A 288358-nucleotide genomic window follows, 5' to 3' on the forward strand; every position below is an offset into this window, starting at 1 on the left:
TGGTTGTTTATTCCAGCCACAAGGGAAGGATGGGTTCTATTTAAGCCTCAGGAGCACAGGGCTGGTATTCACTAGCAAGATTTGTCCCAGATATTAAGCAGTCTTACCCAGGCACAGTGCACTGTCTTCAGGCAAGATGGCTACGTGTTCTAATATTGCAGGTAGTGCGATTGCATAAAGCATATCAGCTCCTGTAGTCATTACTGTGCTTTTCCAGTTGAATTTTTCCAGAATTCTCACTAAAATATTCACTCCAAAACCCTGGCCCAATTCTTTTCAGGATTCTTCTGAAGAGCCAAGCAATCCACTGCAAGTGATTTATTTCAAGTGCATTACAAGAGAACTGTGATGTCTTCCTTATGAAATCTCCATTCTGAATCTCTACTTCCATATGTTCCTCTAAAAACGGAAGAGTCAGAGTTTCTCAGAGGAACAAGAGGGTCTAGTGAATCTCAAGTGACCCAGCTGGGAGGACTATGGTAAGAGAGCTGTCTCAGTGGTCACCGGGACAAGTGCTGTGCTCATCAGGAGCGGACGCTCTTGTCTAGAGGGACAGGTGCACAGTTTCAGGCTTGGGAGCTGCAGTTCCAGTTCAGACTTTGGACATTTCATCCTGTTCAGATTTTATTGCAGCACTTGGAAAGGTCAACAAGACAGTCTACTGAAACTAATTCTATACCAACACACAGTGTGAAACTCAGTTGCTCCCCCTGCCTAACCCGCTTTGGTGCCTTCAAATTTCCCTTAGGATTATTAAATGAATTAAACAAGGAGGCCATTAGACGGAAGTGGCTCCAACACTTTAGTTACCTAAGTAAGCAATCCCAAGCCTAAACCTGTAAATTCTTCAAGGTTAAGAAATCAAAACCTAAGGACAACCAATCACAAACAGCCAACGAGGCTGCTCCCAAAGAAGGCAACTGCTTAATCAAATAATTCCCTTGCTTTGCTTGTACACATTCTCTCTAGGAGTCTTTTCCCTAAGTCCTGTTAGCAGAGTGCTCCTTACCACTTCCGGTATGGCACTACCTGATTAGAATCCACATTTACTCAAATAAACTCTTACCTCTTAACAGTTAAATATCTAAAATCCCTAAAATGTATGTGTTTACAAAGATCACCTCAGCCTACCTGTTGAGCTTCTCTCCCTCTGTTATCCGTCTTCTACATTGCCCTTCAATCAGCCACAAGTCCCTCTGGTTTCTTCTCTTTCTGATGGCCCTTCCCTCATCAATCCTTACTGCCTGGAAGACCACCCCTTTCTCCCCCTGACTTTTCCTTCTCATCCCTCATCTCGCTTTCCCAGACGCAACTTCACTGACCCCTGAAACCAGGTTTGGTATTTTCATCACATGGTCTTGTGGCTCCTTGCGGGTTTTGTTTTTGCCTACAGTTGGCACACTTGTAATTATTTGTTGATTGACTACTCTTTAATTATTTGTATAAAAGCTGTACTCCCTAGTAGATTACAAATCCCTTGAGAATAGGAGCGCTTTCCCACTGCTGACTCCTTGAACACGTTGGCCATAGGTTCAACCATGTGGAATGGATGATATTTGAACATCTTGACCTTAAAAAATGTCAGTTTCATATGCTTCAATCCAATAACCTGTTCTATAAATATTTATTCTAAAATATGTTTAAAAATAATAAAATAAAATAAAATAAAAATAAAAATACGTTTAAAAACCATGCATGTGGTTTCAGGCTTTCTTTCTCTCTCTCTCTCCCTCTCTCTCTCCGTGTGTGTGTGTGTGTGTGTGTTTATGTGTGAGAGAGAGAGAGAGAAAGAGACAGCAAGGAAGAGGCAGAAACAGAGAGAGACAGAGAGATCAGCTATTAGTATAACTGTTACTAAAAGAATCGTCTAAGTTACACTAACTTTTAAAAACTTCATCGAGTTTCACAGAGATTTTGCAAAGTTAGAAATGATAATAAATTCCAAAATTGGAATGTTTGAAACACAACTTCAGCAGTTTCCTCAGCTGCTTTGATCTTAAGTCCATTTTCTACTCCTCTGAGTTTTCTTCCTTCCATGAATTGAGCTCAAATAGTCGTCTCTTGCGCCCCCTGGAGCCTCGCAGGTGAGTTCTGCACGATTTCCTTCTGACCCGTGGAAGCACCAGGATCTAGGTTTTTACACTGCCCTCCCCGATTCCCGTTCTGAGCATCAGGATACAGAGCGGTGGCCAGAAGCCCTTCTTTCGAAGTTTTCCCTCCCTGAGACTGATTTAACTGTTGAAACTCATGATCGCTTCTCTCATAGCTCCTCTCCAGAAATGCCTTGCAAATCTCCCTAACATGCGGAACTCTAGAGAACGTCTCTGGTTCAAGCACAGCACAAACACTAGTGGTACTATGATGCTGAGTCTGAGGCATCTGAGTTCGGTCATTCTAAAGCATTTTAAAAAATACTCCGTTTTAGTCCTTTCGAGATTCACCACCTCAGATACTTTGGATGAGGGGAATATTGAGAAAAGAAATCATTGAGAAGAATGGAAAAAGGCAGTAACAGGGGACACGCCAAGTACTGCATAGAAGTCTGTCACCCACCCCAAAGGTCCACTGTTATACATTCAATGGTTGGCTCCCCTCAAGTAAGCACTCACGAGCACATCCTGTGGGCCAGCTCTGTGACAGGCAGTGCCCTGCCACACTGGCTTCCTACCTTAGGAAGCCCGAGTCTGGGAAAGTCAGGTAGAAAAAGATGATTTAATGATACTGAGAAAATAGGAACGGGCGCAAAAAAGGCAACCAAAACACCTTGGTATTAACACTTAAAATTAAACCTTTGTTGGAGACACCTGGGTGGCTCTGTCGGTGAAGCGTCTGCCTTTGGCCCAGGTCATGATCCCAGGTCCTGGGATCGAGCCCCAAGGCAGTCTCCCTGCTCAGCGGGGAGCTTCTCTCTCTGCTTCTCTCTCTGCCTGCTGTTCCCCCAGTCCTACTCTCTCTCTGTGTCAAATAAATGAATAAAAACTTTAAAAATAAATAAATAAATAAGTAAACAAACAAACCTTTGCTAATTGCCCAAATTTCGGCATACTGGAGAAATAATCACATTTTAAATATAAGGCAAGAGATAGTGGTATGAATCACAAAATAAAACCTCGCAGCAGACCACAAAAAAACAAAGATGAAGGAAGAACAAATCCGGGCAAGCAGAAAGGAGCAGGCCCTTCAGGAGGAAGAGTCATGAGAACATCACACCGTGTCCATCATCAGGCCTCAGGAGCTGCTCCTGCAGGTCTCGGGCACCCGGGAGCCCCCACAGAGCTTGGGGTGAAAAGCTCTCCCAGGTCTCCCAGATCTATTGATGTGAATTTCTGATGAGTGGCAGCTCTGAGGAGCTCATCAGCCTACTCAGAACGCAGCCACCCCCAAAGACACAAGCGCTGTGTGGCCTGAAAGGGGAGGCTTTACCCTCCTTCCCCAAGACGCAGCACTTGGTCATACCTGGGCTGACAACAATAGGAAAGGTAGAACGGATACCAACAACAGTCATGAGAATCCTGCCTCAGGAGCCCAACCACGTCACTCGATGAGATCCACACTATTTTACTCCTTACAACTCAACTCTGCAAACATGTGGTCAAACCCATTTCACAGGTGAGGAACTGAGGCTCGGGCAGGGAGGTGATGGAGCCAGGAGTCAAACCCAGACGTATCTGATGTTAAATCTCCATACAGGCAAAAGCTGTATCTGAAACTGATGGCTTCTTTACTCTATTAAATCATTTACAAGTTAGCTGATTCCATAGTTTATAGACCTGAAAGGAGCCAATCATGAAAACTTTAACATATAAATTGGTTTTTCATGTATTTCCATACCACTCAGCTTCCTTTTTGCTGATAGTCTCCTGCAGGAAAAGCCTGACAGCAAGGATCTATTTACTTAAAAAAAAAGAAGAAGAAAAAGTTTGACTGAGGAGCGCCTTGGTGGTTCAGTTGTTTGAGCATCCCATTCTTGATTTGGGCTCAGGTCACGGTCTCAGGGTTGTGAGGTTGAGCCCTGCATCGGGCTCCATACCGGCGGGAGTCTGCTCAGAGTCTCTCTCTCCCTCTCCCTCTGCTCCTCCCCCTGCACTCTCTCTCTATATATATTAAATAAATATGTCAAAAAAAAATTTAAAGTGTGCTATTGAGTGGTTTTAGTATATTTACAGAGTTGTGGGTGTTCTGTAAAAGTGGTAATGTGAATCATTACCACTATCCAATCTGAGAACATTTTCATCATCCAACAAAGAAACTCCTATCCTTTATCCCTTCATTCTCCTTCCCTGGAGACCCTTTAGCAACCACTAATCTGTCCCTGTGGATTTGCCTGTTCTGAATATTGCATATAAATGGAATTATGTATGTGGCTTTTTGTGAGTTTTTTTTTTCACTTAGAATACTGTCTTCAACGCTCATCCATTTTGTAGCATGTGTCAGTAGTTCATTCTTTTTTGTTGCTGAATAATATTCCATTTTATGAATATATCACATTCACTTACCCACTCAATAGTTGACAGACTTGGGGTTGCTTCCACTTTGGGGTGATTATGAATAATGCTGCTCAAGACATTGGCTCCATTAACTTTTAATTCATCAGACTCTCCTTTTACCCTCAAGAGGTTATTGTGAACTCCCAGAAGTCTGTGACAAATTACTAGAAACAAAGAAGGCTAAAATCCCTAGACAAAACAGCAATTTGTGTGTCATACTTAGGGTGATCCTTTCTTCCTGGTCTCCCTGGAACTTCCCCAGTTTAAGGCTGAACATCCTGTGTCTTGGGAAAACTGTTGGTTCCAGGCAAACCGGGACAGCTGGCCTTCCTAGACAGGGACTTAGTTCAGAAGGCAGTTCTAGAAGAGTCTGTCTCCTGAGATGAGTTTTATGGTTTCTGGTGAAAATATAGTTATATTTTTTAAACTGGCTTATGCAGTAATGATCACTTTACATACTTTTATTTCAGAGGAAAACAATTATTCTTTTAATTTCTACACAATGAACAATGTCTGAAAATTTCGCAAATACTAATTTTAAGGGTAAAGCATATATATATATATATATATATACATATATATATATAATGTAGGAAATATATATATAAATAAAAATAAAAATATATATATATACAAATATATGTATATATATATATATTTGCATGTGATATTTTTAAGACTATTTTTTGGAGCCATTTTAGGTTCAGAACAAAATTAAGAGGAAGGTACAGCTTTTTCCCATATACCATCTGCTCCCACACACGCAGTCTCCTCCACTATCCCCAACCCCCACTAGAGTGGTATTTTGTTACAAATGATAAGCCCTGCTTATTGTTTAAAATACCTCCCTAAAAGCTGAAAAGCCTCATGTCCACAGGGTGGCAGTGTAACACCCATAAACCCAAATAGAACTGATGAAGAGGCTGTTATGTATTAATAAAACCTAATCTTTGCTTGGCACTGTGTGGTTTTATAGGAAACTGAATAAGCCCAGCCAACTACTTGTGAGATCCATGGCTTTGTATTCTGGCTAATGGCCTCCTATGGTTAACCACTGATGTCTCCAAACCACAAGTTTAAGACAAAAAATACAAATTTAATTGAATAGTTCAAAGGCTATTGATTCAAATATTCTTTAGGTTTTTTTTAAATTGCAACTGATAGAATTATAGAATTAGGAGCCTTAGAAATCACAAAATTCAATGTTTTCTGCCTTTTTTCCTGCAACAGGAAAAAAAAAACCAACCCAAAAACATTGAATAGGTCACATTTTCAGATACTAGACATGCCCATGGCATTTCATGGAATGAAACTTTACCCCTTTTCCTTCTCTTAAGCAAGGATTTTAAAATTCAGGTGAGTGACAGGAATACTATAAGGATAATATCAAATCTTCTTTATTTTTAAGGTAGTCATTTGCTAGTTTCAATACTTGATTTTTAGAAATAAATTACTCAAAAAAAAAAAAAAAGGAAGAGATCACTTTAACATGCTCTATACCCAGTGTGAACAGACGTATGTTACCATTCTTAAACTGAGCAAACGTGATTCTAGTACAATTTTCCACTGAAAGCTGAACTCCCTTTCAGAATGTTGTCGACAGTTACCTATCTGGGAAATGGGCCCCAAAACAATTACCTTTAATTTCCCTTGGCTTCAGTAGCATAAACCCGATGTTTACAAGCCTGATATTTGTAAATTATATATATTTCTGCATTCACATTAAAATAGGAACATAGAGGGGCGCCGGGGTGGCTCAGTGAGTCAAGCATCCAACTCTTGATTTTGGCTCAAGTCAGGATTTCAGGGTAAAGAGATCCAGCACCGCCTCCCGCTCTGTGCTCAACAGGGAGTCTGCTTGAGATCCTCCCTCCCTTTCCCTCTGTCCTTCCTCTCTCCTCAAAAAAATAAATTAATCTTATTTTTTTAAAAAGAAGAAAATGTCTACTTTTTCCTACAAATAGCAACAGCCTTGAAATGTGGAGACTGTTCTATTATTTGCTCACATCATTAAAGGTAAGGGTAAAGAGAAGTGTGGGCTAGTTTCTTTTGCATGAAAGAAAACGACACTTTCAGGTGCCTGGGTGGCTCAGTGGGTTAAGCTTCTGCCTTCGGCTCAGGTCGTGATCTCAGGGTCCTGGGCTCAAGTCCCTCTTCCGGCTCTCTGCTCAGCAGGGAGCCCGCTTCCCCCTTCTCTCTCTCTGCCTGACTTTCTGCCTATTTGTGATCTCTCTGTCAAATAAATAAGTAAAATCTTTTAAAAAAAAAAAGAAAGAAAGAAAGAAAAAGACACTTTCTCTTTCATGAAAACACCAAAATTACTGAGAAAAACAGTTTTCCTACAACAGTATTCCAGTTTCTAACTGACACTCTGGGCCAGTGTTCACTTTCTGTTAATAAGGAGGCAGTATAACTGGAGAGCTGAATAAAGATAAATTAGCAAAGGAGGAAAAAAGAAAAATGCAGTCGAAATATGAGTCTAGTGACATAAATTCACAGACTCCTTCTTTCTGAAGTCAGGTCACAATGTCAATGGAATATAAAGCAGGCTGGTCTCTAGAGACTCTTCATGCTGGAATCTGTCTCTTTCTAGGAGTCTTTGGTCCTAATCTTAGTTGTTTGTCTTCTGTTTGCCCACGCTGACTCTGTAATTCATCCTGCACTGCTGAAGTTCAGACGGAGAGACAGTGAGAATCTAACCTAAGAGAGAAGAAGATAGCATATGTTTACATACTTATCCTGTTCTAGAACTTTTTTTTTGAGACTCTAAACGCCCCTTCTATGACTTTTCTAAACACAACCACCAATTAATTGTAATCGAATCAAACAGAGTCATTTTTGTTTGTTTTTAATACTGTTTTAATACTAACAAGTGCCCTCCAGGGCTGCAGTCCACTTGGTTGCGGGGGATCTTTGAGGCATAACACGTAGAGCCAGGACTGTGAAAGCTGCTTTCCTGGAAAAATAAAGTCTTGTCCATGTTGAAGGATACATTGTCTACATCATAGGGCCTGACACACGTGAAGCAATGGGCTGCTCTTTAGCTGACCCAGTTACTCTCTCTTGTACAAGAGGCCAGGGACTTCCTCTTCCAGAGTTTCTCAATAGATCCCAGGGTTTATGGAATAACTTCCTGTTTGACAGAATAGGCAGGACAAGCACTCTTCTGACATGAATGACGCTGTTGAGAGCTGAGTCTTTGAAGTTTCTTACAGGGGTGGCTGCTCACCTTTATGACAGATCTCAAAGGCCCTTTAAGATCAGTTGCCGGCTGCCCACAGCTCTGGAATGCAAAGCCAGCCTTCTGAGCTCATCAAGATTTGTCTCTGGCAACCGCTGTTCCGACCATTAGAGTCTGTGCTGTGTTCAGAGAGACCCTGGGTATCAAACTAGAATGGCCCGAAGGTGTCAGTCCTGACAGCATTCACTGAATGCTTGACTAACAAGGCTAGTCTCCTAATCCTCCCAGCACTGCCAAGCAGACTTTCTTCACAGTTGCAGCTGAAGAAACTGAGGCTGGGACACTCAGGGACCAACCCGGTGCAGAGCGTGCGTGCATTGATCCCAGGCCTGACTCCCCTGTAGCACACGGCTGTCCTGGGGCTCCTCCCACAAGGGATGAAGGCGGCTCGTCTGGGAAACACTTGCTTCTCTGCCCCAAGAGGCAGAGTGGCAGAGGGTCACAGGTCCTGCCCTGCAAGTTAGACAGTGGGACTGCAGCCCCAGTCCTAGAACTACGAAGACAGAACACTTACCCTCCATGAAAACAAAATCACTGGGGATTTGGCTGTTGTAGGGTAACTGGGTTTCCCTTATTTACCTTGTTATTGTGGTTAAAAAAAAAAGACACTAACATAAAATTTTCCATCCTCAGTGCTTGTAAGGGAAGAGTTCAATAGTGTTATCTGTTGTACAACAGATCTCTAGAATCTTTTCTTCTTGCAGGACTGAAACTCCATACCCATTAAACAACAATTCCCCCTTTCCTTTTTGCTCTGACTTCTGGCAACCACTATTCTACTTTCTGTTTTCTAAGAGTTTGACTACTTTAGACAACTCATACAGTGGAATCATGCAGCATTTGTCTTTCTGTAGTTGGCTTACTTCACTTAGCATAATGTCCTCAGGGTCCATCTATACTGTAATATGATAGGATTTCCTTCTTTTTAAAGGCTGAATAATATTCCATCGTATTATACCACATTTTAAAAAATTGGGATATAATTGACATATAACATGGTATATAATTGACATATAACAAGGTATACAACATGTTGATTTGATACATTTATACATTGTGGTATGATTTCCACCGTCATGTTAGCTAGTGCCTCTATAATGCACATTTTCTTTATCTAATCATCTGTCCATGGACACTTAGGCTGCTTCCACCTCTTGGCTATTGTGAATAATGCTGCCATGAACTAGGCGTGCAAATATCTCTTCAAGATCCCATTTTCTATTCTTTTGGATACAGACTCAGCAGCAGGATTGCTGGATGATATGGTAATTCTGCTTTTTTTTATTTTCTGAAGAAACTCCATACTGCTTTTTATAGCGGCTCCACCATTTTGTATTTCTATCAACAGAGTACAAGGTCTCCAATTTCTCCCCATGCTCACCCAAACTTGTTATTTTCTGGTTTTGTTTTGTTTTGTTTTGTTTTGTTTTTATAGTAGCGACATTATTCTTTATTATGGATATCCCTGACTCTTCTCCTTCTCTAGCCCTGCCCTAAGGCTTTTTCTATTTTACTCATTTCTATGTTGCTTGAATTTTTATAAATCTATTGCTTTTATAATTTTTAAGACAGTAAATATACTTTTAAAAAAATCTGCTTCAAAAAGTTTGCCCAAAACCAACACTGAAGAGGGTTTGGTAGTTTTAAGTATACAGGATGACATTGAATTGTGGGTTTTCTGAACAGTCTGGGACTGAGATAAAGAGATGCGACTGTGATTCAGATATCCCTCCTGCTGTCATCGATCTTACCTATGACCAATCCAGTCAGGCTAGCACTGTCGGGAAACCTACAGTCATTTAAGGCACTCATTAGAATACCAAGTGAAAGTCAGAATGGCTTCCTCTGTTAAATAGACAAATATATTCATTAATTGAAAGTAAATAAAAATAAGTATTGTACCATAAAAAGTGAAATTGTAGAACGTGAGCTGTAATCTACTGGAGAGATAAGAGTTCTCACAGACAGAGGGCCCTTCTTGGAGAAGCGAGTGTGGTCAGTGTGCTAGTGCTGGTCGCATGCTCTGGCAACATGTACCTGACCCCCACCTACACCAGCCCCTCACTGATCCCGACACCAGGGTGATTTGGCCATTGGATGAGCCCCAGGTCTGTTGTACAGATTATTTAAAAATAAGAAAGGATAAAATTGAGCAATTTATCTTTTAGAATTCTAAAATGGCCCCATATCAAACCCGCTTATGTCAAATTATTATATGTCCCTCCCACAAGCAAGCTACATGACTTTGACCAAGTCACTTTAACCTCTAGATACTACTTCTTCCAAAAATGGGAAGAGTAGAGTAGATAACTGTGGTACCACTCTGCCCTCTCTCACTACCCACTCCTGGTTTCTCACCCTACATCCCAGCACCTCCTCTCCCCATCCTTCCCTACTCCCAGACCTCCCCCCACCCTACACTTGAATCAAATAGAAAGAATAGCTAGATGCAGACGTATCTTGACTCATGAAAATTGACTGACTACCTCGGAACTGGAAGCCATCAGCACTTAACAGTGTTTGTGAAAATCAAGAAAAGGGCTCCATACATCTGAAAATATTTTTACATCATTGTGTTACATTAAAAGTGACTAATACCTTGGAACTGTATTATACTGTGGAATTGCAGAGGCTGTTGTGTGTAGTATCTCACTAAATAGTCCTGATAAGCTTGAGAGGTAGGTTTCATTATTTCTCTATTATAGATGAGGAATTCAGCACTGAGAAATAGAGTGATCTGATCAAGAACTCATAATAACTGGCAGATCCAGACCTGCTTAATCAAGACCCTCCAGAATGGGTATGTAGATCTTTACCTCTAATTTTAATTTCTGAGACAATTCTCGTCAGGCCCATATAAATCCATTTTTTTACTTCTTTTTTTTCTTTTTCCTTTCTTTTCCTTCTTTCTTCCTTTCTTTCTTTCTTTTTCTTTTCTTCTTTTCTTTCTTTTTTTTTTTTTGGTACAACATTACCCAAAAAATCCCCTCAGAATTTTAAACAGAATGTTGATGTTTAGCTTCCTGGAAATGTCATTGATGTTTTATGGGGCTTTTTCGGTCTGTTTATTGGTGTTTTGTTGTTGTTGTTTTTTCTTTCTATTCTCTCACAATGTCATCTCCAGAGAAGGTATTCAAAAAAGTATTTTTGGAGAAGACGGTGGGTGGAAAAGGGCTAGATGGATGGATGGTTGGGTGCACTAACCAAACAACAAATGAGTGACTGAATTAATGAATGAACTTAGAACCATTTGTCTTTTCAATTGTTGATGAGAAAATATTATAATCTTGTTAGAACCATTTATCCATTTATTTAATGAGCACTTTTATCCACTTATTTAGTATTTTCTTACTTCAACTGAGCATTGGTAATTAGAAGTATAGAATTGAAAATTACTCTCCTACTTACACTGGCCCGTCCCCACTTGATATGTCAAGAATTTTGGTTACAAATCAATAGAGATCGATTATCTACCTCTTTAATCTACTGAAAAGTATAACATGACAAACTGTTAAGCGTTTGTATCTATCTATCCAGGACTAAAAGAACTAACCATCCCCAAAACTTTTCTTATTTTGACAATGGCAGCTGTTGTTAAGTAACAAGGTTAAGTAACTGGCACCTGTCCTGACATTTTCCCTACACATTAGACAGGTCAAAAAGTAACTTATCCTAAAATTTTTATTTTTTATCCTAGAATTTTTAAAAATAAAAATATAAAGGTAGTCCAAAGTAAGTTTTAATTGGGTATATAACAACTTTTGCACAAAGCTGGGTTGAGCAAATAAAAGATTGTGGGGACCTGAGAAAAACAGGCCTAACTAGCTCTTCTTGTACAAAGGAATGGGATCTAAAATGAGTCAAATCTAACACCATAAAGTGATTTCTCAAAGTCCTGATCGCAATTTTACACATGTTAAACCTGATTTTATCTACATTTGGAATTTTTTCTCTATGTGATGGTCAATATAGATGTGATATAATAATTATGCTTGAATAACAACATTCCTGTCGCAAAATCAAGGCTCAGTTTTGGAAGTTCTGAAGAAAGACACATGAAAATGTAACCATGGTTATCTGGTGAGGAAAAGAAATTAAGAAGACAGAAGACATTCTGTGCTATGTTTCTGAAATGTTTTATCTTTTCACAATAATCGCATCTTGCATTTTAAGCAGAAAAAAATAATCTAAAATTTTGTTTACATTTGGCTTCTGGAGTTTATGTGATAAATTATTCCCAGAAGATTTCTAGTCTATATTATAAAGATGTCTACTCATATTCATATCAATCCTTTCTCATTCATTGTGCGTAAAGACATAACCATCTCAATGAATATAAGACTGCAGAGATCAGAGCACAGACACTAGAAGCTGTGTGTTATCGCCATAGTGGAAACATTATTGCCAGCCAAAGTTTTCACAAGGTCACGGTTTCCTTAAACTGGAACTGAAGAAATTAAAGGCCATTATTATCGTGAGTTGGAAAGCAATTCTGCAAACCTAGTTATCTATGTAATACAAATTTTTTAAAGATTTTATTTATTTGACAGAGATTACAGAGAGGTGGGGGGGTGGACAGAGAGATGGGGGTGTGGACAGAGGTGGCGAGGGGAAGCAGGCTCCCTACTGAGCAGAGAGCCTGCTGTGGGGCTCCGATCCCAGGGCCCTGAGACCATGACCTGAGTCCAAGGCAGAGGCTTAACCCACTGAGCCACTCAGGTGCCCCTATAATAAATTTACTACAGATTACTATTTAACCGTGTGTCTCTGATCGAAGTCTACAATTACATTCTACACAACACACATACTGCAAATTCACAACATTCTGTAAAGCAACAGAGCCTTCAAAATAATGGCTTGAATTAGAAACACTTCTGCATTTAAAGCTCTTACCTGTTTAACTAGTTTCAGAAAAGACCTTGGAACCCATAATAATAACTTGAGTTTATTGCTTAGATAACTGCAGAGAGGAATAAGGTGCACGTTTTTGAAGAGTACAAGAACTAGATTTTATGAATCTACTAATTATTTTAAAATAGTAACGTCGGATCATAACTCATTTATCAAACACTGGAAATTAGATGTGGCACACGAGCAATTTTTCAAATAGCCGAAATTAACCATTTCAAATGTCTTTTATTTTCAACAACAATCTATGAAAATTGCGTCATTTTCTCACCTAGCTGAGCAGAATATATGGAGCAGAAATTACCTTTGTTCTGGGGGTCAGGGACATCAGTTACACACTACATGAGACACTTCACAATTACTAAGGTTTTTAGAGGTGGTTTGGCTCATCTGTGGTCTGTTTTTCCCAGCATGCCTGCAGCCTCCCTTTTCATTTTTTTTTCTAATACGCCACACCCTAAGAACTTAGTAATAAATGAAAGTAACCAGTGAAACCTGATAAGCAAGCTTGCCTAATCTGTACACTTAATTTTACACTCAAGCCTGAGTTGAAAAGACTCTGATAGGAAACTCTGATAAGGACTTCATTCCACTCAAGTGGTTTACCATTACCCCTCAACTCAGTACGCTGCTCTGTGTCAAGTCCAGTCTGTCCCTTGATCTAGGTGGGTGAGATGGTAGGAAAATCGGTCACCACATAATAAAAACAACCCAGTTTAGGTTATTCGTGTGCCTATGACAGCTGCAGTCGCCGAGAGTGGATCTCGATAAACAGGACTCCTCTCGCCCATCCAGCTATACACAATTCAAGTAATAAAGGAAAAATGGAACCATTGCCAACAGTCGTTGGTTGGAAGTGTGAGACCCAACCAGGTCTACTGATGAAACTACAGTATTAGGAAGATTTTCCCACTCGATCCTCAACAGCCCTGAAGGGATAAGGGCTGTGGGATAAGGGCTCCCTTCTAAGAAGGAAAGAGCTGAGTTGTGCATTCCTAGTGTGTCTTAATTTACCATCCCACTGAGCAGATGTTTACAGCTTTAATTTCAAGTACCACCAGCCTTCCATTGCTTCATCTTGTCCTCCTTCTGTCATTACAGATGCCGAGGGCTGAACTAACCCTACTCATCCTGAAGCTGAATCTCATCAGTGTCAAGAGTCCATAAAAAGACCCTTTTTGGTTATTTATTTATACACTATCCCTGTTTTCTTTCCTGCCACAGGCAACAACATGAATATAGTTTATATGTTTTCCTGAGTTTGTACACAACCGCGTGAACAGTATCGTTGTTGGAGTATATATTTTTAAAACTTTAGATATATGCACATACTCATACTCATGGTCCATTCTGTGACTTACTTTTCTTACTTACCATGTTTTTAAGGCCTGCCTGTGCTATTATATGTACATAAGTTCATTACTTCTAAATGTTACACATTTCTCCAAGATGTGCAATTGTGACACTTCGCTCCTTATTCCCGGAAGTGATGGGCATCCTGATTCCTCCACAACCTCATGCTTGTCCCATTATGGTCCTGACCACATCACTGAGCTGTGGGTACCTAATTTCATCACATACTGCCAAATCACTGCCTAGAGTGGCGGAGCCAATCTCCATCCCCTCCAGCAATGCAATAGGGTTCCTATTACTGAAAATCCCCACCAAATTTTGTTTTATCTTTCTTTTTTTTGCCTTTCTCATGGGTGTAAGCTAGTATCTCATTGATTTAAAATTCACATTTCTGGGGCACCTGGGTGGTTCAGTGGTTTAAGCCTCTGCCTTCAGCTCAGGTCATGGTCTCAGGGTCCTGCTCAGCGGGGAGCCTGCTTCTCCCTCTCTCTCTTCCTGCCTCTCTGCCTACTTTTGATCTCTCTCTATCAAATAAATAAATAAAATCTTTAAAAAAAATAAATAAAATAAAATTCACATTTCTGATTACTGACAGTGTGGACAGCTCTTTATATATGTGTTAGGAACCTGGGTTCCTGTAAGTAGTATGTCATATCCTTTGCCCGTTTTCTGTATGTTCCCTGGAATTTTCTGAATGATTTGTATATGCAGATGTATGCCAAATGTTGGTCCCTTGCCTGTTGAAGAGTTGCAAATTATCTTTCTTTAGACTTTCATCTACTTCTAAATTTTGTTCAGTATGTCCTTTGCAAAATAGAAATTCTTCTTTTTTTTTTTTTTCAATTAAATTCCTAAATTATTTTGCTTTACGGTACTTTTGTTCTAACATCTAAATGAGCCCATACTTCTTCTTATGACAGTTCAGGGTAAACCACTCACAGGTACTGTTTCCCACACAACCAGGTTGGGAAGATTCATATAACCTATTTTATCAATATAAAAATAGCACCTTTTTGCTTCCAGTTAAAGTTGTTTTGTTTTAGTATTGGGGTGGTATGGGCAGACAGATTTATTAATGACAGAATATAAATTGAACAAAAACATTCCACTAATCCTACAGCGACTACAAACCAAATTACTCTGGACAGTAGGTTAACAAATGGGAAGAGAGGAAGTGGGCTGTCGACACCTGTCCAAAACTCACAAATTAAGCCTCTCCTAAATCAAGCCTAAGTCCTTGGGCACCTGGGTGGTTCAGTCAGTTAAGTGTCTGCCTGCAGCTGAGGTCATGATCCCAAGGTCCTGGGATCAAGTACAACATCAGGCTTTCTGCTCTGTAGGAAGTCTGCTTCTCCCTTTTCCCCCTGGCTCCTCCCCACTGCTCATGCTCTCTCTCTCTCTCTCTCTCTCTCTCTGGGTGTGTCAAATAAATAAGTAAAATCTTTAACAGCAACAACAACAACAACAACAAAAATCAAGTCTAAACCCAAATCTTGAGGGTGATGGTCCAAAATGATTGTCTATAGATTGACATGGAGTCCCCATGTTCTTTTACTGTGGACCTGCCTTATTGTGGGACTTCTGACACAGAAAAAGGTGTATCCTTAACAGGGGTTTTTGTTTTGTTTTGTTTTATTTAACTTTTTATTTTGAGAGAATTGTGGATTCATACACGGTTATAAGGAATAATACCAAGAGATCGGGTATACTCTTTCCCCAGTATTCTCAATGGTAACAACTTGCACAAACAATTACAGTATACTATCATAATAAGCAAGATATTGACATTGACTCTATGTATGTATGTCAGTGTGTTCTCCACATCTCCAATTTTGTCATTTCAAGAATGTCATAGTAATGAAATCATACAATGTGTGACCTTTTAGGCTTGCATTTTTTCCACCTAATCTGCCACGAATCTGGAGATTCATCCAAGTTGTCCTGTGTCTATTCCCTTTTCTCGCTGAGCAGTATTTCATGGTATGGAAGTTGCACTATTTGTTAAACCGTTCACTCACTGCTAGACATCTGGGTTGTTTCTAGTTTTTGACTATTATGAATAAAGTTAGTATCAACTTCTGCATGTGGGTATTTATGTGGTCATAAGTCTTTCATTTCTGAGGGAAATATGATCAGTAAGTTGTATAGTAGTGGTATATTTAATACATTAAGAAACTTGCAAAAAGGGGTGCCGGGTCGCTCAGTAGGTTAAGCGTCTCCCTTGGGCTCAGGTCATGATCCCAGTGTCCTGGGATGGAGCCCCGAGCTGGGCTCTCTGCTCTGTGGGGAGCCTGCTTCTCCCTCTGCCTCCCTCTCCCTCTGCCTCCTCTTCTAAGAAGAGAAAAGGAAAGAAAAGAAAAGAAAAGAAAAGAAAAGAAAAGAAAAGAAAAGAAAAGAAAACTTGCAAATGATTTTCCAGACTGGCTGTACCATTTCAAAATCCCACCAGGAATGTATGAGTGATTGATTCAACCTTCCATGTCTTCACCCATATTTGGTGTTGTCACCATTTTTATTTCGCTGTTCTGATAGGTGTATACTGATAATTCATAGTTTAAACTTGCATTTCCCTCATAGCTAATGATGTTGAATATCTTCTCATGTGCTTTTTTATTATCCAAATATTCTCTTTGGTGAATGTTTCTTCATGTCTTTCCCATTTTCTAACTGAAGTATTTAGGTTTTATACTGTTAAATATTACAAGTTCTTTATTCATTCTACATACTAGTCCTGTGTCAGGTATGTGCTTAACTCGAGTTGCTTCTATTCTGTAACATGGCTCTTCATTCTCTTAGCTAGTTTTTTTTTTTTTTTTATCTCCAGAACAAAAGGTTTTAATTTTAAAGTAGTTCAACTTTATCAATTTTTCCTTTTAGAGATTGTGCTTTTGCTGCTACATGTAAGAACTTTCTATCTAATCCTGGATTCCAAAGGTTTTCTCTTATATTGTTTCCAAAGATTTCATAGCTTTTATGTTTGACATTTAAGACCGTGATCCATTTTGAGTTAATTTTTGTATACGCTGTAAAACTTGGATTGAGGCTCTTTTTTTTTGGCCTGTGGATGTTCAGCTGCCCTGGCCTCTCCCCTTATTTAGATCCTCTTTGATTTCTTTCACCAGTGTTTTGTAGTTTTCAGCATACAAGTCTTATACATGTTTTAAGAGATTTACCCCACATATTTCATTTTTGAGTGGCTGTAAATGGTATTGTATTTTTAATTTTAACACCTATATTCACTACTAGTATATGGAAACAATTTTGTATGTTTATATTGTATTCTGCAATCTTACTTACGTGTTCTAGAAGTTTTGGTAGATTCCTTGGGACTTTCTTACAGAGACAGTCATATCGTCTGTAAACAAGAATAGTTTTTTATCTTCCTTTCTGATCTGTATGCCCTTTATTTTCCTTTTTGTGCGGTATGAAATTGGCTGAAGTTTTCAGCATTTTGTTGAATAAAAACAGAAGAGCAGGGAGAGCAGACATTCTTATTTTGTTCCCAGCATCAGTGGGAGCAATCAGGGTTTCACATTAACTACAATGTTAGCGGAATTTTTTTTGGTAGATGTTCTTTATGAAATTGAGGAACTTTCTATTTCTATTATCCAGAGTAATTTTCATGAGTGACTGCTAAATTTTTTAAATTAATTAATTAATTAATTTTGAGAGAGAGTGAGCCAGACAGAGCAGCGTGGAGGATCAGAGGGAGGGAGAGAATATTTTTTAATTTTTTATTTCTTAGAGAGAGAGTGAGTGAGTGGGGTGGGGGGTTGAGGAGAGCAGGGGGAGAGGGAGAGAGAATCTTAAACGGGCCTCATGCCCAATGTGGAGCCCTCTTTGGGCCCTGACCTCCTGACCCTGGGATCATGACATGAGCCAAATCAAGAGTCAGATGCCTAACCAACCTAGCCACCAGGAGCCCCTGCATTTAAAATAAGTTATTTACTTTTTTGATAGAGACTGGGGCAGAGGGAGAGCAAGAATCATTTATTTTTATTTTTTAGAGAGAAAGTGAGAGCACTGTGGGGTATGGAGGGGGGCAGAGGGAGAGACTCTTAAGCAGGGTCCCTGCTGAGCGTGAAGCCGAAGCAGGGCTCGATCTCATGATGCTGGGATCATGACCTGAGCCAAAACCAAGCATCTGACACTTAACCGACTGAGCCACCCAGACGCCCTGTAACTGCTGAATTTTGTCAAGTGTCTCCTCTGCATCAGTTAATGAATGGTCTGTAATTCAAAGTCATACTGTTAATGAGGAAGAGAGTTGAGTAAGTTCCAGTCTTCAGGATACGCCTCTGGAATAAAGCCAACTGGGTTTACCTTCAGGTAGGGAGAGAACACATTGGCCAGAAAAAGTTGAATTGACATTGCTGTTTTTCAAGAACTCCCCTGCTATGGACTGAGAAATACGGACAGGGTAGAAAGGGTAGAAACTGTTTAGCTAATATTTTTACCAAAGTCTGCCAAACTTGTATCCTTCAGGATTTGCTTTGGCAAGTTTTCAGAGGCAACAGAGTGGCTAAGGGTAGGGAGGGGGCGAGGAGGGCCAGACTGCCTGGCTCTCCATGGCGGTTTGCTAACAAAGTGGCGAGTATCTTGGATTCCTTTTAACCTGACTCTCAATCTCATTCTATGTTCTCTGTTCAAATAAAAATTCCATTAACTAAGAGAATTGTTGTCTAAATAAAGACTTCAGAATCTAACCCATAAAAGGCTCTCTGTTTACTTAGAAATTTCTGTGCTCAGAAAAGATTACTCAACTTCTTAATTTCAAGACTTTTATCTCTCTTTTTTCCAACCTATGATCATCTCCCTGTGGTCTGGAATCACGATTTTTTTTTTAGGTCATATGACATAAACATTCAGATTTTTAAGGAAAATGGAAAACATCCTCTTTGAACAAGCAAAGCCTGTCTCTTAAGCTGAAATTCAACCCTTCACCTATTTAATTAAATGTAGACCGTCTCTTGAGACAAAGTTTGTGAAGTTAGAAGATAAAAGGCTTTAGAAAAGAAGAGTGGGTACTAGTTGTTTTTTTTTTTTAAGATTTTATTTATTTGACAGAGAGAGATCACAAGCAGGCAGAGAGGCAAGCAGAGAGAGAGAGGAGGAAGCAGGCTCCCTGCAGAGCAGAGAGCCCAATGTGGGACTTGATCCCAGGACCCTGAGATCATGACCTGAGCTGAAGGCAGAGGCTTAACCACTGAGCCACCCAGGTGCCCCAAGTGGGTACTAGTTTTTAATAGGAGTAGTCCCATTTCCTACTCATCATCAGGACTTTTTATTTTAAACTTTGCTGAGTTTCTGCATTCAAGATGTTTATTGGGATACAAATTGGTAAGTTTGTATGGAATTTACAAACTGCTGTGTGAAGACAGGGCTGAAGGGATCTTAGGGAAGGCCAGCTACCTGGGCAAAGGTCTTCCTGCTGTAACACTTACCCTATTGCCTAAGAGAAACACATCTCCTGCTGAAATGGACTGGGGGCTGCAACGGTCTTTGTTTTCTTCCAACTATAAAGTGGAATCACATGGAGGGATGCAAGGGAAGGAAAGAAGATAAACATCAGGACCTAATCTCTTAGCAGAAGTTGAGATAAATGGCTCTGACTTTTGAATGGAGAGCCCTCATTTGTCCCAAGCTTCCTAATTTCCCTCCCAGTCCTCACTGTGAGGTGTTCGTGGATGCTCTACTCTCCCCCCATCCACAGCAGATGCCTGTTCTTTGTAACCCTCAGCCCTTGGGTCTGAGTACAGGAGAGTCATGTGGGCAGGCCGAAGCATGGGGCCCATTCTCCTTAAAAGTTGTTTTATGTTTTCAGCTTCCAAGAATACTTTCCAGAGATCCCAAGGGATCACCTCCACTTCCCCAACAGCTCACATTAGCATCAAGACAGCATCCTGGATGTCCAAGCAGGAAATATCACAGACTGTCTAGTCTAGCCTGCTCCTTGTAGACAGGAGTAAACTAAAGCCAAGGCAGGCGGGTAGGAAGTGACTTTTACCAGGTCACTAGACCCAGTTCTCCTTGATCCCTGGGCAGGGTCTCCCCTCATCCCAACATCACAAGGGCATAAAACTTGAGGGCAGGGTTGGGCTGTGCTGAGGACTGGTCAGTTCTCCTTTCTCTTCCTCTCAGCTTTCCCAGCTCTGACCAATTGGTTTGGAGCTCTCAATGGTCAAAGCCTAAACGTCTAAAGGTTAGTTTCAGCCTCAGTATTGGGAGATCCTGCAGCCCGGTACTCTGGGCTCCCTCCGCCTATAATGGCACCCTCTGATGCCTGTTGTCCTCTCCTTGTTAATTCTTTGCTCTCCAAGCAATCTCTCCAGCTCTTTCCCCTGGGTTCTAGGCTCAGATGGAGGCTCCAGGGGGAAAAAGGGAAGGCACTGGAGCATGTTAGCTGAGCCTGAAACTCAGCTGCCAGGTCTGATTTCAACACTCAAGTCAATAATTGTGTCTGTTACAAGTGAGTGGAAGGCCTTCCGCCTTTACCTTGGGGGTTCTGGATAATAGCTATTACAGACATGCATAACTCCAGGAGGATATTCCCAGAGTACAAGGACTCTGGCTGGGCAGAAAGGAGCCTCCAAGTTCCCCTCCCTCCCCTCCTCACTCAGGCAAATGGCCCAAGGTTCTGGGCTGCAGGTGGGAATTGTGATGACAGCAAAGCTTGGAACTCTCTTCTAGTGCCTACACTTGACTGTTCCCTCCATCTCTGTCACACACCAAGTTAGAGAGCGTGGAAATGAGCAACTGGTCAGCAATGGGCTCTTTTTTTTTTTTTAAGATACTATTTATTTGAGAGAGAGCATGCTAGAGAGATAGAGCATGCACGGGGGCAAGTGTGCACAAGCATGGGGTGGGGTGGGGGGGGCCGGGGGGAAGTAGAGGGAAAGGGAGAAGCAGACTCCGAAAGGGCAGAGAGCCCAGTGCCGGGCTCCGGCTCCATCCCAGGACTCTTGGATTGTGACCTGAGCTGAAGGCAGACAATTAACTGACTTAGTCACTCAGGCTCCCCTCAGTGATGGGTTGATGGGTTCTTTAAAGCCTGGGGGATGAAGCTGACCCACCATACCTTTTCTCTCTGCACTGAATGTGTTTGGTAAAAACAAAATAAAAACATTTACCTACCTTGTGCCCCACACCACACACAACATAGAAAACAAAAATGGGATTTCAATTGTGTTGGGAACCAAGGCTCAAATAAATACATTTCTTTGCTTCACAGCTTAGTGGGCTTTGTAAATCTCCCAGTGGAGTAAACATGTTTCCTGGTGACACGATTAGGAAACAGCTGTCCTAGAACTGTCTTAAGAACTGATTCAAAGAAGTATGCAAACGTTCTTCAAGGACTACTTTTTTAAAACTATGCACATGTATTGCAGGCAACTAGAACTTGAAAATAAGGTTGCCCCTTGAAAGTTACACTATATCAATAAATAGGGAATTGGAAATAGAATTAGGGAACGTGGAGAAGGTCTGATTAAAACATTAGCATATCTAAAGAATAAATGGAAATTAGAGCAAGGCCAATTGGAGGCAAGTGTGACCATAATCACACTTTATGTGGGATTATCGACTAATAATCTCTGCCACTGGAAGAGGGTGTTGCCTGCGTAGTCCAGTTGTTTGGTGCTGGTGGCAGAAATACCCACATGGAGGTGACAAAGTCTCTCTCCTTGACCCAACCAAAGTCAGGTTTCTCTGAGCTCCTTTTCCAAGGAGGTCTCATCCTCGGGCTCTCTACTGCCTGCTAAGTCAGTTTAGAGAGAATCCTGTACCATATTGGAACACCATTGATATCTGATCAAGTTTCTCATCCTCCACCTTTGATGTACCAGTCTTGACCTGTATTTAGCAGGAATCCTGTTAAGTGAGCTTAGCAAGAATCCCCCTATCCTTGATGTCTCCTCTTAACAATTTTCCATCTGTTTGCTGACTGGAAATCCCCAGATATCTTTGCTGTATTCAGAGAGTGAAGCCCGATCTCTCTCCCCAGTTGCCATAGTCTTGACCCCTGTTGCAATATTCCCAAATAAAGTCTTCCTTACTGTTCGAATAAGTGTCAGAATATTTTTTTTGTTTTGTTTTTACTTTAACAGGGGTGAGGGATGGGAAGGATCCAGTACTCCTACTTGCTGCCTTCAAACATTAGAACCACTAAAAGGATCAGCCTTGTTTTTCTTTCATGCTTGTCTAACTACCTCGGGTGGTCCCTACCTTCCAAAGTTGTTCTCATGATGAAGAAAATTCCCATCACCATTTTATAGTTCTCGGTATTAATAAATGGGCATTGATGCTGGTTTATATATTTCTGTGATTAAGTTAAGCACAGAGCGGTATCTCCAAGTTCAAGCACATTGACAAAAGTCAAGTTTCTAGGGCTGCAAAAGAGACAACCAGAAGGTGAGATCTGGCCACAGTGAGCTACAGCAAGAATCCATGCTAGAGGTGAGATGACACAGCTACCTAATGAACACCAGCCACCAGAAGTCAATAGGGAGTTAGAGACAGGAAATAATGTGGGTAATACCAACTATTTGGGCTGCTGCACTCGGAATCAAATCCTCTTTCTCTCTCACTGCCTACATCCCAAGACTCCATTATATCTTGTGTTTCTAACCTCTATCTCTCAGATCTACCAATGGCTTTATCCTGACTTGGAAATCTTATTAAAATGCAGATTCTGTTCAGAGGTCCAAGCAGGGGTAGGGACAGGAGTCTGCATTTCTAGCAAGTTCGCAGGTGTTTTGATGCTGCTGGTCCACTGATTCCACCCCCCCGCCCCCGCCTTTGAGCACAAGAGGCAGGTGCCATCATCTTTAGTCTTGGAGTATTGCCACAAACTCCTAATTGGTTTTTCTGCCTCTTTCCAATCCATTCCCCACCCCACAGCCAGTGTGGTCTTCCAAAAATCAAATCTGAACAAGTTCCTCCACTTTTCCTTGTTTCCCATTGCCCTGGGCGCCCTCATATCCTGCTCTTGCCTCCCACTGCACCTTCAGGCTCCCACTCCTATCTCACGCTCACTGTTCCAGCCCTGGTGAATTAGGCTTAGTTCCTGTGAGCACCGTGTGATCTGTGTTTCTGAACTTTCTCAGAAGTTCTTCTCATTTTACAAACATTATTTTCCTTCTAACTCCCATCTTCATCCCTCCCAACTCCTCCAGGCTTTTGCAATCCAGTTATATACCCTTCTGTTGTGATTCTATAATACCCTGGACTTTCGTCATTGTACTTATGAACCTATATAATTGAAGTTTCTATCATTAGATTATGAATGGAGGAGAGAAAGAAGTACCTGTATTTTTCCATTGTGTCTCCATCCCATTGTTTTGCAGTATAGACATGTTTAAAATATATTTATTAATTTGAATTTATTGAATTGAAATGGAAAAAGGAGAGCATTCAGGAAACAGAAGCCTCCCTGGGTTTCAAACTTATATCCCATTTGGTCTTCTTCATAGTCACATCAAAGTTACTTCATGCTAAGGATAAAATTGATTAGGTTATCAAACTGAACCACAGTCTAAAGCTTTCTAACTACTTTAGAATAAAACCAGTCTTACAGTTCTGTTTTAAGTTCTGTCTTACCTAAGCAATACAGAGTACATATTTTTTTTTTTTTAAAGATTTTATTTATTTATTTGAGAGAGAGACAGTGAGAGAGAGCATGAGCTAGGAGAAGGTCAGAGAGAGAAGCAGACTCCCCGTGGAACTGGGAGCCCGATGCGGGACTCGATCCCGGGACTCCAGGATCATGACCTGAGCCGAAGGCAGTCGTCCAACCAACTGAGCCACCCAGGCGTCCCCAGAGTACATATTTTATATATAAAACAAGGCAGCTCTGACCAGCTGTTCTTTACTTTTACAGAAGAGATAGCAAATGTAAACAAAAATGCAGTAAGATAGGCAAAGTAAGGAAAGACTGGATGGCAAGTGGGGAGACAGGTTAAATGTGAGGCTGCTCTGTGAGGGGCCCTTCCAGAGAGGTTTCACATGATAGCTAAGCAGTTCTTTAATCTTAGTATGTGAGATGCTGTAAATGAGTCTTACCTCATTTAATTATAATTTTTAACAAAAATCTCCAAACTTTACATTACGTTCTGAGATCTCATAATGTATCCTTTAAAAAATCATAATGGGGGATGCCTGGGGGCTCAGTCTTTAAGTGTCTGCCTTCGGCTCAAGTCATGATCCTAGGGTCCTGGGATCGAGCCCTGCATCGGGCTCCCTGCTCCACGGGAAGCTTGCTTCTCCCTCTCCCACTCCCCCTGCTTGTGTTCCCTCTCTCGCTGTGTCTCTCTCTGTCAAATAAATAAATAAAATGTTTTAAAAAAATTTTTTAAATAAAAATCCATAATGGAATCTTCTCAAGAGTAAAACAGTGGCTCAGTTGGTTAAGCATCTGCCTTCTGCTTGGGTCATGATCCCAGGGTCATGGGATCAAGCCCCCGGTCAGGCTCCCTGCTCAGCACGAGTCTGCTTCACCCTCTTCTCCCTGCTCCTGCTCTCTCTCTCACTATCTCTGCCTCTCTATCCAATAAATAAATAAAATCTTAAAAAAAAAAGAGTAAAACAGATACACATGCTTACCATAAAAGTCTGTTGTTGGAGTATAGCAATGCAATGAGGTTGATTTATATCATTATATACAAAATTATAATTAGCAATCTGTTGTATTTTCATATTTTTTTCACTATGCTTTGCTTTTATTTTTTAAAGGAAGGAATAGCATAATGAAAGCACTAGGATATAGCTTGCCTTCTTGTTTTCTCATTGTTACCAGATCCTAAATCTCGCCTCTGATATGGCTCGGGACTCTGGTGTAGAATATATTACTTCATTCCCACGAAGGTATTACCTGACATGGAAAAGGTCACCTCTGGGAGCCCACCTGGCTCACTGGATGTATTCCTCACTAGTAAACAATACGGTCATTGTCTTTCCTTGGTCCTTGTTCCAGAGCCATGCCAAATGGAGGCCAGCAGCAGCTGCCCAAACTCACCTTCTTGGAAGGAATGAAAAGAAAGAAGAAACAGGGAAAGCTGGAGTTAGGGAGTAATTCAATGTATCAAAGTATCTTTCATGTTTTCTGTGTGAGAATATTGAACATTTTCAGAGGTGTGAATTTACTTTTAACACAAATATGATAAACCTATTTATTGAGTACCTCAGACATGCCGAAACTTTAAATATGTATTTTATTTTGTCTCTGTGACAGTCAGGACGATTAGGTATTATACGGCCCAACAAAACTGAGGCCCAGAGAGAATCAGTCATAGTCAGTGGCTGATCTGGGATTCAGCCTTGGATCAGCCTCATTTCTAAAGCCCTAGCTCTTTCCTCTAAGCTCTGCTGCCTTTGAGAAAGCAAATCACCAAAGACAAACGCATGGTTAAAAAAATAAAGACAGGGCTAAAAACGAATATGCAGGCATGAACAGAGTCTATCCGAGTATCCAAAGAGCACGTGAACGCCGGGCACTGGACCCCTGCGGGATTGCTGTCCTCGCCGGAAAGCTCCTCTCCGAACCAGCTGCTGTAACTGTGGCTGCGTGTTACTTAGGAAAACTGCAGAGCGCCGAGCGGAGGGAGCGCGAGAGAACTGCAACCGGATTTAAGATGTAGTCTGTAAAATATGTATTTAGTTTGTCCAGTTCATTTCCACTGCCACTTCCCCCCTTGTAACTCTCCACTCTTCCAGCTTGCCCTCCCCGCAGCCCTTCTCTACACCCCCAGGATATCAGATCCTTCGTCCCAATCTTCTGTGGCTGCTCGCTGGTTCAAGGATCAAGTTAAGCATCCTTTACGTGGCGTCTCAGGCCCTCCACGTTCAGGCCCCTGCTCTGCGCACAGGCTTCCACTTCTTGCCATCTAACCACCTGTGCTGCGCGCTCCTGACGCCCTGGCCTCTTCCTCACTCGGCATCTTCGCACACCGAGGCTGTTCTCCTGTCCCCCGCCTTTAGCTTTCCCAAGTCCCACTCACTCTCCCAGTCTCGGCTTAGAAGCCACTTTTTAAGGAAAGCCTTTCCTGGCTGATTCCTCCCCCGTGGTCTCCTCCCCCGCCATCTAATTAGATCTTCCAGACTGCTCTACCAGTACTTTTCATGTCACCAACAGCAGTACACATTATACACTTGCCTGATTATTTTTAACGTCTGCAAGTGTTACAAGGGCTTAGCACTGTGCCTGGCTGCCACACTGCTGGACCTTAGTAACTTCAATGAATGAATGGAGAGACTTGAACTGGATTTTCATTGTCACCATCATCAACCTATCAGGCAATATTTCGCCTCCCACACTGCTGCTATCACCGGTATGCCCGCCCCTGTGGGGTGGCAAAGCCCTGGTGGAGAGCAGCCCCCGCCTCGAGCTCAGGAGCTCGGGGGAGGACCCGGACACAGCGGGGCTCGGGGTAGGTCTCAAGGCCAGGTGTCCTCCTGGCTCCCAGGTTCACATGCATTGGGGGAGGAGCGGCGGAAGAAAAAAGAGAGACTGAAACAGGGAACGCCCGGTACCTAGAGGGGACCGCGGGCGGCGCCTAGTGCGCCTCTGGCCTCAAGGCCACCAGCCGCCGGGAACCTCGACTTCCTCCTTTGGGGGCCGGCGCGCGGGGCTGGGCTGGGCGGGGCCGGCAACGCCTCCGTCGGGCTGGGCTCCCGGCCGCCCCAATGGGATTCGGTGCGGGGCCGCGGCTGCGCCCAGTCCCGGCGGCGCGCTCGGCCGCGGAGGAGGCTGCCCGGCCGGGGCAGCGGAGGCGCTGCGCTGCGCTCCGCTGCGCGAGGGGAGGCCGAGCGTGCCAAGCTGGCGCCCGGCGGGGCCATGGTGGCCGGCTCCCGCGGTCTCCTGGCCCTCCTGTTTGTGGTCTCCGCCCCGCTCCGGCTGCAGGCGGGCGAGCTGGGTGAGTGGAGGGCGGGCGGCGGGGCAGGGCGGGCTGGGCCTGGAGGGACCCGGCGCGGGAGGAAATGGGTCACCGCCTGATCCCCGCGGGGTCCTGCTCTTTCTGGCGGACGGCGGCTCGAGTATAAAATAAGTTACAAAATTCCGATCGTTCCCCCACCCAACTCCTTACTTCCCCGCTCGACCAGAGAAGCAACTTGACACCTCCCGCGTCCCCTCTGCTTTCCCCGCAGCCGGGCTGACTCTGCTTCCCGACTTCCTGACTCCGCCGACCCCGTGAGAAGTGACATGGCCCCGGGGGTCGCGCGCTGACGACCCCGGCCGCCTTAGGGGAGAGTCGTGAGCGGGGACGGTGATCGCAAGCCTCCTTGACGGGGCTCCTCAGCAGCTGGGCGCCTGGGCCCTCCCGGTCCCCTGTCCTCCCTGCGCGGCTGCGACCCGAGGGTGTGCGTTTGCCGCTCGTAGGAATGGGGGGCGGGGGGAGGGGAAAGGTTCCCCCTGAAGTTGGGGAAGAGGGCCGCCTCACTTGTGTGCTGCTTGCGCCCCAAGTTGTCGTGTGGCTCGGCTCTTTCCTGGGTGTTTGAGCGAGTCGATTCCCGACCAGGCTGGTCTTTCTGTGGACCTGGTCCTTGGTTTCAGGTGGGACGTGATTAGCCCACGACCGACTTTACTTCTGTATAGCCACCTGATTAAAGCAATAAACCGTTTTACTACCCAAGCAAATCCTTGTTAATTAGTTCTTTACTGATAGGGCAGCTTTCTGCAATTTTTCAGCTGTTTTTTTTTCCTTCCCTGCTTGTGCCCCTATACAACGGAGAGTATTGAATGGCACTATTCAGAGTATTTTGACAGATCCCCCCACCCCTACCTTGTGTTTTCTAATGAATCCAAATGCTGGCATTTTCTTCACTGAACCAAGTATCCATTCCCAGTCCGAAACATGAATACTCAAGATGTCAGTAGTGGTTCCCAAGTTTGCTTACATACCAATTTGTTTGGTTGGTTGTTTTTTTTGTTTGTTTGTTTGTTTGTTTTAAGCTCAAGTTTAGGCAAAATATGTCTTGGCACTAACAGAATGCTACGCATATTGTAAAATTTTAATAAATAATGTATGTTTTTATTAAATGTAGGATTTTCATCATAGGTGTTTTAAACATTTAAAAAATGTTTCTCACCTCACTGTTAGAAGATGGGACCTCTATGAATGTGTCCAACAATGTGCCCCTGTCCTCGTCTTGCCACCAACTGTCTTCCATTTTTCCAAAAGAAGTTTCAGGTGGTGGACCTTCATCTAGGCTGTTGAGTGGGCGCTTTGTGGAGAGAGCAGTTCTCTGGGAGCAAGTGTGATTGCTTAGATCTTACTGAGTTTCAAATCTGAGGCTTGGTAGCAGCTGACTGGCAGAAGAAAATGTTGTCATTTGAGTTTCCACAAAACATCCTATGTGTTTAGGATGTTAAAAGAGCCAATGAAGGCATAAGTATTCAATCACACAAAAAAGCAAATCTTAGATTTGGGACATTTTACTGAAAAAAAAAATTCTAGGAACTCTGGTCTGATATCTCTGGAGTGATAATCAGTGATTTATTTATTTATTATTTTTTTTTTAGTATTTCTCACATCTGTGGTTTTCTCAATCAGCCCTTGGTCACTTGTTTTGCAAGTTTACATAAATTTAAACAGGCACTCCCATTTTAGGTCTTGAGATAGGCTACTGGCTACATTGTCGAAGGGTGGTCAGAAGTGATATCAGCAATCTTGATGCTTAGAAGAGGGCAGCTTTAGAATAACTTTGGTGAGAAGTTGACCCCATTTATTATATTTTACCTTCATCATTCTCAGAGTCAGCTTAGTCTGTTCTTGGGTCCCAGCCTGCCTCATCACCACTATCTCCGGAAGCTTTGTAAAGCCCCAACCCCATGCTATGAATCAGAATTGCAAGTGGGTCGGGCCTGGGAATAGGCACTTAAAAAAAAATTCTTCCAGGTAATTCTGATTCTACTCAGCCTTGAAATGGTGAAAACATTTTATAATTTTAGGATTATAAAATGCTACCCTCAGTGTCATAGACAATTTAATATTACACTTTTATTCACTGGATTATGTTTCAGGAAACAAATGTGACAATTTAAGTATTTATAAGCCTAGTCAATGAAATTATTCCAGTTTTTTATGACAGAGTCTGGGGAAGCTATATTGGTTCCTTTGTAGGGCTTCTGTATACCTGAAGGTGCTTTTGCTCAGTTTATTTTTTAAAAAGTGGCCACCTCTTCTAGTATTTATAGCATGCCGGGCCCCAGGCCCCAGGACTAGATGAGCAGAATTTGGTCTGATTTCTGCTCCTTCTTATGCCCTTCCTCTGGACCAGCTTAACTAAATTTAGATATGGTTTCACATGGTTTTTGATCTTATGTAACATTATGTATAAATTGATCTTTAGTATTAATACAATTAGTATAAATTCATAGGCTTGGACTCAGATATTCATACCTTGATTCTAAGTTTTGAGAACAAAATATCCTAATTTGTGTGATGAATTTTTGCTAACTAAAAATCCCTGATTCTCTCCTCAGGAAAATATTCGTAGATGTATATTAAAGATTTCCTCCATGTGATTTAAGTTTTAGTGAAGAATAAAAATAAGCATTCAGTCTCTAAGGAAACTTTAAGCATAGAATTGGATACTTTTAAATTGCCTTAAAAATTCTGCCCAACTCTCATTTGTTATTATCAGAAGGTCTGATATATAAGATATATAAGATCTCTCCTACATATTTGGTTAGACATGGGACAGTGGATGTCTGATGTTCTGGGTGAGTGACTTCTTAAAAAGTAAGCCCAAGCTTATTCTGGTACCTTCTGTATCAGTGTGTATACTTGCCCCAGGCTTTCCATCATCCCATCACTGGGATTCTGTCTACCCTGTTGGACTGCCAGTTCCTGAGGGAGTGACTGGGATTGTCCTTATCCTAGCGCCTGACAAATGTGCTTAATAAATGTTTCTTGGGGGTGCCTGGGTGGCTCAGTGGGTTAAGCCGCTGCCTTCGGCTCAGGTCATGATCTCAGGGTCCTGGGATCGAGGCCCGCATCGGGCTCTCTGCTCGGCGGGGAGCCTGCTTCCCTCTCTCTCTCTCTCTCTGCCTGCCTCTCCATCTACTTGTGATCTCTCTCTGTCAAATAAATAAATAAAATCTTAAAAAAAAAAATGTTTCTTGGGTTAAACTGAACAATCTTTTCATGTTTAGGCGATATCTTCAAGTTATTTCCTAATTAGTAGAAACTAAGTAATAGGGGTGCCTGGGTGGCTCAGTCACTTAAGTGTCTGCCTTCAGTTCAGGTCATGATCCTGGGCTCCTGGCATCGAGTCCTGCATCAGGCTCCCTGCTCAGCAGAGTCTGCTTCTACCTCTTCTACCTCTGCTTCCCCACCACTTGTGCTCTCTCTGTCTCTCTCTCAAATGAATAAATAAAATCTTAAAAAAAAAAAAAACACCCAGAAACTAAGTAACAAAGAGTCTATTGAAGGTCTTTATGAAGGTTCCTCTGGTGCTTCCCTTAATTAATTGTGTTTAGCAAGCCTGCTCTGTTGGCATACTTATTTCTACATGTCTCTATATATTTCAAATAAAAGGACAGCAAAAAGAAGGGAACGTGCCAGCAGACCAGAACGTACCATATCTTTTGGCTGTAGTAGATGTAACACTCAGAAACACTGAGTTGTATCATATAGTTCAGGAAAAAAAGATGTTAAAATGCTAAAGGCTTCATTAAACAAACCAAAGGATGCATTAGGATTTGAACTCTGAATAGTGTCTGAACTGAAGTTATTAGCTTTTTACTTCGTAAGTTGAACTCTTTAACCTTGTGGCATTAAAACAGACATGAACAATCACATAGAGAACATAACTTGGAAATAACTTAGACATCTGACATTTACAAGGAACTATGGCTTTATTTTTAAGATGCATGGAGAGGTGAAATTAATTGCAGCATATAACAAAGGTTTTCATCATGTTAAGGCAGAAAAACAAAGCAAAACAAAACTTGTTCAGGGAACTATTTCGTGTTGAGTTCTGGGTTACTGCTATGTGTCCTGAAGCACAGAGTCAGCACTATACATGTTAGAGTAACCAGTTGTTTTGCATTTTTTAAGGAGATAATACATATAACCTATCTGGAATGGCACCTAGCCCGTAGGAAAACCTCAATAAATGCCAGTCATCTTCCTGTTCATTACTGTTTATTACGACTTATTTGACAAGTGTGGGGGCCCCTTGGTTCTGCCTTCCCCACTTCCTCCAGGACCTTGTTTTCTACCATGCTTCCCCATACTGCCAGGCATTCTGGCTTTCTTACTCTTTCTCAAAGATATCAGACACTCTTTTCTACCTCCCAGCCTTTGCATGTGTTGTTCCCTCTGCCTGGAATAGGCTTGTCTCAAATATCTACATGACTCCCTCCCCCTTCAATCTTCTCGGGGAAAATGGCCCTAACCGCCTGTAACCCTCCTGCTATCCCCCAGGACTCCTTATTCCCCTTTCCTGCCTTCAGTTTTCTCTGGAGCACTACCATCTTCCACCAGAGTGTATCAGTTACACTTTAATTTTATATGCCTGTCTTCCCCCTACAAGAATGTAAGGTCCAGGAGGAGCTTTGTGCTTTGAACAGTGGCCAGCCCATGGTGAGTGCTCATTCGGGAATGTGTGCTCAGTGAGGATGGGGGAGAAGGCAGTGGAGACCTAGTTCCTGCCCTGTTGAAGACTCAGAGCTGACTCGAGCTGAGAATCAAAACCAGAACAAGACAAAGTAAGAAAATAGTATGTCTAGTCCGACTGTTATTTATAGACAGAAAGTCTGAAAAGGTGGATTTAAACTAGAGCGATTCGTTCTGATATATTTAAAGCTTGGTTTTGAGGATAAATGCAAAAATATTGCCAGACTCTCAAGTTTTTATTTTTCATTAGACTATGGTGTAATTTTGCCTTTTTGCAACTGGAGAGTCATGTTGGTGTCATTTTCCAGATGTTTGTTCTCTGCTTTGTATATAGTTGTTTGCCTGGAAGGTGGGGGAGTGGGAGAGACTTAACTGATGGAAAAAAAACCCACATGGTGATTTCTAGCCCAATGTAGAAATAAGTTCTCTCTGTGAGCCCTTGCATGCTGAGTGCAGACCAGCTGTCAAACTGGACTTCTGGTGACAGCGAAGAAGAGAGGGTTTTGTTTTGTTTTCATTCTTGTTTTTGTTTTTTGCGGGGGGAAAGGGAGGAAAATGAGGGAGAGTAGAGATGAAATGAAGCCATTTAGAGTCTCTACTAGCACTTGGTACAGTGCCTGGTAAGAAAGAACTCCAGGTAACTATTTCCGGCGTCCGCACATGAATGGTGTGGCTGAGGTTTGAGAGAATGAGGTGAAGGGTAATGTTCACTAAGTTGTTTTAAACAGAATTGCATGCATGACTACCATGATGCCTTAGGAAACGTGCTCCATGTGTTTAAGAAAATAGCTAAATTCAGCTCTGAGAAGTTTGGGAATCTCTGAGACTCCTTTGCAGGCAACACCAGGAAAGCTGCCAGAAGTCAGGAGCTGGCAGTCTGGGGAATGATAGAGCAAGTGGTATCCTGATTTGGATCAGGTGAGTCAGTGTCCCCCAAGATCTCCAGCTGCTTATACATTGAGGGTGTCAGGGGCCCCAAAATCACTGGGGATAGTGTTCATCCATTTGTGACATTAACATTGTATTAAGCCATATTGTCATCTATGCCTTGACTGTTCACTGACATTTCAATTTGATCTATTAGTCTGGTTCTTATGAACTGTCTTTCTGGGAGTTTTATGCTGTATGAAATTATACCCAATACTTACAGAAATGTCTTATGTCTTCTCTGTGGTAATTTTAGCTTAGGTGGATTTTTTTTTTTTTTTTTTTTTTTTTTTGTAGGAAAAGCTGCAAAGAATAACATTGAAACAAGGTAATAGCTAAGTGATTTTGTTTTATCCATTTTCCCCTAATTTTTTATAAAGTCATACTGGAGCTTTTTTTTTTTTTTTTTTAAAGCTAAATTTCGCTTAGGGCTTTCTTTGCTGACTGCTTTCACAAACATATTTCCTAATGCTTACAAGGCAGAACAGTTATGGAACAAAGCAGAATATTGATAAATAATGTTGTACTGACATAGCATAATCCTGAAAGGAAGATGTTACATGGAGAACCACTAAGGACAAGCTTATGACACTCACACACATGCACAAATACAAGTATATATCCCTACATTAATGTACGTATACACATACACTCATATACTGTCTATTATTCGCTTTTACTAAATATCAAGTAGACAAAACTACATATGTAAAATATGTATAAGGTGTAAAGAACAATAAAACTGATGCCTGGATACTCCCTCTATGACCTAATCTCTATATACTTCGATATTCTGCTTTTTTTCAACTTAACATTTTATTAAAAGCTTTCACTATACTAATTGGGGAAAAATTCTAAGTTTATATTTATTTTTAGGATTAGCCTTCAGGTTTTAAACTGAAAACACATTTTCTAGTCATTTATTGCTACTGAGGAATATCTACTAGGAAAATGGAATTTTGTCTTGGCCAGTCGGCTATGGGTCTTGTTGAGATTTTTGTCTTCTGTGTGATTCAGATAACCCTTTGCTTTTGGAGTCAGAAGTAAGTTGCTTGTCCATACCGTATTTGGAAAAAGTATTACTTTAAATGTACTAAGTGTCAGATGGTAAGGTAATTCCATTTTACAAAGATGGTAAGTACATCTTACAAAGATAAAATGTATTTCTTGGTCCTTCTTGGATGAGATTTTTTTTTTTTAAGGTTTTATTTTTTTATTTATTTGACAGACAGAGATCACAAGTAGGCAGAGAGGCAGGCAGAGAGGGGTGGGGTGGCGGGGAAGCAGGCTCCGCGCTGAGCAGAGAGCCCGATGCAGGGCTTGATCCCAAGATCCTGGGATCATGACCTGAGCCGAAGGCAGAGGCTTTAACTCAGTGAGCCACCCAGGTGTCCCTTTGGATGAGATTCTTAATTTATACATACAGGTGTCTACCTTGTCCATGATTAGACTACTTGGAGTTTATGTTTATTGATAACTGCATTTGTTTTATATGGTTTTATAGTCATCATTTTCCAACTCAAATCATTGTAGCCTTTTAATGCAATGTCCAAAATATTTACATCTTACCAGAAGGGAAAAGAACAGTCTCTCTTTCATTACAAAATTAAAATCTTTGGAAATTAGAACTAATCTGGCTCCATTTCATGATTGAGTGTGTTTAGTGGATGTGCCCAAAAGTTGTATATAAATGATTTTTCTTCTTCTTCTTCTTCTTCTTTTTTTTTTAGAGAGGGAGGGAGGAGGGGGAGTGGCAGAAGGAGAGAGAGAGAGAGAGAGAGAGAGAGAGAGACTCTAGCAGGATTCCCCACCCCCCCCGCCCCTCCCTCCTCGCCCAAGCACAGAGTCCAACTCAGGACTCCATCTCACAACCTTGACATCATGACCAGAGCTGAAATCAGGAGTTGGACACTCAACTGAATGAGCCACCCAGGTGCTCCCAAATGATTGTTTATAGAACACTGTATTCTTGAAAAAAGGGAAAAAAACCCTAAAACTTTATTTCACTATTATATCTGACAAAGAACAAGGCCAGTGGGTATTAAAAGTTAAGAAGTCCGGTAAGTTTGAATTACCAGTGTGTAAAACTTCCTACAGGGAATATAGGTAAACATCTCTGTGGGTCTCACTTAATTTTTTAAATGGCTAAGTGGATTTAATTCAGCCTTTTTACGGCTTTTCACAAAAGCAAGTTTACCTCATATTGAAATGTAGTTGATTAAAGTCTAAAGGAGGAAACCTTTGAGACTTGCTAGTCCGTAGGGCCACTGAAACATGAAATCTGCTTATTGAATTGCTCCCAACCTGAAGAGTTTAGAACAGAAGCTCCTTATTCTGAGAATTACATGTATCGTGACTTGCCTTTTTTCCCCCCCTCAAAAAGCCCCTGCTTTACCAACAGATTAAAATTGAAGAGAGTCCACAGATAGAGAAATGGGCCTGTACTGGCTGTTTCTGTGAGCTCCAAAGGGCCTAAAAATCTTTGAAATCCTCTTGCCTTGTGGGTAGGAAATTCTTTTTTCTTTCTGTTTTTCATCTTCTTTTTTTCTTTTCCCTTTTTATCCTTTTTGCTACAGTTGCTGTGCTATGTGACCAAGATCTTTTTATTTATGTATGTATTTACTTTATTATGTTATATTAGTCATCATACAGTACATCATTAGTTTTTGATGTCGTGTTCCATGATTCATTGTTTGCGTGTAACACCCAGTGCTCCATGTAGTAATACCCTCCTTAATGCCCATCACCGAACTAACCCATCCCCCACCCCCTCCCTTCTAAAACCCTCAGATTGTTTCCCAGAGTCCATAGTCTCTCATGGTTTGTATCCCCCTCCAATTTCCTCCCCTTCATTTTTCCCTTCCTTCTCCTAATGTCCTCCATGCTATTCCTTATGTTCCACAAATAAGTGAAACCATATGATAATTGACTTTCTCTGCTTGACTTATTTCTCTAAGTGTAATCTCCTGCAGTCCCATCCATGTTGATACAAAACCTGGGTATTCATCCTTTCTGTTGGCTGAGTAATATTCCATTGTATATATGGCCCACATCTTCTTCATCCATTCGATCAAGATCTTCACAGAAACACTGTTTTCCCCCTGAGGTATTTAAAAATCTATTAAAGACTTAATGGCATTTCTTCCTAAATATTTCATTTGTGTCTCTAAATATTCTCTTGCATTATCATGCCATGAGCACACCTGAAAATATTACTAGAACCATCTTAATATCATCTAATACTCAAGTCATATTCAAATTTCCCCAGTTGACCTAAACCTATCTTTTTACTGCTGCTTTGTACAAAGAAAGATCCAAACAAGGGCCACATATTACAGTTTGTTATTCTGTCTCTTAAGTCACCTGTAATGTACCATTAAGCCCTGCCCACATGGTTTTTATTTTCCTGGGAGGACATCAGTTGTAGTGTGACACAGCTCACCCTTAAATTCAACTAACTGGCCTCTCCATTTCTTATCTTTTCCTTGGGGCACTATCCACTGTATTTCTCTATAAACTTGAACTTAGACCTAAGAACTTGATTAGATTCAGGCTGATTTTTTTTTTTTTTTTTAAGTACCACAAAGGAGTCATATGCTGCTAACTGTATCTCAAGATGCATATATTATTGTTGCTATTTTTGGCCCACTTTTTACCACACTGAAAATGCTCAGTGAATTCAAGAAGTAACAACTCTACCTCTTCATTTTGAAGTTGCCTTTTTCCCTTATGACCTGAAAATAACCTATGAAATAGTAGCCACTTACTCAGTAAAGCTACTCTTCCTCATCAAGTTTTCATTCAGTGGTTTAAGCATCCATGGAGTGTTACTTGTCCACCCAGGTTTTTTTAATGTAAATAAAAATGGAAAACCCTACCCCTCATATGTATTTTGATTTAGCAAGTGTTTTTGCATCTAATTCAATCCCAAGAGTTCTGAGCGCTCTGAAGAGAACTGAGATTCAGAAAGATTGAATCATTTACCCCAGGCACACTCACCTTGAGTGTCCAGAGTCAGAAACAAGTGCATGCATGTCTTAGAATCCTAGATGCCTTCTAGGATGGTCTCCTGCCCTTCATCTTAGATGGGTGCTTGTGTCCAGGGGAGATCAAGTTAAAGAAAAAGAAGCTTTGGAGAAACATAATTTCAGGAGGTTATTTATGCAGTAAATTTTTAAATTAATAGTCTTTGATTTCTCATAGAGGTCTTCTTATAAGACTTTTTCAAATCCCAATTAATAGCTAACCATGTGCTTTTGTTGCACTGTGATAAACTCAGTGATGCCCAATGTGCCATGTGCAAAGGCAGTGTAATTTTGGGGACTATGCAGTGTGATAGGAGTTTTATAAGGTTTATTTCTTCCTCCATCAGCTCTTCTGTTTCATCCTTCAGTAGAAGCATGTTAAGATGCCATCTCTTTCCTAACTGAGATTTGCTTTTTTCTGGTCAGTAAACATTGATTGCTCTTTCTTTGTATATGGGACATACATGTATGCTCCCAGAAACTTTCTCCTCCTATTTCTTCATATATTTTCCACCATATGTTCAAATAATTCCTAAATTGATACTTTTCTCCAAAGTTCAGAAATGTCACTCTGGCTTAAATGTAGGTCCTAAAATTTATTATTGCCTGTCCTAGACTTATAAATGAACTGTAGGGGGCGCCTGGGTGGCTCAGTGGGTTAAGCTGCTGCCTTCAGCTCAGGTCATGATCTCGGAGTCCTGGGATCGAGTCCCGCATCGGGCTCTCTGCTCAGCGGGGAGCCTGCTTCCTCCTGTCTCTCTGCCTGCCTCTCTGCCTGCTTGTGATCTCTCTCTGTCAAATAAATAAATAAAATCTTTAAAAAGAAATAAATAAAATAAATGAACTGTAGATGAAAATCAGTGCCAAAGAATTGAGAATATAGACTTGTTCTAGTTTTAGGAATAGATATTAAAATAAAACCATATAAAAGTGGTATCTCAAAGGTTTGTCTTTTTTTTAATTTTTAAAAATTATTTAAGTTCAATTTAGTTAACATGTGATATATTGTTAGTTACCAGGGTAGAACTTAGTGATTCATCAGTTGTATCTAACACCCAGCACTCATTACATCAGTTGCCCTCCTTAATGCCCATCACCCATCTAGCTCATTGCCCTTTCCTCTCTCCTCTCTTGCAACCCTCAGTGTGTTGCCTAAAGCTCAGCATCTCTTATGGTTTATCTCCCTCTCTATTTTCATCTTATTTTATTTTCCTTTCCTTCCCCTATGTTCATCTGTTTTGTTTCTTAAATTCCACATATGAGTGAAGTCATATGGTATTTGTCTTTCTCTGACTGACTTTGTTCAGCATAATGCCCTCTAGTTCCATCCACATCATTGCAAATGGCAAGATTTCATTCTTTTTGATGGCTGAGTAATATTCCATATATAGCTCTGTGTGTGTGTGTGTGTGTGTGTGTGTGCGCGCGCGCGCGCGCGCACCACACCTTCTTTACCCATTCATCTGTCAGTGGATATCTGGGCTCTTTCTATATTTTGGCTATTGTGGATGTGCTGTTATAAACATTGGGGTGCATGTACCCCCTCAAATCACTATGTTTATATCCTTTTTGATAAATACCTAGAGTGTAATTTCTGGGTCCTAGGGTAGCTCTATTTTTAACTTTTTGAAGAACCTCCATACTGTTTTCCAGAGTGGCTGCACCAGCTTGCATTCCCACCAACAGTGTAAGAGAGTTCCCCTTTCTCTACATCTTCAACATCTGTTGTTTCCTGAGTTGTTAATTTTAGCCATTCTGACTGGTGTAAGATGGTATCTCCTTGTGGTTTGATTCGAATTTCTCTGATGGCAAGTGATGTTGAGCATTCTTCAGAATTTTAAAAAAGGATCTAATATTATCTGCTGAATATGATCATCTTAAAAAGATTAAATAAGATAACATAAAATCCCTTAGAATACACCTTTTACAATAAATGCTTAGTAAATGCTATGTATTAGCATTTTCCACATTTTCTTTTTTTTTTTTTAACATTTTGGTTCTTACTGAGTTTTTGAAAAATGTATCTGGGAAAGTGAAAAGGTGTGTGTGTGTCAATGAGAGGGAGAGAGAGAGAGTGAGGAGAGAGAAACGTTTTAATTTCTGAAACTCAGGTTAACTTTGTGTATACTTGGTGATACTGGATTTTTTCTTAATCCAGAGGGAAAAGTCAACATCCAGTTACACTTTATCTGAATATTGGCAATATATTTATTTACTATGGAGCCGAGGTTAGACAGCATAGCACATTGTAGAGACAGGAAAGATTTCTTGCATTTGTCTTCACCTCCAGCAATGGCAGCCTGGACATTACATCAACATCCTGACATTATTAGTAAAGGTCAATGGCTGCTTTTCTCTGACTTCCTTAACCTGAGCATCTATTTGACAGAGATAAAATAGTCATCTTAGACGAGTTTTGCTGCACAAACGCATTTTCCCCCCTTTCATCTGTGAAATTAAGAAACTTCTCTGAAACAATGCATCTTATTTGTTGCCAGTTCCCCCAAAGCACTTGTAACCTAACAACAGTGGGAAGAGTCTTCCTTCTGAATATCAGATTCTCATAGTATAATTTCAGTATTGTTCTTAGAACTCTCAAGGCCAATATCCACTTCTCTGCATCTGAGCCTTAGTCCCAGAAGCCCCATCATGGGATCTCCCTAGCCCTGGAGTTGGCTGGTCCAGAACCCTATGCCCAGGAGACACCCACTGAGGAAGGGGTTCCCTAGGAATATGTGTCTCCTGTGAGAGCTTCACTGTGCACCACAAGGGCTTCGAGATGTCCAACAGTAAAGAAGAAGGTGAGATTCTGCGAGCTTATTTATCTTGCAAATTTTTTTTGGAGATGAGGGCTTGACTTCCTTTTAAGTCTCCCCAACACTCAAAAGCACACAGTGCCTGCTTTGGGAGATGCTGACTCAGCTGTTAGTGGGCCCTAGATGCATACTGGGGGCCGGGGACATGCTAGTTAGAGTTTCTGGCAGTTTAGACTTTCCAGTGCTTAACACAGCCTCATTCGTCTTTACCACATCCAGTTGTAGTTGAGATTTTTAAAAAGATGAGGAAAACTGATACACACAAAATGGTAATTTCTTATGATCATAGAGCTAATGAGTGGGGGAATTTGGACAAGGTCAGCAAATCCAAAACAATATTCTTGGTGCTTTAATATATATAATAGTTTTAAGTAAAAATATGGCAGTTAAAATATTTTTAATTCTTATTGGATACTAGTCTCTATGCTTAATACTTTCCTAGCATTATCTCACTTAGTGCTCATGATAACACTGTGAGTTGGGCACTACCATTGTCCCTACATTACAGATGATGAATCATAGCTCGGAGAGGTAAAGGGACTCACTCAAGGCTACACGCCAGTTCAGGGCAGGAACTCAGTGTCATAACCAGTGTGCTCTGTCACCTCTCAAGTATGTGGAAATAATTTATGAAATTAGAAAAGCAGTAGGTGTGCAAAGCCTCTTCCCCCAGCCTCATACCCCTGTCAGTGATCTTTAACTTTTCCTTAGGAGTCACAGGACTGGAGAGTGACCAAGAACCAAGAACCATGGTTTTATCTACAGCAGATTAAAGGGTAGCATTAAATTAGGCTTCAGGATTTTTTTTCTCTTAGGTGTAAATGATGCTTCTTATGTGGACATTATAATTTTTTATGTCTTTTTAAAGATTTATGTTTATGTGAGAGAGAGAGTGAGAGAGCACAAGCAAGGGAGGAGGGGCAGAGGGAGAGGGAGAAGCAGACTCCCTGTTGAGCAGGGAGCCCAACACAGGGCTCGATCCCAGGGTCTGAGCCAAAGGTAGATGCTTAACTGACCGAGCTATTCAGGCGACTGATTTTTGACATCTTTAAACCCTTATGGAAACAGTCTCACATTATCTAAAGAGTCTTGGATAGGACTTCTTGAAATGACTTGTTTCGTTTTCATGCATTCAAATGGATTTATTTTAAGTGAATCTTTTAGCTGATAGGAAACACTGTGTTGAGAGTTTACATGGAGAGACTTTTGACAATAAGTACCTTGTGTTTCCTTTTATTTTACTGCCAAATATCTTTCATCGGCTGTGCCAAAGGTATCATCTTCATTAGGTCATTAGTAATGTCATTAGCGTCTATTTTATGTGTGGTGACAGGGTTTAAAGAGATTCTACGACAGTTTTGCCAAAAAATTGGTCCATGTGCTTTGAGTTTATCACTGTAATTTCTCTCAGCATAATATTATCCATTTTCCTTTTGAGAATACTAAAGATTTTGAATAATTGGAGTTTCATCATTGTAACTTCCATTTTACTGGTTTTATTCTCACGTAACCACATAGACCCTGCTGTCCTGGTTCTTCCATTCCTTTTCAGGCAACATACAGCATAAAAAAAGTTAAGCACAATGGGAGAAAAGCAAAGTTTATGGGAGAGTATGACAGACAGTGAAATTAGTAATACCTTGAGAAATCTGTTCACATGGCCATCAGACAAAGAAGTCTGTAATAATTGCAGGCTCTTCTTTGTGGCTGAAAAGATTGTAGTCATCAAGAGCTCACTTGATCTTAGACATGGGAAGAAATTTTCTCACACCCACACGTGGATGATTGTATATGCGTTGAGACCTGTTGTAACTTGAATATTAGAAGAGCAAGGATCCAACTGTAATGAAATCATTCTTCAAGAAATGGTTTTCACTCATGAGACATTTCAGAGCACTGTTTCTCAAATTGCAGGTTGTGACCCATCATTAGGCAGTAAAATCAATTCAGATGACAAAACCAGCATGCTTTTAATTAAAAAGAAAAATGCAGTAGAATAGAAAATATCACAGCACATTACATACGATAGAAAGAATTGTAACATTAGACTTTTTTTTTCTGTTTCTGCATGTGTATGCACGTGTGCTTCCTTAGACTGCAATGAAAAACCTATGTTCTAACTATGGGTCATAATTTTTAAAAAAAGTTTCCCATCTGTTGTTTTATTGTATGGATTAGTTAATAACTGAAGGAATTTTTGCATTATTTATTTCATGTCATCCAAACAATTTTCCACAAGTGCAATTCAGTTGGAAGTGTTCTTTGGAAGCCTCAATCATGCTTTGTAGTGTTACAGAACCTAATTCCTCCTAGGTATATCTTAATTTCACTTTTCTTTCTTTTTTTTTTTTTTTTTTTTAGATTTTATTCATTTGACAGAGAGAGATCACAAGTAGGCAGAGAGGCAGGCAGAGAGAGAAGGGAAAGCAGACTCCCTGCGGAGCAGAGACCCAACGCGGGGCTCGATCCCAGGACCCTGGGATCATGACCGGAGCTGAAGGCAGAGGCTTTAACCCACTGAGCCACCCAGGCGCCCCTAATTTCACTTTTCTATTAGTGGAACATGATTTCTTATCAAAAGGGAAATAGTCTTTTAAGGAAGTTATTGTTTTCCTTTCGTAGTGGGTGGAATTAGAGTAGACTAAATAAACGGTTGATGTGTGTAAAAAGCATCTAGGATTTGTTTTAAGTTTATTTAGAAAATACTGTGGATATCCATACTTCCGGAACAGCTGACATTAAAAGCATAAAGACATATGCTTTCAGGCATTTGGAGAACAGATACTGAGCCCATACTCTGTTTTGGACCTGTCACTTTAGTCTCAAGAATTCCTTGTTAACATACTCCTCTCCTCTTCCCTGTGAGCTTCTTTAAGTGGGAACTACACTGTACTAAGTTTCCAGCTGTTTGTTGAGTGAGTTTTTAATGACAGTTTGTGTTTACTGGCCCAAAGGTACTTTTTCCAGTCTATACCTTAAGGCTAATACTGAAAGTAAACTATGTTACCAAAACTATTAGGTAAATATGGTATTCTTAATTATATTGTTTTTCTGATTTATACATAGTGTTTTCATATTGTAGAGAATTTAGAAAATAAATGTATAAATAAAATGAAAATCCCTTGTAATCCTGCATCATAGCACTTCAGACACTTTCCCTTTATATCTGTATGTGTGCATGATACTCTGTTTTTAAATTAAATAGAACTCTAAAACATGACTTTAACTTTTCCTTAATAGCACATTGCTTAGAGATACTGTAGTTGGACCAGCCTTTTCTAATGTGGAGTGTTAGCAGATGTTCAGAGTTAAAATACTTAAATTTTGAGTAGAGATCACTACAGGTGTAGTACCAAGTACCAAGTACCTACAGCTTTTTCCAAAATGTAACGTTCATCCAGTTTTGTTTGTGCAGGTTCTTTTGAGAAGGGGTTTGGTCAATCTCACAAACCAGTTGGGGTTCCAAGAAGAGACCAAGATTTACGCCCATCATGGAGTGACGACCCTTCACATACTCTGCAGAGGAGAGGAGCTTTCAGCCTAAGGAGAGAGGAAATGACGCATAGTTTAGTCATCATGTGTTTTGACGCTTTGGCAATTAAATTACTGTTCAAAGGAAGAAAAAGATAAACATTGCACTGTGCCACTTTTTAGGAGTAGACAGGTTTCTTGTGGCAAAGCTTCCTCCTTCCCCCTTATATCCACGACCTCCGTAGGTAGGTGGCCGTTGAAACTCGCTGTCTCACGCCACGCCACTGTATCACTGTGGCTCACTGCCCATCAGGGCTCCCAACACCATGTGGAGCTTAATCCTCCAAACCAAGGTTGTATTGTTTACCCTAAAGACTGACCTTCGTTTCTTTTCATTTTGGTTTAAAAAATAAAAACAAAACAAAACAAAACAAAAAACCTGTATGTCCTCGGGGCACTCGGGTGGCTCAATGGGTTAAGCGTCTCCCTTTGGCTCAGGTCCCCATGCCAGAGTCCTGGAATGGAGCCCCTCCTAGGGCTTCCTTCTCAGCTGGGAGTCTGCTTCTTCGTCTCCCTCTACTGCTCCCTCTGCTTGTGCTCTCTCTCTCCCTCTCTTCCTCTGTCAGTAAATAAATAAACCTTTAAAAAATATATAAATAAAATAAAAATTTAAAAATGTGTACACCCTCTTTAATCATAGTTTCAGTAACCATCAACCTCTCCCTGTCTTTTTTCTTATCTTGCTTCCTTCCTCTCATATCTTAAGGCAAATCCCAGACCTCATGTCATGTCATTTCAACCCAAATATGTCATTAGTCCTCCCTAAAAAAAGACATTTCTTACATAACCTCAATACCATTATCATACCTAATAAGATGAATTAATACTTTCCTGATAGCAGTAGCTCACTCACCTTCTTTTTTTTTTTTTATATATATATATTTTTTTATTTGACAGATAGAGATCACAGGTAGGCAGCGAGGCAGGCAGAGAGAGAGAGGAGGAAGCGGGCTCCCTGCCGAGCAGAGAGCCCGATGTGGGGCTCGATCCCAGGACCCTGGGATCATGACCTGAGCCGAAGGCAGAGGCTTTAACCCACTGAGCCACCCAGGCGCCCCGCTCACTCACCTTCTTTAAATGGTTTTGTAAGGTTGGTTTTTCAAATCAGGATCCAAACAAAATTCACTTGGTTGCTGTTTGGTTAACGTTCCTTTAATCTGACGTAAATACTTTCTTTTATGCCTCTATACAGTTCATTGTTGAAGAAACTCGGTCAGTTGCACCTAGAATGTCCCAGCCTAGATGTGGCTAATGGCTTCCTTGTGCAGTGTCGGTAAACTTGTGCATTTCCTATAGCTTGGAAGTTAGATCTAAAGGCTTGATGAGATTTGGAGTTAATTATTGATTCACAATCTGCTCTTTGGCAAGAGTGTTCATGGATGTTGGTGCCTGGGGCACATTTTATCCTACCAGGAGACACATAGTATCTGACTACCTTACTCTTCGTCATGCTAGGATCCATCAGTGAGTTTACCTGGTAACACACCTGTTTCTTCGACTTTGAAGTTCTTCCTCAACCTTCTACCCAGTGGTTTTCCATCTGTTTATGACCATTTCAGGAGTCACTTACCTTTCATCAGGGAACTGTTCATTTTAATAGGAGAATGTCATGAAGGTATCCAAAGGAATGTCTGATAGGGCAGCAGTTCAGATGTTTTTTGTTTTTTGTTTTTTAAGATTAAATACAAATATTTGTCACGAAATCGAATAAAGAGAGACAAAAATGTTTTTAAAATCCTAGAGCCATTTCTAAATCCCCACCATCAGTAAAGTAACCTAAAGGAAAGCCGATATAAATTGTATTTTCTTATCTGTAAACTGGACCATGTATGAGAGCCCCCCCAGACATGATACCCCATGCTCCTCAGACACATATGAGAAATGTGGGTAATAAATTTGGTACAGAGAGATTTTTAGAATAAAAGTGGCCTCCTTTATTGATTGTCATTCAGTATATACCTTTTCAATGCAAATGTGGATAATGTTTTATTTAAGCATACTTTAAATAGTTTATACAGAATAACAAAATCCAGATAGTATAGAAAAGTATAAAACAGAAAATGAAAGCCTCTTCATTTTCACCCCCTGTCAGCCAAACTTAACCAGACTAACACATTTTTTTAATTAAACTTTTTTCTGAGACAACTGTAGAATATATACAGTTGCAAGAAATAATAGAGAGGAAAGTTGTGTACCCTTTACTTGGTTATCCTCAATGATAACATCTTGCCAGTCAGAACCAGGAAATTGTCATTGATACTTAAGAAATGGAACAGGAAGTGATAGATTTTTAAGCAACTTCTGTTGCCTTCCTTGTCAGTGATTCTTCACTAGAGCTAGGTGATGAGAGTAAGCTACCTAAGTGTTAGGATAAGGTCTTAGGAATATTGCTTCCCTACTGTTAATCATTTGCATGCATCTGCCTTATACAGTCCATGGTATGGTGGGCATTCTCTCTCCCTCCCAGTTCTCCATTTTCCCCTTTGGCATATTTCTAGTCCTTTTTTTCCTCCAGCTTTATTGAGGTATAACTGACATATGATGTGTTAGTTTGTCTACAGTATGTTGATCTGATACACTTACATATTGTGAAATTATTACCTCCATGATGTTAGCTAACCGCCCCATCACCTCCCGTAATCCCCGTTTCTTTTTTGTGGTGAGAACATTTGAGGTCTACTCTCTTAGCAACTTTCAGGTATCTATTACAGTATTATTAGTATATCTAGTTTTTTGAATTCATCAAGACCATGGAAGGACAATAGGATGAAAATTCCTAATGTAGTTAATACCATGGAATAAATGTATTATATTAGTGCTTGCCACAGAAAACTTCCTAAATAGTCTCCTTGCACAGACAGGGGTGAAATTACAAACTTCTGATGACCGCTTGCTTTTTAATAAATTAGGACTCAGCAGTTCCTTTCAGGTTTTTTGGAAGAACAAAGACTCCTAGAGTATCATTCTGATAGTTAATGGAAAAGAGAAATTTTTCCAAGGAGGCACTGATCACCCAGGCAAAGTAATGATGGGAGAGTTGAAGCCAGACCTGCTTCCCTTCTGCTGGTATCACTGGGTGAAATTAGTTTCCTCTAGGGCTTTAGAGTAAAAGTGATTGGAAAGAAGAATAATTACAGGATTGAATAAATGTGATACCCAGGGATTTTCCTTTGTCATGACATGTCACTTAAGTAAAATCAAGAATATAGTGATCAAATGGAAGTTGATTCGCATATAATTACGCCTCATTTAATATTTAGCTGTGCTTTCCAGAAAGAGTTCACTTTTTCTTCTCTTATTAAAGGAGAGAATTTCCCCATAAGAAGAAAGGTATTCAAATGTTTGACTAGGTGATATCTTGGTGGGTTAGAGAGGGTAATGTGTGTATTAACACTCATGATTGTTTGTACGCTAGTTACCGTAGCGTTGCCCTGTCGGGATGCTCAAAATCATGGCCTCCCAAGGTGGGGCACGTCCTAGAACAGCTAGGACGGGGTGGGGACCTAGGGCACTTTTCTCCTTTAAAGGGGCAGTGTCACTAGCTGGGTGAGATCACCTGCTGCCATTGTTTCCACATCTTCCAGTCTTCAAGAGAAACTATAAATTGGACTTTTTAATGAAAGACTTTATAAGCAGGCAAATAATTCAAATTTTAAATCAAAGCCTTGTGCACTATGTGCTTCTGCACCATATGCTTCCCTCTGGTATAATTTTCATTTAACTTTCAACAATTTTGTACTTACTGCCAGAGATGTCACGAAAGATAGCTGTCACCTCAGCCTTAACCAGACTTACAACCTTTGCCCCAAACCTGCTCTCTCTCTGGGCTTCTAATTCTCTCTATATTAGCCTTAGTGTTGCAGTCATTTCTGGACTCAGAACCTCAGTGGGGTTTCGTTTTTGTGTTTTTTTTTTTTTCTTCTCTCGTCTTCCCCATTAAACCAAAACCTAAGTCTGTTTTCTGTTTTTTGTTTTTTTTTTTTAGATTTTCTTTAAATTCGAGTTAGTAACATACAGTATATTATTAGTTTCAGGGGGTAGAATTTAGTGATTCTTCAGTTGCATACACCACCCGGTGTTCATTACATCAAGTATCCTCCTTAATACCCATCACCCAGTTACCCCATCCCCCCACCTGCCTCCCCTCCAGCAACCCTCAGTTTGTTTCCCAGAGCTAGGTCTCTTATGGTTTGCCCACCTTTCTGTTTTTACCTTACTTTATTTTTCCTTCCCTTCTCCTATGTTCATCTGTTTTGTTTCATAAACTCCACATGTGAATGAAATGATAGGGTATTTGTCTTTGACTGACTTATTTTGCTTAGCATAATACCCTCTAGTTCCATCCATGTCATTGAAAATGGCAAGGTTTCATTCTTTTTGATGGCTGAGTAATATTCCATTGTATATACATCTTTATCCATTTGTCAGTTGATGGACATCTGGGCTCTTTCCCTATTTTGGTGTGGTAGTAGTCACTTCTGCTATAAACACTGGGGTCCGTGTACCCCTTTGAATCACTGTATCCTTCGGATAAATACCTAGTAGTGCAATTGTTAGGTCATAGGATAGTTTCTGGGTTTTTTTCTTTGTTTGTTTTTTGTTTAAGGGTTATTTGTTTATTCAAGAGAGAAGGAAGTAGAGAGTGAGAGTGCAAGCTGGGAGATGGGCAGAGGGAGAGAGAGAATCCCAAGCAAGTGCCACGCCCATTGTGGAGCCCAACTTGGGGCTCAGTCCCAGGACACCATGATTATGACCCCTGCTGAAATGAAGAGAAGAGTCCGATGCTTAACTGACTGAGCCACCCAAGCACCCTACGGTAGCTCTATTTTTAACTTTTTGAGAAACTTCCATACCGTTTTCCAGAGTGGCTGCACCAGCTTGCATTCCCACCAACAGTATAAGAGGGTTCCCCTTCTCCGCATCCTCACCAACACCTCTTGTTTCCTGAGCCTTTGATTTTTTTTTTTCTTGTGAATTTCCCTGTTTTTCTTTCCTTTCCCTTTCTAGCTGCCCCAGTTCTAGCCCTTCTATGGCTCTTCTGATCCAGATTCCCCCCACATTCTAGGTCCTGTAGCATTGCCCTACCAGGTTGATCATCCTTTTTTAAACATTTCTTTCATTATCTCCCTTCTCAAAAATGTCTGTGGGTCTCTATAGTCTTCCATGTAAATTCCAAAGCTTCTCCCAGATGTGCAGGTGTCCAGTGGTTTTATCTTAATATCATCTACATTTCTGCTCGTGTTCTTGGTTAGTTAACTCTTATCCCCCATCCATCCATCTGGCCGGAAGGGTTGGGAATCTTGTGGCAGTTTCTGGGTTATAGGTAGATTCTTCTTCTTAGACTTGTCTGCTGAGATGGGGTATTTCTGGAGTTCTATGCCCTGCCCCCCGCCAGGTTTTTTGTTTGTTTGTTTTTTTTAAGCCTCCATTATCATTTGTGCTATAAGCCTCAGGGCCAGAGAAGAGTGGGATAAAGGAAAGCCCTAGGCCAATCCTTCTCCAGCTCAGGAAGAGGTTGGAGGAGGAAGAAGGCTGCCTTGGGCTTTAGATTCCCACTATGCCCAAATTGGGACTTCTTTGTGGGAGACTTTGGGATGCTGAGGCCTTGTTTTATTACTCAGAGAATTCCTTCTCCAACCAATTTCTGCTTTGTCTCCCTCCAGTTAAGGACAGAAATTCTTGCTTTTATGTGAAGCCATACTGGCCACAAGAATTTTGCCATTTGAACGCAGTGCATGCTCATTTACCTTGCAACCCACCCAGCTGTGCGTGCCATTAGATATTTGAGTGAGTGACTCAGTCACTTTAATCTACTAGAACAACGTGTCGGTCCATTGATGAACTTCCCTATTCAGAAAAGTCTTAAGGAAATGTCTTATTTTAGTGAAGTAGTGATAATTCACTGAAATAGTTCCTTTCCTGCCTTCCTCAGTTCTTTAAGCTCCTGGTATGACACACAGCACCCAGTATTAGAGTTAGCTGAGCATATAACTGTCTCCCATTTCACTCTGAGTTCTGTGAAGCTGCCGTTGCTGCTTTTTTGTGTATCCATCTGTACCAGTTCTGGTATGCACCAAGCACTCCATGCACTAGACCCTCCACATTCCCTAATGACACATCCTGGGTCTATCAGGATCCTTCCAGTCTGTGACTGTCATTAACTGCGACATGAATGTCGAACAGTTGGAAATCTCCAGCTGTAACAGGCTCTTACTCTCCTCTCAGCCTACATCTCAAATTCTACCAGCAGCACGTGGCCCATGCTGTCTTGTTTAACTATATGGTGACCCTCTGGAAGTTAGACGATTCTTTTCTCCACCACAAATTATTGCACGGCGTTGCCTTGCTAATAGATGAAACCACAAATGGCAAATCTGTGAATGCGAAGGGCCTACTCTGCAAGTTTCCATGGTAGATAAATAGATGATTAGAAAAAGTGGTATGATCAAATGAGGTATTTGCTGAGGGCTTTCCATTCTAATATGTGAAACACTTTGGTCCAAAATAGTCAGAAGATTAAACTGGGAGACAAGATGAAATAACCTGAAATAATACAAAATTTAACCTCCTCGTTCTGCTGCTTCTTTTCCTCCTCTTCCTCCTTCTTCTTCCTCTTCTTCCTTCCCCCTCTTCCTTCTTTCCTTTCCTCCTTCTCTTCCTCCCCCTGCTCCTCCTCCCCCTCCTGCTCCTTCCTCTCCTACTCCTCCTTCTCCTCCTCCTCCTCCTTCTTCTTCTTCACTTTTCCCTCTATGAAGAAGGAATAACATACATGACTTGGAGATTGTACTAGACTCTCTCAATCCTCAGTAAGAATTAATGTCACTCCTCTCATTCTCATTTTCTTTACCAGGTGATGGCTGTGGGCACATAGTGACCTATCAGGACAGTGGCACCATGACGTCTAAGAATTACCCAGGGACTTACCCAAATCACACGGTTTGTGAAAAGACCATCAGAGTACCAAAAGGGAAGAAACTGATCCTGAGGCTAGGAGATTTGGATATTGAATCCCAGACCTGTGCTTCTGACTACCTTCTCTTCACCACCAATTCTGATCAGTATGGTAAGAAAAGAGGTCTAGGTTTCTGTGAGCATGAAGTAATTTGAAGCTTGGGAGGGAGGGCAAGTCGTGTGTTGATGAGTGTCATAACCTGGGAAGATTCGAAGAGAAGCTTGCCTTTTATCAACTCCTAGGGTAACTCACATGGATACACTTGCTTCCTAAGCTGTGGTAAAGACATCTGAGAGGATTCAGCATTGGCCTCGTGTGTGCCCCAGGAGCACTGTTTGAGTGTGTATCTCACTGGGAAGAGAATTGGAGATGTATGGCACTTGACTAAAACATCTACAAGTCATTCATTCACATGACAGATATTTATTGAACGGCAAGCGTGTATTCAGGAACTCTGTGGGATACAGCAGTGAAAAGAACTAAGTTCCTCCTTCATGGAGCTTGCATTGGTGGGGAGGGGAGATGGAAAATCAAATGTATCTATCATAGAAGAGGCGGTGAAAAAGAAGGATAAGAATAAGAAAAATAGGGCATCCGAAGGTTGTATAGAGCCTGTTTTTGAGTGGGTTTCTACTGCTTCAACTGGGATGGTCAGGAAGACTTCTCCAGTATGGGAGCATGTGAGCAAGAGACCCGAATGACTCGAGGGAATGGACTGTGTACATATGTCTGACGTCGGAATTTTCTGGATAAGGGAACAGCAGATGCAGAGGACAGTTTCCAAAATAATCTTTTGAAATCAAGCTTTTTTGTGTTTTGGGGTGTGCAGTTAGCACCCTGGAGTCTGAAATCACTGCAACAGTGACACTGCCATCCTGGGTCCAGGGAAAGAACTTAGGTTTAGACAATCCAAAAATAAAGACAAAATCTTATATACAGGTTCTTTTGAGGTTAGAGGTTTATGGAAATACTCTATACGTACAGCTCCAAAAATGATACAGGTTTTATCTGCCTACTAGCTCTGCAGGCAATTTCTCAAACACACATACCTTTCAGTGTTGTCTTTAGCTTTGCATGCAGACATGTTTCCTCTCTCCTGGTGCCTCCCAGCCTGGAGCCCCAGACTAGCCCGCAGACCATTCAGAGGTCTGTGCTTATCTAGCCCCCATGGGAAAAAAAAATCTAGAATTTTGTATCCCTGGGATTTCATGTCGTTTTAATGATGGCTGTATTACTCTGACAGACTAAAGACAGTTTATTTCATATAATTGGTTGCAACTTTTAAACTTGATTCAGATGGGAAAAATGAGTGGCGCCTGGGTGGCTCAGTTGATCAAGCATCTCAGTTTGGTTCAGATCGTGATCTTGGGGTACTGGGATCAGCCCTGAGTGGGGCTCTGTGCTCAGTGGGGAGCCTGCTTCTCCCCTCTCCCTCAGCCCCTCCTCCCACTCATGCTATCTCTTTCTCAAATAAATAAAATCATTATAAAAAAAAAAAAAACGAATGAGAAACATGAGAATTCAAGGGATGCTGGAAGCCCTGGGAACGCTTACTGGTGATCACATGTGTATTAATTTGTGGAAGCACTCTTCAGGGAATCCCTCATCAGCCAGGAAATGTCATTCACATTCAGAGGGGAGGACTGTGGATCAGAGAGAGCCCTCCTATAAGATGTGAGGCAAAACACTGAGGGGCCAGAAACAGCTTTCCCACGCTGGTGTCTCCCAGGGACCGTCACCTTTCCTGGAAGGGGAGCAGTTAATTCCGTCTGCTGACAGAGAAGCTGAGTAGTCGGCTCTGTTGCCGTCAGCCTCTCTCAAATCAGAGGTGAGGTGAGAAGAACAAGAAGGGGGAGCAAATCATCCCAAAGCAGGATTGGAGAATGGATGTTGCTTTCCCACACTGTGAATTTACTTCATCGTCTCCCATGTATATTCACAAATGTACAGAAAAGAGGAAACACATAGGATTAATGACATGGTAGGAGCTAGGTTCTGAAGTGATTGTCGTTGGCTTCAGGGCACTGACCCCTGTATGTCTAGATTTCTCGAATTTTCAAGGCTTAGAACCTTCACTGGGAAATGGGTAATGAATTACAATTCACCTGTAGAAGTAAAGCCAAGTAAATTAATTTTTCTCTGTATAATTTTCCATATACCAAGTTAGGTTTATCTTTTAAAAACAGAATTTGTGCTCATTGTAGAAATAAACATGTTCAGTGTCTGTTTTTATGCCAGGCACATGGTTGACCCTTACATAGATTTTCTGGAATCCTTATATCCACCTTGAAGGTAAATGTTATTAATTCCTTTCTACAAGCAGGGAAACTAAAGCATAATAAATCGGGGTTTTTTGTTTTTGAGTAACACGCCAAAGATCACACAACTAGTTAAGATATGAAAGGAGAATTTGTATCCATATCTTTGTGGCTCAGATACCTGTTTCCAGATGTCTACTCCTCTGTCCCAGTCCCACAACTCAAAGAAAACCACAACACATTCTTAGCCCAGTACTATATTATACAGCAATTTTGTCTAAAATGTAGGCAGAACTAATAATACTTTTGGCTAGGGATGTTCTTAAGATAAAATATTTAATGATGCTCAGAATTTTTCTTTTATGGCTACTTTAAAGATTTCCATGCCTAGACAAACCCAGCAGACAAGTGTAAGAGAAATAGCAATAAAAGAAATATCTGGAAAGAAAATTAGGGTATTTTAGTCCCATAAGAATATTTTTTAAAAATTAAATGCTTATTTTTTAAAAATTAATTAGTTTTTAAAATTAAAAATTAATTAAAAATTAAAAAGATTAAATTAATTTTTTAAAAATTAAATGCTTAAATATTTTTTAAAAATTAAATGTTTTTTTTTAAATTAAATTAAAAATTAAATGCAAGATATAGAAAGTGTACACTGTATATGTTGTGTGTGTTGCATATATGTTTGTGTCTTTTGTCATTTTGAAGAGCATTCTGAGAGGCCCACTTACTCATATACACGTACTTATAATATTTAATCCAGTGGGGGTTTTGGGGGTTTTTTTTTTGTTTTTTTTTTAAGATTTTATTTATTTATCTGACAGAGAGAGAGAGATCACAAGTAGGCAGAGAGGCAGGGGGAAGCAGGCTCCCCGCTGAGCAGAGAGGACCCTGAGATCATGATCCGAGCCAAAGGCAGTGGCCCAACCCACCGAGCCATCGAGATGCCCCTGATCCAGTGTTTTGGATGTCGTAGATCTACTCAATGAATAAATGATTTTTTTAATAAAGTGAATCATCAAGTCCAGTGACGAACCAGTTAACTAAAACATGTTACAATTACTTGGCATATGAAACACGTATTAGTTTAAAAGATTATTAAGATGGGAAGCTGCTTATGATACAGTGTTAGGTAAAATATGAATATATGCTAATGTTCTGACAATAGGAAAAAAAATCTTCCAATAAAATAAGACAATGTAACTTCAGCAGAATCTTATAGTGAGACTTTAGAAGTTTTAACTACTGGTATTGTTATGTCTTCTCTCTATTTTCTATTTTTTCCCTCACAAACATAAGTTGATATGTTTTTAATACAGGATGCCTGGGTGGCTCAGTCAGTTAAGCATCTGCCTAAGGCTGGGGTCATGATCCCCAGGGTCTTGGGATCCAGTCCCACATCAGGCTCCCTGCTCAGCGGGGAGTCTGATTCTCCCCCTGCTCCTGTGCCCTGCTCATGCTCGCTCTCTCGATCTCTCGCTCTCTCTCCCTCTCTTGCAAAAACAAAGAAATAATAATTTTTTAAAAAACTAGAAAAAAGAAATATTAATGCAGAATAGATTTCCTTTGTTAACTTAGTTAAAATAGTCCCCTGGTCAATTTGAACTTCCCTAAGGAACATGGCCTCCGAAGGAAGAGGGGGAGGTAGGAGTGTTTTGCCATCCTGTGCCCCAGCTCAGGGTGGGTGTTGCTGTGGGGCTGTTGCCCAGTTCCTGGGATAGTGGGAGGCCATTCTGCAGCCAGTGTAGCCACAGGACCTGGCGTGCCTGCAGAGGGGGAGCCCTAGTGTTTGTCCGGGGTCCCAGGGATCCACAACACTAGTCTGGGCTGGCAGGGGTGGCAGAAAGTGCCCACAGCGGTGGGGAAAGAATGTTGTGGAATACCTCTCTGAAATTCCCATCTATGATGGTTCTAATGATTACATGTGTGGCTGAGATAGCCAAATAGTTTTAGTTTATCCAACTCAATTTTTTTTATTAACCACTTAATTATTAAAACCCATGCCAAGAGATTTTAAGACTCAATGCTATCACAATTTTGAATATGGAGTTAATGTTTTGAAAAAGAGTAATGTTTTTTGGCATTAGTGTTTGTAAGCTCTGCCAAGAATGGAAGTACTTGGAATGTGATTGCATTAACAATTGTGAATATGCTGGAGTTGTACGCTTTTAATCATCGTGCAGTTCGTGTATAATGGTTCATCCTGCCTGCCAGTTTTCTTTTAAATGTTTGGTTCGTATACTTTTGGGCGCTATTCTGATCCACACTCAGGGTAGTAAAATGCACTGTAAACAAGTGTAAGCCATACCAGCTTTCCCAGGAATCAGGCAAAATATACACTTGATCTCATTGCTTTTAAAAGGCCTGATACAGACAAGGTGGGATTATTATTCTGTTTGTCGGGTATTATAATTATAGTTGATATTTCAGATTCAACATCGAGTAGAAGGATTACATATATATTTATTACTGAGTGAAGACATTGACTCTTCCTTTCAAAATACCCTTGAAACAGCCAGGAAGCAGCAAATTGACAAAGTAAACAATATCAAACTTACTTTGGAAAATGTGGATTTTTGTTTTTTTTTTTAAGAACAAAATGAGTTTTGGGGGCACCTGGGTGGCTCAGTCAGTTAAGCGTCTGCCTTCAGCTGGGATCTTGATCTCAGGGTCTTGGGATCGAGCCTGGCATTGGGCTCCCTGCTCAACAGGGAGGCTGCTTCTCTCTCTCTCCCCTCTGTCCCCTGCCATCACTGCTTATGTTCTTTCTCACTCATTCTCTCTCAAATAAATAAATAATATCTTAAAAAAAAAAAAAAAGAACAAAATAAATTTTTAAAGATATTCTTAAACACAAATTTTACTTTTAACAAAACATTTTGAATCTAAAACACAGGTACCAACATGTGTGCTTATATCCTGGCTAAAAAAAAAGTCTGTAAGAAGTATCATAGTTTGCTTAGTAGAGGTTGTTTTTACTATAACTGAGGGAATTCTGGGCTTTTGTTTGTTTAGGAGACCAAAGAAGCTGAGACTACCTTCCAAAGAAATATTCATGTCTCTTTTATGTTCTAGGATTCAAGCTAGGGTCACCAGCATTTTGCTGTCATTACTCCTCATTCTGCTTTAACCTGGGAGAGTTCTTCGTCTTACTTTGTCTCTTTACATAGTTTTGAAGAGTTTCAGCTGTTTATTTTGTAGGATGCCTGTTGCTTTGGATTAGTTCAGTGTTTCCTCATGATTAAATTCAGATTATGCGTTTTTGGAAAATAGAACATGATCCCTTTTTAAAGTGATCTTTGAAAGGCTTGTTTGCAAAAATGTCCTGCATTAAAAATTGTGAGGACCCATGTCTCCTGAGGAATGCGAAGTAAGTCTGCATTGTTTTCTTTGGTTCCCTTTTCACGGCTTTCCTCAGGTGGACTTTTTTTGGCTTTCGAAATTACATTCATTTAAGTTACGTCAGGTGTCTTTCCCAAACAGTTCTGCCTTGTTCAAAGAGGTCAGTGTAATATGAGACTGTGAAAAAAATGTAAATTTAAGGTGCTACCTTCTTTACAGAGTTCACCTTACATTTGGACACATGAGACCAAAGAGACTTGACTGAGGATAGCCAGTGCTATCCTAGGATTGAACAGATTCACTTTAAGCCTGAATTTGAAGATTAAAACAAAGAATCTATTTACATAATATATCTTAAGATTTAAAATTATTGTATAATATAGTTCAGATTGCTGCTTTGGTACTGATTCTCGATTTCCGGCCTTTTATAGTCATGATGTAAAATAATAACGGGTTAATTATATAAACATTAAAATAACATTAAAATATCTTAGGGGTGCCAGAGTGGCTCAGTGGGTTAAGCCTCTGCCTTCGGCTCAGGTCATGATCTCAGGGTCCTGGGATCGAGCCCCGCATCGGGCTCTCTGCTCAGTGGAGAGCCTGCTTCCCCCTCTCTCTCTGCCTGCCTCTCTGCCTCCTTATGATCTCTGTCTGTCAAATAAATAAATAAAATCTTTAAAAAAATAAAATAAAATAAAATATCTTAAACTTGGGGGAAAAGCAAATGCTAATTTAGACACTGTGTCGTACCAAAATACTTACATTTCAAGTATAAAATATCTAACTTTTATTTATGACACTGAAGAGGGAGGGCTGTGAATTCATACTGAAGGTCATTAGTCTCAACTCTAAAACTCTTTATGACTCATCCTACGGTTAAGTTTCATTTCCAGTCATGCTAACCAGAAAGGACCTGCTCTCAGGGACCCCCAGAGGAATTGTCATTTCTGTTTTCCTGATATTTCAAGAAGATTGACTGGATTCCAGTTTCCCCTGAAAGTTGGCCTTCCCTTGATGTGTGGAGTTCAGGGTTGTCCCTGGACCCCCTGAAGGACTTGCTGGAAGAGTGTGGGTGGAATCAAATACTGGCTTCTCAGACTCCCCAACCTGGGTCACTGAGGATCGGTGAAAACAGGCTGGCCTTCAGGATGCGTTGAGATTGGCACTGTCATTTCTGCCAGGATTCTTCACTTGTGCTGAAGAGTGCAGACTCTGGAATTAGACTGCTTGCCTTCAGATTGCTGCTGTATGCTCAGTTATTAATTGCTTAACCATGAGCAAATCATGTTATCTTTCCATATCTCCATTCCCCTATCTTTAAAATGGGCAAAATGGGGTGCTTGGGTGGCTCAGTCGGCTATGTATGTGCCTTTAGCTTGGGTCATGGTCCCAGAGTCCTGGGATCAAGTCCTGCATTGGGCTCCCTGCTCAGCAGGCAGCCTGCTGCTCCCTCTCCCCTTGCTCCTCCTCCCTGCTCGTGCTCTCTCTCTCTCTCTCTGTCAAATAAATAAATAAATAATCTTTAAAAAATAATAAAATGGGCAAACTAGTACTATCTACCATCTTTGGGTGATGGAGGCACATACGTGTAACTTAAAAGAATGATGCCAGGCACAAAATAAGCACTCAGCAAATGTTGGCCATCATCACCCTCCCTCCTCTCCACCTCTCCTTCCTACCGCTTTCCTCCCCTCTTCCACCCCGCCCCCACCCCCGCTCCTCAGTGGCCTTGCACACAGCTTATTCTTTGTCTAAGAGGTCTAAGAGTGTAGAAACACATTGGTCCCCTCAGTACCCTGAACACTTCCCTGCCACTGAGTAGAGGCTGAGCTGCAGCAGCACACCCTGCCCTCCCTGTGCATTCCTGGTTACCTGAGTTTGCCTGAATCATTCCAAGCACATGGCAAGGGTTCCCTGAGCTGGAAATAGCTCCCTGTACAGATCTTCTCCATCCAGCCTTGTGAGATGAGCAGAAAACGCATACTCTCCAAGCCCACAGATCGTTTTGCTCAATTTGGCTTTTTTATTTCACTGGCAGCCCATGTCTTTGTATCTCTTTCTTATGGAAAGAGCCTCCTGATGTTTCCCTCTCTCTTTTCTCCAGTCTCTGGTCCTGCCAGGCTGGCCAAGGTTATCTCATTGAATATAATTTCTTTCTTTCCTTATTTCAAAAATTATTAATTGTACCCTCCTATCTGCAGAAACTTGTCAGCGTGGCATTCAAGGCTCCCTGACTCTTCTCCCTATCCCCATTTCCAGCCTCATTGCTGAGTCTCCCTGTATCTGTGCCTTTTCCTGGACATATCATACATACAGCTTCCTGCAATGGTATTTTTATTGACAGTGTTCCTCCCATAGGTCTCTTTTCCTTCCTCTGTATTTCCTGCCCCTTCTAACACAGACACACATACATACACACAAACCAGATCCATTGCTACTTACCCCGGAGCCCCAGAGCCTTCTTGGACGTCCAGCATGATCAGTTACTCCCTCTCTGGCACTTGTGTTGATTCTCTAAGCCTTTGCTACTGGAGACCAATCTCAGTTTGAGATCATTATGTTAGCTTCTCTACCAGATATAGGGTTCCCTGAGCAAGGAATTGCATTTTATTCATTTTTTCACTATCTGGAGTATGCTTAGCACACTCTTGCATTTGTACATGCTCACTGAATTAATTAATTCATTAATTCATATGATTCATTAATGAATCTGATTGCAGGTAGCTTGATTTTGGCAAACATATATTTTTAAAAATCTGCATTTTGGGGGCGTGTGGGTGTCTCAGTTAAGTGTCTGACTCTTGATTTTGCTCAGGTCATGATCTCAGGGTCATGAGATGGAGCCTCATTTGGGGCTCCCTGCTGGGCATGGAGCCTGCTTAAGATATTCTCTCCCGCTCTCCCTCTGCCCACCCTACTCCCACACCCGCATACGCATTCTCTCTCTCTCTCTCTTAAAAAAAAATCTGGATTTTCACAAAAGATAAAGTATCTTTATTCACACTGTATTCCTTGATCTGTAAATATCTCCTCTGATTTAAAAAAAGACTTGATTTACATAAAATTTTAGGATTCTACTTGTTCTATAGAAAAGACCTTGAAGAGCTGTAGAAGGCTCTTACACTTGAGCATTCAATATATGCTCCACACTGGGCTTAGTTCTTGAGACTAACTAACCCATTTGACTGTCATGATAGCCCTGAGGTTGGACCTGTTATTAACATCCACAGCTAAGAACACCGAAGCTCAAATAGGTCAAGTAACTTGCTTATCACTTTCCTAGACCTGGGATGTGAGTGTGGGCATTTGATTCCAGCAATTCCACTCTTAAACCTAGTAATGTCCCTGAAACCATCTGACCCAGCAGCTTGTGTATAAGAAGACCTTAGCTGTAGTTTTGTCTGTCATTTGCTGGAAGAGATGGAAACTTCTCCAGGCCTCTCCACTGGGGTATCCTGAGAATAAGATGGAGTTCTGAGAAATCACTTACATGACAAGTACTAGTGTAAATATAAGCTTTCAAAGAAATGCTTTGTAGCCAAAATGCTTCAAGAGGCATTGTGGTCAGGGATAGGAAGAAACCAGTTTGCCACGGGAACCTAATGGTGAATTGGTTGAATTGGTTGAATTGATCTGCTGCATGATTTGAGACATAGAAAACCACGAAGTTCAAGAATTGTTCTCTTCCACTTCCTGTACTTCCACTTCCACTCCCAGTATTTTTTTAACCATTGTCAGTGACCTAGAAGTACAGCAGTGTGAAGCCAGCCATTACATTACATTATACTGGGAACAAGAGAAATGGGGAAACGAGGCTAAGTGTTTTGATTACAACAAGTTTTCTGTGATAATTTTTGGAGTGATACATATCGGGCACACTGCATTAACATCTAATCATTATGCCTTGTCTGTTGATTTTTAGAAAAATCCTAAATAGGGAAAAAACACAAGATTGGTAGCGTCTATTTTCTAAGTGGTTTATGTCTCCCAGACATATTATGAAGAATGCAAAATTTTCACAACTTTTAAAAATAATACTAAAAAACAGCCTTTAAAGAAGTTCCTAGCTTGTGCAAAGTTGTTTTGGGCCTCAGAAGTACATTCATTCTCCTCCAATTGGGTCTACTTGAGAAGGACTGCTTTTTGTTTATTTGTTTTTGTTTTATTTTGTTTTGTCTTTTATGCTATGATAGAAGTCAGAAAGCATCCTAAACTTCTATCAGCCAGACCCTTCCACACAGGGTATCTCATTGACATAACCATAAGCCTCAAGGAGAAAAAGCTATGGGCCTCCTCCTCCTTTCTGCCAGACCCTTCCCTGAAGACACTGTCATTTAGTGTCAGTTGCCATCTTTTGTTGGGAGAGGAGTAACAGCCTCGGTGGGTTCTGAGCGCTAGCTTTTTTTTTTTTTTTTTTTTTTTTTTAAATATTTATTTATTTATTTGATAGAGATCACAAGTAGGCAGAGAAGCAGGCAGAGAGAGAGAGAGAGGAGAAAACAGGCTCCCCGCAGAGCAGAGAGCCCGATGTGGGACTAGATCCCAGGACCCTGGGATCATGACCTGAGCCGAAGGCAGAGGCTTAAACCCACTGAGCCACCCAGGAGCCCCTCTGAGCTCTAGCTTTAAGGCGTTTCTTGACCTGAGCCCCGGAGCCTCAAGGAAAGCCACACCTTTGTCTTGGAATCGGCCTGATTCATTTATCATCTGTCACTGATTTTTGTCTGGGAACCAGAGACCAGAACTCTCCAGGGATGCCACTTACATTCTTACGTGACTATGGTTTTAATAGCACCATCCAGGAATATCCTTTTTTTATGCTAATTCCCCTCCTTTTCGAAGAAAATGGCCCTGAAAATGCTGTAATTTTGTACGATGACCCTATTTCAGTCTGCGAGCAAGGACAAACCGTGCCGTTTGACTGCAATGAAAAAAGCAAGTGGGAAACGGATACCAGTATAAAGGCGTTTGCAGCTTCAGCATTTCTAGAGATTGCCTCATCAGCACGCCTCCCAGCACAAACGTGGGCCGCGCCAGCGGCCACTTTCCTGGACGCCGGTTATGTGCCGAGTGGCTGGGACACTCGTGGGACGGGTCACTTAGGCTCATCAGCAGGCTCTTATCTCTCGTGAGAGATTACATGTGTGCTGCAGAGGGTGTTCATAAGGTTGATGAAAGTTTTTAGGACGTTGTCTGGTTGTTGTTTAATTTGATTTATGACAGATCTCTCAAGAGTCGGGTCTCTTGTTTCTCACCACTACGAGTGTGCGTCGGGATGGGGAGGCGGTCCCTGGGTTTGTGTTTATTTTTGCTTCTTAATGGCATGTACCCCAGTTTTTAAGCACATCCTTCTCGCAGACGAAACAATTACTTAGTCTCATCTGTTTCAAGATGAAAAGCACACAGCCTTCTGACATGGCTTGGAGCAGTCATTAACCAAACTGTTATTGCCTTGTAATGTGGCGTCTGCGACAGTCCACAGAGAATGTCGTCATGGCATAAATCGCAGTACGGAATGGACTGTCAAGACTGCCAGAAGAACAAGAGAATTTGGGCTTGGCCGGGGCAGACAGTTCATTCTTCCTTGTAGGACAGTTTTCTTTTATTCACACATGGAAAGATGAAAGGTTTCCCCCACAGCTGCTCATGGAACAGTAGCTCCAAACAAGGGATGTGTTGAGAGGAACTGGCCTACTGTGCTCAGTGAAGGCAGCTCCTATGGTTCCTGGCCCTTTCTTCCTTTGTGCATGGAATCAGTGCATTGTCTGCTAGGTCTTGGTCTCACGTGCAGTGCCAAATGCTACAGCACTGTTCCATTCAGCATCACTGAGGGCTCTTCCCACAATCCAGGGCTACCAATTTTATTGCACAAAAGGTAGAGGTATTTATTTTTCCTGATTTGTCTGCCTGCTTGATAAACTGCCTTTCCCCGGTGCCCCAGTCTGATGGGAACTGGGGATGGCAGAGTAAGATGGAACCCGCCTCCCTGACTGGGACTGAGGGGAGGGAAGACGGAAGTTAGCAAGTCCAAGTGCTGCAGAACACACAGCACGGCCAGGTGTGAAGCACACACGCATCCAGAACTGGGAGTCCTCTGTTCAGGCCTGCTACTGTTCTGAAGACCCCTTCCAGAAAGACGGGGGCCCGGGACGGAGACCACAACCATGATCCAAGTTAGAAGTCACCAAGCTAATATTGGGTTTTCTTTGGAGTTATCTTTGTGAATGTAGAAATACAAGCTAGCCCCTTTTTAAAAGCCTTGATGGAGAATACTAACAGAGAAATACATTGTATGGCCAGGCGTGGGCGGAGGATGGCTTTGTCATAAGAAGAGCTATAATCCTCCGTAGAGTTTGGCTGAAAACTGAAAATGTTGATTGGGACAGACTGGTCGGTTCCTTCAGTGCCTTCCCATTCATTATTTTTCCCTTTTACCGCCAGTCAGTCACATTTTTCCATTTTCGTCTCTTTTCCCTTATAACTCAAAGAATGCAGTTATTAACTTCCATTCTGTAAGAAGGAATCTGTCTATCTGTCAGGACTTCAGACAGGAAATAATGGATGTTTTGCCACAGGCGATACAACAGGAAGCGTTGGACGCAGACTTTGAGCCTCCCTGCTTGCCTAATGCTGCCTCTGCCCCTTGTGATGGTTGAGCAGTGAGGACCCTAACAGAGTAGCTTATAATCTTGCGTTGATACAGAGAGGGTATATCCCATCCCATCTAGGGTTTACTTATAGTGGGAGAGAGATTGGTGCCTGAGGGGGTAAAAGTGATTGAAGGAGTGTGTGTGTTTACATTTTATCTTTGAACTTCTTCCAGGAATATTTACATTCCTATCATGACTGTGGGAGGATACAACCAAATTAGAGTTTTACTATATTTTTGTGTTTTGGGGGGGGTAGGAAGTTATATGTATTGTGTAACAACCTAGCATGATGACATGCGCTCTTGTCTCTTTGTGGAAGATATATGCAGTGTTGCAAGCTTTCCTTTCAAATGTTCCATAAAAATCTAAAAAAAAAAAAAATTCCAGTTATTCAGCCATGAGAAAGAAGGACATCCTGCCATTTACAACAATAGGAATGGACCTTGAGGGCACTATGCTAAGTGAGATAAGTCAGACAGAGAAAGATAAGTACTGCATGGTATCAGTTATATGTGGAATCTTAAACAGCTAAGCTCATAGAAACAGAGTAAAAGGGTGTGGTTACCAGGGGACCTTGGTGCGATGGGGTGGGTAGATTGATGTTATTTAAGGGTACAGGCTTGCAATGAGGAGTAAATATGCCTCAATCTAATTCACAGTATAGTGAATATAGACCACAGTATTGAAATTGACTGTTGAACAATGCAGGTTCAAATTATGCAGGTCACTTACACATGAATTTTTCTAATACAGTACTGTAAGTGTGTTTTCTCTACCTTATGATTTTCTTAATGCTTTCTTTTCTCTAGCTTACTTTATTATAAGACTACAGTATATGATATATATAATATACAAAATATGTGTTAATTGACTGCTTCTCTTACTGGTAAGGCTTCTGGTCAACAGTAGGCTGTTAGGGTTAAGTTTGTGGACAATCAAGAGGGACACCTGGGTGGCTCAGTCAGTGGGGTGAACAACTCTTGATTTTCAGTCAGGTCATGACTTTGGGGTCCTGGGATTGAAACCCCCCACCCGCCATTGGGCCCCATCCTCCGGACTCTGCCTGAGAGTTTCTCTCTTCCTCTGCCCCTCCCCCACCTCCCTAACCCCTGCCCACCCTCCCCCACCCCCAAGTGGGCCTGTGCTCTCTCTAAAATGAATAAATTTCTTTAAAAAAAAAAGTTTGGGAAAGTCGAAGTTTATCCATGGGTTTTCAGCTACACGGTCAGCTACGCGAGGGTTGGCATCCCTAACCACCACATTGTTTGAGGGTCAACTGTATAATTGCCAAACTTACTAAAAGACTAGACCTAATTATTCCAACTACAAAAAGAAATAATTATGTAATATGATGGAGGTGCTAATTATTCTTATAGTGACAATCATATTAAAGTATACCAGTGTATCAAATGAATATACAGTACACCTTAAAATTACATATATAATTTAGTTCAAAATGTATTTGAACTAGAGAAATCCAAACAAGTTCTCACTGATCATCAGTTTAGATTTGCTTCCCTCACTGTTTTTATTAGGACTCATTGGAATGCTACAGAAACTGGAGGAGGGATTTGTATCATTATCATGGTTTGGAGAGGAGTATATACACTATTATTTCTTCCTGGGAAAGATAAGTGTGGTTAGAAAAATATTCTGATTTACCAATAGCAACACGTTACTTGTTATTTCATTTTTATTCTTAGATTTGCACTGATCTGTGCAGAGAACAAAGGAATTTCAAACATATGTAAAACAAAGTTGCAAAAGTCAAGTATAAGTAACCTGACTCACTTTAATTGTGAAAAAATGTTTATTCTACATAACTCTACCAAAAAATGGATTTAATATAAATTGCTTCTCTACCATGCTGCAAGCACTGTTAAAGCTTACAAGCAGCCATATATTTATTACACTAGTGATTTTCTTTCCTTTCTTGTTCTTCCACATTTCTCTTCCCGACTTCTTCATGATTTTTTATAATGCCAGGATTAAATCTTTCATGCATCTTTATAATCAGGTTTGGCTTTTCAAAACTGTTACAAACAGAAGAACATTTAACTTTATTCCAATTCTAACAATATTTGAAAGGCCACCACATACCAGGTCTTGTATAAGCTGCCGGTGATAAAGTGATGGATAGAAAAGTTTCTCGCCCCACGGAACATAGTCTAAAAGGAAAATAGAAATTATTTATTTGTTTCTCTTAATGTATTCACTCATTCATTTATTTATTTAACTACTTATACTAATTACTAAGTACTTCTGCAGCTCTCTTTATATGCTAGGTGCTATTCTAAGCAGTTTGCTACTATTTCATGTAAACAATTGTACATGATGAGTAATCTCTAAAGAGGTAAGTCATCATTTTTAATTTGGATTGCACTATAACTTAATAATAGGGAACAACAGAGAGTTGAGGCATGAAAATAAACACACAACATTTCTCTTTTATTCAATTACATCTTCCAAATGTGAGACCTGGACAGGACAAAAGAGAAGTCCGGTCCCATATACAGGAGAGAGATGCTTAGTGGGGGGTTCCTCATCCTCTTCCAGACCTTTTTCTTTCCCTCCTCCTTCCTTAACCTGTTGTCAACACTGCTGTCACTGTGGACTGTTAACCCGATGTTGCTGTTGACTCCTTCCATACTGTTTTATTTGGGGAGAAGTTAATGAAGAACCCCTGTCTTCAAACTTTGCTTGTTAATCCCTATTTTCTTAGAATTACTATGTCTTACATACATGATTTGCAAGAGGACTGTTTACAAACTAAACTTAAACTTGAGTAGTTTGAGGAAGGTCTTTTTTTCTTTTGTAGTTCCAAATCTAATTTTGTCCTTTGAAAGTCCATGGAGCTTCCTATTGCTTTTCAACTAACTTATTCTAGAAATGATGTACTGTACTCTTAATTGCATAAGTTATACTACAATATTTCAAAAGCCTTTAGAAATTTCTTCTGGTTTTTTATAAACTTCATTTTGCAAATCAAAATAAATTATATGGGTTAACCAAAAGGTACTGTAAGAGAGAAATAAATGTGTAAACTGCATGAGAATAAGATTGTTACCATGCATTGAACAGTCTTAATTCTGGAAACCTCCTTGAAAAAAATATTTGTGACAAAACCAAAAGACAACTGACAGAATGGGAGAAGATATTTGCAAATGACATATCAGATAAAGGGCTAGTGTCCAAAATCTATAAAGAACTTAGCAAACTCAACACCCAAAGAACAAATAATCCAATCAAGAAATGGGCAGAGGACATGAACAGACATTTCTGCAAAGAAGACATCCAGATGGCCAACAGGCACATGAAAAAGTGCTCCATATCACTCGGCATCAGGGAAATACAAATCAAAACCACCATGAGATATCACCTCACACCAGTCAGAATGGCTAAAATTAACAAGTCAGGAAATGACAGATGCTGGCGAGGATGCGGAGAAAGGGGAACCCTCCTACACTGTTGGTGGGAATGCAAGCTGGTGCAACCACTCTGGAAAACAGCATGGAGGTTCCTCAAAATGTTGAAAATAGAACTACCCTCTGACCCTGCAATTGCATTGCTGGGTATTTACCCTAAAGATACAAACGTAGTGATCCGAAGGGGCACGTGCACCTGAATGTTTATAGCAGCAATGTCTACAATAGCCAAACTATGGAAAGAACCTAGATGTCCATCTACAGACGAATGGATAAAGAAGATGTGGTATATATACACAATGGAATACTATGCAGCCATCAAAAGAAATGAAATCTTGCCATTTGCGACGACGTGGATGGAACTAGAGGGTATCATGCTTAGCGAAATAAGTCAATCGGAGAAAGACAACTATCATATGATCTCCCTGATATGAGGGAGAGGAGATGCAACATGGGGGGTTGAGGGGGTAGGAGAAGAGTAAATGAAACAAGATGGGATTGGGAAGGAGACAAACCATAAGTGACTCTTAATCTCACAAAACAAACTGAGGGTTGATGGGGGGAGGGGGTTGGGAGAGGGGGTGGGGTTATGGATATTGGGGAGGGTATGTGCTATGGTGAGTGTTGTGAAGTGTGTAAACCTGGCGATTCGCAGACCTGTACCCCTGGGGATAAAAATATATGTTTATAAAGCTGTAAAAAAAAAAAAAAAAAAAAAAAAAAGAAAGAAAGTATGAATACCCAAGTTTTGTAGCAACATGGACGGGACTGGAAGAGATTATGCTGAGTGAAATAAGTCAAGCAGAGAGAGTCAGTTATCATATGGTTTCACTTATTTGTGGAGCATAACAAATAGCATGTAGGACAAGGGGAGATGGAGAGGAGAAGGGAGTTGAGGGAAATTGGAAGGGGAGGTGAACCATGAGAGACTATGGACTCTGAAAAACGATCTGAGAATTTTGAAGGGGTGGGGGGTGGGAGGTTGGGGGCACCAGGTGGTGGGTATTGTAGAGGGCACGGATTGCATGGAGCACTGGGTGTGGTGCAAAAATAATGAATACTGTTATGCTGAAAAAATAAAAAATTAAAAAAAAAATATTTGTGAGTTTCTTCTAGCAAATTCAGGAGACCCCTAGAATATCACCTCTGTGAAAACATTTTCTTGACTACCTAATGTATTTGACCTTTGTTAGTCTTCTTTTACAAAAACTGAAACCTATCTCTTGGGTCGTTCACAATTAGCTAGTTCAGCCTATTGCTTATCTAGATTTAGCCATACCCCCACCCCTATCTATACTGATAGCTTGTCAGTATCATCAAGTCCACATTTAGGCACTAATTATAAGTTCTAATAATAAGCAAAATTTCAGTTGGGTAACAACTGCAATCTTAAATATGTGTTGTCTTCTAAAATTCACCTTTAAGGAAAAAAAATACCATATACCAATTCTTTGTGCTGGTCTAAGTTTTGAATTTGCCAAAAGTGTGCTTTGTTTTTAGGACCATATTGTGGAAGTTTGCCTGTCCCCAAAGAACTCCTATTGAACACGAATGAAGTCACTGTTCGCTTTGAGAGTGGATCCCACATTTCGGGGCGGGGATTTTTGCTGACCTATGCCAGCAGTGACCATCCAGGTATAGCAGAAGATCTAGGTGGCCAGATCTGTCAACTTGTGTCTGTCTAAGAATTCCTCTTGCTCCTTTTATCACCATCACGGGACAGAATTGTGACCTAATATAGAATATGTGAAGAAAGAGAAAGATGCAGTGTCTTTGTAAGCCGTTAGGTCTGAACTTGGAATACTTTTATCAAGCATGTTAGATTGATCAGCTGACCTATGTGAGAGAGGTTGATCTCATTTTCCTAGAAACCTTGGATGATGCATCTTTGGGGCTTTTTTAAGGTCTGGTTATTCTCTGGAGCCCTCCCCAACATTTCTTAGCCTAGGGAACAAGCCTTTTAACCAGTGGCATCTCTGCCCTCCACACCCTGCATCCAGTCACATACACCAGTGCACCAGCATGGAGGAAGCATGGGAGTGTGTGTCACATGTGAAGTCACTGTCACAGTGTGCTTTAACCTTGGAGCTGACACTTGAGCAAGAGAGAAGGGGAGTATAAAAACTGATGAGGAAGGAAAGCATGACCTCTTGTGCTCCAGGGTGATTTCTGTACCCACACTCCATGGCTGCCCAGGGTCACAGAAGTACCCAGCGTTTCTGCTCTCGGTCCCTGCTGGCAGAAATGTTCTAGAAAGGGGGTGCACCTTCATTTCCCTCTCAGCCAATCAAATCTGGCCAATCCCAACAGACCCCAGCAGGTTGAGCGTTCACCATCTGTTGCTCCCTAACTGAATATGTTAAGGAAAGAAAGAATTTTTGTAGCTAGTGTGGAATATTTTGGAAACTATCCTAGGTTGATCTAAACGCATTAAAATCCATTGCATTTTAGCATGCCCATTGCTGGGTGTTCATTCAGTTCTGTTTTCCAAAGAGCATTCTCTTTTTTTAATCAGAGTGGAAAGGTTATATTCTCAATAAACATGTGGTTCCATGGTCACTCAGATGCCTCTAGCTAAACTGCTAAGTTAAAACGTTCCCAAACCTTCTCTATGAACTACATCAGGCTTTTGAAATTGTTTTCCTCTTGCCAAGGGAAGTTATTATACACATGATCTTTGTAGGCATGTTGTGGACAGTAATGAACCAGTGTTGGTTTTTCTGTTTGAAATAATTCCTGTTACCCTTCATTGGGCAATTGCTGAAAAACCATGGTTGGTGGTAGGAATGAGAAATGGAGGAAATAGGTTAAATCCTGAAGACAGTATTCTCAGTTTTAATTTATTTTTAAATGGACAAATTCAGATAATAACTAGATAGTGAATAAATGCTTTTTAAAAATCCATTTTTAAGCCTGAGTGGCTTAGTCAGTTAAGCTTCTTCCTTCTGCTCAGGTCATGATCTCAGGGTGCTGGGATCAAGTCCCACATTGGGTTCCCTGTTCAACAGGGAGTCTGCGTCTTCCTCTCCCTCCACTTCTCCCCCGCCACCCCTCACCTTGTGCTCTCTTACACCTCACTCTCTCTCAAATAAATAAAATCTTTTAAAAAAATTTTTTAAATCCTTTTATTTAAAATTACTTAAAAATCTTTTTTTTTTTTTTTTGAGCATGAGTATCCTTCCATTCAGTTTCCTTATTGCAATTATCTTTTTTTAATGACAGATTTGATAACGTGCTTGGAACGTGCTAACCATTACTTGAAGACAGAATACAGGTAAATACAGTGTCCAGGCTGTGCTGCAGGCGTATGTTGCTGGACATTATGTTTTCCTTCACATTAAACCAGATAAAGTAACTTATTGGTATTTAATGTTTTTAAAATCATTTATTTTGTAAGTAATGAATACTTGAAATGCTTTCCTGTACAGCAGAGATCAGCAAACTTTTTGTCCAGGGCCAGATAGTAAATATTTTCAATTTTGCAGGCAATGTAGTCTCTTTTGTATCTATTCATAGTTTCTGTTGCTGCTGTGATATGAAAGCAATCATGGACAGTATGTAAACAAACGTGTGTGGCAGTGTTCCAATAAAACTTTATTTATAAAAACAAACAGCAGTGTGGATTTGGCCATGAGCTACAATTTGCTGACCCCTGAGTTCTACTATGAGTACCAATGAGCCATAGTGGAGTCTAGAATGTGCTTTTTTTTTTTTTTTTTACCTGGCCAGCATTTGGAAGTTACTTTTGGTAATTCCTTCATGTTCAGAAGGAGTTCATTTTGTCTTTCTCGCAAAGCAAAACTTACTGAGAATAGGAGATGAAATTTTTGATTCCAGCTTTACTTTAACTGGAAAAATTACTGAATCTCTTTGATGTACCTTTCCTCGTCTATAAAGTAAGAGCAGTCTGGAGCAGAATTTCTCAGCCTTGCCACCATTGTTATTTTGGGTTAGATGATTCTTTGTTATGAAGAGCTGTGCTGTGCCTTGTTGGATATTCACCATCACCAGTATCCCTGGCCTCTACCCTCTGTGTGCCGGTCGTGATAACCAAAAATGTCTCCAGATGTTGCCAGATGTCTTCCAGGGCAGGCAAAATTCACACCCTGTTGAGAATCACTGGTCTAGAGGGGACTGTCAGTAACAACACCAACAACAGCTAGAACTCCTTAGAGTGCTTTCTTCATGCCAGTCACAGCTCCCTAGGCTTTGCATATAAATAACTCAAGTGAATGTTCCAGTGGGCCTGCAAGGTGGGTTCTGTCAGACCCTGAAAACAAGCACAAAGTAGTTAGGTAGCTCTCCCAGGGCTACACACTTCATGAGTATGCCCAGACAGTCAGGCATGAGCGTCCATGGTCCTGACCATCTCGGATATGCTAGTAAATGAGATTATTTTATATGCAGAATCAAGTCTAGTGTTAACTAATATTAAGTCTAGCAGATAAACAAAAAAGAAAGTGGCCAATAATAGAAATAATTAGACAATAATTAAAGTGACCAATAATTATATTTGCCCTATAAACTTGCCGTTCATTCATCATGGACAAATGCCAGCCTTCTCTGAGATCTTTCCAGCCATACCTACAGAGTCCCAATGGCAATACGGCCTCTGGACATCAGAGGTCCTTTCCTGTCCTACAAAAAAGAATATACTCAGGTCTGCGGGCTTATGATGCCAGACCATATAGGCTACAGCCCAGCCATTTTGTAATGTTTAGGTAAGATGAGGTGTGTGACTAGTACAGGTCCACATTCCCTCATCTGTGATTGTGAAATGTAGAAAGCTTTAAAAGTCAAAAGATTTTGGGGCGCCTGGATGGTGCAGTCGGTTAAGCACCCAACTCTTGGTTTTTGCTCAGGTCATCATTGCCAGGTCATGAAATCAAGCTCTGCCTGGGTTCTGTGCTCAGCGTGAAGTCTGCTTGAGAGTCTCCCTCTCCTCTGCCCCTCCCACTCATGTTCTCTCACTCTCTCAAGTAAATAAATAAATCTTAAAAAAAAAAATAAGTAAAGAGATTTTTGTAACTCATTTGATGGCAATACCTGATCAGTGCAAACCTAAATTCATTTGACAGCAAAATTGAACTTAATTGAGTTATACAGTCTTTATGCATTGGCCTTGATATGACTGGTCATGTATCTGATACAGAGATATTAATATATGCAGCCATCAAGTGAATAAGGTCTGAAAATCTAATGTGTACCATGACTGTAGCAGATAACACTGATTTCTATACCTGAAATTTGCTGAGAGTAGAACTTAAATGTTCTTGCCAAAAATATGTTATATGTGTGTGTGTATATTTAAATATATACATTTATATATTAATATATGTGAGGTGATGGATATATTAATTTACTAGTTGGGTAACATATACCAAATCATCATGATATACATTTAAAATATCTTACAGTTTGCAATTATATCACAGTAAACCTGAAAAATATATGTATACCTTCTATTCTGATTACACAAGTAATTTATAACTAATGTAGACCATCACTACCCATGTGTGGCTATAAAAGACTTATAAACTGTGACTAGTCCAAATTCAGATATGTTATGGGTATAAAATAAACTACAGATTTTGAAGACTTGATACCAAATGAAAAGGCTGGAAATATCTTGTTGAAAAACTTTTGTTCATTACATGTAGAAATGGTAAAATTTGAATATATTGGGTTAGCTAAGATATTTTATTAGTTCTGCCTTTCTTCTTTACCTGTTTAATGTGGCTACTAGAATATTTAAATTTATGTATGTGGTTTCCATTAAGTTATTATTGGAGAGTGAGTGCTAGTGGACTGAATCAAGATATTACAGAGTCAAAGGGCACAGAAAGTGAAAGTTTCTCAAAATACTGATCTTGGAGAGAATCCAGAGATAATCTTCCTTGTCTTCTTTATATTCATGAAAAACACAAGTTGTTATTTTATATATTTTAAGCATATCTTTTTATAAAAACAAGATCATGCTATGTATAGTGTTTAGAAATTTGTTTTTAAAAATTTTATCTTGGAGGGGTGCTTGGCTGCTCAGTCCAAAGGGCATGCAACTCTGGATCTCCAGGTTATGAGTTCAAGCCCCATGTTGGGTGTGGAGATTACTAAAATAAATAAATAAATAAATAAATGAACTTTAAAAAAGTAAATAAATAAAAATAAATAAAAATAAAAAATATATCTTAGACACCTTTGAATCAATTAAGATGCATTAGGGAAGCTCGTTGTTTAATAGAATTAATAATGAATCCTTATATAAAACAAATAATTATTGTGTAAAACTTGCCTTCAGGTTTACATTTTAGATTAATCTGTGTTTTCATAAGTCAGTTTCTGATTTTTTATTAAAACAAAATATGCCTGGGGTGTCTGGGTGGCTCAGTTGGTTAAGCGGTTGACTCTTGATTTTGGCTCAGGTCATGATCTCTGGGTCCTGGAATCAAGCCCATGTCAGGCTCTGCACCCAGTGGGGAGTCTGCTTGAGGATTCTCTCTCTCTCAAATGAATGAATCTTTAAAAAAAATTTTAAAAACCCAACATATTTCCTCCTGCACGTTCTATGGAGGAGAGAAAATACATTTAAGTATAATTTATACTTTTTAGTTTAAGTGTAATTTAATAAAATATCAATTCTTTATTTCCTTTTTCCAGCAAATTCTGCCCAGCTGGTTGTCGAGACATTGCAGGAGATATTTCTGGGAATCTGGTGGATGGATACAGAGATGTAAGTAATTGAGGGTAATTTTAGGGCAGGAAGGAAATTTAAAAAAGTGTTTATTGCTCTGCCTAAATTCATCATAAAGTCACGTCAAATAAGATCTAAAACTCTGTAGGTAAATGCACAATTCTCTTTTTTCTGAGAATAAATGAAATAAGTATAAAAACCAAGGTTTATTAATGCATGCATTCCTATTTTTAGCATTTACACTTAAAACCTATGAGTATAATTCCATCTATTTTTTTAATAAGAGGTCATCTGGTATTTTTTTTGTAATTTATTTCTTTATTTTAATGCTTCCATTGGTCCTTGTAATAGCCAAGGACATGACCGTTCACATCACAGAGTAACAACATCACATCTGGGACCAGGAAAGCCAGCAGCCCTGCACTTCTGTACTAGTCCTTCCTTCCTCACACCCACAGTTTCTTCTGCAGAACAAGACTCTCCAGTTGTATATGTTGTTCCCAGAGAAAAATATATTCTTAAGAAGTCGTTTGGCTAAAGTATATATCCTGTCTCCAGATACACACTCCTTCATTTCTTACTATTTACGGATCTTAATCCTGGAAATTTGGTATCCGATTTTTGAATATTAACATTGCTACTTAAACTAGTTGAGTTTCTAGCACAAGAGAATTAGCTTGAGTTATTAGAAATGTGAAAATCTGTGTAGTGATGGAACTTTTCTAAGAGTTATTGACATGTGTCTTCATGCATCGAAGAAAACATACATATTCCAGAAGATGGATAATTTCATCTCCAGTAGGCAGGAAACAGACCTGGCTTTAATTTTTGCTTTTAATAGATTCTGATTCTGGAAGAAGCGTACTTTGCTATTTTGCTCTTTGTTTTCTTTTTCATGTATTGTCTTTATTTGCAAGATTGACATAGGATATGCATTTGGCCTATAAATTGTTTGAATCTTAAAATGATTTCTCATACCTCAATTTGAGATATACTTGGCACAGGCTATTTCAAAATGACTTCAGAAAATTAAGGGAAATAAACAGTTGAAGTATAGTTTTCTCCTCAGCAATAGAAAGTCTCTTTGTTATTTTTTCATCCACACAAGAAACTTCAAAAATATGTGCAATATTCTTGCTTTAGTTGTTTATCTCGCTTGTTCTTGACAGAGCTCTGTGTTTTAGTACAGCAGGTAAATAAACGACCTCCTGCATGGTAAACCTGAGTACATGATCCGTAAGTGCTAGCAAACAGGTTTCCTATTCAACTCGAGTTGGTTTTTCATATCATTTGCTTTCAGAATGACTTTACCTGGAGGGAAAATTTGTATTTTGAAAACTCGTCTTTTCCAAGAAGGTTTATTGGTGCCTTTTCGTATATGTTGATATCGTGGCTGTATGAGTTACCTGTTGCTACATGACAGTATGACTCCAGACTTCAATTAAAACAACCCATGTGTTATCTCTTGTGTTCTGTGGGTCAGGAGTTTGGATACAGCTTAGTTGTGTTCTCTGCTTCAGGATCTCACAAGGGTGCGTCCAAGATGTCAGCTGGGGCTGCATTTCATCTGAGGCTCCGCTTTGCCTCTCAGCTCACGTGGTGTGGGCAGCACTCAGTTACTAATGGATTGTCGAACGGAAGACCCCGGTTTCTTCCTGGATTTTGGCTGGAGGCTGTCCTCCGCTCCTTGCCATTTGGGCCTTCCTGACGTCCCTTCTTGCTTCTTCAAAGCCACCCAGGCAGACTCTCCTAATAAGGGAGCCTTCTAGTAAGACAGGTGATAGCCTTATGTGATGTGATCCTGGGAGTGGCATCCCATCACCTTTGCTATGTGCAATTAGTAGAAGAAGGCAGCAGGCCCCGCCGACACGGAAAGGGATTTCACGGTGGGAGAATACCAGGAGGCGGGCATCCTGGAGGGTATCTTAAAGTCTGTCCTCCATGGTGCCTTCATCTTCGGAAATGTGTTCAGTGGTGGCATGTCCTTCCTGGAATCATCTTTGCAAAACCAAAGCATATTCTGTAGGTCAGGATGACAGAATCTGTAAAACAAGTTACTAGAGAAGCTGTTAACGAAGCAGGTGCTCCATCTCAGGAAAGAAATACATTGTCTTAAAGAACAATGACAGAAAAGAGATTGGTTCATTCACTAGGATCTAGTGAACTTCAGAAGTCGTTCATACCATCAACCTGCAATTTCATGAGCCAGGCAGGTGTTCTTCTCAGTGTCTGTTGCGTTTCTTTTCCTACAGAATTACATTTAAATTATTTCATTTGAGTGCTGTTCACTAATTAAAACAGACCAGTGATGTGGCTTTCCTATATTTACATATCAGCAAGGCTTGGACCTCGAAAATAGCTAGAAAATCAAAGTATAAATTCTGCTGCTCTTCAAAAGGGAATTTTTAAGGGTCAAGTTCAGTGAAAGTAAATTTTTAAGATTAATAACAAAAATCTCCAATTTAAGTGAACATCAATTTTATTTAAGTTGGTTGGCTAAGAGAGGGATTTTTTTTTTTTTTTTTAAGGAAACAATCCTGGAAAGGGCTAATAATTTTATCATAATACTATAAAAGCCAGATCTGGTGGTTAGTCTCTTGAAGTTGTATCCTATGGCCCACGTTTGATATTACGGAAAACATGAGCTGCAATTGAATAAATTCCATGAAAAGGTTATATACATACCATTGGGGTCCCTCAATAGTGGTCACTGTGGAGAATGGGAATGTACGTTGGCCCATGATGCTTGTATTAGGTCCTATTGCTTGTTGACCTGTGAACCTGGCCTTTTATAACCAAGGAGGCCTTGGACATGCCAAGTCCAGTGAGAGCTACCCACTGGGCAGGGCTCCTGGGATAAAGACCATCCCATCCCCAGAACAAATTCCAAGGAGGATGGATGATCCCAGGGATAGTGGGATTATCTGCCCAGTAGACCACTGGACCAATTTGTTTTTCATTTTGGGGCTGAGAGAGCTGGGCAGGTGTGTGTGGACCCTCTAGTAGGTACATAGGGGGCCCATTAGAATCACAAGATGACACCCACTAGAAAAGATACCAGACATCATGCAGTCCAGCCTTTTTATTATACAGAGGAATTGGGAAGCCAGGTCCAGAGTAGTGACATGACTTAGTCACACTTGGTAGAGTTAGAGGCAAAGCCAGGATGATGAGCTAAATTACCAAATTTAAATTCAGAGCTTTTCCATTACAAATGGCAGCTGCATTTTGCATCCCAAGAATCTAAAACAATGATAACAAACCTGTTTAAAAAAAGAACATCCCAGAAAAAAACAAAAAACACCCACAAGCTGCCTATTTAGTTTAAAGATCATCTTTTTTGCATCTTCTAATTCTTTTCTTTCTCCAAAATCAAGGAGGGTAGTATCTGCATCTGTCTTTTAGCATTTTCATATTTCTTTTCTGTCAGGAACTCTTCCCCTCTTTTGGCTGTGATAGTCATTATTGCAAACCTGACTCATTTTCCAGATTTAATCTAGTTTGGGAAATACATGCTCTCTCAATTAAAGATCACAAAAATTTTCAATTTCATTGCAACCATGTTATTACAAAATACGGTTGGTCTCCTTGGTGCCCTAGATATTATAACCTTAATCCAAGAGAATTGTTCTATGGCAAATTAAGGCAACAGTGTTATCATTAACACAAAGAGAAACTCCCAAGTCCACTTACTGAGATACAATTTCATGAGCTGGTTTTGTCAGTTTGGCATTAGCCATCATGGAGAAGTGAGGCATTGCTACAATTTATTTAGAAAATGCTGTTCCTCAGCTCCTCAGTCCTGGGCTGACTGCCTAATCACTTCCCCGCACAGGTCTGTGCCCACAGGGACCTCGGGGCCTGGGCACCTCATGAACTAGTTTCAGTCCTACCCCAGCCCCACTGCCAGTGGGCCAGTTCCAGTCCCAGGGCCACCTGCTAACCGGCCGGTCAGGTGCTCCCACTTGCTTGGTCACTCCAGGCAGCAGTGTTGGAGGACTGAGCAAATGCCAGCTGTTTGACGCTTCCAGAAGAGACTCAGGAAATGAGATAGAGGCTGTGGGCTCTGGGTTGCTCATTCTCATAGCTCTAAGACCTTTGTGAAGTTTTTTGTTCCATTTAATATTCTGTGGTTGACATCACCATTTTGTTTTTTGGTGCCTTGTTCAATCTCTGAATTAATTATAAAAGGAAACTGTGGTATGGAAGGTTCACATTCTCAAATAATCCTTGGTGTATCTGGGAAAGCAGATGTAAGAAACTGAGGAGTTATCTGTTCCTGCTTAACCAGCCACACCAAAATTTCGTGGCTTAAAACTGCAGCCATGGGGGTGCCTAGATGGCTCATTTGGTTGGATGCCTGCCCTCGGCTCAGGTCATGATCCCAGGGTCCTGGGATGGAGCCCAGCATGGGGCTCCCTGCTGGACGGGGAGCTGCTTCTCCCTCTCCCTCTGCTATTCCTTCCTCAGCTATGTTATTTGTTGATGAGTTTGTGGGTCAGCAGGTTGGACTGGTCAGTTCTTAATCTCCCCTTGTCTACAAGAGCTCCTGCAGTCATGTGGCACGTCAGGTGGGGCCAGAGGGTCAAAAGTGGCCACGATGACATGTGTGGCAGTTGGTTGGGCTGTGTCATCTGCAGCAGAACCAAGCAAGTTACGACGTCCATGCCATCAATTGGAGTACCTACACGGGGGTGTGACAGTTGGGAGGCGTTATTTCCTGGGGGGGCCACCACGACTGTAAATTACCTACTTCCCTCTCTAGTGGATGGGTGCCCAAGTTGGTGTAAATGTGGGAACTCCGAAGTCATTTTGAGATGGCTATACAATGATTTTTTCCCCTCCTCTTTTACTTTTTATTTAAATGAATTATAATGTAGCAAATAAGGATCCTGACCACATGTTATAAGAAGATGGAAACCTCCCACCATATTTTAAATGTGTTCTTGAGTAGCCGTGAGTGATGATGTTGCTGTATTTCAGACCTCATTATTGTGCAAAGCCGCCATCCATGCGGGAATCATTGCAGACGAGTTGGGCGGTCAGATCAACGTGCTTCAGCGCAAAGGGCTAAGTCGATATGAAGGAATCCTGGCCAACGGTGTGCTCTCAAAAGAGTAAGTACTTTGTCTTTTGTTCTGAGTAGAAGGTAACCCCAAAGGCATAATTTATCAGCTCACAGTTTGGAAGGGACAGTGGACTTATGATACCAGGGGTTCGTCAGCTCCAAAGAATGTGTGTGAGTGCTTCAAGCAGCATTTTCGGTGTCTTTGTGGAAGATCAGCCCAACAGTAAAGACGCTCACTGGTTATGCAGACAAGTGAGTTGAAATGGCACATCTCTGAAGGTCTGGAGCAAAGGAATGTTTCTACTCTCAGGTTGTTTGGGAGGAGAAAATAAAGGCAATCCGTTTTCAGTTTCCCCAGTTTTAATAAATTACTGGTTATCTGCAATATTGCCAAAGGTACTGAAGGAGACGGGGAACTAAAATAAGCCTCCATAGAACTGCCAAGCTCCCCAGAAGATCCCCTAGAGACAAGCTCCTAGTGATGAGTAATAGTTGGGAAGTGAAAAAAAAAAAGAGGGCTTTTGTTAACATACACCTCTCTGCTTGCTGGTATCCTCTGCTCTTTCAGCTTCATGACAAAAAAGTATGTCAATTGTTCAATTGTTTTAAACACTTCAACCTGAGCTTTTAATGCTTTTAGGTTTCCTCAGCTTCTGGAGTAGAAAACAAGAGCTGTTAGAACTAAATACAAGACTGCCTTGTGGTCCAGGTTGTCTACCCATAGAAACAGGCAGCTTGGAATGGGCCAGAGGGAGGCTGTCCTCGGGTGGATGCCTTGTGAGAGAACGGTGATCCTCAAGCCACTATGTTTACCTCTTGCTCCCTCCCTATCGGCCCCAGAAATGTCTTCCTGCTACCATGACCCCGTATTTTTGGACAGGTTGTCACATAGTCTTGGTCCCAAAAATATGGCACAAGAGAGACTACAGGCATTTCAGGATCCAGAAGTAAGAAAAAGGAGGTCAGGGCCTGTATCCTCTACCACTCCCTAGACCATGTGCAGACCACCAACCATCCCCGCTCTAACCCCCTACCCTGCCATTTTGCTGTGGTCCCTGCTTGTGTGCAAAAGAACACAATCATGTTTCTCTGTTCTGTTCTCCCAGTGGGTGTGGACCATCTCAACTGGTGAAAAGAAATTACATAAGGGGGTTGATAGCTTCCCCGGTTAGCATAAATACAGTGACTCTGATGTAATTTTGAGAAAGTTATACAGTAGGGTTTTTTTCCCTTCTGCTTCTGCTTTTTATTTAAATATATTACAGCTTAGTTTAGTAATATTGTAGTTCAAATGGGGATTCTGACTCTGAGTTATAATACTGTTTTTTGGGAAAATGTATCTTAAGTTCCAAAGAACCAGTTGATGAACTCATAAGTGAACTTAAGGACCAACACCCATATCTGGGTTGAGGTTTTGTCTTAAGTTCACAGGAGAAGGGATTTGGAAGCCATGGCTGAAGTTGGGGGAGAAATTGGTTAGGTCACCTTCATGAAAGAGGCAAGTCTTGGGTTTGGTGGGAGGCAGGAACCAGGCATATGGGGACACGAGAGCAGAGTCAAAGCCCAGAGAGGGACAGACACAGAGGATTTGTGGCAGTGAGTGCGCCATGCGTGCATCCAGGGCCCTGGCTGGCTGGTGGCTGAGGGAAAAGACAGAGCTCCAATGGGCATTCCTGAGTCGGGGCTGCAGGTGGGGTAACTGGACAGGGTTTTCCAGTCCATGTCTTTCAGAAGCCACGCAAGTGATGCTGTATATAATCTATAGAAGGCAGCCATCCACTAAGGACTGGGTGCATGCGGTCTGCCCTCTGATGGGCAGGCTCACCGCTCTGTCTTTGTGTTCCTTGTTTACAATGGGTAGGACTCCCCTCTCCTTTCCCCCTGGATAAGACTTTTAGCTTTGAGAGGCCCCAAAGTGTTCTTTTCCTATTGTGTGAACATTCAAAGACAAATCAGTCCCAAATTTAAGATCTAAAAGCTTAGTAACAGAGTACCTTTAGAAAGTAAAATCCTTACTCAAATAAATAAAATGTATATATGTGTGTATTATATTTAATTTTATGTATGCACACATGTATTTTATATATACATGTATGAGTTTATACGTTATGTACTATATATAAATATATGCATGTATGTATTATATATACATACGTGCCACATATGTACGTACATATATTTTTTCACTTATGTATTTACCTCAAGGTTTTTGGAACATAAATATTATATTCCGATTTATAATAAAAGTGATGACTTATACACACTAAGCTGTGTCAGCTTGATCTTGACTTTTGAGGATCTGTTTCTGTTTACATTTTTTATGGTCTGATATATTGACACCAGGGCACTATTTCAGGAATATGCCGTGCTGTGGCCTGGATTTGTTGGGAACCGCATCTCCGGATAGGAGCAAAGAATTGCTCTGGTTTTAAATCTGTTTTTTAGGAATCTCTTGCCTATGTTTGTATACATTTCGATGCTTCTTTTGTAGAAAAATAGGATCATAAAAAGTTGAGCTTGTACTACTAGGATTTTATTTTACTTTTGAAAAAGCAATTATTTAAATAGTCAAAGAGAAGTAGACATGTTCTTAATTACTTCTGGGCTTGATACAGATGAAGTCACTTTCTGTAATTGGAAATTAAATGTTGGTGCAAAGAGAAGAGTCCAGAAGTGTCCACCTTGAATGAATGAGGAAGAGTTTTACTTCACACCGCGTGTGGTTTTTTTGAACAAATTGTTGGACTTTTGTTTTGGTGAGAAGAGAAAGTCCAGAATTATTTCAAGGTCCCTTCTTCCTTTTAGCTCTGATTTTGCTCTGGCTCTTTGTCCTGAGCAGAGAGGAGTAAGTGACATGTGAACACATCTCTTGCACTCATCCCAACTCCCAGGTTTTGGGGGGCAGCTGTTTTGATATGTGCTGGTTCGCTGTGGGGGAAGCAGTGCGCCTACGGTCATTGAACTTCTGTTCCCACACATGATTGTTTGGTGTTCAGGAAAAAACACAGAAGGAAGCGCTGCCGCTGAGGAAGAAGGAGTCCCTAAAGTAAATATCTAGGGTTCTTCTGGGATTCATCCGGGTCGGGTCACTTCCTTGATTTGAGGAGACCAGAATGGAATCAGGAAGAGAGCCTGACCTCAGCCCGAGGGTGAAGGCTCACACCACCAGCAGGGAAGGCCTTTCTTTTGGTTTACATCAGCCTCCTCCTGATTGTTTCTGGAGAGCCCTCGGGGAAGGCTGGCAACTCCAGTAATCAGACTGAATTCATTCACCCTGATATGTGACCGCCTCAGAACCCCTTTGTTTCTAAAAGAGGAGGTTAATTTACCAATAGAATTCTCTGAGGGCTTGTACTTAGCTTACTAGAGGGCAATGGAAAAAACGTATTCCAGCTGATCACAGAAAAGAGCCAGGCAGAGACCTGTTCCAAGCAGAGCCTTCCTTGGCAGTGTCTTCCCAGGGCTAACTCCACAGTTATCCTTCTTTCCCTAACTTCTCTTTTTCAACAACAGCCAAATAAATATTTTAGTGTCCTGTGGCAGTGGGAACAAGTTGAGGCCCTCCAAGTTACCCCGATATCAGGTGGCTTTATTTGGGTAAAATTTTAAGTGTAATACTTAGTGCAGGAACATGAGAAAAAATGGAAAAAGCAGTCACATAGAGGCTCTAAATAAAATAATGAAACTTCGAATGTGAACAAGGTGAACCTTTCTTTAAAACTTAGGAGAGCTGGATCTTCTCCCCAGCTTTGGTGCTATCGTGAATTGCGGCAAGTGCTGGGCCCCCCATGGGTCCTCCTTTTCCTGGGAGAAGTGATGGGTGGCTGCGCTTTAGTCAGTGCAGAGGTTATAAAAGAACCTTATTCAGAATGGTAGGGCTGTGGAGTCTCCACTGGAGAGTGGACAAGGAAGATGTATGAAAACGTCCATTCCAGGGAGTTAGATTGCCTGGTACTTTGAAACGACAACAGCCACAAGAGCTTTGATGGGAAGGTTCTTAGACTCTTGTCCAGACGCTTTCTCGGTTCTCCGAGGATTTCAACGTTAAGGACTCTTTCTGTCCATGGTTGCCGGATATAATTCAGAGTTAAACATTTAAAGAACAAGAAGTACTCTCAGACTGTAAAGTAATTGAGCACAGCAGTGACATCTACCTCTTGGGCTTTCTCTAGTATCAATATAGTGAGTACTATGCATGCAAGATTCATCTTGAGAACTCTGGATTTTCTACGTATTTTTATGCTGTTGAGTTGGTAAGGGATTTACAAAAAGGTAGATGCAGTCTTGGGCCTTAGGAATCTCTTCCCCACAAAAGGAGACAGCGGCAGAACAAGGCCGATAGGATGTTTGCCTGTGAAAGTACCCCACTCTGTAGAAATCTGAGTCCACAGGCCCAGGGATTAATGCCAGCTCAGCCATGGGACTGTACCCCAGCAGCGAGGCCCAGCTCAGGCCAGGTCCACGAGATGCTGTGAGTTTTCTCCCGCCGCACCTGTCATCCAGTATTGGGATGGCTCACGGCTGTGTGTCGCTTGCCACAGTAGGGAGCAGCGTGACTGGAGGGAGACGGAGCTGAGACTGCCCCAGAGTGGCACTGCTGGGGCAGGACCCCTCGGGGAAGGAGCAAAGTTTGTGGAGAAGGCAGCCTACAAACGACATGGTCATTCTTCAAAAAGTGACCCGTCTTCTTCATTTCTCTCCGTCGTCCTTGACGATAGACCGCGGCCGGGGTGCGTCAGGGCGACTACTGAAGCAAATGGGAGCATTCAGGGCTGTCATTCTTTCTGCCTCCAATGCCAGAGATTAATTAACTGGGTCTTAAGGTTGTTCCCGAGACTGTATGTGTGCACTTCCCTTCCCCACACAATGTGGCAATGATGGAAACCACGCAAGATGTTGAACCTACAGCAGTGACTCACAGTCCTGGCCACTTGCCACCTGGGTGGCTTGAGGAACATTGCTTCCCTTCAATGGTGCTGAGTTTCTCTCTAGAAGGCCAGTGACAAAGAAGCTAAGAGCCTTGCCAGGGTGCGGCGAGGATCCCATGAGGTGCGGGAAGGTTCTGTGGTGCCTGGGCTGTGGTGCTGTGTCTGTCATTGCGATCCAGGTGAGCAACTCACCTCCTCCTGTTTGTGTTTATTGTTGCAGTGGTTCCCTGTCCGACAAGCGATTTCTCTTTACCTCCAATGGTAAGGATCCTGTTTCTCTTAAGAATTTGATATTTTAAAGTCTTCAGTGGTAGTGTTTCCTCCCAGGCCCCTCTGATGATATAGTTTAAAGGATTTTATTTCTTTTCCCCCCCACAGGTCACACAGCACCAAGTATGCTGTAACTTAAAAACACCAAGACAGGGGCACCTGGGTGGCTCAGTGGGTTAAAGCCTCTGCCTTCGGCTCAGGTCATGATCCCAGGGTCCTGGGGATCTGGGTCCTGGGGATCTGCCTGTCTCTCTGCCTCCTTGTGATCTCTGTCAAATAAATAAATAAAATCTTAAAAAAAAAAAAAAAAACACAAAACACTGAGGCAGTAACTCAATTAGCATGAAGTAGAACATATTTTTCTTTATAATCTAAGCTCTGTCAAACTTTATACCAAAAAAGTAAAAATTCAAAATGCCATTTATGTTAAGATAAATGCCTTTCTATTAGATTTTAACAGGAAAAATCTTTTATTTATTTATTTATTTTAAAGATTTTATTTATTTATTTGTCAGACGGAGATTACAAGTAGGCAGAGAGGCAGGCAGAGAGAGGGGGGAGGCAGGCTCCCCGCTGAGCAGAAAGCCCAATGCAGGGCTCTATCCCAGGACCCTGGGATCATGAACCGAGCTGAAGGCAGAGGCTTTAACCCACTGAGCCATCCAGGCACCCCAGGAAAAGTTTTTAAATATTACAGTTTGATTTATGTTTATCTTGAATAAAGTGATTGAACATGAGTGTGCAAAATAAAGGCTTTTTAGCCCCTCCGTCACAAAATACATTCTGTGGAAATATTCTCTCAACATAAAGTAAAATGTTTCCAGGAGAACAATATGAGTATGTCTTCTTTGTCCAGGAGAGGAGTGTAGCCTTTATTTGCTAACCTCCGCATTGTCTTGGACATGGTAAAAGTAAGGTCCTAAGGACAATGTTGAGTACAATTTACTGATCTTCAGAGCACCTGGATGTCCTTTCTCTTCAAGGACACAGACAATAAAGTCCCCTCTAATCAAATGAGAAGAAACTTCGGTATTTTAAACCTTTAAGACACATTGTACTTTGCTGAAATGAGAGTGAATTTAGAGATCTCAAAAGGAAAATCTGTAGTGGGAACAAAGAGATGTCCTTTATAGGGGATGTGACTTCAGTGAGATACATTAAAAAGAAAAGTAGCAAGTGGAAGGGACCATAGTACAAATGAGTCAGATGAAAAGTATAGGTTATTAAAAACTCATAATTAAACAGTTGATTTGATACCAGAATGGAAATAAATCAACTAAATGATTCTAGATGAGTTGGAGTACTTTTGTGTGTGTGTGTGTTTATATCTGAAATACTTTCTTGGCTTTTTTTTTTTTTTAAAGGTTGCAGCAGATCATTGAGTTTGGAACCTGAAACACAGATCAGAGCTTCTTGGCAGTGGGTCAGTGAGATGGGAGAAGAGGTTCACTGGTCTCCTGGCCATGCCCCAGTTCAGGGCCAAGACCTGTCATGGGCTTCAAGGGACAGTGGCCAGAACCGCAAACAGCGCCAGTGGCTAGAGACTGATTTGGGAGAGAAAAAGAAAATAACAGGTACAGTTTCACAAATACGAAATGACGGGCAGTTGGAATTATATTTCTGAGCTACATAGGTACCTCTTTAGTTACATCAAAGTATTCTGTGTCTTTTCTAAAAGTAACAGGCCTTCACATTGTCTTGATGGGAAGAGCCTGTGTGCAGATTTTAAGTGTGGATATATGGATTAGATTAAACTTTTTTAAAAGATTTTATTTATTCATTTGACAGAGAGAGAGAGCACAAGCAGGGGGAGCAGCAGAGGGAGAGGGAGAAGCAAGCTCCCTAATGCAGGGCTTGATCCCAGGATCCAGGGGTCATGACCTGAGCCAAAGGCAGATGCTTAACTGACTGAGCCACCCAGGTGCCCCTAGATGAAACCTTTTTATGGCATGTTGTGGTCAGGTTTCAACATGCAAATAAGAATAATTGGTCTGTAAAATGATTTAAGATTTCAAGGAGGAAACAAGAAAAAAAAAAAGAAAGAAAGAAAGAGAAAAGAAACCTGGAATTGTACTACATGCTATATATATTGTAAAATCTAACCTATCAGTAATATTTTCTTACAAGGAATTATGACCACAGGATCCACACAGTCAAATTTCAACTTTTACGTTAAGAGTTTCGTGATGAAGTTCAAAAACAACAATTCCAAGTGGAGGACCTATAAAGGAATTGCGAATAATAAAGAGAAGGTAAGAGCAACTGGAGGAAAGAACTGAGTGGGAGAGCAGGTCGCCAAATGTTTTATGTGTATTTCCAGATAAGGTAGCACTACCTTAGATAGGTAACTCAGCCTTTGTTGGCAAAGCCTTATAGCTTCACTACCAAGTGTGTCTGCAGAACGACAGCAGACCTGGGTTCCTGGCTTTGGTGTCCTACAACCAGCTAGGAGTCAGGTGGGAAAGACAGAGAAGCTAACTACCAGCCTCTTCAGGTCAAAGTTATTTGATTCTACAGGTGTTTCAGGGCAACTCTAATTTTCGGGATCCAGTGAGGAATAATTTCATCCCTCCCATCGTGGCTAGATACGTGCGGGTTGTCCCCCAGACGTGGCACCAGAGGATAGCCTTGAAAGTGGAGCTCTTTGGCTGCCAGATCACACAAGGCAAGTCAGTGAGTTACTTGGCTCTGCTCGTGCCCTCTCACAGATGGTTGTTACTCATGGGGTTCTTCCAACATCTCCTCTGCCTTAGGTAATGATTCATTGGTGTTGCACAAAGCAAGTCCAAACACTGTCAGTGCCACTGAAAGAGAAGATGAGATGAACACAAAATCCGTCCCCTCTCCAGAAGTACCCACAGGTAGAGCACTAACTGTTCTGTGGTTTCCTCAGGAGGATAACCAGACTCTGTGTGATGATTACAGTAGCTTCAACAAAAACTTTTTTCTCTGTCGTATGAATGTGTGGAGTCAGAGGGTCCACAGGTAGCTGGGTATGTGTAAAGTGATGTATAACCACAACTCTTCCGCACAATACTGTAAGTAGAAAAAGTAGTATTTGCCCTTCAAACACTGGGTAAAGATTTTATGGAAAAATCATTATCACCTCCATACAATGGAATACTCTGCTGCCATGAAAAATAAATATGTTTAGTAATAGGGGAAGCTCTGGGGTAGAGACAAACTTAAGGAAATTTGCAAAGGACAGGAAAATCCATGTAGCACTCTACCAAGTGTGCAAAAAAGGAAATGAGGAGGGGTGCCTGGGTGGCTCCATCTGTTAAGTGTCTGCCTTCGGCTCAGGTCATGATCCCAGGGTCCTGGGATCCAGCCCACCCACATTGGGTTCCCTGCTCCACAGTGAGTCTGTTTCTCCCTCTTCCTCTGACCCTCTGCCTGCTTGTGCTCTCTCTCTCCCTCTCAAATAAATAACTTTTTTTAAAAAAGGGAATAAAGAACGAATATATATATATAGATAATCTTTCCAATATCTCTGGAAGAATGTCAAGAAACATAATCTGGCTTCCTGTAGAGGAGGAACAGAAGTAGGAGGGAGACTTCCATAAACTTTTTGAAGTTTGAATATGTAAACATATAACCTATTCAAGTAGTAAACATTAAAAGTACATTTATTTTTTTTTTCAGAATATAAAATGATTTGTGTAATTTTATAAAATTCAGGAAGATTAGAGATCTAAATATGAGAGTAAAAATAAGCCATAAATTAGCATCCACAGATAATCACTGTATTCCGCTGTATCCACTCAACCATATTTATCTATAACTTTGAGAAAAAATGGTAGCATACCACATATTTTGTCCTGTAGCATAGATATTTTTGCTTAACATTGTATCATGAGCATCTGCCAGTGTTAAGTAGTTAAAAAACACAGTTGCCAATACATTTATAGTATTTTTTCCTATGGACATACCATCACTTAGTTAACCATTCCCCTATTGTTGGAAGTTTAAGTTCTTAGATTTCTCCCAAATTTCCACTCTGGTAAATAATAACCCAGTTATTTACAACTTTTGTTCCTTTTGAAGGTCCTTATATCCCTCCCCACCCCCACCCCCCACCCCCCATTTCATGAACTACACATTTCCACGCCTGATCATCCCTTTGTTGATGATCCCTTCTCAGGGATCACAGATAAAGGGTGAAGAACAAATATTGCTCCTTTAGTTTGCATAGTGTGTACAAGCTTGGGGCCTGCTTTAGTAGCTGTTAAAGTGACTTCCTTTTTTAAAGTAGGAAGACGTGGTATTCCGTGAGCAGAGTGGAAATGCTCTCTGAGGTCATCGGGCTGCATTTCCTCTTAGCCCACTGCTCCAGAGCCCTGCTAATGGGAAGCCCAGGGCTCTTCCCGCCTTTCCCCCAGCTCCTGTTAGTGCACACGTGCAAAGCTTCCCACCATCTGGGGGAACTGGTTTCTTGAGCTGATTACCTCCCAACCAGCAGGGTGGGCCAGCGTGAAACCTTCCCCTTCAATTCTGATTGTGAAGCCTAATGTCGTCCCAACAAGTTCAGAGTAAATGTTAATCCCTGAAGACCACCAGAAATTGCTGTTTTGGGGAAAAAAAAATTATTTTCCTAAACTTGAGCCAGAAATTTTGTATCCTCTCTGTTTGCTTTCTGATATCAGGAAATGCCTAGCACGTATTCAATTTCCCCATATTAAACCGTTGAAGACCTTTCAAATCAATGTTGAGTTTTAGACTGTGAACTTGGGCTGTAGCTCATTTCTGTTGTAATATGGCGGCTTTCCCTCTTCCTAGGAATAAACATCACAGCTGTTACAATTCTGCCGGTGCTCCTTGCCCTGCTGCTTGGAATAGGAATCTTTGCAGCCTTTAGAAAGTATGTGCCTTGGCATTTTTAAGTTTCTTCTCTAATTATGCAAATAATCACAAAACCAAACTGTTTGCTTTTCTGATATTCATGTGTGGAGAAGCAGCCTTACTTTGGCCAAGATAAAATGTTAATACATCTTTTAAAAACAAGTTGGGTAGGGGTAGAAAGTATTCTTCTACTAAAGAATTCTTATTCTAAAATTCTAAAATTCTATAAGAATTCTTCTACTAAATTATTCTTCTGAAGAATTCACGTATTCTTCTACAATAACACTTACCACTTAGGAAGCTTTTCAAGTAAGATTCTTTTGTCTCTATAGGAAGAAGAAGAAAGGAAATCCGTATGGATCAGCTAAGGCCCAGAAAACAGGTTGGTTTACAGAAAACTCTACGGTTTTATTTTGTCTTAGGGAAGGGACAGGGTCTGCAAATTAAAAGCATGATTAGGTCTGTGGCCCACACTTAACGTGGTTAAAAAAATAAGCTCTATAGCCTTTAAGTTAGCAAGCCTAAAAGGGATGGGATATTGTATCCTATCTCATTATTTCAACTGGAAGTTTTCATGGCCTGTTACTTTTACTCTTGTTCAGCATTATCCCATCATTTATCAGCATTCATTTTTTTTGGAGGGAGGGTATTGGAGTTTAGGCCACCCCGTTGCCTGTCACCCAGGAGAAGTTATAAAAGCCCCATTTTCACAAAGTACATTGTCAGGCCTGCATCTCCAGGCTTCCATGGTATTTCCCATCCTGGGAAAGCAAAGGAAGAACCAGGCAGGGTTCAGATTCAGTTGCAGAGAATCCTTAGGACTACAGGATGCCCATGCAATGAGTCATCTACAGTCCAGAGAGACAGCAGCAGGGCAGGACACCTCTGAATCTTAGGAGCCCTTTGGGACACCACCTCTGCAGAGTCTCAAGAGCCAGAAGTGTTGGTTCCCGAGACACGAGTGTCGCATCTGTGCAGATGATGGGAAGCCATGCCACCATGTTTAACATAGGGATAATCTGGGACACGAGGGGTACACAAATACATCGTGAAGGCAGGTGGAAAACATGGTTGGGATGGTGTTCACTGTTGTAACGACCGCAGTATGCTGTGTCTACTACATATATCTGAGGAGCCGTGGCCACTCTCTTTACACATAAGGTCAGCTGGCAGGAGGTGGTCTGACCCCGACTCATCGAGAAATACATCATGGACAATGTGCATTATGCTTCTGAGATATTAGTTTGTTTTGTGTTATCTTTATTCCAGACTGTTGGAAGCAGATCAAATATCCCTTTGCCAGACATCAGTCCACTGAGTTCACCATCAGCTATGATAATGAAAAGGAAATGACGCAAAAGTTAGATCTCATCACAAGTGATATGGCAGGTAAGCGGCAACCCCCTGGGACGGTGCTCTCGGGTGGTAAGTGCTGCTTCTGGGAGAAGGGAGACCAGGAGGGAAATAAGCCCATTCAGACGAGGCTGGTACACTGACAGGGGCTAGAACAGACCTATAGCAGTGGCCCCAAGGTACCACGAAAATCTGGAAGCCCTGAATTAATCTGTTGCTAAGGTTTTGGTGAAGACGCTAAGAAAGAGGGACTGGAAAGATGAATTAAGCACAGCTCCTGCCCTTATAGAAGATGAGCTGGGAGATGAAAGCAGCTGTCCAGTGTTAGGATGGCCTCTGTGTCATGTTAAGTCATCCCTGAAAGTCAAGCTTCTCAAACTGTCTTGGGGGAAGGATCCTTTTCTTTTCTTCTTTTGCCTTTTAAAAAATTATTTCTAATTCATCGAGAACTAATACTTTTGTAAAATACAATACAGTTGGCCCTTGAACAACAAGGGGGTTAGGGATGCTGGCCCCCCTGCGCAGTCAAAAATCCATGTATAACTTCTGACTCCCCCAAAACTTAACTACTCATAGCTTATTGCGGACAAGAACAACCTACTGTTGAATCCATCCTTAGAAATAACATAAACAGTCAGTTAACATGTTTTATGCATTAGATCATATATATATATTTTTTAAAAGATTTTATTTATTTGAGAGAGAGAGAGAGAGAGAGCATAAGCAGGGGGAGGAGCAGGAGAGGGAGAAGGAGACTCCTCACTGAGCAGGAAGCCCAATGTGGGGCTCAACCCTAGGACCCTGGGATCATGACCCGAGCCAAAGGCAGCCCTTTAACTGACAGAGCCATCCAGGTGCCCGTATATATTATATTCTTAGAAAAAAGTAAGTTAGAGAAAATAAAATATTAAGAAAATCATAAAAAAGAGGAAAACACATTTCCAGTACTATGCTGTATTGAAAAAAATATCCGCCTATAAGTGCACATACATAGTTTAAACCCCTGTTGTTTGGGGTCAACTGTATAAATTAGGGGAAAACATTTTTAAAAAGACATAACAAAATACAAAGCTCTAATTCTTTTATTAGAGCAGTGGACATAAAGTTAGTCTTGAATTGCTGTGAGTTTCTAAACACTTGCTCTCAATTTGTGTACTCTTTCTGCAGACTTGTCTCGGTTCTCAGATACTTAGGCATCACCAACTGCACTCTAGGAGCACTGCTTAGCTTCTCGCTCCCCAAAGTACATTCTGAGGGCCAGCAGCATCAGGGAGCTTGCTAGAAATGTGGGCCTTCAGGCCATGCCCGGGCCCACTGGCCCAGAAGTTCCCAGGTGGTGCATGTGTATATCAATCAGAAGACTACCACTGGAAAGGTTGCTTGAGCTGCTTCAGGGCAAAGAGAGCATCTCTCCACCTAAAATCCATCTTCTTATTTCTTACCCCTTGACCCCCACCAATTCTAGTACTACCTTGTAGATAAAACAAGAGAGGGAAGACCCCCTTGTCTGACTTCTTCTTCCTTTCATTATTCTTTAGCTTCTGGTGCAGCCTGTCCTCCTCCCCCACTGTGTGGTTCTTCTTGGGCACCTTGACTGTGAGAGCCCCGGGTCTCGCTCTTCCCCCCATTTAGCCAGAGTCTCTCTCCTCAACAGCTGCACCCCCCTGCTCCAGAGGCGCTCCCAATAGAGAGCCCTTCCTTGCATTTTTGTCCGCTCAGCTGCTAAGCCCCGACTTCCCTCCCTGTCCCCCAAAAGTCAGTAATCTCACCTGCTGGACTACCTGCGAATGTCACCAGTTCCTCAGTGGGTCCAAAATTGAACCCATTGTTCCTAACTCTCCCCATGACTGCTCCATACATTCTCTTCTGAGTGGCTTCCCGACTGTCTACCTCAGGCGTCTGGGCTTAACATCTGGGAAGGGGCCTTGGCTCCCCTCTTTCCTCACTCCCCACGTTGTTGGTAATACATATTGCCTGAGTCATGTCTCCAAGGGATAGCCTTCCCAAGGCTGCTGCCAGACCTCTTGTGTGTGACTTACACTTTTTCTTTTTTTCTCATTTTTTTGATTTTTCCCTCTTTAGTCCGCTTCCTGGTTACCTTTAACTCTGCCAGTCTCTTCTTTAGAATCCTCAGTAGGTTTCTTTTATGGAACTAAACCAAACCTGCTAGTAAGGCACTCAGTGTTCTCTATGTGGGAGTCTACAATTAACAGTGTGCGCTTGGGATCTGAGCTCCACCTCTGGCTCCATTGGGTGCTTAACTTTGTGATCTTGGAGAAGTTACTTCATCTCAGCCTGCTTCTGTTTTCCGTTTGTCAGATGGAGTAATAGTCACTACTTCATTGTAATTTTTTTTTGAAGACTTCATTAACTGATACCTTAGTATCTTAGAATAGTGCCTGGCACAGAGTAAGGACTCAGTAAATGGGAGCTTCATTGGTATCATCGCCATTGTCATTAGTCCCCAACCTATTCTTTTGGTCTTGGTTTTCCATTAAAGTACCTCATGTCCCTCATACTCTGACCGCATCAAACTCTCTTTCCATGGTTTTTTTAATAGGTTGTTTAATCACCAGTCCCGTTCCTCATAGTATTTACTGCCTCCACCTCCCAAAATCCGGCATCCCGAGAGCCATTTTGAGAGCTCCATGAGGTATTTCCCTCCCGTCCCCCAGGTGTGGGGAAGCGTCCTCTGCCTTTTCCAGGTTCCCGCGACCCGATGAGGCTTCCTAAAGCATGAGTTCGGTTGTGTAAGCCCGTGTGTGTGGCACCTCCGCCTTTTACACCTCAGGCTTTCTCATCCTACCTGCTATGTGGTAGGCACTCAGGCAGGCTGGTTCCCCAGGGCGCCGCCTCCGCAAACAACCGGCTGGTCCGGGCGTCCAGGCGGCGCACACACGGTGTGTCTCCTGCGCTTCTAATTGCAGATTACCAGCCGCCGCTCCTGATCGGCACAGGGACCGTGACCAGAAAGGGCTCCACCTTCCGCCCGATGGACACCGAGGCAGACAAGGCCGCGCCGGGCGCCGAGGCCGGCAGCCACTACCACTGCCCCCTGTCGGCCGGCCGCCACGAGTACGCCCTGCCCTTGACCCACCCCGAGCCCGAGTACGCCACGCCCATCGTGGAGCGGCCCGCCGCGCGGGGGCATACCTTCTCCTGGCAGGGCGGCTACCACGTGCCGGGCCCGGGGCCGGCGCTCACGCCCTCGCCCTCGGCGGGCGGCGGCGCGCCTTACCAGACGCCGCCGCGCCCCGCGCCCGCCGCCGAGCGCCCGGGCTACGATCAGCCCACCGCCGGCGGCCCGGCGGCGGAGCGCGCCCTCCCGGACTACCAGGAGCCGCGGGCAAAGCCCGCCGCCAGCGCCGCCTACGCGGCCCCCAGAGACTGCCTCCAACCCCAGAGCCCCACGGCCATGACCGCTCTCCTTTGAGCACACTGTGACAGCACCCTGCTGCGGTACAGAGCGGCGGGCTGTGTGCGGCCCTGGCAGACGGGAGAGGGGATCAAGTGTACGTGTGTGCGCGCGCGTGTGCGTGTGTGCGCGCGCGGGTGTGCCTGAGATTTCATAGGATCCTGCGGTGGAGTCCTAGGGCCCACCTCCTACTGTTTACAAAGTAGTGCATCTGGTTTTGTTCTGACCCTTCGGGCAAGAGCCTGTTGGGTTTTGTTGGGCTAGGAAAATGACAATTTTCAGATGGCATTTTCATTTCTCTGTGACACTGAGCTGCTTTCGTATAAAATGTGCAATCTGTACAGAGTTGTATTTAACATGAATTAAAGTAACTTAAGTTCGCTCGATCAGCTTTTCTGCACAGAGGCTAAGTGGGAGAATGAAGCTGTTGCAGAAACGTGTGTAAGAGTATGTTCGCCCGAAGTCTATTTTATCTGATAGTGTGTTCGCAGCAGGTCTGTTTAAACTTAATCTTGTTGTTATTGTGGCTCATTTCCTTTCCTTTGATAACCAGAACTAAAAGCATTGCTAACATTCTTTTGGAAGGAATGAAATTACTTGAAGCAGGAGAAACACACTAGGGTGGTTGTTAGCAATTATGATTGTAGATTAAAACACAATAGCACACAACCACCTCAGCAGCTGCCGGTTACTTGAACGCCACTTGGGTTAGGTTCCTGGGGGCCGCCGGCGGCTTCCCTGCCTGAGGGGCCTGGGTCTCCGAGGTACAGGCCTTCATCCCACTTGGCTTTCCTCCTCACCTCCGCCCGCCGGGGCGGTCTGGCTTTCACATGCAAATCCACCTTTCCAAACTGTCTGCAAAGCCAAGTGCGGAGACGCAGGGGCCACCAAAACTGCTCTCCCAACAAACTGAATGAAGGTGGCGCAGTGATGACAGCTGAATTACTGTGACAGATGCTTTTGTACCTCAGATTAAAAATATTGCTGAGGTCAGACACCCACATTTTGCATAACTTTCTTCAGAAATAACACATTGTCACTATGAAACAAAGTTATTTGAGGTGTGTTCTTGCAAAAGGGACAGCGGCCAAATCCACATCTAGCTTTTCTACTGAGATGGTGGGGAACTGAACTGATTTTGTTTCTTACAAAATCAGCGTTCTCTCTGATTCCAGATTAGCCCAGACCTCAGCTGTACCTCGTGTTCAGTGCTTTTTATCTGTTTGCATTGAGTTCACTGTGCAGAATTTGCCCTCTTTTGCCAAAGAGGAAAATGTGTGTTTGTTTAATGAAATGTGGACCAAAAAAAATCCTTTACCTAAAAAATATATCATGATTCTATTTGTATAACTATGACTTTGTGTGAAACTATAAATCTTAAAATAGGGTGCTGGAAGTTCACAGCAGAAGTTTTGGTTATTTTAGGGTATAAACTGTTTACTTTGTGGAGTTTACATGGTTTTATATGCATACTAATTGTAATAATAAACTATGCCAAATCGCAGTGCCCCTGCCTCTCATTGGTGTCTGCTAGCCAAGCTGTTGAAGGCGTCTGAGGCTCAGTCTTCCTAAAAGGGCAGGTGGTTACAGTGGAAAGAGCTGGGTTTGGAGTCAGGCAGGTCTTGGTTCCAGGCCCTGATCAGCCGCACCATAGCTGAGGGATCTTGAGCCAGTTAGTCTGGAAATAAACGAAGACCCGCCAAGCAAGTGAAGTCTACTCAAGCTAACGATAGCACGGGAGTCCGCCACGGTCGCTTGCATTTTGGCAGAGAAGCCGAAGGGCAGCAGAGGGATGGAAAGCTTCATGTTGGAAAAAGAAGGGAGGGCTGCAGGTGTGCCTTGCTTGGAGGCTGTTGGCATGGGGAAGCTGTGGGATGGATTAACTAGATAATTGGTTAGGGATGTGTATTTGGCCTTCTCTGCTTGGCCCTAGGTTGGAAGTGCGTACAGAAAATGAGAGAGGCTATCAGTTAGTAATCACCAGAGCAGACATTCTTGCTTTGCTTCCTGGTCTGACGGGCAAGCCTGACTTCTAGGGGGCTCGCCTTCTGGGCTAGCTCCTGTGGGTAATGGGTTGCTTTCCTGCGCTTACTGCTCTGGGGTGTAAATCAGAGTTCTGTTTCTATGCATGGCCTGTGCGTTATCCATTTGTATATTCGGTCTGTCATATCTAACCCTTAGCCTCCGTTTCTTCTTGTGTAAAAATGATGTTAATGCGCCTTCCTTCAAGCCTTACAAGTAAGAATTAGTTGGAACAACATTTATCAAAGTTTTTGTTCTATAATTAGCTGTTTGTCTAATCCAGGCCCTCAGTGGGCTGCATGTAGCCTTCTAACATTAAAATATTAATCCACAGGAATAGACTTGTTTACAGTGAATTAAAGTTATTTTCATCCACATTTCTTGCCCATACTCATGATCTAATCATGACAGAGAGAGAATAGGACTTGGTTTTATAACAGCACTTCCCCAGGTGGACTTGCTGTGCAGATGGGGTGGTTGAGTGGAAAGGTCTGGTAAAACCCTACACTGCCTAGCCTAAAGTAGAGGATAAGAGTGGAAAATGCTATGTCCTTTTCAGTGTTTTGCAACATCAGCAACTGTGATAAGGTGAGAATGAGATCATTCTGTCTGGTGTCTTCTGTTATCAAATCCCATTGGGAGGCCAAGATGGCATTCTGTCACTTCTAACAGTTGTGACTGCGACATATCTTTCCTGACAAAACTACACTGACCACAGAAGCTGCTGAAATGGCACTGGGTTTTGTTCCTATTTAAAGTTTCATTAATATTTCTAATCAGCCTAGAAAACATCTAGGAAGGATGCCATCTGTTTATTACGTTGGCTTTCGAATCTTAGCAGAAAATGAAATCACAGTTATGGACACAACTAGAGTCACCATGAATAATAGCCTTCCAAAAATATTTCCTGAATGGCCTTTTAGAAATACATCAGCTCAGTGGTCCTAGTGCAAGTACCAGGTTGGTCTCACTTTTCTCAAAATGCCTCTCTCTCTCTCTCTTTTTTTAGTATTTCTTTTTCATTTTTTAAAATTTTTTATTAACATATAATGTATTATTAGCCCCAGGGGTACAGGTCTGTGAATCGCTAGGTTTGCACACTTCACAGCACTCACCATAGCACATACTTTCCCCAATGTCCATAACCCAACCGCCTTCTCCCTACCCACCCCCGCTCCAACCCTATTTGTTTTGTGAGATTAAGAGTCTCTTACGGTTTGTCTCCCTCCGACCCCATCTTCTTTCATTTTTCAAAATGCCTCTCTTTCGTTCGTACACCAAATAGTTGCTCAAGTTCTGAGAGCAACGTGCACGCTGTACTTAATTGAGAGAGCATGCCTAAGCTCGTTGGGATCTTGGAACAGCTGAGTCTTCGAATAGAGGCTAGGGCTGAGTACAGTCATGCTAGTGGTCCTCACCCCAAACAGTGCAGCCCAGCCCTGCCCAGCCTCTCCCCTGTGCTCTCCCTGCAGCCAGTCCCACCACTGTATGCACCGCCCAGATCTCTCCTCTCCCACCACGGGTCTTTCTCCCAGCTCTCCCTCTTCTAGGAATAAATGCACCTAGAGGCTTTGAAAGATGTCTGCTCTGCCTTTGGTGTGCTGCTGTTTCACTACTGTGTTGGACTATGAATTCTGTGAATTTATTTGTATTCATGTTACTTGGGACTCCTGCATCTTGAATCCTAGGATTCCCCTCTCTCCACCATAACAATTCTCAGCCATCCTATTTTGCACTAACTACTTGCCTCTGCTGTTTTTGTTACTTCCTCCTGGAATTCCTATTGGATGTTCTTTGGACCTCATTCCATTTCCATCCCCGTCTCTTGGTCCTTCTTCCTTATCGTCTCTATCTTCCTGTGTTGAGTTCTCTCCTGAGTGTCTCTCCCGAGAGACAATATGGCACAGTGGTTGGGTACACAGACTTGAGATTGCCTGGGGGAGAAGGCGTCACCTCTCTGCACCTGTTTCCTTGCTTGTTCTGTGGGGAGAAACAATACCATCCACCTGCCTACGCCTGGTGTGAAGATGAGTGAAGCTTCTTGAGCATTGCCTGGCCCACACGAAATACCCCAGTTTACTAATTCTGTCTTCTATCTCATCTGCTTAATTGAGCCACTAAGGTTCTAATTTGTTTTTAAAAAAATGTCTGCGTCTGTGGTTTCTTTTTTAGATCTGCCCTTTTTTACACTGTCTTGGTATCTTCTAGGGCTTTGATGCCTTCTTTTAATCATTTGAAACATATTCTTTTTTTTTTAATTTTCTTAAAGATTTTATTTATTCATTTGACAGAGAGCACAAGCAGGGGGAGCAGCAGACAGAGGGAGAAGGAGAAGCAGGCTCCCCACTGAGCAGGGAGTCCAATGCAGGGCTTAATCCCAGGACCCCAGCATCATAACCTGAGCCACGCAGGCACCCACAACATGTTCATTTTATATTCTCTTTCTGATTGTTCTGTTCATCTCACTTAGAGTAGGAGCCGCGATGCAGTGATTTATAAGGCTTTGGCTGTGCTGTTCAGTCGAACTTTTGCAACAAGAGAGACATTCTCTGAGTTGCTCAGCGTGGTACTCATTAATTATATGTGGCTGTTGAGCACTGGAATGTGGCTGGACTAAGGAATTCTTTTTTATTTTACTGAAGGTCACTTATTTAAAAGTAACCAGCCACCTGTGGCTGCTGGCTCCTGTACCGGACTGGGCAAATCCGTGATTTGTGCCCTCCATCACTATGTCACCCCTCAGACCTTTGTTCACCCGAATCCAGCCACACGAGCCTCTGCGCTGTCCCTTGAACCTGCTGGGGATACACCCATCCTGAAACCTGTGGGCTCACTGATCTTTCTTCCTGGAAAGTTCTTGCCCCAGATATCTGTACAGCTTGTGCTCTTACTTCCTTCGAGACTACACTCAGAATCTCCAGGAGGTCTTCCTTCCTTTCCCTGTCTGAAAACCAGCATTCTTCTCGACACATTTTCTCTCTCCTTTCCTGCTTTGCTTTTCTTCATAACGCTGATCACCATCTGACACGGCGCCTGTACTGATGTTTCTGGCTCTCCTGCTAGACCCCATCCCGTGAGGGAAAAGAGCTTTGTGTGTTTTGTTCCCTGCAGATCCCCAGCACCTTGAGCACTGCTCCATAAATATTTGCTCAGTGAATGAATGGCCAGAGTTCTTGAGGCTCTGTCCTGTGTGTTGTTTCTCCTGACTCTTGTTCAAGATGGTTTGTGTCTTTAGATGGTTTCCGATGTTTAATCATGAGCCCTTCTACTTAGCAGGGCTTTTCCCTCCTTGTGAAAAACCTCATGATAATGGCCTTCCTGAGTGGTTTTGGCGTTTGTATCTGTCACGTACACCAGGTAGGGTTGCCAGACAAAATACCGGATATCCAGTTAAATTTGAATTTCAGAGAAACAACATATAATTTTTTTAGTTTAAGTGTGTTCTATATTTGGGACATATACATTCATGTCCTGTATTTTTATTTGCTGGATCTGGCAACACTAACACTAGGAATCTGTCAGCCCTGTACAAGTTTTTGGTGTAACTTTCGAGTCAGTGGTTCCTAGACCCAGAGCTGTGTGAGGCAGAGCCCCTGGTTTTCATTTGTCAGGGGAGCCTTGGCTGATCATTCGGGGCCATTCATCCTTTGTTGTCTGTTTTATTGGGCAGATTTTTTTCTAGGGTCACCCTTTCACTATTCTAACTTCCCCTCATGCTAAACCCCAAATCTCGTCTCCTGTCCTTTCCAGGAGGTTACATACCCAGCGTCTGAGTAGCCCAGCCCCCACCCCCCAGGATGCTCAAGCTTCTGCTCCAGTGCTCGTCACTGCTTTAAAATGCCGTCTTTAATTCTGATACCTGGGTATTTCCCTGTATTTGAGATTAGTGGGGCCGTTTAAAGAATTCTGATTTTATTTTACCTAACATCCCTAGGAACTTACAGACAGGTCTGCATCTCATCTTGCTGGAATGATACCATCCCAGCAGGCAGGAGACAGCATATTTATTACAAGTAGCATAGGATTTAGAACCGTACAGAAGTCGCAATTAACCTGGAATTTAATCTAACTACATGATTTCAAACTTATTATTGGCCTTCAGTCAATTATTATTTTTTTTTAAGATTCTATTTATTTATTTGACAGACCGAGATCACAAGTAGGCAGAGAGGCAGGCAGAGAGAGAGGAGGAAGCAGGGTCCCCCGCCAAGCAGTGAGCCAGATGCGGGGCTTGATCCCAGGATCCTAGGATCAGGACCTGAGTCGAAGGCAGAGGCTTTAACCCACTGAGCCACCCAGGCGCCCTGGTGTTCAGTCAATTTAACAAGAACCACTAGCCTGAGGGGGCTCTAATGCCCAGACGGCCTATGTAAGCAAACTAGAGTCTACCCCTCAAAATGCCTCAAGGTTTCAAAACCGAATGCTAAGGACAGCCAGTGACAACAGCCAATTAGGATTTAAGGTATAGCCAGTCAGATAATTTCCTTTGTTCCCACATGTTCTCGAAGTCTTTCCCCTGGCCTCCTTTGGTGGAGTGCTCCTAACCACTCCTGGTTTGGCACTACTGGATTAGAATCTATAGACACTCAGGGACGCCTGGGCGGCTCAGTTGGTTGGACGACTGCCTTCGGCTCAGGTCATGATCCGGGAGTCCCAGGATCGAGTCCCGCATCGGGCTCCCAGCTCCACGGGAGTCTGCTTCTCCCTCTGACCTTCTCGCTCATGCTCTCTCTCACTGTGTCTCTCTCTCTCTCTCTCTCAAATAAATAAATAAATAAATCTTTAAAAAAAAAATCTATAGACACTCAAATAAATTTAACATTTTTTAAATGCCTCAGTTTATCTTTCAACATTGGTGATTTCTAAACCCACTTCTTAATCCCTAACATTAAGGATTATACAAGGGCTGCTTATAATAATTTGTCTTTTGCATACAGCAGGTGGTCAATAAATAGTAACTCTTCCCTTTCGGACCAATCTGAAGTCTAAAACTGTCCTCCAGCACCACCTGCCTTCCTTTTCGAGAGGAGGTGGCCTTTTCTCTTTAACAGTTGCACTGGCTGTGGCCACCGGGCAAGGCACACCTTCCTCCCGACACCCACTTCCCACCCATTCTCTCTCCCTCTTGCAAAATCCTCTCCCACTGTGATACTCCTGCCCCCCAACTCTGCCCCCTTTTCTTCTCGCTGTGCACCTGATGTCCCCAAGCCATGTTCCCCATTCACTGAGGACTTCTTCTTCTCCATTCTTTCCCTGTGATCACACTAGAGAATGTGGTGTCCAGCATGGTTTTTTGATGCCTCCTCCAGGAACCTCCACTCCACTGAAACTACCTTCACAGACGTCCACAAGAACTATGTCCACAAGAACTCCAGCTCAGAGATCTTACTAATTCTGTCTGCTCCAAACCTCCTGTTCTTCGGATTCCTCACCTTTCATCCTCCTTATACATTGACCTCATGAAGATATTTGATGCCCAGATTTCATCATTTTCCTCTGGTTGGTGAACTTCTTAAGTTGCATTTTCTTTGCACCCAGCACGTGAACTGTTTTGCCTCAGCATTTCATGCTGCTGTCTTTCCAGGAACCCCAAACCTGGAGGGAAGGCCGCCCTCGGCATACCACCTGCACCTGTCCACCATGGCAGCAGAACATGGTGTAACCATGTTCTCGCACTGGGGTTCTTACCAATTCCCAGTTTCCCCACTTACCCGGGGCCCATTATTCCTACTTTATCAAGCTGATCTTTGCCAGCTGCCCCTCAGCAATGTTCCAAAGCACCTTTCCTGTACTTGGAGGCCTTGCCTGTACCTACCTGTCCAACCCTCTTCCCACAGAAAACCGCACCCATGCCAGTCCTTTCCTTCTCCCCTCCTGTGTCAACGGGAAAGGGGCTCAAAGCCTTCACCGGGGACCTAGTCCCCGTGGGCTTCTCCATCATCTCAGATTCTGCTCCAGAGATTCCCTTTTCCCTTGTGTTCACCTTCTCTCCCTCTCAAGGGGTATCTATCTCCCTCTTGGCTTATAACCTTGTTTAAATCTCTCTCAAGTGCAAAGAATTCCCCGTTAATACCACAAGTCCATCTCCTTATGTGTCCCCTTTCTTCCCAGAGTGATCTAACCTGGCATGTTCATTTGCTTCGGCTCCCACTCGTCCTTGTCTGATGTAATCTTTGGTTACACATGGTTATACACTGGCTATACCCACAATGTAGTAAACTTTCCATTTGTTTGAGCCTTCTTTTGCATCCCTTTACAGCATTTTATACAGTTTTCGTGCAAGTATTGCACATTTTTTGTTTAATTTATGCTTAGGTGTTTTCTTGTTGTTGTTGCCATTGGAAATGGTACCGCCCCCCTCCTCTTATAGATCAAGAACTGGTATGGCCTTCGTGGAAAAAAATATACATCCTGCAACTGTACTGTCTCTGTTCAAATTCTATCCCTGTGTAACCAAGAAAGTATTAGTTTACCTCTCTCTGACTCCATTTCCTTATTTCTAAGTGGAAATGTGGTAGACTATACTTCATGGGGTTGCAGTGAAGATTACAAGGGTTAATACATGTAAAACCCTTATAGCAGAACCTGACCCACAGTGGGCACCATGTTGGTATTAGCTATTATAGACCTTTTTAATTTAAAAAAGTTTTAAATACTAAAACATATTTTTTCTTCCTCTTTGACTTTGGTTTATATTTTATTCCTTTACTAAGTTTCCTAGTTTCTAGTAGTTTCTAGTTGATTCTTCTAGTTTTTCAGGGAATGTGATCATGTCTGTCAATAGTGCTGTTGCAAACTCCTTTACAATATTTGTACGTACATTTAATTCCATTGGCAATACCTCCCCTACCAGATTAAATGCTTCTAGTATCTCCCTACCCAACATGATGCTGGCTTAGAGGTAGCAACAGATTATGTTGAGGTGTGTATTATTAAGAAAACATCCATTCATTCCTTTTTTCCCTCACCAAGAATTAGTGTTGGATTTCCACCAACAACTTTTCAGAATCTATGGAACTAGAAGGAAATGATTTTGGGGATCCCTGGGTGGCACAGTCAGTTAAGCGTCCAACTCTTGGTTTCAGCTCAGGTTGTAATCTCAGGGTCACGGGATCGAGCCCTGAACTGGGCTCCAGGCTCAGTGTAGAGTCTCTTTTAAGTTTCTCTCTCCCACCATCCCCCTTTCTGCCACTCCATGTGCTCCTGCATGTGCTCATGCACTCTCTCTCTCAAATTAGTAAGTCTTTAAAAAAAAAAGAAAAGCAAATGGTTTTCTTGCCTAGGACCCCTTTCTAGACCCAGCCATACGATTAATTATATCACTGGATGTCCTAATATTAAACATTTAGTTATGGTGTGTGTGTCCGTTAAACTGCTGAGTTCACATCGGTAACATTTTATTTAGGGTTTTTGCAATAATGTTTTTTCATGAGACAGGTCTTTTCATTTTTTCTGTGTCAGTGTTCATCAGGTTTATTAGCGTAACAAAAACAATTTCATATTCTCCTTCTTTTAGGTTCTTCTCTTGCTAGGCATTGAAATGATCTGCTCTTTAAACATTTGGTAGCACTGCCTGTGAAAGCATGTATTTATGGTAATTTTAGAAGGAGATAGCATTGACGGTTTTTTCCACGGAAATATGTTTAGATTTTAAAACTTCATTCAGTTTTTTTTTTTAAATTTTATTTATTTGAGAGTGAGCACACAAGCAGGAGTGGCAGAGGGAGAGGGAGAAGCAGACTACTCGCTGAGCAGGGAACCAAGTGCTGGACTTGATCCCAGGACCATGGGACCATGACCTGAGCCACCTTGGACACTTAACCGACTGAGCCACCTAGACACCCCAGCTTCATCCAGTTTGGGTAAATTACATTATCGTAGAAAAGTTTTCAAATTTATTCATATAGAATTGAATAGTTTTTTTTAAATCACCCATTGAGTTCCCTGTTTTTATGGTTATTTCTCCCTTCTTTTGTACATTTGTCCTTGCTTTTTTTTTTTTTAATTAGTTTAGCCAGTAGTTCATCTACTGTCTTTTTTCCCTGCAGCCCTCAGCAGAGGTAAAAATGCCCTTACCAATAGTAAGACTGAAACCTTCCCAAATGTCACAAATATCCTGCTGCAAGCCGGCTCCCTGAAGACTGTGGGAACTCTGTGCATGTGAAGAGCAAGGGAGGGAATGCTTCCATCTCAAGGGTCTGCGTCTCTGCCATAGGATGTGAGGAGTTCCCACAATGCAAGTCACCCAACTGCAGAAAATTTCTAGTGAAATTCAAATCCAGCTCAACTATCATTTTTAAAAATAAAAACTGAATCTATCCTAGGCTCCACAAAACCTTGCACCATTAAAAAAATAGAAATAATTACTGGGGGAGAAAGACTGAAAAGCTGACAGTTTCATCTGTATTTCCCTTTCCCCCTTTGTGGCCCATTAAAGTAGAATCAAGAGAGGGTTTGAGTCCTGCCTGACACCTACTAACTGTGTGACCCTGGACAAGGAATATACTTTATAGTTCTCAGTTTACTCAACCTCCCAATAAAAAGTATTTTATTCGACAGTCTTCATAAAACCAAGCTCTAGTAAGCCGTAGAATACCATAGTTGGGATTTGCTGCCCCCTGCTGGCATTTTGACAAATTGCTAATTTTACCATTCCCAAGCATAGACTTATTAAATCTGTATATTTTACATTTTGTGGATCTAGTTTTCCTGCAAATAGTTCCATTCGTCTATCTTCCTATTTATAAGCCAGACGTCTTTTATAATCAAATACCATCTTAACTTGAACTTTAAAACAATCTTGTTACTTTTGCTGTTCAAAGCTTCCTTCCTTCTCAAATTCTTTGAAAGTTTTGTTGGCAACCTCCCAAACCTGTGATGGTTTTTTATACTTTTCTTGTGGTTCTGTTAATTTTTGCTTTATATAATTTGAGGCTATTTCAAATTAGTAAATAAAAGGTTAGAATTATTTTAATTTTGTAGTGAGCTGACTCTTTAAGGACTGAAGTAGCTTTATCCCTGGTTATGTTTTTTTTTTTTGCTTAGTTTCTCTGATACAAATAATTATCTCAGCTGGCCTTTAATATATGCCCAGTGTATCTTCTTTATCATTTCACTTTCCAATTTTCTTTGTCCTTATGTTTTAGGTGTGGATTATTTTTTCCAATCTGAATTGTTTTAATGTGAGAGTTTAGTTCTTAATCAGGCTCTCTCAAAATCCAATCCTAGTAGCACATTCTTGGCACCTGCCAGTATATGCTAGCTAATTCTTACACTTTTGAGGTCTCATCTCTTTTCTCCCTTGCCAGGCCTAACACATCCATACCCAGGCTGTGCTAGGATTTGAGCCTAGTTATTGGCCTGGCAACCAAGAGAGGACCAAGGGGACAGGGGCTGTCTGAGGCGGCGGGGGTGCTAGCGGGACCCACAGAACTAAGCACAGAGCTGCACTCACAACTATGATATTACAGAGAAAGAACACCAAGCAAAATCAGCAAAGGGGAAAGGCATGTGAACGAAGTCCAGAGGAAACCATGCACAAGCTCCAAGAGTCTTCTTATTAAGTCACAGAAGATGAGCTGCATTCCTTCAGCAATGATGTATAACAGAAAAATACTGTCCACCAGGGAAGCCTGCCCGACCCTGGGCAAGCCTGGAGTCCAGGGTTCTTACTGGGTGCAGTCATGGAGGCACTCTCCGCCTAGCATGTATCAAAATTCCAGATTCCCAGAAGGAAGGCAGGTGTTCCAACATAAATCTTCCTGTTTGTGCAAAGGCTTCAGGAGGCACAATAAACCACCCTTATCAGTAAAGGAATGGGAGGGGCGGGATATTCCTAAACTCCAAACTGCTGCATTACTAGCCACGGGTGAACTTTACAGGTAGGCCTTTCTAAGGACAACAGTTCAGGCACACCATCTATTAAATATTTAGAAAACTGAGCCATGACTTCATGCCACTCACTTACCGATCAGATCATCCTCTTCAGCCTCCGGGTGGGAGATAAGCCAGTTCCTCATCTATTAACCTATCTCCTTACATCTCCTGGTCCACTTGTGTTAGCCTGGGTCTTCCAAGAAGCAGACACCAAGACCAAGAAGGGAATCTGCTTGGGATTTATTGGGAGCAATGCTGGTGAGGAAATGGAGAGGAAGCTGGGTTTCATGGGAAGCCAGAAGCACCCAGACCCCGATGCAGGTAGGAGCTCAGCTAAAGGAGGGAAGGTGGGGAAGAAGCCACTCAGATCAGAACATAATCCTGTGGGAGTCTGGCCAGACCGTCAGGAAGTCCTCAAGCTCAAGGCAAGGGGTCATAATACTCCTGTCATGATCAGTCACTGCGGGCAGAGGCTGGAGAAGCTGGGATAGATTTCAGAGTGCAGCAGCTGGGCGAGCCCGGAGTCAGTGTGCTCCTCCTGCTGGAGATCTGGGAGAGCATTCTCCTGGCCACCACCACAGGGGCTCCAGTGATCAATATACATCTGAAAAAGATTCAGTATGAAACAAATATTTAGCACCAACAGCACAAGCTAACTTGCAATATTTTTAGTTAAAAAAGATACAAAACCACCTAAACTAGAACACTGATTAAAAACGAAAGTGTAAAAAAACACCAAAAAAAACCCAAAAAACAAAAACAAAAACCCAAAATGTAAATAATCTTTTACATTTCATAGACTGAACAACATCCTATGCAGATGAATTCTGGGGAAAAGGCTTTTCCAAACTGCCTGGTGGGCTGGGAGCTTAAGCTGCCATACAGACAGCATATTGTATGAGGTCTAAATCAAGGTTAATCAATGAAAAAAGTACTTCTGAATGTTGGTAACTCAAGTAATTTTCTGAAATATGATTTGTATTCATCAATACTAAAATACCATTTGTAAGTTTATCTTGATTGACCTCAAGTACCCTAACAAAGCAAAGGCATTCCTACTCATGTTACACCTAGTCCTTTGACGTAAGTGACCATATGTAAAACTTCCTAAGCAAAGAAACAGAATAATGTTTACATATGTTTCTAAAAATTATTTTACACCTATTTTGGAAACTTCTCAACTATATGGGCTCAGATGATAAAATGGAAGAATGTCCTCTTACATCCTCTTATATCTAATAGGATGTTTTTTAATTTGCTTCAGTTATCCTCTTAGAGAACATGGATATCAAAATCTGTAACACAAAACTAACCCAAGGAGACTAGTCTGCTAAGTTCTAACAAAACACTGGCCCCAAAGTTGCTCTGACAGCTCCTTCCAACCACGTTTTGTGTTTTTTTTTTAAAGATTTTTTTTTTTATTTATTTGACAGATCACAAATAGGCAGAGAGGCAGGCAGAGAGAGACAGGAGGAGGAGGCAGGCTCCCTGCTGAGCAGAGAGCCAGATGCGGGACTCGATCCCAGGACCCTGAGATCATGATCTGAGCCGAAGGCAGAGGGTTTAACCACTGAGCCACCCAGGCGCCCCAACCACCATGTTTTTAACTGACCCAGAGTAAACAGTTCCTATGATCACACAGTTAATTCATACAAAAAAAAAAAAAATTGTTCAACTATAGTAACTAGGTTTCAGCCTTTTCATGGACGTGATGGCCTGTTAGTACAACTAGATAGGGGCTACCAGAAATAAACAAAAATATTTAATGGGAAACTTAAAATGTTTATTTTTTTAAAAAAAATGAGATCAATACAGGGGCGCCCGGGTGGCTCAGTTGTTAAGTATCTGCCTTTGGCTCGGGTCATGATCCCAGGGTCCTGGGATCGAGTTCTGAATTGGGTTCCCTGCTCAGTGGGAGTCTGCTTCTCCCTCTCCCACTCCCCCCCGCTTTTGTTCCCTCTCTCTCGCTGTCTCTTTCAAATAAATATAATCTTTAAAAAAAAGAAAGAAAGAAAATGAGCTCAATACCATTTTAATGTAGAAGATGCCATCTTTATTTACAGGCTAATAAAAAAATATTAAACTCAACTTAACTAGATATAATACATTTGTCATAAATCCTATAGATTTGAGGCCAACCCTACGTGGAAGACTGAGTAAGTAGAACGGTGGAATACATAATAAAGATATCAGATAATGTGTGACTTACACATGAATCAATGCATTTTGTTTCTTAACATGAAAACAAAGTCAAGTCCACTGTGTGGGGAGTAAAACCAGCACCAAGCACAAGCCGTGTTACCTTTTGACAGCTGCTGAGTTATAATTACCAAGGCTCACCACCTTTCATTTCTCTTAAACCTGTTTTAACAAGCCTCATACACCCAAATATTGTTGCTCCATCAGATTCCTAATAGATACTATAGAAGAGAATGTTAGAGGCTAAAATGTAAATATACACCCATACACACAACCCTCACGTTTTGAACATTTTCCCTCAGCTCTTCCGTTGTGTATTTGCAGATTTTTCTTTTTCCTTTTTAACTGTGATGGCTTTGCCACAGTTCTCTCCCCTTTGCTATTTGGCTTTGGCCGAGAAACTTGCGTGTTAGGGATTTCTTCCCTATAAATGTGAAAATATAAAAACTGCTTTTCATTCCATCTGTAATCCTTAGCTCATCCCCTAGAGACCATTCTAAAATGAACTTTTAACTGGGTACTTTCTAAACACCTGCCAGGAAGCTCACAGTAGCGTCTGAGCAATGGAGTTCTCGTACAGACTTTCTTTGCAAACCAGGGTGAAGCAGGAATGAAAACGGAACTGACTTAGGCAATCTTAAACTACCTGGGAAATTTTTCCTTCTGCTCTTCAGCCCTTGAAAGGAGTTTATGTCATAACCATCCCATATGATCCATATTATACAGCGTCTCCAGAGAAATGCTAATTCAAGGCTCTTAAAGTACTCTTCATGGACTTTTAGATTGTTCTCGAAAATCAGAAAGTTCTAGCTAGTATCTCCTAAGGATTCTGTCTAGTAGATTAAGGATATTCTCTGAAAAAACAAAAACAAAAACTGCCATGGTCATTCCATCCCAGGCTGCGTTTTAAAAAAACAAGAACATGGCTTCAAGTCACAACAAAAATGTTTTCAGATACAGTGCAATGGAAATTTTTTTGGCTAAATGAATAAACTGGCTCAACTCCAGCTTGCAGTTCTCATGTCATGCCTGGGGTATGTGTTTGGTGTAGGGGTGCATAAAAAGTTCTTTTTTCTTATAAGAGGCCTAGCCTGTCAGGAGCAAACAATAACATGGAGCTTGATTATTTGGTTGTACAATTAAATATTAGCTTTTGCTGGGAGGCAACGTTACTCTAACAATGTATTTAATATCAGTAACAATATACACTATGAAGTGCATTTCTATTAAAAACTAACATGGTGATATACAGATGAACAGAACCACCCAAAACAAACCATAAATGAGCAACAGTTAAAACATAAAATTTATAAATAGCAAAACCACCAAAGAAAGTATATACATTGTACAGATTTACCTATGAACAAATATATAGTGCAATCTAGGATAAACAACAACAAAAAAGTGTTCTATATCACATAACATCTGAATATTAGACATGAAGATACTGGTAATACTCTAAAAGCCTTTGTAGGCTTGTCCCCCACTTAATATCCCCTTAAATGTATATCCTTTCAAAAAATCAGTGATATTGGCAAAACTATCACCTCTTTAAATGCAATGTTTTCACTTTACCCAGCAGGGTACAGTGGCCTGCAAAGCAGTAAGAGCAGGCTCCCTCCGGGGCTTAATCTCAGGATAAGATCATTAATAGATCTGTAGTTTGCGAATGAGAGCACTTTCATCAAGCAAACACTGAGATGAAAAGCCAACCCGAACAATTACTGTATCAAAACGTCCTCGGCTTTTTAAATGATTGGCAAATAAGTTACTTTGAGAGAAAACTGCTGTGTAGATACAATGTAATTTCACTGACAAATCTAAGTTTTTACTGCCAGAAGAATGTATTGTTAAGTACCAAGACTATCACAAGACAAACTTTATGAACAACTCAAAATGTATAAAACTGTTTTTTGTGGATCCCAGAAAAAAAAAAAAAAAAACCATTGGAGTCCAAACATTAATAATGTAATGCTCCAATACCATGCACACAGATAACATAATTGAGGACAGATATTTTACACTCATCTGCATTTCTTTCAAAAACCAGGAAAGTACAACGCACAATAACTTTTGAGAAAGTATTTCTAGTGCAGCATTGATTGACAAAGGATTGCTTAAAGAAAACTATTTTGTACTGCATTGAATAAAGCTGAAAGGCAAACTCATTACAATAAATGATCATTAAAAACTGATTTAGGTATCAGGATGCACAATAAATTAAATTAAAAAACTAAAACCATTCTTTTAATTAAAAAAAAATAAGTCAAGCCTACATTTCTGCAATTCATTGAGTTAAGTTCTCTCTCTGAAATACCACACTTAACATTCTGGAATATATAATATGAATTCATTTATTCTCTTGTATTTAAAGGCTATTTCTTATAAAATTCTGGTTAGCACGGTCCTTCTACTAAATGGAAAAGGAGCCAAATAAAACAGTAGTGCTTCATTTGGTACTTAAGAGCCTAGAAATATCCCTTTGGGAAACACATGCTTTGGTGCTTTACAATTTCAAGAAAATCAAAGTCGCTTTACATGCAATAGCTAATTATGGTATACCACAGAAAACCGGGAGTTTTATGCATTTAGAATTGTTCACATGAAGCCCTGAGGTACCCGACTGTCATTTAGGCTACAAGCCTCCCTTGATCTTATATAGTCTTTGTCACCATTTCCCTAGTGCCCCAAACTCAGAAAAGTCTGATCAACCATCTTGTCAGGAGATACAGTCAATTTAGTATGATTTTTTGTGATACAGACTGTGCAGATCGTCTAGTTTAGAAGCACTGTCTTCTACGGGAGTTTCACTTGAAGTTCCTAGGTCTCCATTTTCATGTCCATCAGCTACTGCCTTCTTATTAAACCCTGAAGGAAGGAGAAAAAAAAAAGCAGATACTTTCTAGTCCAAAAAAAAAATCTTATAACTTTATTGAGCAAAGACAAAGGAATGCCCACTATAATTATTAATAGTAATGAGGCAAATAACGGGGCCCTAAATTAATCATGTTGGTAATTTCTGACAAAGGGATTCTTCCTTCTTCTGACAGATAGCAAACACTGGATAGATTTTTTCATATTCTCTATTGGACCTATCAAAAAATTTTATGTAATTTCCTACCAGACTTGACATGAAACTTCGAATACACACAATCATAAAATTCAGTTAAGTTCTACTTACATAAATATATAATAACCAACTATATGTTTCTTTTACATTTTGCTTTCAGATTATTTAACTGCAGTGCACTGAGGCAAAGACTAGCTTATTGCTAAAAATCAGAGTTGCTGGCAAGACAATGTCCAGATAGAATCTAAAACAAATTTTGGTTAATCTAAAAAATAGACACTGGACTTGCAAATAAATTAGAGTTGATTATGTCATCTATTTAGTGAGCTATGAAGTATGGACGCGTGCTCAACAGTAACCAATGGATACATTTTTTGTGATTTGAGTCCATTAATAGTAACAAATCATAAAAGCATACATTGTGGTTATATGAGTCATATTTTAAGTGTTCTGTAATTTACACAGGTGACAGAGAAGTCTTTTAGCCTCAGCTGCAAAAAAAAAAAAAAAAAAAAAGAAAGAAAGGAAGAAGCCTTCTAATCCAGACAGAAAATAGCAGAAAGGGTGAAGGACAATGAAATCATAGGGAAAGCAGCCCAAGAGTGTAAAGTTTTGACATATTGCCACAATAGTTGTGTTCAAGATGTATGGGGAGAACACAATTGCTACTGCTGTCTACGTGCAGATAATTAATAAAATCCAGGTTTACCACAAAAACATTAGTTCATCAGTTCACTATATAACTCTATGCCAGAAATTCTCATTTTTGGTTTTCAGGATGCCCTCACATTCTTCGTTAGTACTGTGGATTCCAAAGAGTTTTGTTCATGTGGTTTATTAATGTTGTGTGAGTTACTGATGTTTCATATTAGTAATTAAAATTTGAGATAGCTAAAAAAAATTATGACTTATCTTCAATTTTGCAAATATTCTTAAAGTCTGGCTTTAGGGGCACCTGGGTGGCTCAGCTGGTTAGGCATCTGCCTTTGGCTCGGGCCATGGTCCCAGGGTCCTGGGATTGAGCCCTGCATCGGGCACCCTGCTTGGCAGGGAGCCTGCTTCTCCCTTTCCTGCTCCCCCTGCTTGTGCTCTCCCTCCCTCTGTGTCAAGTAAATAAACAAAATCTTTTAAAAAAAATAAAGTCTGGTTTTATCAAAGATAGCTGTTTTTTTTGTTTGTTTGTTTTTGTTTTTTTGCCTCTGCTCAATCTATTGAGTATACAATACAAGTATACAAAAAGCTCACCCTCATAAAGATACACAGTTGGAAGAGGGAAGAGTAGTTTTAATAGGGTTTGCAGCTAACTGTCAATTTTCTTCTTTGATATTATACCAAAATTGCTCGCCACAGAATTGAGCGGTTGGTTCACACTGTTATATTAAAATCCACTTGTCTATATTGCCATTTGAATGACTCTTTTAGCCATGCAGGATTTTGTAACATCTTACACTGGTCATTTGAGTAATATTAGATCACTGAGTTACATAGCAATTCCTAAAGTTGAGATGTTTCATTTTTACTATATCAAAAAAAAAATCACATTTATTAACATCACCACCAATCTTATAAGTTTAGTGTTGGAAAGCTATCAAGCTCATGGTGACTGATAAATGTCTTACAAAATTCTCATTGTCACTTGAAAGCTGAAATTCAGTCACTGGCAATAAACACTATCAGTTGTTTCCCTGAAGTGATGGACTCATCTTGTTCCTTTTATTTTTATTATTTATTTATTTATTTTTAAAGATTTTTATTTATTTGACAGAGATCACACAAGTAGGCAGAGAGGCAGGCAGAGAGAGAGAAGGGGAAGCAGGCTCCTGCTGTGCACAGAGCCCAATGTAGGGCTCGATCCCAGGACCTGAAATCATGACCTGAGCCGAAGGCAGAGGCCCAACCCACTGAACCACCCAGGTGCCCCATCTTGTTCCTTTTAAAGAGAATGGCTGCCAAAGAGTCTGAACAACCTAACTTGTCAGTCATTCTTCAAGTCAGAATTGTCTTCCATGAAAAAAATGGCCAGTTTAGCTAGCTACTTAACCACTTGAGTGCTTTTGAGACCAGCATCTTGGTTCAGCATGTAGACTCATTGCTTTATGTATACTTCTCATCTCATAACACACAATACAAAAAAGACATGCATTCAAGGGTGAAGATTTAATAAAATGAACCGTTTTTACTATTTCATGAAACTGGCATTTTATTCTTCTTCTTTCTTTTACTCTGAGAAGATGGCAAGAAAGAAACAATGATTACTTTAAGAGTAGCACCACTGCCTTGATTCATACTAAGGCAAACAGAAATTTACCCCCACAGCTTTTGCACCATCAGTGCAAATATCAACTCAGAAAAAAAACAAAAACAAAACCAAAAAACAGAAATAAGATTTTAGCATTATTATGAACGGTTTTGCAGAGGGAGTTATTTATCTATTTGAGAAGAGCATGCGCACATGAGTCGGGGGCAGGGGGAAGGGCAGAGGGAGAGGGAGAAGCAGACTCCTTTGTGAGCAGGGAGCCAGAATGAAGGGCTCAGTCCCAGGACACCGAGATCATGACCTGAGCTGAAGGCAGAGGCTTATCGGAATGAGCCACCCAGATGCCCCTATTATAAAGTTTTTATCTCATGAATTCCCTCGAAGGGTCTTCAGGGACCTCCAGAGATTCGCAGATCACAATTTAAGAACCACTGCTCTATGTAAAAGAAAGAGCTAGAATTTCTCTGAACAATAGTAAATAATAGCAAAGACTAAACCAAAAATCCTCAAAATCACATATCCTGATTCTCATAATAATCATAAGACAATGGTCTAATAACATATTCATATTAGTCTACAAATCATTGTCTTATGATAGAAGAATTTGCATTAACACAGCAAGATGACAGTAAGATGTGTATCTACTCTAAAAGACATATATATCAGTCTTTATTTCAGAATCTAGAACACTGGAATTTTTATTTTTTTATTTTTCAAGGATCATTTGTAATTCAGTAACTGGTTATACACTTATCTTAAAGTCCAAGATGAACCTAAGAAACTTCTATGTAAGTAACATTTTGGCACAGTGACCAGTATGCAATAAAACTATAAGCAAAGGAGAGCTTCAATTTGTTAATGATGATTTCCCAACATTAAAAGATCATTACTGAAGAAATCTAAAATTTTGTATTTTAAAAGTTTACTAATGATAAATACATTAATAACTTTTAGAGTAATTTTTACCTTGCAACACTTTGATTTCCCCGCTTGTGTCTTTGCAACTAGCACCGGGATTACTCCCTCCCTCTAACTCATCAAGGTATAAACGGTAGCGATGTCCACTCTCATCTTCATACTCTACATTTTCATCATCAGAATCCACTTCAGGAGCCACATAAACTACTTCAAATTCAATCTCTCCTCTCTAAAGTTAAGAAAGAAAATGAGGAAATCAAGTTACTATAATTATACTCAGAAAATGGTTTCCAAATTCCTTGGGATGTGTAATAGGCATGAGAAGTAGTAAGTAAGACTTCAAATGTAGCTCCTTTCAAGATAACAAATAATGAAATTCTAGAATCTCAAAAGATAGAAAAGCACACAAAGGCCATCACGTCCAGACCAACCCCATGAATCCTAATTTCCTTTTAATAATACAGTAGCTCTTTGTACCAGTCACAGTATTTTTGCTAACAGACCACTAAAAATGAATGCTTAACTACTCAACTTATAAAATTTTAGAACAAATGTTCAGTTTAGAAGTTATTCTGTCATTTTGGACTCGACATAGCAACTCCACCTAGTTAGTCATATCAAAGTTGCACTTAAGGGATCACACAAACTTTTCCTTGACTAATTCAAGAAACCTCTACAATGATTTCTTGTTTCTTACTGAACAGGTCTTGAGCCTTTACTTAACTTTCACTGAGTAACATAATGTTAATAGTAATTATTATAAAAGTTATTTTATTTATTGTGCGAAACTATATCCTTAAATCCTCAGAGTAACCCTACTACAGTACAGTCTCTTTTACATGAATGAGAAACCTGAATGAGCTTTGGAAAGAGCAGATAATTTTTCCAACATAATGAGCAAGTAAATCAGAAAAACAGAAATTTGACTCCAAAATCCTTGCTCTTTCTACTGGACTACATGTATCATATTTGGGGGCGCCTGGCTGGCTCAGTCAGAAAAGCACATGAAGCTTGATCTCAGGGTTGCAAGTACATGATGAGGACAGAGATTACTTAAATAAATAAATGTAGTATTTGTACTGCTATTCTTTTTTTTTTTTTTTAAGATTTATTTATTTTAGAGACAGAGAAAGTGCAGGCAAGGGGAAGTACAGAGGGAGAGGGAGAGGGAGAATCTCAAGCAGACTCCCCGCTGAGTGCAGAGCCTAATGTGGGGTGGGATCTCACGACCCTGAGGATCATGACCTGAGACAAAGCCAAGAGTCAGACTTTTAACTGACTGAGCCACCCAGGCGCCCCTGAACTGCTATTCTTTAAAAAAAACTTATATTCAAGTAAAAAGTTACAGATTATGTTTAAAAAACATTCCAGGGGAGCCTGGGTGGTTCAGTGGGTTAAGCCTCTGGCTCAGCTCAGGTCATGATCTCAGGGTCCTGGGATCCAATTCCACCTCAGGCTCTCTGCTCGGCGGGGAGCCTGCTTCCTCCTCTCTCTCTCTCCTTGCCTCTCTGCCAATTTGTGATCTCTCTCTGTCAAATAAATAAATAAAATCTTTTAAAAAAATAAAAATAAAAAACATTCCAAGTCATTTAATAAGAGACTACAGTCACTACACACAAGTCTGGTATTTGCAACTCTGAAAATTATGGCCTGCCTTTGCTCCAAAGAAAGCATGCCATTTTTCACTGTCACTCGCTAAGTCAGTATCTTTGGTGCGCTGCTTTCCCGGATGTTTATGTTTCAAAATTGTAATACACGCTGAGCATTTCCTTAAAAGTTTGGGACTGCCTGTTTGTATTTCCTTTACCATAGCTGCCATTCATCTCACTCTTAATGCCACCGGATATGGCCAAGTTGGGTTGAGAAAACACCAACTGAAAGAGGTTACGGTTGCATTCTGAGATCTCTCTTAGCAGATAATGCTTACAAATACCACTTGGGGGAGAGAGATGGATTAATGCGGTAGTCTTCCATAAAGTGAATTAGGTCCGTGGGTGGCAGTCATGCAGATAGATTTTAGGCTTAATATGAGGAAGAACTTCCTAAAAATCAGCAATGTACAATAACAGAATGAACTACTTTATCAACAAGTCCCCCCTTTAATATAAATATTTAATTAGTGATATTGTAGAGATTTATACAATGTGTAGTTGAACCACATGAGCTATAAATTCACTTTCAAATTTGAGATTCAATTCTACATTGATGATCCAACAAACATCTCAACGTACTATCGAAATCTAATTTCTTCAACCTTCTTCTTGAAGGAAAAAAGGAAAACAAAACAAAAAAACTTGGTAACAAATAAGACTTGTGGGTATGAATCCCAACTCTAATTTATTTTCTCTGCAACCTTGACCAAATCATTTAATCCCTAAGAACATCAGTTTACTCATTTTAAATTTAAGAGTGTTGGGCTAAATGATTTCTAAGGACCCTTTCAGTTCTAACATTTATGTCTGTAAAACCAGTTGGCTTCTAGCATTACGTTTTCTATAATATCTTCTATTTGTAGTGTTTTAGTCATTAATGATGTTTTGCTTTCTAAGTACCAGGTCCTGTCCTGAGCACTTTATATGAATCAACATACTTAACCCTTACAGTTCTCTGATAAGGACACTGTAGCAGAGCAGAGGACTTAAGTAACTTGCTTAAAGTTATACAGCTGTAGAAAAAGGCAAACAAAATCTTCTTCAGTAAATCTGGCTGAATGTCTTCTATAAAAGGCCCAAATCAAAGGGAACTAGTGTCTATATAAAAACACTTAACTACTTGAAAAGCCTCAAGTACAGGAAGTATAAAATATTCAGTAAATTCAAGAAGAACCAATTGATAGATCCAATTTTAACTGCATAACAGGAACTTACCTGCTGGGAAAGAATGGTTACAGCTTCTTTATGCTTTGTGTCCCTTAGGTTAACTCCGTTAACAGCCAGAATAGCATCTCCCACGTGCAGTCCTCCACATCTATCAGCAGGTTGCCCTGGGTGGATCTCAGAAATGAGGATTGGAACACCATGTTCTTTCCCACCCTAACAAAAAAAAAGAAAAAGAAAAAAGAAAAAAAGGTAGTCAATTAGTTTACTCTTTGTACAATCACAGACTATTCTACTATTCTAACAATAAAACATCTTAAAAATACATTTCAGTAAGCATCTATCCTGTATAAATACTAAAATATTATTTGCCACTTAGGTAATGGTAAATATATTATTACTAGTATCAAAGTTATCTCTGAATAAAACGATAACATACATGTTTTCTAAACACATTCCAAAGGTGTTTTCTAAAACACATTCCAAAGCCAAAAAAAAACCAAACACCAAATGAAAAAACAACAGTCAGCTAAACTCTTTTAAACATAAATAAAAATATTTTACATATTAATAGTCCATAGCACTATTAGATTTTATCAAATCTAAATCACTATATGACTTAGCATTATTTTATGAACTATAAAAATCACTGAAAGAGTATAAGAATCTGAATTTCAGGGATATTAAAATATGAAAAATATGCAACAAAGAATTGATGAAATGCAGTTATTTGGTCCTTTCACTTTTTAGCTTGTGTTATAATTATTTGTGTGTGTATTATTTGTGTATGCATATATATGCATATTATTTGTGTGTATGTATATGAATATTGTTTATGTACATATATACATATCACTTGTGCGTATATATATATATATATATATATAACATATATATGTTATTATTTCTTCTAAAATTTATGCTCTTTAACGGCAGTGCATTCAAAAAGACAGGTAGGTATTCAATAAATACCTATTTATTAGTATAAACTTGACAGGTTTATACCTGTCAAGGTATAAACTTGTACATAAGTTGTATATAAACTTGAAAGGTAAACTTCTTGTGATAAAAAATATTTCTGTATTAAGCAATACGAAAAAGCAAAAGAACTTAGGCAGTATCTAAGTATTACCAAATGAAAAACAGGGTAACCCATCTTATTCATTCTTCTGGAAAAAAGCACTCTAAGGACAGCAAAAGGACTCCAAATATATGTACTTTATAATAGCTGATCTCAGAAATGCTGCCCAAGACAACTGTTTATAAAGGCACCAAATTTAGAAAGGAAGAATATTTGGACTCAACAGCCACTGAAATCTGACAACAAAGAAATGAGTCAAGAGAAAGATAACACATACTCTAGAGAAAAGAACAATATAATCTGGAGTCATTTAACATAGAAGAAAACAATCATGCCCATTCTCAAAGGGTCTGAGATAGAGGCAATCACAGTATATTGTATAAAACTATAACCCCAGTCATAACGAAAATGCTAAATTATACTTAATAAAGTACTAATTTTACTAAGGTAATACTTAATAGTCATTAGGAAAATTTACCAAAAAAAGTTTACACAAAAGTGGTGTTGCCCAGGGGAATAAATTTAGTTATTTAGAGAACATATCCAGAATACTTTGCTTCCCAAGGATGTCCAACACAGGAGCACAATTATCCTAGTTAACTACAGAAGAGGAGACTGGAAGCACTACTTCTTACTGTAATTGAAATGCCAAGGCCTTCATGATCTTCCTTAAGGAGAAGAACTTTTCTAATTGGACCAACACCCTGGCTTTTCTTTAAAGAGTCTTGATCCTTAATGGGAGAAAAAAAGAAGAAAAATTGAAAGGAAAATTAGTACTACTTAAGTGATATATCAAATAGAGTAAACCCAAGCTATATAACTCGCTTTTAGAAATCTTCATTAATTTCCTGGAATGGATACACAGTAAAGTGTTAAGAAAAAAATTAACAGATAAAATGGTAAAATGAAAATAGCAGCTCTGTTAATTTAGTGAAACAGATTTTCTCACGCTTTTGTTAGTTTCTTTGATATTGATTCATCTCCTTTTAAATTGTAGGACATTACAAAGGAAACTATTGCCAGGAATTAACTGATAAGCAAAATCTTCAAAAAATAAGAGTAGTGGGCGCCTGGGTGGCTCAGTGGGTTAAAGCCGCTGCCTTCGGCTCAGGTCATGATCCCAGAGTCCTGGGATAGAGCCCCACATCGGGCTCTCTGCTCAGCAGGGAGCCTGCTTCCCTTCCTCTCTCTCTCTGCCTGCCTCTCTGCCTACTTGTGATCTCTGTCTGTCAAATAAATAAATAAATAAAATCTTTAAAAAAAAAAATAAGAGTAGTAAGATGTTTATTTTTACTAGAAAATATCATAAAGATCTACATCATTTTAACTAATTTGCAGAATTAAAAAAATAAATTGCCAATTGAATCATTAATTACTTTTCATTCTGTTGAGCTCTGGAGTCTACCTCTAAAATAAAGGACTTTGCTCCATAAATTAACCTTTCTCTGGTACCTTTACTTTTTCCTTCTCTGCTAAGTTCCACCCCTGTCCAGCACATACACAAATTCTAAGCCTCTTCCAGCTCTGAATACCAACCATGTGAAAACATAAAACAAAATAAAAACCTTTAATTACTACTGTCTTCTTTAGCTACCACCCTCCATCTTTCCTTAACCTTCACACAAAGTTAATCCCTATGATACCTACTTCCTTGCCTCCCACATTCATTATTTCAGTCACTGTAATTCGGGTTTTGTGCCCACCTGTTCTATTAAAACTGTCTTCTCTCCAGTCACTGGCAACCAACCTGACTATATCCAATGTATAAATTTTAGTCACTATCCTACTTAAACATTGTGGAAAGTTGATACTGTTCACTAACCCCTTCGTGAAACCCTCTTTTCCTTGGTTTCTATTACATTACTTTACTAGATGGACTATATCTGACAGCTCCATTTCAGACTCCCTTCTTCGGTGATCCATGTCTTTCCCTCACTCCCTAGAAGTTTCTTTCCATCCCTGGCCTCCTATTCTTTTTATTTTCTATATACTTCCCTCGGTTATTTAATCAATTCCATGGTTTGGTTATAACAGATAGATGATTTACCTAATATTTCTTCAACTCAGACTTCTCCTAAATTCCAGAGTCATATAGCCAACAGGATATATTTTGTTTGTCCCAATGGCACCTCAAATATTACATGTCGAAAACAAATCTCATTTTTCTCCCCCAAATCTTCCTTTTCCTCTATTTGCTTTATCAGTGAATGCCATCATCTCACTCAACTGTCTGCACCAAAAACCTATACTCTTCCTTCTCATTTACCCACATAACCAAATCAGTTAATCACCAAGTCTTCTTGATTCTTTTTTTTTTTTTTCTTTTTAAGTAGGCTCCACACCCAGTGTGGGGCTTAAATTCATGACCCTGAGATTGAAAGTCACATGCTCTACTGACTGAGCCAACCAGGTGCCCCCAACTCTCCTTGATTCTAATTCTCTCAAAGCTACCCTTCCTCTCAAATATACTCCCCCTACATTCATCACTTTCTCCTCAGGTTACTACTGTGTCTTTCTCATGTAGGCCCTCTCCCAATATATTCTCTTCACTACGCCAAAGTAATGTGTCAAAATAATGTTAAATCTTGAGTCCACCATTTTATTAAAAATCCCATGATTATCAGGTAAAAGTTCATAATCCTTTAGGTAGCATGAAATACCTTTTGCCGTCTAGCCACTGCTTGGAATTTAATGGTCCCCAATGTCCCAGAGAAGCAATGGCATAAGTGCTTATTGTAATCCCCACTCTTCTCTCACCAACTTCATGTACATGTCAATTCTCACAATAATCTTTACAGAGGCAACAAATACTTGAACTTGTTTAAGGCCATGGTTTATCTGGTACTAAGACATGTAAGCCACTGGGAAGGAGTCAGACATACTTTTATTATGGAAGGGCTTATATTTTCAGACAGCTGTAGTAATGAAATTTAATCAAGATTTATTCAGATAGAAAAGCCCTTGTACACTGGTGGCTACAGACGCAGACAGTTGGACACAGATCTCAAATTCCATCTTAATTCAAGACCAAACAGGTGGAAAAAACTACAGTAGAATCAAGTTACCAAAAACTTCCTTTAAGAACTACCCCCCAAATACTTGCCAATCTATTAATCAATTTATTTAAAAATATTTATTAAAATTAATAATTTTAAATTAATTATTAGTGACAAATTACTAATGTTCTCTGCTAAGCTTTAAAAAACAATTTAAATATGCATAATCATGATCCAGGAAAATTCTGAAATATGAGCCAAAGCATAAGCAATATGTCTTTGCTAGCAACAGTTCAGTTTTCAGAAATATCACTTTCAGGGCATTTCAGGGTAAATCAACCAAGAACTTTATGTATCTATTCTAAATACATTTAATTCTACTTTCCCTTTTTAAATAATGGCTTTAGGGGCGCCTGGGTGGCTCAGTGGGTTAAGCCTCTGCCTTCGGCTCAGGTCATGATCTCAGGGTCCTGGGATCGAGTCCCACATCGGGCTCTCTGCTCAGCAAGAAGCCTGCTTCCCTCTCTCTCTCTCTCTGCCTTCCTCTCCGTCTACTTGTGATCTCTCTCTCTGTCAAATAAATAAATAAAATCTTTAAATAATGGCTTTAAATACTACTAGAATAAAAAACATGGTAAGGACTTCTGACTAAAGGAAAAAGGAAGAGGCTGAGTAAGAAAGAGTAATAAAGCAAACATACATGGCCTGGAGGGGCTTGCATTGGTCGCTTCAGGTCATTACGTCCTCTACAGGCTCTGATCACAGTTTTGTGACGATGCAAATGTATTTCAGCTTCCAGCTGATTCCACAGCTTATCATGAGCTGGTCCCTTCATATCTCGTCCTAGTAACTGTATTTGTTGGACCCTTTATATTGAGAAAAGAGTTAATTCAGTTAGTTTTTCATTATTATAATTTTTATTACAGAGAGAATTCAGAAAAACTACTGAACACAAATAGCTTTTGCATAAATGTGTTAGTAATAAAACAAATCCCTTTAGGAACCTCCTGAGGTCTCTCAGATTTGTAAAATACCAAAAGTCTGAAAAGAACAGATGTCGAGAGAGAACTAATTTCTTTAAAAAAGAATGAATGAGACCTTTTCTAATCATATACTTAATTCAAATACATCTCAAAACAATTTTTGAGACTAATGTCAATGACCATGTTTCACATCTTGCACACAATCAGGGTAGGTCAATAAACTCAGATACTATTGAATACTAGGTCTTTACAAGAGTCTAACTGTACAAAAACATTTCTTTTAATGACAGTTGTTTTTTTTTTTTTTTTTTACAAAATCATTATTTTAAATATGGCAAAAGTCAGAAAATGTTCACTTCAACATGATATAAATTACTTTTATTTGCTCCACATCAGTTCTTAATACGGTATCAAAACAATGAGTAAAAAAGTATTTACAAAAATAATAAATCACTAAAGTCTGTGAATAATTAACTTTAAAAAATTAATGCAAGCAGAACTCTGTATTATTATGATAAAGTCACTGTCATTCCAATGTGTTTGGAGGTTCAAAAAAGATTACATTTCAATGATCATAGAAAGAATTCCTTATGGAAGTCATGCTGTACATGGGAACATCATCTTTTATGGTTTCAAGGCAGGAAATGGCTGAAAAGTGCAGATGTAGAGTTATTTGCGTTTCAAAATAAGTTCCTATCAGTGTGTGTGTGTAAACCAGAAATACTTATGTAGTATGGCTAAATAAATCTGCAATATATAATGCTATCAGTATTAACAACAATAAGCTATACCCAACTGTAAAATAACTCTTTAAAGATTAATGTTTCATTTACTACAAGAGGTAAGAATCAACCTCATTAAATATCCAATTTGTTACCTCGGAGTACAAGGTACTCATTTTTACACACCTTCCTGCCAGTTCCTTATCCAAGTACTTAGCAGCCAGTCTTGCCCCATAAACTTCAGCCTGGAGAACAGCTATGTGTCTTCGAAGAGCTTCATTCTCTCTTCTCAACAACTTCACCTCAGCTTCAAGTTGAGCTTCTTTCATTTTTTCTTTTTTGTTTGCTTCAAGCTCTCTCTCCTATTTTCATTAAAACAAAAACAAAAACAAAAAAACCACAATGCAATGAAAATACTCTTAAGGCTTTTCGGCAACAGACCATGTTCCTCAAAATACATAAAAGCGCACACAGTCTACAATACCAACAATGAAAGCATGTAATAAAAGTTACTTCATTTCTATAAAATGGAACACAAAAACAAAGATTTGGATCCAATTCTTTTTAACTAGTACCAGAAGGTGTTGGGACCGCTTCCACATAAGATAATTCTGTGCTTTAGGGTACTTTGACACTGAGGATACTAAGAGAATTAGTCTTCTCTAAGCTCACGTCATCATATACTAATAGGAGTGGCTTCAATGAATAATTACATCTGCTCTCTATTTCCTTTCTAAAAATGTCTCAAGAAACTAAACTAAAATAAAAATAATCATTCTGGTGGTTGCATCCACACATTTAATTAACTTTAACACAACAATTCTTTTTTGTTGCTGTTTGTTTTTGTTGATGTGGTTTTTAAACTTTATTTTTTAAAGATTTTATTTATTTATTTATTAGGGAGATAGCACAAGCAGGGAGAGTGGTAGGCAGAGGGAGAAGCACGCTTCCTGCTGAGCAAGGAGCCTGATGGGGACACGATCCCAGGATCCTGGGATCATGACATGAGTCAAAGGCAGATACTTAACAGACTGAGCCACCCAGGCATCCCTAATGCAATAATTCTATAAACAAGTCAAAATCCTTCAGTTACACAGATAGATTCTACAGCTAATTTACCTTAGAGGACTATAAGAAACTTACACTGCTTAAATTAGAACACTCTAATTTTTTAAAGAATGTTTGATGGTCATGGAAAAATGCTGGTAACAAATGCACTGAAACATTTACACATTAAAAAAATTTTTCTACTTAAGTATATCTATGGTATAGATTATCACTGAATTTGGGGATCTGATTCATCTATCTGTCCATATGCCAAAGTAAATGAGGTTAAAATATGAAAATGTTCGCAGAGGAAAACAGGGCCTCACCTGCCTTCTATGAGGTAGGATGGACATTCAATTTTAGCTCTCATAAAAGGATGCCGTCCCTGCTCCACTTGGTGGATAGTCCATATATGTGAATTGAAGGTGTTAGCCAGAGTATAAAACCTCAAGATCTTTGCCATCCAATATTTATCACGAGCTTACACATGAGAAATAATGCTTCCTATGTCTGTTCCTATAAATCAGGGGTGACTAATGTAAATGACTTCAGGGCCCAAGCACAAAACAGAGAAGCCAATACAAGACAAAGTAGAGTGGAAAATGGAAGGTACAAAATCCTGCCTAAAGGCAGTCAAATTCAAACACACACACAAACTGTGGCTAAATAAAACTCTTCTGAAAGTTGAGTAAGGGCCCTGCTAGATATTTTAAGTGTTATTTTTGGATCAAGAAAACTATCCAAACATTGTAAACTTCCATTTATCCTTTCGCTGCCTTACAGAACTGCTTTTACCGACTCGCTGATTCAGAGAATCTATAAATCTTGTGAAAATGTGGCTGTATTTGTTGACGAGATGTGGAAGACACTGTTCACTATGTCCCCTTTGTGAGACAAATAAAGATCTAGCTCAGCACCAGAAAAAGTGTTTCTCTTGAGCAAATGGCAGGTGATACTGTTTCTATTGTATGGGAACTGATGATTATAATGATTCCCCTTTTTATTACGGATATTAAGCTGAGAAACAAATTTAAACAAACTTCTAACGATTCTGGAATATATTTTGGCACTAAGGTAACTGTCTGCTTTGGTCTCCTGTTTTGACAACAGTGTGTCAATAAATGATGCAGCTAAGCCTCAATGTATCATATACTCAAATATAAGGCAGGGAGTATCAGTCTTAAACACACATAAAAATATACAAGCTGAAATGAGTGATTACCAAATGGCAGATATATTTATCACCTCTTCGATTAAAAATAATTTGTTGTTATTATAAATAGAGAAAAACTAATTATCAGGCTTTTTCAACTTCTGTAAAAAAATATAACCATTAGACCATAATTTCTAGATACTGTTTTTCAAGATTTTGAATAATTCAGAATCCTCCTTTTACAACAACCTTGGAATTATTAAAATCACAATTTATTTCAGAACCTATTTCCTAAAAGGCAAGTATCAGTTCCAAAATAAAATCCCACAGTTTGGATGACGTGAACAAAAATCTTTTTTATGAAATTTACTGATGTTAATGCTATTTGTTTCAGAAAAAGAATTCCAGAAGAGCAAGTATTCTTTGGTTTATGGACTAAATAAACTTTATGTTGAGAAGTTTCTACTTACAATTACTTCGATGAGCTATTTATACAATAATAATGAAATCTAAAAAACGCATAAGTCACCATTTTGCTCTCATGATTCAAATCCCTAACGAATCTGACAAACTCTCAGGCCTGAAAATAACATTTGCAAGCACAAATAGGACTAAGAAAACTGAAGTTAATCACTTTTAGTTTTAAAGAAAAAATATGTATCTTTCGTTAACCTGTTTAATAGGTAATAAGCAAGAAGCTCATTTTCTACTCAGAGAACCACAAGAAATAAAGCCATAAGACAAACTGGAACTTGATTAGGTTAGGATAGTGAGAAAAATATTAAGAATTTATATATTGATATTTTCTAAAATAAGTTCTGGTAAAGAGTCTCAAAAATCAGTTGTTTCAAAAGCCACACCATTGGGGCGCCTGGGTGGCTCAGTGGGTTAAGCCGCTGCCTTCGGCTCAGGTCATGATCCCAGGTCCTGGGTTCGAGCCCCACATCGGGCTTTCTGCTCAGCAGGAAGCCTGCTTCCTCCTCTCTCTCTCTGCCTGCCTCTCTGCCTACTTGTGATTTCTCTCTGTCAAATAAATAAATAAAATCTTTAAAAAAAAAAAAAAAAAAGCCACACCATTATTCCAAGACTGCTAAAAAGTTATAATACATGCAGTGGGTGAATAAGAAACCAACATGCACATTCTTTCTCCAGGGATAAACTCAAATAGAAAAAGAGGAAAAACCTAGATCTGTTTAATGTTAACATCCAAACACTCAAGTGGGAAAACCAACTGCTCTTTTGAAGCAGAGGTCTGAGCAAGTTACAAGGCCCAGAAGTTGTCAATTATTAATGGGTTCTGCAAATAACGGTTACAAATCCCAAACAGAAGAAAAATCTTTAACAACGTGTAGTGAGAAAAGAGCAAACTTTTCAGGTACTGGCAGATTAAGAAACTATCATCATGAATACCATTTCCAAATACAAAGTGACAACATGTAATATGCAAATAAGACACTAAGAACACTTCAGCATGACATACTAACGCAAAACAGAAACAACATACTTACCAGCTCCTCCACAGAGGGGACAGACTTAAGATATAAGAAAAAAGTTTGATAATTAGAAAAATATCAAACAAATGAATGTATCTAGTGGTATAATCATTATAATGAAAATTCCTGTATGCTGAACATCATTGGGGTAAAAGTTCATTAGAACAAATATACTTGCATATCCATAAATAATAGTAACTCCATAGTGTTAGATTAAAACTACTTGTTTCATCACCATAGCACCCTGTTTCAGATCTAATGTTAAAACTTCAAGTAAATTCTTTTCTAGTGAAAAAGTACACTGTTTCTCAACGTTACCATCAAACATCCCAAAGAAGAGGCGAGAAATCTGACTCATTTCAGTTAAACAGAACAAGGTTACTAACTTAAGATTCATAGAATTTCTAAATTTAAAACGTTTAAATAAATACTCAGTTAAATAAATTCTAACATCAGTATTAGAAACCCAATCAAATGAAATTAATGGAAATCAAGTAAAACTTAAAAATGTATGACTATCATCATCATCATTTCATCTCCCTGGCTCTCCCAAACTGTACCTGTCTTATTGCTGTGTCCTCTATGGTCAAACAAGTGTCTGGCACATAGTACACACTTAATATATAGGAGATTAAGCTGAAATGAAACTTAAACAAATTTTCTACTTAAACAACCTGTATTAAGAGGGCAAAGGTTAACTATGGAAAATGTCTATAATGAGTATTATACAAACATTAAAGAATGTTCAGTGGCAGGAAAAATGCTTATAAGAGCAACAGAAAAAAATGTGCCACTGGTTGGCACCTAATTCCGTTCTCCCCTTCTTCCTTATTAACAGGGCTCCAGATTGACTGGAGATGGCCATGTGACCAGCTGAGAGGCTGAAATGCAAGCTGGGGTTGCCAATGAGATGGCTAACTGGACGGGCAAAAATCGCTGAGGAGGATTTCATGAAAAGTTCTTTTAAGAAGGTTAATGCAGCGTGGAAGCATCCTTTTGCCCTTAGATTCTTCCTTCTTCCTGCCTGGAATGAAGAAATCCTAAGGATGGAAACCATGAGCTAAAAATGGCAGACCACAAAACCTGGATATACCTAGTTATCTATGGAGGTATTATACCAGCTCTAGACTACCTATATCAGACTCGGGAGGAAATAATTTGTACTACTCGAGAATAATCCCAATGTTATTTGGCTTTCTGTTACATGCAGCAGAACTTAATCCTAACCGATCCAATAGGGCAAAAATTACGTTTACAGGTTATAATCACAAATACCTTTAAAATATATTTACACAGATACTTTCAAATAGGAAAACAACCCCATTCTAAGTATCAACTGCTTATTGGTATTATCCCTTCTCACCCTCGCTAATAAGACTGTGGATGCTCGTAAAGATCTTGACATCTACTGCGTTTTCTAAATTTCCCACAATGAGCATATATTACCCTCTATATTCAAAAGCCTCATTAAAAACTGTCCTCTTCACCCTCTAAAATACATGTTAGTATATGTCACCTTCTAAACTACTTACCAGTTTTGCCTTAATGGTACCAGAGTCAACACTCTGACCAGTCTTAGCACGGAGCTGAAGCTGGGTAGAGTGCAGCTGTAAAAGCTGATCGTGGACTTCTTTCTCCAACACAACTTTCTCTGCCTGGGTCTCTGTCAGCTCAGATTTCAGATCCACCAACTGTGCCTTATAAAAGAACAACAATAAAAACCATCAAGTAAGCTAATTTTCTTTATTTTGACTCTATTATTTAAAGATGACACAGAGAAACTACCTTTAAAATGAACAGATGAACTGAGTTGTAAGACATCCAACTAAACAGTCATAAATTCAATAGCACAGGTAAGATATCTGAGTGGCAAGAGAACCAACTCTACCATAAACAGTACCTTCTTTTTTTAAAATAAAGTCTGTTTGCTTGTTTATAATCTCTATACCCAATGTAGGGCTCACATTCAAAACCCCAAGATCAAGAGTCCCATGCTCTTCCAACTGAGCCAGCCAGGGACCCCCATCTCCTAATACCTCCTAATAGCACAGAATGCTACTTCCATTTTACTTTGCTTATTTGAAGAGGGCTTTTCACTGTCTCACCTTTACCTACAAAGCTTACGAAAATATAGAGATATGGGATGGTTCATCATCTTCAGGGATAACGTGTGCTACAGTAGTCCACTAACATTAATGGTATAGCAAAGGAGAGGCAAGTGGCCACCCCAGATAATACTAGCCCACATCAACCAACCCACTATCTAGTAATTACTTCAGGTGCTAAGGTGGGAGCCACTGAGGTCACAATGGGCCTAAATATCAGAGTTAAGGGTAAGCTACAGTTCTGCTATAGCAGAACAACTCCTCAGAACCACTTATACATTCAAGTTGAAGTTTCTACTTTTCACAACTGGTATGTTTTACAATTGCATACAGAATATGTTTCTTGTGGGTCTGGTCTTCCAAACTGGCCAACAGATTAAAGCTCAAGGAAAGGTCTGAGTTTTCTATTTAAATGCAACATAATTGGCCTAAGCATCAAGGGGCTCAATGAGAAAAGAATTGTGGGAAATATCTTTAAAATTATAGATAATTATTTATGTCTTGGAGAATCTTTCTTATCAACTTAGGTGATCTAAATGCAAGCCCACTAAAGAAAAATGTGGCAAGTTACAAATATATTTAGAATTAGTCATCCCAAGAAATTCAAAGCAAAGGAAGGTTTAAAGAGTGTTAGTGAGGGAAAGAGAGTTCAGAAGTGCTTGGAAGTTAAATGACAAGGACAAAACAGAAGTAGTAAAGCAGTCTAAAGATGGAAAGAAGACTAGCAGAGGCAGAGAGAAACCAGAAGCAACTTGGGTAAATTCTCTGGGTTCAACGACCAAAGGACTAAAATACATCTCTGCATCCCAACTGCACCAATCAGTACCTAGTACACAAAAGATGTTCAGGAAATATCTTTAAGTTGAAATGAATGCTAAGACTAGCCCTGTGCTTCCAAATAAATCACTCTGTCCTCACTGGTTTCCCTAATTTTAAAACAGGGATAATATCCATGGCTTTGACTATTCTCATGAGATTATTAATCTTATACATGAAAGCACTTACTACAATACGAAGATGTTATTATCAAGGAGATTAGATTACTCAGAGAAGTTTTCTTCTCTCAGTAATGCTCAGACTGCCCAAGACTGGTTAGGAACATGAAGCTGGATGACTAGTTCTGGATGAAAGACCAAAACTAAGATTTATTCCCAATGGAAATCACTACATGCTCTCAATGACATTTTTGGTTTTGTTTCAATCACAGCTTTCTTGAGATATAATTGCTGTACCATAAAATGTACTTTAAAGGTATACCATTGAGGGGCACCTGGGTGGCTCAGTGGGTTAAAGCCTCTGCCTTCCGCTCAGGTCATGATCCCAGGGTCCTGGGATTGAGCCCCACATCGGGCTCTCTGCTAGGCAGGGAGCCTGCTTCCCTTCCTCTCTCTCTGCCTCTCTCTGCCTACTTGTGATCTCTCTCTCTGTCAAATAAATAAATAAATTCTTTAAAAAAAAAAGGGTATACGATTGAGCAGTTTTTAGTATATTTCGTAGAGTTATGCAACCATCATCACTGTATAACTTTGAAACATTTTTTTCCAATGCCATTTTAGCAACATGCTATTTGCAGGAAAAGTGAAGACAGGGACTTCACCCTTTAGCAACACCCTATTGTAGCTTTTCAAATGATGTTATCATGGGAACATTGGAAATGGAAATAAAGCATTTCAGAATGCTGAAAGGAAATTGCTGGCAACACAGACTGGATTCCAGTGGAGAGTTAGATCAACAATGACAAATACTTGAAGCTTAGAGAATACTGAAGCCATTGAAAGAAATAGCAAAATCAAGATGGTAGCTTATTTAGACTTGAGGGAGTTAGATAAGTTTTAGACATGTTTGATTTTTGTGTTAGCCATGATATAATCAATAGGAACTATCTCACAGAATGTTGGAAATTAAAAAAAAAAAAAAGTGATAAATTGGGACTCGGGTTGGCACAAGAAGCACAGAGATAGGAATTTATATCCTAAGACTGAATTAGAGGGAAAACAGATGGCCAAGGACTGGGGCTTGGGTAACAACCAGAGGTAGAAGAAAAGAGGTGGCATGCTATAAATAGAAACCAGAATGTTTCATAATGTAAACACTGCTGCATCTTGCCCGTGTTACTTCTTGGAGATCGCTCCCTATCAGGAGAACTTCCTCATTGCTTCTTATATTATTTTTATTCATGTATAACTTACATCAGAGAAGTACACACACAATGAATTCCAGAAAAAAAAAGGTCTACTGAACTACCATCCAGATAAAGAAACAGGGCAGTATTAGCACTTGGGGACTCTCCTTGTGGCTCCTTCCTAATCACTACCTCCACTTTCATCCACAGAATTATTAGAGTAATACCCTGAATTCTAACACCACAACTAGTTTTGCCTGTTTTTGAATGTTATATAAAGAGAATCATATAGTATGTTCATTCATGCCTGGCTTTTGCCTTAAGCTTATGTTTATGAGATTCATCTTTTGTATAGCTGCAGCTCATTCATTTTCACTACTATATAGTATTCACTAAATGAAAACACCAAAATTTACCATTCTTTTTGATTATTTATGCTGTTTTCCAGTTTTTGACTATTAAATTGATATTTATATAAACCTGCCTTTTGGTACATATGGAATACAGTTCTGTTCAGTATATATCTAAGAGACAAAATGCTGGTTTACAATGTATGAGGACATTAAACCTTGGCAAATAAAGTCAGTTTTCCAAGTTATTGCGCAACTGACATGCCCATCATGTATGAGAACTCTGATGGCTTTACATCCTTGCCTTCACTTGGTATTGTCAATCTTTTTACTTTTAGCCATTCTGGTAGGAAAGCAGTAGAATTCCATCATGATTTTAACTAAACCTTCTTGATTACTAATAAGGTTAATCACCTTTTTCATATGTTTACTGGCCATCTGATTAGTCTGTTTTGTGAAGTGCCTATCAAGTCTCTTGCCTATTTTTCTACACGATAATCTATTTTTTTCTTCTTCTTGCAAGCACACACTCTCTTTCCCCCTCCCTCCAAACACACACACACACACACACACCATTATGAGTAGGAGAATGGGCAAAAAGGGGTGAACAGGAATGAAAGGTACAGGCCTTCAGTTATAGAATGAGTAAGTCACAGGATGAAAGGTATGGCATAGGAAACATATTCAACAGTATTATAATAGCGCTGCACGACAGATGGTAGCTACATCTATGCTGAGCAGAGCAGAGCATATTTGTACATCTGAAACTAATGTCACATTGTGTATCAACTACCCTTCAGTTTTTAAAAAAAGATTTAAATGCTAAAAGAAATAATTATGCTAGTAGTTGACTCTGTTCTTTGAATATAATAAACATACACAAGAGATTAAAGTAGAACGTCATTTCCATTGTCTTCTAAAAGGGTATGTAACAGTTTTCACACAGTGTCTTTCACAAATACTCCTAACTGAAAAACTTAGAAAAGAAAAAAAAAACCTTACATGTATGATAAATATCTTATAGATCTTCTTCCATTTAACAAAAATATGCCTACCAAAATAATTATAAACCTTTAAAATCACCTGTTACTAGACAATGTTCAGTATATCTTGAAGACCGCTCCTTTAAAATACAAGTAAGTCTTGTGGCACCTGGGTGGCTCAGCCAGTTAAGTGTCGGCCTTCGGCTCAAGTCATGAGCTCAGGGTCGTGGGATCGAGCCCCGCATCAGGCTCCCTGCTCAGCAGGGAGTCTGCTTCTCCTTCTCCCTCTGCCCCTAATCTTGTGCTCTCTCTCATACACTCTATCTCAAATAAATAAATAAATAAAATCTTTAAAAATGTCTATCTAAAAAGTCCTTCTTAGTAAAAAAAAAAAATCAAAAACTCAAAAACCTATAGGTTTTTTATAGTCTTTGAAACAAAGTGATCACAAAAGGAAAGCAAATATTTGAAAAATATACACTCTTTTTGATCAATATGAAGATTATAATAAAGTGAACCTACACTCAGAAATAGTTTAAAATAAGCCATGTAATCTATCACAACCCTTACCTCTTTTTTTCATCACAGTGACTTTCATTCTGCATGTCGTATTTCTTTATACTATTGTCTAATATATTCCTCTATGCAGATTGGGAATATATTCCTGTACGTAGATCTGTTAACTGGAAGTTAGATCTAAAGGTTTAATTAGGGTGCCTGGCTTGCTCAGTCAGTTGAGCATATGACTCCTGATTTTGTGGTTGTGTGAGTTTGAGCCCCATGCTAGGTGTAGCAATAACTTACAAATTAAAAAACAAACAAACAAACAAAAAACAACTTCAAAGGTTTAATTAGATTTACTTAATTAAATCTTTGTGATAAGGCGTATATTTTGTGTTTCAAAAGGCATATACTGGGGCGCCTGGGTGGCTCAGTGGGTTAAGCCGCTGCCTTCGGCTCAGGTCATGATCTCGGGGTCCTGGGATCGAGTCCCACATCGGGCTCTCTGCTCAGCAAGAAGCCTGCTTCCCTCTCTCTCTCTCTCTGCCTACCTCTCCGTCTACTTGTGATCTCTCTCTGTCATATAAATAAATAAAATCTTAAAAAAAAAAAAAAAAAGGCATATACTGCCTGGTAGTCCCAATATGATTTATCTTTCAAACCAAAAACCTCATGAGTTATTAATAACTGAGTAAAACTCCTAGAGTTAAGAAAGAAGTTAAAGGAGCACCTGAGTGGCTCAGCCATTAAGCGTCTGCCTTTGGCTCAGGTCAAGATCTTGGGGTCCTGGGATCAAGCTCCACATCGGGCTTCCTGCTCAGCAGGAAAACAGAGTAGCACGTGGGACTTTTGAATGTGGACTATTACAAACATGGACCTAAGTCAAATAATTTCTCAAGAGTTGCCCTACTTAAAAAATAAATAAAAATTCTTTACAGAGAGAAGATACAGATATTAAAATTTGAAGCCCAGGCTCTCTATCCATCCTTGTTCAACAGACAGATGCATCTTCTTGTGCAGTGCCAGCCGGGATTTGAATTTGGCCATCCTGGGCACCTGGGCACCTGGGCACCAATACTGCTTTTAACTCTGGCAAAGTTGAAACTGTTACCATCAATGACCCTTTTACAACCTCAACTACATGGTCTGTGTGTTCCAGTATGACTTCATCCATGGCAAATTCAATGGAACAGTCAAGGCTGAGAACAGAAAACCTGTCATCAATGGAAAGCCCATCTCCATCTTCCGGGAGAGAAATCCCTCCAGCATCAAATAGGATGATGCTGACACCGAGTATGTTGTAGAATCCACTGGTGTCTTTACTACCACTTTACTACGACGACTGGTGTCTTTACTACCAAGGCTCAGGCTCATTTGAGGGGTGTGGCCAAGATGGTCATCACTTCTGCCCCTTCCGATGATGGCCCATGTTTGTGATGGACATGAACCATGAGAAGTATTACAACTCCCTCAAAACTGTCAGCAATGCCTCCTGTACCAAAAACTGCCTGGGCCCTCTGTCCAAGTTCATTCATGACAACTTGGGCAACATGAAAAGACTAATGACACAGTCCATGCCATCAATGCCACAAGAAGACCGTGGATGGCGCCACTGAGAAGCTGTGGCGTGATGGCTGAGGGGATACCCAGAACATCATCCTTGCTTCTACAGCCAAGGATGGAGGCAAGGTTATCCAGAAGCTGAATGGGAAGCTCCCCGGTTAGGCTTTCCATGTCCTCACCCTCAACGCATCAGTCATGGATCTCACCTGCTGCCTAAAGAAAGCTGCCAATTATGATAATCTCAAGAAGATGGTGAAGCAGGCATTGGAGGACCCCCTCAAGGCATCCTGGGTTCCAGTGAGGACCAGGCTGTCCACTGCAACTATAATAATAGTACCCACTCTTCCACCTTCAGTGCTGGGAGTGACACTGCCCTCAATGACCACTATGTCAAGCCCATTTCCTGGTATGACAATGAATTTGGCTACAGCAACCAGGTGGTAGATCTGGTCCACATGGACTCTAAGGAGTAAGAGCCCCCTTACTCCTCCTTACTCACCAGCCCCAGTGAGAGCACAAGAGGAAGACAGAAGCCCTCAGCTGCTGGAGAATCTTTGTCCCAAATCATCCCCCAATACAATGAGAATCTCTTGATCTTTAACAAGTTTCCATCCTAGACCCTTTGAAGAAAGAGGAGAGCTTAGGGAGCCCTACTTTGTCATGTACACCAATGAACTACACTGTATCTACCCAGAAAAATAAAATAAAAGTCAAAGCCCAATTTTATTTTTCAAACTTTCAAAAGTATTTCAGATTTACTCTAAATTTAGTAATATTTAAGTAACTTACTTCTTATCCATGATAAAAGCATTTTAGCTGCAAAGAAAACAGTCACTGATAAATTTTATGTCAAGATTAGAAATTTCCATATTTTATTTAATGGTTAACTTCCTAATATCAACAAATTTTAGAATTTAAAGAGATCTCAGAGAATATAAAGACTATGATTAAGACAGTTACTATTTACATAATAAAACCAAGGCCAATCAAAATTGATTTTATATCCAGGGCTACCCAACTGGTCAGTAGCAGAAGAGCACTTTGAACCCAATTACTCACAGGGCAACGCAGTTGGAAGTGTTATCAAGCAGCTGGCCACAGGAAAAAAAAATGTGTTTCTATAGCTACAATACATGTGTTTAACTTACTAACAATATTCAGTTACCACAAAGCAAGCATCTATATACCATATGGCAGGCATATACACACCATACATTATCTGTAATTCTTACTCTCCAACTTTTTTCTTAGTAGTTAAGGAAACTGGAAGTCAGAGTTTAAATGATTTGCCCCAAATCACATAGCTAATAAGTAACAGACTCAAAATCAGTCTGACCATAAAAAAGCCTGAGTATTTTTCACCTGTATTACTTTGGCCACATTAGAACAAGAATGAAAGTTTAAAAGAAACAGCTGATTTCAACCTTCAACTCTTACTTAAATTTTCAAGCGATAGCCCAAAAATGCTTTAATAAGCAAAGCCAAAAACAGTAAAAACTATGTTAAATACAGTCTTAATCTGGGAAACAAACTTTTCACTTTTCCTACATTTGATCTTGAAGATTAATGTACAGAAAAATAAAATAAAACTGACCATCAAGACATTCTTTCCGTAGACAGTAAGGATAAAATGATCTTCTTCTAGGAGGGTCTCTGCACCTTACTTAGGACCATGACCTTCACTATACCCAAGCAATTAAATCAACCACTGGTGGGATTTCCTAAAGCAGTGATTCTCAGCATGTGGTCCAGGTGGAATGGAGTGTGGAAACAGATGAAAATCAAGTAATTCACCAAGTAGGAATGAAATATTCCTCAAAAAGAAAGACAGAGAAGCAGTCTATCTAAACGACATTAGTGCATTATCATCACCACGTACTTGTATTTAATGGAGCTGTTACTCTTCTATTTCTCATCTCACATTCTTTCAAACACCCAAACTTTTCCAAAGAGATAATTCCTTTTTAAAATAATCCATCACTACTGGATTCCACCATGTGGCACCAAAATCAAAGGAATTTTTTATTTTGAGTTTCCTATTTCTCCACTTTGTCTAGACCCTAATACTCTGTCCATGTTATCTTCTGAAAATACACAACAGTTATACTTTTTTCTTTCTAAACATAACCTAGTTTTTATTTTACAGGCTTATGGATAAAACGGTCAATTAGTTTCCCTTAAGCACCCCTCAAAAACCTCTAGTCCAGGAGAGGATCAAACTAAGAAAAGAAACTAGCAAACATCATACTGTATGGCAGGGAACCTGGATCTAGATCAGTCATTGGTTTCCGCATGTCATTCAGCTCTTTCAGTAACATATTTTAGAGGGCCCAACCTAAGAACCGAAACAAATCAGGTAAAGCATCTTTATTTTGCATATGAAGAAACTAAGACCCAAAGAGATTAGGTGAGTTGTCCCAAATTACAAATGGCATTAAAACACAGACTTCCTGACATCCTGTGTAATCCTGGCAGTAATAGAGAACTGGTGGTGAAGCGGCCCATGAGCTCCAAATGAGATCACATCCCCAAATCTCAGACAGAAAGGGCTTTAAGCAAGAGACTCAGAACATTCCTCATCTGGCCCACCACTGCCCCCACCCCCACCCCCCACACAGGGACTTATATGTATGCACAGAAAGACACATAAGCAAGCACGGACACATATGCAAGCAAAAGCACACATTCCCCAAGTTGTTTAAGAATTACGAAGAGTTGACTCCCAATAGCAGTTTAATTATAATGAACAATAGCACAGAAAGCTGCTGATAAAGAAGCAAATATATTTATTTCACATTTACCTATGAATGTTTCTACACCTTCCGTTTTAAAGTATGTGTACAAAAGGTAATCACTAAAAGGAAACAAGTATGCTTTTAAATATATATTTTTTAATGTTTGAAAATGCAATTTACAATGGAAATAGATTAAAATTTACATCTCTAGCAATTATACCATTTAATACCAATATCTAAAATTGATCATCTACTCCCACCTACTTCCCAAAAGGCTTTAAAGCTCATAAGATAAATAAATGTAAAAAATAAACATAGAGAGATGGCAAGATATCACTATAAAAATATCATCCTAATAGTGTTTATTGTGTATCAAATTTAATACAAGTTTCCTATAAATAACTCTTTGTCTCATTAAAAGAAGCAATGTCATTTTATCTGGTGAGACTCTCTTTCTTTCCTGGAACTAAACTTTTAAAAAGAAGTATCACAGAAATTACTGTATAAAGGATCCTGACCGACAGCGGAAACAGAACAAACCATATTCTTCACGTGGCCTTTCTCCTGTGACAAAAGTCAAGGGGATAATGTAACAAAGTATTTCAATCCATTCCCTGGCTTTTCTTCTACTCCTTCCACATGGCAGAACAAAGTCTTACAGTTAATTTGAGTTAACACACACCTTTTATAAAGAATCTCCCTCTATTTTCTCTTTCCCCATGCCCCAAGTGGTCAGCTTTGCCCCTACTACCCAAGATTACAGAAAGCCAAAAAGTCCTATTCTAAAACAAAGACTGACCAAACAGAAAGTATATTCACAGGTCAAATATAAAAAACTCTGCTGTACCTTGAGATAGAAAATAACAGTCCTCTTTATTTTAAATCGGCTGCTGAAACAGTCTGCTCATTTGGCTTACCAAAGTTCTGTGAGAAAACTACCTATAAGCTCCAATTTCCTCTTGATCCAAGCATAAGGACTACTATTGTCATCTGTCATCATTTCTCCCCAAACTGCTCTGCAGCTTAAGAAAAGCAAACTTTTTTTATTTTTAAAATACATTCATTCAAAAAGTATTTGTCAACCCCCAACCACAGGCCGGGTTTGGGTTTTGGGGATACACTGGTAGATGAAATATACGTGGGTCCTGCCCTGCAAAGCTTACGGTGGCCTTCTGCGGGAAGTGGCACATAAAGAAAATGAATGGCATATGTAACAACAGCATTAACTAGCGCTGTTGTGAATATATGCATATATTAATTGCCTTAGTCCTCATGCTATGCCTTGAGAGATACAATTTTCTGTATAGAGAAGGAAACTGGAAGGCAGAGAGGTTAGGTAATTTGTCCAAGGTCATTACAAGCAAGTATTATAATATATAATTACAAAGCATAAGCTGTCCAAAAGAAACAAAAAGAAGGGAATTAGTGGAATGGGAGAGTATAGTTCTTCTGGGAAGTGTTCCTGTTACTATCAAAGCAGCAGTTCTCACAGGTCTGTGGGAACTTTTCAGAGCATCCACAAGGTCAAAACTCTTTTAATAATAATATTATTTGGCTTTTTCACCATGCTGATATTTGCACTACAGGTGCAAAAGCAATGATGAGTAAATGATAGCATTTTAGTACAAATCAGTGCAGTGTACTATTCACCACTATGTGCTCATGGTTAAAAAAAAAAAAAAAAAGTTCATTTAAGAATGCCCATGACACAGCAGTAAAAATTACTAATTTTTAAAATCTCAACCCTTGAGTACATATTTTTAATATTCTGTGTGATGAAATGGGAAGTGTGCATAAAGTGTATATGCTGCATATCAAACCATGTTGTCCAAAGAAAAAGCACAACATTTTTTTCATGGAACATCATTTTTACTTGGAAAAAGAGCAAATACAGTTATTAAGGTTAATGTAATTGGTAGACATAATCTTGAGAATAATTAAGCGAATCTGTTACTTCAAGGCAAACAACTGGCATCATTTATTGCCAATGATAAAAATTTGTGTTTTCAAATGAAAATTAGAATTTTGGAAAAACTGAATCCATCATGATGATCTTAACAGCTTCCATACACTTCAAGATTATTCTGAGACTGGTAATAGGACAAATGTGATTTTTTTTTTTAAAGATTTTATTTATTTGACGGAGAGAGACAGAATACAAACAGGGGGAGCAGCTCGGAGAGGGAGAAGCAGGCTCCCCGTTAAGCAGAAAGCCCAACATGCGGTTCAATCCTAGGATCCTGGGATCATGACCGGAGCTCAAGGCAGATGCCTAACTGACTGAGCCACCCAAGAGCCCTCACATGTGATTTTAAAAAGACTGTATAATGAGATGTGCCCGGATTTAGAAAATCTGCATAACTCAGCAAACCAGTATTTTCAAAATGACCAATCCATAAGGTCAACATCATGACTCAGTAAAAGATTCACTCAATGACTATACATTATTGTATTCTAACAGTGGATGAAAACTTCACTGATAAGAATTTTACACTCTACACTGTAACTAACCTTTAAAAGATTTTATTTATTTATTTGTGAGAGAGAATGTGTGAGCAGGGGTGCAGAGGGAGAGAGAGAATCTTAAGCAGACTCCCCACGAAGTGCAGAGCCTAACTCAGGGCCAGATCTCACGACCCTGAGCCAAAATCAAGAGCTGGACGCTTAACCAACTGAGCCACCCAGACACCCCCACAAAATTACCTTTTTATATTATAGAAAAATATCCACGACTATCTGAAAAGGTTATTAAGTACTTCTCCCTTATCCACCTATTTATTTCTGTGAGATCAAACTTTCTTCCTAGGCTATAACCCAAACCTTAAATCACATCTATTTGAATGCAGAAGCAGATGAAAGAATCCAGCTATCTTCTAGTAAGCCAGATATTTAACTATCATTTTTAAATGTAAAACAATGCTCTTTATATTGAAAATAGTTATTTTCTCATTCAAAATGATATTTATATGAACATGTAATAGGCTTACTGTTGCAATAAATATTTAAAGTTTTCTCAGTGTTAATTTCTAATACTGTAAACACCAACAGATATAACTCACATTAGAAAAAAAAACCTCTTTAGGGACCTCATAATTTGTACAGTGTAAGTGGGTCCTGAGATCAAAATGTTTGAGAACTCTTGTCTTAGAGTCTGAAGAAAGGCCCATGTGGCTGGACCATACAGAATAAGAGAAAAGAGTAATAAGATAGGTCATCGAAGACATATGCATAGGTCAAATCATACAGAGGTGGCCAGCCATAATAAGAAGTTTGAATTTTATTCATAGTATAATTGAGGACTTTTAAGCAGAAAGATATGATCAAATTTATGTTTTAAAAAAGGCAGCTGTGTGTAATACAGGAGACAAACTGAATGAACTAGGATGGGGGGGTGAGATTTGACATAGAAGCAAGAAGATAAATCCGTGATGTACTTTTGACAGTTAAATTACTTTGATGTTAACCCACAAAATGAAGTCCCAAAAAACATAAAATGTTTGTTTCCATTTTAATGTTAAACAACTCAGTTGCTTTATGATCAAACTGGATGTAGAGTGAGGAGAACCAACTCACCCAATATTTTAGAAATGTCACAAGCACACAATCCATACATAATACTCTCATTTAACGAGGTTTAACGTTATTTTAGTCATAGTTCCAAATTTTTCTTAAAGTGGAATACCATGAAATATTAACTCACATATCATATCCTTGTGAATTACATACCAGGGAAATAAATGAACCTACAGATTTAGTCATTCAACAGTGTAGTTGACACTGTGTTAGACACTATGGATGTTATTAGAAAGACACCAGCCCAGCTCTCATGAAACCTGTATTACAGAATGATTATTGGTAATCTTGGAAGGATTCATGACAGAACACTAAAAGTGTTTCAAATAACTTATTCATTCAAATAAACATGTATTGAGTACATGCTGTGTGCCAGGATCTAGAGACAAAAAGATGAGTAAGACATGGATTCTGCCCTTCAGAATTTCACTGTCTGGTAAAGAGATAAAATGACATTTCCAATTATGATAGAGAGTATCATAAACACTATCATAATAGAGGCGTGTGTGATGTACTAATTCAGAAAAAAAAAAAAAAAGGAAGTGAAAGTCTGGGTGATGTATACAAGTGTTGAATCACTACATTGTACTCCTGAAATGAGTATTATATTGTATGTCAGCTAACTGGAATTTCAATAAAAACTTTAAAAAAAGAAGATAAAAGAAGAAGTGAAAGGGTCAGAGAGAAGAAATTTACCCAAGTACTGAACGGATATCAGCTAATATATGGATGGTGCAGGGAAAGGTCTGAGAAATGAAAACCCCTCACACGTGAGATAGGGATGTAAATAGGTCAGAAAGATTGGTATTTAATGTGTGAGTTTCAAATTTTAAAAAGGGGCCAGCAAAACACCAATTCTGTAATCCACATGTAAGTCAACCAAATACCACACTCAAAGGAATTACTACTCAATAAGGCTTGAAAGCACTACAGGGGAAAAAAAAAAACACCAACCAACTCTTAGAAACCAAAAGGGGTTCACAAAGAGAAAATGTTCACACCTAAAGTCAGCTTTCACAAAGCATATGATATTGAGATTATTTCACCTAAGCCATCGTCCTGACCCTCAAAGAGCTTACCTTCTAGAGGTAAAGAGCTGTGGCAACCACTAATGATAGGACAAGGTAACCAACTTAACAGTCCAAGTGAGTTAAAGGTGTTGATAGCCTCTGCCTGCAGAGAGCAGAGATAAATGGAGTGAGGACAGCCTTCAGAAATGGTGATGTAAGTGGTACCTTGAAAGATGAGTGGGTGTGCGATACTGTAGACAAAGGGGACAGAGAAGGCATTATACACAAAAGCCTATGTCAAAGTGGCAAAGTCATGCAAGAGCAAGGCCTATTTAGAGAACTGCCCACAGACAAGTTTTATTGAGAGGCAACAGCAGCCACAAAGGGGTGACAAGCAATAAGGACAGACACATTGGGTGGGCACTGATCACCAAGCTAGAGTATGAATTTTAGCCAATGAATAAAAGGGAAGTATAAAAAGAAGAGCGACCAGAATCAGAGTTGCCTTTTTTTCATATGAACCATTAAAATGAAACATTTTAGAATTATGTTGACAATGAAAGGATGGTTTGGAGTGGGTAAGAAGCAACTAGGAGACTATGTTAGGAATATGCAAGAAAGGATAAGAACCTTAACTATGCACAATCTCCTAAACTCAACTCATTATTTTTCCTGCCAGACCTATTCCTTCCCCTGGATTCCTTACATGGTCTAAGTCTCCTAGGGCTCTCACAACAAATCACCACAAAGTTGGTAGCTTAAAAGAACAAAAATTTATTCTTTCACAGTTCAGGATGCCAGGAGCTCAAAATCAAGAATTGGTTCCTTCTAGATACCCTGAAGGAGAAACTGTTCCATGCCTGTCTCGCAGTGATTGGTGGTTGACAGTAATCCTTGGCATTTCTCGGCTTGTAGAAAGGTCATCCCAATCTCTGATTCTTTCTTCAGATAGCCTTCTTCTCAGTGTCTTTCTGTGTCTTGAGTGTCTCTTATCAGGACAATCTCACTGTATTTAGGGTCCAGTCTAATCGGCTATGATCTTATCTCTTACCCTTATACTAATTACATCTGCAAAGACTCTATTTCCAAATAAGGTCACATTCTGAGGTTCTGGGTAGACATGAATTTTGGGGGAGACTATGAAACAGCTATCAACTAATCCATTTGTCAGACAGAACTGTGGTGGCATCCTCCTCCTCACCCTCCACATATACAAAATTATCAAATCCTGTTTCTACTTTAGTTGATTATCTCCTTTTCTTCATCCCCATTACCATTTTCATTTCAGTGACACTCTTGTCTACATAGCAAACTCTGTGCTACGGCCCTGGACTATTACTATCATCACTGAGCCTGTTAGTAACCATGTAAGCATTGCTGGAGAAAGTCACGCAACAGGGCAGACTGGTTGTACCATGAATTTATGATAACTAGCTCCAAGTAAGTCCCCAACGTTGCCTGACAGTCCTTCTATTGCTCTGGCTAGTTGGCTCTCCCACTCTTCCCTAACTATTTCAAAGCTCTTATTACTCTCACCCACTTTCAGCAGTTGTCCCAGGCTCCAAGTTTACAAAAAAGAAACCATCAGACAGAATACTCTCAACCTCCCACCTTCTGTTCTCACTGCTTCCCTCTCCCTCAAAACTGTCTTCCTCTGCCTCAAAGTACAACAGCTGTCCTTTCAATGTAAGGCCATTCTCTCTACATGTATCTTTGATCTCCTCTTCATTCAGAAACCTTATCAATACTAATTATCCCTCTCTTTCGCTAGAATATTGTGCTTTCCTCTAAAGTAGATGCATCTCATTGGCTTATAAACGTGTTTAATTTTTCTAACAATACCTCCAGGGAACCCCACACTCCTTCTTACAATCTAACCAGCCACATTCACTCTTTCTACCGGCTTTCCTCTCCACCTCCTCCTTCCCCGCACCAGGTATAAATGCATGTGTTTTTGGAGAAACTGGCTTCTCTAATTATAGAGCCTTGGGCCACTTACTTAATCCTGAGCAAAATGGGAATAATAAGAATACTAAACCTATCATACAGGACTGTCATGAGAATTAGATGAATCAATATATGCAAAACTAAGTGAGTCTGGCCATTAGTAATTGATCAGTAAGGTTAGCAATACAGTTATTGTTAATAATAACTCACATCCATCTATCTATCCAACCAACTGACATCTTGGAGTCATCCTGAATTCCCTCATCCCTCCATTCCAATCCATTTCTAAACTGTTTACTTTTACCTCTACAGTCTCTCCTGTTCTGAACACTTACCTCCATCTCACTATCCTACCCTGCACTATCCTACCCTCACTATCCTCTCATATGGATCAGAATAAAGAACCTCCTAAATGATGTCCTGCATTCATTCTGTGCACTGTCCCAAAGTCTCTCCTTGCCCTAGCTTGAGTGAGCTATTCTAATCTCATACCTAAGGCTACCATCTAGTTTAAAACATTTCCCACTGCTATGATACCGGCCCCTAAATCTACCGCATGGCCAGTAAAATCAAGTGGATATGCCCCTACCCACCTGTTCAAACTTATCTTACATCTCATTTCTTTGGCCCTTGCTCTTACAACACATACCAACTTTCCCTCAGTTCTTCAAGTGCCTTACACACTTTCCTGTCACAGTTGCGTTCCACTTTCTATTCTCTCTACTGTAAGATTGACTGATATTCCTTTTTATTATGGCCTAATTAATTCCTACTTATCCTTTATGTCTTAACTCAATAGTCACTTCCAAAAGGAAGCTTTCCTGATCCCCCAAACAGGCTCTCACTATTCTACATAACTTTTATAACATTCAACAAAGTTGGAATTTCACACTTATGGGATAATTATCCCAATTAACTATCCAACAGAATCCAAGCTTTGAAAGAGAAACAACTGTGTCCATTTTTGCTCTCCATTATATCCCAAATACCCAATAGAGCAACTGGCACATAATTAGTGCTCAGTAAATACATACCGAACCTATAGTAACCTTCAAGTTCAACGCTACAACATTGCTTTACTGCTTGTTTAAAAACAGGACAGCTTTAAAGCAGTGAAGAATAGTACCTCATTAGTTCATTATAAACATGTCTCTAGACCAAAGTTAAGTTTCTCCACTGATGGTTGCGAAAGTAAATTACTTAAAAAGATATACTTACTCAGCAACTGTTGACAGAAAGGAGGATGTGACAGATGGATTGTTCTGCTGTTATTTTAAGGAAGGGGTAAAGAGGCAGAAAACTGCATTTCCAGGTACAGAGATGGGTTTTTCTAAAGTACCGGCTCTTCAATCTTTGTTCTACTCTAACACACTAATATTACTAATACTACTACTACTCTTACTACTGTCCCAGTCAGTACTATGACTCCAGCACCAACGGTCACCAAGTAGCTTACCATAGCAGGAATTCTCAAACAGGTGGGTAGGGTAAATAAGAGAGATGTGAGTAATTTGAAATGGCACTATCTCAATATATTCTGATACTCTTTGCTCTCCCCTTCCCCTTATAAATAGCCCTATCCCCAAATATAACTTATAGCAAGCAACAGTCACGTAAACGTCACTTACATTTTATTTTAAAATGTAACCTATGATTTTTTTGCAGCTAAAATTATTTTCCTAAACTACTATGTTAATGTTAAACATGGTGTTACCAAAAGACACAATAAATGGGCAGAAGGAACAATCTCCAAAGATACTCAAGGCCAATTTAAATATAAGTTACCCATACTGGAGGTATCTGTGTTTTGATCATTAAAATATTCAATTCTGGTAATATGGTTTAAGGTATCAACCTCTAAAACCACTGAAATTCAGTACCCACCTGCTATATCAAGCCACAAATGGCCTCAAAGGTTGTATTTTAATGTCCTGACCCTTAAAACAATAGAACTAATTCAAATAAAACAGGGCTAGGACATGTGGAAATCTTTTCTAAGATTTCAAGATCTCAGGTGATTGATAACAGTATATGAAACAACCTCTGAAAATCTGCAGATAATCCAACAGCAGACCTACCTTGAAAAACACTACTGACAATGAGGCTCTCTCCTCACCAGTACATACCGATTCCACGAAGAATGTAAAACCTGCTAAATGGAGAAAGATTAACCCCACAAACAAGTAAAATGTAAGTGAAAAAACACAAGAACAAAATGTCTCCTCCCCTTTTTCTAAGATCTTTTAAGTCAAGGGTTTCAAGCATGTTGAAAAAACATGCTCACATCATGACAGACTAGCATTTCTTATTTTGAGAAATAAGGCCACCTCCTAAGCCAGGATGTGGAGTCAGAATATGTAATTACAATTTCTGAGAAAAAGAATATACATAATTTATTATAGCTCTGAATACTCATTTAAAATATTTAAAGATGAAAAAAAAAAAAACGAGCACCATCTCCTACTCACGGAATAAACCTTTCTCCGAAATTAGATTTTATATCTGACATCAAAATACCACTGTTGAAAGTGTCCTTCGGTCATTTAAAAAAATCAGGTAGATATTGTTTCATTTTTAAAAAGCTATTTATCCTCAGTAGATACTTGCAGTTGTAAATGATAGGAAAGTTCTCACGTGGCATTCAAGTAATTCCTGCTCTGTTATTTAAAGCTTTTACTATTTCCAAAAAGCACCATTAAATGCATTTTCGCCACCTGAAAAATAAACTATCTTCTAGAAATAATCACTAATCAAGAAATCAAGAAATATTTTCATATAGCTAGAACAAGAAGTGATTAGCTTCCTATTAGCACTTCCATTCCAACCTTTCCAAAAAGTATGGTAGAAATGAACAGTTCTTTCAACAAAATCTCTATTTTGCATCTATGCTAATCACAGATGAATTATACCACCTTTTTCATGGCTAACTGACAGGGAAGAGAAAGAACGCTAACCATTAATTATAGAGAGGATCTATCTGATAATCACACTGATTTGAATCCAATGGGTATTCTCAATCATTGTAACTGATAGTCATGGTGATTTCTTAGGAAACCTAATGTTCAAAGAGCTTTGCACATTACTAATTGTCCAATTTTTAATCTACTTTAAAATGAAAGATTCATTCTCTTAAATTATCTACTAGAAAATGGTCTTTATGTAATAACGTTAATCTCCCATGTTCCTAAATACTGTAATAATGCATTAATTTAACTTCCTGCACAATGTGGTAGGTTGTTTTTTTTGGTTTTTGCTTTTTTTGTTTTTTTGGAACGACCACCACTCCACCCACACAACCAAGATCAGAGACTAAAGCAAATGACAATTCTTCACACACACTCCCAAATGAATCCAGACTTTGGAAAAACCTCAATGTTATAAGTCATTTGAAAAATTGAAGTGTACTCTGGTGGTTATCTGCCTGTAATTTAAAGACCAACTGTAAAATGAGAAGAACACTGATACTATGCTGTTTATCCCACTAAATTTTCCTAAGAGCCCTGACAGAATTCCCCTAAATTGTTCATGCATGCAAGGAATAGTATGTCTGTGTGCAACAACAGACGTTGATCTGAAATTAAAAACAATCAACACTGTTGTATGTCTGATGATACATACACCTAGTTTATCAATGTGAAATCCATATAAGAACTCAAATGTTGCAAGGTGGGCTAAGATATTCTTCGGACAGAGAATCTCTGGTTTGCTAATGTTATACGTACAGGAGGCTGGTGTAATCAGTTCCTGCTTCCTCCTGATAGAGATACTGGGAAGGTGGATGACAGGACGCCGGGACACCCACAGGTCCATCTACATCCCTTTTTCTACAACCTCATCTCACTCCTTTCCTTTACACATATATACACACGCACTGCCCTGTCACACTAAAGCTCAGGTGCCCCAGTGGGTAAATTTTCTAGGGTGGTTTCACCGGTGCGTTAAATGAGATCTGACAACTGGGGTTGAACGCCACCTCCTCCAGGGCCCACAGCTCACCTCTAGCTTGTGGTTGATCTGAGACACCGTCTGGGCTTTATGGCAAAGCTGCGCAAAGCAGGAACTCAGGCTGGTCATCTTCTGTCTCCCCTCGTAAGTGATGTCCGCCTGGTCCGGATCGATCTCACCCAGGAGCAGATCCACATCCACGAAGGCCTTGTCGAACTCCTTCTCTAGCACCTCCAGCCATCGGAACATGGATACCCCGCCCGGGGAGACCCCCACGGCGCAGGAGGCGCCCCCTGGGCCCCCTCCGGCTCCTGCCGGGCACGGGCCGCCCGCCGACATGGCGCCGTCTAGGGCCTCCCCCGACTGCTACGGTCCCCCGCCGCCCACCCCGCACGAGAGGAACTGCTGGGACTACGGGGACCCCCGCGCACGCACGCTCCGTCGATCCCCTCCCTTCCCCTCGCGCGGTTAACGCCGGCAATGCAGCCCCAGAGTGGCAAGAGCAGCGAAGCTAAGGCGGCGGCGGTGGCACACGGAAGAATCGAGCCGTCCCACCTCCCGGCCCGCCCCCGCTGCGCATGCGTAGCGAAGATTTAGGCGGACGCAGCTTGGGGGGCTGAAATGGGCGGGGCTAGGATGCGACCTTGGCCTATGAAAAGCCTCTGCTTGGGACGGGCCTGTCAGCGGCCCTGTTGACCACTGGCAAACTCCCGCTTGAATCCCCGAGAAACCGGAACGCATCGTATTTGCTTCCAAGCTGTAAAGGCCCGAGGAAGAGAAGGGTGTCCACGTCGCAGACATGAACGGCTTCCGCCCATTTGACTTCACAGTGGGCGGGAGCCATTCTAAAGTCCTCCAGGAGAGTTGCGGCGGCGACTTCCAGGGGCAGGGAAAGGAATGCGAGGAAAGGCGATGTGAGCATGCGCAATAGCCACGTTTTACCTTTCCATTACAGTGCCTGTGGAGGGTGAGGTGGGTGGACACACGGGCTCTTCTTGCTAAACCAGGCCCTAAATTCCGGGTGGAAACTGCCTGGGGCTGCGCGTTGAAGGACAGCAGCCAATCACGTTTTGCAGAATTCATGCGAGACCTTTTGTCTTGTGATTAAGAGTCAGGCAGACCTGGTTTCAAGTTTTACACCCCGTCACATATTAGCGTTCCCATTTAGTTGTATTCTTTAACCTCAAAGCTTTAGTTTCTAAAATTTACTTCCCTCAGTAGTAAGGTAAAATGCTTAACTTCAGTACTTGGTATTCCTTAATATTACACCACAGGTCATAGGTTTCCCAAGGAACTGTTTTTTAAAAGTGTAGTTCAACAACTGAAGTGTTCCCACAGTGACTTTTCATAAAAGCAAAACTATGAAGATTCATGTATTGATGAATATATTGCATGCAGAGTCCCGTTGAGGCACTGGAGACACACAAATGAGATATGAACCTCGCTCAAGCAGAGGTCGTAGGCTAGTGGGTCTAACGCTCAGCTACAACTTTATTTGAATTTTGCAGTACTTTGGAATGTTTACAAACTGCTCATTAGCCCTAATCACTGTCAAACCCTTCCACTTCTAGAGTAGTCCATTCTTAGGGAAGGAGAAATCAGACTTTAGAGTAGCCTGGTGAGAACTGTCCCTCTTGCATTGCCTAAAAAAATATTGTACTAGCCCACTATAGACTCCTGTGATCTATGATCCAGTTGCTCACCACCAAAGCCTGCACTGTGTATCTCTCGCCAACGCAATGACATTGAGGAATAAGAAATCATAGCTCTAGTTTGCTCTCGGGGTATTGCAGGGCACACTAGTTAGCACTGGTCAATAAAGTCCTTTGGCTTCAGCAAACTTAGCAAAGCGAAACTAACTGTGAGATCTTTGCCTTGAGCTTAAACAGGCGCCTTCACATAGGTTTTAATACACGATAAATAATATAAAACTAAAAAATGCATCTTTTCTCTTTCCATCCCAAATTAATTTTCTTTTCATCTGCAATATTTGCAAGAACATCATTACTACAGCTACCAAGGTTCCAGCCACTTTGTCTGTACATATGGTTAGCCATGCATTTTCAGGAATTTGAAGCAAATAATTTAAAATTGGAGGGGAGAACATACATGGAATCACATTAAGAACAGCTTTCAGGGGGCACCTGGGTGGCTCAGTGGGTTAAGCCTCTGCCTTCAGCTCAGGTCATGATCTCAGACTCCTGGGATCGAGTTCCACATCGGGCTCTCTGCTCAGCAGGGAGACTGCTTCCTCCTCTCTCTCTCTCTGCCTTCCTCTCTACCTACTTGTGATCTCTCTCTGTCAAATAAATAAAATCTTTAAAAAAATAATTAAAAAAAAGAACAGCTTTCATTTATTGAAAACATACTATGTATAGACCATTATGTTATTTGCTTTAATTCTTTGACACAAAATCACATGAGGGGGCTATTATTCACTTTTTTATTAGATGATTTAACAGATGAGAGCTTAAGTATCTTGGTATAGTCATACAGTTAATAATCAAGTGAGGTGAGATTTCAATCTAGTTGTCTTTTTCTCCGAAGTCTTAGCCAGTAACCATGGAATATAGAGGGATGAGGAAATCCAATTCTTTTTGTATAAGTTACCAGCATAATAAATTGGCAAATCAATCCAAAAGTTTTTCTTTTCTTTCTCTCTCTCTCTCCCTTTTTTTTTTTAATTTTTTTATTTTTTGAGAAGGGGAGGAGCAGAAGGGGAGAGAATCTTAAGCAGACTCCACCCCAGCACAGAGCCCTAGTGGGGCTTGATCCCAGGACCCCGAGATCATGACCTGAGCCAAAATCAAGAGTCGGTGCTTAACTGAGTCACCCAGGTACCCCTGTCCAAAAGTTTTCCTTAAAAAAATAAAAAATAAAAATAAAAATTATTCCCACTTATAAACCATATACAAATCTACTAATATGTAAGAAATATTACCAAAAAAGTAATTCTAATACTCATTTTCTATTATCACTCTCTTTAGTTTGTATGGCCTATACTTGGAAATAAATCTAATTTCTTTAGAAAGAAATACCATTCAATTTCCTATCATACCGTGTGGGTATGGCCGAAATGCGTTTTAAATGTTTATGCTTCCAGTGCTCTGATGGGCAGTGAAAACCCCACTTTCAGGATTGTAGAACCAAGTTCCGGTTCTGTTTACAACCTTTACATTTTCAAAAAATCACGCTCTCTGTGTCTCAGAATACTTTATCTCGCGCTGTCCCTTCTCACGATCCCACTCTGTAGCAGCTGCCACATCTCTGTGTGCTTTCTTTCTTGGTACTATGTGACTAGTTCAAATGTTCCTGAGATGCCCTCTGTGTAGACATTATCCTTGGCCCCACTTTAGCAGGGATTTGCATTTCTGCAAGTCACAACCTAATATGGAAGTTTTGGAAGAGCAGGGTTTGATACTCCAGTGCTGCCATCTGTTGTCAGAGTGCTTTGCCTACATTTATTGCCATCCCCTCCCCCGCACTGGTAAATTTATTTATTTATCTATCTATTTTATTTTTGATTGCCTTATCTTGACCTACTCTAGAATTTGGAATTGTATGTAATCTCAATCCCCGTGAGATTTGCTTTCCTAGAGATAATAAAATGTTGATACTTCTACTTGCAATTGCATTGGCAGAAACTTTCAATAACTGTTCCACGAATCAGGCTTATGTGATTAAAAATTTATAATAGAACTTAAATGCGACAGTTTTGTTTTAGGAACTTATCCCTCTGGGGTTTTGCCACGAGGTATTTCTAAGAATACATAGGGTGGGAACTGAGGAAACTGGGCAAAAGAGAAGGTGCTAAGGATTTCTTAGGTGAGTGCTGGTGCTTAAGCTGTGAGGTTAGTGTAGAGTTCAAACATGTATCGGAGCCTCCACGATATCACAAAGGCACTGTATTGAATGACCGTAGAAGAGCCACTCTGGACTGGAGAGGGAGACTACCATTTATTAAACTCTACTGTGTGCCAGGCCTTGTACTAAGCTTCGCAGATTTCATTTAGTCTCTAGTAACCCCACCAGGAAAAAAGAAAAGGTAAAGTAAATGATATTGGTCACTATAAACAGTTGTATGATGAATCAAGCCAAGGAAAATCCACTACCATTTTACTTGAGCAATGTGGATAAAGTCTTGGAATATCATGTTCATACATATTATTTAAATTATATTTATTCACATTTACTAACCATATGAAATTTTGAGATAGGCATAGTGAAGAAGAAATCTGGGCATCCCAAAGTGATTTCTGAGCCTTATTCTCCTTCTGATAATTTCTTTTATATAGACATATAGAAAAATTGTTTGCCCAATTCTTAAAACTTGAGAATTTTGGTGCAGTGGCTTAGGATTAGCTCAGACACCTCTTTCAGGAAACCTTCCTTTTTTCTTCTCATGTGGAGCTATAGATAACATCACTATTTAGTTTCCTGCAAACACCTGCTACAACACTCATCATATTTTTTTGGAGCCCCTTAGACTGTGAGCTCCTTGCAGCAGTAACTATATGTTACTTAATCTTTGAATTCCAGGTTCTAAAACAGAGCATAGAATATGGTCAGAATGATGTAAGTATTTGTGGAATCAGCTTAATAATTGAAACAGTACAACAGTCTACTTAGGAATCTAAAAGCTGTCACTTTTCAAGACATACCATTGATACCTGCCAGAAAGCATAGTTAAACATTTTTATATTGGCACAGGAGTTAGGAATATCTACAAAATATATGTTTTCCTCTAAAATTCAAGGAGTGTTTTTTCTTAACCAAAAGAGAAAGGTTTATTTAACAATGACCTCGTTGATTTGACTAAAAATGCACCCTGTATAATGCAAGCTTTGGGAATTATTTTATCTATTCCATAGTTAAAATTTATGAACTACTACATTTTTGTGTGGTATACCCAAACTTAAAGACAAAACATAACAAAAAGTTTTCAAAATCTCTATTACTATGTTTTTTCCTTACTCAAGTCCAACCTGAACTGCTTTTCCACCTGTTACTTGATTTACATTCTTTATTTACCATTTCCCACAGCTCCAGGTTTGATTCAGCATTATCTAAAACCACCATTTATCAACAATGGTATCAGAGTTTACTCGTCATTGATTCTTCCTCTTTCATCCACTGTCAAGTCACTGGTTTTTTCTTGGATTGTCAGACTTTACAGATCAATCATAGACTCCCCCTCATCAGCCCCTGTCATTTATATTTCTTATAGATTAATTCTACAAGGGTCCCCAAACAATTGCATTCTGAACACCGTTTAACATTAGTTATCTTTTTTTTTTTTTGCACTTAGATTTAAAAGTACAAGAATATCTTAAATTATCTCTTTAGAATTTTTATAGTCTTCCAAATGAACCTGTCAGGAAACTGGAGGGAAACAATTATACAAAAGCCATGTCACAAGAGCTGTTGGAACTGGAATTTGTTTGGTCTTAGTTGGCTGTAACTCAATCAAAACTCATTTGGTTTTTGTGGCCATGGTAAGCATGGTAAGCGGGTAAAGTTGAAAAGAATTTTATAGTGGATATTCATCACTATAAGTAGGAGACCACCCATGTTTGAGATCCCTTCCTCTGTTTAGGGAATTCCTTACCTTTTGTAACTTAAATATGGTAAACAGAGTCTTCTTCCCATAATGAACTGAAATCGTCAGACAAGCACAGTCTCCTGGCTCTGTGACAGCTGAAGCAAAGGTATATGATCTGGAGTGAGCAAACCAAAATAACCAACCTGGGATTTTGACCCTGGAGAAAAGTGAGGCAAGGATTGGGATAGTTCTTGGAAGGGAGGAGAGATGGGACTGGAAATAGTAACATCCTTTTTAAGTAGCCTTGGGGGCCAGCGTGGCACACAATTTTTTGTTCAGTGGTGGAGGCCAGGGCATCCATAATCTTTGGTGAAACTAGACTGAAGTGTGATTTTTGCCTATGATTCTGGCTATATAGGCTTCCTTTTATTTTTGCCATTTCCAAATCTGGTTCCCTAGGTTTTCACAACTCTGTGTGTCACCCCATCTTCAATAATTCCCTCTTCTGCTTAAATTAGCCAGAACTGTTTTTCATTGCTTGTAACTAATAACCTGAACCAATACAACTATCCTATACTGAGATTTCCTCTTTACGCATGGACTTGACATGCCTTTGCTCATTTCATCTATTCCTTTCTGTAGAATGGAATTATTTCCCTTCATTTTATCTTCACTTACATAAGAAAAATTGAGATTTAGAGAGGTTAAGTAGTAGAAAAAATATTTTTTATCTTACCTTAAACAGACTTTTTCTGCAACATTCTCAAGAAGGAAACAAACTTGCTTATTTATGTATTTTAAGATTTATTTATTTATTTGAGAGAGACAGAGCAAGGGTGGGAGACAGAGGGAGAGAGAGAGAATCCCGAGCCGTCTCCCCACTGAACACAGATCCAACACAGCTGGACTTGATCTCAGGAACCTGAGATCATCACCTGAAATGAAATCAAGAGTCGAACACTCAACTGACTGAGACAGCCAGGCACCCCAAGAAGGAAACAAGTTCAAAAAGAATCATGCTCATAATTTTTGATTCTTTAAAATTTCTTTTCTTTTTCATAAATTAAAGCCTTCTGTTTAGCTCTTGGTTGATCAGTTTTATAACAGGAATCACAAGCCAGTGCTTACAGATCCATGTCAGGGAAAATTTGGGTTAGTCAGTTTCTTCTCTGGAATTCAGTTTCCTGTCTATAATGGGAACTAGCCCTTTGCTTTTAATAAACCAAGGAAGGCCAATATCCATTGCATTGTATTTATTGCAGGGTTTCTTATCAACAGCACTGACATTTTGGACTTCTTAGTTCTTGGTTGTGGGGCTGTCCTATACATTGTAGAGTCTTTAGTATCATCCCTGGCCATTACTCTCTAGATGCCCGTAATACTGTCTATCTTCTCCCCATCACAACCAAATTTTATTGTTACTTAAAAAAAAAAAAAAAAAGTCTCCAGACATTGCCACATTGCCCCTGGCTGAGAACCCTTGGGTTCTAGAAAGGAAAAAATGAAGGGAAGTAAGGAGGTGTGATAAAGATCAAAAAACATAAGAAAGCAAGTGAGGGAAGATTCTAGCTTGAGAATCTAAACAAAAGACATAAATCTAATTCAATCCAAATTCAAATGCAAATTCAAATTCAATCCAAATTCTTTAAGATTACAATCTTTCTAGTGCTAAAAGATTTAACCTAGGTTCTGGACTATATTCTGAACAGTTGCTAGGTGAATCATTTGAGTTTCCATTCTTGAGAAAGACATTCATGTTTCTTTATTAGGTTTCTCCTTGCCCCAAGAAGACAAGCAGTAATGATCAGAGAAGGTGTTGTTCAGTCTTCTCAGAGAAAAGAACAGCATGCCTCACACTTAGTCTTAGGGATCCATAAACCCAAGACCTAAAAACACAAGCTAAAGGTAAGGAATTTTACACCTGTGGCCCTGCATTAGCACAGGAAGACTCCGAAAATCTGCAGAAAGCATGCCAGGGGCTGAGCAGGGTGGTAGTTTTGTGGCTGCTTCTTAGCACAACCTAACTGCAGAAGAGCTTGTCCACCTCCAGAGCAGGTACAACAAAACAGGTATGTTCTTCAAATACCCAGGCAGTACATTTGTACTCTACTTTCTCCATAGATTGTGGTCTTAATAAGACTTTACCTTCTACCTGAAAATAAATAAATAAATAAATAAATAAAAGAATTTTCAGCTTCTCTCTAAATAAATAAGCATGGTCTGGGGGAACAAATGGAGCTTTTATTCTTCAAAACATTTTAAAACTTTTTATGATCCAAATATTTATATTTGTAATGTTCAAATCATGAAACAACCTAAAAATCTATCATTTAGTAGTTAATCAAACTGGGACAATACTCTTTTTTTTAAAAATATTTATTTATTTATTTATCAGACATAGATCACAAGTAGGCCGAGAAGCAGGCAGAGAGAGAGAGGAGGAAACAGGCTCCCCGCTGAGCAGAGAGCCCAATGCGGGGCTCCATCCCAGGACCCTGGGATCATGACCTGAGCTGAAGGCAGAGGCTCTAACCCACTGAGCCACCCAGGTGCCCCGGGGACAATACTCTTGATGGGCTATTAGGCATTTAAATTTATATTTATGGAAACTATAAATTCACATGAAAAATAGTGAAAGTGCGGAATATAAAGTTGTATATGAGTATATGTTTACAATCTGATAAAATAAAACTGTTTACAGTATAAAATAGTAACAGAGATGATGCCAGAATTGCAGGAAAGCTATAGAAATACCAGGGAAGAAGAAAATGTTATACAGTGTAATTTCAGGGCTCATTTAAAGCAAAGGTCATCCTGCGGTGACCAACAGAGGATACAAAATGGACCTCATCTTTGTGCTACAAAACAGAAAAATTAGCTGTCGCTGATGGCAGATGACGGCATAGGGTTTAGTAGGCATTTCCTTTTAAGTAACCATGAATTCACTCTTTTAGTAAGACAAAAGAAAAAAAGATTTTCCATGAGTATTTCTTTTTGTTTTTTTTTGAAGTCTAGGCAGAGAAAGTAAACTGGAAAAACTGTTTGATTGGCGCACAGGACTAACATTTATTTATTTTTTTCCCTTCCTTGCTTCTTTTTTCCCAAATTTTCTTTTATTGAGCATGACTTTCTGATTTGAAGATTTTAAAATCTAAAAAAAAAAAAATTCTATCACTAAACAAGAGAAATAAATGATCAAGCTTGTTGAAAATCAGGATATTGGTAGAAAAGAAATCCCTTATCATTCCCTATCTCAGATAGTAAAAGAAAACAGAGGTTAAAAAAAAAATCAGGAAGGAGGAGCAGACAAGTCTTTTGAGAAAAGCACACAGAAATCCTTACTCTGGAAATAGAATGAACTGATTATTAGAGCAAAGAAACTTTTTGGCTTCACAATGAAAACTGTAGCAAAGAGAGGTGGGTTGAAGAGCACATCACAAAAGTTTTTCAATATTAGAAAATTTGGAGCAATCCACTCAGGCCAAAATGCATGGGGAAATTCAGGTCTTCCACCTGGCAGGAGAAAGCTTTGCTATATAATCTTTTGCTTAAAATGCTTTTAAATTCCTCAGCAGGGATGAGCCCAGCAAGTAAAAGAGCCTCAACAAAGGCGTGCCTGGGACAAATGAAGCCTTCCTTCTGCAGCTGGATATCAGAACACACAAGTTCCTCCGAAGAAACTAGAGGCCTTTTCTTCCATTACAGATAGATGAAGGTAAGGGACCCATTTTGATGTTTCATTCTCATCTGAGTCAACCATATTTTTGCCATTCAAATTTTTGAATTTGAATTTTGAATGGCAAAAATATTGTCCAAATATGATAGTTGGGTGGGTCGAGTGATAGATGAACCGAACCAGTTCTCTGTGCCTCTACACCTCTCTTCTCGGTGGCGCATTGTTTCACAGAGCAATAAAATGCTACTGGAACAACGATAATAAAGAAAAAACCTGCCCATTTCCCCATACTGGTTAATGGGAGTAGAAAACACCTACCTGTTGCAGGTCTACAAAAATGGTTTTAATACAGGGTCACAGAAAATTCGAAGGTTTATAGCCCACAATAAAACAGCTCTTTGTCTTTTCCCACTAATTCCCTAGTGTCACATTTAACAAAACAAGGAAACTACAGATAGTAGGGGTGTTTGCAGATTAGCCTCCCAAGCCATAAATAACAGAGGGTTTTGCTCACCTACAAATATTAAGGCAGCTTATCAATGTTTAAGCCCTTTGTGATGGTTGCTAACATTTTAACCCAGGCGAATTGAGAATTTTTTTCTTTCCTGTCTTCTTACATTGACAGAGTACACATTCATAAGATTCTATTATCAGATTTCACGGTATAAAGAGTGGGACATCCCCTGAACACTCGCCTGCTGCCTGGGAGGCCTCGTTTGGGAAGATGCATCTGCTTTATGCTTTCCTTGTTTTGCTTTCTCTTAGTGATGGTTTCCATCCCACCTGTCCCAGCCGATGTAGCTGTGATTCCCTGCAGTCAGTGCAATGCTACAGGCTAACGGAGGTGCCGTCCGCTCTTCCTTCCACCACCAAGAAGCTCTACATTAGCCACAGCAAAATTCCACACCTTCAGGTAACCATTCCATGCTCAAGTTGCCGCAGTCTTATTTTTTGAGGCAGGATGAGGGGTGGACGGTGGGGCTGGGAGGCTTGATTTAAATGATCAACCCTTAAAAGTGATGGTTATCAAGTTTGGATCGTTGGACTATCTGCTTGCCCTTTACTCCTGAGAGGGGTATATGCCTCTGGGTATTTCTTTTTAGAGACTCAGTCAAAAACCATCAGAATCTATCATTCATGATGTTTTATTTCAGTTTTTACGTTTGTAAAAATGTAATTATGTTGTTGCAAAGTAGAAGTAAAGAAGTGGCTCTTTCTTAACAAAGAGAGCTTGAGAGCCAATGGCTACTCGCTATTCTTGGAATTGACAATGAGTGCTTTCGGGGGATAAAAAAGGAGTTTTGTTAGTGCCATAGAAAGCAGGTGATCCTTAGAGCATTGTAAGACTATCCAGATGAACCCCAGCACATGAGAATTATTTGTAGCAGACCCTACACATGTGCCAGACATCAGGGGCTTTGTGGAAACATCTACGGAGGAAATACGTGTTTTTGATTTGGCATGTTATTGCAGTACTTGTTCTATGAACTTCTTTTTTTTTTTTTTTAAGATTTTTACTTATTTATTTGACACAGAGAGAGCGAGCGAGACAGAGAGTAAGGGCAAGCAGGGGGAACAGCAGGTAGGGGAGAAGCAGGCTCCCGCTGAGCAGGGAGCCAGATGTGGGGCTTGATCCCAGGACCCTGGGACCATGACCTGAGCTGAAGGGAGATGCTTAACCCACTGAGCCACCCAGGCGCCCCTGTTCTATGAACTTCTAATTTTGACTTTTACATTTATGCCACGCTCGTCAGAGTGCAAAGAGTGCTATAGATTTGTCTGGCTTTTATAATACAAAGGAATTTTGGTTTTGGCCTTTGATATTTTGGAAGCTATAGAGAGACAAGGGTCCTTATCCTAGCTTTCCCCCTAGCCAGAGATATAATCATCTTAAGCAAACACTTAAAAAAAAAAAAAAAATCTCTGGGCCTCACTTTCTACCTTTTTGAAGTAAGAAGTTTGGGTTAGATTGGTGATCCCTGACTCTTTTTACCTGGAGAAGTCAATCTGATTTTGTCTTTACCGGTCACTGCTCTTGCCTCCTTGAACCAAATCCCAAGAGAAGGAAATACATCTCTGTGGGACAGGTGCAGAGAGTCCACAGGTGGCTGTAATTTCCCTCCACATAGAGACACCATCCCTTTTCGACAGGTTAAGAAATTCGAATGTAGGGGCGCCTGGGTGGCTCAGTGGGTTAAGCCTCTGCCTTCAGCTCAGGTCATGATCTCGGGGTCCTGGGGTCGAGCCCCACATCGGGCTCTCTGCTCAGTGGGGAGCCTGCTTCCCCCTCTCTCTCTGCCTGCCTTTCTGCCTACTTGTGATCTCTGTCTGTCAAATAAATAAAATAAAAATCTTTAAAAAAAAAACAGAAAAAAAAAGAAATTCGAATGTAGGTGCACCTAAACACGGAGAGTTTAAAGTATGTGGTATGGTATTGATTTCAAGACTCAATAAGCAAAATTACCTAGTGGACATGTGGACTCTCCTCCTGTAATCCCGTAGTAAGATGCTTAAATATTTGTTCTGGAAGCCTGAGATGCCCAGAGCCGAAGTGTGAGCTAAGCCCGGTAGTGATCCTACACTGCTGTTTCGCAGCCAGGAAGATGAAATCACACCTCTCATCAGATTCAGTTACTGAATGAGCGCATTGATTTATGTTCACTAAACGGCAATACTGCCACTTCCCTGACTTCAACCCAGTTCATGGTCTCTTGGAAGGACAGTTTCAGCAGAGACGTTGATGAAAGACAGGATTGTTTGGGGAAGGAAATAAAAAGCTCTAAGCAATAATACATCTCTTTTAGCTGTCTTTGGTGAATATATGTTCTACAGAATCAGGTGTCTGTATTCCGAGAAATAAACCTTAGAGTATCTTCAGATTAAAGCAATAGAAATTACACACATATACATATATATGCACACATACATATACACACACGCCACTTACAAACACACATGTACACCCTACACATATACATGCAAATGCCTCACAATTTAAAATGTTTCTATTACTTCTTCATCTAATTTGTGTTTGGGACTGCGAATGCTGTGTTTGAGACTGGGGATAAAAGACAAAAAATTCACAGTTTCTGCCCTTGAGACATGACGGCCTTCATTATCCGTTTATCTGTAAAGCTGCCTGCTTGTTTGAGGTGCATGCCATTGGACTGTAGCACTCCTTGTTTCTTCTTCCTTTGTTTCATACTGTCCCTCAGCCCCTTCCCTCCTGGCTTCTGGTCTTGCTTTCCATCCTGAGCCCTGTATCTCCTTGGTGCCACCAGGGTGCAGTGTCCTAGCTCATAAGAATTCCCTGAGCTGATACTAAAGTATCCATCTACGTTTCCACTTCACCACAGCCATGTACTTGGTGATATCATAATCATTATACGGAAACTCCTCCACTCAGAAATCTCCAATTCCCCCATTCTCTGATCATTATTATCTTCCTTGCTTTCAGCTGCCATATTCTGTACTTCTCTTGTCACCTCACGGAGACTTCTAACCCTACATCAACCCGTTTTTCTCAGATCATTAGTTTATTTCCTATCATCTTCTTTCCCATCCCCCCCTTTTTTTTTGCATCCCCCAAATAAATTATCTCAACACCTATCCCGCAAAGCCTTAGTCTTAGATAATGGTGATCATCTTCTCTTGTTTCTCTTATACCTAGATAGCCTGATGCCGCTGGAGAGGATCACACCACCTCTCTACACATATGTATGTATAAGTGTGTGGTTTGGAACATTCACAGATTTGTAGAAATACTGCAAATTTAAGGTCTCTGACTTCATCTGGGTCTTCAGTGTCATCGGTCCTTTCAATTCTTCTTGGTCAGGCTTTCCTACCTTCCATCAACATCTTCCAAAACTTCAGTAGAGTTTGGGTTATGTTCTCAATCTCTACTATCCTCATTCTCACCCATGGCTGGCCTCCCATTTTATTGACTAATCCTAACAAAACTCAACTTCTGCTCACTGTGGACTAACTTGTCTCCATTCAGTTCTGCAAACTCTTTCCTCCAGACAGGAAGGATGAGATCTCCCTTCTTCTGCTCAAGGCAGCGTCCCACTCATCCCCTGGAGTCCATCTTCTTTGCCACTCCCTGAAGCTTGCTCTATCATTCTCCCCACACCCATATCTTCAGTTTCTCTTTCCTTACTAGTGCCTTATTCTAGCTTATAAATAGATAGGCCCCTTTCATTACAATAAAAATAAAATTATTTGGGGGCACCTGAGTGGCTCAGCTGGTTGCATGTCTGACTCTTGATTTTATCTCATGTCATGATCTCAGGATTGTGGGATTGAGCCTTGCATCTGGCTCCACATTCAGTGGGGAATCTGCTTGAGATTCTCTCTTTCCCTCTCCCTCTCCCCACCACTTAAATAAATAAATAAATAAATAAATCTCAAATAAATAAATAAATGTTTAAAATAAAACAAAATAAAATAATTTTAACTCTCTTTGTCTCTTCCTGCTACTGTCTCTCTTTACTTGCAAAACTCCGTTAAAGGATACTCTGTACTTACTGTCCCTAGTTTACCTCCTATTTATTCTTTAATTCACCACTGTCTGGTTTCTACCTACTCCAAACAGTTAAACCACTATTCCTTCTAAGACACTGGGTCACTCCTATTTCTTGAAATTCTTACTCTTTTGCCTTCCATGGCACCATACTTTTATGTCCTCATGATTCCTTTCTGATAGTTCTTTTCTGCCATTTTTGTAGGTTTCTTTCCCTCCCCTGCCCCTTATTTTTGTTGGCTTCTCTGGGGAGTCTCGGTCCTCAGCCATGCCATTTCTTACTATGTACAGTCTACTTAGGTGACTTCACTTTATGTAAGTAATGATGGCTCCCATAACTGAATTTCTAATTCATGCCTTCCTCCCATGTTTCAGACTTATCCAGCTCCCTATTGGACCTCTTCATATATGTATATCACCTCAAAATAACATGCCCAAAACTGAAGTCAATCTTTCCCCCTAAACCTGTGGTCTCTTGTCGCTGGCTTCTTTCACTTAAAATAATGCCCTCAAGGTTCATCCATGTTGTAGCATATTTCAGAATTTCCTTCCTTTTAAGGACTAAATAATATTCCATCTTATGTATATACCACATTTTGTTTATCCATTTGTCAGTTGGTGGACATTTGGGTTGTTTCCTCTTTTTAGATATTATGCTTCAAAGAACATTCATGTACAAGTTTTTGTGTGGACATATATTTTCATCTGCCTTGGGTATATATCTAAGAGTGGGATCTCCGGGTAAAAATGGTAAATCTGTTTCACATTCTGAGGAACTGCCAGATTGTTTTTCCAAAGTGGCTCCATTGTTTTGTATTCCTAGAGTATTGTATGATGGTTTTGGTTTCTCCACATTCCTGCCAACTCTTATTGTTTTTTTGGATCATAACCATCCTAGTGAGTGTCTGTTAGAATCTCACTGTGGTTTGACTTTTCTATCACTAGAGGTTAATGATGTTGAGCATCTTTTTGTGCACTAATTGACCACTTGATATCTTCTTTGGGGAAAATGTCTCTGTGAATCCTTTGCCCATTTTTTTGAAATTGGGTTCTTTGTCTTTTCATTTTTGAGTTGTAAGAGTCCTTTGTATTTTCTAAATACAAATCTCCTATCAGATCTATTATTTGAGAAAATGTTCTCCCATTCTATGGTTGTTTGTTGTTGCTGTTGTTAATTTTCTTAATGGCGTCCTTTGAAGCACAGGTTTTTAATTTCCAGTAAGTCCCATTGACTATTCTTTGTGTATGTCACTTTAGCTTTTGGTGTCATATCTAAGATAGCTCTTATCAAACCCAAGGTCATGAAAATTTATGTCTGTATTTTCTTGTAACAGTTTTACGGTTTTGGCTCCTACGTTTAGAGGACAAATAGGAATGCCTTTAGGATAGCAGTCAATTAAAATGATTGTTCTTTACATCTTCAGTGGAAGGAGAGAAGCTACTTCAGATTCCTCCTGGGTAGGAAACATAAACAGACTTGATTACCAAGTGGGAGGATTATGGACTATTTTTATATTCTCTCCATACTTGCCAGAATTTTAAAATTATTTACAGAGAACAAGTATATTGATGATCAGGAAAAAAAAGTTCCAATATTATTTTACTTACTGGCTTGGTGCACACAGGTCTGAGCATCTAACTACGGGGGGTATTTCGGTTATCATGTGGACATTGAACCTAAAAGCAACCCAAGAAAGGTTTGTGGCCCTCTAATGCTTGCAGCAGGACCCACCCAGAAGAAACTGGAAACAAAGCCTTTCATGAGGAAGCCAGCAGACCTTGCTTCTCTGGTCTACCTCATTTTACTTTTCTTGCTTCTTTTTCATTTTTTGAGTTTTATTATAACTTTTATCTACATATATTTTAGGTTCACTAAACTGTAAAAATGTGTGGCAGGAATTATACTTAGTTAAACTTCCTACACTTAATCATTAACACCAAGCCCTACTTGCCTTGCTTTTTAAGCAACATTGAAAAAACTCACATAGCCTCAAGGTTAGCTCGAGGACAAAAGCATCTCTTTTTTACATCTCCTGAGCACAGTTCAGCTTAATCCAGGGAAATGGAAAAACTGGTCTAGCAGAATTGTTTTCCTTTTTCTGCTCTGTAAATTCAACTGAAAGGTTGAAAATAAGTATCTTCCCCACTGTTTGTGGTGTCAGTATTCTATATTCTTCTGCTAAATGCATGTCATAGGAGTGAGGTTAAAATAAAAATATGTGTGTTGGGATGAGATAAATCTGGGTTGGAAGCTCAATTTTTCCACTTGCTAGCAAGATATACTAAGCCCAGATATTTTATCTCCTCAAGCCTCAGTTTCCCTTTCCGAAAAAGGAATAATCATGTTTACACACAGGACTTTATAAAGATAACCATAGTAAATACTTAGAAAATGGTAGCCATTTTTTAAAGATTTTATTTTTAAATAATGTCTACACCCAATGTGGGGCTCCAACTAACAACCCCGAGATCAAGAGTCGCATGCTCCTCTGACTGAGCCAGCCAGGTGTCCCAAGAAGATGGTAACCATTTTAATTAATAATAACCCAAAGTAATCTGCATTGACTGACAGAAAGAAAAAAGAAAGGTCTCTATGCTTACTAAAAGAAAATTCTGTTAAGAACATGAACTATGTCAATGGTTTACGCCAGTCTGTACACTTGACGAGTAGAATTGAAGCTCTGATATGACACTTTGTCTGGTCCCCAGATAAATTGCCCATTCGGATCCATGTTACCCCTGAGACTTGCTGCATACTCAGTAATCTTTTAGGGTTTGTAGTCACTCAGACAAAAGTGGAACTATTAATAGCACCAAGTTCTTATGGAAGATCAGCAATCTAAGAAGTGAAGATCTATGTCTAGAGTCTTTTCTAACTTTATATGCAAGAAACCTTAGAAAGGGCACTTTGAAATGAAAAGTGTATTAAAGAACAGTCTTGGGCAAGTCTTTTCATTTTTGGTGGGGAGGCTGAAATTCTTCATCCCTTTAATGGGAGATTTGAATTAGATAATCTCCAAAATTTCTACTTTTCTAAATCTCTAGGATTTATGTCTAGATTTTGTCTTTTTTGAAAAACATTAATTATAGACCAGATGCAAGAGAAAATGGTAAGTTGAGGAAGAAAGGGTTTAGAGTTAAGAGTTCAGTCTGTTTAGAGTTCGGCAGACCTTGTTGAAATTCTCAACTCTTTCAAGTTTGATGTTAGCAAACTTGCAGGGTTATTAGAAGAATTAGTGATAATGTACTGTTAATAAACAAAATTTAACTGAGTACCTTGGAGGATCTAATAAGTAAGCTATTCATGAATCACGCAGCATCTCCTCTAGCAGGCAGAGCTATGCTCCCAGAAGCTGTTACCAAATGGGAGGATTTTAGGGTGAAGCAAGGGAGTTACTGAGAAAACAGTAAGTAAAGATGGTTTCAGGTTGGGTCAAGTTCCTTTTGAGAATAAGGGAAGGGCAGGGTTTTTATAATGATGATTATGTCACTAATGCTGATCAGGAAATTTCAGGTTGACTGTTAAAGTTCACATTCTTAAGAGAGGTTAAAACTGTAAGTATTTGCTGTCATGGGTGGGGACAAATGACTCCATTTGGGACTTGTGTGTGGGGTTTTTTGTTTTGTTTTGTTTTGTTTTGTTTTTAACAAAAAGCACTTGGCACCTGTAGATAGTCAACAAATGCAAGAAAAAAAATACTATTAATATCGGGACTAGGACTAACTAACACATCTGACTGATCATTAAGAGAAGATCATGTGGTAGCAGCAATGTACAAATCAAGGCAGCTGCCAAAGCTTTTATGATTAAAAACATCTGTTTATGGAAATTTTAACATGAGATTCTTCCAATGGAGTATCATCTTAGGAGAAGCTTTAAAATATACCAAAATTCACATCACATGTCCTCCTAGGCTATAAGTACCTTTAATAAATATGTGGTGCAAAATTAACCCGCCTTGAATGTGTTAATCATGCACTGGTATTACAGAAGGGCTCAACTGCATAATTAAGTCAAACATTCAAAAACTATAGATAGTAAGACATAAAATTGTGCATTGGAAAAAAATGTTTAAAGACTTTATTTATTTATTTATTTATTTATTTGAGAGAGAGAGAAAGAGAGAGAGCACACAAGCAGGGGGAGTGGCAGAGGAAGAGGGAGAAGAAAGGTCTCTGGGTAGCAGGGAGCCCAAGTGGGCTGGATGCTAGGATCCTGGTATCAAGACCTGAGCTGAAGGCAGACGTTAAACCGACTGAGCCGCCCAGGCACACTGTGCATTGAAAATTTTAGCTCAATTGAATTCTAAACCAGACTGAAAATTTTGTGAATCTTTATCAAGCTGAAGAAAACCTGGAACAATTCCTCTTTCTGCCTAGAGATGATCTTACTCTAAGAACTAAATACCAAGGATTACATCATCCTGGAGAAGACCTAGATGGCAAGGTAGGAGATTGATAAATGTGGAAGGATAGGAGTGCTTGAACTTGCAACCCATGGAGAAAGTATATCAGATTTGATCATTTCTAAAATCTAAGAGAAGAGTAGATTAGGTCTGGATTATATGCCAAATGGAATCTTTGCTCTCAGGCATGGAGACACATGTATCCTGTTTGTTTCTTCCTGGATCTTTTTCATCAGTGAAGTGCAAATTGAGGGATAGGGAAGAGGGAGGCTAGGCTAGTTTTACTAACTATAATATAGTTGAAAATGTTTCTCTGATAGGCCCATCCTAGTGACAGCAGGGTCTAGGATACTTAAAATTTTTACTTTTAATGCTTAAAAATTTTTTAATGTAATTTATAACATTAAAAAATCATCTAAACAATGAAAAATGAAGACAGCAATTTCCAGATCATTCCCATTCTGGGCTATTGTAAAATGATGCCACAAAGAGCATCCTATTGTACAAATCACTGTGCAACTTGTAAGCACTTCTGGCTAGAAATAAACTTGCTGGGTCAGAGACTATATAGCAAAAGTTGGCTAATATTATGTCTACCGATACTGTGTGAATGTCCTAACGTACATTTGATATTTTAGACTGTTAGCAAACATAAATAAAAAATAGTCGGGACCTGGGGCGCCAGGCTGGCTCAGTCAGTGGATCATACAACTCGATCTCAGGATTGTGAGTTGGAGCCCCACGTTGGGTGTAGAGACTACTTAAAAATAAAATCTTAAAAAAGAAATAGTCATGGGGCACCTGGGTGGCTCAGTAAGTTAAGCAGCTGCCTTCAGCTTAGGTCATGATCCCAGGGTCCTAGGATTGAGCCCCGTATCAGGCTCCCTGCTCAGCAGGGAATCTGCTTCTCCCTCTTCTTCCCCACTGCCACTTCCCCGGCTCATGCTCTCAATCTCTCTCAATCTCTCTCTCTCTTTCTCTGAAATAAACTTTAAAAAGTCAGGATCTTAGTTTCCATCCTTTTCCAAGAGATAATTTTAAATAGATCTTGAAGAGAAATCTGAAGTATCATTAGTATTAAATGATAATGTGTAGAGTATTCCCCCCCGCCGACAATAATCTTAATTTACTGCTTTTTCTCTTTGTGACCCATCCCTGACTTTTTTGCAGATGTCCAGCTTCACCCGAATGTTGGCTTTGGAAGATTTTATTCTGCTGGCTAGTGGAACAGAGTCAGTAGAAAATGACACTTTCAAAACTCTGAGTAATTTGAAGACCTTGGAACTCTGGAAAAATAAGTTAAGACAAGTCCCCAGGATTCTCCCAGCCAGTCTTGAAGTGTTAAAACTAAATGATAATTCAATATATGTCCTAAATGGATCCGATTTTGAAGGACTGAAGAAATTAAAAATCCTTGAACTTAAAAACAATCTGATCTCTTCTCTGTCTCCCACCACACTCTCCTCTCTTGTCAGTTTGCAGAGTTTGGTGTTAGATGAAAACAATATTGAATCTGTAGCCGGATCGCTGGCACTTCCCCACCTGAAACGCATGAGCATGGAGAATAACAGACTCGATCTTATACCACCCAACTTCTTCACGTCTCTAAAGTCTTTGCAATTTCTCAGCTTCAGTGGTAACTTTCTGACTAAAATTCCTATTAATCTGCCCAAATCTCTGCTCTCTTTAAAAATGGAGAGGAACCAGCTCAAAGTGGTAAGTTTTCGAGATATGAAACACTTGGAGCATCTCTCCCATCTTTATCTGTCAGAAAACTCACTCTCCTCCATTGATGGGGCACAGATACTTGCCAATTTAACTACTCTTGAGCTGTCCCAAAATCAGGTTCAAATGTTGCCCCTCAGATTACCAGCGAAACTACAAAAACTCGACATTAGCAATAATCTGATTCAGAGAGTTACAGCGCAAGACTTCCAGGACCTCCGAGACTTGAAACACTTGTTTCTGGACAACAACATTGTTAGCTTGTTCGAAGCTGGAGCCCTGCAGATGTGTTCCCAGCTCTCCAACCTGGCCTTGGAGCAGAACCTGCTGTTGTCTATACCTCTGAGGTGAGTGGGAGTTATTATTTATGGTGACTACTTTAAATGTTTTCTGAAAATCGGGGCAATGGAGCACATTAGACAAGCAAGAAAAAAAACTAGAACAAACATAAATGACCTGATCAAGGGTGCCCGAGAGTTCAAAGGTAGAGACTGTAGACAGGGTTTTGGAATCCCCAGCCCTCTAACTAAATCCTGCACCCACTTCATTTATCTTGCCTGTTGGATAAGACACCTGCAAGTGAGATCTATGTTGAAAATAGGCAATGCTGCTTTGGTGAAGTATGCTATTACACATAATATGGGGATCTTTCTTATAAAAGATCTTGGTTTTAAAATATGTGTTTTTAAGTATGTGGCCTGGGACCAGCAACAGGGAGACTGGGTGCTTAGCCACTAGCAAAACAAGGTTATGAGAAAGAAAGGAAGGGGAAATGTAGTAAGATATTTACATTTTTAACAGCATTGAAATAGCAATTATGAAAAAAAAATCACAAATGTATAATCTAATCTTGTATTTATTTTGAGTTATATATTTGGAGGCTTCATATGCTTCTCAGCACTGAGATCTTTAAAGGACCTAAACATGGCTCTGCTTATTTCTCTGTCTGCCTGTGGGTATGAAAGCCCATTTGTGTTGGTCTCACCTTGCGTTTTTGGTTGTCTCTCTCATAAACACATATGCACATACACACCCTCATACTCTGACACTTGATTTCTCTTTCCAAATATCCCTCCCTCTGTGCCCAACCTCCTGTCCTGTTTTCTCACCCAGTCATAACTGATAATTAATGTACATGTTGACATTAACTGATCCTTTTTTAGGTAAACTTTATTCCATGTTCTACATGTATGAAATAGGTAAATTAAAAAATGGTAGAAGAAGAAAGCCCTATTATTCTCTTAGAAAGAGAATATGGGGGGCGCCTGGGTGGCTCAGTGGTGTAAGCCGCTACCTTCGGCTCAGGTCATGATCTCAGGGTCCTGGAATTGAGTCCCGCATTGGGCTCTCTGCTCAGCTCATCTCTCTCTCTCTCTCTCTCTCTCTGCCTGCCTCTCCATCTACTTGTGATCTCTCTCTGTCAAATAAATAGATAAAATCTTAAAAAAAAAAGAAGGAAAGAGAATGTGGTTAATTATACATGCCTATCAGTGGATTCATTTTCCTTTTGGTGCTTTATAGGGAAAAAAGGTCCCCTTGCTCTGTTGATTATCATTATCAAATTGCTCATAAGTAACATACCAACTTCTGGTTTCTTTAGAGTCCTGTGGCACTCAATTTACTTATTTTCATTTTGTTACCAATGAGAAAGGGAAAAATTATCTTTGCTATGCACAGATGTTCATTTTTTGTAGTTGAAAAAAAAAGATACTTTATTATACAGCATGGTAACTGTAACCCAATGCAAAACACCAGAAAGTAATTTTTATAATGGAAATTAGTATTTTAAAATATATATTGAGGGTTATTTGAAATTAATCAATTTTTAAATGCATAATATGTGCATACAAATAATGTATTTTACCAGACCCTTGGGATATATCAGTGCAGTAAAAAATAAAACTTCTTGTTCTATATAGCCTAAATTCCAGCAGGGAAGTAGTAATAAGAAACAGAATGTACAAGTATATAACACTGAGGTGGTGTTTGGAGTTATAGTTAGCAACAACAAAAAAGGGCAGGCTTACAGGTTCAGGAGCGTGGGCATGGCTGGTTGCAATTTTAAATAGGGTAAGCATGGTAACTCTCATGAAAATGTAAACTTTGAGCAAAAACTGGAAGGAGGTGAGAGATTTAGCTGTGAAGCTGTTTGGCGGGGGAAGTGTTCTAGACAGAACAGCCAATACAAAGACCCTAAGGCAAAAAACACGCAGTGTATTAGAACTCTAATACTTGATATTTCAGTAATTTCTCTACTATGTTTCAAGTCTTATTTTCTATCACTATATACCCCTACTCCAAGAAAAAAAAATCATGTATAGAATAAAAACTCCTAAAACAGGTTGGGAAGTGAATGTTGTCATCAAGGATTCTCAATGGGCTATGAGAGCCTTGGCAAAATTGTGAAGGCAGGGGACTGCTCTATTCAGATGGCTTTTAGAAAGCATTTCGCTGAGTAATCCTGCTAAGTTTAATGAGTGAAAAGTAGCTTAATTATTTACTCCTGCCAGGGCATTTGTGTGTTTTAATAAGTGACTACAGAAAGCACAATGCTTTTGCCCAATGGACTGTATAATAGAATTGCAAGCCTGAGGTAGCCATGATTCTCAAATCTGACTCCATGTTACAATTATCTGGAGAATTCTGAAAAAATCATACTTATGCCCAGGCCTCACTTCAAACTAATTAAAGCAGACACTCCAGGATTTGTGCCTAGGCATCAGTATTTTTGAAAAGCTCCCGGATGAATTTAATGCGCAGCCGGTTTAGAGAAAGTTTAGAGCCGGTTTAGAGCAAGAACAATGAGCGAGGGACATGATGAGTGTGGGCTTTTCCTATGAGGCTTAAATTAAGCAACACAACTGTCTGTTCAGTCAAAGAACTTGGCCAGCTATGAGAGCAATGTGTTCTTTGTAGAAAGTGATTTTTAAATTCCTCATCAAACCCCCCTCCCACGTTCCAGCTTTTCTTTGACTTGAAAAATGGGAATGGCCCAGAAAAGTTTTTCCTTGATTGTCCTCCCATAAAGCATTAAAACTCAATACTGTTTTTAAATTTTTGATTGGTAGAACTTTTATTTATGAGCTTAAAACAATACACTCTTATTTGCATGGGTCTTATTCAGGCACAAAATTATACTTTAAAATTCAGTTTCCTATTAAGAAACTATAAACACAGGCAACCTATCCATTGCCAGTTGCTTACCTAACTTGTTTCTAGTTGCTGTGTATCCTACCACAAATCACAAATCCCTTCTTTTGCCTACCGTCCTCCAGTTTAAATTTCACCAAGGAAATAATAATAGATGGGTGTAGGTACACATACATTCAAATATCTACTACATTTGCCTCAATATACAAATTGAGATAGAAAATAATACCTAGTATTAAGTACTGACTAACCCAACAGTGAATTTATATCCGTGTGTTATTCCCCATTACTTCTTACAACAATCCTGTGAAAGTAGGTACACTTTTTTTTTTAAAAGATTTTATTTGGGGCGCCTGGGTGGCTCAGTGGGTTAAAGCCGCTGCCTTCGGCTCGGGTCATGATCCCAGGGTCCTGGGATCGAGCCCCGCATCGGGCTCTCTGCTCAGCGGGGAGCCTGCTTCCCTTCCTCTCTCTCTCTGCCTGCCTCTCTGCCTACTTGTGATCTCTGTCTGTCAAATAAATAAATAAAAAGATTTTATTTATTTATTTGACAGAGAGATAGATACCTGAGCTGAAGGCAGAGGCTTTAACCCACTGAGCCACCCAGGCGCCTGTAGGTACACTTTTTAACTATTATTTTATGGACTAGAACATTTAAGTATCAAGGAGGTATCAAGAAACTTCTCAAAATCAGATCATCAGTAAGTGGGAGAGTCCAGATTAAACACAACAGCTTAACTGCAGAGCCAGGGAATTTTTTAAAATTAACTAATCTCTTTCTTATTAACATAGAATATATTATTTATTTACACAATTCACAGCACTTCCCGTAGCACACACCCTCCCCAACGTCCATCCCATCCCTCCCACACCCCTCCACTCCAGCAACACATATATTCTTAAAAGAAACTAATGGGCTGGAGGAGATTATGCTGAGTGAAGTAAGTCAAGCAGAGAGAGTCAATTATCATATGGTTTCACTTACTTGTGGAGCATAAGGAATAATGTGGAGGACATTAGGAGAAGGAAAGGAAAAGTGAATTGGGGAAAATCAGAGGGGGAGACCAAGCATGAGAGACTGTGGACTCTAAGGCGTTTGGAGGGGAGGGGAGTGGGGTTTGGGTGAACCTGGTGGTGGGTATTAAGGAGGGCACGTATCGCATGGAGCACTGGGTGTGGTGCATAAACAATGAATCTTAGAACACTGAAAAGATAAAATTAAAAAAAAAAAAAAAAGAAAGAAACTAACAGAGCCGGGGAATTTTAGCCACCACATCATTACCTGCCCCTGAGATGTACTCTGCTACAAACAATACACTAGACCCACTTAAAAACTTAGAATACCTAAGACCTGGGTCTCACTTTTGCTGTTTCATTCTTATTTTACCAATCTGCAATTCGGCGAACAACGATAAGTTACATCATCTTATCTTTATTCACAATTTGGATAATTCAAATCCAGAATAGCTTTCTACAACCTACTGCAGGCGTAACATTTTATCTTACTTATGCTTCCATGCCATCTACTGGTAACATGGGGTACCTCTTTTTACACTAAAAAGCGACAGACTCAAAGAATAAATAGCATTTTTAGAAGCAGGTTTGTCTTAAAATCAGGGATACCTTTCTCTATAAATCAGACTTAAAAGACAAATTATGTCAAAGCCATAAGTGATTGCCCTAATTTCACAAAACCAGGATATTGGTGATTTCGCTTACAGTGTCATTTTGGTTATAAGGCTCATCAAAACACAAAAGAAAAAAAAAAAAAAGGAAGACTAGGTACACATTTTGGCTCCGCAGCCTAGAAGTGATCATTATATTGGTTTAAAAGGAAACTTGGCTTTCTCATTTTCATTAGCTAATGTTTATTATGTGATTTCTGTGTACTGGGCACCTTCATCTATGAGGAGGACAATCAGAAGCTTTAAGCTAAATAACTTACCTGAAGTCACGTGGCCAAAGTTAGATCTTGGGTCTTAATTAGTAGACAACTCTCAGTTTGCTTTACCATATCTTTTCTCTGTTGTTCTCCCTTTACTTTCAAGGGTGCCAGAATCTTGCTTCCTGCCACATCATCTGTAAACAGTCCATCTTTCCTTGAAAAAAAAAAAAAAAAAGAAGCTATACGTAAGATTTTTCTGTATAACTTTTAGGGATTTACCTTATATCAGTTGGTATGTGCACAAAATTACATTTTCCTGGGGACTGACTTCAAACTAAATTTAGCAGATTTTTAAAATGTATGAAGTGATTTGCCCTGGTAAATTAATCCACTTTTTAAAAAATTTTTTTAAGATTTTATTTATTTATTTGAGAGAGAGCACAAGTAGGTAGAGAGGCAGGCAGAGAGAGTGAGAGGGAAGCAGGCTCCCTGCTGAGCAGAGAGCCCGATGCGGGACTCCATCCCAGGACTCTGAGATCATAACCTGAGCCGAAGGCAGTGGCTTAAACCACTGAGCCACCCAGGCGCCCCAATTAATCCACTTTTTTAAGGTAAATTTTATTCCAACCAAGGAGAAGTCACTTTAAATAAATAAGACTATAGAATACTCAAAAGCATAGGGGCACCTGCTCAGCAGGGAGCCTGCTTCCTCCTCTCTCTCCCTCTGCCTGCCTCTCTGCCTACTTGTGATCTTTATATGTCAAATAAATAAATAAAATCTTTAAAAAAATACTCAAAAGCATAAATACATACATATGTATATGCGATGTATAGCTTAGGATACACTGTAAAGTATGACTGGGACAACAACAATAAATTTCACTGATTGCCAAAAGGCATCAGTGCATTCACACTCTATGAAAATAGCATCCAGATGGTATTTCAAGGACCCCCCTTTTTTTTTTCCTATAAAACTTTTCCCCTTCTTATCTTCACAAACAGAATGACACTTAATATGGGGTTGTTGAGTAGCAGGAAAATGTTCAGGTTCACAATTGTGATTCTTTTTTAATTTTTATCGATAGGCATTAGCATGACATTTTTCAAATTGGTATCCACAGGTTAAAAATAAGTTTTTTCCTGATTATAAAGCAGTGGCCATTCAAGGTTGAAAACTTTGGGTGCTGACAAATGAGAAAGCATCCATAATTGCTCACCTACAGCCCACGTCTAGGTATAATTTGTGTTCATGTACTTGGGATCATTCAGTTTTGTTTTCTATGTTTTCTATTTAACACCGTAGAGGATTGTTCTTTCCCTTTTCCACTTTTTCCAAGTATTACAATGGACCCAAGGGATCTTACTTTATTCTATTCTTTTATTTACAGTCATATTCCTTTATTTACAGTCACCTAAAGTTGCTAGTCTCTTTTGATTCTCAAATTGTTCCAAATTTGTCTAGTGAGATCCCCTCTAAGCTGGTCCCTCTGTTCATGACACACGAATTTATTAGTTCTCTTTTTAAAAAATTGTCATAAAATATACATAAAATTTACTTAACTGTTTTTAACTGTGCAATGCCATATTGTTAAATCCCTTCATATTGTTGTGCAATTGTTCTCTGGGACTTTTTTCATTTTGCAAAACATTTTGCAATTGTTCTCTGGGACTTTTTTCATTTTTCATTTCATTTTCCACACTCATTAAACAACTCCTCATTTCCTCCCCCCCAAGCCCCTGACACCCACTATTATACTTTCTGTTTCTATGAATTTGACTATTCTAGATATGTCATGTAAGTGGAATTATAGTAGTTGTCTTTTTTTTGTGACGGCTTTTTTCACTTAGCACAATGTCTTCAAGGTTTATTCATGTTGTAGCATGTACCAGAATTTCCTTCCTTTTTAAAGCTAAATATTGCATGGTACATACATATTTTATCTTGCTTATCCATTCACCCATCAATGGACACTCAGATTGCTTCCACATTTCAGCTCTTGTGAATTCAATATGAGTATACAACACATAAATATTGTATAATATTATTTAATATGTAAATAGCTCTTTGAGACCAATCATGCTTCCAGTTCTTCTATGTATATACTCAGAAATGGAATCTCTAGATCATGTGGTAATTCTATATTTAATTTTGGGGGGAAGCACCTCATATTGTTTTCCATAGTGCTGGCGCCATTTTACCTTCCCACTGATAGCACACCAGGCTTCCAATTTCTCCACATCATCCTCAACACTTTTTATTTTCTGGATTTTTTAACAGCAGCTATCCTGATGGATGTCCCCTTAATCTTTGAACATGCTATTGCATTCTGGTTCAGATGTTCTGGCTTACCTGCCCCAGACATGGAATCAGTCATTTCTCTAAGAAGCCTTGCTTCTTTTAAGTGGGAACTGGAATTCTGAAATTAAGATCTGGGTGCTCAGTGTGCTTAGGCTATTGGAGTAGCATTGATATTGGGGTGTAATATTACTTCGAGATCCTTCCAGTATGCACGACTAGAACATATATTTTTAAAGCGATGAATTCACATTAATACCTCTAGTTCACATTTAACATTGGAGGGTTTTTCTTATTTTATATTTGTATCTTTTCTTTTACAATGAAATCTTAGTTCTTAATGATATGAATATACTTACTTACTTCATTAAAAAAAGGTTTCAAGATTTCATGACTAACAGCAGTATGAATAATAAACGTGGTAAGAGAAATTTCCTTGCAGATCCTTTCATCCTTAATGTCTAAGGCTTAGATATATCCATGAAAGATATTCAGTCCGAGTACTTTTTCTTTCTTTTATGTGGTTATATACCAACATCATCATTTGATTGATTAATTAGATATGCTTGTTTCTGTTTGTGTTCAATTTTAGAGCTTGATTCTGTTTTACCGTTTTCATTTTGTGAACATGTAAAACATTAACGTGATTCAAAATTAAAACCATATGCATACACTTCCTATAAGTAACCATTTTTACTCACTTCTGGGTTATCATTCTTTTTTTTAACCCAACATAAGCAAATATGTGTACATATATTCTCATTTCCCTCTTACACAAAAATGGATATACTATATATCCTATTGCACTTCCTACTTTTTTCCCTTTAACAATACTTTCTGGAAATCATTTTATGATCATTCTTAGGGATGAGTCCCTTTCTTTTTTGGGACTGCATAGTAGTTTTTTAACTTTGTACTGGGTTGTTTCCAGTCTTTTGCTATTATAAATAATACCATAATAATTGCCCATATGCAGTTTTATATATATTGAGTCATATCTTCAGAGTATAGTCTTCAAAGTGAAATGGTTCGGTGGTAGGGTAAATGCACAAGTTATTTCATTAGGCTTTGCTAAATTCTCCTCCATAGGAGCTATGCCATTTTAGTGTCCGACCAAGTGATGTATGAGAATGTCTGTCTCTTCACAGCTTTGTCCACAGAATGTATTGCTAAGGATTAAGGTTTTTATTTTATTTTATTTTATTTTTTTAACCAATCTGGTAGGTGAGAAATGGCATCTCTGTGTGGTTTTATTTTTTCATTTCTCTATTCTGAATATGGTTGAAGACTTAAGGGCTTTGCTTTCCTGTTTATGTGGACTTCCATTCATGCCTTTTGCCCATTTTTAAGTCTCATTTTAAAACCTTTTCTTCTCACCTTTTTAAAAAAAAAGATTTTATTTATTTATTTGAGAGAGAAAATGAGAGATAGAGCATGAGAAGGGGGAGGGTCAGAGAGAGAAGCAGATTCCCCATGGAGTTGGGAGCCTGATGTGGGACTCAATCCCGGGACTCTGGGATCATGACCTGAGCTGAAGACAGTCGCTCAGACAACTGAGCCACCCAGGCGCCCCTTCTTCTCACCTTTTAAGAGTCCTTTACGTATTAGGGAGATTAGCTTTTTGGGTTATAAATTGCAGATATTTCCCCCAGTTTATCATTTATCTTTTGACTTTTCTTATGTCCCTTGCCATACACAATTTTTTTTTGTGTGAAAAAAGATCATTCGATTCACTGATTTTTTTATAGCTTTTGGATTTTCAAGTCATAGTTAGAAAAGCTTTCTCCTAGAATTAGGATTTAAAAAATTATTAAATACATGATTTTTGTTGTCACATAATAATCTATTATCTCTTAATTTCTAAATTAGTGGGCATTAGTCTTTATCCTTTTTTCTGGTATAAATATAATTAAATATGTGACAAACATATTTGTAAATAACTCTTTGTTTGCTTCTACTATTTCCTAGGTTGAAAGGCATGATGTTATTTAAATCTGATACGTGTTACCAAACTATTTCCAAGGTGGTACCAAGTTACACTCCCACCAACAGAGTTTAAGTTCTTACCTCCAACACCTTCAAGAGCAATACATTTTAAAATTTAAAACCAAAACCATGTTCTAATTTCATATATAAAACATTGCATCATTTTTTTCGTTGCCTTTTATATTCATGAAGAACCCCACCTTTTCATGTTTTTATTCCATACTTTTATTTCTCCTATATATTATGGACTCATGGCCTTTGCCACATAAAAATTGGCAACGTTTTTTCTTATCTATTTGTTTACCTGATCCTGTTTGACAAGACAAGAAATGAGAGAGTCTTATGGCTAAGAACAAGAACACTCTGAGAGTTAGAAGACAAGACCTATGAGAAAGGTTAAAGACCTATACAGAAGACTTAATTTTTCAAAACGTAGCTTGTTTTCTAGCTTCCACCAGGACACAATGGTACAGAAAAGGCTGGTGTTGCTTATTCTGAGTTGCTCTGGTAGATATGAAATGGTGGTCATGGCTTCTTCTCCCCTCCTGTTTCCATGCTTTTGCAGGCTTCCGGGGACCTTAGCCAGGCTGGACCTAAAAGGCAATGCCATCCAGGATATTGCTGAGAGGGAGCTCAAGGATCTGAAGAAACTTCAGGTTCTAAACCTTAGGAACAACAAGATTTCTGCCTTAGACCTCAAAGTCTTGGAGGGGTTGCCTCGCCTCAGACACCTGTACCTGGATGGAAATCCGTGGAATTGCACCTGTAGTCTCGTAAGAGCGAGGGAGATCCTGAAGGCCAAGGGCACAGATGTGAGGGGAGGACAATGTGCTGCACCAGCTGAACGACTAGGGGAGAGCTGGATGTCCTCCAAGAAGATCATGAGACAGTGTGAGCATCACTTACATCTGATGGAGAAAAACAAAGAGACCAAAAAGAAACCAAAACCAGAAGAGCACTCCAGCATCAGAATCAACATTGATGATGATGATTATGATTATGAAATAGATTAAGTATGAAATTTGTTTATAGTTTAGAAAAAGTTTTTCTTAAAACAGACTTCATTTTAGAGCAGTTTTAGGTTCACAGAAAAACTGAGAGCAAGATATAAAAATTTCCCATATGCCTCCTACTTCCACACATGCATGACCTCCCTGATCTCTACATTCTCCTTCAGAGCAGGACATTTATTACAATTGAAGAACCCGCATGGACACATCGTCATCACCTAAAGTCCATAGTTTGCACCTGGGTTCGCTCCTCGTGGTGTGCATTCTGGGTATTTGGACAAATGTATGATGACATGTATCTATCACTGTATTATCACACAAAGTAGTTTCACTGCTTTAAAAATGCTCTGCATTCCAGGAAAAGTTTTATAGTGTTCAGTCTCTTAAGCAGAAATAGTCAATAATTTTAGATATGTAGGACTCTTTTTGTAAGTTGCTGTTTTGTTTTTTCTAAAAATGAACTGAGAGTTAAGGTAAGTTGAGGTGGGGGAGGAAAGGGAAAGGGACAGTGGTAAAAAGATGTGAGATTCCTTCCACTTAAAAAGTCATTTGTGGGGACGCCTGGGTGGCTCAGTTGGTTAAGCGGCTGCCTTCGGCTCAGGTCATGATCCCAACATCCTGGGATTGAGTCCTGCATCGGGCTCCTTGCTCTGCAGGGAGCCTGCTTCTCCCTCTGCCACTCTGTCTGCCTGTGCTCACTCTCTCTCTCTCTCTCTGACAAATAAATAAATAAAATCTTTAAAAAAAAAAGTCATTTGTGTTCTATACTGAAATCTACACAAATAACGATGCCAAATAAAATTGCCATCTGGTTAACTTCCTGCAAATAGAGTAGTTCATTTTATCACATAAGGTGATGACTTCTGGGTATGAAGCTGGTGCTTGCGGTCCTACATTACAGGCTTTTGACTAAGCAATAGAAACAGACTCCAGGTTAAGCAGGAAAGAAAGTGTTGGAAAGATTGGGTCTAGCTCCCAAAATCAAAGGAAAAGCTGAAGAATCTAGAGAGAACAGGGATCAGAACTGCTCCAGGGCCCTAAGCAGAAGGACATAATGGAGAGGCCCTCAGCTTCTTCCAGGTTCTCTGTGTAGAATGAAGAGCTCCCGCTATCATCAGTGTTGTCTTCTCCACATTCATATCTTCAGAAGGAGAGGCCAGTTGGCCTAACTCCGGTCACATATTCACCCTTGGCTGGGAGAGCAGGTCTGGCCTGACAGTCTTAGCAAGACTAAGGGAAAACCAAAAAAAGGAATTGTAAACTTTCCCCTTATATAGGGTGGATGTTCCTATCTGAGTTACATTTGGGGTTCCCTGCATGGACCACAATCCCCACACCCCCTTCCCTTTGATGAACTGCATTCTTTTGAGAGTTGCCTGCCTAGGGATAGAGGTGGGACTGTAGAATACTTTTTTTCTATCCCTCTACTTATAAATATGATCTATTAGGATATAAATCTAAAACCCCATCTAAATTGGCTCCTTTTCTAAATGGTAAGAGTCATCTGTTTATTTATTTATTTTTAAAGATTTTATTTATTTATTTGACAGACAGAGATCACAAGTAGGCAGAGAGGCAGGCAGAGAGTGGGGGAAGCAGGCTTCCCACTGAGCAGAGCGCCCGATGTGGGACTCCATCCCAGGACCCCGGGATCATGACCTGAGCTGAAGGCAGAGTCTTAACCCACTGAGCCACCCAGGTGCCCCTGTTGTATTTATTTTTGAGAGTTTTCCACCAAAATGCTTCTAAAGGCAGAGAAAGTAAATAGTAGAGATTGAACGGATGAGTAATAGACCTACCAGCAACTTGAACTTTCTCTACAGTGTCATGTTTTCAAATTTTATGCAGAATTTGCATTATTGCTTTATGTCCACATTTTCTTCTCCCAAAATCTTTATGGACATTCCTTGAAAAGGAGCTTGATTTTCACTGTGGCTGTTAGTTATTCCTTGACACACTGACAGTTACCCCAACTACATAAAGCCCAGAAATACAGAAATAAAGGAACTCATAGATCACTTTTCTTGTTATTGTATGGGTTTCAACTCTTGTAATGTGTCAGACCTATCATTCTGAGAAAAACCAATGATTTGTGATATATAATAATTTTTGCCCACTGCCATTGCCTGGGTATTAATAGTCATAATTCCCAAGGTATGAGGGCCTTGAGAAAGAATCTAGTCTTTTACAGACGTAAGAAGGCAGTCTCAGAGGGGTGAAGTCAAGGTCAAGTTCATACACATAGAAAATGGCAGAACTAGTAGATGACTGCATCTGTTTTTTGTTTTTGTTTTTGTTTTTTTATTTCGTCCAGTACTCCTTCTACAGCATTTGCTGTTAAGATACACTTAGGACACTCTACTCACAAACAATGTCCAGAATGCTAGAATGTTCCATTAGATATGTGAATTCATCTGCTTTGGTGACCATAACAAAATACTACAGGCTGGTATTTTCTCACAGTTCTAGAGGCTAGGAAGCCTAAGATTAAGATGTCATCAGCGTTGGTTTCCGGTGAGGCCCCTCTTCCTGGCTTGTAGACCACTGCCTTCTTGCTCACAAGGTCTTTTCTCATGTGCGTGTGGGCATGTGCACACTGGGAAAAAGTGAGAGAGATCTATGGTGTCTCTTCTTCTTCTTTTTTTTTAAAGATCTTATTTATTTATTTGACAGACAGAGATCACAAGTAGGCAGAGAGGCAGGCAGAGAGAGAAGTAAGCAGACTCCCTGCTGAGCAGACAGCCCAATGTGGAGCTCAATCTCAGGACCCTGGGATCATGACCAGAGCCGAAGGCAGAGGCTTTAACCCACTGAGCAACCCAGGCACCCCATTGTGTCTCTTCTTCTTATGAGGATACCAGTCCTATTGGATTAAGATCCCACCCTTATGACCTTATTTAATGTTAATTGCCTCCCTAAAAGTCTTATCTCCAAATACAATCACACTGGGGGTTAGGGCTTAACATAAGAAATGTGGGGGACACAATTCCATCCATAACAGTATGTATATGTACGTAAAATGAATGTTTGTATCTACCCACCTACTTATACTATCTCAGTTTTGGGCTCTTGATTAAGTTTGTTGATAAACTTACAAAAAAAGAAATAAGAAAAAGGTAAAGGCAGGGGAGGACAAAGTAGAAAAGGATTAGGAAACTTTAAAGCCTCGCTATCTCTCATTTATACTTACCTAGAGTTTTTTAAAGATCAGGTATTTAGCTACTACCCTGAGACGGCCGCTAGAGGGCAACGTTGAGCTATAGGGCAGGTAAAACTAAGACGAAAGATGAACTATAGACTGAGATGATGCTTCGTGATCCCAGAAGGCGGGTGTAGGTTGAGTGTCACTGGAGTAGGAGAAGGGGCCGTCATCTTGAACTCAAGGGTCCATTTAATGCCTGAAAAAGGGGATTAGTTGGTGGTAGATAAGGAAAAGAGGAGATAAACTTCCTGAGACTAGGTTTTCCTGTGTTACCTTTTAGTGCCACTATGCCCTTATTTGTAAAGTGGGGACTGTAATACTAGCTCCTTGTGCCAATTCTTTCAAATTAAACCCATCTGAAAGAAAAACATTTTCTTAATTGTCCCCATAATTTGCAAATCTTCCTCCCTCTCCAAATGGAGACATTCATTGTTCTATACCCCAGATGCCAATTATACAGTGGCATATGTAAATGACGCCTCCTGGGATTACACAGAGGATAGCATGTGTCTATTCTGAAAGTGTTTTTATTCTCTCACTGCTTTCCTTCTCTCATTTCAAAGTTTGTCTGCTTAGACCTGCCAAAAGTCAGAACTGAACCACTGCCTGGTCATAACCCTCCCAGTGGCTGCTCCCTTGGTGATACAAATCCTGGTTGAAGTTTTTAAATTGCCTACTGTAAGGGCTCGATTTTTCTTAGATGAAAGACTAGTCTTCCACTCTGCCTTGGGAAAGGGAGTGAGAATAGCTAAAATGAATGAGTAACTGAAATGAATGATCTGAATAGAAGGCACGGATGCTCCTTTCTGGCACACACAGGGTCAAACATAAAAGTACTACTTTTATCAAGGTGGAGAGTCTCATTCAGGAGAATTCTTAGTTTCTACTTGGAAATGCTCAGAATGTATATAAACTTTAAAGAGTTTTTCCCTCACAGACTTTATAACTTTCTGTTATCCCTTTTTTAAAAAAGATTTTATTTATTTGACAGAGAGAGGGGGATCACAAGTAGGCAGAGAGGCAGGCAGAGAGACAGAAGGGGAAGCAGGCTCCCTGCTGAGCAAAGAGCCCGATGCAGAGCTCAATCCCAGGACCCTGAGCCAAAGGCAAAGGCTTAACCCACTGAACCACCCAGGTGCCCCACTTTCTGTTATCCAATATATGCAATAGCAGGAACTCTGGACTTGCCTTCTTGAGATGTGTAGGCTTTCTGCTAATGCCTTTGCAAAGGGGCTCACAAGTCTCAAATTCTCTTTGTTGCATCTCTGAGACTCCTCCCTGACTTCATGTGGTTCAAGGACACCCTGGTTTTAGATGGAAAATTTGTCTCTAAGGCTAATGCTCAAGAACTCTCCTTTCTCTAAAAAAGTCCTTAAAAAAAAAAAAGAAGTCCTTCTTTTTCTCCAGTTGATCATTATGTCCCCTCATCAAATAATGTGCTGGTATTGAGGCTGTAACCAAAAATGCTGGTCTCCTCATTATAAAACAACCATGTTGGGGAAGGGGGAGGTCAGCTAATACTTAATGCTTTCATGTCTTTTAAATACAGGCTGTATGGGTTTCACCAGGCCTTAATATCATTATTCTTTTAAAGCTCTGCTGTACCAGAGGTCACTGCTCGGTTATATCACCATCATTTAGTCAATTAGATATTTTGCTCTTAGCCCAGAGTGCTTAAACATATGTCATCATAAATGAGAAACTACCATCTTTACAAGTCAACCAGAAATTCAATGGTTTTCCATCGTATAATGGTGTAGTGAATGTTAAAAATTGGATTCTTACCAGCTTATCAGTCTGAAACTTCAGGGAATGGTAAAAGTGTCCCAAAGCACAGTTTTTAAAGAATGAACTTTGTGGAATTGGTATCATCCTAGTAATAATAATGGATTATCTTAACAGTGTGATTTAGTAACATTACTAAGATTGTTTCTGAATTCTAAGATTGCCTTTATTCTATATGGTATCTGTTTTTGACAGGGAAGAGCTAGTATGATGGATTTCCCTATCTTTTTCTAAGGTAGAATATTGTTCTCATATTCCTATAGGCTTTCATAAAACACTGTTTTTAAGAATCCAATGCAGAGGATTTTATTTAATAGCCACTATTCAACTTTTAAAATAGTCACTGACAGTTGCCCCTAGAGTGTTCTTATTCTAATTTATCTTGGTTTTGGAAAAATACCTAGGATATAGTTATTTCTTCCCACCTATTCTCTTTCCACAACACAAACTGCTACCCCGTGTTGGGTCATTCTTATTGAGATTTACAGTACTCATTTCTGTTTTGGTATTAATTTACCAACCCCCCTTTTTAAAAAAGATTCACAAATGCCACTGAAAACAACACTGTCTGATAGACAATAAATGTCCATGTATTATATGAAAAGTAGCTCATGATAATTGTTCACTTGGAAATGTAACAAAATTTCAAAATGGATCCCTGTGTTATAGGCTATGTGTATTGTTAATTATAATCTATTCTACCAGATCATTTTACAAAGATTATGTCCTCCAAAGGTATCAAGTCAGCAGCAATGTTTGTAGAGACCCATTTCTACATGGTCATCAGAATTTACCCTTGGTCTTTACTTTTTGCCAGTCTGGTGAGTGAAAAAACAGTATCTCGTTGTTTTGGTTTTCACTCTACAGACTAATTGGGAGGTCGAGCACGTTTTTATATGTTTGTTAGCCTTTGTGTTTCCTCTTCTGTTAATGACCTATTCATCCACTTTATCCATTTAAAAAAAATTCAGGTCTTTGTCTTTTCAAAAAAGCAATTTGTAGGATTTCTTCATTTAGTAGGGATATTACCTCTATTTTGCCGGATATATTATTAACATTTTCTCCAGGATCATTGCTTTTGTTTTGACTTGGTTTATGATGTTTTTGGTCTTATAAAAAATTTAACCTTTAGATAGTCAAATCGGCTCATCTTCTTTTTTAAAGATTTTATTTATTTGTTTACTTATTTGAGAGGGAGAGCGAGATTTCAGCTCAGGTTGCTCAGGAGAGCGAGAGCACAAGTGGGATGAGGGGCCAAGGGAGAAGCAGACTCCCTGCCGAGCAGGTGGGAGTTTGATCCTGAGATCATGACTTGAGCCAAAGGCACATTATATCTATCTATCTATATATATATATATAAAATATGTATATACAGTAAGATACATTTTAGTGTATATATGTGTGTGTTTATACAATATGTGTATATGTGCATATATATAGCATACACATAAGATGTATATCTACTCTGTGGATAGCTATATAACCTGGTGACATATGTTTCAGTATTCTATGTTACTTAGAAGTTTTCTGTGTAACTAATAACAATTAATCAAGTAACCTGATCTAATATTATTTCCAACTGTAAAAGTTAACAAAGGATCTTGGAAATTCTCTTTTAAATGATCATAGTTAGTGTTGACATACAAAGCTCATCAGAATTTATATAGTGCTAAATTGTTGAACATATAATTTTGCATTTTTCTTAATTTTAAACATTACGTAGGAGTAAATGTATCTGATCAATAACACAGAGCAAGAACTCAGCAAGTTCATGTTAACCAGCCTCTTTATGAGAAGACAAGTCTAGGGAATAATCTTACAGACTTTTTAAAAACCCAAACTATCAGACAAGTATGATTTACCTAAACATTTCGGGTACTTTTTTTTTGGATTTTGGACCTAGCAGTTTCTGTGAGAGAGGGACTTTTTTTCCCTTTAAGAACCTAGTACATAGTGTTGTTTTGTTTTGTTTTGTTTTCTGGGAATTCAAGGAAGATTAAACTTGTGTATTTTATAGCCTCTAGAGACCAATCAGAATAAGGTTCCTTTTGTTTAAGTAATTTTGTAATCTAAGCCAGATTGGCCAATTTCTAATTTAAATGACCTAAGAGTACATATATGAGACATCATGGGCCTTAAATCTCTGTTGTAACTACTCAACTCTGCCATAGACAAGTCATAAAAAAAAATGGGTATGGTTGTGTTCTAATAAAACGTTTTAAAACCTGGTAGCAGGTGTATGGTTTATGACCCATCATGTAAGGAGCTTGGAAGTTGTCAGTCTGTTGTAACAGCAAATAAAAAACCTGAGCAAATTAAAAAATCAACCTTTTTTCATCTGTAAGAGGAGTGAGGTCATAAGGCAGACTGCTGCTCCCCACATTTAGAGAGACAGGTGAATGCAAAGAATTGCAGTTTCACTGGAGCCAAAAGTCTGGAGCAGACACCTCGGCAGGAACCAGTGCTATGGCAGAAAAACCCGGACTGTAATTGATAAATTATTGGGATTTGTATCTGGTCTACGGGAGGGGACATACCCAACTCCAGCCCTGTCTAGCCATCCTGGCCCACAGAAGAGGGAGTGGGTTAGGGAACTGAAAACATTGGTGGGTTCACGGATGACAGACACAGCCTCACTAAGAGTTTGAGTCCTGATCATAGGATTACAGAACCCTTCCTGCTTCCCGTCCTCTGCAACTCATTCACCACATTACTAAAGGACCGTTCACAGAGCAGTTACTTTTCCCCAGTATTATCATGTCCTATCCTCAAATAAAAATTACAGTGCAGGGGCACCTGGGTGGCTCAGTGGTTAAGCCTCTGCCTTCGGCTCGGGTCATGATCTCGGGGTCCTGGGATCGAGCCCCGCATCGGGCTCTCTGTTTGGTGGGGAGCCTGCTTCCCCCTCTCTCTCTCTGCCTGCCTTTCTGACTACTTGTGATCTCTGTAAAATAAATAAAAATCTTAAAAAAAAAATTACAGTGCATTCCAAAAGGCAAAAACAATGAACAGAACAAAACAAAACCAGTTTGAAGACAGAGAGAGGAGGCATCAGAACCAGACTGATATACAAGGAATGTTAATAATATGACATATCAAGAATGTCATACACTTGAAATCACGCAGTATGTATGTCCCCATAATGTTGGGGACTTACTATCTTTCTGAGGCTGTGAAATTCTTCCAGCATTTTTCTATCCCTGGTAGGACTTGGGTGTTGGGAATTATGCTTAAGAAGTCCAAAATGTGTATTGTATTTATATAAACCCCTAACATTCCTAGAAGTGTCACATTTACTACTTTTTTGGAAAATGACAAAATAAGAAATTCTTTAGAAAAGAGAGAAGGGACGCCTGGGTGGCTCAGTTGGTTAAGCCGCTGCCTTCGGCTCAGGTTATGATCCCGGGCTCCTGGGATCGAGTCCCGCATAGGGCTCCTTGCTCAGCAGGGAGCCTGCTTCTCTCTCTGCCTCTGCCTGCCTTTCTGCCTGCTTGTGTGTACTCTCTCTCTCTCTCTGGCAAAAAATAAAAATCTTTAAAAAAGAAAAAAGAAAAAAGAAAAGAGAGAAGTGTATAAACTTTGGATTGAGTGGCTATTCAATACCTAACAGGATATTATGTTTTCCTGTTATCCCAGAATTGTGGCAGAAAACAAAAGGCATCAAACCTAACTCCTTTTTAAAAATTTTTATTTTATTTAAATTCAATTAATTAACATAGAGTGTATTATTAGTTTCAGAGATAGAGTTCAGGGATTCATCAGTTGCATATTACACCCAGTACTCATTACATCACATACTCTCCTTAATGTCCGTCACCCAGTTACCCCATGTCCCCACCCACCTCAGTTTGTTTCCTACAGTTAAGTGTCCCTACAGTTATTTCATTTTTCTGATGGCTGAATAATATTCCATGGTATGTATATACCACATCTGCCTTATCCATTCATCTGTCCGTACACATCTGGGCTCTTTCCATAGTTTGGCTATTGTAGACATCGCTGTTAGAAACATTGGGGTGCAGGAAAACTACCTCCTTCTAAGCACAGAGAAGTAGCCAGAATTTGAGAGCAACCACCAGACACTTCCATCCCCACCTCACTGAAAGATGCCAAAGAAGAAAAGTGGGAGCCCCCTCCCTACTCCCTTGTAGAGGTTGAACATTTATTTATTTATTTGAGAGAGAGTATGGGGCTCAATGTGGGGCTCCATGCGGAGCTTGATTCCATGACCCTGAGATCACAACCTGAGCTGAAATCAAGAGTCAGATGTTTAACCAACTGAGCCACCCAAGCACCTGGGGAGGCTGGTCATTTTTAAGCCAGGAGACCTGTTAACCTACCTCTGGTTACTCTTGGAGGAAAAAACCAAACACTTGAGGAGAGGAACCAGGATCTGCATGTTTGGGGGCCGTGGTGGGTACTATCAGGTAGAGATGGGGCCAGAACCCCTTTGCTTAAGTTTGCAGCTCAAGGAAGTACAAAAGTTGTAGCCCACATGTGCCTGCAGACCTGAGAGTTGGCCATGGGGAGATGAGATTGATGGCTTTAATCTTGTCTGAAGTGGCAAACACTGGGGCTAGAGTTAAGTCAGGGAAATGTAGCAGTACTGACAGCGGGCTTCCTTCTATTCCTAGATTGTTTCTGGCGTTTGTAATTTCTAATCCAGTTGGGTCACTTCTACTCCTTAGAAACCGTTTCTGGCCGGGCCATGAAAGTAGGCAGTATAAGACTCCTAAGTCCCCCAGGGACGCGGAGTCCCTGAAACCGCCCGGATCCAACCTCTAAGACGTGTACCTTTCTGGGATCCTGCAGGCAAGCGTTGGCGGCGTCTGCACCTCGCCCTCCACACACTAGGGGGTGTGCTTTGGTCTCTGGCCCGCTTAGTTCGCAGGCTCTCGCCCTTCCTTGCCGCACGGGATTAGGCCACATCCTCGGACCCAGAGGCCGCGTCACAGTTTCGCACCGGCCAATCAGCACTGTCCATGTACTAGCGGGGGCGGGGCTGCCGAGGCAGGAGGAAGATGGCGGCGGGGGCGAGGTGAGGTGTTGGCAGCAGAAAGGGGTTCGGGCGTGGGGGGCGGGGGAACGTGGAGCGATGGCCCGCGCCGGCCGCAGGGCTGGATAAAAGCCGTCGCGCCGCGGGTGTAGGAGGGAGGGAGGTGAGGGCGCCACGAGAGTATGACGGGGCTGTACGAGTTGGTGTGGCGGGTGCTGCACGCTCTGCTCTGTCTGCACCGCACGCTCACCTCCTGGCTCCGTGTTCGGTTCGGCACCTGGAACTGGATCTGGCGGCGCTGCTGTCGCGCCGCCTCCGCCGCGGTCCTAGCGCCGCTCGGCTTCACGCTCCGCAAGCCCCCGGCTGCCGGCAGGAACCGCCGTCACCACCCGCACCCGCGCGGGAGGCCGGGCCTGACCGCCTCCCACCTCCGGCTGCGCTGGCGCGCGGACGGCCGTTCCCTGGAGAAGCTGCCAGTGCATATGGGCTTGGTGGTCACCGAAGAGGAGCAGGAGCCCAGCTTCTCGGACATCGCGAGTCTCGTGGTGTGGTGTATGGCTGTGGGCATCTCCTACATTAGCGTCTACGACCACCAAGGTGAGGTCCGGCGCGGGTAGGGGGACCAGGGCATCTTCGACCGCCGGGACCGCACATCCGGCAGATGTATCCGGGGCGTGCCGCTCACCGCGGCGTTCCAGGCTCTTCCAGTTGCCAAGTCCCGAGGCCCTAAAGTGCATATTACGGTGCCAGCGCTTTCGAGGAAGGGAGAGAGGATTTACTAACACCTCCTAAGTCCCTCTATTCGATTCAGTCGTTTTCTATGCATCTAAAAACATTTCTTGTTCTTTACAATGCCCCGGTAAGGTAGATGGTATTTGTATACCCTTGTTTCACAAAAGAGAGACCTGAGGATCGCCAGCATCTGTGCTTCTCCACGTACTTGCCCTTTTGTTGCACCGCAGTGTTTCTTCAGGAACCGCTTTTAAGTCACTGTCAGGCTGTGAAAGGTGAGAGACGTAAGCTGAGGGGTTGGGGCCAGGTAGCAGTTGAACTGGGCCTGAGAGAAGTCTGTGAGACTGGATAGGCAAAAATGAAACTCATCACTTAGTCTTCAGAGCTCTGGGGTAGTTTGCAGTCCTTGATCCTTAGTGGTTAACACAGTCCTTGAGAGAATAGTTCCCTTCCTTAAGTTCTGATGAAGGGAATGAATTTCACCGTGGGGGATTTTGTTAAGTACGAGAATTTAACACTTACTGGGTAACGACAAACCTTCAGCACTGTGCTGAGCACATTCCTTGTGATTTTGCATTTGACTCCATGGACTGTCAGGCTTATGGGGAGTAGACAAATACGTAAGTGACAGGGTTAATAACAAGAAGTGTTGAGAGTAAGTAAACAATATGAGATTGGGGGAGAGAAATTTCGAATGGAGGAACTTGAGATGTTCAGGCAGAGGAAATGGGCTTTCAGTGGGACATTATGAGTTGGAGATAAGGTTGATGAATGTCAGGCTTGAGTTCAGTTAGATCTTGAAAGCAGTGGAATATTTTTTAGAGACACAGGTGTCGTAACAATGATTTAGATGTACTGGTATGAAGGAAAGGAAACTAATATTTTATTCTCTGTTCAGTAATGTAAATTACTTGTATGCTCCATGGAAGCTACAGTTTGATTTTTTTTTCCTTAGAATCTTTCTCAGATAGGTGGGTGTCAATTGTGGGGTTTTGTCAGAAAGATAGGGTGAGGTCAGACGTAACTTTTAGAGGGTATTAATCTTTAACCTGGCATCTTCCTTGCAGTCAGCAAGGAATAGGGTGACTCAGCCTGTCGTCATCAAATGATTTAACCTGTAGGATAAAGTTTAATGGGGACTGACATTTTATGGAACTTCCCAAAGAAGTCAGCAGACCAAAAGAAATCACAAGACTGTTAGGAAGGGACACTATCATTGCTTAAACCAGTGCCACACAAATACTGCCTGGGGAAGGAAGTGAAGCAGAAATGGAAATTAGCTGAAGCCGTTAAACAATGTGGTGAATTGACTTATAAGTGAATCCCATATGTACAGTTGATTCTTTTCAAGCAAGTACCTTTATATTCCAAAAGGAAAGGCAGATGTATAGCTAACAGTTTAACTGGGTGATTTTACCTACAAAGATTGTAATGTTGCCACACTTCCTTGTTCCAGCAGTTCCTGTTAACGAATTGCTGATGTGGTTCAGAAATATCTTGTGTTACATTTGCTAAAAGAAAGATGATTGTTAATGAAAAGGAAGAAGTCAAGCTAACCAGGTATTGACAAAAAAACCAGAAAGGACGTTCGGTTTGGTTTTTAGATTTTATTTGTTTGAGAGAAAGAATGAGCCAGAGCGCATTGGCAGGGGGAGGAGCAGAGGGAGAGGGAAAGGCAGACTCCCCGTTGAGCAGGGAGCTCAAGGAACAGGACCTGAGTAAAGAGATTTGCCTAACTTGTCTCCATGATTATAACTGAAGAAATGACCATAATTGGGGTGGCAAAAAACCTGGAGCTTAGGGGCTTTTGGGTGCTATGCTTGCCTGGGTCTCACTTGCAGTATGCTTAACTCCACGTTACCTGGGTATGTATTGTTACCTTCAGTGATGGGACCTGTTCTTACTGCCCAGCTCTATTGGTGCCATGCGGAGACCTTGCTGTAGGGCAGTGTTTTTCAAAACGTGGCTGAGGGACCATCTGAGAATGAGTCATTGGGGATGCTTATAAGAAACAGAGATTCAGGGGCCCCTGGGCGACTCAGTCGGTTAAGTGGCTGCCTTCAGCTCAGGTCGTGCTGGGATGGAGCCCCACATCAGGCTCCCTGTTCGGTGGGGAAGTCTGCTTCTTTCTCTCCCTCTGCCTGCCCTTCCCCTATACTTGTGCTGTTTCTGTCAAATAAATAAATAAAATCTTAAAAAATAGAGATTGAACAGTTATAGATCAGACTGAATTAGGGGAGTGGGACCTGAGCATCTTTGTTTTTATCAGACTGTCTATACACCGCCTCTGTGCACTGAAGTTTGAGGCTAGCACAAATTGAGGGATACTCTGCTACTTACCTTACTTCAGATTATTCATTCTTCATGTTCCTTTTCATGAGGGAGGCAATCTGGGTAGGGGCTTAATATTAGTTAGCATAAATTGGAGTGTTCCAGAATTGTCTTCTATGTGAAGATTCAGCAACAGGAGAACAGAATTCTTTTTTTGTTTTGTTTTGTTTTTGTGTTGCTCTTTCTGGTGTTAACTTCCATAGTTGTAAAGTTGTAAATCTGGACTAGGTATCTTCTGAAATTGTTTTTGGGTACAGATTTCTCACATTGGCATTAAAAATGCCTGCCCAGTGTACTCCCAGCCTCCCCAAGCTACTTCTCACTATCTTACATACCTTTTGCTGCATCCATGTTTAGGTTACTCGATGTTCCCTCTCATGTCTACTGGCTGTCTACTAGTCAGAGGCTCTCATTGATCGTTGTAAGTCCATCCTTACTATGATCTCTTACGTAGCCTGTCTTTACTCTTCCATTCTTTTATCTTGCTTTATCCTTGGATATCCTCAGATCTTTGTACATCTCTAAAGGTATTTCTTTTCTAAAGTAGTAGTCATGTATGTGGGCCTGAATCATCTTACTAGATTGTAAGCTCCACAGATTTATCTATCCTTTTAATTTTTGCTTCTCCTACAGTGTGTAGTTTGGTGTTGTACATGTAATTTGTTTCCCAGCATGAATACCCAGGACCCCTAAAATAATGGAGGGAAATGAACATAGTTTGTCCGAGTTGTATTTGGCACAGTGACACAGATGCTGTTGGGTGGTATGGTTTAACTAAGTACTTCTTGTTCTCCTCGTATTGAAATACAGAGTTGGAAGAAGTGTTGAAAGTCCAGTTGTATTGTGATTATATCTTGTTACAATGAGCAGTACAAACTAGGGTGCTTGTCTTCCTTCATGGGGAAACTCATGTATGGGAGCATCTGTTCCCAGTCTTCACCTTTGTGTACTTTTTGTCCTGTACAGAATTTCACATGTACCCTAGCATCCTGGAATGTCCTCTCTTTTGCCACAAAGTTAGGTACCCAGCGAAAGGCTTCCATCAATCCTTATAATGTCCGCTCTGTTACTTTTAGTTAAGGTCTTGGTTAAATCCCCAATTTTGCTGACTTTGAAAAGCCTTACTCTGCTTTTGTTAACTTTTGAGATGACCTCATTCTCTTGAGTACCTTTCTGTTTAGCCACAGTACTGGACCCGTGTAATGGGTCCAGTTTATGAAAATAAACCTTGGGGCGCCTGGGTGGCTCAGTGGGTTAAAGCCTCTGCCTTTGGCTCAGGTCATGGTCTCCGGGTCCTGGGATCGAGCCCTGCATCGGGCTCTCTGCTCAGTGGGAAGCCTGCTTCCCCTCTTCTCACTGCCTGCCTCTCTGCCTACTTATGATCTCTGTCAAATAAATAATAAAATTAAAAAAAAAATAAACCTTTACTTAATAGGAATAATTAGTCTCTGTTGAAGTCTTACTATGTACCAGATACTATGCAAAGAAGTACATTAAATCCTTAGCAGTTTTACACATCAAGAAACTGACACTTAGGGGCACCTGGGTGGCTCAGTGGGTTAAGCCTCTGCCTTCGGCTCAGGTCATGATCCCAGGGTCCTGGGATCGAGCCCCGCATCAGGCTCTCTGCTCTGCGGGGAACCTGCTTCCTCCTCTCTCTCTGCCTGCCTCTCTGCCTACTTGTGATTTCTGTCTGTCTAATAAATAAATAAAATCTTAAAAAAAAAAAAAAAAAAGAAACTGACACTTAGAAAGCCAAGCACCCATATCTAGTAAGGAGCAGCTCTAGAATTTGAACTAGATTTTCTTGTAGAGGTTTTGTACTTAACTGTTTTGCTATACTGACCTCCACTGGTAAGAGAATATGACTATAATATAGTCACTTTTAGTATTATTCCTAATTATGTTGGGTCATCTTAAAGCCTTTATTAAAGTGGTACTTATCTACAGGTAATAGAAATAATTTGTAATGTATTTGAAGGCAAATAGAATTTTCTTCATACCACTAATACAGAGGTTAATCCTATGAATTATAGGACATACTTTCTTTACTTTCAACCAAATTTAATTTTATGGGACTTCTGGTCTGTGTTGAATTATGTCTTTGTCAGGTAAGCAGAGTATGTGAAGACATTCTTCTCATTTTTGAGATGTGCACCCAGAGGCTGAGAAATCCCGTGCGGTTTGTTAATTGCGCACGTCTCTCCTGCCGAAGAACTGGGCTGGGAAGCACAGCACTTGTCACATTTGCTGTGCCGCAATCACAGGTCTCTTCTCTTGCTACAGTGTGCTCATTCCAATGAAGTATCCTGGGGCTCTCCCTTAAAGTAAAATTGTTTAATGGCATATAAGATCTATTTTGTTATGACTACTTTAGTCATGTAAAATTTTAATGGTAGTTTTTTAAAATTTTAAATAATTGCTTCATAAGTATATGTTTTTTTCTCTGAAGATTGCTTCTGATAGGGTAATTGGGTTGTTAGAGAAATTAAATGAGGGTAACCACTAGGTCACTTACGTGTCTAGTTTAAAAGGATAAAAGGCCACTTTGAAGGATGGACACTTATTAATTCCATAGCTGGTTATACTTTATAATTAGGAGAGATTATTTTAGTGTTCATCCCATTTTTCTCTCTTCCCTTCCCTCGTCTTTTTTTTTTTTTTTTTAAGATTTTATTTATTTATTTGACAGAGCACAAGCAGAGGGAGTCAAGCAGGGAGCCCCATGTGGGACTTGATCCCAGGACCCTGCCTTGTAAATACCTGCTGTAGATGTTTCTTGAAATCTGTTTCTATAGAAGGGAGGGGATAACCATGGTAAAAATTCTAATTTCAGATTCAGAATTCTAATTCTAATTTCAGGTGAGTCTGCTCACCAGCAAGATGGAAAGAAGGGTACCTGCTCCAAACCCCCGCCTCCACACATACAAGGGGGGTGGGAAACAGGGGCATGTGGCTACTACCAGCAAAGGAAGAGTGGGAGAGCAGTAGAAAGGGCTGGAAGTGGGAAGAGCAGATCATATATATTAAAAAAGTGACTTAAGACTTAAAATTGAATTAGTATTTGTACAGAAAGGTGCAGGTGGAATAACTCACTCCGGCCTATGATCAAAATTCTATGGAGAAATCATGGCAGACCCCTCCCCCTGCCCCCAACCCCCCCCCAGTGGTAGCCCGAGTCGTTAAGTGCGATTGGTTAGAGTGGATTCCAGTCGGGTAGGTCAGGCGGAGGAGGTGGGGGCAGTGGGCAGGCAAGGGGGGCTCAGTTGCTGCAGCACTGGCTCCGGCTCGCTGGGTTGTTCTCCTGCAAGTCCACACCTCGGTTCCGGCTCGGACCACCCGCTGCTTAAATTAAATTAAATTAAATAGGTGCTTTAAAAGTCTCATTTTATGGAATTGATTATTCATTTCACATAAATTTTATAAAAAAAAGAAGCAGTGTTTAAGGAATACAGATAAGATTTGCTGAGTGAATACTTGTCTAATTAAACTTCTTCTTAGGGGCACCTGGGTGGCTCAGTGGGTTAAAGCCTCTGCCTTCAGCTCAGGTCATGATCCCAGGGATCTGGTATTGAGCCCCACATCGGGCTCTCTGCTCTGTGGGGAGCTTGCTTCCTCCTCTCTCTCTGCCTGCCTCTCTGCCCACTTGTGATCTCTGTCTGTAAAATAAATAAATAAAATCTTTAAAAACAAAACAAAACAAAACTCCTTCTTACTTGGTAACCTTAATTTGAAAAAAAGTACGTATGTCATGTTTGTATTACCCAGTTAATGTATGCATGCTTAAGTGAAAGCGTAGACTAAATATTGAAATCTATAATTCTGAAATGTCATTTTAATTAATATAGTAGAGATTTCAGGAAAACTACAGTAAGGGTCCTGAATATAGTATGTACTCTAATAGGTAGTTAAAGCATGTAGAGCATACTTAATTCCACTCTCTTTGAAATATTTCTGTCTTGGCTTTGATGCTATCATATATGCTTGGATTTCTTCCTGTCTTGCTCTGTTCCTTCTGAACCTTCCGGCTTCTCTTCATTTGTTCCACTTCTAAATGTTGGGGTGTCCTAGAGTTCTGTGCTGCTTATATGTATATATGCCTTGTCATTCTCTCATTCATGCCATCTTCTAGGTCAAGGGTCAACCAGCTTTTTCTTAAAGGGTCAGCTAGTAAATATTTTAGGCTTAGTGGGTTAGAGGTCTCTGTTACAACTACTCAGTTCTGCAAGTGAGCCCAAAACTCAGTCATAAGTGAGTGGTTGAGGCTATGTTCCCAATAGCAGTAGTTTGTTGACCCCTATACCAGATGATTTCTCCATTCTTATCACTTTAGATAGCCTTTAAATGCTCATACCCAGATTTGTATCTCCAGTCTTGATCTCTCCCATAATTCCAGCTCCTATGTCCAACTCACTGCCTAACAGGTTCACTTTTATTTGACATCTCAGATACATAACATTTCCAAAACAGTACTCTCGAATTTCCCCCCTACCCCAGACCTGTGTCTCTCAGTTTTTCTTATCTTAAAAAATACTAGCACCTTCCAACTAATTGCTCAACTAAAAACTTGGATGTCTTCTGTGAATCTCTTACATTATATTCCACCTGTAATTCATCAGCAGGCCTCCTTGGCCTTACTTCTAGAATATGTTTCAAATCGGACACTACTTTTGGTTGTCCATTGCAGCCACCCAGTTTGAGTTACTATTTTTCACCTGGATTATTGCTGTAGCCACCTGATAGATCTTCATTTATATTCAGGCCCCTCTATAATCCATTCTTCACTCACCAGCAAGGTGATCTTTTTTGTTAACATCATTCGAAACCTGAATAAAACCTTCCAGCAGTTTCCTGCTGTACTTGGAATGTTTTCTCAGCTCATTACTAAGGCCCACAGACCCTTCTGTATGACCCTTTTGTCTCCATCTCTGTCTGACCTCATATAATGTTTTTAGTTCCACTTAATTTCTGTGTTCACCAGTTATACTGGCATTTTTCTTTTCTTGAATATGATGAAAACCTAAATGCTGAGAGAATATGCAGTAACTATAATGGTAACGATCTCAGTTTTGAAAGTATTGATTTTTGTATTTTGAGAGCTGAATAAAATCAGCAAAGACTTTTTTGTTAAATAATGCAATTGTTAAAATAATCACGAGATTAGCACCGAGGAAGAATACATGTTACACAAGTGAAAAAAAAATTGTATGATCCTATAAACCAGGATTACACATGCATGGGAGCAAAGACTAAGAAATAGTAAAAACTGGAAGTGTTATGATGGTAAGGTTGGGGGCATTCAGTTCAGAGTGGATGGTTAGGGTACATTACCTTACCTTGTAGTCCATACTTTGAGCATTTTAAGTAGATTTGAATACTAGAATTTAAAATAGATATTTCTTAAGACTAAAAAGTTTACATTTGGCCCCCAAAGTGCACAGCTAATGTTTATCAAGAAATATCAAAAACAGTGTAGCCTTTCTGAGGTCCAGTTTTCTTAGCATATTTTATTTCTTATTGAAATTATAAATGTTCATGGGTGTGTGTACATGTGAATCTGTGTGTTTTTAAAAATAGTTCTTCCATATATCTTTTCTATTTACAGGTAGTTTACACTTAGGAAGTTGAGAGTACATGAGATATACTTGTAGAGCAACAAAACACAATATAAAATTCTTTAAATTATTATTATAAAAACTTATTTTAGATTCCTAAATCATTCTTAAAGAATTTAAATAACTGTTAGCCCTGGGAAGCCTTCTTAAAAACCTTTTAAAAAGGAGCTCTAGTCCTAGTTTTTTTCAAAAGATATGACTTATTTGTGAAAAGGCTAATTGTATATATTTAATAGAGTTCAGCTTTTGGGGGAGGGGAATTCAGAATGTAATGGGTATATTAGTAAAGTGGGTTTAACATTGTGTGTTTATCAGTGTTAGAAATAGTTACTGAACTGAGTAAGTAGAATCCAAGAGACCTGGATTTCAGGCCAACGTTTTAAAGACTCTTAACTAACAAGGACAATTGCTTAACCTTTTTAGGTTAACCTATTTCCTTATCTGTAAAAAGATGGGATAAAACAATTATTTCATTGTATTACTGTGTGATTCTGTAAAGTGTGATTTTTCTCAAAAATGTATTTGCAGTTGTTTTTCCCTTAGGTAATCCCTAGGTAAGTTATTTCTGAGTGATTATGGTCCCAACTTCCTTTTACATAAAATGACTTTTGTGATAGTTTCTTTTATAACATTTTCACTTTCTTTTCTTTTCTTTTCTTTTTTCTTTTCTTTCTCTTTTTAATTATGTTGTTAGTCACCATACAGTACATCAGTAGTTTTTGATGCAGTGTTGCATGATTCATTGTTTGCATGTAACACCCAGTGCTCCATGCAATACATACCCTCTTAATACCCATCACTGGACCATCCTCCCATCCCCTTCTCCTCTAAAACCCTCAGTTTGTTTATCAGAGTCCATGGTCTCTCATGGTTCCTCTCCCCCTCCCAATTCCCCCCCTTCATTTTTCCCTTCCTTCTCCCAATGTCCTCCATGCTATATCTTATGTTCCACAAATAAGTGAAACCATATGATAAGTGACTTTCTCTGCTTGACTTATTTCACAACATTTTGGCTTCCGTTGAGAGCCTGTGAAGGCAAAAAAGATGAATTATGATATGAGAAAAAGAATTACATAAGTATAAATACTTGCGTAATATCATACTATGATATTACCAGAGGAATTGCCTGTCTTAGTCAAAGGCAGTCTTACATCTTGTTGCATTTCTTGTGTATCATGTGAAATATGTGTGGGTACACATTGAATCCTGAAGTAAATTTTAAGTTGATAGTATTGCTTATAGGAAAGTGAGATGGGTGTGGTATACAATCAGGATTTCTGGAGGGGGCAAGCTATGAGGTATCAGAAATCATTTTGCTGATACTGTGCTTTGTATTTAGCACTTCTCAGAAGCAATACCTGTATATTTAATTTCTCCATCCAAATCAGCCAAGACAAAGGTTGTGTTTAAAATAACTTTATGAGCATCCTTATAAAAGATACTTTGTAACTGTGCCTCTGTATTCTTCCCTTTTAACAGAATTTCTGCCTGTGTGCATTAAGGAAGTGCTTGCTTTTATTGTGAGAGGTTCCTGGAAACTTCTTAAAAATTCCATTCAGAGACCTGTCCAGTTAGGTTTTGTTGTTGGTGGCACTTTGTGCACTGATAATTCAGTTTATTAAATAAACATTGAACTCCTGCTATGTGGAAGGTGCCTTAGGGGAAAAGAGATGAATAAGACACAAGTTCATAAGTAAGACTGCAATTCAGTAGGGGGATTAAGCTATAATTAGAATAAAAAGTAGAATATTTTCTATTATGGAGTTTGAACAAAGTGTGTATTTGGTGAGGTTGAGTCCAAGGAGGAATGGGGCATATCTGGCTGGGGAATTGGAAAGGGCTTCTTGAGGGTAAGTGATATTTTAGCTGGCTTATGTAGAGTTTTGGTAGGCGTGGGGCTGGGAAAGGTCACAAAGGATGGACGTTGGACTTACATCATATGTTTGGGTGGGGGGCTTAAGGCAATTCTAATTTGCTGGGAGTAGCATACTACAGAGAAATAGTCATTTGTTTCATAAACATTATTTCTACCTACCATGTGTGGTAACATAGGCTGCAATCTTTTTTTTTTTTTTAATAAGATTTTATTTATTTGTCAGAGAGAGAGGGTGAGCACAGTACCAGGGTGAGCAGCAGGTGGGCAAGGAGCCCGACACAGGACTTGATCCCAGGACATCAGGATCATGACCTGAGCTGAAGGCAGATGCTTAACTATCTGAGGCACCCAGGCATCCCTAGGCACAACTTAATGCTGATCTGAGCAGTATGTTCTTTTTTTTTTTTTTTATTTGTTAGTTGTTTATTTATCAAGACAAACTATTCCATAACCCAGTATTCGTGCTTCATAGTTCAGGAACACAGGTCAAACTTTAATTGAACTCAACCCAAAGAAATTCTTTACATTCCACAATCACTTTGCACTCTGAAAGATACCAGCCCTCCTCATCTCCTCAAAATCTTTCATGGAATTTTCGTAATTTCTGTAGAAATCTGCATATGCCTTCTTTCTTGGTTCGGCCACAGCAAACTTATAGAAAGCTGCAACCCCCAGGGATACAACGAAGGCTCCAACAACATGAAATCGCAGACGCTTGGTCAGAAGGCCTCGCATCTGAGGTTTCGTCAAAGCACTGGAAGTCATGGTAGTTATTCTCCTCTACACCAACCTCAACCTAACGTCCTTCCTAACAGATAATGAAATGGAGCAGGATGTTCTTAATACAGTAAGCACTTGGGGGGCCTTCGGAGATAATAAAATTGGAATATGTCAGGGTTGAAGATGAACCCAACAATTAATCTGGTTGCCAACCTAGTAATACATGTTAGAAGGGGCAGGAAAACCCATTGGAAGGTGATTGTAATATTATAAAGAAGAGAATTGCTTGAAATAATTGGGGACAAGGAACAAATGGAAATGGATATAGGAAATACTGCTGTAGGAGAGATAACGGGTTTAGCATATTAGTAGGGCATTGGAGGTGGTAGTGAAAATACTAGAGAGTAGAGAAGATGCCTGGGTAACTGGGTAGGTAGTGATGCCTTTATTAGAAATAGAACAACAAAAAGGGCTATGGCTTTTTTTTTTCATTATATAAATAGCTTAACAACAGTTAGAATTTCAAATCACCCGTTGTCCCATCATCCTTATACATTCACTATTCTTATATTGCCTGTTCCCTTCAGGCCGTGTCCCTAAGTGCATATGTTTTACATTTATGGTGCTGTTCCATTAAAACAAAGAAACAAACAAGCTTGATATAAGTATTTGAGAACTAGCTTTAAAAGATAAGCTGCCAGGTTTTAGGTTTGTTCATTTTCAGATGTTTACAGAACTTCTAGGTAGAATTAGATATTTGAAAGAACTGGAATTGTTAACCAGATGCTAATCCTGTTTTTACTTAAAATTTTAATGTTTTGTTCATCGTGGATGTTTTTGCATTAAGTTGTTAAAGATATTGCATTAAGTTATTATTTATCTTAATAACTGAGTTTTTTGGTGCCCCATTAAGTCTTGCCTCACTCATCTTACCCTTGTCCTGGTCCTGAGTGGTTGTAAAGTCCTGTGGGTGTCTAGACTTAGAGAAGAAGCAGCACATGGATAGAAAGAGAAAGTGGAGATAAGAATTCTAGGAGTAATCTCCAGTTACAGGTGGGAAGAGGGAACGGATGCAGTGAAAAGGGAGAAGGTGCCATTCAAGAAACAGGTTGGGAGTAGAGCTAAGAAAGGGCATTCAGACAAGCTGGGGTAAGGATAGAATTTTGAAAAGGAAGCAGGGTAGTCATTAATAGTAACACTTTAGAAAGATTGAGAAGGAAAGGTATAGATTGAGAAGAGGTGGTGATATTTTGGTAATAAAGAATATCACCCATTGATTTGCAGAGAGCAGGAGTTCCTGTAGCGTGTTACCACTCTCATCTGGAAGCTAAGGCAAAGATGAGTGAATTGGTGAGAACTGAAGCATAGATCTTCAGAGTATCAAAGGAAGGGACCAGTGTGGTGTAAATAGACAAAAGCAAGGGTTCCTACTGGTAGGTTACTGTTGAAATGAATAATCTTGGCTCATGTGAGAAATAGATTAAACATTTTAATAAGTTCCATATGTCCTGGCAGGAGTGTTGTGGAGATTTTGTATTGTTTTTAAAATTCATATGTCTTCCATAATTTATACCTATGAATCATGACCAAAGTGTGGTCTAAATTATCTTTTATTTGCATAAATAATTGGAAATCTTATAACATTACTAAATCTGTATTGTATAGTTGTTTTGAAGTATATGCCTTTGGGTCATACATGTGAATTTTGTGATTTACTCAAAGATGTTCATATCCTACACATCTCTGTTGTTGCATAAGTATTATTATACTAAACATTGGTTTTCAAATAGCTTCTGATATTAATCACCTGCCATTAAAAATTTTGGTTGTATTTGGGACTATATTTTTTTGTTTAATTTCACTCTGGGTATGGGTACTACTACACAATGTTTGCATAATTTATATTTCTTGGCTTTTGATCTTATGATTGTGGGCTTTCATAAAGGAGCCACAACCTTAGCCCCTGCTCTCCCCCATGTATATTTCCTTACCTTTGGAAATCTTATTTCTCACTTCTTGTGTTTACCCCTAAAGAATTCTCCTAATTCTTCACGGGCCAGTTGAAATGTCATTTACCCTAAAGAGGTTTTTTGAAGTCCCCTGGCCAGTCTCTGACCTGTTGTCTTCTTTCAGCAGACGTTTATTTGTTGTCTTCTCTGTATCAGGCACTGTGTTGGCCCCCTTTGAGCAAAACAGTCAAGATCTAGATCTACCCACATGGTACTTACAGGACCTCTTTTGAATGTCATTTCCCCATGTGTCTTAATCACTTTTTTGGTATCCCCTGCCTAAATATTCTGTCATCAGCTCTCTAAAACTAAGCTTATTTTCCTTCAAACCACTTTTCTGCTAGAATTTTCCCACTTTTAAAAAAAGTTACTATTTTCTGTTCGCTAGGATTAAAGTCATGGAATTTTCTGTGTTCACCTCTAATTAAGTCACGCTCTTCATTCTGTCAGTTCTTCTTTTATAATGAACTCCTTCCATTGCTTCATCAAGTTATGAGTGGGCTATTACAGTACTCTCCTGCCTGCCTTTCTCTGTATTGTTGTCAGGTTAGTTTTCCTGAAGTTCTAAATTTCCACCATTACCATATTGCTTTGGAATTGTTGGTTACCTGTTCAGTAGACCCCATGAAGTGAAAATTAGGTCTGTCTCCTTTTCTCAAATCCTTTGCATCAGCAACATTTGTGTGTCTTTTTTTTTTTTTAAAGATTTTATTTATTTATTTGAGAGAGAGACAGTGAGAGAGAGCATGAGCGAGGAGAAGGTCAGAGGGAGAAGCAGACTCCCCATGGAGCTGGGAGCCCGATGTGGGACTCGATCCCGGAACCCCGGGATCATGACCCGAGCCGAAGACAGTCGTCCAACCAACTGAGCCACCCAGGCGTCCCATTTGTCTGTCTTTTGAATTCAGGTTTTGTTTTGTTTTGTTTTTCCCTGAAAAACAGTATTCTCATTTTTTTAAGTTTCTCAAGACAGCTTAGCTCAAGTCTTGCTTATTTTACAAACCCTTTCTTTACTAAATAAAGGAGACTGCTTTTTTAATCTTTGAATTGCTGTAACACATAACACCACCAAGTTGACATGTGAATACAGCAGATTCTGTGTAATTTTATATATATTTACAGTGTTCTCTCTCCCAGTTAATCTTTGAAGTGCTTTCAAGTCAAATCTGACTGAGAGTACAGAGTAGGAACACTTTAGATATAAAGTAAAAAAACCACTGGCCATTGGAGAAATGCCCCTCTGAAAACAGCTAAAAATTTGTCACTTGTTTTTAGAGCTCTCTTTATTAGTTTTATATTAAACATACGTTACATAGTTCTTCATCCTTTTCAATGACCTAATAGTAATTAAAAGTTTTAACTTTTTTGTGCATGGTTGAAGGATCAAACACAGTTTTGTTTTTGTTTTTAAAGATTTTTTTTATTTATTTGATGGAGAGAGATCACAAGTAGGCAGAGAGGCAGGCAGAGAGAGGAGGAAGCAGACTGCCTGCTGAGCAGAGAGCCTGATGGGGGACTTGATCCCAGGACCCTAGGATCATGACCTGAGCTGAAGGCAGAGGCTTTAACCCACTGAGCCACCCAGTGCTCCAAACACAGTTTTATGTAGTACATTTTCCATGCTTTGTTTGAATTTACCGAATTCTGGTTCTGTTACTTGGTGTATTCTCTCTGCTTTTTACATAATTCATACTAGTTCGTCTTATCATTAAAAAAAACAAATAAAGGGGCACCTGGGTGGCTTAGTTGATTAAGCATCTGCCTTTGGCTCAGGTCATGATCTCAGGGTCCTGGAATCAAGCCCTGTATTAGGCTCTCTGCTCAGCAGGGATCCTGCTTCTCCCTCTCCCCTTGCCTGCCACTGTGCCTACTTGGATCTCTCTCTCTCTGTTAGATAAATAAATCTTTATTTAAAAAAAACAACAACTAATCAAGGGGCTCCTGGGTGGCGCAGTTGGTTGGGCCTCTGACTCTTGGTTTCAGCTCAGTTTGTGGTCTCGGGTGTGGGATCAAGCCCACTGGAGCTCCATGCTCTGCCCAGAGCCTGCTTGAGACTCTCTCTCTTTCTTCTCCCTCTGTCCCTTCCCCTGAGTGCGCTCATGCTCTCTCTCTCAAATAAATAAAAATCTTTTAAATTAAGGTAATAGTACTGAGTGTACATAGTGGATCTGCAAGGAAAGTTCACTGGACTGGGAGTCAGGAAGACAAGGGCTCTCTCCAGATCACTGCTGTAGTTTTTAAATTCTAGGACAAATCTCTAAAGGACTTTGTGTCTCAATTTCTTAATCTGTAAGTAAAGGTTTCAAGTAAATGATCTCTTAAAATGTCTTTCTCAGGGGTGCCTGGGTGGCTCAGTGGGTTAAGCCTATGCCTTTGGCTCAGGTCATGATCTCAAGGTCCTGCATCTGGCTTTCTGCTCAGCTGGGAGTTGGCTTCCCCTTCTCTCTCTGCCTGCTTCTCTGCCTACTTGTGATCGATCTCTCTCTCTCTCTCTCTCTGTGTCAAATAAATAAATAAATAAAATATTTTTTAAAAAAGTAAAATGCTTTTCTCAGTCTAATTTTATCATATTCATACTGACTCTAAGTAATCATTTTTTTTTTTTTTTTTTAACATTAGCCTGACTCTAGACTCTTATATTAACAAAGTTTTGTTGTGTTTTTCTTTTACATTCTAGTTAGGTTCAGTCAGTCACTGTTTCATTTGGGATTTGTCCAATTGTGGGAGAAGTGTTGTTTTCGTAACAAACGTCCCATTAATTGTTGATAAATTAACCTAGTTGGGATTTACTTGCTTTTTTTCTTTTTAAGGTATTTTCAAAAGAAATAATTCCAGATTGATGGATGAAATTTTAAAACAACAGCAGGAACTTCTGGGCTTAGATTGTTCAAAATACTCACCAGAGTTTGCAAATAGCAATGACAAAGATGATCAAGGTAAGCATGAGTATAAAATTGAGTATTTAATTTACGCAGATATGTTTTATGTTTCAAGGTAAATTCTGTCACTTTATTGTCACCATCTTTAATCATCAGATTTAGACTTTTCTTTCTTCATCTTGTTCAAAGATAATTTTCAGAAAAGGATAAAATTATGATTTTCATAGATACTAAAAAATAAATACATGTTAAAGATATCATTTAATTCATAGACAAACCAGAAACCAGGCAGATTTTGTAACCAGTTCAAAAGAGAGTCCAGAGAATGGACACACAGGTCAGAAATACTGAAATGAATATGTAAATGGAGGCAAAACTGGTTTGTCTTTTGGGTTACAGAGAAGATAATTGATCCTCTACTGGACAGGATAGAATTTGCATGTCAATAGATAAGAATTTGGCATTGCTGGACTTTACTGGACAAAAAAGAATTTTGCATATTAGTAGAAAGAATTACATATCAATAGATAAGATAGAATCCTATCAATTATAAAATAGGTCCAGTAGAATCAGAGTCTGATAAAGTGGACCATTGAAACACATTTTTTTCCCTACAGTCTTCATTTTGGTCTTCTCTTACATTATTGCTAACTGTACTGTGATTGTAGATGACATTTTAGATGAGTGAAGATTGTAAACTAGCCTATAATTCCTGTTTTCTAGAGGATTCATTCAGAGATACAAGGTCTCTGAGCACTCAGAGAAAGGAAGGCGATATATAAATACATATACACAAATGTGATGTGTGAGTCCTTTTAGAGGAGAGTAAATAGGTATGTTTTGATATTGAATTTGAAGGACTTAAATGATTCTTGTTTACTAGAACAACTGTACTTTTATTTTAGTCTGAACTTAATGTTTCTTGAAACAGATTTTGAAATATGTCTGGAACAGGATGTTTTATTTAATAACTTTGGTTTTCCCTCCAGTTTTAAATTGCCGATCAGCAGTGAAGGTGCTCTCCCCAGAAGATGGAAAAGCAGATATTGTGAGAGCTGCTCAGGACTTTTGCCAATTAGTAGCCCAGCAGCAAAAGAGATCCACAGATTTGGATGTAGACATGTTCGACCGTTTACTTAGTAAGTCATACATACATACATACATGTATATGTGTGTGTGTGTGTGTGTTTAGTTTTGTCCCACAAGGGTACAGTATGAAGGAGAACATCTAGGTTCCACTTGCATGATAACACCTGATTTTGTTGTTTTTACACTTGTGATGTTTCTGAAATTTTAAAGACCCACATGTGAAAATGGTTTTGAGATATGGAATTTGTAGTCAACTCACTTGCATGAGGACTAACTGGTAAGGAGAGGATATGAGAGGATTTTGGGGGGCAATGATGAATATTCTTGAATACATTGTCACCAGCCTTCTGGGATGTTTTCCAGCACCGACAGTGAGTTCTCCAGTTCTCCAGACACCACAGGAGTGTCTGGCAATTCAGTTCACTTCTGATGCTAACCACCTGGAGTCCTTGTTTGATTCTCTGGGTTTAAAGGCTCAGTCACACAAGACTGTCCCCACTTCAGAGGCCAGTTACAGTTCTCAGCCACCTGGACTGGCTACCCGATCAACTGCTTATAAATGGGGGGGTTCCCGTGATTGTCGCCTAAGGTTTGCTAGTTTGTTAGAGTGGCTCACAGAACTTAGGTGGGACCTTCACTTCTGTTTACCAGTTGATTATAAAGGCTACAACTCAGGAGCAGCCCAGTGTAAGAGTCTAGGACAAGGTCTTGGCAGGGGAGGGTGCAGTCATTTTCTGTGCCTTCTCTGGGTGAATCACCCTCTCAGCACCTCATTGTGTTCACCAACCTGGAAGCTTTAAGAACCCTGTCTTTTAGGGGTTTTTAATGGTGGTTCATTTATGTTAGCATGATTAATTAAATCAATGCCTCTTAGGATTTGAACTCTGTCTCCTGCCTCTCTTCCCCTCCATACCTGGAGGTTGGAAGGGAAAGTGGAAATTTTCAGCCTTCTAATCACATGATTGGTTTCTTTGGCAACTAGCTCCCTTCCTAAAGTTATCTAGAGGTCTAGAGGCTCACCAAGAGTCATAATTAACATAAACTCAGGTATGGTGGAAGGGTGCTTATTATAAATAACAAAAAATACTCCTATCATTCAGGAAATTGCAAGGATTTTAGGAGCTCTGTGCCAGGAACCTTGACAGAGACAACTATATATTCTTTATTATATTATAATATCATACTCTTCTCACTGTATCTTTTTAGTTTGACCTATCTGATAAGTTTGAATTTAACAGCTCTTTAGGAGGCATTCCAAAGAATATAATCTTATCATTAATCATCGCTCTATTTTTAGGATTTTCTATTACGTGATACCAAATATACTTACTATATTTGTCATGTTGTACCAAGTATAACATTATACTTTTTTTTCCCTGTAACTGTTTATAAAAAAGCCTTTAATTTGCTAATTCTCTGTAGAGCCCCCTAGGAACTTTTTGCATTAACTTTATGGTTCTTCTGCTTACTGGCATTATCCTTGATCCTTTTGAATAAAGGCAGCGCTTCTAACAAGTTCATGTCCATTGATAGCTTCTATAGCCATACAATTTCAGACATACATTTTTTTTTTCATTCACATAGAGTTTCCACTTAACCTTACTCATTAATCATGCGTTTTCTATCTAACTCAGTCATTTGTTTGACTCCGCATTCTTGTTTCTTCTACTTTGACACATGTTCATCCCAGCGCATCACTAAGTCCCAACTTACACTGACTGCTCACCTCTTCCCCGACTCTCCTGTTCTTTTCTCATTGCCTGTTGTATTCAGTATTCAGGCTGAATGAACAGACTTAAAGTAGACTGTTGTTGGGGCTCAGTGTAGGTTACTGGAGAGTTGACTGTTTCCTGGATTCTGTAAGGCCTCAGCCAGAGAGTAATTTATGAGGATATCCTGAAAGTGATGCAGGGACCAACGGTAGCCTATGGAGAAGTGCTGAAGTGTTGAGCCCGGGTGCTATCTTCAGGGTAGTAAACCCACAACAAGTGAAAATGTACACAAATCCATACGTTAACTTACTGATCGGACAGAAGCAAACCCTCTAAATACGGTTACCCCCAAAAGTTCTCTTGTGACTGCAGTTAATCACCATTCCTACTCCCACGCAGAGCAACTGCGTATCTGCTTTTTGACTATACTTTTGTCTTTTCTATAAGTTATATATAAATGGAATCATACATAGTCTTTAATGTCTTGCTTTGTTTCCTCGGCATATTATTAAGGTTCATCCGTGTTGCATGTATTAATAGTTCATTACTTTTTGTTGAACAGTATTCAGTTGTATGGATGTACATTTTGTTGATTCATTCATCAGTTGATGTGCATTAGGTTTGTTTGCACGCTGCTGCTGTGACCATTCACATACAGTCTCTGTGCAGACATGTTGTCCTTTCCTTGGTACATAGCTAATAGTGGAATTGCTGGATTGCATGGTGAGTGAATGTTTAAGAAACTGCCAAACTGTTTTCCAAAGAGACTATACTGATGTTTATATTCCACCAGCAATGTAGAGGAGTGTAGATTCTTCACAGCCTTGCCAAGGCTTAGTATTGTGTGTGTGTGTGTGTGTGTGTGTGTGTGTGTTTAATTTTTGCTGTTCTAGTGGGTGTGTAGTATCTTATTATGGTTTTAGTTCACATTTTCCTAATGACTACTGACATTGAGCTTTTTTCATGTGCTTATTTGTCATCTGTATCTTCTTGGTGAAGAATCTATCCAAAACATTTTGCCTGTCTTTAATGGGTAGTTTGTCTTGTTACTGAGTTTTCAGAAGTCTGTATATTTTGGGTACACATCTTTTTTCAGTAGTAAGGTATGATTTATGAATGAATACTTTCTCACAGTCCATTTTTTTTTCCTAACTGTTTCTTTTAAAGTGTTTACTCTTTAAGAAATCCAGTTTATCATTTTTTTTCCTTCTGTGGATCACACATTTGGTGTCATATTTAAGAAATCTTTGCCTAACTCTTAATCTTAGGAAGCAAACAGGGTTGCTGGAGTGGAGGTGGGTGGGAAGGATGGGGATGGACATTGGGGAGGGTATGTGTTGTGGTGAGCACCGTGTATTGTGTAAGACTGATGAACCACAGACCTGTACCTCTGAAACAAATAATACATTATATGTTAATAATAATAAAAAAATTTTTTTTAAAAAGAGAAATCTTTGCCTAACCCAGTTCTTGTTTTCTAGATTTTTATCACTTTGGCTGTTTAAATCTGTAATCCATTTCAACCTAATTTTTGTGAATGGTATTGGGGTAAACAAAATCAGTTTTTCTTTTACCACCATTTTACCACCATTTTTTCTCCTTGAATTACTGTGACTCCTCTGTTGAAACTCAGTTTACCATAAATCCTTGAATTTATTTCTGTACTTCTTATTCTGTTTCATTGTTCTGTATTGTCTGTCCTTCAAATGCCACACTGTCTTGATTACTGTAGCATCTACTGTGGTAAACTTTGAAATCATGTAGGGTAAGTCTTTCAACTTTGATTTTCTTTTTCAAAGTTAAACAATTTTGGCTACACTCAGGGCCCTTTCATTTTTATGTAAATTTTAGAATATGTTTGTCAATTTCACAGAGACACCCTGTTTTGATAGGGATTGAGTTGAATCTAGCTCAGTTAGGGGAGAATTGCCATCTTAACAATATTGAGCGTTCCAATCCATGAACATAGCATATCTCTCCACTTATTTGGGTCCTAATTTTTCTTTTAACAGTGTTTTGTAATTTCAGGATTTGGGTTTGTGCTTATTTTGTTAAATTTATTCCCAAGTATTTTATTCTTCTGGTGGCTATTATTAATGGGATTGTTTTCTCGATTTGTTTTTGGATTGTTTGTTGGTAATAAGTGGAAATATAGTTGCTTTTTAAATATTGATTTTGTATCTTGCCACCTTACTGAAATTCATTTAATAGTTCTGGTAGTTCATTTTGCAGAGTCTTAAGATTTTTTTTTTTTTTTTAATTTTTTTTATTTTTTTCAGCATAACAGTATTCATTATTTTTGCACCACACCCAGTGCTCCATGCAATCCGTGCCCTCTACAATACCCACCACCTGGTGCCCCCAACCTCCCACCCCCCACCCCTTCAAAATTCTCAGATCGTTTTTCAGAGTCCATAGTCTCTCATGGTTCACCTCCCCTTCCAATTTCCCTCAACTCTCTTCTCCTCTCCATCTCCCCTTGTCCTCCATGCTATTTGTTATGCTCCACAAATAAGTGAAACCATATGATAATTGACTCTCTCTGCTTGACTTATTTCACTCAGCATAATCTCTTCCAGTCCCGTCCATGTTGCTACAAAACTTGGGGATTCATCCTTTCTTTCTTTTTTTTTTTTTTTTTTTACAGCTTTATAAACATATATTTTTATCCCCAGGGGTACAGGTCTGCGAATCGCCAGGTTTACACACTTCACAACACTCACCATAGCACATACCCTCCCCGATATCCATAACCTCACCCCCTCTCCCAACCCCCTCCCCCCATCAACCCTCAGTTTGTTTTGTGAGATTAAGAGTCACTTATGGTTTGTCTCCCTCCCAATCCCATCTTGTTTCATTTACTCTTCTCCTACCCCCTCGACCCCCCATGTTGCATATCCTCTCCCTCATATCAGGGAGATCATATGATAGTTGTCTTTCTCCGATTGACTTATTTCGCTAAGCATGATACCCTCTAGTTCCATCCACGTCGTCGCAAATGGCAAGATTTCATTTCTTTTGATGGCTGCATAGTATTCCATTGTGTATATATACCACATCTTCTTTATCCATTCGTCTGTAGATGGACATCTAGGTTCTTTCCATAGTTTGGCTATTGTAGACATTGCTGCTATAAACATTCGGGTGCATGTGCCCCTTCGGATCACTATGTTTGTATCTTTAGGGTAAATACCCAGCAGTGCAATTGCAGGGTCATAGGGTAGTTCTATTTTCAACATTTTGAGGAACCTCCATGCTGTTTTCCAGAGTGGTTGCACCAGCTTGCATTCCCACCAACAGTGTAGGAGGGTTCCCCTTTCTCCGCATCCTCGCCAGCATCTGTCATTTCCTGACTTGTTAATTTTAGCCATTCTGACTGGTGTGAGGTGATATCTCATGGTGGTTTTGATTTGTATTTCCCTGATGCCGAGTGATATGGAGCACTTTTTCATGTGTCTGTTGGCCATCTGGATGTCTTCTTTGCAGAAATGTCTGTTCATGTCCTCTGCCCATTTCTTGATTGGATTATTTGTTCTTTGGGTGTTGAGTTTGCTAAGTTCTTTATAGATTTTGGACACTAGCCCTTTATCTGATATGTCATTTGCAAATATCTTCTCCCATTCTGTCAGTTGTCTTTTGGTTTTGTTCACTGTTTCCTTTGCTGTGCAAAAGCTTTTGATCTTGATAAAATCCCAAAAGTTCGTTTTTGCCCTTGCTTCCCTTGCCTTTGGTGATGTTCCTAGGAAGATGTTGCTGCGGCTGACGTCGAAGAGGTTGCTGCCTGTGTTTTCCTCGAGGATTTTGATGGATTCCTTTCTCACATTGAGATCCTTCATCCATTTTGAGTCTATTTTCGTGTGTGGTGTAAGGAAATGATCCAATTTCATTTTTCTGCATGTGGCTGTCCAATTTTCCCAACACCATTTATTGAAGAGGCTGTCTTTGTTCCATTGGACATTCTTTCCTGCTTTGTCGAAGATGAGTTGACCATAGAGTTGAGGGTCCATTTCTGGGCTCTCTATTCTGTTCCATTGATCTATGTGTCTGTTTTTGTGCCAGTACCATGCTGTCTTGATGATGACAGCTTTGTAATAGAGCTTGAAGTCCGGAATTGTGATGCCACCAACTTTGGCTTTCTTTTTCAATATTCCTTTGGCTATTCGAGGTCTTTTCTGGTTCCATATAAATTTGAGGATGATTTGTTCCATTTCTTTGAAAAAAATGGATGGTATTTTGATAGGAATTGCATTAAATGTGTAGATTGCTTTAGGTAGCATAGACATTTTCACAATATTTATTCTTCCAATCCAGGAGCATGGAACATTTTTCCATTTCTTTGTGTCTTCCTCAATTTCTTTCATGAGTACTTTATAGTTTTCTGAATATAGATTCTTAGTCTCTTTGGTTAGGTTTATTCCTAGGTATCTTATAGTTTTGGGTGCAATTGTAAATGGGATGGACTCCTTAATTTCTCTTTCTTCTGTCTTGTTGTTGGTGTAGAGAAATGCAACTGATTTCTGTGCATTGATTTTATATCCTGACACTTTACTGAATTCCTGTACAAGTTCTAGCAGTTTTGGAGTGGAGTCTTTTGGGTTTTCCACATAGAGTATCATATCATCTGCGAAGAGTGATAGTTTGACTTCTTCTTTGCCGATTTGGATGCCTTTAATTTCCTTTTGTTGTCTGATTGCTGAGGCTAGGACTTCTAGTACTATGTTGAATAGCAGTGGTGATAACGGACATCCCTGCCGTGTTCCTGACCTTAGCGGAAAAGCTTTCAGTTTTTCTCCATTGAGAATGATATTTGCGGTGGGTTTTTCATAGATGGCTTTGATAATATTGAGGTATGTGCCGTCTATCCCTACACTTTGAAGAGTTTTGATCAGGAAGGGATGCTGGACTTTGTCAAATGCTTTTTCAGCATCTATGGAGAGTATCATATGGTTCTTGTTCTTTCTTTTATTAATGTGTTGTATCACATTGATTGATTTGCGGATGTTGAACCAGCCTTGCAGCCCTGGAATAAATCCCACTTGGTCGTGGTGAATAATCCTTTTAACGTACTGTTGAATCCTATTGGCTAGTATTTTGGCGAGAATTTTTGCATCTGTGTTCATCAAGGATATTGGTCTGTAGTTCTCTTTTTTGTTGGGATCCTTGTCTGGTTTTGGGATCAAGGTGATGCTGGCCTCATAAAATGAGTTTGGAAGTTTTCCTTCTATTTCTATTTTTTGGAACAGTTTCAGGAGAATAGGAATTAGTTCTTCTTTAAATGTTTGGTAGAATTCCCCCGGGAAGCCGTCTGGCCCTGGGCTTTTGTTTGTTTGGAGATTTTTGATGACTGTTTCAATCTCCTTACTGGTTATGGGTCTGTTCAGGCTTTCTATTTCTTCCTGGTTCAGTTGTGGTAGTTTATATGTCTCTAGGAATGCATCCATTTCTTCCAGATTGTCAAATTTGTTGCCGTAGAGTTGCTCATAGTATGTTCTTATAATTGTCTGTATTTCTTTGGTGTTCGTTGTGATCTCTCCTCTTTCATTCATGATTTTATTTATTTGGGTCCTCTCTCTTTTCTTTTTGATAAGTCTGGCCAGGGGTTTATCAATCTTATTAATTCTTTCAAAGAACCAGCTCCTAGTTTCGTTGATTTGTTCTATTGTTTTTTTGGTTTCTATTTCATTGATTTCTGCTCTGATCTTTATGATTTCTCTTCTCCTGCTGGGTTTAGGGTTTCTTTCTTGTTCTTTCTCCAGCTCCTTTAGGTGTAGGGTTAGGTTGTGTACCTGAGACCTTTCTTGTTTCTTGAGAAAGGCTTGTACCGCTATATATTTTCCTCTCAGGACTGCCTTTGTTGTGTCCCACAGATTCTGAACTGTTGTGTTTTCATTATCATTTGTTTCCATAAATTTTTTCAATTCTTCTTTGATTTCCTGGTTGACCCATTCATTCTTTAGAAGGATGCTGTTTAGTCTCCATGTATTTGGGTTCTTTCCAAATTTCCTCTTGTGATTGAGTTCTAGCTTTAGAGCATTGTGGTCTGAAAATATGCAGGGAATGATCCCAATCTTTTGATACCGGTTGAGACTTGATTTAGGACCAAGAATGTGATCTATTCTGGAGAATGTTCCATGTGCACTAGAGAAGAATGTGTATTCTGTTGCTTTGGGATGAAATGTTCTGAATATATCTGTGATGTCCATCTGGTCCAGTGTGTCATTTAAGGCCTTGATTTCCTTGTTGATCTTTTGCTTGGATGATCTGTCCATTTCAGTGAGGGGAGTGTTAAAATCCCCTACTATTATTGTATTCTTGTCGATGTGTTTCTTTGATTTTGTTATTAATTGGTTTATATAGTTGGCTGCTCCCACGTTAGGGGCATAGATATTTAAAATTGTTAGATCTTCTTGTTGGACAGTTCCTTTGAGTATGATATAGTGTCCTTCCTCATCTCTTATTATAGTCTTTGGCTTAAAATCTAATTGATCTGATATAAGGATTGCCACTCCTGCTTTCTTCTGATGTCCATTAGCATGGTAAATTCTTTTCCACCCCCTCACTTTAAACCTGGAGGTGTCTTCGGGTTTAAGATGAGTTTCTTGTAGGCAACATATAGATGGGTTTTGTTTTTTTATCCATTCTGATACCCTGTGTCTTTTGATTGGGGCATTTAGCCCATTAACATTCAGGGTAAGTATTGAGAGATATGAATTTAGTGCCATTGTATTGCCTGTAAGGTGACTGTTATTGTATATTGTCTCTGTTTCTTTCTGATCTACTACTTTTAGGGTCTCTCTTTGCTTAGAGGACCCCTTTCAATATTTCCTGTAGAGCTGGTTTGGTATTTGCAAATTCTTTCAGTTTTTGTTTGTCCTGGAAGCTTTTAATCTCTCCGTCTATTTTCAATGATAGCCTAGCTGGATATAGTATTCTTGGCTGCATGTTTTTCTCGTTTAGTGCTCTGAATATATCATGCCAGCTCTTTCTGGCCTGCCAGGTCTCTGTGGATAAGTCTGCTGCCAATCTAATATTTTTACCATTGTACGTTACAGACTTCTTTTCCCGGGCTGCTTTCAGGATCTTTTCTTTGTCACTAAGACTTGTCAATTTTACTATTAGGTGACGGGGTGTAGACCTATTCTTATTGATTTTGAGGGGGGTTCTCTGAACCTCCTGGATTTTGATGCTTGTTCCCTTTGCCATATTGGGGAAATTCTCTCCAATAATTCTCTCCAATATACCTTCTGCTCCCCTCTCTGTTTCCTCTTCTTCTGGAATCCCAATTATTCTAATGTTGTTTCGTCTTATGGTGTCACTTATCTCTCGAATTCTCCCCTCGTGGTCCAGTAGCTGTTTGTCCCTCTTTTGCTCAGCTTCTTTATTCTCTGTCATTTGGTCTTCTATATCGCTAATTCTTTCTTCTGCCTCATTTATCCTAGCAGTGAGAGCCTCCATTTTTGATTGCACCTCATTAATAGCTTTTTTGATTTCAACTTGGTTAGATTTTAGTTCTTTTATTTCTCCAGAAAGGGCTTTTATATCTCCCGAGAGGGTTGCTTTAATATCTTCCATGCCTTTTTCAAGCCCGGCTAGAACCTTGAGAATCATCATTCTGAACTCTATATCTGACATATTACCAATGTCTGTATTGATTAGGTCCCTAGCCTTTGGTATTGCCTCTTGTTCTTTTTTTTGTTGTGAATTTTTCCGCCTTGTCATTTTGTCCAGATAAGAGTATATGAAAGAGCAAGTAAAATACTAAAAGGGTGGCAACAACCCCAGGAAAATATGCTTTAGCCAAATCAGAAGAGATCCTGAATTGTGAGGGGGGAGAAAGGGGATAAAAAGGGGTTCAGAAAGAAAGAAAGAAAAAAAACTATTAAAAAAAAGAAAGCCGATAAAGAAAAAAATATAAAAAGAGGAAAAAATATATATTTATTACATAAACTATTTAAAAAACTTAAAAAAAAAGAAAATGGTAAAAGTTAAAAAAAATTTAGCAGAAGAAGAGAAAAAGAAAAAAAATTGAAAAAGAAAAAAAAATTAAATTAACTGCAAGGCTAAAAAATCATGGGGAGAAAGCCATGAGTTCCGTGCTTTGCTTTCTTCTCCTCTGGAATTCCGCCGTTCTCCTTCGTAGGTGAACTTGGTCCTGGCTGGGTTTCCCGTTGATCTTCTGGGGGAGGGGCCTGTTGTAGTGATTCTCAAGCGTCTTTGCCCCAGGCGGAGTTGCACCGCCCTTACCCGGGGCCGCGCTGAGTCATCCGCTCGGGTTCGCTTTCGGGAGCTTTTGTTCCCTGAGCGCTTTCCGTAGAGTCCCGAGGACGGGAATAAAGATGGCGGCCTCCCGGTCTCCGGCCCGGAGGAGCCGAGAGCCCGGGGCCCCACTCCTCAGTGCACCCTCAGAGAACAGCGCCAAATGACTCCCGTCACCCTGGCCTCCGGCCGCGCTCCGAGCTGACCGAGCCTGCGACCGGTTCAAGGCAACCCTGAGCTGAGAGTCACTCCTCGGCTCTGTCTCCGCAGCCGGCTTCCCCGTTGTAATACCGGTAAGCTCTGCGACACTGAGACACCCCTGATCCTTCTGCGACCCTGCGGGACCTGAGGCCGCGCTTACCCCGCCTGGGCTTCACCCCAGTTAAGCCTCTGGAACGATGTCCCTCAGCGGAACAGACTTTTAAAAGTCCTGATTTTGCTCTGTTGCTCCGCCGCTCGCCGGGAGCCGGCCCCTCCCCCCGCGGTCTATCTTCCCGTCGCTTTGGATTCACTTCTCCGCCAGTCCTACCTTGCAGAAAGTGGTTGATTTTCTGTTTCTGGAATTGCTGTTCTTCTTCTCTTCAATCTCCCGTTGGATTTGTAGGTGTTTGCAATCTTTAGATAAGCTATTTAGCTGATCTCCCGCTACCCGAAGTAGTCTCAGCCTGCTACTTCTCCGCCATCTTGACTCCTCCCCAGTCTTAAGATTTTTTAAACACAAGATGATGTTGTCTATGTAATGTATAAAGATGCCAACTGCTATCTCTGCTCAAATTTTCTATTTTTTATTTTATTTTTTAGTCTGACTGCCTGTGTCTGTCTAGTTTTATGTGTCAGATTATGATATACACACTGGTTGTGCTCAGTTTGTAAGGCTTCCCTGATTTCTGTGTGATGTGAGAGTGCATTCAGAGTTGCCACAGTTCTCAAGTCTTCTTGGCTGTTTGTTTTCACTGGGCTTTCTTGATGCCCTCTTTCCTCCTTTGCATGTATGCAGTTTCCTGGTCAGCTGTGGGTGTGTGGAGAGCTTATCTGAACCCTTGTTTCTGGGATCTTCCTGGTAAATTTCTGACCATTATACTGCTTGCCCTCACTGGGGTACAACATCAGGCCAACAGGCTGTGGCTTTTCCTCATTTGTTCACTTCTGAGTTTTCCACTTAACAGTTGGCAAAACCCTAGGTTTTCATCATCATCTGCCCCTCCCCCCCAATCTCCAGTTCCAAACTGAGTGTATACCTTTTGTCTACAAGCACCAAATCTGCTAGTTTTACTCTGAGCCCCATCCTGGTAAAAATGTGGTGCTCTCCATTTGACTGAGGGTAGAGGCATGGGGAGTTGGACCATTCCCAGGCAGGAGACAAGGACCCTTACCACTGCTCTTACCTGACGCTCTGGCTGGTGTTTTGTTTTGTTTTGTTTTCTTGTTATTAAAAGAATAATTGTCTGCTTCTGGCCAGTACCCAGTCCCCTTAAATGTTTGGCTTTGTCCAGTTTTATATGTTTTTTATGGGGGAGGATTCATCACCTTCACACTACCATTCGTGAGAAGTTCCTTCTTGCCATTTTTTATTTTATTTTTTTAAACTAAAGAGAATTTGCTTTTTACCAGGCCGAGGAATATATATTCTTCTTAGTCCACTTACTTTACTAATATGGACTTTAAAGAAACTTCGTTACGGAAATAATTCTTTATTACTGCTGGATGAGCCTGTCTCATCTAGTCTCCTTACTTATCAAATGAAACAACTAAGCCCTGGGGAGGTTATGTGACCAAAAGTTAGTGGCAAAACTGAAGTTATTAGAAACTGTTAGAGCCTGGGTCTCTTGGATTATAGCATCTTTTCTGTTCTACCAGTGACTACTTTAATTTTTTAAGTACTTGCACTATCCTTATCCCCTCTTTTTCTCAAACTAGGTCTTGTATGGAAACCGGGTTGTGAGACCAAGCGGCCATGCCTTTGTTGAGGCCGGTGTATAGTGTTTTCCCTCCCAGGGCAAGGGCTCTGGAGAAAACATTTATACTGGATATCTGGTAGCTGATCTTTGTGGGTCCTTAGCTATAAAATGGGTATTGGGGAAGGAAGTATAGTAGTTACTTTTATAGTTCCTTTTCATATCTGAAGTTATATGAGTCTATGAACTTACATGATTCTGTAAGCATTTGTGCCCCCAAAGCAGTGTGCTTCCCAGAATGCCAGGAGAACTCTTATGTTGAAAGATGGATGGGATTTGGGGGCTACCTGTAGGGTTTAGAATGGGAGTGGGGTTACCCCTTCTTAACAAGTAATCAGTTCAGTTAAATGGTCTTTAGAGAAAACTTTGACATATGGAAATAGCATAGATATTAAAGTATATGTTGGGCAGTGTGGTGGGGGTTGGATAAACCCTCTAAAGGAAACACCCTCAGAGCATAAAAAGCCAATTTGATTAACAGAGTTTGCCTTCGGTCATTTTATTTGTAAGCAATGCATGTTAAATTCCTGTTTATTTCTTTTTAAGGTTCAGCTGGTTTTCCTGATCCTGATTTAGTATTGAAGTTTGGTCCTGTGGACAGCACGTTAGGCTTTCTTCCCTGGCACATCAGATTGACTGAGATTATGTAAGTAATTAAAATGTGCTGACTTTGATTCAATCCAGCAAGTGTTTCTCGAGCCTAGCACTGTACTAGGTATGGTGATAATTCCCAGAGACAGACAGTATTGCTCCTTTCTCTCAGGTATCTCACAGTATCAGTGGTAAGATAAAGACATATGTAGAGGACTGACACAAGAGAGTATGCTTGTGCAAGTATTTGGTACCGATACACATTGTCATAGGAGACCAGGAGGGAGAGATACCTCTGTGGGCCAGAGTTGTTGGTTTTACAAAAAAAAAAAAGATGTAACTTGCTCTGGGGTATGTATGTAAAATGGATAGCATTTCTATAATTAGAAAAAAAGGTGAGAAGTGTAGGGGATGATGGTAGGAAAAGGAAGAAAACCTGGGAGGTGAGCAATGAACATCTTGTTTTCAAGAAATAGGGAACTGGTTGTACCAGAATGGAGACTTAGCACTATAGCATTAGATGGTAGAATAATTGATCCTTGAACAATGTGAGTGTTATGGGGGCCCCCGTATGCAGTCAAAAATCTGCATGTAACTTGACCCCCTAAAAACTTAACTATTAATAGCCTACTTTTGGCTGGAAGCCCAACTGAATAACACCAATTAATACAATTACTGTATTCTTACAATAAAGTTAGCTAGAGAAAAGAAAATGTTTTTTAAATTATAGGGAAGAGAAAATAAATTAATAGTACGATACTGCATTTATCAAAAAATACCTTTGTGTAAGTGGACTTGTGCAGTTTAAACCCATGTTGGTCAGGGGTCACCTCTGTAAGGTGTAAACACATAATTTGGGGGTATCGATGCTAGGAAGGCTTTAAATACCAGCATAAAGAATATGTATAACAGGGGCACCTGGGTGGCTCAGTGGGTTAAAGCCTCTGCCTTCGGCTCGGGTCATGATCTCAGAGTCCTGGGATCGAGCCCCGCATCGGGCTCTCTGCTCAGTGGAGAGCCTGCTTCCTCCTCTCTCTCTCTCTCTCTGCCTGCCTCTCTGCCTACATGTGATCTCTGTCTGTCGAATAAATAAAATAAAAAATCTTTAAAAAAAAAAAAAAGAATATGTATAACAGTTTTGTTTTTGTTTTTTTTTTTTTAAAGATTTTATTTATTTATTTGACAGACAGAGATCACAAGTAGGCAGAGAGGCAGACAGATAGAGAGAGAGGTGGAAGCAGGCTCCCTGCAAGCAGAGAGCCAGATGTGGGGCTCGATCCCAGGACACTGGGACCATGACTTGAGCCGAAGGCAGAGGCTTTAACCCACTGAGCCACCCAGGTGCCCCTGTATAACAGTTTTGACAGGAAGTAGGAAGCCACTGAGCCTGTGGATAGCATGAAGTGTCTGATTTTAAAAGATTTGTTTGGCAGTGTGTACTAGAGTAGATACAGTTTGGGAAAGGAGGAGGTAGATGAGTGGAAGTCCATAACTATGATTTAGGAGATCATACAGTGATGAGAATGAAATTCCTTGTTTAGAAGAGAGTTGGCCAAACTTTGTATAAAGGACTAGGTGGTAAATATTTCAGGTAAGTATGTGGGCCATACAGTCTTGAGCTACTCCTCTCTGTTGCAGCTGCTCAACATTGGTAGTGTAGCTAAGCAGCCATGGATAGTACATAAACAAATATGTGTGACTCTTGAAGTAAAACATAAAACAGTATTCACAAAAACAGGTGGCAGGCTCTTGGGCTGTATTTGCTCACCCCTGATTTTATTTATTTTGTTTTAAAGATTTTATTTATTTATTTGACAGAGAATGCCAGTGCACAGCAGACGGAGCAGCACAGGGAGAGGGAGAAGCAGACTCCCCACTAAGCAGACTAGAAAGTCAAGGGAACATTGATTTTTGAAGAGAAAATGTTGAATTCAAGGATAAGTTGTTTTTGAGGCCATAGACTATTTAGTGGAAACACTTAGGAGAGCAGGTGAAGATGTAGAATTGGTCCATGGATGAGAATTCAAGGCAAAAAAAGGATATTTAAAGACTGACAGTACCTAGGAAGTAGTAGTAGTTGAACCAGTGAGAATAAAGGAAGTTTCTCAAGTGTATATAGAAGAGCACAGTACCGAGGTATCTTTTGGTCTTTTAAGAAATGCTTCAAGTTCAGGGGCAGGACAGGGAAATGGTTTGTGGAATCAGAGGGCAGAAAAGAACACATAGCATGCCAGGCAGAAAGAGCTATAGACCATATGATCCTACCTCCTTATTTTATAAGTGAGGAGAAGGGGGAAGAGACATTGCTCTTATTATTACTTGTAATAAAGTGGAATTAGAACCTACATCTCCAAACTCTGGGTTTCCTTGTGATGGGTGTCTATTTCTCTTATTTCTTTTTCTGAGTTTGGGTTTTCTGAGTTTGATTTCAGGTACCTTTGGGTTGGGCTCCAAGAAAGCTAGGAGTGATTTCTTTTGAAGTTGAGCATGGTTTGGAGGGAAGCTTGTGTTGTAGAACAGATGGATCTCCTTTCGAATCTTGGCAATGCAATTCAGTAACATGACTTTGGATAGTTGTGTAAGCTTCTCTGTATTTGTCAAATGGGTATTTTAATAAGAAGTTGAGGATTTAAGTCTGATAACGGATATCAGATACCTAACACGTAACAAACTTTCTCATGGATTTTTGTACATATTTCTGTCCTAGTTCTGTGTCACATTATATTGAGGTCTGCTGCCCATCCGACTGGAAGCACTGTGATGTCTTAATGTCTTAATTATGATATGGAGAAGGAGATGGAGGAGAATGGCAAGACCACTTTGGAGGCACTGAGGGGTAGTGGCGCTGAGAGATTTTTTGAGGAGTGATAGGAGAGGAAGCCATTGATAGGATAAAAGAGAAAGACTTAGGATAGTGGGTTGTTTGAGGAGGATGTCTGAAGGATGCTTCAGCAAGAGGAGGGTCGCTGACTTTGTCCTTTGAGGAAACCTTGTGAGCTTATTACTGCAGTAAAGTGAATAAGATAAAAGTTTGAGGGCAGAGATTATTAAGAGATAAGGAAATGGAGGGAAAGGAGACTTCTCTCAGAATTTTGGGTAGTTAAAGGAAGGGACAAGATTGTTAGTCAATTGTATTTCAGTAAAGCCAGGGAAGGCAAAAGGAAGGATGAAGAAAGCATAGCTTTGAGCACCACACAGTCAGGCCAGCAGTTCGTTCATGGTAGTTTGCCCAGTGGTGCATGTGACTGGAACTCTGAATGTCTTTTGTACTGGTGTTTGGCTCTGGTACAGTTTGGAATTTCCAAAGCCTCACAATAAAGCTGTATAAATTAGAGAATTGTTTATGTTAATTATTGAAAATTATATTTATTTAAAATAAAGGGGAACCCTCTAGCTGTATGTTCAGTCTGCCTTTAAAGTGTTTGTCTTCACATCACACTCTAATTGCCTCTTTGAGCAATTAGAAATGGTAGAGATAAAAACTTACTGGTTGCTCACCACATGGTTTTAACATACAGTCATAGAAGGATCTGTGCTGTTCTGCCAGTGTTAATCCTGGCTTTCATAAATTGTTCAAGTAGTACTGGCTATACTCTAACAGAAAGGAGTTCTTCTTCTTCTTCTTTTTTTTAAAGATTTTATTTATGTATTTGTTTATTTGAGAGAGAGAAAGAAAGAGAGAGAGCGTGCGAGCGCGCATGAGCAGGGGGAGGGGCAGAGGGAGAAGCAGACTCCCCGCTGAGCTCAGTGTGGGGCTTGATCCCAGGACCCCAGGAGTATGACCTGAGCCACTACCCTCAATGCCTCAGGAAGGAGTTCTTAAAGTGAATTTGAGTGAGATTCTTTATAAATAGATCTCCAGTTTTACATTAATTTAGACTTAGGCTTTACTATACATTCTGAATCGCTATCTCAAAATACAAGTTGCTCTTCTTATGGAAAGAAGGAGAGAAAGTTTTTTACTTGGACTGTTTCACAGTGAGTTTAGCAGTCATTTAGTAGAAAAGGTTTGACATACCCTACACTTGTAATGTACTTTCTTTTGTCCTTAACTTCCTTTGGGTCATTATCCTTCTGGTTCCCCGACCAAATTACAGTATACCATTTAATTGCTTTTTTCCCCTGTGCTTTCTTTTCAGCTCTTTGCCTTCCCATCTGAACATCAGTTATGAGGACTTTTTCTCTGCCCTTCGTCAATATGCAGCCTGTGAACAGCGTCTGGGAAAGTAGTGATCCCTGGCTGCGTAATTTGATTTCAGGCTTTTGGAGAAAAGACCCAAGTGACTCTGATGTTTACAAAGCACCTATGAAACCCTGTACACACCTAGTTCATAATCCTCATAATTTATCAACAAACACAAAAAAGTGTCTTACTTGAGAGTAAGAGTATGTGTGAGTATGAGTGCGTGTGTGTGTGTGCGCGTGTGTGTTTGTGTGGAAATAAATTTATAAATGGGGGAAGTATTGGAGAAGGAAAGACGTAGACCTGCAGTTTGAGCAAATAGCCGCAGTGTTTTAGGAGCTGAAATGTCAGATTTAAAGGTTTCAGCCTCCACTACTTCCCCATTTTTGTGGGGAGCAGAGGGGGTGACTAAAGCTATTTGGTTGTTGTGTTGAGGGGAGGGGAATAATTTTTGTTCAGTCTTTCCTAGTGACCAAACTTAATTTTTAAGAATAATATATTGACTTATTAAATGGAACTGTTTTGAGCTCGAGGAATCTCCAGAAGAGTGGAGTTCTGTGTTGGTCACATGTTAAAAGCGCTTGCTCAGCGTTGGAGCAGAGGGCATACCTATTTCAGATATCCGTCCATTTTCATCTCATTGTAGTTGAACAGTGTGACTTCTGAGGGTTGCTCTGGTGTCTGTTCTGGGTTGTGAAGATCATCTGAAAAAGAACTCTCACTACATTGAAAAGCAAAATTTTAAAAAATTTACATACTGTATTAGAAAGTCAAAAATTGAAAAAGTTATAATCTTAAAAGTAAAGTTGGAAAATTTCCTAAAATAGAGAAGAAGTAATTTCCTTTTTCATTTGGTGGGCAGCGTGTGCCCAAAGTTGGTTTAAAAAATATTTCCATTAACTATTTTTATTTAAAATAAGCATTTGAGGGAAGTTACCAAGGCAGCTCTTTTCTTCAAAAGTAGTAACCTGTTCCTCTTTGGAATAGCATATTTCGGGCCATGTTAGTACCCAGGATTTTTACTCATTTTACTCTAAATCCTGATGGTGACTTTGCCTAAAAGAACTTTAAGTAAGACTGAGGTCTGTGTGGGTAATAAAATATTACCAAAGTCCACAAAAGTAATTTAAATTAATTTTACATGTTCTCTTTCATGACAGAGAATAGCACTGGTTCTGTTATTTTTTAAATGAATAAGTGATTTTTTGATAGGTGTTTAATATTTCTTCCCTCACTGCTGATCCTTGGACAGAAACCAGTCTTTATATTTGATGGACTGTTTTCAGAAAAATCTTAAGTGTATAATAGTTGTCTAAAACTGTACGTTTAGAATGGAGCAGCTTAAATACTAGGTCTCAGAAGTCTGAAAAATAGCAAAGAAGACTGGGTTTGGAAAGCAAGGTCTGAAGTTGCTTGTCATATTCTGAAGCTATGAAGAATAAATGTTTCCACTTTGGATTACAAAACCCCATTTATGATTTTAAAAATTACACTTGAAATAAAATGATTAAACTAAATTTTGGTCCAGTGACATTACTTTGCACTTCATAGTCCTTTGTACATTATAAGACTTTTTTTTTAAGTCTTAATTTATTGCTGAAAGTTTTTATGTGAAACTATAGCCTATCTCTGAACTTTACTAGACAATTTCTGATTTCTGTCCCACTGTACTGTGATCCATGTTCTATTGAGGCTTTTTTGCCTTAGTTTGAGACTGAATTTATGTCCTTTATAAACACGATATGTGTCTTTTGTAAACATTCTGGAAAATGTATGGCTTTAATGAGTTAAATTTAATGGGCCTGATTGAAGGGAAGACATTTATTTGTTAAAATGAAGTTAGTAAAAAAAAAAAAAATTACCCACTGGGATATAGCCAAAGCTGCTAAAAGTTTAATGGTTGAGTCTTTGTACCTTTCTCTTTCCATTTCATAACAGTGTAGTATTTAGTATTACACATCACAATAAACCTATAACCTGTTACCTGAGTCTATTCTAGTCCTAGGAAGAGACCCTTAAAACAAGTTGCTAAAGATTCTGAATTCAGAGAACAGGCATTCCAGATCCTTCTCCTAAGGAGTTTAACTTTAATATCAGTCTCCACAACTTGAATGGCATTGGTCATTCTGTAATTCCTGCCAAAATCATCACAAGTTATGTATCATCAGGGCTCCCTTTGCACTCCCAAGAAGAACCGATAACCTTAAAGAAAACTGTTGTTTGTCTTTATGTGTACTCAAGGTTTTTGTCTTTGCATTGTTTCTTCTTGACACTCCCCACAATGGAAAAATCACTAAACCAACTTTAAGGATGGCAGCTTGGAGCATAGCAAAAACGTGGAGTGTTTGAATTCCATTCCCAATTCTGGTTGTATTTTGTTTCTTAAACCTGATTACTGTTACAACAAAGTTTGAAAGCTGCTTTTGATGTGACTAGCAAAATTCTGGCATATTGGGACTAAGGCTTAAGAATACCTATCTCTGAGAGGAAGGTGTTACAATGTTAATGAACAGTGCCAAATACACTGTGCGTATCTACAATTTAATCTTTGAATGTATGTTACTTGATTAGCTCCCTCCTTCTGTGTGATGGTACCATGCATAGAGTTAAATCCTTGTGGTGTTTTGTATGACTGTAGACTTTGGCAACATGTAAATAATGTGTAAAGCAAGTTTTTATGATTGAGGAATCAAATTTATTGAATTTTATTATTGAAAGTTGAAACTTAACATGTATGAACAAAAACAATAAAAGAATATACTCTTTTCATGGACTATAGTAGTATGTGAATGCTACATTTATTCTAAACATTTAGGGCCTGAAGAAATTTACTGAGAAACTCATGACTAGATAGCAATACCTTTTTTCTTTTCTTTTTTTTTTTTGGATGGTATGTTCTTGATTGAAATGTATTCTCAGGTTAAACATTTTTTACCAGATAAAACATTTGCAGTCTTAATGGTATTTGCTTCTTGCTAGATAACAGCAAGATAAAATTCAGCTTTGCCATTGTTAGAGTTCTCAAAATTCCAGAAAAATTAAAATCTAAATTGATTTTTATTGAGTATGGAATGCCAAATTAAAAACATATATGTGTACTCTTTTAAGAAATTTGACAGTCCTTGTTAAGCTAGAAAATAGAATGGTAAGAACCCTGATTTGTCTTGCTTTGCACCTGACTTCTAATGCATAATTTTTATATGAGATCAGGATTTTCAAAGGGTACATTTTAACTTCTGTTAATAGGAAATGCATTTAACAAAAATTAGGAGGCGTTCAGTATAGTTTGAAATAAAACCCAGGAAACAAGATTAATGTCCAGTTGTCCAAGAATCCTACTCGATAGGCCATAAACTTGATGAAATTGGTGAGAAAAGGGGAGTACAAAAAGAATTTTCATACGGTTTTAGAAATACACATTAATTGTTAGAAAAATAGAAAATTCAGAGAAGCAAAAATAAAGGAAAAAAATCTCTAATGCCATCACTCATTGGTTACATTTTTGGTGACAATCCTGAAATTTTTTGTACTTATATTTGAAAAAAAATGAATTCTACTGTAAGAGGCTTAATAAAGAGATTCTTTTTAAGCCACAAACTATAAATTGAGAGTCTTGCCTTCTGTTTTGTATTTAGTTATTGTGTCTGGAAATAAACAGTCACGTGAGCACATGAAAAAATGTTTGGAAGAAATTAAAGTCCATATTCAGTTACCTTTAATTAGTATTTAACCTTGTTCTAAGTTTGTTCTTGTTCTTCTTTACACTCCTCATTTTTACCCTCCATTTGTCTTATAGAGATTCGGGACCTAAAAATAAATTTTAGCATCCAGATTCATACATCCTGATGAATGCAAAAAATAAAAATTAGATATACTCCCAGATCAGACTATTTGGATTATCTGCCACTGACCATGTTTATACTTTCCCATCAGTAATAGTAATATTTAAGTTGATTTAATGAGGACAAGGAAAAAAGACATTGTTTGGCTCAAAGAATATGGAAAGCCTGAGCTAATGAAAAGATCTGAATGTAGGTTAGTCATTAACAACATAGTTACACTTGTATAGAGTATCTGATATTTCCATTCTGAAGTTAACTTCAACTGCTACATCCTATGGATTTGGATTGATGAAGCCCCCCCTCTTTAATATGTATTTTGCGGTATTATTCCTCAGTAACTTATGCATAACTGCCTTAGATTTCTTATTTTTACAAAATGAAGTGGAGAAATAAATAGGGGTAATAGTAATCAACTGTTTTCACCAGAGAGGGACCAATATTTTAATTAGATTTCAGATAATTAGAAAAAGGGATGGAAGAAAAACCTGGAAGTTACCTAACTGGAGATGTTTGACAGCATTTGTCTAGTGCTGAGTTCTCAACTGGAGTGATGACACCCCCCTGACAACATCTGACAGAGACATTTTTGTTTGTCACAAGTCAGGGAATACTACTGGTATCAAGTGGAAAGAGGCCAAGCTAGGGGTGGTGATGGATGGTGTCCAAAATATGCTATAGCACAATTTTAAACAATTTGAGTTTGTTTAGATTTGAATTTATAGATGAAATAAATGCTCACTTTTATATACATAGTTTCATTATGTTAAATATATAAACTTTTTTCTACTCATGAGTTCTAGTCATTACTTTCACATTTTCCCTTGACATTTTGAGACACCAGTTTTTTTTTTTTTTTAAGATTTTATTTATTTATTTGTCAGAGAGAGGGAGAGAGAGCAAGCACAGGCAGACAGAATGGCAGGCAGAGGCAGAGGGAGAAGCAGGTTCCCTGACGAGCAAGGAGCCCGATGCAGGACTCGATCCCAGGACGCTGGGATCAGGACCTGAGCCGAAGGCAGCTGCTTAACCAACTGAGCCACCCAGGCGTCCCGAGACACCAGTTTTCTAAAGCATGCCAGCTTCTTGTCTAAGCTTAATTGAAAGAAAGCAGTGTTTTCTGAAAATGGTAAAAGTTTTACCCACATATGATGTTACAAGAACTCCCATGCTTCAGATCACCCACTGTATAAACATCGAGGTAGCAATTTCTTCCTTCATCCTGCAGGTAGTTGATTTCCACATTACAACCACTTAAACTGTTCCGAAAAATGCTTGTACTATATCCTATGCATGTTTTTGAGGTCATATTTCCAAGAACAATGACTAAACATTGTTAATTTTTTTTTTATTTTTCACCCTTTTTAGTATTCTGAAAGTAATAGTGAAGTGGCTTCAGTCTAATGTGATTTTCCTAAATATTACCTGTGATTCAAATACGTAATTAGAGTGCTTCTCACAAAGAGATTTTGGTTGGCCTGGAGAAAGATGTCTTTTCTGAGGGATAATTACAGAGAAATAAACCTGCTGACATGGGATATATATGTGTCTGTGAAACAGTCCTGACAAGTCTGTCACTTACTTCAGAGTTTGAGATGCAACACCAAATATAAAGCATTCAGGAGATTTAACAGGAATGCACAAAACATCCCCAGGCAGATGATTTCATTAAATATTAATTTATGAGTTCCTTGGAAGCAGAAACTCATCTATCCATAAATATGCAGAATATCTAATTGCTTGCAAAATCAGACCCTATCAGCTGTACTCTGAGGTCCTCAGCTTATCAGATGGGTAAGGGCAGCCACGATGCTCACAGCATATCAATTGGTGATACTTCTAATTAATTTAAAAGAAAATCCTGACTTTCCTGATGCTACTCCTGGGGACCCAGGAAAAGAAAAGCGCAGTTAACCAAAGGAGCATGTGTGTTTTGGAATGTTAGTTTTGTCACTATAAGAAGAAACAGATAACACACGTAAACTGGCACTACTACTTGATTTCTGAACTGATGATTATATCCAAGAGTTCTCTGTATTTTTGTAACCTAGCAGGTTGTTCCAAAAGATGGACCTAAAATTTTGTAAGTCCATCTTTTGGGTGAGGAGGGCTTCTGCAATCTAGGTGTCAAGATCATTCCTTTTTCTCTCAAAATCTCCTTCTTCACCCGTGTGAAGAAAAGACATTTCTTTTCCAGTTCACAACTAATACCCGCGCTGTGTCTCTGATACCGTCTCTTCCTCTCTTTGGGACTTTTTTTTTTTTTAAAGATTTTATTTATTTATTTGACAGACAGAGATCACAAGTAGGCAGAGAGGCAGGCAGAGAGAGAGGAAGGGAAGCAGGCTCCCTGCCAAGCAGAGAGCCCGATGCGGGACTCGATCCCAGGACCCTGAGATCATGACCTGAGCCGAAGGCAGTGGCTTAACCCACTGAGCCACCCAGGCACCCTCTCTTTGGGACTTTTACTTTTTCCTTCTCATTTCCAGTCTCTGCTAAACACAGGGGATTCTCGTCCTGAGTTCCAAATGCGCTGAGCTTTTCCAATCCCTCAATTTATGGCCACTCTCCAAACTCTACTGCTTACCCTCTTGAAAGCTGCGCATCTCCTTATTTCCTAGGAATTCCTCATCCCTTTACCCCACTCCCATTCCACTTAAGAGCATCTGACTCACTTTATGATTTACTTAACGTTTATTTTTCGTAGACTGCCTCCCTGGAGAGTGTAAGCTCAACCCAGGCAGGAATTTTTGTTAGATTTTTATTCACATACCAAGTGCTCAACAAATATTTATTGAATGAATGAGTATCTACTTTTTAAAATATTAACGTATAATGTATTATTTTCTCCCAGGGGTACAGGTCTGTGAATCATCAGGCTTACACATTTCACAGCACTCACCATAACATATACCCTCCCCAGTGTCCATAACCCAGCCACCCCATCCCTCCCCCACTCCCCTCCAGCAACCCTCAGTTTGTTTCATGAGATTAAGTCTCCTACGGTTTGTCTCCTACCCTGGTCCCATCTTGTTTCATTTTTCCCTCCCTTCCCCCTAAAAACCCCCTTCCCTGCCTCTCAAATTCCTCATATCAGAGAGATCATATGATAATTGTCTTTCTCTGATTGACTTATTTCACTTAGCATAATACCCTCTAGTTCCATCCACATCATTGCAAACGGCAAGATTCTGGGATTTGGATGGCTGCATAGTATTCCATTGTATATATATACCACATCTTCTTTATCCATTCATTGTTGATGGACATCTGGACTCTTTGCATAGTTTGGTTATTGTGGATATTTCTGCTATAAACATTTGGGTGCATGTGCCCCTTCGGATCACTACATTTGTATCTTTAGGGTAAATACCCAGTGATACGATTGCTGGGTTGTAGGGTAGCTCTATTTTCAACTTTTTGAGGAACCTCCACGCTGTTTTCCAGAGTGATTGCCCCAGCCTGCATTCCCACCAACAGTGTTGGAGGGTTCCCCTTTCTCCACATCCTTGTCAACATATGTCATTTCCTGACTTGTTAATTTTAGCCATTCTGACTGGTGTGAGATGGTATCTCACTGTGGTTTTGATTTGTATTTCCCTGATGCCGAGTGATATTGAGCACTTTTCCATGTGTCTGTTGGCCATCTGGATGTCTACAGAAATGTCTGTTCATGTCTTCTGTCCATTTCTTGATTGGATTATTTGTTCTTTGGGTGTTGAGTTTGGTAAGTTCCTTATAGATTTTAGATACTAGCCTTTTATCTGATATGTCGTTTGTGAATATCCTCTCCCATTCTGTCAGTTGTCTTTTGGCTTTGTTGACTGTTTCCTTTGCTGTGCAAAAGCTTTTGATCCTGATGAAGTCCCAATAGTTCATTTTTGCCTTTGCTTCCCTTGCCTTTGGTGATGTTTCTAGGAAGAACTTGCTGCAGCTGAGATCGAAGAGGTTGCTGCCTGTGTTCTCCTCAAGGATTTGGATGGATTTCTGTCTAACATTGTTGTCTTTCATGCATTTTGAGTCTATTTTTGTATGTGGTACAAGGGAATGGTCTCATTTCGTTCTTCTGCATGTGACTGTCCAATTTTCCCAACACCATTTGTTGAAGAGACTATCTTTTCTCCATTGGATATTCTTTCCTGTTTTGTCGAAGATTAGTTGGCCATAGAGTTGAGGATCCATTTCTGGGTTCTCTATTCTGTTCCATTGATCTATGTGTCTGTTTTTGTGCCTGTACCATACTGTCTTTATGATTACAGCTTTGTGATAGAGCTTGAACTCTAGAATTGTGATGCCACCAACTTCTTTTTCAACATTCCTCTGGCTGTTTGAGGTCTTTTCTGGTTCCATATAAATTTTAGGATTATTTGTTCCATTTCTTTGAAAAAGATTGATAGTACTTTGATAGGGATTGCATTAAATCTGTAGATTGCTTTAGGTAGCACATACATTTTCACAATATTTGTTCTTCCAATCCATGAGCATGGAACATTTGTCCATTCCTTTGTGTCCTCCTCAATTTCTTTCATGAGTACATTATAGTTTTCTGAGTACAGATTCTTCACCTCTTTGGTTAGGTTTATTCCTAGGTATCTTATGGTTTTGGGTGCAATTGTAAATGGAATCGACTCCTTAATTTCTCTTTCTTCTGTCTTATTGTTGGTATTTAGAAATGCAACTGATTTCTGTACATTGATTTTATATTCTGACACTTTACTGAAATCCTGGATGAGTTCTAGCAGTTTTAGAGTGGAGTCTTTTGGGTTTTCCACAAAAAGTATCAAATCATCTGCAAAGAGTGAGAGTTTAACTTCTTCTTTGCCGATTCAGATGCCTTTTATTTCTTTTTGTTGTCTGTTTGCTGAGGCTAGGACTTCTAGTACTATGTTTGTTGTTGTTGTTGTTGTTGCTGTTGTTTTTTAAGATTTTATTTATTTATTTGACAGAGATCACAAGTAGGCAGAGAGGCAGGCAGAGTTTGGGGTGGGGGGAAGCAGGCTCCCTGCTGAGCAGATCGATACGGGTCTCGATCCCAGGACCCTGAGATCATGACCTAAGCCGAAGGCAGAGGCTTAACCCACTGAGCCACCCAGGTACCCCTTCTAGTAATATGTTGAGTAACAGTGGTGATAGTGGACATCCCTGCTGTGTTCCTGACCTTAGGGGGAAAACTCTCAGCTTTTCTTTTCTTTTCTCTTTCCTTTTCTTTCTTTCTTTCTTTCTTTCTTTCTTTCTTTCTTTCTTTCTTTCTTTTTTTTTTTTTTTTGAGAATGATATTCACTGTTGGTTTTTCATAGATGGCTTTGATGATATTGAGGTATGTACCCTCTATCCCTACACTTTGAAGAGTTTTGGTGGAGAAAGATGTTGTACTTTGTCAAATGCTTTTTCAGCATCTATTGAGAGTATCATATGGTTCTTGTTCTTTCTTTTATTAATGTATTGTATAACATTGATTGATTTGTGGATGTTGAACCAACCTTGCAGCCCAGGAATAAATGCCACTTGGTAGTGGTGGATAATCTTTTTAATGTACTGTTGGATCATATTGGCTAGTATTTTGGTGAGAATTTTTGCATCCGTGTTCATCAAGGATATTCGTCTGTAATTCTTCTTTTTGATGGGTCTTTATCTTATTTTGGGATCAAGGTAATGCTGGCCTCATATAATGTGTTTGGAAATTTTCCTTCCATTTCTATTTTTTGGAACAGTTTCAAGAGAATAGGTATTAATTCTTCTTTAAATGCTTGGTAGAATTCCCCTGGGAAGCCATCTGGTCGTGGGCTCTTGTTTGTTGGGAGATTTTTGATGACTGCTTCAATTTCCTTACTGGTTTTGGGTCTGTTCAGGTTTTCTATTTCTTTTTGGTTCAGTTTTGGTAGTTTATACATCTCTAGGAATGCATCCATTTCTTCCAGATTGTCAAATTTGCTGGCATATAGTTGCTCATAATATGTTCTTATAATTGTTTGTATTTCTTTGGTGTTGGTTGTGATCTCTCCTCTTTCATTCTTGTTTTTATTAATTTGGGTCCTTTCTTTTTTCTTTTTGATAACTCTATTCAGGGGTTTATCAATCTTATTAATTCTTTCAAAGAACCGGCTCCTAGTTTCATTGATTTGTTCTACTGTTCTTTTGGTTTCTATTTCATTGATTTCTGCTCTGATCTTTATTATTTTTCTTCTCCTGCTGGGTTTAGACTTTCTTTGCTGTTCTTTCTCCAGCTCCTTTAGGTGTATGGTTAGGTTGTGTATTTAAGACCTTTCTTGTTTCTTGAGAAAGGCTTTTATTGCTATATACTTTCCTCTCAGGACCACCTTTGCTGTGTCCCTAAGATTTTGAATAGTTGTGTTTTCATTTTCATTTGTTTCCATGAATTTTTAAAATTCTTCTTTAATTTTCTGGTTGACCCATTCATTCTTTAGTAGGATGCTCTTTACCTTCATGTATTTGAGTTCTTTCCAACTTTCCTCTTGTGATTGTGTTCTAGTTTCAAAGCATTGTTGTCTGAAAATATGCAGGGCATTATCCTTATCTTTTGGTACCAGTTGAGACCTGATTTGTGACCCAGGATGTGATCTATTCTGCAGAATGTCCCATGTGGACTAGAGAAGAATGGGTATTCTGTTGTTTTGGGATGAAATGTTCTGAATATATCTATGATGTCTATCTGTTCCAGTGTGTCATTTAAGGCCTTTATTTTCTTGTTGATCTTTTGCTTGGGTGATCTGTCCATTTCAGTAAGGAGGGGTGTTAAAGTCCCCTACTTTTATTATATTGCCTATGTGTTTCTTTGGTTTTGTTATTAATTGGTTTCTATAATTGGCTGCTCCCGTGTTAGGGACATAGATATTTAAAAATGTTAGATCTTCTTGTTGGACAGACACTTTAAATATGATATGGTGTCCTTCCTCACCTCTTATTATAGTCTTTGGCTTAAAATCTAATTTATCTGATATAAGGATTGCCACCCCAGCTTTCTTTTGATATCCATTAGCATGGTAAATAGTTTTCCATCCCCTCACTTTAAATTTGGAGGTATCTTTGAGTCTATAATGAGTTTCTTGTAGACAGCGTATTGATGGGTCTTGTTTTTTTTTTTTTTTAATCCATTCTGATACCCTGTGTCTTTTGATTGGGGCATTTAGCCCATTTACATTCAGGGTAACTATTGAAAGATAGGAATTTAGTGCCATTGTATTGCCTGTAAAGTGACTGCTATTGTATATTGTCTCTGTTACTTTCTGGTCTGACTTTCAGGCTCTCTCTTTGCTTAGAGGACCCTTTCAATATTTCCTGTAGGGCTGGTTTGGTGTTTGCAAATTCTTTTAGTTTTGTTTGTCCTGGAAGGTTTTTTTTGTTTTTTTTTTTTAATCTTTCCTCCTATTTTCAATGACAGCCTAGCCGGATATAGTATTCTTGGCTGCATATTTTTCTCATTTAGTGCTCTGAATATATCATGCCAGTCCTTTCTGGCCTGCCAGGTCTCTGTGGATAGGTCTGTTGCCAATCTAATATTTCTACTGTTGTAGATTACAGAACTCTTGTCCCAAAGTGCTTTCAGGATTTTCTCTTTGTCACTGAGACTTGTAAGTTTTACTATTAGATGACAGGGTGTGGACCTATTTTTATTGATTTTGAGGGGGATGCTGTGCCTCCTGGTTTTTGATGCTTGTTCCCTTTGCCAAATTAGGGACATTCTCTGCTATAATTTACTCCAATATACCTTCTGCCCCTCTCTCTCTTTCTTCTTTTTCTGGGATCCCAATTATTCTAATATTGTTTGTCTTATGGTATCACTTATCTCTCAAATTCTCCTCTTGTGGTCCAGTAGTTGTTTGCCTCTCTTTTTCTCAGCTTCTTTATTCTTCATCATTTGGTCTTCTGTATCACTAATTTTCTCCTCTGCCTCATCTATCCTAGAAGTAAGAGCCTCCATTTTTTATTGCACCTCATTAGTAGCTCTTTTGACTTCAACTTGGTTAGATTTTAGTTCTTTTATTTCTCTAGAAAGAGATTTTATTTCTCCAAAATAGTATTCTCTAATATCTTCCATGCTTTTTTTGAGCCCAGATAGCATGTTTATAATCAACTTCTGAACTCTAGTTCTGACATATGATTAATGTCCATATTGATTAGGTCCCTAGCCATTGACACTGCCATTTGTTCTTTTTATTGTGTTGAGTTTTTCCACCTTGTTATTTTATTCAGATAAGAATAGATGAATGAGAGAACAAAATACTAAAAGGGTAGCAAAATCAGAAGAGACCCCAAACCTGGGGGAGAAGAAAGGGGAAAAGAAGAAAGAAAAAAAAAAAATATGTGTATATATATTAGACTGGTGAATTGAAGAGAGCCACACACTTCATTTTGCATGTATTTTGTTCTGTTAGAGGAAACTACCTCCCAAAATTTTAAAGAAAGAAAACATATATATATATATATATATATATATATATATATATATACCCATATATATATATATAGGTAAACATGATGAAGGGATGGAATATGACTGTAAAGATGAAAATTAAGAAAGATTCTAAAAAAGGAATTGATAAAATAAGTTGGTTAAACTATGGAGTATTATGCCTCCATCAGAAAGGATGAATACCCAACTTTTGTAGCAACATGGACGGGACTGGAAGAGATTATGCTGAGTGAAATAAGTCAAGCAGAGAGAGTCAATTATCCTATGGTTTCACTTATTTGTGGAGCATAACAAATAACATGGAGGACAAGGGGAGTTAGAGAGGAGAAGGGAGTTGGGGGAAATTGGAAGGGGAGGTGAACCATGAGAGACTATGGACTCTGAAAAACAATCTGAGGGTTTTGAAGGGGTGGGGGGGTGGGAGGTTGGGAGAACCAGGTGGTGGGTATTAGAGAGGGCACGGGTTGCATGGAGCACTGGGTGTGGTGCAAAAACAATGAATACTGTTACGCTGAAAAGAAATTAAAAAAAAAAAAACTAAAAAAAAAAGAAGGTGGGATATATATATATATGTATATATACATATATATACACACACACACATATATAATCATACGTATATATGGTTTATATAACACTATATATGTGTGTATGTACGTGTATATATTCATTGTGTCTATGTATATGTATGTGTGTTTGCATACACACACACACACACACACACACACACACAATGAAATATTACTCGGCCATCAAAAAGAATGAAATCTTTCCATTTGCAAGGATCTGAATGGAACGAGAGGATATTATGCTAAGTGAAATAAATCAGTCAGAGAAAGACAAATACCATATGATCTCATTCATATGTGGAATTTAAGAAAGAAACATATGAACATATGGGAAGGGGAAAAGAAAAAAAAAGGAGAGAAGGAAACAGCCATAAGAAACTTAATAATAGAAAACAAACTGAGGCTCACTGGAGAGGAGGTGGGTGGGGGATGGGCTAAATGGGTGATGGGTATTAGGAGGGCACTTGTTATGATGACCAGTGGGTCATGTAAGTGATGATCACTGAATTCTACTCCAGAAACCAATATTGCAGTGTATGTTAACTAAATAAAATATATTTTTTTAAAAAGAAAAAAAATAAGTTGGTTAAGAAAAGAAAAGAAAAGAGGAAAGAATGTGATCAGGCTGAAGACTAGAACAAAGGCATGTACTAGATTTAGGGTATATTTTGATCTATTAGAAGAAATTGTATCCCAAAATTTTAAAGAAAAAAGAAACCATATATATATAAATATAAATATATATAGGTTAAATACATGAAGGGATAAAATATGACTATAACAATGAAAATTTTAAAATATTTTTAAAGGTATTATAAGCTAAAGTAATTTTAAAAAGTTAAAATAGGAAAGGGAAAAATTTTTTTAAAAATAGAATAAGAAAAAAAATTAAATTTAACTTTGAAAGAATAAAGGATCATGGGGAAAAAGCCATGAATTCTATGTGTTGCTTTCCCCTAGCTCTGGAGTTCTGCCATTCTCATTTATCAGTGCACTTGGTCTTGGCTCGATGTTCTTGCTGATCTTCTGGGGGAGGGGCCTGTTGCACTGATTCTCAAATGTGTTTGCCCAAGGTGGACCTGCACCACTCTTGCCAGGGGCTGGGCTAAGTAATTTACTTGGGTTTGCTCTTAGGAGCTATTGTTCCCTGGACACTTTCTGTAGAGCTTTGGAGGATGAGAATGAAAATGGTGGCCTCCCAGTCTCTGGCCTGGAGGAGGCAAGAGCTCGGGGCCCACTTCTCAGTGTGCCCTCAGAGAAAAGTAGTCAATCCCTCGCATCTCTCTGGTCTCCAGCTGCACTCTGGCTCACCTGGCTTGTGACCAAGTGTTTCTATCTCTGGTGCCTGATCCCACCGGAGTCTCCATACCCAGCTGATTCCCGCAGTGCGCTCCTGCACCGCTCCTCCTGGAGAAGGAAGGTGAGTCTCCCTGGATCTGCCACTTTTTGGGTCCCTGCCTGAAGAGCAGTGGCCCAACTGTGCCTCGGATCACAGTTTAAGGTAACCCCGAGCTGAGAGCCCAGTTCACAGCTCCATCTCTGTAGCTGGCTTCCTTGCTCTGATACCTAGCAGATCTGCCACATTCAAACACTCCTGGTCTTTCTGTGACCCTGTGGGTCCTGAGATCACACTGTCCCCTGAGGGCTTCACCCCCACCACTCTTCACCCCCCTACCCCACTTAGCCTCTGGATCGACGTCCCTCAGTGGAGCAGACTTCTAAAACTTCCGATTTTGTGCTCTGCTGCTCTCTCACTTGCTGGGAGCTGACCCTTCCCCCCTGCAGTCTATCTTCTCGCCGCTTTGGATCCACTTCTCTACATGTCCTACCTTCTAGAAAGTGGTCGATTTTCTGTTCCTAGAATTGCTGCTCTCCTTCTCTTTTCTCTCCTGTTGAGTTTGTAGCTGTTCAGAATAGTTTAATAACCATCCAGCTGAACTCCTGGGACCTGATGATATTTAAGCCTCCTACTCCTCCACCATCTTGTTCCTTTCCTTATGAATATCTACTTAAAAAAAAATGTTTTAAGTAGGCTCCCCACCCAACGTGGGGCTTGAACACATGACACTGAGATTAAGAGTCACTTGCTATACTGACTGAGCCTCTCTACTATTTTTTAAATCTAACTTTTGCCAACCTGCTCTGTTAAACCAATTATCCTGAAAGGTAACTAATGCCAAATCTCATAACTTACTGTTGTATTTTATAATTTTACATTTAGGCTTTTTTGTTTTGTTTTGTTCTTTACATTTCTAGTTTCTAAGATTCTGTATTCTCCCACTTACTTGGGGCTTACTTGTTGAATGGATCCCACTTTAGGATTCATTTGTTTAACTAAGTTTTATGCGGTGGCAAGATTGTGGTCAATAAGGTTTATCTGAGGCACAATTATTAAATGAAAACTTCTCATTTGTTTTCTTAAAAAGGAATCCTAGAAAGATTTAGTATTACTTCCTCAACCTGTTTCTGTTGTTCAGTTAAAAAATCTGCAAACCATCATGGCCATCTCTTCTATTCCAGGCACTATGCTAGATAACTGGGGGGTCAGGATGAATGACAAAAGGCCCCATACAGTGTGAGATTAGTCTTGACAAGGAGAACATTTTTTACCCCAGAGACAGGTCAAGATATGCTGAGGTCTAGGGAAATGGATACGTACATGGATCATCAGGCTGCAGTGTGATAAGCAAAATCACGGTTGCTGTACCATTTTGGAGTAAGGCTACCTACTCCAGTGGGTGGTTGGAAGGACAGGAAAGGATTCCAAAAGGTGGTGTCTGAGCTGCATTAAGAATTCCTTATTGAAGATGAAGGCAGCTGGGGCAAGTACAACGTCTCAGGAAGAACAAAAAGAAATAAACATGGGAGCTTACAGTTGATACTGGAATAGAAAGCGTGAGGCAGAAGGTAATAATAGGAAGGCTACAGATGGACCCAGTCCTGAGTGCTGAGTTTCAAAGCTTGAACCTCACCTTTCATAGGTGATAGATTAGGGAGTGAAATTGTCAGAATCACACATTGTATCATTCAGGCAGCTGTGGGATAGAGAGACCTAGGAGGGACCATACAGAGAGACAGCACACTCTGGGGCAAGGAAACCAGTCTTTGAGCCCCTCTCATGTCTACATGTGTTCTTTGGACCATCTCACCCATTCTCATGGCTTCTGTTACCACTTTAAATAAATGATTCAGTCTGTATTTCTACCCACAGTGTCTACTGAGTCCCAGGTGCCTAATTCAACCACATTTTGGACGTCTTCATGTGAGGTTTTCCAGACACCTTACCCATCTCACCCAGTCTTCACTTATATACCCCTTACCCCACACACTCTGATGTCTGTCCCCCATAGTTCATATTAAATCCATCCAGTCATCCCCTGTTCAACATCTCAGAGTCACATTTCTAATAACTATTCTTTTTTTTTTAAGACTTTAATTTATTTGGGAGAGAGAGAGAATGAGTGGGGAGAAGGAGAGAGAGAAGCAAACTCCCCACTGAGCAGGGAACCCAGTGAGGGACTTGATTCCAGGACCCTGGGTTCATGATCTGAGCCAAAGGCAGACACTTAACCAACTGAGCCACCCTGGCACCCCTGTGAAACTATTTCTTTGTCCCCAAATTCACTTAATTTTGATCAATTCTTCATTTCCCAAACTTCTGGTTTTCAGTTTCCATGCTCAAGACTTTTGCTAAATCATTATATCTTCTTACTAAACCATTACACTTAACTCCCAATAATTATCCAGCCTTACAGCTCCCTTCCTATGTCTTCTACAGACTAGTATCAGAAGAATTTCCTAAATCATCATTTTGCTTTCTTTGTTCCCTAACTTAAGGCCTCCTATTTTCTACTCAGTAAGTTCATTTGCTATACCACCATTTGAGACTCTTTCATGTGAGTCCTAGAGGAATCTAGGTTTGTGTTTAGCTATATTCCCTCTTATTTTTTTTAAAAACACCCAGTAGTCCCACCATGAGGTACCTCTATCTCCTAACAACCTGAAATGACTCCTACTTTCTTCCTTTTGCTCAAATTGTTGCTTTTAATTGGAATGCGCCCCTTCTGTTTCTGCCTATCACAGTTTTTTCTCTTTCAAAACCATCTCACCAGTGCTACTTCTTCCATGATGTCTTGTCCACTTCTTCAAACTAGGTACAATCTTGTCCTCATCTGATCACCCCGCCAGAACATTTTCCCCCTTTTTCCTGGACTTACTTTACAATGATAAAGTCATTTACTTTTTATCCCATATAAATGAAAGCTTCATGAGAGCTGGGACATTATCTTGCTTAACCTCATATCTGGCACATACTAGGTTCTCAATAAATATTTTTAATGAATTATAAGTATTTTGTGAACAGAGATTTAACTTTATTTTTCTATTTCGTGCCATATATAACATGGTGCTTGGCATAAAGTAAGAGATCAATAAATTTTAAATTAACTTGATGCCTTGGGATCTCCTATGTATATAGTGCCATATTCATCTTTATAAAATGTTCTTTTCATATCACCTTCCTACCCAAAGGCCTTCCTCTAATCTACAACGTAAAGGCAAACTCCTAAAACAGGTATTAAAAATTCTGGATACCTAAGTCCAAGTTCTCTAACTCTTCTAAAAAGTTAATGTATTTATTGATGACACCATTACTGCCTATTGTTCCTTGTTACCTTGCTACCTGAGTAAGTTATGGCCAACTTCATGACTGGGATGTCACAGTATCTTCTCTGCCCATGCCCTTCCAAATTTTATTCATCTCCAAAGTTGGGTGCAGCTCAACCTTTATCTCAGTTACATTGTTTTGCCTGACCATTTTAGGCCATTTTTCCTCCTCTTCAGCATGGTCCCCAGCAGGGACTCTGGACCCTGTTAAACCAAAGTTTAAAAACCAACTTTACTGTATGATTGTGGGCAAGTTACCCAGTCTCTATCAGACTCTCTTTTCTTATCTGTATAGTAACAATGTAGTGGTCACAAAGCATGGCTATGAGTTTAAGTGAAACTGTATACCTGATCCATCTAGGTACTTAATACATGCTGGTTTATCCCCCTTCTTTTTCATTTCATTTCATTTCCATTTCTTGAGAATGGACATTATTGCGCTATCGATCATCTTTCTTTCTTTTTTTTTTTTGAGAGCAAAAACTTTTCCCCAAATACTTTCAATAAAATTTTCAAACTTTAAAAACATTGAAAGAATGGTACAATGAACAGCTGTATATTCTCCATTTAGATCCAAAAAATTTTAAATATTTTCCATTATATGATTTATCTATGTATCCATCCTGTGTGTAGATAGATAGATGTATGTGTACATACCTACACTGTGTGTGTGTGTGTGTGTCCACTTCCATGTGTATGTATATGGTAGTAAGTCCCCCTTATCTGTGGAGGATACATTCCAAAACTCTAAAACATTGAAACTGAATTCCGAAACACTGAAACTGAATAGAACTGAACTCTTATATATATTTTATGTGCTTTTCTATACATCAAACCCATGATAAAGTTTAATTATAAATTGGCAAAGAGATTAACAATAATAACTAATAATAAAATAGAACAATTATGACAATAATCTGTAAAAAGTTATGTGAATGTGGTCTCTCTTTCAAAATACCTATAGACTGACCTTCTTCTTAAGATGATGTAAGATGATAAAATGCCTATGTTATGAGATGAAGTGAGGTGAATGACATAGGCATTGTAATGTAGTGTTAGGCTATGACTAAGTAGTACAAATACTAAGTAGTACTAAGTACTTTGTGACCATATGTCAGAATGATTACCAGCTTCCATACCATGGTTACCTGCCAGTAACTGAAACTGTGATAAAATATCACCACAGATAGAAAAGGGACATGCAGACATAAGACACTATACACATAAATTCTTCAGCAAGGATCTCCTAAGAATAGAAGCATTCTCCACAGAACTATAATATTATTCTTATGATTCCCTCACCCAGACCCAGAATGCCCTAATTTTTAGTGGGCCTGGTATTTAAACCAAGAAACGAACAAGAGATATTCTTATTATTGTTGTCATTACTTCTAGGTCCTTTCAATGAACAGAGCAAGGAAAGAAGTTTGCTTTTTTTTTGTTTAAATACGAGACAAAATTGATATTTCTAATATCAGTGGGGTTTTTTCTGCACCTTGCTCTTTTGACTTCTGGAAATATTTCTTTGCTATTACATAGAAATCTTCCTAATTATGGCTAAATGGCTTTGTGTGGTTTGGATGTTCCAGAGTTTATTCCAGTGGTCCCCAGTGATAGATATTTGGGTTGTCTAGTTCTTTGCTATTACAAATAATACCACCTACATTCTTGGGTGCATATTCTACTCATGGAGGTAGAAGTAGGGTTGTGATTGCTGTCAAAGTATAATGGTTGCCAAATTCCTCTTGTGGGACCTTTCACCTGCAATATATGAGTGCCTATTTCTTCAAAGGCAGTTGCCAACTTGTAGATTTTTGCCAATTTGATGAGTGGGAATTTTTTTTTGTAGTTTTAATTTACATTAAATGGTAAATTGTATTTCCAAGGATGGTTGTGATAATAGTTCCTGCCTACATGCTTTTTTTTTTTAATAATGTTCCCTGCCAATTTTCCATAAGGTAGTAGAGTCTGTTTCCCCTTTCCTTGAAACTGGGCTGACCCTATGACTTACTCTGATGAATCAACAATATGCCAGAAGTGACACCCTACAACTTGCAAGACTGTGCCTTAAAGCTCTTGCTTCCTTTTCCTTGGTCTTGGAGTCCTGAGCTATCACATACTGAGATCTATCCTCCTGGAGAGGGCACAAGAGGGAGAGGGAAGAGAATATAGCATAACAACAAAGTAACTATTAATACCAATTAATGAATTAAAAAATAAAAACTTGCAGCAAGGGGTGCCTGGGTGCCTCAGTGGGTTAAGCCTCTGCCTTTAGCTCAGGTCATGATCTCAGGGTTCTGGAATTGAGCCCCGCATCGGGCTCTCTGCTCAGCAGGGACCCTGCTTGTGATCTCTTTCTCTCTGTCAAATAAATAAATAAAATCTTAAGAAAAAAAATGAACTTGCAGCAAACAAGGAATAGAAGGTGGCTCTCTTAATCTGATAAACAGCCAGCATCATACTCCATGGTGAAATATTGCAATATTTCCATTAAGACTGGAGAAAATAAGGATGTGAGCTCTAACATGGTGCTGGAAGCCCTAGCTAGTTTGATAAAGCAAGCAAAAGAAATAAGAAGCACAAATATGGGAGAGAAAGAAGTAAAACTATCCTTAATCACAAGTGGCATAATTGTGTATAAAGAAAACACAACAGCATCTACAAAACAATTAGTAAACTAATAAGTGAACTTAGCAATATCACGGGATATAAAAAAATCAATTATCTAGAAATAAACCTATTAGATATACAAACATATACACTTAAACAAAACGTTGCAGACAGAAATTAATGAAAAGCTGCATAAATAGACAGATATCCCATGTACATAGATTGGTTGTCTCCCAAACTTTAAGATTTGAATTCTTCCCAAATTGATCTGTAGATTCAATGAAATTCCAATCACAATTCCAGGAAACTTTTTTTTAAAGATTTTATTTATTTATTTGATAGAGAGAGAGACAGCAAGAGAGGGAACACAAGCAGGGGAAGTGGGAGAGGGAGAAGCAGGCTTTCTGCTGAGCAGGGAGCCCAATATGGGGTTTGATCCCAGGAACCTGAGCCAAAGGCAGAAGCTTAAGGACTGAGCCACCCAGGCACCCCTCCAGGAAACTTTTTTTTAGAAATTGAAGAACTGATTCTAAACTTTATATGAAAAAGAAAAAGGTCTAGAATGACCAAAACAAACTTGAACAAAGTTGGGGGAATTACACTCTATGATTATAAACTTAATATAAAGTACATTTATCACGACAGTGTGACATTGGTATAAGCTTAAATAGATCATTGACGCCGAACAATGAAACTGGAAAAAAATCCACCTATATATAGCCAATAATTCTGATCAAAGTGCCAAGGTAAATCAATGGGGGAAGTATAATAGTCTTTTTAAAAAACATGCCTGGGGCAACTGGATACTCATATGTTAAAAAATGGACCTCAGCCCTTATCTCATAGAATATTATTTCAAAATGGAAGTACAAAAACTAGTCCAAATGGAAATTGACCTATATAAAAGCTTAAAGCATAGAGTATCTACCCAAAACCTGGGAAAAACACCTTTTCTGACCTCAGACTTTTGAAATATTTTAGACAAGACAGAAAAACACTAACAATAAAATTAAAAATTTATAACTTGGATTTAACCAAATTGAACATTTTTTATCATCCAAAGATATCATTAACAAAAGAACAGGCATGTCAGACTGGGGATAAAAATAATTTTAACACATAGAGCTTGTATCAGAATATATAAAGAGCTATAAAAATGGGAAAACACCTTAAAAATACTTGACAAAAGAAAGCATACAAATGACCAATAATTACTTAAAGAGGTGTCTGACATATTTAGTCATAAGAGAAATGCAAAAATAAAACTAAATGCTAAAGAGACTGAAAACACCAAAGGTTGGTGATAATATAAAGTAATTAAAAATACCTCTCGTCGGTGGGTGCCTGGGTGGCTCAGTGGGTTAAGCCGCTGCCTTCGGCTCAGGTCATGATCTCAGGGTCCTGGGATCAAGTCCCACATCGGGCTCTCTGCTCAGCGGGGAGCCTGCTTCCCTCTCTCTCTGCCTGCCTCTCTGCCTACTTGTGATCTCTGTCAAATAAATAAATAAAATCTTAAAAAAAAAAAAACCTCTCGTCATTACTGTTGGGATTATGCCATCACTTTGCAGAACTCTCGGCAGTTTATTGTAAATTAATATACATTTACTCTTGGACTCAGCAAGTATGTGTATGTGTGTAAGAGAAAGGGAGGGGAGGGGGAAAGGTACAAGAATGTGTATAGCATCCTTATTTACAGTACTCAAAACTGGAAACAACAAAATTGTCTATCAGTTCAAAAGCAGCATGGATAAACAAAATGTGACATCTTCATAAATGGAAAATTACTCATTAATAAAGGAACAAATAATAAAGGAACCAACTACTGAGACGCCAACTAAACAGAGGCATTTTGAAACATCTGTGAGTAAACTCTAATCACAAAAGGTGGCAAAATCTATGCCATTTACATGAAATTCAAGCACCAGCGAAACTAACTTCCGTTCATAAAACGGAGAACAATTGCTACTTTTGTGTAACAGTCGCTCACTGGAAAGGGGCATGAGAACACATTCTGTGGTGACAGAAATGATTTATGTCTTGTTTTAGGTAGTGTTTACATATGTGAATGAAACTGACAAAACTCAGGATCTGTGAATTGTGTTTATGTTAATTACACCTTAAATTATATTACATAAATTATACTTTAAGAATGATCGTTCAATAAAGGTGATCCATAGGACTTACTTATTCCTTTTCTTTGAAATTTATTCTCATTTTGTTCTGATCTGTTTTTTATTTTAAAGATAAAGCACAGTTTGTTGTCCTAAATTCTGCATTGACCTCTCACCAAAGTTATGACAAATTGGATCTAAGCCAAAGAAAGAATAATAGCATGATACAAATGGCATACAAAGTACTTATCTTTGCATCTGTGCAGAGATAATTGAATAAGGATCTGAACTTTTGTCAAATGTTCAGATGTACATGCACATAATGGTTGGACCCAAAGGCAGCTGAAATGCTCCACTAGTGCACTTTGGGGTGTTTTCTTTGGTGACTGCCCAAGGAGTAATCTCCTTCTTTTGAATCTGAGCCAACCCAGTGACCTGCTTTCACCAAAAGGGCAGAAGCCCTAGTGGCTATTGCTTTCATAGCCCAGGGAGCCCTGAGCTGCCATGTAAGAAGTCTGGCTACCCTGCTGGAGAAATCATATAGAGAGACCATATGGAGACACCATTTGGAGAGGAAAGGTCTTGTGATTGCATGGAGAAGAACTGGGAGCTCAGCCAGCAAGAAGCACAAGGCATTAAACATGACCCCAGTAGAGTCATTCAAGCCCTCACCATAACGACTTCCAGGTAGAGGCATGAGACATGCCAAGTCAGGAAACCACTGGCTCATTGCAGCTCCAGGAGAGAAGTCCTCTCTGCTTGCCCACTCTGAATTCCTGCTCCACAGAATGGTGAGAAATAATCAAATGGTTCTTGTTGTCCACCAGTAAATTGGGGGGTGCCTCACTATATAACACACCTCGTGGGATAAGCTCTAGAGGGAAAGTTGGGGCCAGGAGGAGAAGGAGGTAAGAGACAATTTGAGAATGAATAGAAAGTGAAAGAACAAAGAAACCAAAGCAAATGGATGCTCCTGAGGAAGCAGGAGGTGCCGGGATCATAGCCTTATGTTTCAGACAATCCACCCGGCCGATGTGAGAAGCCTCGAGCCCCCCCCAATAACGAGGTGAACTATCATTGGGTCAATGTATGGGACAAGGACAGAACAGCCGTAAAAGCCAAATGTGTCTACCAGTTTGACCGCGAAACGTAAGCCAGGCTGACTTTAAAAATTAGTGTTAGTCTGCACCTCTGTATCGAGATTCTCCATACGGTTTTCGGCAGAGCTACAAAATGGAGATTGCCTTAAGCAATCCCAAAGGATTTTCTAGATGAAGAAGGTGTTTCTTAAAAAGAAAAAATGATACATTAAGATAACACACTACTATTTCTTCTAAAAAACCGTTCATAGCTGTCGCAAGTTAAACTACAGATTCATTTTGAAATTCTTCAGATGACTTCAGTCCACATCCACTAGGCCAGCCATACCATCTCTATGTGCTGCTGTTCTGAGAGCACTTAAGCGGTAAATAAAGGACATATGAAGTCTTGCAGTGCCTGAATTGTCCAGACCTGGTTGCACCTGAGAAGTCGGAAAGTCTTCCAGAACTGACCTACTAAACTAGTTAAAGTTGTGAGTGCTGGGGAATAACAGAACTGTTGACTGCCCTCCTCACTGCCCGCTCCGCCATTCTATCTTTCCCCAGTGTCTCTCTATTCCCTTGAAGAATCGGAATTTTAATGGTACCTCCCTCATAAGATTACTATGAGGATGAAATAAGATACTATGTTTATACGCCTTCAGATAATGACTGGTACGAAGTATGTATTATTTGTTAACAAATTTAATCTATTCTAGTGTCTTGTTAATCAACAAAAATACCTTATCACCTCTATCTTAAGCAGATTAAGTGTCAAGTAGAATTCCAATTATCCTGAGGGGTAATAAGGATACTGAAACACTTGCTAGCTTGTCACAAAGACCTGTGCAGATATTTCCATTACCTTATTCACTTCGGTATATCTTGAAAGGATAATCAACATTAATCATTTTAAGGCTGCATTTTCACTGTCTCTGAGTTAGGAATCCCATTGGATTAAGGAAGTCTACCTGCTAAAAAAAATACCGAGATATGAAGAGAGATACGAAAATACTAAGACCATTATCTCTGTTAGAAACCTCCAACCTGGAAAGAACAGAACTGACACCAGTTGTCTTGCGTAAAAAGGGAATTTATCAGGAGGATACTGGGAGTTCATGTCATTAGTTGGATTCTGGGAGACCGAACTTGGAATCTGGGTGAACACCAGGGCAGTGATGAAGGGCAGAAACAGGAAGCTTTGGGCAGAGGTAGCTGTTCCTGTGGCTCCTAATCATGCCTCAGTGTCCCTGTGCAGAACATTCGGTCAGAGTCCTGGGTGGGAGTGTTTGATTAACTAAGCCTGGGTAATATGACCACATCATATCTCCTGGGGAAAGAGGAGAATCAGGCCACTATGATGGAGGTAGGACCCTGTGTTCCTTCGAGACCGTTGGTGAGTTATCCCAAACAGGAGCGGAAGTTTGGAAGGTGAGCAGCCATAGAAATGCTGATTACTTACTTCAGCTTTGGACTGTTAGAGCAACATGAGACTGGCATCCACTTTATAACTAGCTGCTCAAAGGTAATTTTTTTCAGCTGCTTGTCAATGACCTTTGACAGCAAGCCATGAGTATCTAACGGAGAAAGCTAAAGTCACATTTCCTTCAACCTTAAATGAACTCTGCCTTTTAAGCAATTTGTCTTAAAAACTTTGTCTATATTAGCATAATAGTTTGAATCTATTCAGTGATAGTAGAGTTGCAGATTATATAAATTTTTTAATGTTCATTACAGAGTAAGACAAATGGGTTCTTTGTAAATTTGTTCAACACACCCACATCAGTTGACATACCTACGTTGAGCAAGTCAGGCTATTCCCTCCCACCATGATTATTTTGAGGATTACTTTAGTAACTTTTCCATTTTTTTCCCCATCTGTACTTGTTGCCTCTGACTGTTGCAGTAAATTTGTTCTTTTGCAGTCAGTGAAAATATTAAGCACCTTTGATTTTTTTAACTGCCAATCAAAGAAAACTACAAAATCATATAGAACATTTTAAAATAAAAAATACATAAACTTTATATAAGTAAAATAAAATATATACCATACACAGAAAATATCAAACCTTGGCTCTTTTAATATAAAATACATTTACTATATTTTTTGTTTTTTAAATTTATTTTTATAAAAAAATACATATTGAAAACTTAGGAAGCATGAAACAAAGAGGATTACTAAAATTTCATTTTTTCATTTATATTTTACTTTCAAGTACATGAAGAAATTAACTAACAAACCATCCTCACCAGATGCCCAAAGTGTCTTCCTTTCTGATTTCCTATCCTGAATCAGTTTATAGCTTACTAATTTATCAAAATTATTTTACCTACTACTGTTTGTTAGATCAATTGAATTGCAACAAAAGCTAGATTTAGCTACTTTACAGAAGCATATTGTGTGCAGAAAATTATTTGCAGTAAGCAAACTATGTTTTGCCCACACAGAAGCAGACTGGCCATCTAAAGCTTTCTTTACAAGAGAACTTGCATTTTTCTCCTTTTCCATACTAAAAACATCTAAATTTAGGTCTTACTATCAAAAGTAATTTTCTCACATTGATTGGATTCAAATCACAAGATGGTGACTTATCATTGGAAATCATTTTAAATATTTAATAATTTTTATAGACATACATTGAAGTAAATATTAAATGATAACATAATGGTCTTTGTTAGTTTTTCTAGTATTTATTTCCTAGAAACCTGTTCCCAGAGAGGGAATTGGAACATGAAAAATTCCACAGACACTGGCTATGCCTTGTACTTAAGGCAATCATTCCCAGTCAACCCCAAATCCTGGACCTCTGTGTCCTGGTTTCATCAAGAGAGAGACAGGTCAATCTTGCTATTAGCTTACGACATAGGACTTGGACTCAGTCCTTGAATATAAAAGAGGAGAAATACTTCAACCCACACCCTCATATATACAACTGGACTCAAGCCTGACCTCTTGGGATGGGACTGATATTAATGTTCCCTTTGGCCCTGATAACACTAATGGAAAGCATAGTATTTTGATACTCATCTAACCTGGAAGCAAAGTGAACTAACTGACCTTTTCTGGGAATACAATTTGGCAATCATTACACTTTGACAGCAATCACAACCCTACTTCTACCTCCATGAGTAGAATATGCACCCAAGAATGTAGGTGGTATTATTTGTAATAGCAAAGAACTAGACAACCCACTATCTATCATTGGGGGCTACTGGAATAAACTCTGGAACATCCAAACCACACAGAACCATTTAGCCATAAAGGAAGATTTCTATGTAATAGCAAAGAAATATTTCCAGGAGAAGTCAAAAGAGCAAGGTGCAGAACAAACCCACTGATCCTGGAAATATCAATCTTGCCTCATAATTTAAAAAAAAAAAGCGAACTTCATTTCTTGCTCTGTTTACTGAAAGGACCTAGAAGTAATGACAGTAAATAATAAACACATCTCTTGTCCATTTCTTGGATTTTAAAAACCAGACCCACTGAAAGTTAGGGCATTCTGGGTCTGGGTCAGAGAATCCTAAGACTAATATGGTTCTGTGAAGAATGTTTCTATTTTTAGGAGACCCTTGCCAAAGTATTTATGTGTATGGTTTCTTATGTCTGCTGGCTCCTCTCAAATTAATCAGCAAAAGAAAGCACAGTAGTCCCTATTTATTCCTGTTCATCCTATATTTTACCACAGTTTCAGTTACTAGCATTTAACCATGATCTAGAAGCCAGTCATTGTTCTGATATATGGTCACAAAGTCAGTAGTAGCTTAACACTACCTATAGAGGAATTCACCTATCTTTTTCCAAATGGCTAACCAATTGTTACATTTTATTGGGCCCTTTTTTTGTCCAATAATTTAAGATGCCATCTTAATGAGGATGAACACTGGAAACTCCTATCTTACCATTTTGCTGATATCACTCTGAACTATTTTAAGACAGGACAAAACAAGGGCCAATTTTTTTTTTAAAGATTTTATTTATTTATTTGACAGAGAGAAATCACAAGTAGGCAGAGAGGCAGGCAGAGAGAGAGGAGGAAGCAGGCTCCCTGCTGAGCAGAAAGCCCGATGTGGGGCTCGAACCCAGGACCTGGGATCATGACCTGAGCCGAAGGCAGCGGCTTAACCCACTGAGCCACCCAGGCGCCCGAAAAGGGCCAATTTTTAATGCAGTAATCTTATTGCTATCCAGGGCTTATTGTTGGAAATCCCATTTCTGAAAAAGAGTTGCCGCATCAACAAATTTTGACAAATTAGTTATTAAGTATGTTGGCTCTGATGAAGGTAGATTTAATTCCTGATGATTTTTATCAGACCGAACCCAGCAAATCTTGAGTATGGTAGTCTTGATGCAGTGAATATTAATTTTCCTTTATTTCCCCAGTGTTATAGTATCAATAGTATAGTATAGCTTTAGACAAAATCAGTCAATTAAAACAAAATTCTGAGGTCTCATTAATGTCCATTCATTTTGCTATCACAATGGATAGCATTTGTTTTCATGGTTAGACAGATGATTTAAGGGAAATTTATTTGGAGAAATCATATTTCTATTACATATGCTACATGAAATGGAAGGAAGAAATTCTTCCATCAGAGTATAGGAATTGGTTTTATATATATTATATATATATATTTCATTGGAGAGAAAAGATTCTTCTGGTGTCTCCTGAGAACGTTCAGGTATGGGGCTTCTGGAAAGAATTTGTTGTACTTCTAAGTTACTAGCTACTATTTCTCCTATCAACACTGTATATCTTCATACAATAGATCTTGTTTCTTCCTTTGATTCAGCTACTAGGATGCTTAGCATCAAAATGTGTGTTCCAATTTTATTGAGGATTATTATTAACTCCGCCTTCATATTATAGTTTTTGGCTTTATTTTTCATGAAGCCCAATTTTCTCATTTGCTTATTTTAGTTTCTGAAATGTTTAATCTGCCACATATAGGTTGTACTAAAAAAGTGGGTCTAACTCTGCCTACGTTAAATCAAAGAGTATTGGAGATGGGGTGAAGGTGTTACCCAGGCTTCAGGAACTTGAGCAACTATTCCCACCTGCAAGGATAGCTCAAGTCTCTCTGGCTCTTGCCCTTGACTTCTCTCCACCGGGCTCTGATACCTGTGGACTGGAGTGCCCTCTCCCTCCTACTCTTCTCTCCCTTGTACCAGAGCACAAACTTCTCTAAGTACAAGTTCTCCACCCACTCTCTCTCCTATTCAAAACAACTCCTGTAAATAGGTAGCACAGGCTTGCAAATGCACTACTCCATTAAAATTCCTGAATTCCTTTAGCTCAACCCAGATGCACACTACAAGTTTATCCAACCTGGGAAGCCAAGAGATGTACTACAGAGCCCAGGAGAATGACCCGACTTAATCTATTTCTCCCCCACTGGTTTGTTTCTTTTGAGCCCAAGGGCTGTATCCCATTCCAGGTAGTCCAGAGATGCACTGCTCTCTCTCTCCTACCCTTACCAGGTCATAGTATCTATCCCAGGATGTACCCATGCTGGTGATGACCTCTCACAGAGGTTTCCTCTCCATGATTTTTTTTTTTTTTTTAAACTTTGACTTACATACTACTGGGTATAGTTGGAAACTAATTTCTGGACACTTGGTGAATATATGTCTCTTGAGAAAATGGTGTGTGCTGACAATTCATTGCAACAACTACGAGGGTCCTATATCTTTTATGGATTCAAAGAAAAGAGCATTAATAAAGGAAATTATTCCCCTTTTTTAATTTGAGTCCTTCCAAGTTATGTTTCTTCCATTCATGAATTATTCTCTCTAGCTATTTGATTCCAGTTAGTTCAATTAAATATTGAACTATATGTAAGGCCGAGTTACAAGCTATAAAACAAATAAGACACTATTCCTACTCATATGAGATTTTAGAATAATACATTTTTGTCTTACCTCTGTCTGCATAGAAGATTCACTTGGAGAGGACTTCAAGACACTGATGTCAGCAATCTGCTTGCAGGAACTCTGACTTAAATGGTTTGTTGTGGCGTCTAGGACATTTTTTTAAAGTGACCCTGAGATTGTGACCTGAACCAAAACCAAGAGTCAGAAGCCATCTGAGCCACCCAGGGGCCCCAAGGACATTTTGGTCAGGTGATCCGCATGTGTAGCCAGAGCTGAGGCCCCTAAGGCAAGACTGTGGGCTCTGCACCAAAGAGCTGTGCTATGAAGCAGAATATAATTGAACGCTTTTGAGACAGGCACATGGCTGAGATGAGGTCCCCATTCCCCAGGGCTTCCTCATAAGCACCTGGCCCCCTTCCCGACTGCATTCTGGGTTAGCTGTTCACCAATCTTGTTTCATAAATCCCTACAGTTACTGCAGATAACATTTATCACTAACTTTTCTTTTTCCTTTCTTCATTAGTCTATAACCAGTGTTTTTGCTGCTGGACTAGGTTCCCTCAGGTCAGGGACCAAAGTCTGCAGTCAGATTAAAGTGATTTCTCTTCTGGCAACTCATGGTACAGGCAAATTACTTAACTTCTATGCATCCTAGTTATTTATCTGTAAGATGTCAATAATAATAGTGCCTAACTGAGAGGGCTGACAGGAAGATGTAATAAAATATTGCCTGTAAAGCATTTTGTTCAGTGCTGTGAGTCAGGAACATGAGCTATTGCTATTACTAGTCCCTCTAGCCCCAGAATCTGGCATTATTGATTTGTACCTGCTAAGTACTTAATAAATAAAAATACTTGACTTCCCAGGCCAGATTTATTGAACTCCAATGAGCAGGGAAGCACTTCTTTAACAAAAGGCAAACTGCTGATGGTCCAAACTGTGCCTCTGTGCAACTTAGGGAAAGAACACTGTGCTGGTTTAGCTCTGTTCCCCCCCGCCCCGCCCCGGGACCAATGTGCCATGGTCGGTGCCTCAGGCTCCTGACTGTATCACATGGGCTCCCTTGCCAATAGACTTGGGTTCTGCTCCTAAAAAACCCGAGAAGGAGAGTGAACTGGCAGAAGGAGAGGTGGGACCAGTATTGTTGCTCCCTCCCTGCTTGGGGCTGCATCTCTGGCTGGGGCTGCAGCTGTTCACACTGCCACCTCCCGTTGGGAAGGAGGCTAGAGCTCCAGTGGTTACAGGATTCCGTGGGCACCACTTCCTTCTGGGCTCTGGGGTCTAGGAAAGGTGCTGTCTTCCTGCTCTTGCCAGTCTCCAGGTACAATATCTCTCCTTGCTCTCCTTAGCCTTGTTCACACACGGGAAGTGTGGGGAGGTCATCTCTTCATGAAAGTCTTGTGAACTGAGTTGGACTCAGTTTCCTATTAGGTGCTTGTCTAATACCTGCGTTTCCCTCAGTGACATTTTACTGCCCTCTGCTGGAAACTTGTGGTAAGCAAAATACATTTATTAGGTCTCCAAAGGGAATGCGACCCTTTAGACGTGGATTAAAGAACTCAAAGGACAGCGAAGTTACAGGCACAGTGCTAATGAATTAATGTACCTATAAGCCATATTTGCCTCAGAAAGGAACCCCAAAGCCTCTTCACTTAGTTATTCGGGGTGTCACCAGTGAGCGCTTCTGTGTTCTGTTTTTCTCTTCAGCCTCTTTCAAGTCCCCTTATCAAGTAGTCTGCCCTCCCTTGGGGAACTCCAGTCTTTCCCACCAAGTAAATCATCGTAATTTGGGGGGTGGGCATATGTATATGAGAAACTGTTCATTGTTTATCTGAAGTTTAAAATGCAATTGGTCATCCTGTATTTTTATATGCTTAATCTGGCCACAATTTCTGGGACCATTAGCAGTAGTAGCCGCACAAATGTTGTAGAACAATGGGAATCAAAAACATGAGAGCGATGTGGTTGATTCAGGGTCACACTTCTACAGGCCTGATTTGCCCTAAAAAGTATAGTCTTTCTCATTGCTTGTCACTTGAGGAAATTTCTCTCTGTCGGTGCTGGTATGTTTGTTCCAAGTGCTGCTTGGCCCTTCCTGGGATGTGAAAACAAATAATACCATTTACAGTTGCTTTTTAAAAAATTAATTAATTAATTAATTTTAGATAGAGAGAGAGAGAGAGCACACAAGCCGAGGGACAGGGAGAGGGAGAAGCAGGCTTCCTGCCGAGCAGGGAGCCTGATGTGGGGCTCAATCCCAGCACCCCAGGATCATGACCTGAGCTGAAGGCAGATGCTTAACTGACTGAGCCACCCAGGCATCAACTATTCACAGTTGGAAAGTAACTTTATTTGTTTCTATAAGATCCAGATTATAAGCACTAATAGAAAGTAAAGGGGTGGGGCTCCTGGTTGCCTCAGCTGGTTGGGCGTCCAATTCTTGGTTTCTGCTCATGCTTCCTGCTCCATGCTCAGTGAGGAGTCTGGTTGAAGATTCTCTCCCGTTGCCTCTCCCCCCTCTCTCTCTCTTTCTCAAATAAATAAATGGATCTTAAAAAAAAAAAAAAGGAGGGACACCTGGGTGGCTCAGTCAGTTAAGCAGCTGTCATCAACTCAGGGTATGAACTAAGGTCCTGGGATAGAGTTTCGCATCCGGCTCCTTGCTCAGCAGGGAGCCTGCTTCTCCCTCTGTCTGTTGCTCCTCCTGCTTGTGCTCTTTCTCTCTGTCTCTCTCTCTCCGACAAATAGATAAATAAATAAAATCTTTAAAAAAAAAATGGAAAGGGGAATTTTTGTTATCATTTGCATAATTTTCAGTCTCAACTTTACTGTCTTAATATTTTTTATTGATGATTAATAATAAATATTGAATCACTTCATTTTAAATTAATTTGATATACTGCTTATACCCTGGTGTAAATTTTCATCTATCATCATTTACCTCAAAGACTTTATTAAAACACTACAAGTTATTCAGTTTTTTGACCAGGTCATAAAATTATAAAAATACCCAAAACACCCTTACTCAAAGTCTTTGTCTATGGTGTAGCTATCTCTTTGTTATGTTTCCATTCACTCTTCATTCACTAACAAATATTTCTAATACATATAATGAAAATGACACTTGTTAGGTACAGTGTGCAGACAGCGTAAAACACCCTCACTGACTCTCAACTTCATACTTTGACAAGGGCATCACAAATGCTTGGTGGTTTATGTTAGTTACTTCTATATAGCCAACTAATCCAAGACTTATTGATTTAAAACAACAGCATTCATATCTCACAGTTTCTGTAAAAATGATTCAAATATTTAGTATTCCCTTTTCTTCCCCTTCTGCCCTGAGCCTTTTAACTATCTCTCCTTTCCCACTACTGCCATCCTGGTTGGAGACAGCTGTTTCTCTCTGCTGGATTCTCACCAGATCCTCCCAGCAGCTCCAGGCTTGGTCACTCTTGCCCCTTAAACACATTTTCTACACAGCAGGAGAGTGATCTTAAAACCAAGCCAGATCATATCACTGCTTTCTCGGACCTGCTCGAAGAAGTTGCGTGCGTTTATAGCTCCTGAATCTGGGCACAGCTTAGCCAGGTCCTTTGTTCTAGAGTCTCAGAGTTGGCCAGGGCTGTAGTCACAACTCAAGGCTTGCATGGGGAAGGAGCCACTCTCAGGCCCTTCATGGGCTTGTTGGCAGATTCAGTGCCTCAAGGGCTGTGGGTAGAGGCCCTTAGTTCCTCACTGGCTGTTGGCTGGAGGCTGGTCTCAGTTTCTTTTCACGTAGGACTGTCCATACCGTAGCTCAGAACATGGAAGCCAGTTTCTATCAGAGCGAACAAGAAAGAGGGCCAGGCGGGCTCCCTGCTAGGCAGGAAACCTGCTTCTCCTCCCATTCCCTCTGCTTGTGTTCCCTCTCTCACTGTGTTTCTCTCTGTCAAATAAATAATATCCTTAAAAAGAAAGAAAGAAAGAACGAATGAACCAACGGCCCAGGGAGGGCAAGCAACAAACTGCAATCTTTTGTAACTTAATCATAAGAGTTACACCCTAACAGTTTTGCTATATTCTCTTTGTTAAAAGGAAACCTTTAAGTCCAGGTGAAATTAATTTTAGGAGCAAAACTGAAGGCATCTTTACTATAATTTCTGGCTTTGTTTTCTAGAAAGTCTGACATCATTGAAGTGACTGCATTGACCAAAGAAGATGGGGGGAATGATTTTTAAGTGAAGGCGGGGGGCAGGAGATATTTCCCAAGTAAAGAAGTTGACAGCCAAGGAAGCTGATGAGCGCTGCTGCCTTCTGGTTGAGTCGGGTGAGGGATCAGAGTTGGTTTTAGCTGGAATTAAAGACAATAAGTGGCTATTTCTTACACATCCATGTAAACTTGTGCGTTGAGAGTCATGGTCACTTCTGAGGTTTGTTAATGTTTCCTCATGGTGAGAGCAGACACATGATGAAGAGGGGACTGACACTAAGGCTTTCAATGAACCAGATGGTTAGTTTATGGATTTACATCTTGGTGTGTCTAATTTAAATTGGTTGTTTGTAGAATTCTGTAAAACCTATTCAATCATGTTAGGTAGAATTAGTTCCAGAACAATCATTGATGTTTGCACAGACTTAATATTCCTTTTCACAATTATTTTCCAATACATGAAATGCTGGAGGGGAAAAGGCCAGAACAAATGAGTTTTTGCTAATTTCACTTTCTATTTTTAGTTATCAGCATATAGTATGTATTGGATTTGGGAGATAAAAATGTTACAAACATTTTTTAGTTTGAGATAAAATCTTTGTAAAACGAATAAAAATAATGATACGTTCCATGCCTCATTCTTAATTCTATTGCTTCTTCCGTTTGCATGAAGGAAGACGCATTAGCAAAAGCATACACTTTAGTGAAAGGATCAAGAATTCATATAATGACTGCCGCCGTTGTATCACCGGAGTTTCAAATGTCCCTACCCACAAAACAGAAAGCTGTTTCAGACAAAAGTATAGTTAAAAAAAAAAAAAAAAGTATTGTACTGGTCTCTTTTGGACAAGAAAGCCACGAAAATAAATGATATACTGTGCTTCAGCTTCGTTCCTTAGTTAATTGCAATACCATGTAAAAATTATGATAATAAACATTGTTGTTCAAGAACAACAACAGGAAGAAATTCGTCTGCCTGGCACCTGGACAGTCAGATCACACGACTCCTTTCTCAAGACCCACCCAAAGCTTCTCATCCAGCTTTGAACAAAGCATAAATGATTTAGATCTCCCGGGGCCGCCTCTCTAACATCAACCCCTCTCTCCTCTCACTCTCCTCAATCCTTTGTTCCGGACCTCACACTTAATTCTGATGAGCCAAGCGCAGTGAAAAACAAACAAATGAAAAAACAAAAAACAAATCTGCTAGAGGTAGTCTCAGTATGCACATTGATTCTTTTCAATAGACACGTTTCCCATTAGCTTTTGCCTGGATCCATTCAGGCTCTGTCTCGCATTGGAGCCTCTGGTTCATTCTGTCAAATGACTGAATAGAATTAAGGACTTAGTGTGGGAAGCAGATTCACACAGCCTTCTCTGCCATTACTCTCCAAGGTGAGTGAAAATGACCTGTTTGGCTCTTCAGCTAATCCTCTGAGGAGAATTAAAAGGTTCATAATGTATCTGTGTGATGAAGTTTAGCAGTAATATCTGTGGGCAAGATAGTTCATGGTATTTAGAGATCAGGCAGTGGGTTGTGAGCTTGCGGCAAATTTATTTGTTATTGAATTCTCTCTCTTTCAGCTCATCCATCCTCATGAACAGACATGTAGTTTTCAAAAAATAGCCTGTCAACAACTTTGGAATCCCCCAGTTACTGAAGTCCTTAGAGAGGAGATACATTTTCTTGATTAAACAATACACTGTCACACTGGGCAGACTTGAAACGGATGGGAAAAAATGGACTTATTAATCATTCTCAATGCTCTTTGGAAAATGCAATTTCTATTTCAGCAAAGCAAATAATTTCTCTTTGGTTAACTAACAAAAGTGGGCTGCAAAGTCTTCTTACCTTTGGGTCATGCCTGAGAACTCAGGTCTGTGAAGATTCCACAGGACCCACTTCCTTCTCCCAGTTGTCTGTGCGTGGTGGGTAGGGCTGGGGCCAAGCTAAGGTCACTTTTCCTGAACGCTCTATGTTATGACTCCCTAGAGCTCTCCCAGAGCACATCCTGCCTCCTGGGCTTCAAGTTCCCTAAAGAAAATATAAAATAATGTGTAAACCACAGAAATATATATTAATGAGATGATGAAAATGGACACCAGATGGTACATTAAAAGCTTTTGTTGTTTCCTCCAGAGATTCACAGAAATGCCTATCAGGCCCCTACAGGGTGCTTAGCGCTTGGTTAGGAAGAACAAGCCACTTACTGGGCATTCAGTAATGACATAGATACAACAATGAATAATGTGAGTCAAATATAACATGATAGAAGACAAAATCGGACATCACAGGAACAAAAAGGATGGCAATTAAGAGACATGAGATAATCAGCAAAACCTTTAATAGTCTTCAATGATGAGAATGATTTGCCTAGCAGCCAAAGCCTTCATTGTTCTCCTTATGGAGCTTGCTGGATCACTTCCCTAGCTGTTTTTTGTCAGCTGACATTCAGTGCCCTTGGAGATGTGACCATTTCAGCTAGAGCAGGCTCCTTCTACAGACACCTAGGTCTTCCTGAGTTCTTTTATTTACCTGGGCACTCCAGAAATTTGCAGTGTATGGTCAGGCTTATGAACCATCCAGTCTCATGTTTGCCTTCAAATCTAGACTCAGGTTTCTTTGAAAGCAACATGATCTTTCTTACCAACACTCTGCTTGCAGTCTGGAAAGGACTGATTGCCCCTGGACTCATCAGTGAGCTCTGCCCAAGCATCTCAGGATGGGGGCAGAAGGGCATTCTCCCAATCCCCAGCACTCCTAGTAAACCACTACTCTGCTTGCTCCTGCAAAAGCCTTTCTCTGAGTGGTTGGCCCTTTCAGCTCTCTCTTCTTCACAGCTGTCATAGCTCGTCGCTCTCCACTCAGTAACGGCTGCGTCTCACTGCCCCTCTCTTTCTCTTTCTTTTCTCTTTTTTTGTCTTTTTTCCCTTTTGTTTTCTTTTCTTTTCTTTCCTTCCTTCCCTCCCTTCCTTTCCTTTCCTTCCCTCTATCCTTCCTTCCTCCCTTCCACCTTCCCTCCCTCTCTCTCTTTCTTTCTTGCTTGCTTATTTGCTTTCTTCTCTCTCCCTCCCTCCTTCTCTCCTGCCTTCTCTCTTCCTTCCTTCCTTCCTTCCTTCCTTCCTTCCTCCCTTCCTTCCTTTCCTTCCTCCCTCCCTTCCTTCCTTCCTTCCTTCCTTTTTCAAAAAGCTTTATTGTTTCCATTTGTTTCAAGGCTTGGGAGAGGGTTCTCTGGTGGTTAAAAGATGCCTGGTGGCTGCAGGGAAGGCTCACCCACAAACCTGGCACCAGGGGGATTCCAGAGAGGCCCCTAAAGGCTGCTGGGCTTCAGAGGCTCCCAGTCATGCTTGGGTGAGCCTTCAGAAGAGAGATACTTGCCCAGGCCAGCCTGGGAGCCAGCCAGCCTGTGGAGGTTAGTCAGGTGGTCGCTCATCTCCTTAGTAAGTTTCACCTTCTCATCCAGGAAGTGCTTCTCCAGGAAGTCACAGTGCTGGGGATCTTCGCAGGCAGAACCCAGGGCATGCAGATCCAAAAGGGCCTGGTTCAGGTTATTCTCCAGAACCAGGCGGTTTCTGTGGCATCCAGGGTCTTACCCACTCATCCTGGGACAGCCTCTGCACATCCTGGAAGAGGGTATGGCTGCTGCACTGGTTTTGCTTCTTCAAGAGAAGCTCAGTACCCTCACAATTCTCAGCCAACAGGTGGAAGAAGTGGCCCACAGCCTCCAGAGACACATCCTCGCTGCAGAAATAGACGCCCAGAGAGAGGTAGGTTCAGGAGGCCCGCAGATGCCTGCTGACCAGGCAGCTGATCGCTCCTTCACCTGGGTGGAATAATACTGCCGAATCCGGGAGCTCGTGGTTGATTGGCAATTAGGAGCTAAGCCTGGAGTAAGGTGTTGGCTGGTCTCAGAGGCAGAGGGTGGCAAAGAATATGGCTCTGAAGGTTGTGACTGGAAAAAGGTTGGAGGGTTGTCAGAGGCTGAAAGAAGCACATCCCTGGGTCTGTTCAGTCCACACACTGTTGAAACAAGAGACAGATCTGTGGGACCTCTGGGTGCACTGGCTCACTATCTCCCTCTTCAGCTCAAACCCTACTATTACTGAAGGAGCCTAGGCTTTGGAATCAAAGAGAACTGGGTTTGAAACAGCCTGACCTACTACCAGTTGTGTGACCAGAGGCAAGTGGCCTAACTTTCTGACCCCTAGTTTGTCACACGTAACACACAGTAATGGTGCTTTCTTGAAGTCTTGTGAGACTCTGCATGTAAATTGCACACCCCAATGAGAAACTCACAGAAAAGGATAAGCGTTGCTTCAAATGATTGCTATGACGTGGAGAGCATAGCCAACACCCTCTCTCCTCAGTTCTCCCATCTCTGCTGCTCCATCAAGCTCCCCAGCACGTAGTCCCTTTCAGCTTTGGACTACCTCACAGCATTCAGAACAGCTCCTCTAGCAAAATCTTAAAGATCTACATTTTTTCCATTACATTTTCCTATTATTCTAGCCCTCTTCCTTTTAGGCTCATGTTGTACCTCTTCTCCAATTTTTTTTTTGATCCTCCGTTCCTCCTTGCTCTCCTTCATCTCTTTTCCCGTCTCAAAACATAGACGTCACGATGTCATTGATAGCGTTCTTTGACAACTTTCTTGCTTCCACATCTTTCTAGCAAAATTCCACTGCTACACCAAACCAGGGGGTTGCCTCTCCTGTTTTTATACCCAGTCTCTAGAGAGCTATTAGGAAAACAAGATTAAACTTTGGTGAGCATCTGTAAGTATACACTCTCCAACTAGCTCTGGTAAGTTTCTTCTACACTCTTCACATTTTGACCTAGGACATTCTCTTTGAGTTTCCTACACATCAACTTTCTGAAAGCTGAAATTCTAGCCATAAGCATCATGGGAGGAACTTCCCTAACTGTCTGCTAATCCCTTCTCTCAATCCTTCCCCATGTCCTCCTCCTATAATTACAAAGATCTACATGTTAGAAGGCTCTGTACCTCATCTTTTCCTATTTTTTTAAGGACATCATTCTCTTCATTATCTCTGCTCTCTTCGGTTGCATTACCTTTCCTCTACCTACTTAATCTGTCTCTCAAAATATAAATGTGTTCAGTATCTTCTCTTCTTCATATGCTTCCCTTTCTCCAGACACTACTGATTCTCAGTTTGAAACATTCCTCTTGGTGTTCACTGTTATAAATCTCCAAGCTCTCCTTCTTCCTCCTCGCTCCCTCCACCCTCCCCCTTCATCTCTGGTCCTCTCTTAAACACATGAACATTTCCTAGGGTTCCACCCTCAACCCTTCTCTATTGTCATTCTGGATCCTCTCGCATGGAGGTGATAGTCACCACATTTAGCACCTGGCATGGGTGGGCACTGACAAATCAGGACAGATTCTGGCCATACGTGTCTGACAGAGCTGTGCTAGAGCATAACAGCTGAGCACTAGCCCTGACTCCATGGCACCCACAGTCACCAGGGTCCCAGATCTGTACCATCAGCCAAACCACTTTCATAAATGAAAGTGGATGCATTCCCTGGGATGTAGCACAGGCACCATAAATTAAACATTTGCTAAACTGAGCTTTTCCTTTCCTCTTTTCTCCAAACGTTTCCTCTCCTGCACTGTACTTCTAGGGAGCCAGAGAGGGTAACAGCACCTTATTCTGTCTTGAGTAAAACTGTTTCACCACTGTGATCTTGGCATTTTCTACCTCGGCTGCAGTGAGAAGAACACAAATCTTAGACTGTGAACTTCCGTGCTAAAATCCTATGACTTCGTACTGCTTTTAGGATAAAATTTACACTCCTTAGGGCATACAAGGCTCTTCAGGATGTGGGTTCTGCCTGTCTCTTTAACCTGGCTGACTTCTCAGCACTTCTCTCACCATCCTTAACCCTTTGTGCCCTCCACTCCGTACTAGATGGAACCCCAAATATCAGCCCCCAAAGGCTGTGGTAGTTTTTGCCTTGATCCTTTCCACAGCATCTCTTGGCTACCTGGGCCATCATTATCACCACTAACTTGCCCTGATCTATTTGTTAAAACAGTTCCTGCTTCCTTTTAAAAACCTAGCGCTACCCCCCAAAAAAGACAAAACAACCCCTAGTCAGAGAGATGTTATGTCTTGTTTTGTTGTTGTTTTTAAAGATTTTATTTATTTATTTGACAGACGGAGATCACTAGTTGGCAGAGAGGCAGGCAGAGAGAGAGGGGGAAGCAGGCTCTCTGCTGGGCAGAGAACCTGATGCGGGGCGGGATCCCAGGACCCTAGGATCATGACCTGAGCCAAAGGCAGAGGCTTAACCCACTGAGTCACCCAGGTGCCACAGATGTTGTGTCTTTTAGGAAGACTTCTTGAGCTCCCCACTGTCCAGTTGAGGTTAAACTCGGTCCTCCTGCTCTCATTATGCCTCCTGGTTACCTCTTCCATTTCACTGATCAGAAACTACCGCATCTCTCTACCTACCTGTCTAGCTCTTCCTTGCAATGGGAAGTCTTTGAAAGCAGTCAGATCATCGGCTGGGGCACAGAAAGAGCTCAAGAGTTTATGGATTGAGGAGCTGATGGCACCAAGCAGGAAGAGCGTCAATGAACACCAACACATTGTGTCTGTTCATTGTTGGTATATAGGTTTGCTTATCATTTGAAAAGGCTTGAAATTAGTGAAGCAGATAATACTGCCTGGTCTTTGTTCGGCGTTTGGAGAAACTATCAAGACACACGAAGCATCCCTCAGGAGTTTCTGAGAATCTAACATTGATGAGAGGGCTCTGTGAGCACCTGCTGCCACCCTGTAGGCACAGTGATTGCCTAATGAATCTTGACTTACTCTACCTCTCTCGGTGCTTTGCCAAAACAGACCCATAACACTTTAGGTTAGTTTTGTTTGCCACCATCCTCCTTTTTAGATTTTTCTTTCATAGAGTAAAAATAGACATGCCAAATGGACACATGTAACATTCTCAAATCACCTTGTTTTGTATTTTGGGTGCTCTCCCAAATCCTGCCTCTATTTTAATCATTTCAGTAAAACTACATAATTTATCTTTTAATGTTTCTCTGTTGCCCTGTAATTTTGTGACATCAAACTGTATTCCAGACACAAATTATGATTTAGCTTGTGTTGTTCTGGATCTTGTATAGCTTCCAGCCATTTGATTTAAAAATTTGGGAGAGAAGTGTTGCACTTACTAGGAGTTAAGTGACTGTGTCTGGTGGAAAATGCAAATCTGTAAACGGTGAAGGAAGAGGTCACCTTTAGTTATTGGAGCATACAAAGTAGTTGAGAGCAGATTAACTGCACAGTAGTAAAGGACTCTTTCTTTAGAACCAACTTCTAAATTATTGTCCAAATTTTGGTTAAAACATTCCCTCACTTGCCCTTCCCATTCACATTCCCTACTGCCTCCCAAAGGAGATTAGCAAAAAGTGGACAAAATTAATTTCTCAAATTCTTTTTTAAAAAAGATTTTATTTTTTTGGGACGCCTGGGTGGCTCAGTGGGTTAAAGCCTCTGCCTTTGGCTCAGGTCATGATCTCAGGGTCCTGGGATCGAGTCCCACATGGGGCTCTCTGCTCAGTGGGGAGCCTGCTTCCTCCTCTCTGCCTGCCTCTCTGCCTACTTGTGATCTCTGTCTGTCAAATAAATAAATAAATAAAATCTTAAAAAATATATTTTATTTATTTATTTGACAGACAGAGATCACAAGTAGGCAGAGAGGCAGGCAGAGAGAGGGAAGAAGCCTGCTCTCCGCTGAGTAGAGAGCCCGATGTGGGACTCAATCCCAGGACCCTGAGATCACGACCTGAGCCAAAGGTAGAGGCCTAAATCACTGAGCCACCCAGGTGCCCAATTTCTCAAATTCTTAAGAAGAGAAAAGGTCAGGCCTATTATATTAGAGCATTTTATCCTTCTTGTGCCAATGCTGTTGATGATAATTTGAATTTTGCTTATGATTTGCTAAATATAAAGTAACTCCTTCCATCGTGTGACCCTTGCTGGGGCTTCCTCATCTTTTTTTTTTTTTTTTTTTTTGAGATTTTAGTTTTTTTATTTTTTCAGCATAACAGTATTCATTATTTTTGCACCACACCCACTGCTCCATGCAATCCGTGCCCTCTACAATACCCACCACCTGGTGCCCCCAACCTCCCACCCCCCACCCCTTCAAAATTCTCAGATCGTTTTTCAGAGTCCATAGTCTCTCATGGTTCACCTCCCCTTCCAATTTCTCTCAACTCCCTTCTCCTCTCCATCTCCCCTTGTCCTCCATGTTATTTGTTATGCTCCACAAATAAGTGAAACCATATGATAATTGACTCTCTCTGCTTGACTTATTTCACTCAGCATAATCTCTTCCAGTCCCGTCCATGTTGCTACAAAACTTGGGTATTCATCCTTTCTTTTTTCTTTCTTTTTCTTTTTTTTTTTTTTTTTTTTTACAGCTTTATAAACATATATTTTTATCCCCAGGGGTACAGGTCTGCGAATCTCCAGGTTTACACACTTCACAGCACTCACCATAGCACATACCCTCCCCAATATCCATAACCCCATCCCCCTCTCCCAACCCCCTCCCCCCATCAACCCTTAGTTTGTTTTGTGAGATTGAGTCACTTATGGTTTGTCTCCCTCCCAATCCCATCTTGTTTCATTTACTCTTCTCCTACCCCCTCAACCCCCCATGTTGCATCTCCTCTCCCTCATATCAGGGAGATCATATGATAGTTGTCTTTCTCCGATTGGCTTATTTCGCTAAGCATGATACCCTCTAGTTCCATCCACGTCGTCGCAAATGGCAAGATTTCATTTCTTTTGATGGCTGCATAGTATTCCATTGTGTATATATACCACATCTTCTTTATCCATTCGTCTGTAGATGGACATCTAGGTTCTTTCCATAGTTTGGCTATTGTAGACATTGCTGCTATAAACATTCGGGTGCATGTGCCCCTTCGGATCACTACGTTTGTATCTTTAGGGTAAATACCCAGCAGTGCAATTGCTGGGTCACAGGGTAGTTCTATTTTCAACATTTTGAGGAACCTCCATGCTGTTTTCCAGAGTGGTTGCACCAGCTTGCATTCCCACCAACAGTGTAGGAGGGTTCCCCTTTCTCCGCATCCTCGCCAGCATCTGTCATTTCCTGACTTGTTAATTTTAGCCATTCTGACTGGTGTGAGGTGATATCTCATGGTGGTTTTGATTTGTATTTCCCTGATGCCGAGTGATATGGAGCACTTTTTCATGTGTCTGTTGGCCATCTGGATGTCTTCTTTGCAGAAATGTCTGTTCATGTCCTCTGCCCATTTCTTGATTGGATTATTTGTTCTTTGGGTGTTGAGTTTGCTAAGTTCTTTATAGATTTTGGACACTAGCCCTTTATCTGATATGTCATTTGCAAATATCTTCTCCCATTCTGTCAGTTGTCTTTTGGTTTTGTTAACTGTTTCCTTTGCTGTGCAAAAGCTTTTGATCTTGATAAAATCCCAAAAGTTCATTTTTGCCCTTGCTTCCCTTGCCTTTGGTGATGTTCCTAGGAAGATGTTGCTGCGGCTGACGTCGAAGAGGTTGCTGCCTGTGTTCTCCTCGAGGATTTTGATGGATTCCTTTCTCATATTGAGATCCTTCATCCATTTTGAGTCTATTTTCGTGTGTGGTGTAAGGAAATGATCCAATTTCATTTTTCTGCATGTGGCTGTCCAATTTTCCCAACACCATTTATTGAAGAGGCTGTCTTTGTTCCATTGGACATTCTTTCCTGCTTTGTCGAAGATGAGTTGACCATAGAGTTGAGGGTCCATTTCTGGGCTCTCTATTCTGTTCCATTGATCTATGTGTCTGTTTTTGTGCCAGTACCATGCTGTCTTGATGATGACAGCTTTGTAATAGAGCTTGAAGTCCGGAATTGTGATGCCACCAACTTTGGCTTTCTTTTTCAATATTCCTTTGGCTATTCGAGGTCTTTTCTGGTTCCATATAAATTTTAGGATTATTTGTTCCATTTCTTTGAAAAAAATGGATGGTACTTTGATAGGAATTGCATTAAATGTGTAGATTGCTTTAGGTAGCATAGACATTTTCACAATATTTATTCTTCCAATCCAGGAGCATGGAACATTTTTCCATTTCTTTGTGTCTTCCTCAATTTCTTTCATGAGTACTTTATAGTTTTCTGAGTATAGATTCTTAGTCTCTTTGGTTAGGTTTATTCCTAGGTATCTTATAGTTTTGGGTGCAATTGTAAATGGGATGGCCTCCTTAATTTCTCTTTCTTCTGTCTTGTTGTTGGTGTAGAGAAATGCAACTGATTTCTGTGCATTGATTTTATATCCTGACACTTTACTGAATTCCTGTACAAGTTCTAGCAGTTTTGGAGTGGAGTCTTTTGGGTTTTCCACATAGAGTATCATATCATCTGCAAAGAGTGATAGTTTGACTTCTTCTTTGCCAATTTGGATGCCTTTAATTTCCTTTTGTTGTCTGATTGCTGAGGCTAGGACTTCTAGTACTATGTTGAATAGCAGTGGTGATAACGGACATCCCTGCCATGTTCCTGACCTTAGCGGAAAAGCTTTCAGTTTTTCTCCATTGAGAATGATATTTGCGGTGGGTTTTTCATAGATGGCTTTGATAATATTGAGGTATGTGCCGTCTATCCCTACACGTTGAAGAGTTTTGATCAGGAAGGGATGCTGTACTTTGTCAAATGCTTTTTCAGCATCTATGGAGAGTATCATATGGTTCTTGTTCTTTCTTTTATTAATGTGTTGTATCACATTGATTGATTTGCGGATGTTGAACCAACCTTGCAGCCCTGGAATAAATCCCACTTGGTCGTGGTGAATAATCCTTTTAATGTACTGTTGAATCCTATTGGCTAGTATTTTGGCGAGAATTTTGCATCTGTGTTCATCAAGGATATTGGTCTGTAGTTCTCTTTTTCGATGGGATCCTTGTCTGGTTTTGGGATCAAGGTGATGCTGGCCTCATAAAATGAGTTTGGAAGTTTTCCTTCTATTTCTATTTTTTGGAACAGTTTCAGGAGAATAGGAATTAGTTCTTCTTTAAGTGTTTGGTAGAATTCCCCCGGGAAGCCGTCTGGCCCTGAGCTTTTGTTTGTTTGGAGATTTTTGATGACTGTTTCAATCTCCTTACTGGTTATGGGTCTGTTGAGGCTTTCTATTTCTTCCTGGTGGGGCTTCCTCATCTTATTGTCTATCTCAGCCCATTCTCCGTATCTTTCCTTCCAAGGCTAACCACCACTGGGCCTTGTGCTATGTTGTGAATGTCCAAATGGCAAGCCTGGTGTTTATTAATTCCACATCAGCATTAGGGAATGTAAGGGGATTATCGTTTATTGATCACACATGATGTGCTAGAACAGTGCTGGATGTTCTCAGATGCTATCTCATTTAATTCTCACCATATTTCTAGTGACGAAGAGATTATTCTCATCCTGTTATATAAGTACATTGGGGTTCAGAGAGCTTAAGCAATTTGGTTTGACCAACAGAGCGCAGAATGTAGGGAATCCAATTATGGTTGATTCTGAAAGCTCATTATCGTTCTTTTATACAGGCTACATCCTGCTATGACTAGGGAATATCATAGATTTAGCATTTAATTTCCCTATTATGAAGTTTTTCTCTTAAAAATTTCATTGTGGTTCCTAATGAATTCTCCATGCCCCTTATAAGGTCTTCCGAGGATACTGTGTGCACACATACACATATGTGGGTATGTGCTGGAAATTAGAGATAGTTCTGTTGATATTTAGCCAATAGCATTTATACCGAGAATTCTTCCCTTTTCTTTACTTCCCAATTTGAGAGTTTTATAAAATGGTCTATAACTTACAAAATGAAGATGTGGATCAGCAAATGGTTTGCACAAACTTTGGAGTAGTTGACACAGTCCAAATTCCTTTGCTCTTCATCATCTGTCCTCCATCCTCATCTGTCCTCTTCTGTCCTTCATCTGTCCTCATTGCCTTCTGACCTCATTTTCGTCTACTTGCATTGTGTTCCCTTGTGACTTGGTCTCAGTTGATATCAATTCGTAGCAGCCTACTCCAACCCTTTCTTCCCTTCTCTTTTCTGGGTTGGTTTGTATCTTTTTCAATTAACACTTTCTCTGTCTACTCTCATCTTTGATTTCTTCTTCATCAGAACCACCTCGTTGAAACAATGAGAGAAAGGGTAAGTGATTGTTAGCAGTATTTCTACAACTAAATTAAAAGAGTAAGGATATTGGTTTATGATTTTTTTTCTTTTTAAAACTTATCCTCAGTAGTTGGACAATGCTGGTATATGGTGAGCCCTCAACAAATATTTCCAGGTTGTTTTGTTGGTCAGGGCTGCGTCTGAGGTGATACAAACATGAAGGCTACACAAAATGGCTATATATATATATATATACTTTTTTTTTTTTTGAAAGAGAGGGAGAGGGGTTGAGGAGGAGCAGAGGCAGATGGAAAGAGAGAATCTCCAGCAAACTACGCCTGAGTGCAGAGCCCAGGGAAGGGCTGGATCTCACAACCCTGAGATCATGACCTGAACTAAAATCAAGAGTCAGATGCTTAACAGAATGAGCCACCCACATCCCCCCAAATGGCGTATTTTTTTAAAAAATATTTTATTTATTTATTTGACAGACAGAGATCACAAGTAGGCAGAGAGACAGGCTGAGAGAGAGGAGGAAGCAGGCTCCCCACCGAGCAGAGAGCCCGATGTGGGGCTCAATCCCAAGGCCCTGAGATCATGACCTGAGCCGAAGGCAGAGGCTTAACCCTCTGAGCCACCCATGCGCCTCCAAATGGCGTATTTTAACTCTTGTTAGTTTCCATGTCACACACTTTGAAAGTGAACAACCCAGTGAATGGGGCAAGGCCTACTATCTGCCAGCTACATCTAGAGTAAAAATCTTTAGTGAGGAAAGTCTCCTTAATAAAAGGAATACTTTGGCATTATTTAAGTGCCAAATTAATTAGATGATGTGGTAGAAGTCATCAATAGGGGATCACATTACCCAATCTTCCCAGCCTTGTTGTTCTTCTACGCAATGCTTTGGACTCCTAACACCTGCTTTGTTCCATCAGCCCCAGATCAGTCTTTTCTCCATTTTCACTTGCTGAATTACCTTAAGACCTATGTGTGCTCCCAGAGCAACCCATACTTCTGTTGGCAAAGCACTCACAACAATTTAAATGATGTGTGTGGCTGGGTAATATATCATAACCTCCCTGTGAGGCTATTATACTCTCATTGCTTCAGAGAAACAACGTGGAGAACAGAAAACAAAAGACTCCTTTAACATTTTGGAGGAAGAAGGGCTTCCCCCCATGGCGGAATTTGCTACTGTGCTCACCAAAACCTGTTTCTTTTTCTTCTTGGACACACAGCTAGCTGACACTTTTCAGATTCCCTTGCAGTCAGGTGAGACAATAAGTGTGACCCATGGACAGACCCATGGATTGTTGATAAAAATGATCTCTGCTCTTCCATACCTGGACCCAGAGACCCCCAATCAGTCCCCCATGCTTCATCTTCTCCACAGCTGACTGCATGGAGAGGATGCTAAGGACACAGAGGACAGTGAAGCCACAAAATGGAAGGAAAGTGGGTTTCTGCATCACCATAAGAAAGTTTTCAGGCTAGAGACTTTCAGCAAACTGTTTAGTGACAGAATGAGGATGGGTGGCAGAAAGACCTGATACAGACAGGTTTGTGGAATCTGAGCACAAATATGGAGACCCAGGTTGGTAGCAGAACTCTAGCAGATGAACAGGTATGGAATGAGTCTAGGGTCTCAGAACACATAATTCCTATCCCTACAAGCACAGCTTAGGCACAGAATACAGAACTGCTGGACATAAAAGTCTGCAGAGATGGGTCAGTGGTCACCTCTAAGTGGTGACTGTGTAGGCTGATATAAAGCAGCAGATGGAATGCTGGTTGTCTCACTAGATGCATGTGCTCAGGTAGCCTCAAGTGGCCTCAGGAGACAGTGTCACCTTCCTAATCCAACCTCAGGAACTCCTCAATACTTTCTATAACCCATCTCCAAAATTATATGCAACCCATGAAAAGAGGAGGTCTCTAATGGGCCGAGTTGAAGTTTCTGTTACTCTGAGGGAATGGGAGCTTGAATTGGAAAGTAGGTTGGGTTATTTTTCACCACTGAACATGAGGAGCAAGATTAATTCCCACTCCCTCCTTTGTTTGTCTCTTTCCAGCTCTACTGTGAGCTCTGTGAGGCAGGGTCTGTCCAGTTCACCAGGTTGTCACCAATGCCTGCACACGGTAGGCACTCAATGACCGTTTATGAATGTGTGAACAAATGAATAGTCTGTGAGCAAAAGAGTGCTTCCATTTCTGTCTATCAATGGTGTGTGTGGGAAATAACTTCAGGGCAGCAAGAGCAGAGAACCAAGTTGGGAGAGTCTTCTGTTGGGGATTTTGTCCTTTTCTTCTAAAGGTGGAAAAACTAAATGTTACTGAATCTATTTCCCGAGAGCTGCTGGGTCTTAAAATAATAATTACCAATGGCAGGACACTACCACCTTTGTGAAGACTTATTCATTCATGTGAGGGTTTGAAGCTCAGAAGAAAATAAACAGATGTTCAATGGCAGGCTTCCGCAGTGACATTTATTTTTATAAAACACAGGCTTATACATCTCATATATTGTGTCTTCATAACTTTGATGTCAATCATAATGAGTACAAGCAGGTATCAATAGTGTTTTTATATAAACTAGAAATACTACATTTGTTCATAACTTGAGAGTGGTTATTTTTGATATACAATGACATAAGGTGATTTCAATACTTGGTTTTCATTTTATGTGATAATTATAATCACAATAATAATTATCAACATTGTCACAATGGGGACCATTTGTTGAGTGCTTACTTGGAATATTGGTTGTTTTAAAATTAATTTTGAACCTATGGTTTAATTGGTTTTCAACCAATGCCTAGAGAAGAAGAAGGTGTCCTTCTCCTGTCCCTCTTGAGATCACATCTTGAGAGGCATTATGGGAGCAACAGAAAGTCTCAGAGTGATCTAGAGGAATCAAAGTATTGGAGGCTGGAGTCTCACCTTCCTGAACATAGCCTGGGAGGGTGCCAAGATGAAGAGAAGCTTTGAGTTCAGCATGGTAGAGGGTTGAATTTTGGGCTCCAAAGGATATGTCTACCCAAAACTTCAGAATGTGACCTTATTTGGAATAAAATTCTTTCTGATGTAATTAAGGTAAGGGTCTTGAGATTACATCATCCAGGATTAGGTTGGGCCTTAAATCAAATGATGAGCATCCTTATTAGAGACAGAAAGAGAGAGATGGGGAGAAGAAGGCCTATGAAGAGGAGAGCAGGAATTAGAGTTCTGCAGCTTTAAGCCAAAGAATACCAAGCATTGCCAGTGGCCACTAGAAGCTTTGAGAGAGTCCCGGAACAGAACAGATTCTTCCTTCAATCCCCCAGCAGGAACCTAGCCTGCAACACCTTGATTTCAGATTCCTGGCCTCCAGGGATATGAAAGGATAAATTTCTGTTGTTAAAAGCTACCCAGTTTGTGAGAATTTGTCATGGCAGCTCTGGGAAACTAGTACTAGAGCAGCAATAGCTAGGCATGGGACTGTGGGCAGTCTTCCAGTCACATCTTGCAAATCAGTGCACACACGGACCCCTGAGTGTCCCAGCCCAAAGCGGTGGTTCTCCAGTAGAGAGCTGGAGCAGACAAGAAGAGGCCTGAGGCCAGGATAAGGGAGGATAAGAGTGTGGAGCCCAGTGTGGCAGGTGACTGCCCAGCTGCCAGGAAGACTGAAGACCATCATGGAGGAAATCCTCAGGACCTTGGAAGAAATACATAGTCCAGGAACTTCTCTGCCCACTTCCAGGGTGTGGTATGAGCTGCTTTTGGTTTTTGTTACCCTGGAAGAAGAGAAGAGATGAGAGAGAAAAGAAAGCCTCCTAACTGAATACAGTTGACTTTTGAACAACATGGGTTTAACTGTATAGGTCCACTTATGCATGGATTTTTTTTTCCCAAAAACACTGTACTGTACTGGTAATGTATTTTCTCTTCTTTGTGATTTTCTTAGTATTTTCTTTCCTCTGGCTTACTTCATAGTAAGAATACCATGTTTAGTACATATAACATACAAAATATGTGTTAATTGACTGTTTATGTTATCAGTATGTTAACAGAAGGCTATTATTGGTAGTTAAGTTTTGGGAGAGTCAAAAGTTATATGTAGATTTTCAGGTGTGTGGATATCAGTACCCCCAACACCTGTGTTGTTGTGTTCAAGGGTCAACTGCATTTATCCAAAAGAGATGAAGTGTTTACCTGAAAGACACTATTTTATACTGGAAAGGAAAATTACCTTTAACTGACATGTTTAACTTTTCCCCCTGGTATTTGTCATATAGGAAGCTCAAGCAATAGGTAAGTTACAGAAAACAATTAACTTTTTCTGCACATCTGAGTTGTTTGTTCAAGAGTAGAACACTTCATCTCTGTCTTCTTTGGGATGAAGTCTTCCTCACCAGACCCCTGTGCTTCTCTTGTAAGAGTGTGGTGGTTCCAATCCCACCCCCAGAAGGCTTCCAGATGACTCAGCATAAGATCCTAGCAGGAACCCAGCATAAACTCCAGATGAGACCTTGCCTAATGTGTAGTGTGCTCAACAGGTGTGAGTTCTTTTCTTTTTTTTCCCCCTCCCCAACTTTTTATCATGAAAAGTTTCAAATATGCAAAGTAGTTGAGAATAGTTTAATGAACACTCTCACACTCACCACTGTCTTAGATTCAACAATTGCTGAGGTTTCCTCACTCTCTTCTTATATATGTATGTATGCACATTATACATGCATATTCATAATAGACTTTTTTGAAGTATAATTGGCAAATAATAAACACTTTTTTTATTCTTTTATTTTAAAAGATTTATTTATTTGTTTGAGAGCATGAATAGGGGGTAGGGCAGAGAGAGAGGGAGAGAGAGAGAATCCCAAGCAGACTCCATGCTGAGGGCTGAGTTGATGCTGGGCTCAATCCCACAATCCTGAGATCATGACCTAAGCTCAAATCAAGAGTCAGACACTTGAGGCGTCTGGGTGGCTCAGTCGTTAGATGTCTGCCCTTGGTTCAAGTCATGATCCTGGAGTCCTGGGATCAGGCCTCGCGTCAGGCTCCCTGCTCTGCTGGAAGCCTGCTTCTCCCTCTCCCACTCCCCCTGCTTGTGTTCCCTACTCAGTGTGTTTCTCTCTGTCAAATGAATAAATAAAATCTTAAAAAAAAAAAAAGTGTGAGACTCTTAACTGACTGAGCCACCTCGGTGCCCTTAGGATATATTTTAAGTTTACAATTTGATTAAGTTTTGCAGTATGTACATACCTATGAAACCATCATCACAACTGAGATAACAAACAAGACCATAACCTTCACCTAAAAGTTTCTTTCTGCCTCTTTCTGATATCTCCCTCCCCGACCCTCACATCTCACCATTGATCCCCAGGCAGCCTTTGATCAACTTCTGTCACTGTAGATTAACTTAAATTTTCTAGAATTTCATATTAATGGACTCATGCAATATATACCCCTCACTGCAGGGGCTTCTTTCACTCAGCATAACTATTTTGAGGTTCATTCAGGTTGCCGCATGTAGAATAGTTTATTTCTTCTATTCCTGATGTCCTATTGTATGTAAACCAAAATCCATTTATCCATTCACCTGTTGATGGAAATGTTCATTTTCTCCATCAGATAAAGCCACTAGGAGCATTCGTATTGGATTCTTCATGTGGACATATGCTTTCATTTTTGGGTGCATATCTGGGAGTGGAATACTAGGTCATATTGCTATATGTGTATGTTTAAAATTTAAAGAAACTACCAAGTTGTTTTCCAAAGTGGTAATGCCAAGTTACATACCCACCAGTAGTGTATGAGAGTTCCAGTTGCTTCTAATCCTTGCCAACATTTGTTATGTTTAAACTTTATAATACTAGCCATGCTAGTAGGTGCATAGAAGATTCTTCTCATGAGTTTAATTTGGATTTCTCTGGTGTCTAATGACCTTGAACATCTTTTCATGTTCTTCTTTACCTTTTCATACATTTTCTTTGGTGAAGTGTCTATTCAAATCTTATGTGGTATTTAAAAATTGGGTTGATTGTCTAATTACTAAGTTGTAAAAGTTCTTTATCTATTCTGGAAGAAAACCCTTGTTTTGGAAATATTTTCTTGTGTGGCTTGCCTTTTCATTTTTCGTAACTGTGTCTTCAGAAGAACAGAGTATATAATTTTAATGATGGTGAGACATGCAACTTTTGCCCGTACAGATCTAGGAGGTGAACTCTGACTCTGGATCCAGCAGTTGTAGAGGCGGTGGTTTCTTGATCCTTGCATAAGACCTAAGGAAGGAGATTCCTGGAGCTAAGGGCTGCAGCAGCAGTGCTCCAATTCCATAATGTACTGGCCATTTGCCTCTTTGCTTCCACTCCCCCCTGACTTTCTGTGCTTTGTGTATAGGTAAGCTCCCTTTGCAGATATCCTCCCCCATAGGTGCCTCGTTATGTTTGGCCAATGGGTGACAACTTCAGGAGACTGGTAAGGTGGGGATAGAGAAGTGACTTAATATCCTTCCTTCAGTATTGTGGGGACTGCAGTGGCTGAGGCTGAGCTAGCAGAAGCAGTAGCTAGAGTGCACCCTCTGGTGTCTGCACAGGCAACTCAGGTTCAACAGGAATCTTGGGAGCACATTGAGCCTGTGCTAGGGAATGCTGTTTTCCCTTTTGGATCCTCAGCTATAGCCAGTTATGGCTTCCCACAGTTACCCTTCTCTGGGGAACATTATTTTTCTTCTTTTGTCTTTCTAGCTGTTCCAATACCCTTGCAACCAATGTCTATATTAAATTTCCTCTGTTTGAGGGGTCCCTGGGTGCCTCAGTTCATTAAGCACCTGCCCTCCACTCAGGTCATGATACTGGGGTCCTAGGATAGAGCCTTGCCTCTTAAGGCTCCCTGCTCAGTGGGGAGTCTGCTTCTCCCTTTCCCTTTACCCCTCCTGCTGCTGGTGCTCACTCTCTTTCTCTCAAATAAATAAATAAATAAATACAATATTTAAAAAAAATAAATTTCCTCTGTTTGAAATTAAGAATTTCTTTTTTTTTTTTTTTTTAATTGAACCTGACATGACCTCCTTCCAAGCATGGCAGAGAATCCTGTCCACCAGCAGCCTAGCTCTGTGGAATTGTTCTAGGAAGTATTCCTTTTTATTTTTTTTAGATTTTATTTATTTACTTGACACAGAGAGAGAGTGTAAGCACAAACAGGGGAGCTACAGAAGGAGAAGCAGGCTCCCCACTGAGTGGGGAACCCCATGCCAGGCTCCATCCCAGGACCCTGGATTATGACCTGAGCTAAAGTCAAATGCTTAACCCACTGAGCCACCGAGGTACCCCTCTGGGAAGTATTCTGGAAGGTTCCATCGAAAGACTTTCCCTTTGCCCTTCCCAATTATCCAGGAAGCACCAAATTTCCCAACTTAAAACTCTTTCTGACTAAAATAGCCAAAGTGATTTCCATTCTCTGCAACTGGAACAAGATTCTGGAGTTCAAAGGTTTAGTCATCTTTTGATAACTATGTGCTTAAAACATCTGTACATCCATCTCTCTGGCCTAGCTTTGGCCTATGGCCAGTAAGTCACACCTACATTCTGGTGACCAGAGACCCAGAATGTCTGAGTGTCCTGAATGACTGCTGATTGCTGGTAAGAACACAGGGCACACAGGTCGGAAGTGTTTGTGGATTTCACTTTGTTGGGTATTTGTGACCACAATGATCAGTTATATGATGTTATTTGTATGTTTTGTTTTTGTTTTGTACACATTGACAGTAAAACAAAGTGTAGTAGATATGCACGTAAGTTTTAGACAGATCTGAGTGAATCCAGCTCTTCCACTTATGGCTTGCAGGTTAATCTCACAGAATCTCATTTTTTCCCCCACAGGAATGGGGGTAAAATGTTGGCAACAACTTTATAAGACTTTTGTACTGGAGTAAGTGAGATAACCTGTGTATATATATGTAAAGCACTTAGTGGTTTTGCCTGTAGGTATACCTCTTAAGGACATGAAGGTGTAAATTACTAATTTAAGCAAATCCGCCAACTTGAGAGACTGCCTGGTCAAGGCCAGTCTGTGTCCCTGGATACTGTGACTTCTTTTCCTGAGACACACCCAGAGGTGTTTTGTGGACTAGATGGACTAGAGGCTGCTTTGAGGACTAGATGAGAAAATGGCCACTTACTCCTGCGAGCCCTATTGATGACTGGTTGTTTAGGAGAGAGCATGCAAGGAGCACATTAGGAGGAGCCTGGGGAAACTCCACAGACCTTTCCCAATAAGCAAAATGTAGTCACCACCATTTCACAGCAAACTGCAAAAGGCTGCTGCTAAATGTGTTCCACTTTCTCAGTAGAGTGCAAGTTTTGACTTTGAGGACCATTTTGGGGGAAAGTCTTAACTCACCAACAATTTTTTTAGACAGTCTTCCTCAAATGAGGGCTGTTTCTGGGGATATACCTACAGACATCCAGGAATGATTCTTGAAGGGGAAACTGTAGAGAAAATTTTGAACATCAGAGTGGTCAAAGGGCTGCCATGTCCATTAATATGGGAGCCTTATTTTCTGTGTTACACACTGAGTATTGCCTGTTCCGTGATTGTTCCCCCTCTTCCTTGCTAAAAGATAACAATTTTATTTGGACTGCAGCTTGCCCAACCACAGGGGACCAGTCATGACTAAAATAAGTCAAGCATAGTAATCCTATTTTCTTTTGCTAAATGATTGGTTTAGAGGTCTAGCCAATGACATAAGAAGTCAGCTGGGGGATTCTAGAAAAGATCTTACTTCCTGCTAGAGGATACTCGCTCCATCCTTCCTGCTTTGGAATTTGTTAATTTTGTGAGAAATTGTGATGGTTGGTGCTGCTGCAACCACCTTGCAACCATAAGGTCAAGAGAACCACAGAAATCCATAGACAGCATTCTTACGTTATGACTCCACCCCAAAAGTGCCTACCTCCAGACTTGTCATTAAGTGAGATCATACTCAGAGGGCTAGTCTGTTGTATTGCTTTGATCCTGACTCAGCCTGGGTGCAGTATGATGTCCTGGGCAAAGTTTGAGAAGATAATTTAGTGCAAACTCTGGTTGATAATATCTACTTAAGTGTCCCTCCCAAATTTTTCTCATTATATTTTCTGTAGTAGACTGTGCTTTAAAATAATATGGCAAAGCAGTCTGCCTCCATGGATAGATATTTTCTGTCTCTGAACCAATCTGGTACAAAGGAAGATCAAGTGGAGTGTGGCTCTTCCTCACCCTGGTGTGTTTCTGGTAAATAAGCTTATTCACACAATTGTGATGGGACAGCAGAAATTTCCATGAGAGGACTTCAGTTATGTTATTGCTAGCTGGTGTAGACAGGATCATGCTTGCTGTCATAGCCTCAATAATTGATTCTAGAAATAATGCCCCCCCCCAAACTTCCCTCACCACACCCAAGGAACATATTCCAGATAGTTATATTTCTTTATTCTTCATATTGGCTCTTTACAGCACTTTTTTGTCATCCTGTCTTTTTTTAATTCTCAAAATCTGCTGCATGCTTGGCACAAAGACTGTGTTTTGCTTGCCCTAATGGCTAATTACTTGAAGTGGGAAAAAAATCTCACTACAGTCTGATGAACAACATAAGCTTGGAAGTTACCACCCCCATGTAGAGCCACTCTTCTTTGATGAAAATATTTCATAGGATTAAATGAATCCACAAAGAAGTTTACACCATATATTTTGGTAAAAAAGGAAGCAGGCCTCCTGTAGAAAGACACTGTGACTTCTGTTTAACCACAATAAAGACCTTGTTGTTGTTTATAGACCTGCTATATTTTAGAGTCAAGAATGGGCTATGAAACTGCCAGAAATTTTGCTCACATAACCTGACTGGATGTACACATTTAATAAGAAGTTTTTGAAAAAGTTATTATTCCAACAATTTCCAACTTTCCAAAAAAGTTATTATTCCAACAATTTCCATTTATACATAATACCATTTTAATAACATCCTGTAAACTTGTAAAGGAGCATCCCTTCTTTTAAGAGAGATATCTTTGGTTTTGTTTTGATTATAAAAGTAACATATGCTCTGTGACAAAAATGCAAACCACATATTCAAATGTTCAAATGTAAAGTGCGGAGGTTCCCTGTAAGCTCCTCTCTCAGAGACATCTCTTTAGTGCACAGACTTCCAGTTTTGCATGCATACATATTTATGTAAATGGGATCTAACTCAACACATAGTTTTATAAACTGCTTTTGTCACTTAAAATATATATCTTGAACATCTTTTCAACTTAAAAGTTATACTTCATCTTTTTTTTTATGGACATATAATGTATTATTTGCCCCAGGGGTACAGGTCTGTGAATCATTAGGCTTACACACTTCACAGCACTCACGATAGCACATACCCTCCCCAATGTCCATAACCCAGACACCCTATCCCTGCCTCCCCAACCCCCAGCAACCCTCAGTTTGTTTCATGAGATTAAGAGTCTCTTATAGTTGGTTTCCCTCCTGATCCCATCTTGTTTCATTTTTTTCCTTCCCTATCCCCCACAATCCCCTACCCGGACTTGCAAATTCCTCATATCAGAGAAACTATATGATAATTGTCTTTCTTTGGGTGGATCTAGAGGGTATTATGCTGAGCAACATACTTCATCTTTTAAAAGAGATGCATAATAGCTCAGTGGGTTGATACACTTTATTTTATTTAATCAAACAAATACACATTTAAAACCTTTTTTTTCCTTTTACTATTTTAAACAAATCTACAGGTAATACCTACATACCTGCACCATCATATGCTTTGATTATTTTTCTGAGGATATATGTCAAGAAATGGAATGACTTTTTTTTTTTTTAAAGGATCGTGGTTTAAAATTTTAATACCCTTTGGCAAATTTCTCTAGAAAGTTTATTCCAATTTGCACTCCTGTACGCAATGAATGACACAACACTTTTCCCAATATCTTTACCATTGCGAGCAGTAATAATTGTTTGAATGTTTGTCAATCTGAAAGCTAATATCACTGATGTTTTGCTCTCCATTTAATTAATGATTAGTGAGGTTGAACGTCTTTTCATTGGTTTATTGGCCACTTGTATTTCATACTTTGTTAATTGCTTGAGCACACCCTTTGCTTATTGTCAGTAGGAAGGTTAATCATTTACATGTGAGAGTTTTTATATAGTAAAGACCTCAATTGTTTTTGTTTGTAGAAGTTACTCACTATTGAAAATTATTTATCCAGCGTATGGAAGGTCAGTCACTCACGAAGCCCCAGTCTTCCTAGGGAAGCAAGTGAGTTAGATGGTGGCTTCTCTCTCTGGCATTTCAGATGTGCATTGAGTAGAGTACTTGTCGCTCAGTACTCAGTGCTTGGGGGGTTGACTCCTTCACTATACAGGTATCTAATAAAAGATGGGGAAAATCCTTGTTTATCTTTGTACCTTAGTACAGACACGACACTTTGGGACAGTCATTGAAAGTGGTAACAAAAGCAAAGCAATTTGGCGTCCTTTCTTCTCTGTCTTCCATAGCACAGCACAGGCAGAATTTGCAGAGTGGTAAGGCAGGCAGTTTCACTCTACTCAGCCCAGTTTGGGGCATTTTCAGTATGTCAACAATATAGTAGAGGCAGGTGATGTTCAGAAAAGGACAACACTTTTTTGATGATTTGCCCATTTTTCAGTTCAAGGGGACTCTCCCCTAAATTTGGAAATTAAGGGTCAAAATGAAAAAGCCACCAACTGTATCTGTGGTACTGTATATGAATGGAGAAAATTAAAATAAAATGATGCTGGGAAAAATCAGCCTTACAAATGCCTCAAAAACGATAGATTTTAAAAAGGACAATGACTATTTTTGAAACCACAATTAGATATTTACTCATTTATTCCTAGATGCAAATGTATGTAGTGTGTGTAAATTCATTTTACAGCTTATTTTCTTTTTAGTGATCATGCTGATAACTGAAATTTCTGAAGAGCTGTTGCTAAGCAATATAACTTGAAGCATGTAATGAAGCTTTCGGGTGACTACTTAAATGTAAGAAACTACTATCTTAAGTTTACTACTTCATTATCGATCTACTTTTAATGTTTGTGTGATTGCATCCTTCTTCCTTATTTAAAAAAATTTTTTACAGTCATTTAAAACTGAAATAATAATCTAACCAAAGATGAAAGAGGAAATATCTTTTGGAGAAAGATGTTTACATAGTGACAAGGAGACAAGACTGTGGTGTTCAACATTGGGTTATCTGTCATTATCTAACTGGGTGACTTGGAGCACGTCCCTCCCTCTTTCTGACTCAAGATTTTACCTGAAGTTCCAGCCAATATGAGAAGACAAAAGTCATGGAGCAAAAGCAAGGGAGAAAAGACAACATTTTCTAGTTGTACTCTATTGTATATGTTGAAAATCCAAATGACTTTACAGATAAATTAACTGATATAATAAAATTGTTCAGCAAGTTCAGCAAGTATACAAGTAATCAATCTTGTATAAAAGACTGACATACAAAAATCATTTGTATTGCCATATCAGCCATAAATAAGAATACAAACTGAAGAAAAGATGCCATTCCAAGAACAACAAAAACTGAAGGTAACCTAGAAATAAATATGTGTGGGTTATCCATGGAGAATATTAAAATATATTACTGAAGAACCTAAGGAAAAAATATGAACAAGTAGAGGTATATACTATGTTAATAGATGAAAACAATTCATATTGTCATTAAGATACTTGATGTCATTTCCCTTCCCCTAAAACTTACAAACTCAAAAACATTCCAATAAAGTCTCAATAGAGTTTTTCATGGAACTTGACATATTGATTCTGAAATTCATATGGAAAAAGGCCAAGAGGCCTCTCATGTAAAGGCCAGAAGGAGCTAAAGCAATTTTGAAGAAGCAGGAGGGGAGGCTCACCTTCAGATATGAAGATAAATTATAACACTATGGTAACACAAGGTGGTGCTTTTTTTCCAGAGATGAACAGGAAGACTAATGAACATATTGGTACAAAATGAGCTCAGCAAAAGCCCATACTCATATGAGCAGTTGGTACATGACAGGGACACCACCACAAATCACTAGAAAAAAGCATGGGCCTTATTAAATAGTGACAGTACAATTTAATAGCATTAGATAAATTCCAGACAGATTAGAGAATTAAATATGAAGGACAGAATTTAAAAACTCTTAGAGGAGAATACAGATCACTATTTTCATAATCTCTGTTGGGAAGTATTTCTTAATATAAAGCCATGAAAAACATAAACAAAAAGTTTGATGAATTTGATTATATTAACTTTGAAAAGCTCTTTCATTATAATAAATATTTAGGAAGGAGTCCAAGATGGTGGGAGAGTAGGAGATTTAGGTTTTTTTGGTCCCAGGAATTCAGCTAGATAGTTATTAAATCATTCTGAATACCTGCAAGCTCACACCTGGAGATCTTAAAAAAAAAATAGCAGCAGCTCTACAAATAGAAGGCAACCACCTCCTGCAAGAAGGACAATATAGAAAAACTCACCTCAGAAAAGAGAACAAGAGGCAGTACTGACTTCCAGGGACTTAATAAGTATGGATATAAGTAAGATGTTGGAACTAGAGTTCAGAATAATGGTTATAAAGATACTAGCTGGGCTTGGAAAAAAAAAAAGCCATAGAAGACACTAGAGAATTCCCTTCTGGAGAAATAAAAGAACTAAAATCTAATCAAGTTGAAATAAAAAAGGTTATTAATGAGATACAATAAAAAATGGAGACGCTAACTGCTAGGGTAATGAGGCAGAAGACAGAATTAGTGATATAGAAGACAAAATGATAGGGAATAAAGAAGCTGAGAAAAAGAGAGATAAACAGCTACTGGTCATTAGGGGAGAATTTGAGAGAGAAGTGATTCCATAAGATGAAGCAATATTAGAATAATTGGGAATCCCAAAAGAAGGGGAAAAGGAAGGAGGGGGGAAGGGGGAAGAGGGTAAATTGGAGCAAATTATAGCCGAGAACTTCCCCAATCTGGGGAAGGAAACAGTCATTCAAGTCCAGGAGGCACAGAGAACCCCCCTCAAAATCAATAAAAATAGGTCAACATCTCAATATATAATAGTGAAATTTGCAAATCTCAGAGGCAAAGTGAAAATCCTGAAAGCAGCTTGGGACAAGAGGTCCTTAACAAGGGTATGAAATATTTGACTACAAGGGTAGAAATATTAGACTGGCAGAAGACCTATCCACAGAGAGTTGGCAAGCCAGAAAGGATGTATGATATATTCAGTGTACTAAATGGGAAAAACTTGCAGCCAAGAATACTTTATCCAGCAAGGCTGTCATTCAAAATAGAGGAGAGATTAAAAGCTTCTGGGACAAACAGAAACGAAAAGAATTTGTGATAATTAAACAAGCCCTGTAAGAAATATTAAAGAGGAGATCCTTTAAGTGATGAAAGTGCCCCAAAGTAACATAGACCAGAAAGGAACAAAGACCATATACACAAACAGTGACTTTATAGGCAATACAATTGCACTAAATTTATATCATTCAATAGTTTCTTTGAATGTAAATGGGCTAAATGCTCCAATCAAAAGACACAGGGTATCAGATTGGATAAAAAAGTAAGACCCACTGATATGCTGCCTGTAAGAGACTCATTTTTGACCCAAAGTCACCTCCAGATTGAAAGTGAGGAGGTGGAAAACCCATTTATCATGCTAATGGACATCGAAAGAAAGCTGGGATAGCAATCCTTATATCACACAAATTAGATTGTAAACCAAAGACTGTAATAAAAGCTGAGGAATGACACTATATCATAATTAAAGGGTCTATCCAACAAGAAGATCTAACAGTTGTAAATAATTATACCTCTAACATGGGAGCAGCCAATTACATAAATCAATTAATAAAAAAATTAAGGAAACACATTGATAATAACACAGTAATGCTAGGGGACTTTAACACCCCACTCACTGCAATGGACAGATCATCTAAGCAGAAAATCAACAAGAAAACAGGGCTTTGAATGGTACAGTGGGCCAGATAAACTTCACAGATATATTCAGAACATTCCATCCTAAAGCAACAGTATATACATTCTTCTCGAGTGCACATGGAACATTATCCAGAATAGATCACAACTGGGTCACAAATCAGATCTCAACTGGTACCAAAAGATTGGGATCACTCCCTGCATATTTTCAGACCACACTACGTTGAAACTGGAACTCATGTGGCTGCAGAAACAGACAAACAAGTCAGGAGGATGCTCCCACCCATCTGCAAAGGAACTGGGGGGAAGAGCATCCTTTTGATGAGGACTAGTGTTATTCCCCCACACTTGGCCTATAAACTAAATGCAGAGAGACTACACTTAGATCCAGAATAAATAACCTTCTAATGGTAGGAAACTCCTCAATAATTCAGTCTATCTGGATCCCTTGGTCACTGGATCTTTGAGGGTTGACCTTTTGTCAAATGCTTTGAATGCCTTCATAGATACCAACTGTTCATTTCACAGAATCACCAGATGAGAGCAGAGGTTACCAGGATTTTCTCTGACAATAACTCAAAAAGAAAGTTTGGAGTGGTTCCACATCTTTTGAAGGTTTTATACAAGTGTTGAATATTTTGGGTTTAAAAAAGTACATGTTAAATAGTAGTTGTTTATAATTATTCTTTTAAAAGAGTTTAGGATTACCCCTTAGTGACTTAATAATGCTCTTTGATTAGAGTCTTTGAATGAGGTGCCTGCTGACTGGTAGATCATCCACGAGCTTGGGAGGTTTTGAAAGGCTCATTCATCGAAGCCAGCAGTTTTGGCAAACTCTGAGCTACAGCTTTAATTAGCATTATGTTGCTTTCTTCAGTTTGGATTTTGCAGAAGTTAAAGCAGCCAGGGAAATATTTCACTCAAATCCACCTGCTCACTCAGCATCACCTACCCCTTTGGTTTTCCATAAATAGCTTAGGATGAAGAGTTGACAGTCTACTTGTTTCTGTACTCACAGCTTGGGTGCCTCAAATGAACATATGGAAAGGTAGAGTTTGGGGGCTTTGTGACTCTTCTTGAGCCAGGGAAGTGAGTACCTGAGGCTGTTGTGTTAGTGCCTTCCTTGATATCCATATGGCTCTAAGGTTTGGAGCTGGCCTTATAATCAAGTCAGAGCTATAGCTGGCTTTGATGTTGCCCTGGCGTAATTTTCTACTTTTTCTGCCTATCTTTAGAAACCAGCACTCCCATAACTCAGTCTCAGAACTGCCTAGATCCTTTATGTAGGCACCTCTGTCAACCTGATGTCTAATTAAGCAAAGTGATAAATAACTTGGGTCTATCATTAAGTCAATTTCTCTAAACATAGAAATGAAAGAGAACAAAAAGTACTCTGCAGGATATACTGTATTTTGCAGTTAGTTATTATTATTGGTATATTCTTCACTCACTTCCATTTGAAGAGTATATGAGATTTCAGCAGTTCTCTGCAGTACTAGAGGGGAGAAGAAAAGGTACATGGATGAAGGTGTACCATCATGGGACCAGCCATTCACCATAAGAAACAGCCTAATGCAGCATGGCAGTTTGGGGGGATTCTCTTTGTCCTCCTTTGTTTTTGGAAATGGACACCTGACTATAGAGAGACCCCATATCTTACAAAGGTTACTGATGCCCTTGAACCCATTGAACACTTTCAGTGCATTCCAGGATAAAAAGAGAAGGAGATCTATTCTTTCCACATTCCATATTCTTCTCTCTATGAGCAGATGGAGTACAACTGTGTTCACTTTAAATAAACAAGAGTGTGTTGAATACTCCCAGATTCTTTGCAGTGGAGTATTTATTGCCAGGTGTCTGCAGAAAGCTTCTCACTGCTTCTTCAGCCTCAGCTGCCTCAGGGCTTTATTGGTCAGTTGGTCAAGACAGGACATAAAGACCTTGATAATTGGGCCTGAGGTGAGCTAATTCTGATGGGCAGTATTTGCTCCTAAGGTCCTCATGGGACTGGCTGAGGCTTTATCATGCTTGCATTCAGACTTTCCCCTCCACTCAATACAGCTTCTTTCCTCAGCATAGATGCTGATCTTTTATAATTCCCTCTATGCCAGCTATGTCTCAGCATCTGCTCTTGGATAGCCCAACCTGCAACATAAAGCAAAGCTCTTTCCTTTCTAATCAACCACATATGCCAAATTAAGCTATGACTTCTCTATATCCAAGGGCAGTGGCCCATGTTGCGGGGGGGAGGGGTAGAGAACACAGTGGGACCATAAATTTATGGATTCCAAAGATATCAAGAACCAAGGATGTGGGTCCTTTGAGTTCATCAAGTCCAGATTTTAAAAAATTGTATTCTGAGGGAAAAGTTAAAGAGCACTCCTTACAACAAAGTTCCCAGGGCAGAAACATTTAAGAACTAGAGCACGCATTTCTCTTTGGAGATTTACCATGCATATTCATGAGAGATTCTGTTGTAAAGAACATAATTTAACTTTAGCTTAATGATCATTATCCAAATTTATTTGATTTTGGAATCCTTCTATTCCCATGAAACAACCATTAGTAGCTCACAGTGCTAGAGTTTTTTTGATAGCCCTTTGGGAAGCTACAATGGAGACTTATGTAGAAACTGAGTTTCAAACAGATAAAGTAACTCCCAAAGCTGGCAGAATTAACTCTTGGTAGAATCAGGACTAGAATGTGGGGCCATTGATTTTTTTTCCAGTACTTCCTGTGAGGTTTAGCTGCCTCTCTCATGTAATCCTAAGGGGATGTTAAAACAAAATTTTTTGGTTTCATTTTCAGCTGAGGCTCCAAGACAATAAAAGCAAACTACTCCCATGTTCTGAAAAGTGGTGTTAGAACTCTGAGCAAGATTCCCAAATGATGAGGCTAACACCAGAACGTAGCTCTCGCTAAGAGGCTGAAGTTGGAAACTGGACAGTTGTCTTGAGAGAGTGGCTCTTGTGCTGATATAATGAGGGGGTTGCCTCTCCCTTCAGGCAAAGTGACAGTGGCTTCCAGGGACTGCCCCAAGGGCTGGTTCACATTTCCTGCCAAAGGGAGCCTGCAAATCAGCCTGCAGCTGCAGATCAAAAAGCCGTGCTTTAGGAGTACCCACAATCCCACCAGTGATGGGACAGATATGACTTTCTTTCACAGTGGACTTGAGGGAGAGCTCACCTGTAGTCCTCAAAAAGGGCTTGACACAAGAGGACTGTCTGGAGTGGTGATCAAAACTGAAAAATAATTGTGAAGGTGGATTGTTGAGATTCAGAGCCAAAGAGGGGTTTTAAAAAGCCAGTCAGAGGGCAAAGCCCACACAGAAGGCACAGGAGGTGTGTCACCCAGTGATTGATTTTCTCCAAGAGCTCACAGAGGTCTGGCCCAGAGACCAAGTCTGCTTTAAACATTAGCCTGGTGAGGGCAAGATAATGCTGGCTAAGGGTAGGAGGGAAGTACCACCCCCCAACTCTCCCTTACCTGATTTTTTTTTCCTTCCAAATCACCATAACTTGCTAGTGGGAAAGCTGGAGGACCTGGCAAGCTGAGCAAAGCAGTAGCCAACCAGGGCCCCTCTCCCAGCTCAAGGCCTGAAACAGCCACCAGTTGAGAATTGCTAGGTGTTAGGAGATTCTTGTTTGGAGCTCAAGTTACTATTACATTGTACTTCATCTATTATTTACTTAATAGTAGCCGTTCTTACTCCTCCAAGTTACTGGAACTCTTTTACTCTGGAGGAGAAAGACTGTGAAACCTGCCCAGGATTTCATTCAAGGAGGGGGTGCAGTAGGGCTTATGCATAGAAAGGAGCTGACAATGGATTTGCAGAGGCAGTGCTGACAAAGAAAAGCCCAGCTATGACTGCATGACAACAGTGTAGTAGGGACTGTGGAGCCAGATCACCTCAGTTCACATCCTACCTGTCGCTGTTTCCAAGTTACTTAAATTCTCTGTTCCTCTGTTTCCTCATCTGTAAAATGGAATAATAATAGAACCTACCTCATAAAGTTATTTTGAGAGCTAAATTGGTTAACACATAACAAACAAATAAAATAGTGCCAGATACCCTCATAAATGCTCTATAAATAGTAGCTATTATGGATCTAGCACTTTTGCAACCTGTCGGATAAGCATGTATGATGATCCCTGTTAGGTCCATTATTAAACGAAATGAGACTGAGACAAAGTGAAAGTTATTTAAAGCTTTATTTTATGATAAGTATTAGAAGTTAGACTGATTGATTGGGGCGCCTGGGTGGCTCAGTGGGTTAAAGCCTCTGCCTTCGGCTCAGGTCATGATCCCAGGGTCCTGGGATTGAGCCCTGCATTGGGCTCTCTGCTCAGCAGGGAACCTGCTTCCCCCTCCCTCTCTCTCTGCCTGCCTCTCTGCCTACTTGTGATTTGTCTGTCAAATAAATAAATAAAATCTTAAAAAAAAAAAAAAGAAGTTAGACTGATTGGCCAGGGGAATGAGACTGAGACAAGGTGAAAGTTATGCAAAGCTCTATTCTATACCAAGCATTAGAAGTCAGACTGACCGGCCAGGGCCGTCTCTGAAGAGAGCGACCACCCGCAGCTTATAGGCTCAAGAATTGACTGAATGACCGGTCAGGGCCGCCTCCAAAGAGGGCCACCCCTCTCCATCTTACAGACTACCTTTTATAGAGCAAAAGTCTGGCCACACATAGGTGGCCAATGAGATTGTAGTCATGTTAGGTCACACGCAGGTGGCCAATCGAATTACAATTTACCCTATAGTACCTGTTTGAACTAACCTATTACTCTGGTCAGAATTGGTGCTCAAGGTTGGCACCCAAACGGTGGTTAGGGAAAAAGTATGTGTGTTTCTTACTGATTGGATGTCTCCACCTGGCCCGACTCGTCCTTGTTTTCTGGGCTCTGTTATCAAGAACTGGCTGACCTGGCCTTGTATTCTGGGCTCTGTTATTAGGAACTAGCTGACCATATTTTACTGGTTTCCCAGACTTGCTTCTAAGTAAGTTTCTCTGGGGGTCAGTTTAAGTTTTACTGCACAAACAACAAAATGGCTTTTAACCAAGATGGAGTCGCTCTGGCTAAATAGGTCCTTACAATCCCAAGAATGACTTTCAGAGTTGATGGTAAACCAAAACACAAGTTATCAAGTTAATTTTCTCCCCTCTTGAAACTAGACAGAATTGGGCCGTGTTCCGTGATCATGAGGTAAGCCCATTACCATTCTATTGATAGTTCTATAGATTTCCTTTCTCTCTAGGAAAAGGTATGATGTATGCATGCACAGCTGGCTGTGTGAACACTGGCTTAACTCCCTAGTGTACACTAATAAACATTGTTTCACTTATGGAGGGCGAAAACTTCCGGTCTTCCCAGAGGCCCCTGCGCCAGGCCTTGCTGTTGAAGGCTGATTTCACTGGCATGTCAGCAGGAAGTGCTGTCCTGCTGCAAATTTAGTAGAACTGGCTGGCACATGCCAGTCAGCATTCAGGACCTCGTGCTCTCATGTGATTATTTAGCGTCGTCTGAAAAAGACTTCAAGTCTGTTCTGTTGATTCACATAGTTTGTAAATTCCAGCGTCCCTCTGATAGAAAATCTTTTTCACTTTCTTGCTCATGACTTCAATCTGTACCTCTGCAAAGGAGGGAGGAGTAACAACTCGGAATTTTTCCCCCCATCTCTTGGAAGATGAGATGTGTGAGGTACGGAATCTGTCTCGTGGTTTCCAAGTATTCAAAACAGAATTAAAATGGGAAACTTAAGAGAATTTGACATTTAATTTCTTTATTAATGAGTCATGTCACTTGTTCTTAACTATGATCTTCACACTTAGCATTTAAAACCAGCAATCCATTTTGCATTGTATGCAGTTGAGTTAAATAGTAGTCACATATGAATGAGAAGGATCAAAGATGTACTTTTTCACTTTCATCTTCCAGTTTTTGCTTGTCTCTCTTTTTTGTTTACTTCTTCTCTTGTCACATAAATGATCTGAAAGACGATTTTCCAGCTCTAGGAAAATGACTGAGACTATATCAATATGATGAATTTATGAATATAATTAAATTTCTATGAATACAGAACAGATATCATCTTGTCAACACAGAACATACAGACATAGAAATTAACTGGAGGTGCATTGTTTAGATTTCTTATGTATCTTTATCTGTGTGACAAATCTTTGAGTGCTTAAAAATATAACTGAAGTTGATGACTGTTAATCTTGCCCCCCTCATTCCCCATATGGGTCTTGAAATGAAGAGCCATTTAGTTAGTTCTGTCTTTGTAGGATTCTTGTCACTTCACTGGAAACCTATCAAGGAGGTTTTGCCGGAGAGGGGTATGTTGGAAACTGCTTCAGCCAACTGTCATCTGGAACAACTTATCACTCTGCAAGGTTAATTTCTGGTAGTTTCTTTCATATTTTGCATGTACTTGTTGGAAGGAGCAAATTGTCTGAAGTTTTATTTGTGGCAGGAGAGTGTTTGCTGTATAGTAGTGACTGAACATTCAGTGGCTCTATGATGTGAGTTTCATAAGATGCAGTTGACTCCTACACACAAAGGGAAAACGTGAGAATCTGTTTCCTTTAGTGTGAATCAAGGAAATATGTTTTCTAAAACTCCACATCTCTTATACACATTAAATATTAAAATCCAAATGGCTCTTACCAATCATACATATTCTAGGTGAGAGAGAGACCCCAGGCAATCTCCTGGTTCCAGAAGAAATAGTCATTAATCTTATGTGATTTAACATAACATAATTTTTATGAACCTAGCATCAGACCTGCCCTGGCATAAAATATAATACATTTAGCCTGTTCTTCGTAATAGTTTTTGTTGTTGTTGTTGTTGATGTTGTTTAGTAAGCTCCCTGGACACATCTAAAGCAAAAATGGATCTAATTGGTGAGTCAATTGCTGTGGATTCTAACACATTTTCCAAGGTAGAGCCAAGTTAGATAGAAATGTTGCTAGCCCAAGGGTTGAACCCTTAGCCAGAAGAGGACTGGAGGAAATTTGCTCTGTGGGGCTTGGCAGGGTTTAAGTCAGTCCAGTTAAGTGGGTGAATTAGATTGTGCATCCACAAGAAGCCAGAGCTACCAAGAACCCCACCCCTCTGTGGAGTAGGAATATGCACTTTTCCATTACAGTCTAGTAAACTTTTCATAAAAGCCAGGGAGGATGACCAAACCAAGAGCTTTCTAACCATTAAGGACAATAGTGTAGAAAGAGGTTGCAAAACTAAGGAAGATTCTTTTTGGTTTGGAGGACTATTGAAAACTCACGTGTGTTTTTCCTGTTCCATCTTTTCCTTCCTCCATTCTTGATTCTCTGGCTTCTGTGGATAGATACAGCGCAATGAACACTTGTGGTAACAGACTCCATGTGAATACTGGGGTTGCTATAGATTTTGATTGAAGATATTGTTTGAAATAGAGTCCCAGGTGGTTGCTGAGGATTTATTTGGCATTTTTAGAGGATTCTCTAGCATCTTGATTTAATTACTAACAGGCAACGAAATGGCAACAATTCTGAACAGTGACATGTGTGTAGAGGTTGTAAAGTCATTATAAAGTGATAAATATTTATTCCTGAATGCTTCAATGAAGTTTACCTGAATCTTAGGTAGAGCAACTCCTAAAGAATTCCTTGGGGATTAGTTATTGGCAGCTTATTAACAACCCACTGGAGACATTACAAAGTGTGAGTGATCAAAACAGGCCCACCTCATTCTACTTGTGAATTAAGTGAAAAATAATTCATCCAGCTTCAGTGAATTTTCCATTATTACCTGACACTATTATTACCTGATATTTCCAGATTGGTCCTGAATTCAGTAAAGGTAAAATGTATCCAACTCATAAGCAGTAAAAAGTGCTAAATAAATGGTGGAAAGAGGACTAGGTTTGTGTGTATCAGAAGTGCTGCTCTGGGTCAGGCTACGTGTGTGACTACCTCAGATGAGCCTAGGACTGTGCTGTCACCTGGGAGATAGTGTGACATAGTAGAAAGCATAGTAATCTTGATTTCGGCAGACCTCTCAGAGAGAACTTCAAAACCATTGGAGGTTTAGGCACCAAGGCCCGAGTTAGTGTTGGAGAGATGGTATGATATCATGCTGTTTGG

General features: G+C 39.9%; 4 protein-coding genes and 1 pseudogene across 6 annotated transcripts; 3 read left to right on the plus strand and 2 right to left on the minus strand.

Moving 5' to 3' along the window:
* Positions 1-26667: 26667 nt before the first annotated feature.
* On the plus strand, positions 26668-93607 carry DCBLD1 (discoidin, CUB and LCCL domain containing 1). The gene is given in 16 exon segments (XM_047734682.1): positions 26668-26760; positions 26762-26897; positions 49757-49969; positions 67037-67171; positions 68759-68810; positions 72194-72266; positions 77211-77344; positions 82444-82484; positions 83858-84067; positions 84621-84745; positions 85011-85158; positions 85247-85354; positions 87273-87354; positions 87668-87717; positions 88605-88724; positions 91616-93607. Coding segments are annotated over 16 exon segments (2226 nt in total). The 3' UTR covers positions 92122-93607.
* A 10615-nt stretch (positions 93608-104222) lies between these two features.
* On the minus strand, positions 104223-146143 carry GOPC (golgi associated PDZ and coiled-coil motif containing). Of its 3 annotated transcripts, none has more exons than XM_047734687.1 (9): positions 145622-146143; positions 126269-126433; positions 124752-124775; positions 121230-121405; positions 120039-120204; positions 116978-117073; positions 115313-115477; positions 112494-112674; positions 104223-104605 (listed from the first exon to the last, which is right to left on the minus strand). In XM_047734687.1, exons 1-9 carry the CDS (start codon positions 145907-145909, stop codon positions 104595-104597), a joined length of 1272 nt encoding a protein of 423 aa, XP_047590643.1. In that variant the 5' UTR covers positions 145910-146143; the 3' UTR covers positions 104223-104594. The 3 variants fall into 3 exon arrangements, with proteins under 3 accessions (XP_047590643.1, XP_047590641.1, XP_047590642.1); XM_047734685.1 differs by lacking the exon at positions 104223-104605 and adding an exon at positions 106032-109068 and having other exon boundaries at positions 145622-146142; XM_047734686.1 differs by lacking the exons at positions 104223-104605; positions 124752-124775 and adding an exon at positions 106032-109068 and having other exon boundaries at positions 145622-146141.
* A 9369-nt stretch (positions 146144-155512) lies between these two features.
* LOC125102981 (nephrocan-like) lies at positions 155513-176172 on the plus strand. Its single transcript, XM_047734683.1, has 3 exons — positions 155513-155701; positions 164887-165788; positions 175324-176172. The coding sequence occupies exons 1-3, from the start codon at positions 155513-155515 to the stop codon at positions 175769-175771; spliced, it is 1539 nt and encodes a 512-aa protein (XP_047590639.1). The 3' UTR covers positions 175772-176172.
* A 9587-nt stretch (positions 176173-185759) lies between these two features.
* NUS1 (NUS1 dehydrodolichyl diphosphate synthase subunit) lies at positions 185760-222472 on the plus strand. Its single transcript, XM_047734688.1, has 5 exons — positions 185760-186348; positions 201845-201970; positions 202903-203052; positions 215472-215571; positions 219656-222472. The coding sequence occupies exons 1-5, from the start codon at positions 185934-185936 to the stop codon at positions 219744-219746; spliced, it is 882 nt and encodes a 293-aa protein (XP_047590644.1). The 5' UTR covers positions 185760-185933; the 3' UTR covers positions 219747-222472.
* A 33909-nt stretch (positions 222473-256381) lies between these two features.
* On the minus strand, positions 256382-259688 carry LOC125101611 (ferritin light chain-like; annotated as a pseudogene).
* Between the last annotated feature and the right edge of the window lie 28670 nt (positions 259689-288358).

The sequence above is a fragment of the Lutra lutra genome, chromosome 6 (genome assembly GCF_902655055.1).
Source record: "Lutra lutra chromosome 6, mLutLut1.2, whole genome shotgun sequence".
NCBI classification, from domain to species: Eukaryota; Metazoa; Chordata; class Mammalia; order Carnivora; family Mustelidae; genus Lutra; species Lutra lutra.

Excerpts from the sequence above, each read along its gene's own strand:
- LOC125102981 (XM_047734683.1), top strand. The coding sequence starts at position 155,513 with ATGCATCTGCTTTATGCTTTCCTTGTTTTGCTTTCTCTTAGTGATGGT. Across the intron at positions 155,702-164,886 it reads GCAAAATTCCACACCTTCAG|ATGTCCAGCTTCACCCGAAT; the intron begins GTAACCATTCCA and ends ACTTTTTTGCAG. Across the intron at positions 165,789-175,323 it reads CTGTTGTCTATACCTCTGAG|GCTTCCGGGGACCTTAGCCA; the intron begins GTGAGTGGGAGT and ends ATGCTTTTGCAG.
- NUS1 (XM_047734688.1), top strand. The coding sequence starts at position 185,934 with ATGACGGGGCTGTACGAGTTGGTGTGGCGGGTGCTGCACGCTCTGCTC. Across the intron at positions 203,053-215,471 it reads CATGTTCGACCGTTTACTTA|GTTCAGCTGGTTTTCCTGAT; the intron begins GTAAGTCATACA and ends TTTCTTTTTAAG. Across the intron at positions 215,572-219,655 it reads ATCAGATTGACTGAGATTAT|CTCTTTGCCTTCCCATCTGA; the intron begins GTAAGTAATTAA and ends CTTTCTTTTCAG.
- GOPC (XM_047734685.1), bottom strand. The coding sequence starts at position 145,909 with ATGTCGGCGGGCGGCCCGTGCCCGGCAGGAGCCGGAGGGGGCCCAGGG. Across the intron at positions 126,434-145,621 it reads AGATCAACCACAAGCTAGAG|GCACAGTTGGTGGATCTGAA; the intron begins GTGAGCTGTGGG and ends TTCTTTTATAAG. Across the intron at positions 109,069-112,493 it reads GGAAATCAAAGTGTTGCAAG|GGTTTAATAAGAAGGCAGTA; the intron begins GTAAAAATTACT and ends TCCTTCCTTCAG.